Here is a 288,358-nt window from a genome sequence, read left to right as displayed (position 1 = left end):
TAGTTGTTAAACACTTCCCTTAAAAAAGGACGCCTAGTGAGATTTTCCCTCATTAAAGGGTGTCTTGGAGTCCATGAATACAATGTTGTATAATTATATTAGTGTCCTTTATGACCCCCTCTTGTGGTAGGGGTTGATTGGACAGACTGCACACAAGCACGGTGGATGATTTGATATATTATTTATTCACACTTTATTAAAAGTTAAGTTTTATTATTTTCCCACCACAGTCAGTGATTTTTGCAATTTCGGTAATTGGTTGGATTTGTATCTGGTGTTAGGGTGCCAATTCAGTGATATCTCTAATACTGACTACATCTCATAAGTAGTGAGGTTCCTGTATGGTCCGCTGTCTGATGATAAAGGTAGCAACAACTCCCAGTATCTTCTTACCATAGTTAAGGACATACTGGGAGCTACATGTTCATGTCATACAAGTGTATCATGGGGCTGATCTAACACTGAAATTGACCACTGTAATAAGCGTGGTGCTGCATTCATCTACTGACTGTGGTTCTAATGTTACATTCATCTACTGACGGTGGTTCTGTCGCTGCATTCATCTACTGACGGTGGTTCTAATGTTACATTCATCTACTGACGGTGGTTCTGTCGCTGCATTCATCTACTGACGGTGGTTCTAATGTTACATTCATCTACTGACGGTGGTTCTGTCGCTGCATTCATCTACTGACGGTGGTTCTAATGTTACATTCATCTACTGACGGTGGTTCTGTCGCTGCATTCATCTACTGACGGTGGTTCTAATGTTACATTCATCTACTGACGGTGGTTCTAATGTTACATTCATCTACTGACGGTGGTTCTGTCGCTGCATTCATCTACTGATGGTGGTTCTGTCGCTGCATTCACCTACTGACGGTGGTTCTAATGTTACATTCATCTACTGACGGTGGTTCTGTCGCTGCATTCACCTACTGACGGTGGTTCTAATGTTACATTCATCTACTGACGGTGGTTCTGTCGCTGCATTCATCTACTGATGGTGGTTCTGTCCCTACATTCATCTAGTGATGGTGGTTCTGTCCCCGTATTCATCTACTGATGGTGGCTGTGTCCCTGCATTCATCTAGTGATGGTGGTTCTGGCCCTGCAGTCATCTACTGATGGTGGTTCTGGCCCTGCATTCATCTACTGATGGTATTCATGACCCTGCATTCATCTACTGATGGTGGTTCTGTCCCTGCATTCATCTACTGATGGTGGCTGTGTCCCTGCATTCATCTAGTGATGGTGGTTCTGGCCCTGCAGTCATCTACTGATGATGGTTCTGTTGCTGCATTCATCTACTGATGGTGGTTCTGGCCCTGCATTCATCTACTGATGGTGGTTCTGTTGCTGCATTCATCTACTGATGGTGGTTCTGACCCTGCATTCATCTACTGATGGTGGTTCTGTTGCTGCATTCATCTACTGATGGTGGTTCTGTTGCTGCATTCATCTACTGATGGTGGTTCTGACCTTGCATTCATCTACTGATGGTGGCTGCATCCCTGCATTCATCTACTGACGGTGGTTCTGGCCCTGCATTCATCTATTGATGATGGTTCTGTTGCTGCATTCATCTACTGATGGTGGTTCTGACCTTGCATTCATCTACTGATGGTGGCTGCATCCCTGCATTCATCTACTGACGGTGGTTCTGGCCCTGCATTCATCTATTGATGGTGGTTCTGTTGCTGCATTCATCTACTGATGGTGGTTCTGGCCCTGCATTCATCTACTGATGGTGGCTGTGTCCCTGCATTCATCTACTGATGGTGGTTCTGTTGCTGCATTCATCTACTGATGGTGGTTCTGTTGCTGCATTAATCTACTGATGGTGGTTCTGTTGCTGCATTTATCTACTTGTCGGTGGTTCTGGTGCTGCATGTATCTACTGATGGGGGTTCTGGCCCTGCATTCATCTACTGATGGGGGTTCTGGTGCTACATTTATCTACTTGTCGGTGGTTCTGGTGCTGCATGTATCTTCTGACGGTTCTGTCACTTCATTCTACTACTGGTTCTGATCATGTACACATGTAGCAAACCATAATGTTCTTCATGGCTATGCTAAAACTGAAAATTATATGGTTCCATATGTGATATCTGAGGTTCTGTAGGCAGGTCCAGGTGTGACCAGTATAGAGCATTGGAAAAAAAAATCCTAGGTAATGATGAGAAGCATTGCATACTTTGCTTTACTACATATCTGAAAATGTATATCCAGTTGAAAATTAATAATACATGAGCATAATATGTGATTTGTCCGATCAATAGAAACGCTCATCTGAGCTGATCCCAGTACTTTCAGGTTTTTCATTGAACAGCTCTCAGACAGGCAATACAGTAGTAGGCATATAGCCTATGAAGCAGCCGGAGGTAAACATGTTAAAGGGGTTGTCCAGATTTAAGTTACAAGTCACTCTGTGACTGCAGACTCGTGAATCCTCACATTGCTCGCAGTGCTGTTGTGATTCGGCGGGCGCGTGACTGCAGTTATGTGATTTGCATACATGACAACTAGCCTTGCTCGGCCCCACTTATTACACCTGTATGGAGCAAGGCCAGAAACAGTCTAGTTGTAATATGGCCGGGAATATACACATCACATACTTGATCATATAAGTGCCCGTTCCCACCGCCAGCACCAGAAAATCCTCACAGCGCACATGATGTGAGGATTCACATATAGTGACTTTAAAACTTGTAGCTTAAGCTAGGACAACCTTTTTAACGATGGGCCGCTACTCATGGGCCACTGCTGTGTGCTTGCCCCCAGGCTAAAATGTGCCAGCCAGCCCCTGATCCTTGTTCTCAGTTTTTGCCCTGTCTCCCCCACATACAGACCCCCAGTTGGACATTTAGTACAAATAATTAAGTACACATTAGATGTGATGCAGCTGAAAGTACCTGGGATCTTGTAGTCCTGATGTGAGTTGAGGATCTTTATCTTGTCCATGGACATTATAAATGGACAGGTTTTTGGGTCGCAGGGCTGTGGGGTACTCGGTACCGGGCCCGATGAGCTTCAATGGGAGATGTCACAGCAGCTGGGACCCGGCCTGTGGCCCTGGGCGCCCATTGCAAAAGGGAAATGTTCAGTGTGCTTATGATGAGCGATTTGTGACGCCACCTGTGGTGTTCGGCAACTCCTAGTACTGAGTTACACTGGAGTTCCTCCTGTCAGATGTTCCTATGAACTCTACTTGTACGGCACACAGCTGTAGCCTGCTTCGGGGACTCCTTGCTACTCAGTCCCGGCTCACTAATATGTTGCTGTTGTGGCCCAAATCTTGAGTGGGAATAAAGTGGTCACTACTTCTATTCCTCCGGTATCTGCTGCAGGACCAGTAGTATCCGTACAACCTCGGGGACTGGACCCCGGCCTTGCGCTTAGAACTTGAAAAGGGTTCTCCTCTAACCCTGGTCCTTGTTCTCTTATTCTCCTCACGTTCCGTGCTAATCCTTCTTCCCAATGGAGAATCAAGCTTCCTTTCTCTGTCTCTTTCCTGTGCCAGCAGACCCAGATCACTGTGGCCTGCTGCAGCACTTCCTTCTTCCATCCCTCTCCTGGAAATCTTCTCTGTCTCACACTCTGTCCTTCTACATCCTCACTCACTGACTGAGTGAAAGGACTGACTGACTGACTCAACTCTTCCCGCTCTTTTATGTGAACTAAACTCCACCCACCTCCCAGCACGTTTCGTGTTCCAAGCAGGGAGCCACTAAGGGGTGCTATGCTACACTCCAAGCAGGGAGCCACCAAGGGGTGCTATGCTACACTCCAAGTAGGGAGCCGCCGAAGGTGCTTTGCTACACTACTTTGTGGTGTGGGGTGCAGGTGTTGGAGTGTGGTCAGGTGTCTCCACCTTACCTGGATGGTGGGGTACCACACCTCAGGAGGAGGTGCTGTACCTCTGTGGCGACTGAACCCTCAGGGGCGCCACATACCCCCCCGTTAAACACAGCACGTCCGTGGGCTGCAAGAAAACAAAAGTTGACAAATACAGGAACATACAAAATTTTTGTAATGCAAAACAAACAGTTCTTATCTAATCTTCTCAATATGAGAGGCACTGTCTCTTGAACGTTGCAAACAATTTGAACTATCTTTAAAATCATGCTACCTAATTTAAAGTGCTATTCCAAGCATTATCACTTCTCCTTACACATTTTCTACTTTCTCTTATTAACCCTAAGTGACAACCGTGGATACCTGGTTCGTCACCTGCATCTTCCAAATCTTCATCTTTATTCAAATCTCTTTATTAAAACATTACTATCTGTCATTGATACTAACTAGAGTCTATATAAAAGCTATTCTCTATTAATACTGCCATAAGGCACATTATAAAATACTTCACAATAATTCTATAATTCTTGTAAGTGCTGGACACCGCTCCCAGCCGGGATCTCTTGCAGTGTCCTTTTGGATAGGAGCCATGCTCCACGATGAGGTAGTTCTTATTTATAAAAGACTATGTAAAACCAAGAAAGGGCACCTAAAGAGGTACAAACTATTTACAATAAAGTTCTGGATCATTCAGTGTCCATGAGCTCCACAGTTCAAGCATGAAAAATGCTGCCAATAAAACTGGGCAACAATTGGAAAAACAAAAGCATGATGACCAAATAAAAATAACTTTTAAAGCACAACGGTGCAAATACCCTCCTGGGTAACAAAGTTAGTTATTCATATTCTCCTTAATGTTGGTGGGCCCCTCCTGGGGTACTGGAAGCTGGTTTCCTTGGCTGCTTCCAGGGGAGATGCGGGGGTTCTGAATTTGTGGTAAAGGAAACCCATGATGTGCGGTGACACCCCTCATCTGCTCAGCCTCTTCTGCTGAGATCAGAAGATGTCGAATGGGACGCGCTTGTTCCAGCCTGACCCTTTTCAGATTTCTTCCACTTCCCCATCTCGGTAAGCTTAGTACTTCGGAATTGAGAGCACAGCTCATCTAATTGTCCCATGTGGAGTTCAAGCATGCCGGCCTCACTATATGAAAACTCGGAGGTTAACCCGTTGGGAGGGGTAGAGATCATACCTGGAGCCTCCCGGTGGTGTCTTGGTTCCAGTGCAGACTCGGTGCGGCTCCTGGTGGCAGCAGCAGCTGTTGGAGCTGCCCGGTTAAGTACTGGAGATGGCGGTGGAGCAGATGGTGGCTCCGGGTCCTCAGAGGTCTCTGGTGGGACCTGCGCGGCCGCGTCAGGTCCAGGTGGGAGCGCAGCTTCTTCCTCTTCAGCTCCCGGGCCTTCGGACAACTCCTCCTGGCAGTCTTCTCCCAACGATGGTGACAGCGGGGCGGTGGTGACAGACGCTACCGGTGGTATGGCAGCGGCCGCAAGCTCTACCGTGTTTGCCTGGGAGAGATCCGTGCAGCAGTGGCGGGTACCGGTGACTGAGGTACCGCGGGTGTAGGCCCCTCCAGGGCGGACTGCCACTTCTTCCTCCAGAGTGCCTCCTGCTTCAGCCGCAGTTCATGAGTCAGTCGGGCAATCTCATCCTCCAGCTGTTGACAGTCTAGATGGGAAGCCAGATCGGAGCCTTCAGCCATTGCGCCTGGGAGATTCAACTTAACCTCCCTTCGCTCTTCAGGCCTCCTCTCTCCTTCCATCATGGCATTCTCCCCTTCTTCTTCCTGTCTCGCCTCTTTTCCCGCCACAGGCCCCCGCTCCTCATTCTGGGGGCGGCGTCTTCTTCCTACTCCTCCATACCAGGCCAGTATACAAACCCCTCGGGGGGTGGGCCATGTTGCTGTCGCACAGAAGTTCAGACAGGGGAGGCCCAGGACAGTTCGCGCTCTTTTCTTAGGACCACCCATATTATCACGCCCTTCTTCACCGCGCTGGCGGCCATTTTTAGCATTCATTTCACACTCTATCAAACTGGGTCTTTTGCACATTTCCACAAACTTTTAAGTCCAATAAATCGTAGGCACACAGAACCCGGTGGCACCGGGCCTCGTCATCCTGTTTGTGACACCAAGTTGGGTCGCTGTTATGAATGAGTCACCGAGGAGGAAAAAACAAAAAGCAAGCTAAGCCCAGGAAACCGGAGAGGTTGGTAACTAGCGGATTGCAGACCCCTGATCCTATCCACAACAACTAGCAGTAGCTGTGGAGCTTGCCTACGGTGGTCATAGATGCCTCGTCACAGCCGGAGAACTAAATAAGCCTAAAGAAAGAAAGGGAAAATCTAAACTACCCCAAAGCAATAGACAGCCTCCAACATGTATTGTCGGTGAAACAAAATGAAAACACAGACACAGGTAGAAAGATAGGCTGAGCAAACGATGGGGACCTCGCTAACTAGAAAGGACAGGAAAGAAAAGCTCCTGTCTGCAATCATGCAAAAACCCTGCCAAAAAGAATGTCCAACACGTTTGATAGAAAAAGGCCCTGAAGTCGCTAGACTTCAAATCACTATATCAGCATTCAGGTATATTCTGAAGACAGAGCAAAAGAGATCAACTGATCAGAGACAAAAATGGGGAAAAAACTAAGTAAACCAGACAAAAACTCATATGAACAATAGCAGAGAAAACTTAGCTTTAGGAAGGCAGGAACCAAACTGGAAACCAGGAGCCACAGTCAGGAAAAATCACCAGCAAGAAACTAGGGAGTCGGCTGCCTTAAATCCAATCAGAAACTCCTGATGTCCAATCGCAGTCCTCTTCCTCAGGTGGCCGGTCTCTGCCATTTAGATCAGCTTCATTACCTCCCTTCACCAACAGAGGGAGTCCAGATAGAGAACTCACTATTCCTCTGTCAGCACAGCCAGCTCCATAACCCTTACCAGAAGCCAGAGGCAAACCCGAAAAAGATCTCACAACAGGTCGCCCTCCCAGGGCTGTGGGGTACTCGGAACCGGGCCCGATGAGCTTCAATGAGAGATGTCACGGCAGCTGGGACCAGGCCCATGGCCCTGGTCGCCCATTGCAAAAGGGAAATGTTCAGTGTGCTTATGATGAGTGATTCGTGAAGCCACCTGTGGTGTTCGGCAATAGAGATGTAAGCCGACACTGCAGACAGATCCTCTGGGACAGATGGTGTGGTGCAGCAGTGATGTTATAGCCCTCCACAGGCAGGGCTGTAGTCCCAGGGCAGTGTAGGTGAAGTGACACGTAGATGGTGTAGTGTCAGGCGCAAGGGATGTAGCAGTGCTGGGCAGGTGTCATGGTCCAGTCCGGAGTTTATCTTCTGCTGTCTTCACTCTGGACTGGTCATGCGGGGGTTAATCTCCTCAGCCTCGTTCTGGAGCTAGCTGGGCTATTTAAATCCCTCACAGCCTGCTGACCAGTGTTAGTGATAACTCAAGCTTGCAGTTTAGAGCCGCTGACCCTTGTACCCTGGTGATCTTCCTGCCTTTGACTGTTATTCACGTGTATGACCCGGACTGATTTCTGACCCCGTCTCTTGGTATTCGTCTCTGCTGTTACTTTCCCTCTCTGGCATCTGACTCCCTGGCTTGTACCCCGACCACGTATTTCGTCTCACGATTTGGACCCCGTGCTCATGTTCTGGTTTCCTGACTCTCGGCTTTGGTATTTTGACTACGTGTATTGCTGCTCCTTCTGGTACGTCTGCTCCTGCTAGTTTCTGACTCGGTTCGTCTGACTATTCTCTCTCGTTACCTGTGGCACCTGTGCTGTTGCTCAGGGTTGCTGCTCTTAGTGTATAACCTCTCTTCCCTCACCAGCTCCCCCTGGTGGAGGTTTCACTACATTATCACTAACCTCACATTTAAACGGGATTTTGCATTTTTTTTTCTTTGGTCATGGATCTGCTGCATAACTTGGCAGATCAAGTGTCCAGTTTGACGCAGATGGCACAGGACTTTTCTGTGAATCATCAGTCCCTTGTCATGTCTCAGACCTTCTTACAGAAAGTACTGACTGAGACTATTAAGACCATGCAGGGAAACACCTCTCATATTGTTTGTCCACCAGGTGACTCTGTAGATGTTATTTTGCACTCTCCTGAACCCTCAGTTAAACTTCCTGACACATTTTCTGGCGAAAAAGATAAATTTCATTTATTCAAGGAGAGTTGTAAATTATGGTTTTCTCTTAGACCCCGATCGTCTGGGGATGAGACTCAGCGGGTGGGGATTGTTATCTCCTTACTTAGGGAGGGTCCCCAATCCTGGGCTTTTTCGTTGCCCCCTACTGCCCCTGAACGGATGTCGGTAGATAGGTTCTTTGAGGCCCTAGGACTTATCTATGACGAACCGGACCGTGTTAGGGTGGCAGAGGACACTATTTTGGGTCTGGGGCAAGGGAAGCACTCAGCCGAATGGTACAGCTCCGAATTCCGTCGATGGTCCACTGAGGTGTCCTGGGACGACTCCGCACTGAGATGTCTGTTCAGGAAGGGAATGTCGGATTGCTTGAAGGACGCTCTAGCTCTCCATCCACCTCCCAGTTCATTGGAGGAGGCTATGAGTCAGGCTATCCGTATGGATCGGAGACTGCGGGAGAGAGGTGTTACTCAGCGAGATGTTCCGTTTTTCCCTGCTAACCCTGATGTTTTGCTTCCATCTGAACCTATGGAGGTGGGAGCCACCAACCCCCAGAAGAAAGAGAGGAGACGGCGACGTGATGGAAAATTGTGTTTTTACTGCGGAGATCCTGGACATTGGAAAAAAGACTGCCCCTCCTGTCCTCCGACTAACAAGCGGCTGAGTCTGGGTGATAATCGTGGAGGTCACCCAGACTCTCAGGTGCCTTTTTTTTCCTTTTCAAGAGTACTGCTAAAGGTGGAACTTGGTGTTGAGAACGGCTTTTTCCATACTTCGGCTTTTGTAGACTGTGGGTCATCCCTGAACCTGATTGACTCTAGGCTGGTGGCTCGCTGTAGATTAGGGACAGTTAGGTTGGGGACTCCCTTAAAAATTGTGGCTATTGATTCTACACCACTCACTAAGGATGGTCTCCATTTCAGTTCTAAAGAATTTACCCTCAGGGTGGGGGCCCTACACCAGGAGAGCATGTCATGCTTTGTTTTGGATAACCTCCCTGCTGGCCTGGTGTTAGGGTTTCCCTGGTTGCAACGGCATAACCCAGTTATTGACTGGGGGTCCCGGGATATTGTTAAATGGGGACCTGGGTGTTCTGAAAATTGTCTTGCTACTGTGTCTATGTCATCCGTCAACCTGGAGGGTATTCCGGAGTACCTAAAGGGTTTTAAGGATGTGTTCTCCAAAAAGGAGGCTGAGGTTCTACCACCACACCGCCCATTCGATTGTGCCGTGGATCTTGTTCCCGGTGCCAAATTGCCCAAAGCCCGGCTGTACAATCTCTCCGGCCCTGAGCGGGCTGCTATGAAGGAGTATATCTCTGAAAGCCTCCGTAAAGGGCATATACGGCCATCTGTCTCTCCCGTGGCACCGGGGTTCTTTTTTGTAAAAAAGAAGGATGGTGGTTTACGCCCATGCCTCGATTTTCGAGAACTGAATAAAATAACCATAAGAAACGCCTACCCTCTCCCACTGATACCTGATTTGTACAATCAATTGTCGGGGGCCAGGTGGTTCTCTAAGTTGGACCTCAGGGGAGCATACAATCTCATCCGTATGCGGGAGGGGGCTGAATGGAAAACTGCGTTTATCACCTCTGAGCGTCTGTTTGAAAATTTGGTTATGCCCTTCGGTTTGACTACCGCACCAGCGGTATTCCAGAATTTCATTAACCATGTTTTTTCTGATTTTATTGAACGTTTTGTAGTTGTTTATCTTGATGATATACTTATATATTCTTCTGATAGACAAAGTCATATGGGTCATCTTCATGCGGTTCTCCAGAGGCTCAGGGAGAACTCACTCTTTGCCAAATTGGAGAAGTGTTCATTTTTTACTCAAGAAGTGTCCTTTCTAGGGGTCATCCTGTCCGCTGAGGGATTTCGTATGGACCCTAGGAAGGTACAGGCCATTGTGGATTGGGTGCAACCCAGAGATCTCAAGGGTCTTCAGCGATTTCTGGGTTTCGCCAATTATTATAGAAAATTCATCAAGGGGTTCTCTCAAGTGGTCAAACCCCTCACTGATCTCACCCAAAAGGGAGCGGATCTTAAAAACTGGTCAGCTCCAGCTGTGGCGGCATTTTCTTTGTTAAAAGAACGTTTCATGACTGCTCCGGTACTGGTGCAACCTGACTTGTCTAAACCATTCATTGTAGAAGTGGATGCCTCTGAGGTGGGAGTGGGGGCTGTGTTGTCCCAGGGGCCCACCACATTAACTAACTTAAGACCCTGTGCCTTCTTTTCTAAAAAATTTTCCTCTGCTGAAAGGAATTATGATGTGGGTAACCGAGAGTTGTTGGCCATTAAATTGGCTTTTGAAGAATGGAGGCATTTTTTGGAGGGGGCTGTCCATCGTATCACTGTCATTACAGATCACAAGAATCTGTCTTACATCGAATCCGCCAAACGTCTTACTCCGAGACAGGCAAGGTGGTCACTTTTTTTTTCCCGATTTCAGTTTTCCATCACTTTCAGACCAGGTTCCAAGAATGTGAAGGCGGATGCCTTGTCTCGCAGCCTAGATCCGGTATCGCCTCCAGAGCCTCCTTCCTCCATTCTTCAGCGCGGGGTGGTGGTGGCTTTGGTGTCCCAGAGATTGGAGCAGGAGATTCGTGAGGCCCAATCTCTTGCTCCCCCGTCCATACCTGAAAATAAGCTCTTTGTGCCTGTCCAGTATCGGTTAAGAGTGCTTCGGGAGTTCCACGACTCAGCTCTGAGTGGGCATCCAGGAATCTCGGCCACTCGTAAAGCCATCACTAGGCTGTTCTGGTGGCTCTCGTTGACTTCTGACGTCACTGGTTTTGTGTCCTCCTGTGAAACTTGTGCCCGCGCTAAAGCCTCCCACAACCGGCCGGCCGGGGAATTGGTGCGACTGCCAATTCCGGATAGACCGTGGACTCACCTGTCCATGGATTTTATCACCGATCTCCCACCCTCTAATGGCAAAACCGTGATCTGGGTAGTTGTGGATAGGTTCAGCAAACAAGCACATTTTGTACCCTTATCGGGCCTTCCTAATGCTGAGACTCTATCTGGGCTGTTCATTGAGCATGTGATTCGGTTGCATGGTGTGCCTGTCAGTGTGGTGTCTGATAGAGGGGTGCAATTCGTGTCAAAATTCTGGAGAGCTTTTTGTAAAAGGCTGGGCATCAGTCTGACCTTTTCATCGGCCTACCATACCGAGACCAATGGTCAGACTGAAAGGACCAATCAGTCTTTAGAGCAGATCCTGCGGTGTCTTGTCACATCCAGACAGGATGATTGGTGCTCTATGATGCCTAAGGCGGAATTCGCCTTCAATAATCGTGTCAATCAGTCTACTGGTACTTCTCCTTTCTTCTGCAACTATGGGTTTCACCCTCATTTTGGTGAATTCTCCAGACTAGATTTGGAGTGTCCAGGGGCTGATTCAGCCTTTTTGCGGTTGGAGGAGGTTTGGAGGGAAGTTCAGAGAAACATTGGGGAGGCTCAGGGCAAATATAAGTTTTTTGCAGATAAACGACGCTCGGTGGGGCCGGCTTATCAGGTGGGGGATAAGGTATGGTTATCCACCAAAAACATAAGGCTGAGAATTCCCTCTGCTAAGTTGGGTCCCAAGTTTATTGGTCCGTATGAGATTTTAGAGGTGATTAATCCTGTGGTCTTTCGCCTGCGGTTTCCTCCGTCATTACGGATTCCTAATGTGTTCCACAAAGCGCTTCTGAAGCCCTCGGTGCCTTCCTCTGACGAGTCTCCCTCGCACCCGCCGCCTGTTATGGTAGATGGGCAGACCGAGTACGAGGTGGAACAGGTGGTGGATTCTCGTATGCTCCGTCGTTCACTTCAGTACTTGGTCCATTGGAAAGGATACGGTCCAGAGGATCGTCATGGGTGCCGGCGCGTTCGGTCCATGCGGATCGGTTGGTCCGGGCCTTTCACGCTCGTCATCCAGGGAAGCCTGGGGGTCCAGTGGCCCCCCATTGAGAGGGGGGTACTGTCATGGTCCAGTCCGGAGTTTATCTTCTGCTGTCTTCACTCCGGACTGGTCATGCGGGGGTTAATCTCCTCAGCCTCGTTCTGGAGCTAGCTGGGCTATTTAAATCCCTCACAGCCTGCTGACCAGTGTTAGTGATAGCTCAAGCTTGCAGTTTAGAGCCGCTGACCCTTGTACCCTGGTGATCCTCCTGCCTTTGAGTGTTATTCACGTGTATGACCCGGACTGATTTCTGACCCCGTCTCTTAGTATTCGTCTCTGCTGTTACATTCCCTCTCTGGCATCTGACTCCCTGGCTTGTACCCCGACCACGTATTTCGTCTCACGATTTGGACCCCGTGCTCATGTTCTGGCTTTCTGACTCTTGGCTTTGGTATTTTGACTACGTGTATTGCTGCTCCTTCTGGTACGTCTGCTCCTGTTAGTTTCTGACTCGGTTCATCTGACTATTCTCTCTTGTTACCTGTGGCACCTGTGCTGTTGCTCAGAGTTGCTGCTTTTAGTGTATAACCTCTCTTCCCTCACCAGCTCCCCCTGGTGGAGGTTTCACTACAGCAGGTTGGCGCAGGAATAAGTTTAGGACACCAGGGCGTGTAGTTCCAAAGCTTTACTCACAGTCTGTTGCAGGTACAGGTGCCCGCATCCGTGCCGTGTCCTCCGGGTCAGGAGCTCAGCCAACTTCCAGGGAAGATGAAGTACTCCTTTCCAACACCCCGCCAACATATGTGCCTTTTCTGAACGTCTCCTCTTATAGCACCTTTGAAAGAAGTACTCCTAGTACTGAGTTACACTGGAGTTCCTCCTGTCAGATGTTCCTATGAACTCTACTTGTACGGCAGACAGCTGTAGCCTGCTTCGGGGACTCCTTGCTACTGTTGTGCCCCCAAGTCTTGAGTGGGAATAAAGTGGTCACTACTTCTATTCCTCCGGTGTCTACTGCAGGAACATTAGTATCTGAACAACCTCGGGGACTGGACCCCGGCCTTGCACTTAGAACTTGAAAAGGGTTCTCCTCTAACCCTGGTCCTTGTTCTCTTATTCTTCTCATGTTCCGTGCTAATCCTTCTTCCCAATGGAAAATCAAGCTTCCTTTCTCTGTCTCTTTCCTGTGCCAGCAGACCCAGATCACTGTGGCCTGCTGAAGCACTTCCTTCTTACATCCCTCTCCCGGGGATCTTCTGTGTCTCACACTCTGTCCTTCTACATCCTCACTCACTGACTGAGTGAAAGGACTGACTGACTGACTCAACTCTTCCTGCTCTTTTATGTGAACTAAACTCCACCCACCTCCCAGCACGTTTCGTGTTCCAAGCAGGGAGCCACCAAGGGGTGCTATGCTACACTCCAAGCAGAAGGTGCTTTGCTACACTACTTTGTGGTGTGGGGTGCAGGTGTTGGAGTGTGGTCAGGTGTCTTCACCTTACCTGGATGGTGGGGTACCACACCTCAGGAGGAGGTGCAGTACCTCTGTGGAGACTGAACCCTCAGGGGTGCCACATATTACATTTTTTCTGTTTGCAAGAAAAGGTTCCTGCAACTGTTGGAGAGGACAGGGGGCTTCTGACAATGATGCTTCTTAAATTTTGGGGCTGCCTAAAACAGCAGTGGGGGGTCTGGAAATATGGATTGTAATCGGGCATCTTTGTGTAGTAAAGGTTGTAATTTCTGTGCAGCTCCCCTTAACACCTCCAGATTTGGATTGTAGGTGACTACTACAGGCACCTGGTTATTTTCATCTTTAGCTTTGTAATGTAGCAGGTGATTCCTTGACATTCTGGTGGCTCTTGTAATCTGGTTTTCAATTGTTCTTGGATGGTAGCCCTGATTCAAAAAGGTCTTTCTGAGGCGACAAATGTGTTTGTCTCTATCCACGGGGTTGGAACATATACGATTGTATCTGATGGCTTGGCTGTAGACAATAGAGTTTTTGTGTGTTTTAGATGGAAACTGTCCCATTTAAGGTATGTTGGACAGTCTATTGGCTTTTGATACAGGGATGTCTCTATTTCATTATTCTTTAGCTTAATGATGATGTCTAAAAAGTTAATTCCAGTGCTGGAGTAGTTGAATGATAAGTTGATGGTGGAATGAAATTGATTAAACTGTTTGTGGAACGTCTTTAGCTGTTGCTCAGACTCCGTCCAGATTATTAAAATATTGTCAATGTAGCGGTAGTAGGCCAGAGGCCTGATGGGACATGAGGACAAAAAGTCGCTTTCAGGCTATGTGCACACGTGCGGAATTGCCGCATTCCGCAACTCCCTGCCGCAGGAATGCCGCTGGATATCCGCATGCAGAATTCCCTCGAGAAACTAGCATTTTCCAAGCGATATGTAGCATCGCTTGTAAAACTGACAGTTTGGTCACACTTGGCAAACATAGTGTTTGCCAAGTGTGACCAACTTTTTACTATTGATGCTGCCTATGCAGCATCAATAGTAAAAAGATATAATGTTAAAAATACAAAAAAAAATTTAAAAATAGTGATATTCTCACCTTCAGGCATCCCCCGCAGCCTTTCTGATTCTCGCGATGCTACCGGAAAGTCTCATTCATAGCGATGCCTTGCGACAATGACCCCAGATGACGTAGCATCACGCAAGATGCTGCATCATCACAGGTCATTCGTGCAAGGCATTACTGGGACGGGGACTAGCCGGCAGCATCGCTGAGAGGCAGGAAGGCTGCGCGGGACGCCGGAAGGCGAGAATATCACTATTTTTTTATTTTAATTTTTTTTTTTTAACAGGGATGCCTGGAGGAGAGTCTCCCCTCCTCCACTCCCAGGGTACCATCCGCACATTTTCCTCTTACTTTGCGCAGGGTGGCCATAGCCACGTGCGGAAAGTAAGCTGAACAATGCTTTCTTATTTGTACAGAATCCCCGCAATTCCGCACAAAGAATGAGCATGCTGCGTATTTTTCTGCGATGCGATTCCGCCGCAGAAAAATACGCAGCATTAGCACAGCATCTGCGGCATGCCATTGACTTCAATAGGTTGCTTATTTTATGCGTTTTCGCGGTGCGAAAACGCATAAACTTTGCGGCAATTCCGCACATGTGCACATAGCCTCAAGCTTGGCCATGAAAAGATTTGCATACTGTGGAGCCATTTTACTTACCATAGCTGATTCTTCAGATGTTGCATTAGTCTAGCCTGATGAAGAGACCTGAGTATTCTCGAAAGCTGCAATGTGTAACTATCTTTTCAGTTAGCCATTTAGGCTATGCACCCGGAAATTTCACATGGAGTTCACATGCGTTTTTCCCGGGGAAAACAAGCGTTTTTCACGTGATTTTCATGTGCGGAATTCAAGCGCATTCCAAGCGATTTGAAGCATCGCTTGGAATGTGATTGACAGGTTGGTCACACTCGTCAAACAACGCGGCGATTCTTTGCGGAATCGCAGTGATTCCGCAAAAATAATGAGCCAGCTGCGTTTTTTTCCACTATGCGATTCCGCCACGGAAAAATCGCAGCATTAGCACAGCATGTGCGGAATGCCATAGGAATGCATGGGGTGCGTTCTGTATGCATTTTTTCAGCAAGAAACGCGTCAAAAATGCATACAATCCGCAACGTGATTACACAGCCTAAAAGGTATCAACCACTGAGGACTCTCAATTCTAAATAATCACTATGACTCTGTAATTGCTGTAATGACATATTTTCCTATTCTCCTTTATTCCTCCTCCAGTATATAATGCTGATACACCAGAAAGGTCCTTGCTCAGATTTATCACTTCCATCTTATCTGCTAATACTGACTACATGGTTGCACACATAGTATACCATGCCTCACTAATACTATTACTCACTATGAGGCTATGTGCCCACGTAGCGTTTTAAAACGCACAGTGAAAACCGGACTCCTTCCCAGAAATCGCATTTTTTTTCTGCGCGATTTCACCGCGATTCTGTTCGCGATTTTGCTGCGATTTTATCAAGCACTTTCCAAGCGATTTGAAGCATCGCTTGGAAAGTGATTGACAGGTTGGTCACACTCGTCAAACATAGTGTTTGACAAGTGTGAGCAGCTTTTTACTATTGAGGCCGCCTATGCGGCATCAATAGTAAAAGATAGAATGTTAAAAATGATAAAAAAATAAAAAATCGGGGTATATTTACCTTCCGACGTCCCGCGCTGCATTCCCGGGCCTCAGCGTTCCCAGCGATGCCTTGCGAGACCTGTGATGACGTTGGTCTCGCGTTACTATAGCGATCTCGCGAGACTACGTCATCACAGGGCCTTGCCGCAAGGCATTACTGGGAACGCTGAGGCCGGGAATGCAGCGCGGGACGTCGGAAGGTAAATATACCCCGATTTTTTATTTTTTATTCTTTTTTTTACAGGGGTATGGTGCCCAGGACCTGGAGGACAGTCTCCTCTCCTCCACACCGTGGGTACCAACCGCACATGAGACGCTTTACTTCCCGCATGGTGGGCATAGCCACATGCGCGAAGTAAGTGATTCTCATGCATTCCTATGGGTGCGGAATCGCGGCAATTCTTTGTGATTCCGCACAAAAGAATGATCATGCTGCGATTTTTTCCGCAATGCGATTCCGCCGCGGAAAAAAGCGCAGCATTAGCACAGCATGTGCTGAATGCCATAGGAATGCATGGGGGGTATTCTGTACACGATTTTTAAACGTTTTTGTGCCGAAAATCGAGGCAAAAACGCTTAAAAATTGCATCGTGGGCACACAGTCTGACTCTGTAATTGCTGTAATTACCATATTTTATGGCTTATAAGATGCACTTTTCCCCCCAAATTTTTGAGGAAAATGAGAGTGTGTCTTATAATGCGTTTATACCTTACCTGTATCTTGGCTGCAGGCCGCAGGATGGGATAAGGGGGTGCCCTGCGGTGCTACAGGGGTGTCTGGCGCTGTGGGGGTGTCCGGTGGTGCTGCCTGGTGCTCCTGCGGGTCTCTTGCGCTGCCGGGGCTCTGCCGGCATTTTGTGAATGCGCTGAAATCTTATCTCTCGAGATCTTCATTTGCGCATGTGTAAAATGTAATACCATGGCCGCCGGGGGGTAGCTTCTGCTGTCGTCCCAGTACTCACTGTGCTGGAGGCTGTTTCATCACCCGTATGCTGTTCCCTTTGAGGACTCAAATGACTGCAGACGGAGGCTGGAAACAACTTTAACAACTCAGCTTTATTCTCTTCAGGGCACAGCATATCCACAATGGTTGCTCAATAACAGCAATACATCTTCATCTACAGCAGTACGTTACTTCTTCCTTCACTTCACACGTATGAACCACACAGACAAGCTGACACGTCACACGGAGCATGGTGAACACGGAACTACTTCCCTTCTTCCTGTACGTGTCCCAGATTTGCAGCTCACTACACTCTTCACAAAGCTCCTGTACTCCACACGTCCACACGGGGCTCACCCACTGACCTCCCTGGCTTGTACAATTCCAGACACGGGCTGGTTTCCATAGACTGGCTTGGTTTTCACTTCAGCTCTTCTTTGCTAGCTGACTTGACCACTGAGACTCCTTCGTCAGTCACCCTAGTCCTGCAATTCCCAGTCCCTAACTGCAGAACCTCCAGTGACCTCTCCTCACTGGCTACTGCTGTAGGCATTCGCTGTTTCACTCCTGTCCAGTATGGCTACCGCCGGTTCAACTCACTCATGAGGGAAAACCTATCTCCTTTTCTGTCTCTCACTAGCCACTCCTCTCAGGCCCCCTCCTCACAGTCTTCTCACTAGTTGAGCTCAGTGCCCCCATCTAGTGGCCCTTTTCTAGTACTACAACTAACTAACTTATTAATGTTGTGTAAACGCAAACACACACATACACACGACATGCATACTGCACACAAATAATACACAGCAATGTTACTATTCACAGAGCGAGGCCCTTGACCAGTGGCGTATCTAGGGGGGGGCAACCGGGGCAGTTGCCCCGGGCGCAGCCAGCAGGGGGGCGCAGTCGGGCCGCCTAATGCAGCGGTCCGCAGTGTCCTCCCTGGCGGCTGCGTTCTGCCGCCCCCCGCCTGAGAGTCTCTGTGTCAGCTGTTAAGCTGACAGCCGGCGCAGAGAAGGAGGCCGTGCCGGCTCCCAGGGAGCAATTGTACTGGCGTCTATACAGACGCCTGTACAATTGAAGCTCTGACTGCCGGGCCAGAGCGACGTCAGCAGCGTGATCATGTCATGTGATCATGCTGCTGACGTCACTCCCCGGCGCCCAAAGCAAACGCTGGTGGTAAGTGTGCTCCACTGTGGAGCTGAAGAACCACCGAAGATGGGAGATGGGGGGGGGATTTGTAGAGGGGATGGCGGTTAATGTGTGGGGGTATTTAGAGTGGGGATGGGGGTTAATGAGTGGGGATGCCATGGGGTTAATGTGTGGGGGGATTTGGAGTGGAGATGGGAGTTATTTAATGTGATGGGGGTTAATGAGTGGGGATTGGTTAATGTGTGCGGGGGTTAATGAATGGGGATTGGGTTAATGTGTGCGAGGGTTAATGAATGAGGATTGGGTTAATGTGTGCGGGGGTTAATGAGTGGGGATTGGGTTAATGTGTGTGGGGGTTAATGAATGGGGATGGGGGTTAATGTGTGGGGGTATTTGGAGTGCAGATGGTTATTTAATGTGTGGGGGGATTTGGAGTGGTGATGGGGTTAATGAGTGGGGATTGGGTTAATGTGTGGGGGGATTTGGAATGGGGATGGGGGTACTTAATGTATGTGGGGGATTGGGGATGGGGGAATTTAATGTGTGGGGAGATTTGAGGACACAAAATAAAGAGTATGTATGAGGAAACAGTATGGGGGATTGGTGCAGACAGTATGGGGAGCGAATGGGTTAATGTAAGTGGACACAGTATGGGGAGTCGGGGATATGTGTGAGCAGACAGTATAGAGAGTGAGGGGGTAAATATATGAGGAGACAGTATGGTGAACAGGTGGGATGCTAGAGGGGACAGTATGAGGAGGGAGGGGAATAGTGTGAGGTGACAGTATATTGCAGATATTTATATTTAGGAGCATTATAATGACACTTCTATCTTTAAGGGGATCGTGTGGAGATTTGCTGCAGAAGACCGGAGAAGATGGACGTCTACAGAGACGAGATGTGGATGAGAAAACTCATCATGGGGTCTAGAAGAAAAGGAGACTGACTGCAGAGACGACGTCATCTATATAGAAAATATAAAATATAGAATTTTGGATAACTAGAGGCGGAAGACCTGTGAAGACTCAGACGTCAAGGTTAGATTTCAGAAAGGCAGATTTTAAGGGATTCAGAAAGAGAATTGGAGGGATCCAATGGCTGGATATCCTTAAAGACAAAAATGTCCAGGAAGGATGGGAAATCTTGAAAAATGAAATTCTCAAAGCACAGTTGTTAACAATTCCGAAAAGAGGGAAGAATAGGAAGCATTTAAGGAAACCAGGATGGATGAACACAGAACTTAAGCACATGCTAAAAAGGAAGCAAAAAATGTTTATAAAATGGAAAGAAGGAGGCATATCTAAAGAAGAATATAATGCTGTCTGCAGAACCTGCAAGGCACAAATCAGATTAGCTAAAGCTGAAAATGAATTGAGGCTTGCAAGAGATGTCAAAAGCAATAATAAAGGATTTTGGGGATATGTCAAAAGTAAAAGAAAAGTCAAAGATGCTATAGGATTTTTACAGGATGAAAATGATGAAATGGTAAGACAGGATGTTGAGAAGGCTGAACTTTTAAATTCCTATTTTGCATCTGTTTTCTCTCAGAAAGGAAATGTAACATCAACTGTTATTCACTGTCCTATTAAGGGAATAGAAGAATCCAGGATATCTATAAACAGAAAGATAGTGAGGAAACACTTAGCTAACCTAAATGTATTCAAGTCTCCAGGTCCAGATGAATTACACCCCAGAGTACTGAAGGAGATAGCAGAAGAAATTTTTGAACCCCTCTCCATAATCTTTGAAAATTCTTGGAGAACAGGAGAAGTGCCGGAAGACTGGAGAAGAGCAAATGTTGTTCCTATCTTCAAAAAGGGGAAGAAGGTGGACCCAGGCAACTATAGGCCGGTGAGTCTGACTTCTATACCAGGAAAGATCTTTGAACAAATTATTAAACAACATGTATGTCAATACCTGGATAAGAATGAAGTGATTAAACAGAGTCAGCATGGGTTTGTAACTAATAAGTCATGTCAGACTAATTTAATTTCCTTCTATGATGGTATTACTGATTGGGTGGATCAAGGAAATGCTGTAGATATAGTATATCTTGACTTCAGCAAAGCATTTGACAAAGTCTCTCATACAATCCTTATTGAAAAAATGACTAAGTATGGAATGGACAAGGCAACTGTTAGGTGGATTCATAACTGGCTTAGTGATCGGACCCAAAGAGTGGTCGTAAATGGCTGCACATCCAGTTGGAAGAATGTCTCAAGTGGGGTACCACAGGGCTCTGTCCTGGGCCCTGTATTGTTCAACATCTTTATCAACGATTTAGATGAAGGAATTGAGGGTAAACTGATTAAATTTGCTGATGACACAAAGCTAGGAGGGATAGCTAATACTAGAGAAGAGAGAGAGAGGATTCAAAAAGATTTAAATAAACTGGAGAAGTGGGCAGCAACTAACAGAATGGTTTTTAACAGGGAGAAATGCAAAGTACTACATCTGGGCAATAAAAATGAAAAAAGCATATATAGAATGGGAGGAATAGGGCTAAGTGACAGCACATGTGAAAAAGACTTGGGTATACTAATAGATCACAGACTGAATATGAGTCAACAGTGTGATGCAGCAGCAAAAAAGGCAAATGCAATTCTAGGATGTATTAACAGAAGCATACAGTCTAGATCACGTGAAGTAATTATTTCTCTCTACTCCTCTTTGGTCAGACCTCATCTGGAATATTGTGTCCAATTTTGGGCACCACATTTTAAAAAAGACATCAACAAACTGGAGCAAGTTCAGAAAAGAGCGACCAGAATGGTGACCGGTCTGCAAACCCTGTCTTATGAGGAAAGGTTGCAGGATTTGGGAATGTTTAGTTTGCAAAAGAGAAGACTGAGAGGAGACTTAATAGCTGTCTACAAATATCTAAAGGGCTGTCACATTGTAGAAGGATCAACTTTATTCTCATTTGTACAAGGAAAGACTAGAAGCAATGGGATGAAGCTGAATGGGAGGAGACACAGATTAGATATTAGAAAAAACTTTTTGACAGTTAGAGTGATCAATGAGTGGAACAGGCTGCCACGAGAAGTGGTGAGTTCTCCTTCAATGGAAGTCTTCAAACAGAGGCTGGACAGACATCTAACTGGGATGATTTAGCGAATCCTGCTTTGAGCAGGGGGTTGGACCAGATGGCCCAGGAGGTCCCTTCCAACTCTACGATTCTATGATTCTATGATTCTATGATTCTATAAGGTACCTGGATGTAAATATTATTTGTGCTACTGACTAATTCTCATGTTTTTATTTGTTAGGAGCATTACAGGGGTTGTCCAGGTTTGTACGGAGTCTGCAGTCATTCTATGTGACTGCAGACTTCTGAATTCTCACAGTGCTCACTGCACGCTGTTAGGATTCTCTCGTGCCGGTAATTTACATACATGCGGTCACATGCTGACTAGACATGTGTGGCCTCACTCAATGAAAGTGAACGGAGCGAGGCCGGGCACGTCTAGTCGGAATGTGGCCAGAAGTATATAAATCACATACTTGTGCTGACATGACTGTACATCGGCAAGGGAGAATCCTAAAAGTGTGCAGTGCATTCGTTGTGAGAATTCAGAAGCTGCAATGTCAGGATTCAGCGCTGCAGGTTCCAGTAGTCATCACATGGACACTTCACTCATGTGCGATTTTCATACTTGACAACGAGCTTCTCTTCCTGCTTCTCTCAGTTTTTTACTGAACATTGAGAGCATTAGGAGGAGCAGCTCGTGGGTACATGGCTAAGTGTGCAAGTCGCATATGTACTTGGGGGGGGGGGGGGGGGCGACGAACCGAATTCTTGCCCCGGGTGCCAGAGAGCCTAGATACGCCTCTGCCCTTGACCTCCTTACACTTGTGCCGCCCCGGTGGCCATTTTCCCAGAGTTCACCGCACAGGAAACCATGGAACTGCCGAGGCTCTGACCTGTCACAAAATGTTGGCAGAGCCCCGCCAGTGCCGGGCACCTGCAGCACCGGAGACACCTGCAGCATCGGGCAGCACCGCCGGGCAGCACGGAGACATCCGGCAGCAGCACCGGGAAGCAGCACCAGACACCCGCAGCAGCACCAGACATTGCAGCAGCACCAACACCCGTAGCAGCAAGCCGCACATCAGAACACCCCCACATCCTAGCCTGCGGCCTGTAGCATCACCCCACTCTTGCCTCCTCCAGTAGCAACCCTGGGACCCCGCTTCACTACAGCCACGAACTTCGGTAAGCAATAAGATGCATGGATTATAAGAAGCACCACCATTTTATTTAAAAACAAATCCTATTTTTCTCCTCAAAATTTGGGGTACGTCTTATAATCCGGAGCGTCTTATAATTAAAAAAATATGGTACATCTTTTCCTATTCTAATCTCTTCCTCCTCTAGTATATAATGCTGATACACCAGAAAAGTCCTTACTGAGATCCTCATTTCTGTCTTATCTGCTAATACTGACTACATGGTTACACACATAGTACACCATGCCTCACTATTACTATTACTCACTGAGACTCTGTAATTGCTGTAATTACATCTTTTACTATTCTCTTCCCCATCCAGTATATAATGCTGAAACAGCAGAAAGGTCCTTACTCAGATCCACCATTTCCATATTATCTGCTGATACTGACTACATGGTTACAGGGCCGGTTTTAGGCATAGTGGGGTCCTAGGCAAAAGTTTAAAATGGGGCCCCAAATGCTAACATATTGCACATCACACAGAAGCATTTCTGTTCTATTTACATGCGTTGAGTTCAGGCCGCTAAACGAGTGTGATCGACAAAATTGAAGTCGTTTGATGCTTGTTCCCTGCCTCTTTCCACTGGCTGACGAATAATGATGGGGACAGAACAATCAATATTAGGTCAATCTGTCCCCACAGAGTATCACGTTATCAGCAGCACATCTACAGTTTACACCGGCGATGTGCTGCTGAGAGCATTGATGTTTGTTCCGGCATAAACAATCCAATCACTCGATGAATAGGCAGCATTTTGCTTGTTTAGTATAATGCACCCCATAGTCTTCCATATATTATGTGCACCACAGTCCTCCATATTGTAAAATATACACCCCATAGTCCTCCATATAATATTATGTGCCCCATAGTCCTCCATATAGTATAATACACTCCCCATAGTCCTCCATATAGTATAATACACTCCCTATAGTACTCCATATAGTATAATACACTCCCTATAGTCCTCTATATATTAAAATACACTCCTCAGTCCTCCATATAGTATAATACACTCCTTATAGTCCTCCATATATTAAAATACACTGCTCAGTCCTCCATATAGTATAATACACTCCTCAGTCCTCCATATAGTAAAATACACTACTCAGTCCCCAATATGGTATAATACACTCCTCATAGTCCTCCATATATTAAAATACACTGCTCAGTCCTCAATATAGCATAATAAAGTCCTCATAGTGCTTCATACAGTAGAATGCACCGCCATAGTCATCCATGTAGTACAATTCACTTGCAATAGTATAATGCACCCCATAGTTCTTCATACAGTATAATATATTCCCCATAGTCCTTGATACAGTATAATGCAGCCCACATATAGTATAATGCAGCCACCCCATAGAGCATAATGCAGCCACCCCAGAGTATAATGTAGCCAACCCACAGAATATAATGCAACCCCATAATACCACATAATGTACCCTCATAGAATATAATGCAGCCCCCTCATAGAGTATAATGCAGCCCCTCCATGGAATATATGGTACCCCCTCATAGAGTATAATGCAACCCCCATAGAATATAATGCAGTATGATGCAATCACCGCTCATAGAATATAATAAATATAATACAGCCCCCCATAGAATATAATGTAGCCCCTATAGAATATGATGCTCTCTCCTCCGTCATTGCTTTGAACTCTATCGGCGTCACTAACGCTGGTATAGTTGAATGCGGCGCGGGGGAGTCAGCACTGGCACCGGACAGGCCGCAACCGCAGGCTGGAGTGGAGCGTCAGTGGCCGTGGGCAGCCGCAGACAGGCCGCAGCCCCGGGCTGGAGCAGGGCGGTGGCGGCCGCAGGCGGCAGTGGACAGGCTGCAACCATGGGCTGGAGTGGAGCGGCGGCAGCCGCTGGGAGCGCGGTTAGGCGGTCAGCGTCTCTCTGCTGGACGGCTCGGTGCCGTCTCCCTTCTGTCGGCAGTGAGTCTCCCTTCAGTCTCTCCTGTCGCTGCTCTGCTCTCCTTGCTCTGGCTCTCCGGCGCCCTCTAGCTTCCTTGCTCCTTCTCTGCTGCTCTGTCGACTGCCCTCTTCTGGCGTCCTCAGCACCTCTTATATAGACTCCACCCCCAACCTTTCTAGAACTCTCTGTGCTCCATCTCTCAATTATGTCCCTCGGAAACAGTCCCCCTAGGAACCTTGGTGACAGTCCCCTTGGTTCTGGGCCGGGTACGCAGCAGGGACTCCTCCTCCTACATACACATCAAGTCCCAAGAGCGGACCACGGAGGTGGCCATCGAAAGGAGATCTGTGCGCTTGGCCCATACCTTCCAAAGTCCGATCTTCAAGCAAGTTCCTGCAGCATCATCACTCCCAGAAACTATGGAGGTTGATCATGTGTCAGAATTTGAACCTAACAACTCCTGTGCACCAGTCGGCAACTCTTCCTTCTGAGCTATTCAGCGCGCTGGACAGTTCCTTGCTTATCCAAATACTTCATAGAATCATAGATCATAGAATGGTAGAGTTGGAAGAGACCTCCTGGGTCATCTGGTCCAACCCCCTGCTCAAAACATGATTCACCAAATCATCCCAGACAGATGTCTGTTCAGCCTCTGTTTGAAGACTTCCATTGAAGGAGGACTCACCACATCTCGTGGCAGCCTGTTACACTCATTGATCACCCTAACTGTCAAAAAGTTTTTTCTAATATCTAATCTGTCTCCTCCCATTCAGTTTCATCCCATTGCTTCTAGTCTTTGCTTGTGCAAATGAGAATAATGATGATCTTTCTGCAATGTCACAGCCCTTGAGATATTTGTAGACAGCTATTAAGTCTCCTCTCAGTCTTCTTTTTTGCAAGCTAAACATTCCCAAATCCTGCAACCTTTCCTCAAAAGACAGGGTTTGCAGACCGGTCACCATTCTGGTCGCTCTTCTCTGATGAACTTGCTCCAGTGTGTTGATGTCTTTTTTAAAATGTGGTGCCCAAAACTGGACACAGTATTCCCGATGAGGTCTGACCAAAGAGGAGTAGAGGGCAATAATGACTTCACGTGATCTAGACTGTATGCTTCTGTTAATACATCCTAAAATTGCATTTGCCTTTTTTGCTGCTGCTTCACACTGTTGACTCATATTCAGTCTGTGATCTATTAGTATACCCAAGTCTTTTTCACATGTGCTGTTGCTTAGCCCTATTCCTCCCATTCTGTATATGCTTTTTTCATTTTTATTGCCGAGATGTAGTAGTTTGCATTTTTCTCTGTTAAAAACCATTCTGTTAGTTGCTGCCCACTGCTTCAGTTTATTTATATCTTTTTGAATCCTCTCTCTCTCTTCTCTATTATTAGCTATCCCTCCTAGCTTTGTGTCATCAGCAAATTTAATCAGTTTACCCTCAATTCCTTCATCTAAATCATTGATAAAGATGTTGAACAATACAGGGCCCAGAACAGAGCCCTGTGGTACCCCACTTGAGACATTCTTCCAACTGGATGTGCAGCCATTTACGACCACTCTTTGGGTCTGATCACTAAGCCAGTTATGAATCCACCTAACAGTTGCTTTTTTTCAATAAGGACGGTGTGAGATACTTTGTCAAATGCTTTGCTGAAGTCAAGGTATACTATATCTACAGCAATTCCTTGATCCACCCAGTTAGGGTTAGGGTAACCCTAACCCCAGTGATTCTGTCCTAGAAGAAAATTAAGTTAGTCTGACATGAATTATTAGTTACAAACCCATGCTGACTCTGGTTAATCACGTAATTCTTATCCAGATACATACATACAAGTTGTTTAATAATTTGTTCAAAGATCTTTCCTGGTATAGAAGTCAAACTCACCGGCCTATAGTTCCCTGGGTTCACCTTCTTCCCCTTTTTGAAGATAGGAACAACATTTGCTCTTCTCCAGTCTTCTGGGACTTCTCCTGATCTCCAAGAATTTTCAAAGATTATGGAGAGTAGTTCAAAACTTTCTTCTGCTATCTCCTTCAGTACTCTGGGGTGTAAGTCATCTGGGCCTGCAGACTTGAATTAATTTAGGATAGCTAAGCATTCCTCCACTATCTTTCTGTTTATAGATAGTCTGGATTCGTCTATTCCTTTAATTGGACAGTGAAGATCAGTTGATGTTACATTTCCTTTCTGAGAGAAAACAGATGCAAAAGAGGAATTTAAAAGTTCAGCCTTCTCAACATCCTGTCTAACCATTTCATCATTTGCAGCTTGCAAAAATCCTACAGCATCTTTGACTTTACTTTTACTTTTGACATATCCCCAAAATCCTTTTTTATTGCTTTTGAAGTCTCTTGCAAGCATTAATTCATTGTCAGCTTTAGATAATCTGATTTGTGCCCTGCAGGTTCTGCAGACAGCATTATATTTTTCTTTAGATATGCCTCCCTCTTTCCTTTTTTGAATGCGTTTAAGTTCTGTGTTCATCCATCCTGGTTTCCTTAAATGCTTTCTATTCTTCCCTATTTTTGGAATTAACAACTGTGCTTTGAGAATCTCATTTTTCAAAATTTCCCATCCTTCCTGGACATTTTTGTCCTTAGGGTTAGGATATCCAGCCATTGGATTCCTCTGATTCTCTTTCTGAATCCCTTAAAATCTGCCTTTCTGAAATCTAACCTTGACGTCTGAGTCTTCACAGGTCTTCCTCCTCTAGTTATCCAAAATTCTAAAATAGCATGGTCGCTACCTCCTAGGGTCCCAGCCACTTTTACCTCCTCAACCATTTCCTCCCTGTTTATAAGGATTAGATCCAAGGTAGCAGATCCCCTTGTTTTCTCCCTTACCTTTTGGAAGGTAAAGTTGTCAGCAAGAGAGGATAAGAATTTCCTTGACCTGTTAGTTTTGCCTGAGAGAGAATCCCAACAAATGTCTGGATAGTTGAAATCTCCCATGACCACTATCATATTTTTTGGAGAACTTGGCCATCTGATGCATAAAGAGTTCATCCATATCTTCACCTTGCACAGGCGGCCTGTAGTAAATGCCTACAATGGTGTCCTTTCCATTGTTCTGTCCTTGTATTCTTACCCAAACAGTTTCCACAGAACTCCCAGTCTCTGAAGCTTCAATCTCTGTGCAGATATACGCGTTTCTAACATACAATGCGACACCTCCTCCTAGTTTATCAAGTCTGTTTCTCACAAATAAGTTGTATCCTTCTAGCCTTGTATTCCAATCATTTGTATTGTCCCAAGTTTCAGTAATTCCAATGACATCGCATATCTTATCCTATGTTAGTAGTTCCAATTCTCCTTGTTTGTTGCCCATGCTTTGTGCATTCGTATAGAAACATTTTAGTTTGCCATTGGTTTCTCTTTCTCCAATATTTTTATTATTTCGATTTTTTTGTCTTTGTTCTTCCTTTCCACTTCTAATAGCAGAGTTCTCAATAGTATTTGTCAGATGTATGGCTTTTTCTGGCCTTTTGCTTCCCTTTGCACATTGTTCTAGTTTAAAGCTCTCCTGATGAGTGTAGCAAGGCAACTACCAAATACATGTTTTCCAGCCTACATAAGGTGCACCCCATCTCTAGCAAGTAGTCCATCATATAGGTAATTCACTCCGTGATCCAGAAATCCAAATTCTTCCTGACGGCACCATCGACGTAGCCAGTTGTTCACCTGCAGAATCTTATTCCACCTCATTTAATGACCATCCACTGGGAGGATGGATGAGAATACCACCTGTGCTCCCAGTTCTTTCACGTTCTTACCTAAGTTTTCAAAGTCACTTCAGGTGGTTTCCAGGTCCTTTCTTGTCATTTGTCCCCACATGTATTAGCTTGAACGTGAACCTATGTTGTTGTCTCCTCCCTGAGTTTCTTGTTGGCTACCACCCTGAGTTCCTGGTTGGTTCTTTCTGATTGCACATTGATCGCCCCCAGGGCAAGTGTGGGGAGCACTCACTTACTCGGTGCCGGACCGGAGTCTCAGAGGGATGTATCACAGTGGCGGTGACCCGGTCCGTGGCCCCAGGGGATCCATTGTAAAGATGGGGGTTGTAATGTAGTTGGATAAAGTTTATAGGTAGTTGATTCGTGACACCACCTGTGGTGCTCGGCAAGGGAGGTGTTAAGCCGCCGCTGTGGTGCAGATCCTCTGGGACAGATGGTGGGGCACAGCAAAGATGTAATAGCTCTCCACAGGGAGAGCTGTGGTCCCAGGAAAGTAGTGATAGATGTCAAGGTACATGTTGTAGTGTTAGGCACAGAGATTTAGAAGTGCTGAGTAGGTTGGTGCAGGAAGAAGGCAATGACACAGCTGAGTGCAGTTCTAGTTCTTTTACTCACGGTTTTGGCACAGACAGGTGCCCGCTTCAATGTCGCAGCTTCCAGGTCAGGGACTCAGCCAACTCCCCAGGCAGCACTCCCTTCCGTGCACCTTTGCTGAACGTCTCCTTTCTAGCGCTAATCTGAAGTACTTGCAGTTCTGAATTACACTCAAGTGCCTCCTTCTTGATGTTACTTAAACTACACTCGTATGACAGGTGGCTTCAGCCTGCTTCGGGGACTTCATCAATCACATCCCAGCTAACACATAAGTTGCCACTGTGTCTTTGAGTCTTTGGTGAGAATAGAGCGGTCACAACTCCTATTCCTCCGGTTTCTGCTGCAGAATCGTTAGTATCACAAACAGCCTCGGATACCGGCGCCCGGCCTTGGCGCAATGAACTTAGGAAAGGGCTCTGCACTAGCCCTAACTCCCAGTCTCTCTCCTCACGTTCCGTTCTTATCTATCTTCCTTCTGAACAACTGATCCTTCTTTCTTCCTCTTTCTCTTTCCCTACTTCCCCATAGGGGAGACTCCACAGAGAGATCTTCTCCCTGCTTCCCACGTAGGGAAATCGTCTGCCTTCCTCCTCACTCAGGGGATTCTGCCCTGAGGTCTTCCCTCTGCTTCCCCCTGAGGGGAACTGCCCCAACTTCCTGTCAGCTTTCCCCTCTTAGTGTCTCTAAGATCCACCCACCACCTAGCACCCTTCATGAACCAAAGCAGCTGCCATAAAGGGTGCTCTGCTGTTCTAAGGTGTCTGTGCTGGATGTAGGTGATGGAGGCTGGTCAGTTGTCACCATCTTACCTGGAAAGTGGGATACTACACCTCAGGAGGAGATCCCAAAAGGGAAAAAAACCAAAAAAAACACCTGGTTCCCGCGCTGCTATACTTCAACCCTCAAATGGAGGAAATCCAGTCGATTCTAGGAGTAGGTTCCAATATCAATGTTTTATTTCATGGTACATACAAAGACAACGCGTTTCGAGGTCCATTCCATGGCCTCTTCCTCAGATCAGATGTACAAGGATCTTTTACACCTCAGGAGGAGGTGCAGTACCTCTGTGGTGACTGAAACCTCAGGGGGCGCCACATACACCCTATTTAACCCCTTCATGACCCAGCCTATTTTGACCTTAATGACCTGGCCATTTTTGGCAATATTGACCAGTGTCCCTTTATGAGGTAATAACTCAGGAACGCTTCAACGGATCCTAGCGATTCTGAGATTGTTTTTTCATGACATATTTGGCTTCATGTTAGTGGTAAACTTAGGTCAATAATGTTTTCATTTATTTGTGAAAAAAACGGAAATTTGGCAAAAATTTTGAAAATTTCGCAATTTTCACATTTTTAATTTTTATTACGTTAAACCAGAGAGTTATGTGACACAAAATAGTTAATAAATAACATTTCCCACATGTCTACTTTACATCAGCACAATTTTGGAAACAAAATTTTTTTTTGTTGGGAAGTTATAAGGGTTAAAAGTTGACCAGCGATTTCTCATTTTTACAACAAAATCATTTTTTTTAGGGACCACCTCACATTTGAAGTCACTTTGAGAGGTCTATATGGCAGAAAATACCCCAAAGTGACACCATTCTAAAAACTGCACCCCTCAAGCTACTCAAAACTATATTCAAGAAGATTATTAACCCTTCAGGTGCTTCACAGCAACTAAAGCAATGTGGAAGGAAAAAATGAACATTTTAATTTTTCCAATAAAAAATTTCTTTTAGCATCAATTTTTTCATTTTCACATGGGCAACAGGATAAAATGGATCCTAAAATTTGTTGGGCAATTTCTCCTGAGTACACCGATACCTCATATGTGGTCATAAACCACTGTTTGGGTGCACGGCAGGGCTCAGAAGGGAAGGAGCGCCATTTGACTTTTTGAATGGAAAATATGCTGGAATATTTAGCGGTTGCCATGTCGCGTTTGGAGAGTCCCTGTGCGCCTAAACATTGGAGCTCCCCCACAAGTGACCCCATTTTGGAAACTAGACTCTCCAAGGAACTTATTTAGATGCATAGTGAGCACTTTGAACCGCCAGGTGCTTCACAAATTTATCCATAAAAAAAAAAGGACTTTTTTTTCACAAAAATTTTCTTTTAGCCTCAGTTTTTTCATTTTTACATGGGCAATGGGATAAAATGGATCCTAAAATTTGTTGGGCAATTTCTCCTGAGTGCACAGATACCTCATATGTGCTCATAAACCACTGTTTGGGCACACGGCAGGGTCCCGAAGGGAAGGAGCACCATTTGACTTTTTGAATGGAAAATTAGCTCCAATCGTTAGTAGACACCATGTCGTGTTTGGAGAGCCCCTGTGTGCCTAAACATTAGAGCTCCCCCACAAGTGACCCCATTTTGGAAACTAGACCACCCAAGGAACTTTTCTAGATGTGTGGTGAGGACTTTGAACCCACAAGTGCTTCACAGAAGTTTATGACGCAGAAAAGTGAAAATAAAAAAATAATTTTTTTTCCTCAAAAATGATATTTTAGCCCGCTATTTTTTATTTTCACAAGGCTAACAGGAGAAATTGGACCACAAAAGTTGTTGTGTAATTTGTCCTGAGTACACCGATACCCCATATGTCAGGGGAAACCACTGTTTGGGCGCATGGGAGAGCTCAGAAGGGAAGGAGCGCAATTTTGGAATGCAGACTGATGGGATGTTCTGCGGGCATCATGTTGCGTTTGCAGAGCCCCTGATGTGCCTAAACAGTAGAAACCCCCCACAAGTGACCCCATTTTGGAAACTAGACCCCCCAAGGAGCTTATCTAGATGTGTAGTGAGCACTTTGAACCCCCAAGTGCTTCACAGAAGTTTATAAACGCAGAGCCATGAAAATAAAAAATCATTTTTTTTCCTCAAAAATGATTTTTTAGCCCGCTATTTTTTATTTTCACAAGGGTAACAGGATAAATTGGACCCCTAAAGTTGCTGTTCAGTTTGTCCTGAGTACGGTGGCACCCCATATGTGGGAGGGAACCACTGTTTGGGCGCACGGCAGGGCTCAGAAGGGAAGGAGCGCCATTTGACTTTTTGAATGGAAAATTATCTCCAATCGTTAGCGGACACCATGTTGTGTTTGGAGAGGCCCTGTCTGCCTACACTTTGGAGCTCCCCCACATATCACCCCATTTTGGAAACTATACCCCCTAAGGAAGTTATCTAGATGCATAGTGAGCACTTTGAACCCCCAGGTGCTTTACAAAAGTGTATAACGCAGAGCTGTGAAAATAAAAATATTTTTTTTTCCTCAAAAAATGATTTTTTTAGCCCGCTATTTTTTATTTTCACAATAGTAACAGGAGAAATTGGACCCCAAAAGTTGTTGTCCAGTTTGTCCTGAGTACGCTGGTACCCAATATGTGGGGAGGGACCACTGTTTGGGCACACATCGGGGCTCGGAAGGGAAGTAGTGACGTTTTGAAATACCGACTTAATGGAATGGTCTGCAGGCGTCATGTTACGTTTGCAGAGCCCCTGATGTGCCTAAACAGTGGAAACCCCCCACAAATGACCCCATTTTGGAAACTAGACCACCCAAGGAACTTATCTAGATATGTGGTGAGCATTTTGAACCCCCCAAGTGCTTCACAGAAGTTTATAACGCAGAACCGTGAAAATAAAAAATCTTTTTTTTCCTCAAAAAATGATTTTGTAGCCCACAATTTTTTATTTTCACAAGGTAAACAGGATAAATTCGACCCCAAAAGTTGTTGTCCAGTTTGTCCTGAGTACGCTGGTACCCCATATGTGGGGGGGAGCACTGTTTGGGCACACATCGGGGCTCGGAAGGGAAGTAGTGACGTTTTGAAATACCGACTTGATGGAATGGTCTGCGGGCGTCATGTTACGTTTGCAGAGCCCCTGATGTGCCTAAACAGTGGAAACCCCCCACAAGTGACCCCATTTTGGAAACTAGACCCCCCAAGGAACTTATCTAGATGTTTGATGAGCACTTTGAACCCCCAAGTGCTTCACCGAAGTTTATAACTCAGAGCCGTGAAAACAAAAAAAATCATTTTTTTTCACAAAAATCATTTTTTTAGCACCCAATTTTTTATTTTCCCAAGGGTAACAGGAGAAATTAGACCCCCAAAGTTGTTGTGCAATTTTTCCTGAGTACGCTGATACCCCATATGTGGGGGTAAACCACTGTTTGGGCATACGTCGGGGCTCGGAATGGAGAGAGTGCTGTTTGACATTTTGAACGCAAAATTGGCTGGAATAAATCGTGGCGCCATGTCGCGCTCGGAGACCCCGTGATGTACCTAAACAGTGGAAACCCCTCAATTCTAACTCCAACCCTAACCCCAACACACCCCTAACCCTAATCCCACCCTAATAATAACCCTAACCACAGCCCTAACGCCAACACACCCCTAACCCTAATCCCAACTCTAACCCTAACTACAAGCCTAACCCTAATCCCAACCCACCCCTAACCCTAATTCCAGCCCTAACCCTAATTCCAGCCCTAACCCTAATTCCAGCCCTAACCCTAATTCCAGCCCTAACCCTAATTCTAGCCCTAACCCTAATTCCAACCCTAACCCTAATTTTAACCCTAATTTTAACCCTAACCCTAATTTTAACCCTAATTCCAACCCTAACCCTAATTCTAGCCCTAACCCTATTTCTAACCCTAACCCTATCTGTAACCCTTATTCCAACCCTAACCCTTATTCCAACCCTAACCCTAGTTCGAACCCTAAATGGAAAAAAAAATATTTTTTTTATTTTATTATTTGCGCCTGGCTATGGGGGTGATAAAAGGGGGGTGTATTTACTTTTTTTTTCATTTTGATCACTGTGAGAGTGTATCACAGTGATCAAAATGAAAAATGAACGGGCAACCGGCAAATTCATGGGCGCCGCCATCTTGGACAATGGCAGGCGCACTGCGCATGCGCCCGCCATTTTGCAAGATGGCGGCGCCCATGATCCGGACGCCAGGAGCCACGGCGGGACACCGGGAGCACGATCGGAGGTCCTAGGGGGATCGGAAGGTGGGAGGGAGCGATAGACAGGGGAGGGGGAGCAGATGATGACGGCGGCGAACGATCGCCGCCGTCCATCGGTGGCGGGGGCCGATCGGCCCCGCCAGTCGGTGTGTGGGGGGGTCGGGGGTCGGTGTCCAGCCATGTCCGATGCTATTGCAGCATCGGACATGGCTGGATTGTAATATTTCACCAAATTTCATTGGTGAAATATTACAAATCGCTCTGATTGGCTGTTTCACTTTTAACAGCCAATCAGAGCGATCGTAGGCACGTGGGGGCTAAGCCACGCCCCCAGGGATTAACTGTAGAGTGTCCTTTGTGTGCGGGTCGGGTGACCTTTCAGTGACCCCGGTCACCCGACCCGCAGGGGGGCTATTTATAGCATGACTCCTACGTAGGCGTCATAGGTCGTTTGGGCATGACTTTTCATGACGCCTACGTAGGCGTCATGGGTCGTGAAGGGGTTAAACCTGGCCTTGCTCTCAGTTCCTTGCGTGATTTTTGAGCTACCTGCCTTTAGTCAAGCTTCCTTTCACCTGCTTATTCCTTCAAATGAGATTGCTGCTCCTTGTAAACATCCCCTGGCTTCCTTGACTACGATTCCTGCTTATTCCTTCAAACTACATTGCTGTTTCTGTGTATCGACTCCTTGGCTGCTCCTAGTGGTTGCAATATCACTACTCCAACCAGGTCAGTCCATAGCAGAATAATCATGCGCTCAAAATGGAGTCCGATGCAGTCAAACTGGGGCAGCAACTTCAGAATTTTGGTACCACCTACCAAGAAAAATTTTCTAAGTTGAAGACAAGCGTTGGGTCAGCAAAAGAAAATATTGAGCTGTAGAGGGAAGTTCTGGAATTGCGCAACTCTGGCCCGGAATCAAATGCACGCATGACACTGCCTGCAAAGGTCAGTGGGGTTTGCTATCACTACCTTGGATTCCTAAATCAATGTTGTATCTATTTCCAGATGCATCCTTCTCTGTTTACCAGTCACAGGAAAAGGGTTCTGTTTATCATTAATCTCATGACTGATGAGGCTCTTGCAGAGGCCTCACCTTATGTGGAGAAGAACTCTGACCTCCTAAATGACTTAGTCTCTTTCATCACTGCTATGGATCAAGTGTTTGATGATCCAAATCGTTGTACTATAGCTGAAACCAAATTGCATGACCTACGTCAAAGTCTGCGCTCTGTAGCTGAATATACCTCAAAATTCCGCCCCTGGGTGGCAGACACCACATGGAAATTGGCTGCCCAAAAAAGTCAATTTCACTGAGAATCATCAGAGCTAATCAAAGATGAACTGTCAGGGATTGAGACCCCTGATAATTTGGAGGACTTTATTCAGCTATGCATCTGTATTGATCAGAGACTAACTGAACGAAGAATGGAAAGGCTGCAAGTGTTTGGAAACACCACTAACTACTCTTTTACTCAATCAGCATTAAAAAAAAACAACAAGAGAAGGAAACTGTTCATGAACCTATGCAAATCGATGTAATCTGTAAACCTCTCTCTGCAGTAGAGAACGAGAGGCGGCATACAGAGAGCATATGTCTCTATTGTGGGGGCACTGGACATTTTATCATCAACTGTCCTAACAAATAGACCATAGCCTTCACAAACACCAGGGCTGAAAGCGATTTAGACCTCTTTGAATGGCCAGACCCAGTTCTGCAGATCATCTCGTCCCTAATGCAAGATAAAGGCAAAGAGCAGTCACCATCATCTCATTTTGCTGTTCCCATACAGGTCATAATTGGGAGCCAAAAAGTTCAATGCACTGCCATGTTAGATTCTGGAGCAGGAGGGAATTTCATGGACTTACAATTCACACTTGACAATAATATTGTAAGTAGGACTAAATCCATGCCCATTGATGTGGAAACGGTGGATGGATCACCTTTATCGTCTGGACCTGTTACTCACGAGACAATTGAACTGAAAATCTATATGGAGCCGAATCATCATGAAGCGGCTAGTATTCACCTTATTTTATCTCCAGCATTTCCAATTATTATAGGAATTCCCTGGTTTTCAATTCATAACTAGGGATGAGCGAGCATAATCGTGGGTATTCGGTACTCGGCGAGTAATGTAGTACTCGCGGTACTCGAAACATAGCGAGTATTTCACTACTCGCCTCGCACTATTCGGTTCTCCCGCCCAGCATTTGCCAATCACAGTAATGCCACACCCTTCTTGATTGTGGCGGCATTACTATGATTGGCTCAGCGTCATACAGTACATGAGTCATAGCCTATGAGTCATAGCCTGGCTCTATCTAAGCCCTGCCGCCGCCATTTTCTGCACATTGCATGCAGAACACAGCTAGTGTAGAGTGTGAGCAGCTGCTAGGGAGAGTTGTGTTTGTTTGTGGAAATCATCCAGAAATCCTCTGTAAAACCAAAAAGCTCTTTTCAGAGCTGAAAGTATAAGGTCAGGGACTGAGTAGTGACAGTTTTTTAGTGGCAGCACCGCTGTCTTGTCTGGTTACTGTGGTGCGTAATCTCGCCTTAAACCTGTGGGCAATTTTTTAGTGGCAGCACCGCTGTTTTGTTTGGTGACTGTGGTGCATAATCTTGCCTTAAACCTCTGGGCAATTTTTTAGTGGCAGCACCGCTGTTTTGTTTGGTGACTGTGGTGCATAATCTTGCCTTAAACCTCTGGGCAATTTTTTAGTGGCAGCACCGCTGTCTTGTCTGGTTACTGTTGTGCGTAATCTCGCCTTAAACCTGTGGGCAATTTTTTAGTGGCAGCACCGCTGTTTTGTTTGGTGACTGTGGTGCATAATCTTGCCTTAAACCTCTGGGCAATTTTTTAGTCGCAGCACCGCTCTCTCTGTCTGGTTACTGTGATGCGTAATCTTGCCTTAAACCTCAGGGCAATATTTTTGTGCTGTTGCGGTGCTGTTTGTAAAACACAAAGCAGTACTAGGCTGTAGTGCTACCTTCCACAAAGCACTATCTGCTCCTTGTTCCCCAATATCTGCATCTGAACATCTGCAACTATGGCAGAAAAATCAAAAAATCCTACAAAGGCTGTTGTGAAGGGACAGTGACGTGGATGTGGGGTTGTCATTGGTGCCCAACAAGGCACAGAGTCTGGGAGACCGAAGAAGATGGATGCATCTAGGGTCCTGGTGAAATTTCCCGGTCTGGAACGTAAACGGGTCTGGAAGCCAGAAGAACTAGAGCAGATACTGTCTTGGATGGCTGATAAGGTCTCAACGCAATTTTCTAGCAGCACCCAATCGTCCATGACAAAACAGTCTCCTGTCCATACAGAGAATGCTGGGTCATGCTATTCTCAACCTGTTCCTAGTTCATCACCCTGTCAAGAGTCACAGGAAACATTTGACCCCAACCTTGGCCACCCTGAGGATCTGTTTGGTCCTTTTCCTTTCGCTGCCTCTGGCCTCTCACGGCGCGACATTGAAGAAGAATGTGAGGTATCCTCTGTTGATGATGGCCAAATATTTGAAACCCCACGGCCAGAAGAAAGCCACTTTCATCCACATGATATACCGGGTGAAGAGGTGGAGGATGATGGTGATGACACACAGTTGCCATCTGGCCAGTCACCAATATCAACACAGAAGGAGGATAACATGGACGAGGAGGTGGTCGATGATGAGACCACCGATCCGACTTGGACCGTTGGCACGCATAGCCAGCACAGCATCACAGAGGAAGAAGGTGGACACATAGCACCAACAAATGTCATGATCCAGGTTGGATTGTGACAGATTTAGCACATATAACCTTTTTTTCCTTCAAGCCTTTGGCTTAAGGTTAGTTTTGCCCCCGGTGGCCACTGGGGTTATTACACTGTAGTTACTTTAGCTCTGGTTTTGCCACGGGTGGCCGCTGGGGTTATTACACTGTAGTTGCTTTAGCTCTGGTTTTGCCCCCGGTGGCCGCTGGGGTTATTGCACGTAAATTACCAAGCAGGTGTGATTACCCTTGCTCCTACCTATAAAGGAGTGTCAGGTGTTCTCAATCACGGTTGGTGATATTGTTCATTCCCAACCAACCTTGGTGGTGGAAGGAGCTATTGAGAGGAGTTCCTTGTAGCTCAGCCAGAGCTTTGGAGTAGCAGCTATTCAGGTGGAAGCTGTATCCGGGTGCCGTACTCTGCTGCTTGGAGCCATAGCAAAGCTAAGTTGTGTGTTCTCCCTGTTTGTTGTTTTTCCCTTGTGTGTATTAGTACAGTGGTGGGATTAGTGCCTGCACCATCCAAGTCACTAGTAATGGATAGGTGCAGGGCGAGCTAGGGATTAAGGTATCCTGCTTGGCGACACGTGAGGAACCTGTATAGGGATCGTTAGGAGTTTAGGGACACTGCTTCAGGGGAGTGCAGGAGGTCTCCACGTCCCCATTCCCTATTGCAGGGCCCACCATTGTAACTGTTTTCCTGGTGTTCCCCTTTACTCTGTCTAAATTCGCCCTGCTGGAGGCGGTGTATCCAGGTACACGTGACATTATCAACATTCGCCCTGCTGGAGGCGGTGTATCCAGGTTCACATGACAGCAAAGGCACCAAAGGCTATTGGTTTGAGCAGAGTGCGAAGTGTGTCAACTGTTGCCAAGAGCAATCCCTCTATGCCCCAAGTCAAGGCAAGGGTGCGTTCAGCCGCTGTCTGGAAAATTTTTTCAGATAGTCCTTCTGAACCAAATGTTGTCATCTGTTGCATATGCCATACGAAGCTGAGCAGAGGTCCGGCCAAAGGCAACCAAAACAACACCAGTATGCGGAAACACATGGCAGCCAAGCACCCTAGTCAGTGGGCTGAACAGCAGGGTACCAAATCGGTGTCTGCGGGTCAAACCACTGCCATGTCACCTTTGATCCATCCTTCTCAATGTGCTGGCCAGGAAGCAGGTGATCATCATACCTCTTGCTCACAAGCTGCTGTTGCACAGACACAGTACACAGCAAGCTCATCCACTTGTTGTCCCAGGCAAGCGTCCAGTTGTCCGTGCCCCAGATTTATGAAAGAGGTGTAAATACCAAGCCATGCACCCACAAGCACAAATACTGAACGCGCACATTGCCAAGTTGCTAGCCATGGAGATGTTGCTGTTTAGGCTAATGGGGAAACAGTCTGTGATCTGTTGGCTGTGGCTGCCCCACGATACTCGGTTCCCAGCCAGCACTATTTTTCCCGGTGTGCCTTACCTGCCTTACACCAGCACGTCTTAAACAATCTAAAGCGTGCTCTCACCAACACCATAACCGGGAAGGTCCACCTTACAACAGACAAGTACTAGTGACCAGGGACGATACATCTCTGTCATGGCACACTGACTCAACCTGGTGGAGGGTGGGACAAAGTCTCATACTGGACCATAACATATCCTACCCACGCCACGAATAGCGGCCCAACCTCAATCAGTGTTTCCGCCTCATCATATATGGCCTGTCTCCCCTCTTCCTCCTCCGCCTCGTCATCCTATGCTGAATTACCCTCCACATCACTCCCAAGTTGGGGGCTGTGCAGCAGTGCATCGGCAAAGCGGCAACATGCTCTGCTGAAGCTGATATGCTTAGGTGAAACACCACACACTGCAGCAGAGCAGTGGCAAGGACTAAAACAACAGACCGATCAGTGGCTCTCCCCACTGCAACTCCAACCCGGTCTGGTTGTTTGCGACAATGGGCGTAACCTGGTGGCGGCTTTAAAGCTCGGGAAGCTGGTACACGTGCCATGCATGGCTCACGTGCTGAACCTAGTGGTGCAGAAATTTCTAAAAACATACCCTGACTTGCCGTACCTACTTGAGAAGGTGCGCCGTATTTGCGCCCATTTCCGCCACTCCTCAACCGCTGTTGCCAGTCTTGCAGCACTTCAAAAGCAATTTAATTTGCCAAACCACAGACTGATTTGCGACCTGCCGACACGGTGGAACTCAACATATAATATCTAGGCAAGGGTAAGTGAGCAGCAGAGGGCACTGTCTGAATACCAGCTTAAACATGCCCGTCACACTGAGACTCAGCCAAGACACATAACAACTGTTGAATGGGTGTGGATCGCTGATATTTGTGAGGTGTTTGATAACTTTGAGTACTGCACAAAGCTTGTGAGCACTGATCAGGCTATTATCAGCGTAACCATCCCTATGCTATGTCTGCTGAAACAATCGCTGCAGAATCAAAAAACTGAATCTTTGCTTTCCCAGCAGCTGGGTATGGAGCAAGATTTCACAATGGGTGATCCTACCTTGGCCAGCCAATATCATCAGGTAACCTTGGGGGATGAAGATGATGATGAAAATGAGGAGAGAGATGACTTCTTTTCCAGTGGTACCAAGGGGACACCTCATGCTACAGAGGGGAATCCCAACCCCAGCTTCATGTCTGTCCAGCATGGTTGGGCTGGAGAGGAGGAGGTGGAGGAGGAGAGTCAGTGTGAGGAGAGGATGGGTATTGTTCCTCCTTCAGGGGTCACAGAACATTTGCCTCTTTGCAGCTTGGCACACGTGGAACACTTCATATCTGACTGTCTGTGCCAAGACCCTCACGTAATCCACATTTTGAATAGCAACCTATACTGGTTGGCCACCTTTCTAGACCCACGGTACAAGGGCAAATTTCCTTCGCTACTGTTGCAGTCACCAAGGGGTTTGACCATGGAATCCTTCAAGAAGACCGTTGTCGATAATTTGATGGCACCAGCACCCTCAGACACCACTGCTAGCAGAGGTACCAGTTCTGTGCAACAGCATGCATTAATGGGGAGAGACACTCCAAGCAGGTCCAAAAGAGGTGGTGGTAAAATGTCCACAAACTGGGCCATCTTCAATAAATCGGCTCATCAGCAAGGACTAGCTGGACCAGTAACAATGTCAAGGAGGGATAAGTTGAGCAAGATGGTCAACGACTATCTAAGTGACCATACCTGCGTCCTTCCTGACGCTTCTGTACCGTTTAATTACTGGATATCCAAGCTGCATAGTTGGCCAGACCTCTCCTTATATGCCTTTGAGGTGCTGGCCTGCTTTGCTGCCAGTGTGATGACAGAGCATGTTTTCAGTGCCGCTGAGGCAATCATCACAGATACACGCACACTGTTGACTACAGAGAATGCAGACAGGCTGACTCTGATAAAATTAAACAAGGACTGGATTTCGCAACAGTACTTAAGCCCTCCAGATGACAGTATCCCTACCAAAAGCCTAAAGTCACCCAAACATTATTTTTTTTGCAATTGGTGATCACGTCCATCCTTTCCCATTCAAGCCCCTTTTCTTCTTCTTATACATGTTTTGAAATCCTGCTTCTGCCACATGTACCTCATGGTGAATAAGCTAAAAACAATGTTCCGTTAATTAATATTTCCCATCAGAGGCACTTGTGATGAGACCCTTCTTCCTTCATCAAATATTATACAGCCCCTTGGGCTAATTTTTGGAGACACTATGGCTATGCCTGGACACTGGGCACTGCAACTACTGTGCTAGTAATCCTAACTTCATCATAATTGTTTGGCCCTTCAGACCAGCCTTGCTTCCTTCATCAAATATGATACAGCCCCTTGGGCTAATTTTTGGAGACACTATGGCTATGCCTGGACACTGGGCACTGTAACTACTGTGGTCGTAGTCCTAGCTTCATAATTGTTTGGCCCTTCAGACCTGCCCTTCTTCCTTCATAAACCATGATACAGCCCCTTGGGCTAATGTTTTGAAGACACTATGTCTATGCCTGCACATTGGGCACTGTAACTACCGTGCTTGTAGTCTACTTTCAGAATTGTCTGTCTCTTGAGGCTTTCTTCCTGTGTCAACCATGAGACAGCTACTGAAAAAGATAAATTTCAGCTCACCTCTTGTAAGTTCGTAAGAACTATTGAAAAGCTCTGAGCGCGGACACGTCTCTGCCAGGACGTACAATGACTCCAAAAAAAGGAAGAAAGGTCCAGCTCCAGAAATTTAAAATCCAGGATTTTTATTATATCATGTTTAAAATACATTCATGGCTGCTTGTGATCAAGTAACGGCAACAAAGTTCACCGCATGGGGATATTCTCCAGGTCTCTGTATGCGTTTTGAGCACAAATGCTTCTTAGACTCTGAGTCAATTATTATGAATTATAGTACATAGAGAAATAAGCATCCATACTATACATTACCAAGCATTGTAACATTACTTCTCCACTGGAGGGACCACAGTGTCAGTGAGAAGGAAATACTCTGGTCTTGTCATCACAGAAACCGTGCACCCACGATACCTTCTGGAAATGTCCCTCCCTCACTGAACCGGGTCCACCTTTTTATACACAAAACTCCAGATCCTCCCCTATTACATCTGTGCAGTATGTTTAGGCTGAATCATCATCAGAATCTTGAAATTGCACAGTACGTTGTTGTCTTGATAACAGCACAAGACTTAAAGGTCTGTTATAGACTACTACAATCTTAGTTTGTTTGCACCAACCAGAGATTCGTTTGCCATTAGCATGTCTCTTAACAATAGCACAATGCATCAGGGTTGTTTTGCTACTGATTATAACCCAAGGTCTGTTTGCCTCTAACAATCAATGTTGCCTGTCCAGGTCCAACATATGTTGCTTGTTACAAAGTTAACTCTTCATGCTCATGGCATAATGCTCTAAGATGGTAGCATATGGGCAGCATGACTTCCATAATCACCTATTCTGAAAACTGGATACGTATCGTAACCCAGGCACACACTCATACTTGTCTCATTTGTATCACAATCGGTCCTTGATAATTGATGTCATGCATGACCATTGCTACATTTTGGTCTTCCTTGTAGAATTCCCATCAACCCCCCCAATTGGCAGGATATGCAAAAGTTAAAGTATTCTGTATCTATCACTGTCAAAGCAAATATCACAGTGATCACTTGTGTGCAAATCAGGATAATGAATCTTTGAAACACATAGCTTCAAAGACCACAGAACAATTCCTTGTCTTATGGTATTAACACAGAGCAAACGCTTTGTGGCTCAGTATCAAAGTTCAGCATCAATGATATTACACCATAGTATATTGCAATATATAGTGTTTGGATTCAAACAACCATATTTCATACTTGCAATACATTCCACCCTTGGTCTAGTGACCACACTATATCAAAGTATATAAACGATATATTACAATATGTAGGCTATAAGATATCCATATTTTTATTAGCACCACACCCTTATTATTCTCCAACTTTAATTTTATAATTTCTTATCGGCCTAGTTCATGAAATGGCAAGGCTGATTGTCTGTCCAGGATTTTTGTTGAACCTGGACCACAGGAGAGGTCTAGCACTGACTGTACCATTCTACATCCAAAAATTTGGGGGGCTAATAATGGACTCTAAAGATTTTTTGACGAAAATTAAAGAGGGATACCAAACTGACTTCTTTGTTAACCATCCTTCTAAAGAAATTGATCTTTCCTTTAAGGAGGGATTTTGGATGCAGAACTACCAAATATATGTCCCCGAATCTGCTCGATTTCAGTACTCAAACGTGTCCATGATTCTAAACTTGTGGGACATCCTGGAGTAATGAAAGTGCAAGAACTACTTCGTTCTTTTTGGTTGCTTAATTGTAGGAAGGATGTGTGAAAATATGGTTCTTCTTGTTTAACATGTGCACAGAACAAGACACCACAATCTTCTCCTCTAAGACTTTTTCAACCTCTTCCAGTTCCATCTAGGCCTTGTGGATCAATCTCAATGGATTTTATCGTGGACCTTCCTCCCTCAAAGGAAATGACTGTTATCTTTGTTGTGGTAATAATACAAAAATGGTGGGGGGAACAAGAGGCGCAATAGTGCCCTATCACTAGTGACACTAGAAGTATGAGCGGTATAATACAGTTCCACTCACCTATTCCAGTTGTGTAACCCACAACTGGCTTGAGAGCATATCACAGAATCAGCTGCTGCAGGACCTCCACCAACCACTCGCACGTGGAAAAACCTTCAGAAAGTTGTGGGAAGCAGGGTGTGTTGCAGTCCGCGCTGCCGAGATTCACAAATCACCTGGGATGCAAGATGTTGTAGCAGTGTACTCCTTTATTTCCTCCTACGCGTTTCGGCGCCCTTCCTGGCACCTTCCTCAGGGATATCCCTGAGGAAGGTGCCAGGAAGGGCGCCGAAACGCGTAGGAGGAAATAAAGGAGTACACTGCTACAACATCTTGCATCCCAGGTGATTTGTGAATCTCGGCAGCGCGGACTGCAACACACCCTGCTTCCCACAACTTTCTGAAGATCTTTGTTGTGGTGGATCGGCTCACAAAGATGGCCCATTCTATTCCAACTAAAGGAATTCCTACTGCTGAACAAACTGCAGAATTAGTGGTCAGAGGTATTCAGACTGCATGAAGTTCCTGACAATGTCATTTCTGATAGAGGGTTTCAGTTTACATTAAGATTTTGGAAAACCTTCTGTGCAGTGCTAGGAGTTAAGGTACTGTCACACTTAGTGATGCACCAGCGATCCTGACCAGCGATATGACGCGGTCAGGATCGCTGGTGCATCGCTAAGTGGTCGCTAGTGAGCTGCCACACAGGCAGATCTCACCAGCGACATCCCTGGGGTCGGGGGTCGCTACTTACCTGTCAGACGTGGCGATCCTGACGTCCTCCCGCCTGGCTCCGCGCTCGTCGCTCGTCTCTCCACAGGAAGCGCCGCAGGAAGCTGACGACGAGAAACGGTCCAGGACGTTCTCGCGCGTACAGCGATAACCAGCAGGGGAGCGGGTCGTAGGTAAGTATCACACACAGCGATATCGCTAGCAATATCGCTATAACGTCACAAGTTATAGCGATATTGCTAGCGATATAGCTTAGTGTGACAGGCCCTTTACTGTCAATTTTTCTACTGCCTTCCACCCACAATCCAATGGACAGACTGAAAGAACTAACCAAACCCTTGCACAATACCTGTGCTGTTTTATTTCTTTCCTACAGGATGACAGGGTAAGATAATAATAATCTTATCTTCCAACAGCAGAATTTGCATATAATAACTCCAAACACAGTTCCCAAAGCCCATTTTTTGCTAACTATGGCTTGCATCCGGTATTTATTCCTAATCTTCCTTTCAATACCTCAGATCATGCTGTTATAAACAGACTTACAAAGTTACAGAAAGCTCAAAAAGAACTAACTGAGATGTTACTAAAGGCCCAAGAAGATTATAAAGAAATAGCAGATAAACATCTCAAAGCCCCTCCTACCTTTCAAGTCGGTGACAAGGTTTGGCTTTCTACCAAAAATCTGAAGACAAACGTATCGTTTTCTAAATTAGGTCAAAAATTCGTATGACCTTTTCAAATTTCTGCACAAATTAAGCCAGTTGCTTTACGTTTAAAACTTCCCAGCAGCCTAAAAATTCACACTGTTCCATGTGTCCTTGCTCAAGATATTCAATGAGAACCCTTTTCCAGGAAGAACTCAGCCACCTCCTCCACCAGAAACAGTCCATGGTGAAGAAGAGTACATCGTCGATTAAATTCTGGACTCTAGAAAATTTAGAGTGAGACTACTATATTTGGTACAATGGAGGGGTTATGGACCAGAAGATAATTCATGGGATCCGGAGGGCAACATCCATGCACCCAGGCTTACAAGAGCTTTTCATCTGAGACATCCAGAGAAGCCTGCGTCTGAGATGTACAGAGGCCATCCTGGAAGGAGGGAAGTACTGTCAGGATTCGAATCTAGCAGATCCTGTGCATTAGTTGGCAAGTCTTCCTTCTGAGCTATTCAGATTGCTGGACAGTTCCATGCTTATCCAAATACTTGAACCCATGTTGTTGTCTCCTCCCTGAGTTCCTGATTGGTTCTTTCTGATTGCACACCCTATTTAAACCTGGCCTTGCTCTCAGTTCCTTGTGTGATTATTACGCTAGATGCCTTTAGTCAAGCTTCCTTCCACCTGCATATTCCTTCAAACGAGAGTGCTGCTCCTGGTAAACGACCCCTGACTTCCTTGACTATGATTCCTGCATATTCCCCCAAGCGACACTGCTGTTCCTGTGTATCGACTCCTTGGCTATTCCAGACTACGCTACCTGCTCGGTGCTGCTCCTATTGGTTGCAAATGCAATATCACTACTCCAACCAGGTCAGTCCTTAACATCAGGTCAAACTGACTAAGCATCACCAGGAGGATCGTGATGCTGAGGGAATGTGTTTCTATTGTGGCAGCTCCGAGCACTTTATGTGATCCTGCCCCGAGAAACCGGTAAACGCCAGTGCCTATGGTCTTTGGAGAGGCTACCTAGGGCAAGACTTCTCCCTCTCTCTGTGACTCTGATTGTATCTATCTTCTGCAGCAAAAGCTCTTTCATTGAGCTATCTCACCTGAACTCCAGTTTTGCAGGTAATTTTGTTAGGTTGTGGTCGAGCGGTATAAAATCCCAATCCTACGCCTTCTTCAGACGATTATGATCTCTTCGGTGGATCGAAGGCACCCCCTGAGACCATCCAGTTCCTTACAGAGCCTGTGGAGCTTCAGGTGGGGATGTTACATTCTGAGAAGTTCTCTTTTCTGTTTCTTATCTCACCCTCTGCTCTTAGGTTTGCTGTGGCTGGAGAGACAGGAGCCCGACTTTGATTGGAGTTCTGAAGAAGTCCTCAGTTGGGGACAGATATGCTACGAAACCTGCCTGGATCCCATACGTCACCGCTCTACCTCCAGTTTCTCCATCTAACCTACCAGGTTTGCCAGCACCTTATTGGGCGTATGCCAATGTCTTTGACAAAAAGGATGCAGAGACCTTGCCAACACATCGGTCGTACGACTGTCCCATTGACCTTCTTCCGGGTGTATCTCCTCCTAGGGGGTCGAATTTATCCTTTGCCTCAAGCCGGGACTCATGCAATGTCTTAATATATTGAGGAGAACTTGGCCAGGGGTTTTATCCAGAAATGTCCTCCCTGTCTGGAGGTGAATTATTTTCTGTAAAACAGGACAGCACTCTCCAACTCAATCGATTATAGGGGATTGAATCAGATCATGGTAAAGAATAAATATCCTCTGCCTCTCATGTCTGCACTGTTTGATCGGATGAAAGGGTCAGGAGTCTTCACTAATTTTGACCTGCAGGGAGCATGCAAACTGATCCACATTCGCTGAGATGAATGGAAGACAGCATTTAATAGTCATAATTAAGTTATACTATAGGACAACATGTTGTGTACAGATCAGGTTACTAGAAATACTTACTACAGCTGTGTATTATCACCTTTAAATGTATCTCTCAGATCTCGGCTGATATAAGGAGTCATATTCTGGGTGTGGCACTAAGTGTATTTGACAAGCTTTCCTCTCCAGGTCCTTAGCACTATCACATAACCCCAGTGTTACACTGATATTACTCTAGTGACTGTTATAGTAAGATAAGTATATTATATGTAAGTTACATCATAAGACTACATGTGTACAGATCAGGTTACTAATACTACAGCTGTATATTATCACTTTTATGTGTATCTGTTAGATCTCATCTGATGTAAGGAGACACATTCTGGGAGTGGCACTAAGTGTATTTGACAAGCTTTCCTCTCCAGGTCCTTAGCACTATCACATATCCCCAGTGTTACACTGACATTACTGTAGTGACTGTTATAGTAAGATAAGTATATTATATGTAAGTTACATCATAAGACGTGTACAGATCAGGTTACTAGAAATACTTGCTACAGCTGTATATTATCACCTTTATATGTATCTCTCAGATCTCGGCTGATATAAGGAGTCATATTCTGGGTGTGGCACTAAGTGTATTTGACAAGCTTACTCTCCAGGTCCTTAGCACTATCACATATCCCCAGTGTTACACTGATATTACTCTAGTGGCTGTTATAGTAAGATAAGTATATTATATGTAAGCTACATCATAAGACTACATGTGTACAGATCAGGTTACTAATACTTACTACAGCTGTATATTATCACTTTTATATGTTTCTCTTAGATCTCATCTGATGTAAGGAGACACATTCTGGGTGTGGCACTAAGTGTATTTGACAAGCTTTCCTCTACAGGTCCTTAGCACTATCACATAACCCCAGTGTTACACTGATATTACTCTAGTGGCTGTTATAGTAAGATAAGTATATTATATGTAAGCTACATCATAAGACTACATGTGTACAGATCAGGTTACTAATACTTACTACAGCTGTATATTATCACTTTTATATGTTTCTCTTACATCTCATCTGATGTAAGGAGACACATTCTGGGTGTGGCACTAAGTGTATTTGACAAGCTTTCCTCTACAGGTCCTTAGCACTATCACATAACCCCAGTGTTACACTGATATTACTATAGTGACTGTTATAGTAAGATAAGTATATTATATGTAAGTTACATCATAAGACTACATGTGTACAGATCAGGTTACTAATACTTACTGCAGCTGTATATTATCACTTTTATATGTATCTCTTAGATCTCATCTGATGTAAGGAGACACATTCTGGGTGTGGCACTAAGTGTATTTGACAAGCTGAATTTGACACTCAACATATCAGTGTCAGTTTGTCAAATACCCCAAGTGAGGCACTATCATCCTTCAACCTCAGCAGTCTTATAAGCTGAAAATGTCTGATATTACTTTGTACACAAAAACAGTAAACTATTTTTTATGGAAAATGTGTAAATCTAAGTTGAGTTTATTTCAATGTTACCAGTCGCCTCAATTTTTAAGCTTCCTTATGTCCCCTGTATTCATACGCTTCCCTACTTAGGTTAATGGGTTTTCTCAGCTCATTTGACCCGAGAGTGATGTTCACGAATGCTAAAATTCATGTTATCCACACAAGTGACAAAAGTTTGAATCTGACGCAAATTACGGTTTTCAGAACATTTGCTGCTTCAGTATGTTCAGATGTTTTAGTACAATTATATGGAGTTCATAATTAGAAATGAGTAAAATTGTTTGGAAAACGGTCACCAATCTCAAATTCGGCACCAACATAGCACATTCGGATTCGTGTTCTGTTTCATGAACATTTTTACTGAAAGTTGACAAAATTCAGTCACGGTTCGGTAAATCATTGTGTTTTCACTAATGCTATTGTTATTGCTTTGGTTAGGATAGTGGTGCTGTATAATGGGGGATTGGGGGGACATGTTTGATGAGGGGAATGGAGGTTAGGGTTAGGGTTAGAGACGTTAGAGGAGTGGCGCGCTCCTTTTTTTCCCTCAACTTTGTGTGTGTTGATTCTTGCAGCATGTCAGGGTGCAGAAACCACAGCGTCATAACACAAGGTCTTCTGTGATTCGCTTCTGTAGTCACATGTCCCTGGCCATATAAAAAGGAGACATCTTGTTTTGCTGGCGCCATTTGCTCAGTGTCACAGTGCAGAGAGGTCTCTCCTGATAGTGCTGCAAGTGAGCTTGTCAGTCATCTAGATAGGATCCCGTCCTGTGTGACATCAGTCTCACAGCATCTAACTAGATTGTGCAAAAGCTGAGTGGCAGTCTCAGGGGTAGAGATGAGTGAACATCATTGGAAAACAATCGCCACACATAAATTCAGCACGAATATGGCACATTCGGATTCATGATCAGAAACACAAGCATTTTTTCTTAAAATCGGGAAAAAAATTGGTAAAATTCGGTAAAAGTGCGGGAAAATAATTGCGTTGCCACTAATGTATTTTGAGCACTTTGACTAGGAGAGTGGTTGTATATGATAAGCATGGGGCACATGTTTGATGAGGGGAGGGGATTGGGAGAGCCCAGAGGAGAGGCTTGCTTGTAGTTTTGCAGTTTTTTGTTTCTTCTAACTTTATGTTTTCAATTTGCAGCTAGCCATTCAGTGCGCAGGAACCATTCCCAAATTCCAGGAACAAGAGCTTGTGCCATTGGCTGCTGAAATCATATGTCCCTCTCTATATAAAGAGCAGACATCTTGTTTTCGCACAGAGAGGCTGCTTCTTATGCTCAGGGCCCGTTTTAGGCAAAGTGGGGCCCTAGGCAAAGTTTAAAATGGGGCCCCAAATGCACATCACACAGAAGCATTTCGATTGTATTTACATGTGCTGAGTTCAGGCCGATAAATGAGTGTATTCGACAATATTGAAGTCGTTCAACACTTGTTTCCTGGCCTCTTTCCACTGTCTGAGAAAGAATGATGGGGACAGAGTGAACACTAATGGATCAATCTGTCCCCATACAGTATCATGTTATCAGCAGCACATCTACAGTTTACACCCCATAGTCTTCCATATAGTATAATACACTCCTCAGTCCTCCATATAGTATAATACACTCCCAATAGTCCTCCACATAGTATAATACACTCCTCTTAGCCCTCCATATATTAAAATACGCTCAGTCCTCATATAGTATAATACACTACTCAGTCCTCCACATAATATAATACACTCCTCATAGTCCTCCATATAATAAAATACACTGCTCAGTCCTCCATATAGTATAATACACTCCTCATAGTGCTCCATATAGTATAATGCACTGCCAGTCATCCATGTAGTTCAATTCACTTTGCATAGTATAATGCACCCATAGTTCTTCAAATAGTATAATGTATTCCCCATAGTCCTTGATACAGTATAATGCAGCCCACATATAGTATAATGCAGCCACCCCATAGAGCATAATGCAGCCACCCCACAGAGTATAATGCAGCCCCTCCATACAATATAATGTAACCCCCATAGAATATAATGCAGCCCTCCTCTTATAGTATAATGCAGCCACCCCTTAGAGCATAATGCAGCTACCCCACAGAATATAATGTAATCCCCCATAGAATATAATGCAGCCCCCCTCATATAGTATAATGCAGCCCCTCCATAGAATATATGGCAGTCCCCTCATAGAGTAAAATGCAGCCACTTATATAGTATAATGTAGCCCCTCCATAGACTACAATGTAGCCCTCCTCATATAGTATAATGCAGCCCCAATAGAATATAATGTAGCCCCCTCATAAACTATAATGAAGCCCCCATACAATATAATCTAGCCCCCCATAGAATATAATGCAGCCCCCCCATAGAATACAATGTAGCCTCATATAGTATAATGTAGCCCCCTCATATAATATGATGCAATCACCCCCTATAGAATATAATAAATATAATACAGCCCCCCATAGAATATAATGTAGCCCCAAATAGAATATAATACAGCCCACCTCTAGCCCCCCATATTATATAACACAGCCTCCCCCATAGAATATAATGTATAATGTACCCCCATGGTAAATAACACAGCCACATAGTATATAGCACAGCCACAAAGTATATAACACAGCCTCACATGGTATATAACACAGCCCCACATGGTATATAGCACAGCCCACATGGTATATAGCACAGCACCACATGGTATATAGCACAGCCCCACATGGTATATAGCACAGCGCCACATTTTATGCAGCACAGCCCCACATGATATACAGCACAGCACCACATAGTATATAGCACAGCCCCACATGGTATACAGCACAGCACCAAATGGTATACAGCACAGCACCACATGGTATACAGCACAGCACCACACGATATACAGCACATCACCACACAGTATACAGCACAGCACCACATGGTATACAGCACAACCCCACATGGTATACAGTACAGCCTCACATGGTATACAGCACAGCCCCACATGGTATACAGCACTGCACCATGGTATATAGCACAGCACCACATGGTATATAGCACAGCCCGCATCTCTCCCCCCAGAGAATGGCCCCACAGTCCAGTACTCACTGTTACATTAAAAAAAACACAATCCTCACCTCTCCTCGTGCCAGCGCTCCTCCCGGCTCCTGTCTCAGCCTGCAGTGCCTGGCACACAGTGAGTGCGCGATGATGTCATCACGCACCCGGAGTGTCAGAGGCAGAGCGGGGAATGATGGGAGAGGGAGTGTCAGCTGACGCACTCTCCTCCATCATTGCTTTGAACTGTACCGGCGTCTATGATGCCGGTATAGTTCACTCTGACGGCGGGGGGAGTCGGTGCTGGTGGTAGGCGGGCCCCACTGTCTCACGGGCCTCATAGTGGCTGTGTGATGTGCTACTAGCTGGGGGCCCCTGGGGGAGCGGGGGCCCTAGGCAGCTGCCTGGGCTGCCTGCCCCTAACGCCAGCACTGCTTATGCTGCTCCTAGATACTCAGAGATTTTAGCTAGTTGGCTAGGCAGTTGTTCCTTAGTCCGATAGTGTAGCTAGCTAGTTTCCTGTGTGGCTGTGAAATAGACCTTCCAACATTAGTGCTGGTGAAATTCAGCTGTATGCAGATTAAAATATATATATATTTTTCAGTTGCTAACATGATTTAACAAGGCATGGCTCACCATGTCATTTTGTGGTGGTGAAATTCAGCTGCGAGCAGAGCTCATGCAGAGCAAAGAAAATATTTTTTTTCTGTAAAAAACGTGACACAGCATGCTGGATCTTAGTTTGAAATTGTTTGGAGCATATATTCTATTTTATGCAGGTCTCCTTCAGACTAGCGGAGCATTTTTGGACGTTTTTCAAGCATTTCTTGTAACAATTGGGGCTCCATTTCACAATCTCCTTCTGACACCAATCAATAACAGTATTTTGAATCTGCACCCATGGAAACCCCAGTACCAATCCAACAGGTAAATGATCCAAAACAAAACAGGAGATGGATTCAGAGTGGAGTGCTCCCACTTTGAGAGTAAAATCCACCGTTGCTCTCTTGACCAAATTATGCGCTAACAGTGTCTTGTCAAGGGCGACAACTTGAAGATGTATTTCTAAACTAACTGTCCCTAACCCTATCTTCAGAAGCAGTCCCAAATCAGTAAAGTTTGCAGCAGACCCTCAGTCAATAAACACAAATATTGTTACCACCTGGTTCTCGAAGGATAACATCGTATTCATCAGTACCTTACCAGAGAAAGAAAAAGGTACCTGGGAGTCTGGATGACCTCCTCGGCTGTCACCCAGACTCAGTCGTTCTCCCTATGGTTTGATAGTTTGAGGAGGAGTTAGGCAATCCTTAATAATAATAAAAAATTTTATCTCTATAGCGCCGACATATTCCACAGCACTTTACATTTCAGAGGGGATTTGTACAGACAATAGACATTACAGCATAACAATAATCACAGATCATAACAGATACCAAGAGGAATGAGGGCCCTGCTCGCAAGCTTACAATCTATGAGGAAAAAAGGGGAGACACGAAAGGTGGGTGGTAACAGATGGAGAGTTGGATTCCCCCAAAACCATCTGCTGTGACGTGGAAGGCCTCCTGTTTCCTATGTTAGAAATGTTCTACCAGTCTGTAGTGGCAAGTGCCATATTTTTTCACAATCATATGCTGGGGTAGTAGTGTGTGGTAGTCTGATGCTAATAAGCTAAATAAGCTTATCAAGAAGGCAAGCTCGACTGTTGGACGCCATCTTGCCACTTTTAAGAAGGTGGTGGAGGAAAGAATTCAAAAGAAATGTTTGGTGATAATAAGCAATAATGCCCATCCATTATATTAGGTGTTCATGAAACAGAGGGCCACCTTCAGTAACAAGAAGGAAGGATACATGAAATAGTTCTTTCCAACTGCTGTGATTCCCATGCTATGTATTTATATGATACAATCCATTTTATTGATCCTGAGGGAAATTACAGGATCACAGCAGCAGAACAATAATGCCCACCCATTATATGACCTGTTCATGAGACAGAAGCCCCTTCAGTATGATTCCCATAGCAGTCGGCACAAAAGACTTCTGTATCCTTCCTTCTTGCACCTTAGTAGGATTAGACGATTGCTGAAAGTGCTCCTCTGTCTCATGGACAGCTCATATAAAGGGTGGGCATTATTTCTCCTACAACAACTACGTAAATGTGAAATTCTTCATGTGATTGGTGTATTATTGGCGTCTTAATGGTATAGCGTTACTGACTTGCCATGAATAGGACTGTATGAGATTATACCTGCAAAATGATACCGTTGTAATTCATGTCTTTATTCTTCTGCTGTGTTACAGTAATTTCCCTCACGATCAATAAAGTGTATCGTATAGTATAATCTATCAGTGTTCAAAATATGCAAGGAAAAAATGCAGCGTGAAAGCTCATAGATTATCCTGGTACAATAAAGTGCATGTTTTATGCACCAATTACGCTGGGTAAAATACCCAGTAAAAGGACTATGTGTGACCAGAGCCTTATAATGTTCTATAAGATGCCGTTTTCTATACCACATTCTTTTCTTTCGGCATGCGTAGAAGACCAATGTTTGTGAGCCACGATTTGGAATAAAAACTGTAGCCTTTTGCAGCCGGTCACGTCCCTCTCATATTCATAGGGGTCTCCACATATCTTGTCGTTTGATGACCCTTTTTAATTGTTACTTTTACTCTAGATAAATATCCTATTTCTGCAAATAACCTGCAAAACAACATATCTTTGCTAGGAAAGAGTTCCATAAAAGTAAATAGAATTTTAAAAAATACAAATGTAAAAAATTTCATACTTCCTTACCAACTGTTTCAAAGTCACAAGCTTCACACAATTTTCTAATTGAAGACATTTTATTAAATTTTTGTGCGGCATTACAGGAAAAATAAGTGCGAATCAGTGGAAGTTTCTTTGCATTACTGTTCTCTATAGATAGAAGTTTTCATTTCAAATGGTGAAAACTGGAAAAAGTGTTATTCGACAGAAGGTTAAACAAGTACAGAGACCAATATTAACTTCTCCATTACCATAAGTGCAATCTCTATTACAGGCTTGATATAATCATTCATCACAGGTGCACATATACACCCTAATTTACATCAATTCTTATCCATACAAGCGGGCAAAACAAGCCTGACAATATGGTTTGCCTTCTTGTTCTCGGAAGGTGCCTTTGTTGAGTTGTCGTAGGCAAAAAGTGCAACTTAAATGCTGAGGATGAAACTTGCGTCCCATTGCAGTCACACATCTGCCAGTGATGGGCTGATCACACCCGGCGCAGAGAGAGCCTCGACAAGAGTGGTAATGAGTCTCACACAATGGAAGTCCATCATTTTCAAAAAAACTTCCATTCACAAATGGGCTGCGACAGACCTATAACATAAGAGCAAGACACTGGAGTACAGTATATTTCAGAAACAGAAAATCTAGGTTCCCTGATGAGACTTAACAATTAAATGAACACATGAGAAATGCAAGCCAGGATTGGTTTTCTAGCATGAGCATCTGCCTGAAACACATTGACTGGAGTTGGCTCATGAAGTAGCCAATAACAACTCTCATGGGCTTAATGAAATCAGATGAAAATAAAATCATCAGCATGTATTTTCTGTGCAAATGGAAAATACAAATGTTATATGTTGTGCTGCACGTGCTCCTGCAGAGAAACCAAATAATGAATTACGTAATATCAATATAAAAACATAGTAACGTAGTTAGCAAGGCCGAAAAAAGCCCTGTGTCCATCCAGTTCAGCCTATATTCCGTCAGAATAAATCCCCAGATCTATGTCCTTCTAAAGAACCTAATAAGGCTAGTTTTACACTAGCGTTTAGCCGAGCTGCAGAGGGCTGCGGACTTCCTCCGTGAAGCTCCATCCACTGCCGCACCTCTAACGGTCAGCTCCGCCTACGTCTGCATGCGGCCTGCGTACCTATCTTTAACATTGGGTACACAGACCGTGCGGATGTATGCGGATGCGTCCGCATGCGTTGTTTTGACGATGCGGTGACTGCAACAAATTGCAACACATTGCGATCGACGCAGGTCGCCACATCGTCAAAACGACGCATGCAGACGCATCCGCATACATCCACACGGCCTGCGTACCCAATGTTAAAGATAGGTACGCAGGCCGCATGCAGACGTAGGCGGAGCTGACCGGAGGAGCTGCGGCAGTTGGCGGAGCTTCACGGAGGAAGTCCGCAGCCCTCAGCAGCTCGGCCGAACGCAAATGTGAAGCCGGCCTAATTGTAAGATACAGTATTGTTACGCTCCAGGAAGACATCCAGGCCTCTCTTGAACCCCTCGACTGAGTTCGGCATCACCACCTCCTCAGGCAAGGAATTCCAGATTCTCACTGCCCTAACAGTAAACCAAAGAGGATTCGTGCAAACATATTTGGGGTGTACATGTTCTTGGTTAACTTCCCAATGTAATACCAGAATAGTTGAAGTGGCACTCACTCCATAAAGGGAATCTGTCACCCTTTTTTTTTCCGCTGCCGGCATTGACATCAGGGGCTTATCTATAGCATTCTGTAATTTTTGTAATTTGGGGAGCCATGCTTACAATGACAGGACGGGGCAGCCATGCATACCAGGACAGGATGGGGGAGCCATGCATAGAATGACAGGATGGGGAAGCCCGTGCATACAATGACAAGGACGGGGGAGCCATGCATACAATGAAAGGGACGTAGGAGTCATGCATACCAGGACAGTATGGGGGAGCCATGCATACAATGACAGGGAAGGGGGAGCCATGCATACCAGGACAGGATGGGGGAGCCATGCATACTAGGACAGGACGGGGGAGCCATGCATACAATGACAGGAATGGGGGAGCCATGCATACCAGGACAGGACGGGGGAGCCATGCATACTAGGACAGGACGGGGGAGCCATGCATACAATGACAGGAATGGGGGAGCCATGCATACCAGGACAGGACGGGGGAGCCATGCATACAATGAAAGGGACGTAGGAGTCATGCATACCAGGACAGTATGGGGGAGCCATGCATAACAGGACAGGACGGGGCAGTCATGCCTACCAGGACAGGACAGGGGAGCCATGCATAAAATGAAAGGGACGGAGGAACCATGCATACCAGAACAGGATGGGGGAGCCATGCAAACCAGAACAGGACGGGGCAGCCATGCATACAAGGACAGGACGGGAAGCCATGCATACAATGACAGGAATGGGGGAGCCATGCATACCAGGACAGGACGGGGGAGCCATGCATACAATGAAAGGGACGTAGGAGTCATGCATACCAGGACAGTATGGGGGAGCCATGCATAACAGGACAGGACGGGGCAGTCATGCCTACCAGGACAGGACAGGGGAGCCATGCATACAATGAAAGGGACGGAGGAACCATGCATACCAGAACAGGATGGGGGAGCCATGCATACCAGAACAGGACGGGGCAGCCATGCATACAAGGACAGGACGGGAAGCCATGCATACAATGACAGGGATGGGGGAGCCATGCATATCAGGACAGGGATTGGGGAGCCATGCTTACAATGACAGGACCGGGCAGCCTTGCATACCAGAACAGGATGGGGGAGCCATGCATAGAATGACAGGACGGGGAAGCCCGTGCATACAATGACAAGGATGGGGGAGCCATGCATACCGGGCCAGGACGGGGGGAGGCATGCATACCAGCATAGGACGGGGCAGCCATGCATACCAGCACAGGACGGGGGAGCCATGCATAACAGGATAGAGATGAGGGGACAATGCATACCCGGCATATACTGGAGTCAATAAGCTTACGCAGTTTTCCGTGCCAAAATTACTGTAGGTGCCTCGACTTATACTCGGGTCGGCTTCTACTCGAGTATATACGGTATATGAAGAAAACAAAGTAGCGTCAACTATGTCTTAGCTTCCAAGAAGAGACAAGAATGGGTGTGTACAGGGTCGTACGGCCAGTCTCATCTAACCTCGAAAGCTAGAACATGGTTAACGGATTTGGAAACATACAGCATGTAATCTACATTGTTGAGGATACTAAGAAGTGAATGCTGCATCAATTCTCCTGCACTTACTGTCATGAATCCAGCAGGCACTGCACACTGGTACTTGTAAAGTAGCAATCGACAACGGCACACAAACTGTTGCTGCAGTATTTATGGGCAAATCAAACATATTCCTCACTATATCCATTCTGGCATACTCACATGGCACACAAAACACTGAGGATGCCATAATCCATTTAAAGCTGATATGTAACTTTCCTTCACCGGTTCAGAACAACCGGCACAAACAGTTCCAAAGAGATGGTAGTAATCATAAGAGCAGTAGGGAACATTGTCCTTCTCATGAAACCCTGCAGGACATAATAAAGGCAAATGCTTTTTAAACATGGAAAACGGATGATATCCACAAGTAAAAAACACTCCCAAAACTCTCATATGGAGATTGTCATTCAGTGGTGCATATAACAGCATTCATTAGGTGGAGATCATTGATAAAGAAAAATCACTGCGGCTAAAGAAACATAAGCTTAAAGACATCAGAAGTAGTGTGATGCTGTTAAGGTGGGCAGGGAACCCTTGGCTGCGTCACTGATACAGCGTGTGGCATGTACCCTAAGCTGTGGCGTAAACTCTGAGGATCTTGGGAAAATTAGGGTTAAAATGCTTATTGTCAGTGAAGATAGTGCACTGTCCTTTTCTGAGTCATGGTGCTGTGCATATTTATTAGCTATATTATGCTGCAAACAGTCTTGTATGCGGTGTTATGTGCTACTGCTACATTGTGTCTGTGCACCTATTGGAGCATGTGTTGCTTCTCAATAAAATAATGGTGATCCTCAGGAATGTAACATGAAGCTAAAGAGAGTTGGCCACCGATGCCATCTTCTCAGAATAACAACACTCTATGGGGTACAGTAACATAACCACCACCATTATGTGCTCATTATAGGTACTGTTTTCCTGACCCTAGTCAATAGAGGTAGAAGAAGTGATGTAGAGGTCATTGGTCAATGGGCTAAAGTATGGAACTAGCGTGTCAATGTGGACAGTTTAGACCAGTGATTGGCTGCGTTGGTCACATATGGAGTGCTCTCACCACTCTATCATCGTCCTCACTTGCTCTGCAAGGACTGCAGCAATGATGTCCCAACTACAACAAGTGACTGATACAGGCAACCACTGGCCCTGACTATTTTGTGCTGTTTGCACATCCCCACTTATCTCTGTGGTTAGCTAAACGTGATCACATATTGAAGATCTAACATCACGACTGGAGGAGCTCACAGGTATTAGTTGTTTGCAACCAGGGCCAACGTCACCACCCAGTGCACCCAGGAAGTGTTGGAGCCCTGGACAAATGGGGGGGCCCACTCGCTGCCAGGGAAACCAGCACTTAACGTGTCTTGACCAGTTGCATACCGCCAATTGTGGCAGACCACGTGGCAACTATGGGGCCCATGAATTGGAGGGCACTGGATCCTTGCATGCTGATACAGTTGAAAACAATGATGGGAGAGGGAGCGGTGGGTAGCTCCCAAGTACCACTCCAGGGCAGCATCCAGAGCAGTAGCAGCTGACCCCAAGGGTCAAGGCGGAGCCTAGAGACTAGACACGGAACACAGGACGAAGAACAAGGAAAGGAAGAGCTTAGGCAAGACATAGCGATACAGGAAAAGGCAGAAAACAGAGGAAGTACTACAAGGAAAAGCATAGCAAAAGCAACCACAGCACGAGAGACAACACAAGACATGGCACCAGACAAGAGACAGAGTACAAGCACAGAGCGTGTGCAGAGACGTACTACAGAGCACAGTGCAGGGGCACAGAATACAGGGAGCGACCGAGCAGACCAAGCAGCCATGCAGGGAAGCAACACGATACTCAGGCCCCGACCATAGGAAAGGGCGGTCTGATATAGCACCATAGCACCTGGACTTCCGGGTCAGTCCAGGGAAGGACTTCCGGTTCAGATCCTCCTGGGTCATAGAGAGCGTTGCCAGATCAGACTGGCTGGACCATAGAGAAGGTCACATGCTCAGGGGTTCCAGGAATACAGAGGATTGCAGAATCAGACAGTGCTGGAACATAGGAAAGATCACATGATCAGGGGTTCCAGGAATACAGAGGATTGCTGAATCAGAGCAGAGACGGATGGCTACCTAGCAACAGCATGCAGCCATGAGGTAAGGCGTGCGTGCACACTGCTCCAGGCGTCTTGCAGCATAACAGTCATGAGGTGCGCCTGTACACACAGGCGAGACCCGCGGGGCACCCTCAGGGACCCGGACCTGGGGACAATGAGGCATGTCAGGCATGACAATGGGGATCATGCAGCGCAAGCAGCATTGCCGACATGACGGGCATGACAGCATGTATCCTAGTTTTGATTTAACAAGAGTCCTTCCTTCAGTATTTACATAACAGGTAACAATGGAGTTGAGATCTAGTGGCATTACTTGATTATTTAATCTATTTGCATAGTTTTTTCTCCTCTGTTTTCGAAGTCAACAAACTATCAGGCCTACACAATGCATAATTAGCACGTCAGTAAACATCACTAGCCATCAAGGATTAGAGCACACTATGTTATATTAAATATCAGCTTGCAAGTCAATATTCCAGGCTTACACAAGCAAAAGTCTGTTTTTTGACCAAGCAAAAATCAACACTTAAATTCAAATGTCAACATATAAATAAGTCTATTTTTCCTGACTTGTCAAAAAATAGTCGTCTGGTTAATTAAGATACAATGCTTTGTCTCCACAGCTTTCTACTGAGTTCTTTCATTTTCTTGCAGTTTTACACTGATCCTACCAATAAAAGTTGAAAAAGACCCCCCGAGTCTAACTCAATTAGTGATGAGCGGGGTGCTCGTCATTGCTCATGACTCGCTTGAGCATCAGTGTGCTCGGGATGCTCGTTACTCGGCGAGTATTTTTGAATGTTAATGCACAAGCTCGAGTCCCGACCCCGCATGTTTGGCGCTTGTTAGATAGCCAAAAAAACATGCGAGGATTGCCTGATGGTCACTGTAATGCTGTAACCATCTTGGTTGTGGCATTACTATGATTGGCTGACAGCATAGCATCATTGAGACTATATAAGACTCATGACGCCATGCTCGGCATAGTGTACCAACGGACACAGGCAGAACAGGGAGAGGGGCTGTTCTGCTTAGCTATGGAAAGAGTTGTAGCTACGTATAAGCAGGGATTAGACAGCTTTAATATTTCTATCGCTATATTGCTTCTGCACTGTAACCAGTCCATCTGTGGTGGAGAAATTTTCCAGCAATAGTAATTCTGCAAATTTTTTTCAGCACGGAAATATATGGCATTTATACTGCGCCAGTTCTGCATCAAAAGCATACAGTCAGACTTGGATATTTAGCAATAGCATCGCTATATTGCTCCTGTACGGCATTAAGTCCATCTGAGGTGGGCACATTTTCCTGCAATTTGTAATCCTGCAAATTTTTTTCAGCAGGGAAATATTATAGGGCATTTATACTATACCAGTTATGCAACAAAAACATACAGGTAACCTTGGTTGGTTAGCAATAGTGTGGAGACATGGGTGGGTCGGCGGGCACCCCGATCTGCTAGCCGAAACCACATGGACCAGGGATCATCCCACCGCACGCTGCTCTCCTTTTAATGTGGGCAAATGCTAATCAGACAACACAGGGTGAGGGTAAAACAGTGTGCCAATACTTTATTGAACCACAATGCCATGATCTCCACTCTGTTCCTGTCTGATATGTTGCTTTGTGTAGAGGTTGTTAGTATGTTTTGGTTTTCCTGGGTCTGTGCTGCAATCATCTGTGTTCACTTTCCTTGATTAGTCTTCTACATAAGCATGCTAGCTCCTTCAAGCAGTGTCAATTGTACACTTACTGCTTCCTGTATAGGACTGATCCCTCTTTGCTCTGTGCCTGACCCAGCTTGACTTAATTCCCTTTCCGGACTTAAAACCTTTGCTTGTGACTAGAGTTGAGCGATACCATCCGATACTTCAAAGTATCGTATCGGATGGTATCGGCCGATCTTTAAAAAAAGTATCGGTATCGCCGATTCCGATACCGGAAGTCCCATTCAAGTCTATGGGACTTCCGGTATCGGAATAAGAAAAACCCTTTCCTGCCCTTGTACAGCCTCTCTGGGGTCTGTACGGGCCTTTCGGGGGGCTGTGCCGGCCTGCCAGGGGGTCTGTGCAGGCTCCGGTGGTCTGTGCCGGCCTGCCGGTGGTCTGTGCAGGCTCCGGGGGGCTGTGCCGGCCTGCCGGGGGGCTGTGCCGGCCTGCCGGGGGGCTGTGCAGGCTCCGGTGGTCTGTGCCGGCCTGCCGGTGGTCTGTGCAGGCTCCGGGGGGCTGTGCCGGCCTGCCGGGGGGCTGTGCCGGCCTGCCGGTGGTCTGTGCAGGCTCCGGGGGTCTGTGCAGGCATCGTCCGATGGGACTACAAGTCCCATCGGGCGATGCCTGCTACCATGACAGTGATTGACACATTAGCCAATGATGGGACAGTAGTAGTCCCATCATCCGGTTAATGTGTTAAATGTAAAAAAAAAAAAAAAAAAATTACATGCTACATTCATACTACATACTACATACATGCTACATTCATACTACATGCAACATACATACTACATATATACTACATGCATGCTACATATATACTACATGCATGCTACATATATACTACATGCATGCTACATACATACTACATATATACTACATGCATGCTACATACATACTACATGCTACATGCATGCTACATACATACTACATACATGCTACATATATACTACATACATACTACATATATACTACATGCATGCTACATATATACTACATGCATGCTACATACATACTACATATATACTACATGCATGCTACATACATACTACATGCTACATGCATGCTACATACATACTACATACATGCTACATATATACTACATACATACTACATATATACTACATGCATGCTACATATATACTACATGCATGCTACATACATACTACATATATACTACATGCATGCTACATACATACTACATACATGCTACATATATACTACATACATACTACATATATACTACATACATACCACATACATACTACATGCATGCTACATATATACTACATGCATGCTACATACATACTACATATATACTACATGCATGCTACATACATACTACATGCTACATGCATGCTACATACATACTACATACATGCTACATATATACTACATACATACTACATATATACTACATGCATGCTACATATATACTACATACATACTACATATATACTACATGCATGCTACATATATACTACATACATACTACATATATACTACATACATGCTACATACATACTACATATATACTACATGCATGCTACATATATACTACATGCTACATACATACCACATACATACTACATACATGCTACATATATACTACATGCATGCTACATACATACTACATATATACTACATGCATGCTACATACATACTACATGCTACATGCATGCTACATACATACTACATACATACTACATGCTACATACATACCACATATATACTACATACATACAATACATTCATACAATACATACATAGACATACAGTACATATAACATAGAGTAACATACTTACCAATACTTGTCACATTGTTCCCCGAAGCCATTGTCGTCTACGGAATAAATATTAACATAACAAACCACAAAAATACTCACCCACGATCCGAAGCAGTCCACGAGTGTGTCCCACGACGATCTTGGGTAGAGAACTGCAGCATCAGCTGATGCTGCCGTTCTCTACGGGCTGCAGGAATCCAATGACGGAAGGTAGGTATCCTTCCGCACTGTATTCCTCCGCCACTTAAAAAAAAAAAAAGTCCCTAGTCTCACTTTATGCCATTGCTGTGTGGGAATTTCCCACACAGCAATGGCATAAAGTGAGACTAGGGACTTTTTTTTTTTTAAGTGGCGGAGGAATACAGTGCGGAAGGATACCTACCTTCCGTCATTGGATTCCTGCAGCCCGTAGAGAACGGCAGCATCATCTGATGCTGCAGTTCTCTACCCAAGATCGTCGTGGGACACACTCGTGGACTGCTTCGGATCGTGGGTGAGTATTTTTGTGGTTTGTTATGTTAATATTTATTCCGGAAAGACAATGGCTTCGGGGAACAATGTGACAAGTATTGGTAAGTATGTTACTCTATGTTATATGTACTGTATGTCTATGTATGTATTGTATGAATGTATTGTATGTATGTAGTATATATGTGGTATGTATGTAGCATGTAGTATGTATGTAGTATGTATGTAGCATGCATGTAGCATGTAGTATGTATGTAGCATGCATGTAGTATATATGTAGTATGTATGTAGCATGCATGTAGTATATATGTAGCATGTATGTAGTATGTATGTGGTATGTATGTAGCATGTAGTATATATGTAGCATGCATGTAGTATATATGTAGTATGTATGTAGTATGTATGTAGCATGTATGTAGTATATATGTAGTATGTATGTAGTATATATGTAGCATGCATGTAGTATATATGTAGTATGTATGTAGTATATATGTAGCATGCATGTAGTATATATGTAGTATGTATGTAGTATATATGTAGCATGTATGTAGTATGTATGTAGCATGCATGTAGCATGTAGTATGTATGTAGCATGCATGTAGTATATATGTAGTATGTATGTAGCATGCATGTAGTATATATGTAGCATGCATGTAGTATGTATGTGGTATGTATGTAGCATGTAGTATATATGTAGCATGCATGTAGTATGTATGTAGTATGTATGTAGTATGTATGTAGCATGCAGTATGTATGTAGTATGTATGTAGTATATATGTAGTATGTATGTAGCATGCATGTAGTATGTATGTAGCATGTATGTAGTATGTATGTAGTATATATGTAGTATGTATGTAGCATGTAGTATGTATGTAGTATTTTTTTTTTTTTTTTTTTTTTTTAACATTTAACACATTAGCCGGATGATGGGACTACTACTGTCCCATCATTGGCTAATGTGTCAATCACTGTCATGGTAGCAGGCATCGCCCGATGGGACTTGTAGTCCCATCGGACGATGCTTGCACAGACCCCCGGACATCAGCACAGCCCCCCGGCAGGCCGGCACAGCCCCCCGGCAGGCCGGTACAGACCCCCACAGGGTGCACAGCCCCCCGGCAGGCCGGCACAGCCCCCCGGCAGGCCGGCAGAGACCCCGGGCAGTCCACACAGCCCCCCGGCAGGCCGGCAGAGACCCCGGGCAGTCCACACAGCCCCCCGGCAGGCCGGCACAGCCCCCCGGCAGGCCGGCAGAGACCCCCGGAAGGCCCGAAATGACGGCGCATCATGATGCGCACACACCGCGCATCATGATGACGTCAGGCCGTCAATCAACTGAACTTCCGATTCCGATGCCGAATTCTGATATTGAAAAAATATCGGAAGTCGGTATCGGAATTCCGATACAGCAAGTATCGGCCGATACCCGATACTTGCGGTATCGGAATGCTCAACACTACTTGTGACCTGATTTCTCTTGTGCCTGCACCCCGTAAACTGTCTTGCCTTTCTGGTTTTCCTGATCTCGGCTCGTGAACTGGATTTTGTCTCTGTATTCTCCTTGCTGTACTGCGCCATTTCCTGGACCTGACCTCAGATTGTCTGACCTCCCGTTACTTATTCTGTAAGTAGCATATATTTTTACTACCTGTTATTGTAGTCTTTCTCTCCACTTCCGGGACTCAAATCTACTACAGTGACTCGCGTCACACACAAAACAGGCAGATAACACATAGAACAGTCCCAGCAAAATACCCCAAGATGGTGCACATTACAGAGTCTCACCCTTCCGCCGAATTGCTGGGATAAGAGCAGCTTTGACTTCAGAGCTTCCAGGGTCGACTACCCCACCTGTAGCAAGCACACAGAAAGCAGGTAATGACAAGAATTGGAAGCTGACAGTCCATTGAGGTACAAGGCCAGTTGACCCAAGGGTCATAACCTGTCTTCTCCGAACATATCCATGGTGCCAGGAGACCAGATGGTCCCAACCTGGTTTCTCCAAGAAAGAAACCTTTGTTTGGTTTCTCCAAACAAATCCATAGGTTCCAGGTGATCGGATGGTCCCAACCTGGGTTTCACAAACGTATCCATGGATTCCAGGTGACCAGATGGTCCCAATCTGGGTTTCACAAATGTATCCATGGTTCAGCGATGGCCAATGGAGCAGATCTGTATTCTTTCAGCCTGCGCCAAAGTCACCTAGGTTGGCATACTTTTGAATAATAAATCTGTGTCCCTCTTGATGGAGCCATGATGTTGTGGCTACTGTCCTGTCTCTTGTCCTTTGGATGTCTGGATGTCTTGGTTGAATCTTTGTCTGTCTCACTCTCAGAGAGTCACATCACCTCTTTTTTTCTGTTTAACAAGTGTCCTTCAATCCAGCATCACAAATAAGGGGAAGAATGGTGATGACCAAGTCGCTTTGTTTGATTATGTAATCTATTTGCATAGATTTTCCTCCTCTGTTTGGAATGCCAACAAGCTATCTGGCCTAGACAATGCGTAATTAGCATATCAGTAAACATCACTAGTCATCAAGGCTAAGAGCACAATGTTAAATCAAATGTCAACTTACAAGTCAATATTTCAGGCTTACACAAGCAAAAGTCTGTTTTCTTGACCAACCAGAAATAAACACATACATTCAAAAGTCAACATATAGATAACAGTCTATTCAACCTGGCTTGCTAAAAATAGGTGTCTGGTTAATTAAGATACAATGCTGTACCTCCACAAATAGCATTGCTATATTGCTCCTGCACTGTAACAAGTCCATCTGAGGTGCGCATAGTAAGGGACACAATGCTGATGGTGAGTGCAGAGGCCAAGGCCATGGGCAAATTGAAACTGTGCCTGCTGCAGGAACACAACAAAGACACATCATGTCAACCTATCTTCCTGTCCCACTTTGTAGGGGTGCAGAATACCACTCTTGAAGCCAGTACAATGTGAAAAGATTGTTGATGGATAGCAGATAATGCTGCCAATCATTTTGCCAGCACCAAACTGTCTTCCACACAGTCCAGTCTCAGTACCTGTGATTCTGGAACACATAATCCTCACCCTGATCCTCCTTCCTCCCACCATGCCAAGTGCCCGGAGACAAGTGATCCCACACTTGGACACTCCAAAAAGCTGGTCACATTTCCATTTATAGATGCTGGCCTCTCGTCCTGCCCGTTTCAAGCAGGACATGAGGAGATCGCATGTAGCGATGCCCAAATATTTGATCAGCCACGCTCATGAAGGCGACAGTGCAAAAATACAATTACTGTCACAAGAGGTGGATAATGATGAGACACAATTGCCAACAACTGATTTTGTTAAGTTAGCAAGTCAGGAGGTGGACCAGGGTGCGGAAGTGGAAAATGAGGTAGTGGACAATGAAGTCACTGACCCAACCTGGGAAGGAGACATGTAGAGCGAGGACAGCAGCGCAGAGGGGGAGGGATCCGCAGCACCACAACAGGCAGAAAGAGGACGTGGAGTGGCCAAAGACACAGCGCAGGCAACTGTGAGCACCACAGAGCAACAACACGGGTGAAGTTGTCAGGTTAGGGTTAGGTATTCCCGAGTCTGGCACTTTTTAAAGGCAGTCCAGTTAACCCAAAAAAGGCCATTTGCAACATCTGCCATACGAGCATCAGTAGGAGCAGCATAACTACCAGTCTAACCACCACCAACATGCTCAGGCACATAACAGCAAAGCACCCGACTAGTTGGGCCAAATGCTAGGGTCCAGAATTAGTGTCTGCAGGTGACACCACTGCCTCTTCCCCTAGTCTACATGCACGTCAATCCCCTGTCCATGATGAAGGTAAAGATGTCTCCCTCCCTGCACCTGTTGTTGCACACTTGCAATCACTGTCAGCAACCACCTCCCTTCGCAGTGTTCAGTTTTTCTTACCCCAGTACTTGGAATACAAGTGTAAATACGCAGCCACCCACAGACCACAATACTAAATGGCCACATTTCCATACTGCTTGGCCTTGAAATGTTGCCATTTAGGCTTGGGGAGACGGAAGCTTTCCGCAACCTCATGGCGCAGGCTGTCCCTCGGTTCTCTGACACCAAGGATTCAATCAGAGTTTCCCCCACCTCCTACAGCAGTTACTGCATCTCCTCCTCACCCTCCATATCAGAAATGTCAACATCAGTTGCAAGCTGGAAGCACTGCAGCACTGCCTCAGCTAAGTGACAACAGGCTCTGCTGAAGCTGATGTGCTTAGGGGAAAAACCGCACACCACCGCAGAGTTGTTGAAAGGTCTAATAGACCAGACTGATCTGTGGGTCTCGCCCCAGAAACTACAACTATGCATGGTCATGTATGACAAAGGGCATAACCTGGTGGTGGCTGGCAACTTTGCACACGTACCGTGCCTGGTCCACGTGCTCTACCTAGTGGTTCAGTGGTTTCTCAAAACCTACCCATATCTGCCTGAGCTACTTGCGAACATACACTATGTGTGTGCCCATTTGCGCAAGTCAGCTACAGCTGCCACCGCACTGGCAGTGTTGCAGCAGCATTTACTACTTCCTGCTCACTGATTGGTGTGCGATGCCACCAAGGGGGCTAAGGAAAAAAAGTGAGCACGAGTGTTGATCGGTGAACTGCGTCACCAATCAGCGCTCGGCGGCTGCGCACAAAGGCGGAGCAAAAGGGGGGGATGGAGGGGGGTAAAAAGAGGGGGATGGGGATGAAGATAGATGGGGGGTCAAGATAGATGGGGGTGAAGATAGATTGGGCAGGGGATCAGGAACACTTACGGTTGGCGTTTTTTTCTTTCTTTTTTTTCTGCAGGGATTGTGATGCTACAAATTGTGGCACCACAATACCCAGCACAGGAGCTCTTGCTGCGTCTGACCTCTCTGCCGAACTCCTCAGCTAGAGTGAGGACCCCTGCAGAGATGTCAGATAGGTCATCTGCAGGTCAGAGACAGGTCACAGAGCGGTCACATCGCTGCTGTGACCTGTCATTGGTGGGATCGACTGATTACATCGATCCCACTAATCCCTGCTCTGCCTGGTGACCATGGCAACTGCCTAGGATCGGAGCTCACCGCTCCGATTCCTAGGCAGGTCATTGCCAGGTCACCAGCAGGGCACAGAGCGGTCACAGCGAGACAGCAGCTGTGCCCTGTGGTTGGCGCCATCGCCGATCTAATCGATCGCACCAACCAGCTCCTGCAGGCCCTGCTGGGCCTCCACTAGGCTCTGGCCTAGGATCGGTGCTAATACAGCACCGATCCGGGCCGGTACTGGCAGGGCACAGCAGCGATATAGTGCCGCTGTGCCCTGCGATTGGCGCGATCGATTAGATCGGCGATCGCGCCAATCCGGGGGCTTTTTGCCAGTGCCTGGTCAGGCACCGGCTCTAGGATCGAGTACATCGGTACTCCGATCCTAGCCTATGACCTCATTGTTTCAGCCACTCCGATTGGCTAAAACAATGAGAAACGCTGTGATTGGCTGTTCAGAATTGAACAGCCAATCACAGCACTCTGGATGCCGGGGGGCGGGATAGCAGCCCGGGAGGCCGACGCCATCTTCCCTAAGGTGAGATGGCATCGGAATTTTAATGCGATCACCGCAACTAAAGTCGCGGTATCGCATTAAAGGGCTCGACGTACTATCCCGTCCACGGTCATACAGGCCCGGGTACCGTGGACGGGATAGTACGTCGGATGTCGGGAAGGGGTTAATAATACTGTGTACCATGTAGGGTGAGCTGTTGCACTTGGGATAGCGTATTACAGGCATCTAGTCAGGGATTATTACCTTATAAATTATAATTCTTCCTGATGTAACTTTAAATAAAATCAAAGTAACATTTATTCTATTCCGTATTAATACCGCTGTTAGCTGTGCTTAGTGTAAGGATAGGTGCTAGGTATCATCTGTTTTAAATGAGTGTTCATTCTGGTCGCATACATCTCTTCCACAGAAAGTAGTAAACAGCCGACAGCACATCAATATTGGATGCCCGCTCCAGTCCAATGACCCAATTGGAAATAGAACAATCCAGCATGAAAAAGGAACAGCATCCAGTCCAAGTGATGAAAAAATCCAAACAAATTTTATACTGCCATGATGCAACCAATATAGGTCTTAGCTGACAAAGACCTATATTGGTCGAAATGTTGCATCATGTCAGAATAAAATTTGTTTGGATTTTTTCATCACCTGGACTGGATGCTGTTCCTTTTTCATGCTGGATACATCTTTTCCCCAGTCCATAAATTGATTGCTTTTTTCCATACACTCAATGACAGATTTGTGTTTTTACATAGATTTCTACTGAGAAATTCATCAAAGCAGGCAAAATTAACTGATTTAAACCCAGTTTTCTGACACTGCACACTACATTATGACCCAAAATCCTTTTGGATCTTCACATTTCATGATACCTTGCACAATGTCAAGGCACCCAGTGCCAGAGGCAGTAAAACAAAATAAAAATATCTTTGAACTCCCATCATATTTGACTGTAACTACTGTGTTATTTTATTTGTAGGCCTTATTACATTTATAGTAAACAGTACAATTATGTCTTTTACCAAAAAGCTCTATTTTGGTCTCATCTGTCCAGAAGATGCCTGCTGGCCCTCTAAAAATAGTGGGGGCCGCCAGATGGCCGTCTAATAATAGTGTGGGCCACCTGATGGCCCTCTAAAAATAGTGAAAGCCGCCTGATGGCCCTCTACAAATAACAAGGGCCACACTACAAACACTGTGTCCAAGCACAGTCCAAGGTGTGGAGGAGCCTTTTTTCCCTTATTTATTTTGCTTTATATACAAGTCATTATCCTGGAAAGAATATTTCTCAACATTTTTTTCCAGTAAAATCTATTTTAACTTTGCTTTTGTATGTTTTATTATAAGTTCTTAAAAGTGGCATAATACTCTGACAACATTGTTCCCAGTAGCGGCCTGGGATTCAGAGATGCGTCCATGCTGTTCCCATGCCATTTCAGTGCTGTTTCCATTGATTTGAGCAATTTTTAGACCCCTCCAGAGCTCATGGGGGGCAGCAGGAAAAATGCTCTCCCATTGACTTCCATTACACTCGTTACTCAAGTCGAGTACCCGAGCATTACGATTTGCTCGACTCGAGTAACGAGCACCCGAGTCAAGAATGATACACAGGGAGAATGCATTTACAGACAGCTAAACTCTTTCCTATCGATGCATTAGTAAGGTGGTCGAACATGCGGTCCATCAAAGTTACATGAAACCTGTGACCAAATGTTACCATCTACTGAATAAGCTGAGGAAGGTGGGACCAGAAGATGGAAGAAGCGTTTCTGGGAGGATGAATTTGAAGAGAACATTGGGTCAGTTGATAGCTGTGGCGCAGTTATCAAATATAAAAGGGCAGAGCAACAAGGCGGAAAGTCACTTAGTGCCAACCAATGAGAGAGGAAGGACATGTGAGCAGTAGAACGCAGAGGTAGAGTTACCTAAGAGTGGCTGGGGACTGAGACCAGCGGGACATTGTGGGTCAAGAACTGAAGTCCACACATCGCCAATCGAGACCCAAGCCCAGATTTTGCCGGTCAAGACCCAAAGCTTGGTCTTCACCAGTTGAGACCCGGAATCCGGATGCCACAAATTAAGCACTGAAGGTTGAACTCTGATCATTGTACTGGGCCAGATGTCTCTCGTGGTGACGAGAAGATGCGAGTGAACCAGGCCTTTACTTCCAGCGCAGGCACACGGCACAGGTTGTGGGACAGGGCCGTGCAGTAGGAGGGATCAGGAGCGGTCAGTGTGAGGAGCACACATAGAGTATTAAGTGACTGGCTACTAAAGACATACAACCTAGTGGGGAATACCGGTGACCTCGTTAGTGCTAGTATAATATCGAAAACTCTTGAAGCACTTATTGTAGGGACCGGCCTATCGTTGTGCGTGCCTCCCGTGAACGTTAAAGCTGAAGGACATTAAAGTGCATTTCATACTGAGAGATAGTTAGATAAAATATAGAATAGGATATTGAAACTGTTAAATTGTTGCTATCACCATTACTACTAATATTGTGTAACTTGACACCCTGAACAAATTACTGTTTCCATAATTAACACTTTCATTTCATTGTTAGAAAAATAAATAACTTACTTGAGTACTTCCGCCATATCTCTATATGCGTGATGCATCTTAGTAACCTCTTCACACAAATACTGACTGAAAATATGGTCATGTGAACATAGTCTTACATAAAGAGCATTTACCTTCTTCCCCAATTGTTTTTTTGCAGATTTTGCAGCAAAAATGCTCTGGGTGCCAGGTCCGGCCAAGAGCAGTCACTAAATTCTGTAAAAAAAAAAAATAAAGAGCAAAAAAAATGAAGAAAAACTTCATGTAATATATTGCAGAAAAAAATCTCAATTACAGGAAGAATGAAACATCTTCTGATTAATAAATAGATAACTAGAAGGTACAAGCAAACGAAGACAAAAAGCAAAGAGAAGAAAAAATTACAGAATGAAGAGATCAACTCAAGTGTAAGAAAAGTAGAAAGACACCAGGAGAATATGTACAGAATAGTGGGAAAATAGAAAAAGCACCAGAAGAACAAGTACAGTACAGTAAAAAGTAGGAAAAGCCAAAGGAAAACGTGTAAAGAAAGGTGGGAAAGTAGAAAAAGCACAAGGAGAACATCTAGAAAATAAAGAGAACGTAGAAAAAGCAGCAAGAAAACATGAACAAAAAGGAGTGAAAGCAGAAAATCACGAGAAGAGCATGTACAGAACGGGAAGAAGGTAGAGAAAGCACAATGAAAAGATGTACAGAAAAGTGGGGAAGTAGAAAAGGCGCAAGGAGAACATGCACGAAATGAAGAGAAAGTAGAAAAAGCAGCAAGAAAACATATACAAAATGGGGAGAAAGTAGGAAAAGCATCAGGAGAACGTGTACAAAACGATGACAAAAACGGAAATGCACCAGGAGAACACTGTACAGAATGGGGACAATAAAAACAAAGATATGAGCTTAGGGTATGCATGCAATGTGTAGGCGCATGTTTACACTGGCCACTAAACAGACAAAACCTAAGATAAAAACAAAATGAGCAAATGCCATATAGTAAATAAATAAATAACAATAGTACATGAAAATATCATAGGGTATGTGGTTAACATAACTTTGATTAGACAAAAACGTAAAAGCCATCTCACTGCGTCAAGGCAACTCTGTTTGGTGCCGTCCTAACCTCTAGCATTAAAACTACCATATGTCAAATGTAATGTAATATGTCATGACGTAAATGTGAATAAGGGCCGAGCAGGACCGCCAATTCGACTAATGGTCATCCAGCCATGGGGAGCTATATAAAAATAATGCCCAACTAAAAAAAAGGGAGGTCATGCTCTTATTTCCGCGGAGTGTCCATTACTCAGGGCTGGGTGTCCATTAGTTAGGATCTCAGTCTTGGCCTTATTCACATTTACGTCATTTGACATATGGTAAGGTAATATGAGAGGCTAGGACTTTCCCAAATAGCATCACCGTGGCACAGTGGGATAGTTTTATCAAAATTATGTAAACTAAGCATCCTGTATTATTTTCATGCATTCAGGCTTTTAATATATTACTGTAGGGTATTTGCTCATTTTGTTTTTATCTTAGCTTTAGAATGGGAAGTAAAGGCATCTGGAGAAAATGTAGAGAATGGTGACAAAGACAGAAAAGCACCAGGAAAACATGTAACGAACATGTAAAGTAGAAAAAGCACCAGGAGAACATGTATAAATATAACAGGGAAAAGAAGAAAGTGCTCAAATACAAGAACAAGAAGATGTGGAAAGCAGCAGTTACTGAGTATAGAATCTGCTAAGACTTCATCGATGTAATCTTACCTGTAAAATGGGCAGGTCACACAATGCACAGCGTGGAGCATATAGTGAAAAATAATCCCTTTCACAATATGGACGTCCTTCTTTCTCAAAGAAATTCGTAGTTCCAATAAGTGACTTACAGTGGGCACAAACAAAGTGTTCAGGGTGCCATTTATGTCCTAATGCAGTCACCACCTGTGAATGAAGAGCACAGTTATAACTAGGGATGGGCGGACCCATTTATGTTCGGGTCCGTCAGATTCAGCCGGACCAGGGGCGGACAATGACAGCTTGGGGCCCCTGTGCAAGAAATGTGTCTGAGCCCCCTCCTTTTATGGTGACAAAGTTACATATATATATATATACCGTATATACACTCACTGGCCACTTTATTAGGTACACCTGTCCAACTGTGTGTTAAGACTTAATTTCTAATCAGCCAATCACATGGCGGCAACTCAGTGCATTTAGGCATGTAGACATGGTCAAGACAATCTCCTGCAGTTCAAACCGAGCATCAGTATGGGGAAGAAAGGTGATTTGAGTGCCTTTGAACGTGGCATGATTGTTGGTGCCAGAAGGGCTGGTCTGAGAATTTCAGAAACTGCTGATCTACTGGGATTTTCACGCACAACCATCTCTAGGGTTTACAGAGAATGGTCCGAAAAAGAAAAAAAATCCAGTGAGCGGCAGTTCTGTGGCCGGAAATGCCTTGTTGATGCCAGAGGTCAGAGGAGAATGGGCAGACTGGTTCGAGCTGATAGAAAGGCAACAGTGACTCAAATTGCCACCCGTTACAACCAAGGTAGGCAGAAGAGCATCTCTGAACGCACAGTGCGTCGAACTTTGAGGCAGATGGGCTACAGCAGCAGAAGACCACACTGGGTACCACTCCTCTCAGCTAAGAACAGGCATCTGATGGCTACTTTCAGCAGGATAATGCGCCATGTCATAAAGCTCGAATCATCTCAGATTGGTTTCTTGAACATGACAATGAGTTCACTGTACTCAAATGGCCTCCTCAGTCACCAGATCTCAATCCAATAGAGCATCTTTGGGATGTGGTGGAACGGGAGATTCGCATCAGGGATGTGCAGCCGACAAATCTGCGCCAACTGTGTGATGCCATCATGTCAATATGGTCCAAAATCTCTGAGGAATGCTTCCAGCACCTTGTTGAATCTCTGCCACGAAGAATTGAGGCAGTTCTGAAGGCAAAAGGGGGTCCAACCCGTTACTAGCATGGTGTACCTAATAAAGTGGCCAGTGAGTGTATATCACTGTTCTTTATTACATACCGTCCTGTCTTGTTAGATATATAATGCAACAACAGCTGATGGAGACTGGGAAAGCCTCTTTTCTAATGGAGGGTTGATGGACTGCTCATTTGGTAACCGGCTGCTCCATCAGAAGTCATTTTATATCTAGCAAGAGAGGGGACTATGTAATAAAAGAGGGCACTGTGAATAACAAAAATAACAACAATACACTATAGGCCAGTAAGTCTAACCTCTATTGTTGGTAGAGTATGTGAAGGGTTTCTGAGGGACGTTATTCTGGATGATCTCACTGAGAATAACTGTGTAACGCCATATCAGCATGGGTTTATGAGGAATCGCTCCTGTCAAACCAATCTAACCAGCTTTTATGAAGAGGTAAGCTATAGACTGGACCAAGGTGAGTCATTGGATGTGGTATATCTTGATTTTTCCAAAGCGTTTGATACCGTGCCACACAAGAGGTTGGTACACAAAATGAGAATGCTGGGTCTGGGGGAAAATGTGTGTAAATGGGTAAGTAACTGGCTGAGTGATAGAAAGCAGAGGGGGGTTATAAATGGGATATTCTCTAACTGGGTCGCTGTGACCAGTGGGGACCGCAGGGGTCGGTGTTGGGACCTCTTCTCTTCAATATATTTATTAACGATCTGGTAGAAGGTTTGCACAGTAAAATATCGATATTTGCAGATGATACAAAACTATGTAAAGCAGTCAATACAAGAGAAGATAGTATTCTGCTACAGATGGATCTGGATGAGTTGGGAACTTGGGCCGAAAGGTGGCAGATGGGGTTTAACAATGATAAATGTAAGGTTATACACATGGGAAGAAGGAATCAATATCACCATTACACACTGAACGGGAAACCACTGGGTAAATCTGACCTGGAGAAGGACTTGGGGATCCTAGTTAATGATAAACTTACCTGGAGCAGCCAGTGCCAGTCAGCGGCTGCCAAGGCAAACAGGATCATGGGGTGCATTAAAAGAGGTCTGGATACACCTGATGAGAGCATTATACTGCCTCTGTACAAATCCCTGGTTACACCGCACATGGAGGACTGTGGACAGTTTTGGGCACCGGTGCTCAGGAAGGATATAATGGAACTAGAGCGGGTACGAAGGAGGGCAACAAAATTAATAAAGGGGATGGGGGAACTACAATACCCAGAGAGATTAGCAATATTAGGATTATTTAGTCTAGAAAAAAGACAACTGAGGGGTGATCTAATAACCATGTATAAGTATATAAGGGGACAATACAAATATCTCTCCGAGGATCTGTTTATACCAAGGAAGGTGATGGGCACAAGGGGGCATTCTCTGCATCTGGAGGAGAAAAGGTTTTTTCACCAACATAGAAGAGGATTCTTTACTGTTAGGGCAGTGAAAATCTGGAATTCCCTGCCTTAGGAGGTGGTGATGGCGAACTCAGTCGAAGGGTTCAAGAGAGGCCTGGATGTCTTCCTGGAGCGTAACAATATTGTATCTTACATTGATTGTTAGGTTCTTTAGAAGGACATAGATCTGGGGGTTTATTCTGACAGAATTTTATAGGCTGAACTGGATGGACTAATGTCTTTTTTCGGCCTTACTAACTATGTTACTATGTTACACTATGTAAGAGACAGTGTTGCACATAACAGCAGAGAATTACTATGTACCCACTATAGTAATTTGTTTAATCCCTATGCAATTCCTCCCCAGTACAAGGGGTTCATCAGGTGAGCAAGAAGAGAATGAGTAAGGCCGTACTGGGCCACAAGCCTTAAAAGGGAGGCCGACATGACAGGGTTGAGGGGGAATACGGTGAGCTGGAGTTAGGGAATGGGATGATATTACGGGGTTAATGTATTTGAATAAGGTGGGGGCTAGTGCTAGGATAAGGGGGAGGTGGGGTCAAAGGTGGGGTTACAAGGTAGCTTCATAAAAACAGTGGCCATCTTAGTGGGGCAACCATTTTGGGTTCCCCCACATAGTGACAAGAAGCTGTGGGGTCTCGTCTGTAGAACCTTAATTATGGAGGTGGAAACAATGCTCCAAAAACTGAGGTATGCTGAGGAGCCGCTGGGTGCTAGCTGGATGCAAGCTGCCTTCCAAGGCTTGCTACAGGGAGCGGTGACCGGGTCACCTCAGGCACTGCAGGATGGACGTCGGCCGCAGAGAGCTAATTCTCCAGCATACCTTAGTCCGCAGGTCCCCCTCTGGTTCGGCGCTGCATCAGGGGCCCCTACTGGGACCCTCCAGCTCGGGGTGTGAGCTGTAAGCCGGCAGCTCACGTAACAAAAACTGGGAGGAATCCGAATAGGCGGCGGGGCCTGCAACGGGGGGAGGAGTCGGCCTCCCTCTCTACATCGTCACAGAAGGCTTACGGTCCGGGTGCGGCGGACGTCCCGTTGGGTGGCAGATCCGCTTGGCGGGGTCAGGAGGATACGGTGTGAAGACGGGGGCCTGGTACGCAGGCCCCTCAGCGAGGATACCATCGCGAGCGGCAGCCGGCAGGCACCGTCCATTTAGCGGCAGAAGCGGCGCTTCAATAAGATGGCGCGCACTGTCAGGCTGGCCTGGGAAAAAAGAGCAAGGGGAGCCTGATGGAACATGCAGGCGGCAGATCGATCACCAGGATGGTGTGAAGCATTTGGACACCGCAATCTTTTGGGGACCAGTATGAATTGATTTAACCGGATTCAGGATTTACGGCTGCTGGGATCACAGCACCCAGGCAGCCAGGTGAGACTGATCATTTTTTTTCCTTACTCTTAGCCATTCGCTAGCCTTTCATGAGTGTATGGGTCAGAAATTTTGTTTTATTAAAGGGGGCTAGCAGAGGCATGAAGTTTATTTTGCATGGGCTACAGAATTTCATCCGGTTATGGGGATCCGGGATCCATATGGGATTTAGTCAGGTTATGGGGATCCGGGACCCCTACGGGATTTAGTCAGGTTTTGGGGGTCCGGGACCACTCAAGGCGGAGTGGCACCTTCCGCAGCATGGCTGGGTAGTGCTAAGGATAGGTGTTTTTAAGGCGTTATTAGGGGGTGAGATACATACATCCAGTTCGGCATTAAGTGCAGCCCATTAGTGAATTCGGAGAGGAGAAAGAAAAAGAGGATTCAATGCTATTAGATGATTCTGCTAAGGGTGAGGTTTGTGTTTGAGGGAACTTTGGGGGTGCACTTAAACATGAAGTATGGGACACGATTTGGAAAGGACAATATGTTGAAACATTTTCATTGCTTCCAGTGGAACGTTTTAATTTAGACAAGGTGAGGTGAGGATAGGGAGAAATGCTCGGGATTTGTGGTTACATGAATGTGATTGGTGAGGTTTTTAGGCTAAATATGTTAAGTAGTTTCAACGGCGAAAAGCCATGCGGCCGGGCATCTATTGGGATCACAACGACTTAGCATTATAGTTGAGGTTAAGACCCCCTGGTTAGGCTGGGGCATGGGAAACAATCATTGCCTGGGGGCACCGGGACTTTGTAGCGGTCAGGATACTCGGTGTCAATGGAGAAAGGGTCGTGTTTATTATTTAAGTAGGTCACGGGGTGGTAAAATGTTTCAAGGCTAGAAAGCAAAGGTGGTAATGATGGAATTGAAAAAAGGGTCGAGGTAATTGCATCGGGAAGAGAGGCTTCCTAAATAGGTGTCTTAATAAGACGGCAGCCCACGAGTAAGAGGGGGTTTTAGGGATGGTTTTCAGGATTCTTCTTGTTGACGTTAAAATTCGGTTGTCTACCAAAACTGGAAGTTGGCTTTGCTTTCTAAACAATTATATAAAGATGTGGCTTTGGGTAAAAGGGCTGGACTGTTTAAATAGGCTTCCCTTCAATAATTTGAGTTTTTCTCCGATTGGTGTCCTCTTTCGTGCTCATAATCTTGTGATGTTTGGTTTGTTTTTGGAATGGTTGCTTACAGAGGTGTTCGTTTTCAATTCCTGTATTCATTAATTGGATGAATTTTTTGGTCACTGGTTCGGCGCAGGTCCTGATTGTTGATTCTATTATGTACAATGGAAAGCATGGCCAAGAAGTTTGCGGCCCCTTTAGCGGCCCATAATACGGTGGGTCCTGTGACAGTATTGAGTTTTCTTGGGTATCAAATTGATACAATTGCATTAGACAGCAGGTTGCCACTGAAAGCGATGGTTGACATGAAGGCAGAAGTGAGGCGGGTTAGTGATTTGCAGATGGTGACGTTGCATGAGGTTCAATCTCTACTGGACAAGCTAATTTTGCCTGTAAGATTATGCCGTTGGGCAAAGCGTTCTGCCGTCGGCTGTATATGGCAACAGTGTCTACGCATTTGTTTGCCTCAAAAGTGAGTTACAAAAGTTAAACAAGAAGAGGCAAGAACCCTTAATGGTATATGTAAGACCAATATATGTAAAATTAATGTAAAATTAATAAAATTCTTTTTTTTCTTGCTTGTCATTATGCACATGTAAAATTATTTTATGTGTTATGTTCCAATAAAATATATATCTTTTTAACCTTATTTTTTACTTAACCCTGCCGGGGTTGTAAACCCCCCCAAATCCAGTGGTTCCTAACTTCAACTCAAAAGTGAGTTGTGTAATAGCAGGACCATCTGGATTGCACCGATGGACTTAGGTCTTTTGCTTGCTTGACGGGTCAGCATGGTTTCGGTTTAGACATTCAGTTTGTGTGGTTGGTAGAGTCAGGGCAAATGGTTTGGTTTAGTAATGGTCTGGCATGGTTGGTAGAGTCAGGGCCAAAGGTTGGGATTAATAATGGTCTGGCGTATAATCGGGTTTGGTGTCAAGTATTCCCAATCATTGTGGAATTATCATTGTAGGGTAATGGAGTTCTTTTCATGGTGGGAAGATTCGGTTGTGTTTCGATTTAAAAGGTTTTGGAGGATAGGCCCCTAAATTCCTTATTTCCTCCCAAGCGGCCGTTTGCTAGGGTGTTACTGCATTTGGTTTGGATGGGCCTAATTTTAGCTTGTGTTTATCAGCAGAGGTTGGGCGTGGTGTGTTACCCTATTCTTGAAGCTTTTGTGGTCCACAGTGGGAGTGAGTTTAAAAAGACGGATGTGTCCGGAGGCGTGACAGGACAATTGTGTACAAGATAATTGTGTACGGACTATTGTGTACAGACAATTGTGTACAGGCCAATTGTGTACAATGACAATTGTGTACAAGGCAATTGTGTACAAGGCGATTGCCCTGTACACAATTGTCCTTGTACACAATTGTCCTTGGACACAATTGGCCTGTACACAATTTTCTGTACACAATTGTCCATACACAATTATCTTGTACACAATTGTCATGGAACCGTCCGGAGGAGTTCTGGAACTTCCCATCGGGCAGTAAGGGATTTATTGTCTAGGTCTTTAATGAATGTGGGCACAATACGTTTAGGCATGTGGTAATTGGGAGGATTGGAAGTCGGCATTGGACAAAGGGCTGTAGGAGGAGAGCAATTCGGTGTTATTAACATAGTAACATAGCTTTGAAGGCTGAAGGAAGACCTTATGTCCATCTAGTTCAGCCTATTTTTAGTGCAGCTGTTCTGCATTGTTGATCCTGGGGAAGGCAAAAAACCCACAGAGTAGAAGCCAATTTTCTCCATAGGGAAAAAAATTCCTTCCCCTAAGCTGGGTCAACCATCTACCTATAATATTCTGTTATTCGTAACCTTCTATACTGTTACTCACAAGAAAAGCATCCATTCCTTTCTTACATTCATTCAGTGAGTTGGCCATCACCACTTCCTCAGGAAGAGAATTCCAGAGCCTCACTGCTCTTACCATGAAGAACCCTCTTCTATGCTGGTGCAGAAATTGTCTTTCCTCCAAACGAAGAGAATGCCCCCTTGTTCTTGTCACAGTCCTTGGTACAAACAGTTCATTGGAGAGATCTCTGTATTGCCCTCTGATATACTTGTACATATATATTAGGTCTCCCCTAAGTCTTCTCTTTTCTTGAGTAAATAGACCTAATTTTGATAACCTTTCTGGGTATTGTAGTGAACCAACTCCATTTATCATTTTAGTAGCCCGCCTTTGAACCCTTTCAAGTTCAGTAATGTCTTTCTTGAGCACCGGCGTCCAAAATTGCACACAATCCCCCAAGTGTGGTCTGACGAGTGATTTGTACAGAGGGAGAATTATGTTTTCATCTCGTGTCCCCAGACCTCTTCTAATGCATCCCATGACCCTATTTGCTTTGGTGGCAGCTGCCTGACACTGGGCACTCCAATTTAGCTTCTTATTGACTAAGATGCCTAAGTCTTTTTCCATGTCTGATTTCCCCAGCAGTTTCCCATTTATTCAGTAATTGTAGCCTCTGTTTCTCCTTCCCATGTGCAGAACCTTACACTTATCTGTGTTAAACCTCATTTGCCATTTTTCAGCCCAATTCTCCAATTTACTCAAATCTGTCTGTAGTTGCAAACTGTCCTCCTTTGTGTTAACTACCTTACATAGTTTTGTATCATCTGCAAATACTGATATTTTACTGTGTAAGCCATCCACTAGATCATTAATAAATATATTAAATAGTAGGGGGCCCAATACAGACCCCTGTGGTCCCCCACTGGTAACCCTGGCCCAATCTGAGTTTGCACCATTAATAACCGCTCTTTGCTTTCTATCACTAAGCCAGCTACCTACCCATCGACACACATTTTCCCCTAGCCCAAGCTTTCTGATCTTACTGACCAATCTTTTATATGGGACAGTGTCACATGCTTTAGAGAAGTCGAGATAAATTACATCAAATGATTCTCCTTGGTCCATTTGAGAGCTTACATCCTCATAGAAGCTGATCAGGTTAGTCTGACAGGAGCGATCCTTCATAAATCCATGTTGATATGGAGATAAACATTTATTAACATTGAGATATTCCATAATGGTATCCCTTAGAAACCCTTCAAAAATGTTACCCACAACAGATGTTAAGCTTACCGGCCTATAGTTTCCAGGTTCCCTTTTACACCCCTTTTTGAATATTGGTACCACATTTGCTTGCCGCCAGTCAAAAGGAACAGACCCTGTTTCTATAGAGTCTTTAAATATAAGGAATAGAGGCCTGTCTATTACATTACTTAACTCCCTTAATACCCGAGGGTGAATGCCATCAGGGCCTGGTGATTTGTTAATTTTAATCTTACTAAGGCGGTTCTGCACTTCTTCCTTGGTTAGGCAGGTAATTCTTAATGGGGAGTTTACATTATCACTCTGCATTTCCCCTGGCAAATCCTTTTCCTGTGTGAACACTGTTGAGAAAAAAATATTTACAACATTTGCTTTTCCCACATCGCTCTTTATGATTTCACCCTCATTGTTCTTTAAAGGGCCGACACCATCAATTTTAATTTTTTTACTGTTTATATAATTAAAGAATAGTTTGGGGTTTGTTTTACTTTCCTTAGCAATGAGTCTCTCAGTTTCCACTTTTGCTAAATGTATTTGTTTTTTTACACATTTTATTTTTTTCTCTATAACTTTTTAATGCTTCTTCATTGCCTTCTTGTTTTAGCTTCCTAAATTGGGTATAGTTGGGAGAAGAGTTGGTCTGTCTCTAAATTGAATAAATTAATGTCGAATATAGCTTTTGAATTTTGAAGTTCAGGGATATTCAGGATTTAGCAAAAGTCCTTCTGATCTAAGGGTATGGAACTGGAGTTGGCTGGTGTCTTATCAAATATTTGCTGATTTTGGCAATCAACTAGTGGATGTCTGTTCCTCTTCACGGGAGTTACCTCCTTTTCAAAGGGCTTTCCCGACAACCTTATTTTGTTTTTTTTCTTTTCAATTGAGGGAGTTAGTCTGCCCTTCTAGATTTCGGGAAGGAGGGCTGCGGAAATGGGATGCGAACGGGTTTGAGAACAGGGTGACGATATTTATCCATACCTCCAAAACGGATGTCGAAAGCAAAGGTTGCAAAGTAATGTTGTTTGAAGTGGTTGATTCTCCTTATATATCCTGTGGATTTATATGAAGAGTTTTTTCTGTGGATAATTGGCACGTTGGGTGCCCTGTTATTGGTGCATAAAGACGGTTCATTTCTGTCACATTTTCAAAAAGCCGATGTCGAACGCATAGGTTGCAAGGTAAGGTTGTTGATGTGGTTAGTTCTCCTTATATGTTCAGTGGATTTATATGAAGAGTTCTTTTGGTAGATAAGGGGCACGTTGGGTGCCCTGTTATTGGTACATAAGGCTGGTTATTTTTTTGTCACATTTTCAATTTGTAGCAATAAAAAGAGGTGTTTGGACTAGGAAGGTATCCTTTCAGAGGATTACAATGGGCATTATCTTCGGATGGGAGCAGCCATAAAGACAGTCAGGAGAGGTTTAGGCTAGGAAGTGACGAGGATTGGTCGTTGGGAGTCCGTGAGGTTACAACAGTAAGTTGGTCCAGCGTAGATTTATGTTTAAGTATGGATAACTGCGTTGGTGGATTATGGGACATTCATTTGTCTTCAGGGCAGCATTAAGGGCAGCAGTGTGCCTAGATAGGTGGCAGCTGGGGTGCCAAGGAATATAGCGGTCCCACGGTGGATCAGTAGGCGGGGGGATGGTTTGAAAACAGTTACGCTCTGAATTTAAAAGATTTGTTTGCTTGGGCCCAAGCTTCAGACGTACTGGCGATACATGTGGGAAAGATTGGTTTTAGAAAAGGCCCTACAGGGACGTGATTAAGGATATGAAGTTGCATATGTTGCAGCTATGGCTATGTCTCCTAGGTTTTGGTGGTAGGGTATGATATCGTTTTTGGAAAGGTGTGGCATGGAGCGAGGTCTGTTCAGGGAGTGAACAAAGCTGGGACCAAGGTGAATAAAGCATTTATGTTGGTGGCGTGGGGGGGAGGTCCTCGAAGTTGGTGGTGCTGGTAAATAGCGGTTCAGGGGGGATCTCAAGAGGTCCTAGACTCCCCCCTGGGTGGATTCAAATGGAAGGGTAATGGAATTATCCCGCGGAAGGGATTAAAGTGGACCCGTGCTTAATGGTAATGGAAACTGGCCAGGTGGGTTGATATGTGTCTCGGATCTGGTGCTTAGCGGTTAGAGGCAAGACTCGACCTGGGGAATAAGTTGGGAATATTAAATCTGAGATTTATGGTTTGGGGTTTCGAGGACCACCCCTTCTGGGACGTTCCGTTTAAAATGTTATGTTATATGTATAATAAAAGGCTGCTGTGGCCAATTTATCCAAATACTTCTGGAGTGTTTATTTGGTTGGTGTATAAATCAATGCGGTTGAGTGGCAAATAAGTTTTAAATAACTAAGTTAAGAAACCAGGGGAAGAGTCTTGAGGAGATCATTTGCATATTCCCAGTGCCTTCTGGGATAAGTGAAGAGTCTCCGCGAGCTCAACGATCACTGGGTTTTGGCCGTTGCAGCTGAAAAGAGGAAATCGGAGAAACCAGGGGAAGAGTCTTGAGGAGATCATTTGCATATTCCCAGTGCCTTCTGGGATAAGTGAAGAGTCTCCGCGAGCTCAACGATCACTGGGTTTTGGCCGTTGCAGCTGAAAAGAGGAAATCGGAGAAACCGCGCGCCGATTTTGGCTCATCTTTCATCTTTTTAAGAAATCTCAAGATGGAAGAGGCCAGGAGCCATTTGGTGAGCTGCATTTCTTGCTACATGTTCACAGATTTACCAGTGGAAAAGCCAAACTTCACATGCCACAAATGCAAGCTTGTGACCCTGTTGGAGGAAAAGTTGCAAAATCTCGAAGAGAGGTTAGCTACGTTGAAGATCATTAAGGAAGGTGAAGAGTTCTTGGACAGAGCAGAATTATCTCTTCATGTTACAGAAAGAGAAGAAATTCGAAGTGCACCTGAAGAAACAGAGGATTGGAGACATGTGACCCAGAGAAGCAGGAGGATCAGGAGGCAGTCAGCACCCATACTGCTCAGAAACCAGTACCAGGCTCTCACGCAGGAAAACGATGAAGAAATACATCAGGATAAGACTTTGCCAACAAACAGCAACCTTGTACGCCTTCAGAGTCCTCCTGGATGGAGAAAGAAAAATGTTGTGAAGAAGAAACGGAGAGTGGTGGTCATGGGGGATTCCCTGTTGAGAGGAACAGAGGCCGCTATCTGCAGACCGGATATAACTTCAAGAGAAATGTGCTGTCTTCCAGGTGCAAAAATTAAAGATGTGTCTGACAGGATATCAGGACTCTTCAGACCTACAGATGACTACCCATTCCTGCTACTACATGTGGGGACAAATGACACCGCAAGAAACAACCTGGAAACCATCTGCAGAGACTTTGAAGACTTAGGCAAGAAAGTGAAAGAACTGGGAGCGCAGGTGGTCTTCTCTTCCATCCTCCCAGTGGATGGCCATGGAACAAGGAGGTGGAATAAGATTCTGCAGGTGAACAACTGGCTACGTCGATGGTGCCGTCAGCAACGATTTGGATTTCTGGATCACGGAGTGAACTACTTATACGATGGACTACTTGCTAGAGATGGGGTGCACCTTACGAAGACTGGAAAGCAGGTATTTGGAAGTCGCCTTGCTACACTTGTAAGGAGAGCTTTAAACTAGAACAACATGGGAAGGGAAGCAAAAGACCAGAAAAAGCCATACACCTGACAAATGCTACTGAGAACTCTGCTATTAGAAGTGGAAAGGAAGAACAAAGACGAAAGAATCTAATTAAAAAAAATATTGGAGAAAGAGAAACCAATCACAAACTAAAATGTTTCTATACTAATGCACAAAGCATGGGCAACAAACAAGGAGAATTGGAACTACTAACACAGGAAAAGAAATATGATGTCATTGGAATCACTGAAACTTGGTGGGACAATACACATGATTGGAATACAAGACTAGAAGGATACAACTTATTTGCAAGAAACAGACTTGATAAACGAGGAGGGGGTGTCGCATTGTATGTTAGAAATGCGTATATCTGCACAGAGATTGAAGCTTCAGAGACTGGGAGTTCTGTGGAAACTGTTTGGGTAAGAATACAAGGACAGAACAATGGAAAGGACACCATTGTAGGCATTTACTACAGGCCACCTGTGCAAGCTGAAGATATGGATGAACTCTTTATGCATCAAATGGCCAAGTTCTCCAAAAAATATGACATAGTTGTCATGGGAGATTTCAACTATCCAGACATTTGTTGGGAATCTCTCTCAGGCAAAACTAACAGGTCAAGGAAATTCTTATCCTCTCTTGCTGACAACTTTATCTTCCAAAAGGTAAAGGAGAAAACAAGGGGAACTGCTACCTTGGATCTAATCCTTATAAACAGGGAGGAAATGGTTGAGGAGGTAAAAGTGGCTGGGACCCTAGGAGGTAGCGACCATGCTATTTTAGAATTTTGGATAACTAGAGGCGGAAGACCTGTGAAGACTCAGACGTCAAGGTTAGATTTCAGAAAGGCAGATTTTAAGGGATTCAGAAAGAGAATTGGAGGGATCCAATGGCTGGATATCCTTAAAGACAAAAATGTCCAGGAAGGATGGGAAATCTTGAAAAATGAAATTCTCAAAGCACAGTTGTTAACAATTCCAAAAAGAGGGAAGAATAGGAAGCATTTAAGGAAACCAGGATGGATGAACACAGAACTTAAGCACATGCTAAAAAGGAAGCAAAAAATGTTTATAAAATGGAAAGAAGGAGGCATATCTAAAGAAGAATATAATGCTGTCTGCAGAACCTGCAAGGCACAAATCAGATTATCTAAAGCTGAAAATGAATTGAGGCTTGCAAGAGATGTCAAAAGCAATAATAAAGGATTTTGGGGATATGTCAAAAGTAAAAGAAAAGTCAAAGATGCTATAGGATTTTTACAGGATGAAAATGATGAAATGGTAAGACAGGATGTTGAGAAGGCTGAACTTTTAAATTCCTATTTTGCATCTGTTTTCTCTCAGAAAGGAAATGTAACATCAACTGTTATTCACTGTCCTATTAAGGGAATAGAAGAATCCAGGATATCTATAAACAGAAAGATAGTGAGGAAACACTTAGCTAACCTAAATGTATTCAAGTCTCCAGGTCCAGATGAATTACACCCCAGAGTACTGAAGGAGATAGCAGAAGAAATTTTTGAACCCCTCTCCATAATCTTTGAAAATTCTTGGAGAACAGGAGAAGTGCCAGAAGACTGGAGAAGAGCAAATGTTGTTCCTATCTTCAAAAAGGGGAAGAAGGTGGACCCAGGCAACTATAGGCCGGTGAGTCTGACTTCTATACCAGGAAAGATCTTTGAACAAATTATTAAACAACATGTATGTCAATACCTGAATAAGAATGAAGTGATTAAACAGAGTCAGCATGGGTTTGTAACTAATAAGTCATGTCAGACTAATTTAATTTCCTTCTATGATGGTATTACTGATTGGGTGGATCAAGGAAATGCTGTAGATATAGTATATCTTGACTTCAGCAAAGCATTTGACAAAGTCTCTCATACAATCCTTATTGAAAAAATGACTAAGTATGGAATGGACAAGGCAACTGTTAGGTGGATTCATAACTGGCTTTGTGATCGGACCCAAAGAGTGGTCGTAAATGGCTGCACATCCAGTTGGAAGAATGTCTCAAGTGGGGTACCACAGGGCTCTGTCCTGGGCCCTGTATTGTTCAACATCTTTATCAACGATTTAGATGAAGGAATTGAGGGTAAACTGATTAAATTTGCTGATGACACAAAGCTAGGAGGGATAGCTAATACTAGAGAAGAGAGAGAGAGGATTCAAAAAGATTTAAATAAACTGGAGAAGTGGGCAGCAACTAACAGAATGGTTTTTAACAGGGAGAAATGCAAAGTACTACATCTGGGCAATAAAAATGAAAAAAGCATATATAGAATGGGAGGAATAGGGCTAAGTGACAGCACATGTGAAAAAGACTTGGGTATACTAATAGATCACAGACTGAATATGAGTCAACAGTGTGATGCAGCAGCAAAAAAGGCAAATGCAATTCTAGGATGTATTAACAGAAGCATACAGTCTAGATCACGTGAAGTAATTATTTCCCTCTACTCCTCTTTGGTCAGACCTCATCTGGAATATTGTGTCCAATTTTGGGCACCACATTTTAAAAAAGACATCAACAAACTGGAGCAAGTTCAGAAAAGAGCGACCAGAATGGTGACTGGTCTGCAAACCCTGTCTTATGAGGAAAGGTTGCAGGATTTGGGAATGTTTAGTTTGCAAAAGAGAAGACTGAGAGGAGACTTAATAGCTGTCTACAAATATCTAAAGGGCTGTCACATTGTAGAAGGATCAACTTTATTCTCATTTGCACAAGGAAAGACTAGAAGCAATGGGATGAAGCTGAATGGGAGGAGACACAGATTAGATATTAGAAAAAACTTTTTGACAGTTAGAGTGATCAATGAGTGGAACAGGCTGCCACGAGAAGTGGTGAGTTCTCCTTCAATGGAAGTCTTCAAACAGAGGCTGGACAGACATCTAACTGGGATGATTTAGCGAATCCTGCTTTGAGCAGGGGGTTGGACCAGATGGCCCAGGAGGTCCCTTCCAACTCTACGATTCTATGATTCTATGATTCTATGATTAAGTACGGAAACTCACATGAGTCACGAATACCCATTGTCATGTGAAAAATGTCAAAGGTTCCTGCAGTAACAGGAGACCCATACATAGAATGTGCGGTACACGAGATCCTCCATCCTGTGCTGCTTTAAATAGAGGCACACAATGTCTCCTTTAATGCTGGCATGTGACATCACCTCCAGGCCTAGAAATGCATCATGGCCCGGAAGCGACAACATTTCCTTGCCGCGTCACATCCAGTTAATGATTGCCAATATGACTTGAGGTCCACCAGTAGGCACAGGAGGTACTTTGTTGCTTCAGGTCAGTGGACCGCATGGTGAGGCGTATATCACTGGGATGTGATGTGAGTTCCTCAACATCACAATCGGTGACAGTGTGATGCACCTAATTCGTTCTATGAACCGCATCGTGGAAGGCACTGATGCCATTTGGTATCAGCCGCATATCACCTCCAGTCAATGGACTGATGTAAAGAGAAGCGTGTGAGCCTGCTGTATTTACTTGGATCTAATTGCTATGGGTATAAAGGATTCACAACAGTATGAAGCAAACATATAGCACAAGGGGAGGAATGTTCTAAGAATATTGTACCCAATCTAAGCCTGGACTTATAGAACAGATTATGTAAGTGTGTCTATTATGACATGATATTTACCCCTACGAATGTCAGTTATTACTGTATCGGAATGAATTCCCCTGTTTTTAACTATCTCAACTCAATGTCTCTATTATGGGACCTATACTTGAGATACTTATTTGGGAATTAATGAACTTAGACTTTGTATCATTGGTCTATATTGGCTGTCTATTAATATGCCCATAGCTACATCTTCTTTAAAAAAATTGGGTACAATATTCTTAGAACATTCCTCCCCTTGTGCCATATGTTTTCTTTATAGTGAATCCTTTACACCCATAGCAATTGGATCCAAGTAAATACAGCAGGCTCACACACGTCTCTTTACATCAATCCACTGACTGGAGGTGATGTGAGACTGATACCTAATGGCATCAGTGCGTTCCACAATGCAGTCCAGAGAACGGATTACATCCATCATACTGTCACCGAATGAGATGTTGGGGAACTCCAGAAAAGAAGGAAGAATTGAAAGCACTTAAAGAGACCAGGATGCATGAACACAGAACTTAATCACTTGTTAAAAAGGAAAAAAATTGTACCGTATATACTCGTGTATAAGCCGATCCGTGTATAAGTCGACCCCATTAATTTTGTCACAAAAAACTGGGAAAACGTATTGACTCGCGTATAACCCTAGGGTGGAAAATGCTGAAGCTACTGCCCCTATAATGCTGCACAGTGAGCAGCCCCTTACAATGATGCACAATTAGTGGCCCCTTATAATGCTGCACAGTGAGCGGCCCCTTACAATGATGCACAGTGAGTGGCCCCTTATAATGCTGCACAGTGAACGGCCCCTTACAATGATGCACAGTTAATAGTGGCCCCTTATAATGCTGCACAGTGAGCGGCCCCTTACAATGATGCACAGTTATTAGTGGCCCCTTATAATGCTGCACCGTGAGCGGCCCCTTACAATGATGCACAGTTATTAGTGGCCCCTTATAATGCTGCACAGTGAGCGGCCCCTTACAATGATGCACAGTGAGTGGCCCCTTATAATGCTGCACAGTGAACGGCCCCTTACAATGATGCACAGTTAATAGTGGCCCCTTATAATGCTGCACAGTGAGCGGCCCCTTACAATGATGCACAGTTATTAGTGGCCCCTTATAATGCTGCACAGTGAGCGGCCCCTTACAATGATGCACAGTTATTAGTGGCCCCTTATAATGCTGCACAGTGAGCGGCCCCTTACAATGATGCACAGTGAGTGGCCCCTTATAATGCTGCACAGTGAACGGCCCCTTACAATGATGCACAGTTAATAGTGGCCCCTTATAATGCTGCACAGTGAGCGGCCCCTTACAATGATGCACAGTTAATAGTGGCCCCTTATAATGCTGCACAGTGAACAGCCCCTTACAATGATGCACAGTTATTAGTGGCCCCTTATAATGCTGCACAGTGAGCGGCCCCTTACAATGATGCACAGTTATTAGTGGCCCCTTATAATGCTGCACAGTGAGCGGCCCCTTACAATGATGCACAGTTATTAGTGGCCCCTTATAATGCTGCACAGTGAGCGGCCCCTTACAATGATGCACAGTTATTAGTGGCCCCTTATAATGCTGCACAGAGAGCGGCCCCTTACAATGATGCACAGTGAGTGGCCCCTTATAATGCTGCACAGTGAGCGGCCCCTTACAATGATGCACAGTTAATAGTGGCCCCTTATAATGTTGCACAGTGAGCGGCCCCTTTCAATGATGCACAGTTATTAGTGGCCCCTTATAATGCTGCACAGTGAGCGGCCCCTTACAATGATGCACAGTTATTAGTGGCCCCTTATAATGCTGCACAGTGAACGGCCCCTTACAATGATGCACAGTTATTAGAGGCCCCTTATAATGCTGCACAGTGAACGGCCCCTTACAATGATGCACAGTTATTAGTGGCCCCTTATAATGCTGCACAGTGAGCGGCCCCTTACTATGATGCACAGTTATTAGTGGCCCCTTATAATGCTGCACAGTGAACGGCCCCTTACAATGATGCACAGTTATTAGTGGCCCCTTATAATGCTGCACAGTGAGCGGCCCCTTACAATGATGCACAGTTATTAGTGGCCCCTTATAATGCTGCACAGTGAGTGGCCCCTTACAATGATGCACAGTTATTAGTGGCCCCTTATAATGCTGCACAGTGAACGGCCCCTTACAATGATGCACAGTTAATAGTGGCCCCTTATAATGCTGCACAGTGAGTGGCCCCTTACAATGATGCACAGTTATTAGTGGCCCCTTATAATGCTGCACAGTGAACGGCCCCTTACAATGATGCACAGTTATTAGTGGCCCCTTATAATGCTGCACAGTGAGCGGCCCCTTACAATGATGCACAGTTATTAGTGGCCCCTTATAATGCTGCACAGTGAGTGGCCCCTTACAATGATGCACAGTTATTAGTGGCCCCTTATAATGCTGCACAGTGAACGGCCCCTTACAATGATGCACAGTTATTAGTGGCCCCTTATAATGCTGCACAGTGAGCGGCCCCTTACAATGATGCACAGTTATTAGTGGCCCCTTATAATGCTGCACAGTGAGTGGCCCCTTACAATGATGCACAGTTATTAGTGGCCCCTTATAATGCTGCACAGTGAACGGCCCCTTACAATGATGCACAGTTATTAGTGGCCCCTTATAATGCTGCACAGTGAACGGCCCCTTACAATGATGCACAGTTATTAGTGGCCCCTTATAATGCTGCACAGTGAACGGCCCCTTACAATGATGCACAGTTATTAGTGGCCCCTTATAATGCTGCACAGTTATTAGTGGCCCCTTATAATGCTGCACAGTGAGCGGCCCCTTACAATGATGCACAGTTATTAGTGGCCCCTTATAATGCTGCACAGTGAGCGGCCCCTTACAATGATGCACAGTTATTAGTGGCCCCTTACAATGATGCACAGTGATTAGTGGCCCCTTACAATGATGCACAGTTATTAGTGGCCCCTTATAATGCTGCACAGTGAGTGGCCCCTTATAATGCTGCACAGTGAGCGGCCCCTTATAATGCTGCACAGTTATTAGTGGCCCCTTACAATGATGCACAGTGATTAGTGGCCCCTTACAATGATGCACAGTTATTAGTGGCCCCTTATAATGCTGCACAGTGAGTGGCCCCTTACAATGATGCACAGTTATTAGTGGCCCCTTATAATGCTGCACAGTGAACGGCCCCTTACAATGATGCACAGTTAATAGTGGCCCCTTATAATGCTGCACAGTGAGCGGCCCCTTACAATGATGCAGTTATTAGTGGCCCCTTATAATGCTGCACAGTGAGTGGCCCCTTACAGTGATGCACAGTTATTAGTGGCCCCTTATAATGCTGCACAGTGAGCGGCCCCTTACAATGATGCACAGTTATTAGTGGCCCCTTATAATGCTGCACAGTGAGTGGCCCCTTACAATGATGCACAGTTATTAGTGGCCCCTTATAATGCTGCACAGTGAACGGCCCCTTATAATGATGCACAGTTATTAGTGGCCCCTTATAATGCTGCACAGTGAGCGGCCCCTTACAATGATGCACAGTTATTAGTGGCCCCTTATAATGCTGCACAGTGAGTGGCCCCTTACAATGATGCACAGTTATTAGTGGCCCCTTATAATGCTGCACAGTGAACGGCCCCTTACAATGATGCACAGTTATTAGTGGCCCCTTATAATACTGCACAGTGAGCGGCCCCTTATAATGCTGCACAGTGAGCGGCCCCTTACAATGATGCACAGTTATTAGTGGCCCCTTATAATGCTGCACAGTGAGCGGCCCCTTACAATGATGCACAGTTATTAGTGGCCCCTTATAATGCTGCACAGTGAGCGGCCCCTTACAATGATGCACAGTGATTAGTGGCCCCTTACAATGATGCACAGTTATTAGTGGCCCCTTATAATGCTGCACAGTGAGTGGCCCCTTATAATGCTGCACAGTGAGCGGCCCCTTATAATGCTGCACAGTTATTAGTGGCCCCTTACAATGATGCACAGTGATTAGTGGCCCCTTACAATGATGCACAGTTATTAGTGGCCCCTTATAATGCTGCACAGTGAGTGGCCCCTTACAATGATGCACAGTTATTAGTGGCCCCTTATAATGCTGCACAGTGAACGGCCCCTTACAATGATGCACAGTTAATAGTGGCCCCTTATAATGCTGCACAGTGAGCGGCCCCTTACAATGATGCAGTTATTAGTGGCCCCTTATAATGCTGCACAGTGAGTGGCCCCTTACAGTGATGCACAGTTATTAGTGGCCCCTTATAATGCTGCACAGTGAGCGGCCCCTTACAATGATGCACAGTTAATAGTGGCCCCTTATAATGCTGCACAGTGAGCGGCCCCTTACAATGATGCACAGTTATTAGTGGCCCCTTATAATGCTGCACAGTGAGTGGCCCCTTACAATGATGCACAGTTATTAGTGGCCCCTTATAATGCTGCACAGTGAACGGCCCCTTATAATGATGCACAGTTATTAGTGGCCCCTTATAATGCTGCACAGTGAGTGGCCCCTTACAATGATGCACAGTTATTAGTGGCCCCTTATAATGCTGCACAGTGAGCGGCCCCTTATAATGCTGCACAGTGAGCGGCCCCTTACAATGATGCACAGTTATTAGTGGCCCCTTATAATGCTGCACAGTGAGCGGCCCCTTACAATGATGCACAGTTATTAGTGGCCCCTTATAATGCTGCACAGTGAGCGGCCCCTTACAATGATGCACAGTGAGTGGCCCCTTATAATGCTGCACAGTGAACGGCCCCTTACAATGATGCACAGTTAATAGTGGCCCCTTATAATGCTGCACAGTGAGCGGCCCCTTACAATGATGCACAGTTAATAGTGGCCCCTTATAATGCTGCACAGTGAACGGCCCCTTACAATGATGCACAGTTATTAGTGGCCCCTTATAATGCTGCACAGTGAGCGGCCCCTTACAATGATGCACAGTTATTCGTGGCCCCTTATAATGCTGCACAGTGAGCGGCCCCTTACAATGATGCACAGTTATTAGTGGCCCCTTATAATGCTGCACAGTGAGCGGCCCCTTACAATGATGCACAGTTATTAGTGGCCCCTTATAATGCTGCACAGTGAGCGGCCCCTTACAATGATGCACAGTTATTAGTGGCCCCTTATAATGCAGCACAGTGAGCGGCCCCTTACAATGATGCACAGTTATTAGTGGCCCCTTATAATGCTGCACAGTGAGCGGCCCCTTACAATGATGCACAGTTATTAGTGGCCCCTTATAATGCTGCACAGTGAGCGGCCCCTTACAATGATGCACAGTTATTAGTGGCCCCTTATAATGCTGCACAGTGAGCGGCCCCTTACAATGATGCACAGTGAGTGGCCCCTTATAATGCTGCACAGTGAGCGGCCCCTTACAATGATGCACAGTTAATAGTGGCCCCTTATAATGTTGCACAGTGAGCGGCCCCTTTCAATGATGCACAGTTATTAGTGGCCCCTTATAATGCTGCACAGTGAGCGGCCCCTTACAATGATGCACAGTTATTAGTGGCCCCTTATAATGCTGTACCGTGAGCGGCCCCTTACTATGATGCACAGTTATTAGTGGCCCCTTATAATGCTGCACAGTGAACGGCCCCTTACAATGATGCACAGTTATTAGTGGCCCCTTATAATGCTGCACAGTGAGCGGCCCCTTACAATGATGCACAGTTATTAGTGGCCCCTTATAATGCTGCACAGTGAGTGGCCCCTTACAATGATGCACAGTTATTAGTGGCCCCTTATAATGCTGCACAGTGAACGGCCCCTTACAATGATGCACAGTTAATAGTGGCCCCTTATAATGCTGCACAGTGAGCGGCCCCTTACAATGATGCACAGTTAATAGTAGCCCCTTATAATGCTGCACAGTGAACGGCCCCTTACAATGATGCACAGTTATTAGTGGCCCCTTATAATGCTGCACAGTGAGCGGCCCCTTACAATGATGCACAGTTATTAGTGGCCCCTTACAATGATGCACAGTGATTAGTGGCCCCTTACAATGATGCACAGTTATTAGTGGCCCCTTATAATGCTGCACAGTGAGTGGCCCCTTATAATGCTGCACAGTGAGCGGCCCCTTATAATGCTGCACAGTTATTAGTGGCCCCTTACAATGATGCACAGTGATTAGTGGCCCCTTACAATGATGCACAGTTATTAGTGGCCCCTTATAATGCTGCACAGTGAACGGCCCCTTACAATGATGCACAGTTATTAGTGGCCCCTTATAATGCTGCACAGTGAGTGGCCCCTTACAATGATGCACAGTTATTAGTGGCCCCTTATAATGCTGCACAGTGAACGGCCCCTTACAATGATGCACAGTTAATAGTGGCCCCTTATAATGCTGCACAGTGAGCGGCCCCTTACAATGATGCAGTTATTAGTGGCCCCTTATAATGCTGCACAGTGAGTGGCCCCTTACAGTGATGCACAGTTATTAGTGGCCCCTTATAATGCTGCACAGTGAGCGGCCCCTTACAATGATGCACAGTTATTAGTGGCCCCTTATAATGCTGCACAGTGAGTGGCCCCTTACAATGATGCACAGTTATTAGTGGCCCCTTATAATGCTGCACAGTGAACGGCCCCTTATAATGATGCACAGTTATTAGTGGCCCCTTATAATGCTGCACAGTGAGTGGCCCCTTACAATGATGCACAGTTATTAGTGGCCCCTTATAATGCTGCACAGTGAGCGGCCCCTTACAATGATGCACAGTTATTAGTGGCCCCTTATAATGCTGCACAGTGAGTGGCCCCTTACAATGATGCACAGTTATTAGTGGCCCCTTATAATGCTGCACAGTGAGCGGCCCCTTACAATGATGCACAGTTATTAGTGGCCCCTTATAATGCTGCACAGTGAGCGGCCCCTTACAATGATGCACAGTTATTAGTGGCCCCTTATAATGCTGCACAGTGAGCGGCCCCTTACAATGATGCACAGTTATTAGTGGCCCCTTATAATGCTGCACAGTGAGCGGCCCCTTACAATGATGCACAGTTATTAGTGGCCCTTATAATGCTGCACAGTGAACGGCCCCTTACAATGATGCACAGTTAATAGTGGCCCCTTATAATGCTGCACAGTGAGCGGCCCCTTACAATGATGCACAGTTATTAGTGGCCCTTATAATGCTGCACAGTGAACGGCCCCTTACAATGATGCACAGTTAATAGTGGCCCCTTATAATGCTGCACAGTGAACGGCCCCTTACAATGATGCACAGTTAATAGTGGCCCCTTATAATGCTGCACAGTGAGTGGCCCCTTACAATGATGCACAGTTATTAGTGGCCCCTTATAATGCTGCACAGTGAACGGCCCCTTACAATGATGCACAGTTAATAGTGGCCCCTTATAATGCTGCACAGTGAACGGCCCCTTACAATGATGCACAGTTAATAGTGGCCCCTTATAATGCTGCACAGTGAGCGGCCCCTTACAATGATGCACAGTTATTAGTGGCCCTTATAATGCTGCACAGTGAACGGCCCCTTACAATGATGCACAGTTAATAGTGGCCCCTTATAATGCTGCACAGTGAACGGCCCCTTACAATGATGCACAGTTAATAGTGGCCCCTTATAATGCTGCACAGTGAGTGGCCCCTTACAATGATGCACAGTTATTAGTGGCCCCTTATAATGCTGCACAGTGAACGGCCCCTTACAATGATGCACAGTTAATAGTGGCCCCTTATAATGCTGCACAGTGAACGGCCCCTTACAATGATGCACAGTTATTAGTGGCCCCTTATAATGCTGCACAGTGAGCGGCCCCTTACAATGATGCACAGCTATTAGTGGCCCCTTATAATGCTGCACAGTGAGCGGCCCCTTACAATGATGCACAGTTATTAGTGGCCCCTTACAATGATGCACAGTGATTAGTGGCCCCTTACAATGATGCACAGTTATTAGTGGCCCCTTATAATGCTGCACAGTGAGTGGCCCCTTACAATGATGCACAGTTATTAGTGGCCCCTTATAATGCTGCACAGTGAGCGGCCCCTTACAATGATGCACAGTTATTAGTGGCCCCTTATAATGCTGCACAGTGAGCGGCCCCTTACAATGATGCACAGTTATTAGTGGCCCCTTATAATGCTGCACAGTGAGCGGCCCCTTACAATGATGCACAGTTATTAGTGGCCCCTTATAATGCTGCACAGTGAGCGGCCCCTTACAATGATGCACAGTTATTAGTGGCCCCTTATAATGTTGCACAGTGAGCGGCCCCTTACAATGATGCACAGTTATTAGTGGCCCCTTATATTGCTGCACAGTGAGCGGCCCCTTACAATGATGCAAAGTTATTAGTGGCCCCTTATAATGCTGCACAGTGAGCGGCCCCTTACAATGATGCACAGTTATTAGTGGCCCTTATAATGCTGCACAGTGAGCGGCCCCTTACAATGATGCACAGTTATTAGTGGCCCCTTATAATGCTGCACAGTGAGCGGCCCCTTACAATGATGCACAGTTATTAGTGGCCCTTATAATGCTGCACAGTGAGCGGCCCCTTACAATGATGCAAAGTTATTAGTGGCCCCTTATATTGCTGCACAGTGAGCGGCCCCTTACAATGATGCACAGTTATTAGTGGCCCCTTATAATGCTGCACAGTGAGCGGCCCCTTACAATGATGCACAGTTATTAGTGGCCCCTTATAATGCTGCACAGTGAACGGCCCCTTACAATGATGCACAGTTATTAGTGGCCCCTTATAATGCTGCACAGTGAGCGGCCCCATACAATGATGCACAGTTATTAGTGGCCCCTTATAATGCTGCACAGTGAGCGGCCCCTTACAATGATGCACAGTTATTAGTGGCCCCTTATAATGTTGCACAGTGAACGGCCCCTTACAATGATGCACAGTTATTAGTGGCCCCTTATAATGCTGCACAGTGAGCGGCTCCTTACAATGATGCACAGTTATTAGTGGCCCCTTATAATGTTGCACAGTGAGCGGCCCCTTACAATGATGCACAGTTATTAGTGGCCCCTTATAATGCTGCACAGTGAGCGGCCCCTTACAATGATGCACAGTTATTAGTGGCCCCTTATAATGCTGCACAGTGAGCGGCCCCTTACAATGATGCACAGTTATTAGTGGCCCCTTATAATGCTGCACAGTGAGCGGCCCCTTACAATGATGCACAGTTATTAGTGGCCCCTTATAATGCTGCACAGTGAGCGGCCCCTTACAATGATGCACAGTTATTAGTGGCCCCTTATAATGTTGCACAGAGAACGGCCCCTTAAAATGATGCACAGTTATTAGTGGCCCCTTATAATGCTGCACAGTGAGCGGCCCCTTACAATGATGCACAGTTATTAGTGGCCCCTTATAATGTTGCACAGTGAACGGCCCCTTACAATGATGCACAGTTATTAGTGGCCCCTTATAATGCTGCACAGTGAGCGGCCCCTTACAATGATGCACAGTTATTAGTGGCCCCTTATAATGCTGCACAGTGAGCGGCTCCTTACAATGATGCACAGTTATTAGTGGCCCCTTATAATGTTGCACAGTGAGCGGCCCCTTACAATGATGCACAGTTATTAGTGGCCCCTTATAATGCTGCACAGTGAGCGGCCCCTTACAATGATGCACAGTTATTAGTGGCCCCTTATAATGCTGCACAGTGAGCGGCCCCTTACAATGATGCACAGTTATTAGTGGCCCCTTATATTGCTGCACAGTGAGCGGCCCCTTACAATGATGCACAGTTATTAGTGGCCCCTTATAATGCTGCACAGTGAGCGGCCCCTTACAATGATGCACAGTTATTAGTGGCCCCTTATAATGCTGCACAGTGAGCGGCCCCTTACAATGATGCACAGTTATTAGTGGCCCTTATAATGTTGCACAGTGAGCGGCCACTTACAATGATGCACAGTTATTAGTGGCCCCTTATAATGCTGCACAGTGAGCGGCCCCTTACAATGATGCACAGTTATTAGTGGCCCCTTATAATGTTGCACAGTGAGCGGCCCCTTACAATGATGCACAGTTATTAGTGGCCCCTTATAATGTTGCACAGTGAGTGGCCCCTTACAATGATGCACAGTTATTAGTGGCCCCTTATAATGCTGCACAGTGAGCGGCCCATTACAATGATGCACAGTTATTAGTGGCCCCTTATAATGCTGCACAGTGAGCGGCCCCTTACAATTATGCACAGTTATTAGTGGCCCCTTATAATGCTGCACAGTGAGCGGCCCCTTACAATGATGCACAGTTATTAGTGGCCCCTTATAATGCTGCACAGTGAGCGGCCCCATACAATGATGCACAGTTATTAGTGGCCCCTTATAATGCTGCACAGTGAGCGGCCCCTTACAATGATGCACAGTTATTAGTGGCCCCTTATAATGTTGCACAGTGAACGGCCCCTTACAATGATGCACAGTTATTAGTGGCCCCTTATAATGCTGCACAGTGAGCAGCTCCTTACAATGATGCACAGTTATTAGTGGCCCCTTATAATGTTGCACAGTGAGCGGCCCCTTACAATGATGCACAGTTATTAGTGGCCCCTTATAATGTTGCACAGTGAGCGGCCCCTTACAATGATGCACAGTTATTAGTGGCCCCTTATAATGCTGCACAGTGAGCGGCCCCTTACAATGATGCACAGTTATTAGTGGCCCCTTATAATGTTGCACAGTGAACGGCCTCTTACAATGATGCACAGTTATTAGTGGCCCCTTATAATGTTGCACAGTGAACGGCCCCTTACAATGATGCACAGTTATTAGTGGCCCCTTATAATGCTGCACAGTGAGCGGCCCCTTACAATGATGCACAGTTATTAGTGGCCCCTTATAATGTTGCACAGTGAGCGGCCCCATACAATGATGCACAGTTATTAGTGGCCCCTTATAATGCTGCACAGTGAGCGGCCCCTTACAATGATGCACAGTTATTAGTGGCCCCTTATAATGTTGCACAGTGAGCGGCCCCTTACAATGATGCACAGTTATTAGTGGCCCCTTATAATGCTGCACAGTGAGCGGCCCCTTACAATGATGCACAGTTATTAGTGGCCCCTTATAATGCTGCACAGTGAACGGCCCCTTACAATGATGCACAGTTATTAGTGGCCCCTTATAATGCTGCACAGTGAGTGGCCCCTTACAATGATGCACAGTTATTAGTGGCCCCTTATAATGCTGCACAGTGAGCGGCCCCTTACAATGATGCACAGTTATTAGTGGCCCCTTATAATGCTGCACAGTGAGCGGCCCCTTACAATGATGCACAGTTATTAGTGGCCCCTTATAATGTTGCACAGTGAGTGGCCCCTTACAATGATGCACAGTTATTAGTGGCCCCTTATTATGCTGCACAGTGAGCGGCCCCTTACAATGATGCACAGTTATTAGTGGCCCCTTATAATGTTGCACAGTGAGTGGCCCCTTACAATGATGCACAGTTATTAGTCGCCCCTTATAATGCTGCACAGTGAACGGCCCCTTACAATGATGCACAGTTATTAGTGGCCCCTTATAATGCTGCACAGTGTGCGGCCCCTTACAATGATGCACAGTTATTAGTGGCCCCTTATAATGTTGCACAGTGAGCGGCCCCTTACAATGGTGCACAGTTATTAGTGGCCCCTTATAATGTTGCACAGTGAGTGGCCCCTTACAATGATGCACAGTTATTAGTGGCCCCTTATAATGCTGCACAGTGAGCGGCCCCTTACAATGATGCACAGTTATTAGTGGCCCCTTATAATGCTGCACAGTGAGCGGCCCCTTACAATGATGCACAGTTATTAGTGGCCCCTTATAATGCTGCACAGTGAGCGGCCCCTTACAATGATGCACAGTTATTAGTGGCCCCTTATAATGCTGCACAGTGAGCGGCCCCTTACAATGATGCACAGTTATTAGTGGCCCCTTATAATGCTGCACAGTGAGCGGCCCCTTACAATGGTGCACAGTTATTAGTGGCCCCTTATAATGCTGCACAGTGAGCGGCCCCTTACAATGATGCACAGTTATTAGTGGCCCCTTATAATGCTGCACAGTGAACGGCCCCTTACTATGATGCACAGTTATTAGTGGCCCCTTATAATGCTGCACAGTGAGCGGCCCCTTACAATGGTGCACAGTTATTAGTGGCCCCTTATAATGTTGCACAGTGAGTGGCCCCTTACAATGATGCACAGTTATTAGTGGCCCCTTATAATGCTGCACAGTGAGTGGCCCCTTACAATGATGCACAGTGAGCGGCCCCTTACAATGATGCACAGTTATTAGTGGCCCCTTATAATGCTGCACAGTGAGTGGCCCCTTATAATGCTGCACAGTGAGCGGCCCCTTACAATGATGCACAGTTATTAGTGGCCCCTTATAATGCTGCACAGTGAACGGCCCCTTACAATGATGCACAGTTATTAGTGGCCCCTTATAATGCTGCACAGTGAGCGGCCCCTTACAATGGTGCACAGTTATTAGTGGCCCCTTACAATGATGCACAGTTATTAGTGGCCCCTTATAATGCTGCACAGTGAACAGCCCCTTACAATGATGCACAGTTATTAGTGGCCCCTTATAATGCTGCACAGTGAGCGGCCCCTTACAATGATGCACAGTTATTAGTGGCCCCTTATAATGCTGCACAGTGAACAGCCCCTTACAATGATGCACAGTTATTAGTGGCCCCTTATAATGCTGCACAGTGAGCGGCCCCTTACAATGATGCACAGTTATTAGTGGCCCCTTATAATGCTGCACAGTGAACGGCCCCTTACTATGATGCACAGTTATTAGTGGCCCCTTATAATGCTGCACAGTGAGCGGCCCCTTACAATGATGCACAGTTATTAGTGGCCCCTTATAATGCTGCACAGTGAACGGCCCCTTACAATGATGCACAGTTATTAGTGGCCCCTTATAATGCTGCACAGTGAGTGGCCCCTTACAATGATGCACAGTTATTAGTGGCCCCTTATAATGCTGCACAGTGAGTGGCCCCTTACAATGATGCACAGTTATTAGTGGCCCCTTATAATGCTGCACAGTGAGCGGCCCCTTACAATGATGCACAGTTATTAGTGGCCCCTTATTATGCTGCACAGTGAGCGGCCCCTTACAATGGTGCACAGTTATTAGTGGCCCCTTACAATGATGCACAGTTATTAGTGGCCCCTTATAATGTTGCACAGTGAACGGCCCCTTACAATGATGCACAGTTATTAGTGGCCCCTTATAATGCTGCACAGTGAGCGGCCCCTTACAATGGTGCACAGTTATTAGTGGCCCCTTATAATGTTGCACAGTGAGTGGCCCCTTACAATGATGCACAGTTATTAGTGGCCCCTTATAATGCTGCACAGTGAGTGGCCCCTTACAATGATGCACAGTTATTAGTGGCCCCTTATAATGCTGCACAGTGAGCGGCCCCTTACAATGATGCACAGTTATTAGTGGCCCCTTATAATGCTGCACAGTGAGCGGCCCCTTACAATGATGCACAGTTATTAGTGGCCCCTTATAATGCTGCACAGTGAACGGCCCCTTACAATGATGCACAGTTATTAGTGGCCCCTTATAATGCTGCACAGTGAGCGGCCCCTTACAATGGTGCACAGTTATTAGTGGCCCCTTACAATGATGCACAGTTATTAGTGGCCCCTTATAATGCTGCACAGTGAACAGCCCCTTACAATGATGCACAGTTATTAGTGGCCCCTTATAATGCTGCACAGTGAGCGGCCCCTTACAATGGTGCACAGTTATTAGTGGCCCCTTATAATGCTGCACAGTGAACAGCCCCTTACAATGATGCACAGTTATTAGTGGCCCCTTATAATGCTGCACAGTGAGCGGCCCCTTACAATGATGCACAGTTATTAGTGGCCCCTTATAATGCTGCACAGTGAGCGGCCCCTTACAATGGTGCACAGTTATTAGTGGCCCCTTATAATGCTGCACAGTGAGCGGCCCCTTACAATGGTGCACAGTTATTAGTGGCCCCTTATAATGCTGCACAGTGAACAGCCCCTTACAATGATGCACAGTTATTAGTGGCCCCTTATAATGCTGCACAGTGAGCGGCCCCTTACAATGATGCACAGTTATTAGTGGCCCCTTATAATGCTGCACAGTGAACGGCCCCTTACAATGATGCACAGTTATTAGTGGCCCCTTATAATGCTGCACAGTGAGCGGCCCCTTACAATGGTGCACAGTTATTAGTGGCCCCTTATAATGTTGCACAGTGAACAGCCCCTTACAATGATGCACAGTTATTAGTGGCCCCTTATAAAGCTGCACAGTGAGCGGCCCCTTACAATGATGCACAGTTATTAGTGGCCCCTTATAATGCTGCACAGTGAGCGGCCCCTTACAATGATGCACAGTTATTAGTGGCCCCTTATAATGTTGCACAGTGAGCGGCCCCTTACAATGATGCACAGTTATTAGTGGCCCCTTATAATGTTGCACAGTGAGCGGCCCCTTACAATGATGCACAGTTATTAGTGGCCCCTTACAATGCTGCACAGTGAGCGGCCCCTTACAATGATGCACAGTTATTAGTGGCCCCTTATAATGTTGCACAGAGAGCGGCCCCTTACAATGATGCACAGTTATTAGTGGTCCCTTATAATGCTGCACAGTGAGCGGCCCCTTACAATGATGCACAGTTATTAGTGGCCCCTTATAATGCTGCACAGTGAGCGGCCCCTTACAATGATGCACAGTTATTAGTGGCCCCTTATAATGTTGCACAGAGAACGGCCCCTTACAATGCTGCAGTTATTAGTGGCCCCTTATAATGCTGCACAGTGAGCGGCCCCTTAAAATGATGCACAGTTATTAGTGGCCCCTAATAATGCTGCACAGTGAGCGGCCCCTTACAATGATGCACAGTTATTAGTGGCCCCTTATAATGCTGCACAGTGAGCGGCCCCTTACAATGATGCACAGTTAATAGTGGCCCCTTATAATGCTGCACAGTGAGTGGCCCCTTACAATGATGCACAGTTATTAGTGGCCCCTTATAATGCTGCACAGTGAGCGGCCCCTTACAATGATGCACAGTTATTAGTGGCCCCTTATAATGCTGCACAGTGAGTGGCCCCTTACAATGATGCACAGTTATTAGTGGCCCCTTATAATGCTGCACAGTGAGCGGCCCCTTACAATGGTGCACAGTTATTAGTGGCCCCTTATAATGTTGCACAGTGAGCGGCCCCTTACAATGATGCACAGTTATTAGTGGCCCCTTATAATGCTGCACAGTGAGCGGCCCCTTACAATGATGCACAGTTATTAGTGGCCCCTTATAATGCTGCACAGTGAGCGGCCCCTTACAATGATGCACAGTTATTAGTGGCCCCTTATAATGCTGCACAGTGAGCGGCCCCTTACAATGATGCACAGTTATTAGTGGCCCCTTATAATGCTGCACAGTGAGCGGCCCCTTACAATGATGCACAGTTATTTGTGGCCCCTTATAATGTTGCACAGTGAGCGGCCCCTTACAATGATGCACAGTTATTAGTGGCCCCTTATAATGTTGCACAGTGAGCGGCCCCTTACAATGATGCACAGTTATTAGTGGCCCCTTATAATGTTGCACAGTGAGCGGCCCCTTACAATGATGCACAGTTATTAGTGGCCCCTTACAATGCTGCACAGTGAGCGGCCCCTTACAATGATGCACAGTTATTAGTGGCCCCTTATAATGCTGCACAGTGAGCGGCCCCTTACAATGATGCACAGTTATTAGTGGCCCCTTATAATGTTGCACAGAGAGCGGCCCCTTACAATGATGCACAGTTATTAGTGGTCCCTTATAATGCTGCACAGTGAGCGGCCCCTTACAATGATGCACAGTTATTAGTGGCCCCTTATAATGCTGCACAGTGAGCGGCCCCTTACAATGATGCACAGTTAATAGTGGCCCCTTATAATGCTGCACAGTGAGTGGCCCCTTACAATGATGCACAGTTATTAGTGGCCCCTTATAATGCTGCACAGTGAGCGGCCCCTTACAATGATGCACAGTTATTAGTGGCCCCTTATAATGCTGCACAGTGAGCGGCCCCTTACAATGATGCACAGTTATTAGTGGCCCCTTATAATGCTGCACAGTGAGCGGCCCCTTACAATGATGCACAGTTAATAGTGGCCCCTTATAATGCTGCACAGTGAGTGGCCCCTTACAATGATGCACAGTTATTAGTGGCCCCTTATAATGCTGCACAGTGAGCGGCCCCTTACAATGATGCACAGTTATTAGTGGCCCCTTATAATGCTGCACAGTGAGCGGCCCCTTACAATGATGCACAGTTATTAGTGGCCCCTTATAATGCTGCACAGAGAACGGCCCCTTACAATGATGCACAGTTATTAGTGGCCCCTTATAATGCTGCACAGTGAGCGGCCCCTTACAATGATGCACAGTTATTAGTGGCCCCTTATAATGCTGCACAGTGAGCGGCCCCTTACAATGGTGCACAGTTATTAGTGGCCCCTTATAATGCTGCACAGTGAGCGGCCCCTTACAATGGTGCACAGTTATTAGTGGCCCCTTATAATGCTGCACAGTGAACAGCCCCTTACAATGATGCACAGTTATTAGTGGCCCCTTATAATGCTGCACAGTGAGCGGCCCCTTACAATGATGCACAGTTATTAGTGGCCCCTTATAATGCTGCACAGTGAACGGCCCCTTACAATGATGCACAGTTATTAGTGGCCCCTTATAATGCTGCACAGTGAGCGGCCCCTTACAATGGTGCACAGTTATTAGTGGCCCCTTATAATGTTGCACAGTGAACAGCCCCTTACAATGATGCACAGTTATTAGTGGCCCCTTATAATGCTGCACAGTGAGCGGCCCCTTACAATGATTCACAGTTATTAGTGGCCCCTTATAATGTTGCACAGTGAGCGGCCCCTTACAATGATGCACAGTTATTAGTGGCCCCTTATAATGCTGCACAGTGAGCGGCCCCTTACAATGATGCACAGTTATTAGTGGCCCCTTACAATGCTGCACAGTGAGCGGCCCCTTACAATGATGCACAGTTATTAGTGGCCCCTTATAATGCTGCACAGTGAGCGGCCCCTTACAATGATGCACAGTTATTAGTGGCCCCTTATAATGCTGCACAGTGAGCGGCCCCTTACAGTGATGCACAGTTATTAGTGGCCCCTTATAATGTTGCACAGAGAGCGGCCCCTTACAATGATGCACAGTTATTAGTGGTCCCTTATAATGCTGCACAGTGAGCGGCCCCTTACAATGATGCACAGTTATTAGTGGCCCCTTATAATGTTGCACAGAGAACGGCCCCTTACAATGATGCACAGTTATTAGTGGCCCCTTATAATGCTGCACAGTGAGCGGCCCCTTACAATGATGCACAGTTAATAGTGGCCCCTTATAATGCTGCACAGTGAGTGGCCCCTTACAATGATGCACAGTTATTAGTGGCCCCTTATAATGCTGCACAGTGAGCGGCCCCTTACAATGATGCACAGTTATTAGTGGCCCCTTATAATGCTGCACAGAGAACGGCCCCTTACAATGATGCACAGTTATTAGTGGCTCCTTATAATGCTGCACAGTGAGTGGCCCCTTACAATGATGCACAGTTATTAGTGGTCCCTTATAATGCTGCACAGTGAGTTCCCCCTTACAATGATGCACAGTTATTAGTGGCCCTTATAATGCTGCACAGTGAGCGGCCCCTTACAATGATGCACAGTTATTAGTGGCCCCTTATAATGCTGCACAGTGAGCGGCCCCTTACAATGATGCACAGTTATTAGTGGTCCCTTATAATGCTGCACAGTGAGCGACCCCTTACAATGATGCACAGTTATTAGTGGCCCCTTATAATGCTGCACAGTGAGTGGCCCCTTACAATGATGCACAGTTATTAGTGGCCCCTTATAATGCTGCACAGTGAGCGGCCCCTTACAATGATGCACAGTTATTAGTGGCCCCTTATAATGCTGCACAGTGAGCGGCCCCTTACAATGATGCACAGTTATTAGTGGCCCTTATAATGCTGCACAGTGAGCGACCCCTTACAATGATGCACAGTTATTAGTGGCCCCTTATAATGCTGCACAGTGAGTGGCCCCTTACAATGATGCACAGTTATTAGTGGCCCCTTATAATGCTGCACAGTGAACGGCCCCTTACAATGCTGCACAGTTATTGGTGGCACCTTATAATGCTGCACAGTGAACGGCCCCTTACAATGCTGCACAGTTATTAGTGGCCCCTTATAATGCTGCACAGTGAGTGGCCCCTTACAATGATGCACAGTTATTAGTGGCCCCTTATAATGCTGCACAGTGAACGGCCCCTTACAATGCTGCACAGTTATTGGTGGCCCCTTATAATGCTGCACAGTGAGCGGCCCCTTACAATGATGCACATTTATTAGTGGCCCCTTATAATGCTGCACAGTGAGTGGCCCCTTACAATGATGCACAGTTATTAGTGGCCCCTTATAATGCTGCACAGTGAACGGCCCCCTACAATGCTGCACAGTTATTGGTGGCCCCTTATAATGCTGCACAGTGAGTGGCCCCTTACAATGATGCACAGTTATTAGTGGCCCCTTATAATGCTGCACAGTGAGCGGCCCCTTACAATGATGCACAGTTATTAGTGGCCCCTTATAATGCTGCACAGTGAACGGCCCCTTACAATGATGCACAGTTATTAGTGGCCCTTATAATGCTGCACAGTGAGCGGCCCCTTACAATGATGCACAGTTATTAGTGGCCCCTTATAATGCTGCACAGTGTGCGGCCCCTTACAATGATGCACAGTTATTAGTGGCCCCTTATAATGCTGCACAGTGTGCGGCCCCTTACAATGATGCACAGTTATTAGTGGCCCCTTATAATGCTGCACAGTGAGCGGCCCCTTACAATGATGCACAGTTATTAGTGGCCCTTATAATGCTGCACAGTGAGCGGCCCCTTACAATGATGCACAGTTATTAGTGGCCCCTTATAATGCTGCACAGTGTGCGGCCCCTTACAATGATGCACAGTTATTAGTGGCCCCTTATAATGTTGCACAGTGAGTGGCCCCTTACAATGATGCACAGTTATTAGTGGCCCCTTATAATGCTGCACAGTGAGTGGCCCCTTACAATGATGCACAGTTATTAGTGGCCCCTTATAATGCTGCACAGTGAACGGCCCCTTACAATGATGCACAGTTATTAGTGGCCCCTTATAATGCTGCACAGTGAGTGGCCCCTTACAATGATGCACAGTTATTAGTGGCCCCTTATAATGCTGCACAGTGAACGGCCCCCTACAATGCTGCACAGTTATTGGTGGCCCCTTATAATGCTGCACAGTGAGTGGCCCCTTACAATGATGCACAGTTATTAGTGGCCCCTTATAATGCTGCACAGTGAGCGGCCCCTTACAATGATGCACAGTTATTAGTGGCCCTTATAATGCTGCACAGTGAGCGGCCCCTTACAATGATGCACAGTTATTAGTGGCCCCTTATAATGCTGCACAGTGTGCGGCCCCTTACAATGATGCACAGTTATTAGTGGCCCCTTATAATGCTGCACAGTGAGTTCCCCCTTACAATGATGCACAGTTATTAGTGGCCCCTTATAATGCTGCACAGTGAACGGCCCCTTACAATGATGCACAGTTATTAGTGGCCCTTATAATGCTGCACAGTGAGCGGCCCCTTACAATGATGCACAGTTATTAGTGGCCCCTTATAATGCTGCACAGTGTGCGGCCCCTTACAATGATGCACAGTTATTAGTGGCCCCTTATAATGCTGCACAGTGAGTTCCCCCTTACAATGATGCACAGTTATTAGTGGCCCCTTATAATGTTGTGATGAGTTTGTGATTTGATCTTTATCTCTCAATGGGAGATCGATATGCTGGAAGGTTGCCAGATTATGGTCTGAGGCCTACTCGAGTAGCGGAGAACAAACACACACAGAGACAGGGTATGTATCTGCAGGATGTTCCCCCTTTCCTGATTTAATTAGGTAGCTTATATGCTCATTTGAGTAGGCGGTAACATTACATCATCACATTTCATTGGACAATTGATCATTCAACAGTAAGCATAAATGGTTCCAACCAATCATATTCATATTCGTTAACCAATCAGATTGTACTCGGCTGTTAATTATTAGTATTTGTGTAGACGTGCTGAAAGCTTTAATAGGTCTTGGGTAAATTACACAAGACCCCAATATCATTCTCATTAATCTATCCTCATGACAGTTATAGCTCCATTAGCCTCATTAACCTGTCTTACTAAGTATTCATGGCCCCAGTATCTACCTAATATGTGGACGTGTAGTTTCAATGTCCAACTGGGTGCAGTAAACAGTTTATCCATCACGTACAATTTCTTATGAAGAATAAGGTTATAGGTAATCATTATCATGAGACAGCATTTTCATATACAGAGTATGCATGTAAGACCCCAGAAATACATTGATATTAAAAGGACATACAGAATTCCCTGTCAGTTGCACAGTGTGCGGCCCCTTACAATGATGCACAGTTATTAGTGGCCCCTTATAATGTTGGACAGTGAGCGGCCCCTTACAATGATGCACAGTTATTAGTGGCCCCTTATAATGCTGCACAGTGAGCGGCCCCTTACAATGCTGCAGTTATTAGTGGTCCCTTATAATGCTGCACAGTGAGCGGCCCCTTACAATGATGCACAGTTATTAGTGGCCCCTTATAATGCTGCACAGTGAGTGGCCCCTTACAATGATGCACAGTTATTAGTGGCCCTTATAATGCTGCACAGTGAGTGGCCCCTTACAATGATGCACAGTTATTAGTGGCCCTTATAATGTTGCACAGTGAGTGGCCCCTTACAATGATGCACAGTTATTAGTGGCCCCTTATAATGTTGCACAGTGTGCGGCCCCTTACAATGATGCACAGTTATTAGTGGCCCCTTATAATGCTGCACAGTGAACGGCCCCTTATAATGATGCACAGTTATTAGTGGCCCCTTATAATGCTGCACAGTGAGCGGCCCCTTACAATGATGCACAGTTATTAGTGGCCCCTTATAATGCTGCACAGTGAGCGGCCCCTTACAATGATGCACAGTTATTAGTGGCCCCTTATAATGCTGCACAGTGAGCGGCCCCTTACAATGCTGCAGTTATTAGTGGCCCCTTATAATGCTGCACAGTGAGCGGCCCCTTACAATGCTGCAGTTATTAGTGGCCCCTTATAATGCTGCACAGTGAACGGCCCCTTACAATGATGCACAGTTATTAGTGGCCCCTTATAATGCTGCACAGTGAGCGGCCCCTTACAATGATGCACAGTTATTAGTGGCCCCTTATAATGCTGCACAGTGAGCGGCCCCTTACAATGCTGCAGTTATTAGTGGTCCCTTATAATGCTGCACAGTGAGCGGCCCCTTACAATGATGCACAGTTATTAGTGGCCCCTTATAATGCTGCACAGTGAGTGGCCCCTTACAATGATGCACAGTTATTAGTGGCCCTTATAATGTTGCACAGTGAGTGGCCCCTTACAATGATGCACAGTTATTAGTGGCCCCTTATAATGTTGCACAGTGTGCGGCCCCTTACAATGATGCACAGTTATTAGTGGCCCCTTATAATGTTGCACAGTGAGCGGCCCCTTACAATGATGCACAGTTATTAGTGGCCCCTTATAATGCTGCACAGTGAGCGGCCCCTTACAATGATGCACAGTTATTAGTGGCCCTTATAATGCTGCACAGTGAGCGGCCCCTTACAATGATGCACAGTTATTAGTGGCCCCTTATAATGTTGCACAGTGAGCGGCCCCTTACAATGATGCACAGTTATTAGTGGCCCCTTACAATGTTGCACAGTGAGTGGCCCCTTACAATGATGCACAGTTATTAGTGGCCCCTTATAATGCTGCACAGTGAACGGCCCCTTACAATGCTGCACAGTTATTAGTGGCCCCTTATAATGTTGCACAGTGAGCGGCCCCTTACAATGATGCACAGTTATTAGTGGCCCCTTATAATGTTGCACAGTGAGCGGCCCCTTACAATGATGCACAGTTATTAGTGGCCCTTATAATGCTGCACAGTGAGCGGCCCCTTACAATGATGCACAGTTATTAGTGGCCCTTATAATGCTGCACAGTGAGCGACCCCTTACAATGATGCACAGTTATTAGTGGCCCTTATAATGCTGCACAGTGAGCGACCCCTTACAATGATGCACAGTTATTAGTGGCCCTTATAATGCTGCACAGTGAGCGGCCCCTTACAATGATGCACAGTTATTAGTGGTCCCTTATAATGCTGCACAGTGAGCGGCCCCTTACAATGATGCACAGTTATTAGTGGCCCCTTATAATGCTGCACAGTGAGCGACCCCTTACAATGATGCACAGTTATTAGTGGCCCTTATAATGTTGCACAGTGAGTGGCCCCTTACAATGATGCACAGTTATTAGTGGCCCCTTATAATGTTGCACAGTGAGCGGCCCCTTACAATGATGCACAGTTATTAGTGGCCCTTATAATGCTGCACAGTGAGCGGCCCCTTACAATGATGCACAGTTATTAGTGGCCCCTTATAATGCTGCACAGTGAGCGGCCCCTTACAATGATGCACAGTTATTAGTGGCCCCTTATAATGCTGCACAGTGAGCGGCCCCTTACAATGATGCACAGTTATTAGTGGCCCCTTATAATGCTGCACAGTGAGCGGCCCCTTACAATGATGCACAGTTATTAGTGGCCCCTTATAATGCTGCACAGTGAGCGACCCCTTACAATGATGCACAGTTATTAGTGGCCCCTTATAATGCTGCACAGTGAGCGGCCCCTTACAATGATGCACAGTTATTAGTGGCCCCTTATAATGCTGCACAGTGAGCGGCCCCTTACAATGATGCACAGTTATTAGTGGCCCCTTATAATGCTGCACAGTGAGCGACCCCTTACAATGATGCACAGTTATTAGTGGCCCTTATAATGCTGCACAGTGAGCGGCACCTTACAATGATGCACAGTTATTAGTGGCCCCTTATAATGCTGCACAGTGAGCGACCCCTTACAATGATGCACAGTTATTAGTGGCCCTTATAATGCTGCACAGTGAGCGACCCCTTACAATGATGCACAGTTATTAGTGGCCCCTTATAATGCTGCACAGTGAGCGGCCCCTTACAATGATGCACAGTTATTAGTGGCCCCTTATAATGCTGCACAGTGAGCGGCTCCTTACAATGATGCACAGTTATTAGTGGCCCCTTATAATGCTGCACAGTGAGCGGCCCCTTACAATGATGCACAGTTATTAGTGGCCCCTTATAATGCTGCACAGTGAGTGGCCCCTTACAATGATGCACAGTTAATAGTGGCCCCTTATAATGCTGCACAGTGAGCGGCCCCTTACAATGATGCAGTTATTAGTGGCCCCTTATAATGCTGCTGCTGCCGCTGCCTCAATTAAAAAAACCTATATACTCACCTTGTCCCTGCTGCTGCAGCTGCTGCTCCTCAGCGTTGCCGGCTCTGCACAGTGACTGTTCAGGCAGAGAGCGCCTGCTAACTACGTCATGGCGCCCTTTGACCTGAACGTCACTGCCAGAGGAAGCAAGACAGCAGAGCGACGCGCAGTGGTGGAACGGGGGACAGGTGAATATGGCTCCCTCCGCTATACTCACCTCTCCTAGCATGTCTCTTGCAGTCCCCTTGCTTATTCCATCTTCTCAGGGCTGTTCTTCCTGCTTTCAGCGGTCATGTCATGCTGCTCATTACATATGCACATATGTAATGAGCAGCACCACGTGACCGCTGAAAGCAGGAAAAACAGCGCGGAGAAGATGGAATAAGCACGGGGGGGGCTGCAAGAGACATGCTAGGAGAGGCGAGTATGATCTCCTACACCCCCGCCCAGCTCACCCCCGGTATATGACTCGCGTATAAGCCGAGAGGGGGGACTTTCAGCCCAAAAATGGGCTGAATATCTCGGCTTATACACGAGTATATACGGTATATCAAATGGAAAGAGGGGGAATATCTAAAGAAAAATATAATACTGTTTGCAGGGAATGAAGGGAAAGAGTTAAAAGAGCTAAAGTCAGTAATAAACTGAAGCTTCCAAGGGAGACCAAAAGTACCAAAAAGGGATTTTGGGGGTACTGTATGTCAAGGGAAAAGTCCAATATGCTATAGGATTTTTACAGGATGAAAATGGTCAAGTGAAAAAAAATTATGTTGAGAAGGTTGAACTTTTTAATTCCTATTTTGCATCTGTGTTCTCTAAGAAAGCAAACGCAATATCAACTGATCTTCACGGTGCTATCGAAAGAATAAAAGAATCCACACTATTCATAAACAGAGAGATGGTGAAGGGACACTTAGCTAATTTAAATGAATGGTCCAGATGAATTACATCCTAGGGTACTGAAAGAGTTAGCAGAGGAAACTGCAGAAACTGCAGAACCACTAGCTAGAATCTTTGAGAAATCCTGGACAACATGAGAAGTCCCAGAAGATGGGAGAAGGGCAAATGTTGTCCCTATCTTCAAAAAAGGAAAGAAGACTGAGCCAGGAAATTACAGGCCAGTGAGCCTTACCTCTATACCAGGAAGGATCTTTGAACAAATTATTAAACAGTGTGTATGTAAGCACTTGGATAAGAATACAGTAATTAAACAGAGTCAGCATGGGTTTGTAGCAAACAAGTCATGCCAGACCAATTTAATTTCCTTCTATGATGGAATCACTGATTGGGTGGATCAGGGAAATGCGGTAGATATAGTATATCTAGACTTCAGCAAAGCATTTGATAAAGTATCTCACAATATTCTTATTGAAAAAATGACCAAGTATGGGATTGACAAGGCTACGGTTAGGTGAATTCATAACTGGCTTAGTGATCGGACCCAAAAAGTGGTTGTAAATGGCTGCACATCCAGTTGGAAGAATGTCTCAAGTGGGGTACCACAGGGTTCTGTCCTGGGCCCTGTATTGTTCAACATCTTTATCAATGATTTAGATGAAGGAATTGAGGGTAAACCTATTAAATTTGCTGATGACACAAAGCTAGTGTCAGGATATCCAGAACTGACATCAGTTAGTGTCTGGACCCTGCAAAATCAGCGCTGCTGCAGGGGCTTACTGGGGTACCTAGGGAGAGGAGCTCGTCCCAGCGAGGCTGAGCACTAGCAGGACCTGCACCACATGACTGCCAAGAGGCAGAGCCAGCCACAGGTCTCCCCGAGGGAGCATGAGCAGAGAGAGATGCTGGCCCGAGAATAAAGACTCTACCAGCAGGTAAGCACAAACATAAGTGCCGATGAGTGCTAGACATGAGGGATTTCAGGGACAGGCTAAGGGTCACAACCGTATGTACAGAAGTACCAGGTGCGTAGACAGGAGAATAACCAGAGACATAGCCGAAGTCAGAAACCAGGAGAATATATACACAGTACCGAATCAGCAGACAAGCGCACAAAGGGGACAGACCAGGTCAGAAGCCAAGATATCAAACACAGAAGCAAGCACATGGCACGAGGCACAAACGTACAGGGATCACTTAAACTAAGCCAAGGGCAAAAGTATAGTTGACAGAGAAGCCTGGTAAAGAGTGAGTATAAATACCCCTCCGAGATCCAGAAAGAAGCCACATACACTTAACCCTGAGAGTGCAGGGCAAGAACCCTGTCCAAACCATGACAGTACCCCCCTCTTAATGGGGGGGCCACTGGACCCCCAGACTTCTCCGGGTATCTGGCATGGAATAGAATCATAGAGTTGGAAGGGACCTCCTGGGCCATCTGGTCCAACCCCCTGCTCAAAGCAGGATTCGCTAAATCATCCCAGTCAGATGTCTGTCCAGCCTCTGTTTGAAGACTTCCATTGAAGGAGAACTCACCACTTCTCGTGGCAGCCTGTTCCACTCATTGATCACTCTAACTGTCAAAAAGTTTTTTCTAATATCTAATCTGTGTCTCTTCCCATTCAGTTTCATCCCATTGCTTCTAGTCTTTCCTTGTGCAAATGAGAATAAAGTTGATCCTTCTACAATGTGACAGCCCTTTAGATATTTGTAGACAGCTATTAAGTCTCCTCTCAGTCTTCTCTTTTGCAAACTAAACATTCCCAAATCCTGCAACCTTTCCTCATAAGACAGGGTTTGCAGACCGGTCACCATTCTGGTCGCTCTTTTCTGAACTTGCTCCAGTTTGTTGATGTCTTTTTTAAAATGTGGTGCCCAAAACTGGACACAATATTCCAGATGAGGTCTGACCAAAGAGGAGTAGAGGGAAATAATGACTTCACGTGATCTAGACTGTATGCTTCTGTTAATACATCCTAGAATTGCATTTGCCTTTTTTGCTGCTGCATCACACTGTTGACTCATATTCAGTCTGTGATCTATTAGTATACCCAAGTCTTTTTCACATGTGCTGTCACTTAGCCCTATTCCTCCCATTCTATATATGCTTTTTTCATTTTTATTGCCCAGATGTAGTACTTTGCATTTCTCCCTGTTAAAAACCATTCTGTTAGTTGCTGCCCACTTCTCCAGTTTATTTAAATCTTTTTGAATCCTCTCTCTCTCTTCTCTAGTATTAGCTATCCCTCCTAGCTTTGTGTCATCAGCAAATTTAATCAGTTTACCCTCAATTCCTTCATCTAAATCGTTGATAAAGATGTTGAACAATACAGGGCCCAGGACAGAGCCCTGTGGTACCCCACTTGAGACATTCTTCCAACTGGATGTGCAGCCATTTACGACCACTCTTTGGGTCCGATCACTAAGCCAGTTATGAATCCACCTAACAGTTGCCTTGTCCATTCCATACTTAGTCATTTTTTCAATAAGGATTGTATGAGAGACTTTGTCAAATGCTTTGCTGAAGTCAAGATATACTATATCTACAGCATTTCCTTGATCCACCCAATCAGTGATACCGTCATAGAAGGAAATTAAGTTAGTCTGACATGACTTATTAGTTAGAAACCCATGCTGACTCTGTTTAATCACTTCATTCTTATCCAGGTATTGACATACATGTTGTTTAATAATTTGTTCAAAGATCTTTCCTGGTATAGAAGTCAGACTCACCGGCCTATAGTTGCCTGGGTCCACCTTCTTCCCCTTTTTGAAGATAGGAACAACATTTGCTCTTCTCCAGTCTTCTGGCACTTCTCCTGTTCTCCAAGAATTTTCAAAGATTATGGAGAGGGGTTCAAAAATTTCTTCTGCTATCTCCTTCAGTACTCTGGGGTGTAATTCATCTGGACCTGGAGACTTGAATTCATTTAGGTTAGCTAAGTGTTTCCTCACTATCTTTCTGTTTATAGATATCCTGGATTCTTCTATTCCCTTAATAGGACAGTGAATAACAGTTGATGTTGCATTTCCTTTCTGAGAGAAAACAGATGCAAAATAGGAATTTAAAAGTTCAGCCTTCTCAACATCCTGTCTTACCATTTCATCATTTTCATCCTGTAAAAATCCTATAGCATCTTTGACTTTTCTTTTACTTTTGACATATCCCCAAAATCCTTTATTATTGCTTTTGACATCTCTTGCAAGCCTCAGTTCATTTTCAGCTTTAGCTAATCTGATTTGTGCCCTGCAGGTTCTGCAGACAGCATTATATTCTTCTTTAGATATGCCTCCCTCTTTCCATTTTGTAAACATTTTTTTCTTCCTTTTTAGCATGTGCTTAAGTTCTGTGTTCATCCATCCTGGTTTCCTTAAATGCTTCCTATTCTTCCCACACCAGACGATTGGCGTGCACCGAACTGGCCGGAACCCATGACTGATCCTCCAGAGAGTACCCCTTCCAGTGTATCATATACTGGAGTCTCAGGCTCACCCAGCGGGAGTCTGTGATGCACTCTACTTCATACTCCAGGTGCCCCTCTACCAGCAGTGGTGTAGCATTGGATGAGGAATCCTCCCTCACCGTCCCCACCGGCTTTAACAGGGAACTGTGGAAGACATCAGAAATTTTAAAGGAGGCGGGCAGCTGCAGTCGGTAAGCTACTGGGTTAACGACCTCCACAACTTTGCATGGGCAAATAAACTAGGGGCCCAGCTTCATAGAGGGCACCTTAAGCTTGATATTGCGCTTGGATAGCCACACCTTCTCCCCTACTTCCCCTACTTCCCCTACTACAAATGCTGGACCTGGCCCCTCCTCCTGTCAGCAAGCCGCTTATAGTTTTCCTGGGCCTTGGAAATATTCCTCTGAACCTCCCTCCAAAGAATTCTAAGACATTGTACCACACCCTCAGCTCCAGAACAACCTGAATTCATGCGGGAAAACTCTCCAAAATGTGGGTTAAACCCATAGTTGATCTGACAGGGTGACTTCCCAGTAGACTAACTCACCCGACCGTTGAACGCAAACTCTGCCATGGGCAATACCTCACACCAGTCCTCCTGTCTGGAAGAGGCCAAGCATCTCAGAATCTGCTCCGATTGGTCGGTGCACTCAGTCTGTCCATTAGACTCCGGGTGATAGGCAGAGGAGATGGACAACGAAATCCCCAGCTTTTTACAAAAAGCCCTCCAGAACCTGGCCACAAACTGTACCCTTCTATCTGACACCACATTCACAGGCACTCCATGCAACCAAACTACATATTGAATAAATAAGCAGGCCAGGGTTTCAGCAGATGGTAACGCGGGGAGAGATACAAAGTGGGCTACACCTGGCTGAAAAATGGAGGAGGGAGGTTCTGAGACAAAACTGTCCCCACCCCCACTTCTGAAGCATCGACCTCTACAACAAAAGGTCTTGACGGGTCGGGTTGTACCAATACAGGGGCTGGATAAAAACATTTCTTTACCGTCATGAAATAATTTTTTGCAGCTACAGACCAATTTTTTACATCAGCTCCCTTGAGAGTGAGGTCCATTAAAGGCTTTGCCATCTGCAAGAAGCCCTTAATAAACTTCCTATAGAAGATAGCAAAACCCAAAAATCGCTGCAGCCCTTTTAAGTCATGATGCTGCACCCAATCTGTAACAGCCTGGACCTTCTAAGGATCCATGCGGAACCCCTCCCCTGACACAAACCCAGAAAGGATAATTCTTGTACGAAGAATGAGCATTTTTCCAACTTGACATTCAAATGATTCTCCCTCTCAGTTTCATGAGAACCATCCGCCAATGGTGCAAGTGAGATTGACTGTCCGCCAAGTACACCAAAATGTCATCCAAATAGATAACCACGAAATGTCCAATTAAGTCAGAGAAAATTACATTAATAAAATTCTGAAAACGGCAGGAGCATTAATGAGACCAAAAGGCATAACCAAGTTTTCGAACAGCCCTTCAGTCATCCGGAATGCTGGTTTCCATTCGTCCCCTTGCCGGACTCTTATAAGGTTATATGCTCCACGTAAATCCAGTTTAGAGAACCATTTGGCCCCGGTGAGTTGGTTACATAGATCGGGAATTAGGGGAAGAGGGTATGTATTTTTTACAGTAATTTTGTTTAATTCACGAAAGTCGAGGCATGGACGCAAACCACCATCTTTTTTCTTAACAAAAAAGAAAACCGCTGCCAGAAACAGAAGGCCGAATATGCCCTTTACAGAGACTCTTGGTAATGTATTCCTTCATAGCTAGTCATTCGGGCCCGGACAATTTGAACAGGCGAGCCTTGGGTAACTTGGCTCCAGGGACTGGAGATGATTTAGCGAATCCTGCTTTTAGCAGGGGGTTGGACCAGATAGCCCAGGTCCCTTCCAACTCTACGATTCTATGATTCTATGACTAGATCAATGGCACAATCAAAGGGTCTATGTGGTGGTAGCGCCTCAGCCTCACTTTCGGAAAATACATCTTCAAAGTCCTTCAGGTACTCCGGAATACCTTCCAGACTGACAGACGACACTGACACAGATTTTACAGGGGTGACAAGAGGTGTCAGGTTGTTAGGGATGGCGGAACGCACTAAATATAATAGAAAGTGCGTTCGCCGCCCGGGGTCCATCCTGCAGTAGGTGTTAAACTGCTGCTATATAATGGCAGACGCACAATATGGTGGTATATCGCACACGGGTTGAACGTCACCGGTGTGCACTGGGTGTACTCTGTTATGTTCACAGAGGCGCCTAAAGGCATAAACATAAATGCCGAGCCTGTTGACCTCACAGGTCTCAGCGGTGTGCATGCACGGTATATGGTCACAAGACTTGGGTCCAAGACACAGGATCGGAGTCCATCTAGACCTACTGTGCGTGTGGTGTCGCAACTGCGGACACCCCAAGTGCTGCTGACTGCAGCGCGGCGACTGAACCAGCCGCTGTACGTCAATGCCCAAGAGGGCCGCCAGAGGTGGGGGAAACGGGAAGAGGAATGCCGGGATGTTGTCCAAAAACTATAAAAAAAGGAGACTTGGAAGAGGCTTCACTGGGATGATTATTGTAGGCGAATTCGGCCCAGGGCAGAAGAGAAACCCAGTCGTCCTGGTGGGCGTTGGAAAAATGCCGGAGATAGGAAGTTAGAGTTTGGTTGACTCGTTCAACTTGCCCATTCGACTGCGGATGATAAGCCAAGGAGAAATCTAGAGTGATCTTCATTAATCTGCAGAGAGCTCGCCAAAAGCGGGAGGTAAACTGGACTCCTCGGTCCGAGACAATATGTTAAGGAAAACCATGGAGGCGGAAGATGTGGAGCAAGAAAATCTTCGCCAACTCGGGGGCCGTAGGCAGACCAGGTAAGGGAATGAAATGGGCCATTTTAGAAAACCGATCTACGACCAACAGGATCACAGAGCACTTAGAGGACGAAGGTAAATCGGTAATAAAGTCCATAGCAATGTGGGTCCATGGGACCGAAGGCACAGGCAACGGGTGTAGGAGACCAGAAGGATGTTGTCTAGGGACTTTGTTTCTAGCGCAGAAGGGACAGGAGGCGATGAAGTCCACTATGTCTTGGTGAAGCGAGGGCCACCAATAGTGGCGGGAGACGAGAGAGAGGGTCTTCTTGGTTCCAGCATGCCCGGAAAACTTCGAGGAATGGCTCCATCGTAGGACCTTCTGCCTGTCCCCACTTGACACAAAGGTTTTGCCCGGTGGTGGAGTGGCTAGGCTTAGCGGGGCCACGGTGAGAATCTTGGCCGGGTTAATAATATGTGTAGGTTCATCCTCGCTGTCCATGGGCAAAAATGACCGGGATAGGGCGTCAGCCTTGATGTTCTTGTCCCCCGGTCGGAAATGGAGTTCAAAATCGAATCGCCCGAAGAACAAAGACCACCTGGCCTGCCGTGGATTGAGTCTTTGGGAGGACTGAACATACTCCAAATTTTTGTGATCCGTGAAGATGATGAACGGATGAACTGCCCCTTCGAGGAGATAGCGCCACTCCTCGAGGGCTAGCTTAATGGCCAGCAACTCTCTATCCCCAATGGAGTAATTTCGTTCCGGAGCGGAAAAGGCTTTAGAGAAGAATCCGCAGGTGACTAAACGGCCAGAGGAGGATTTCTGCAAAAGAACCGCTCCTGCTCCAACTGAAGATGCGTCTACCTCGAGGATGAACGGCCTATTGGCATCAGGGCGGTGGAGCACAGGAGATTTTGCAAATTCTTGTTTCAGAGCCTCGAAGGCGACCTCAGCGTCTGTGGGCCAGTGGTTGGGATTGGCCACCTTGCAGACAAGAGCAGAAATGGTCTTAGTCAGAGTCGAAAAATGAGGGATAAATTGCCTATAATAATTGGCAAATCCCAAAAAACGCTGGATTGCCTTCACCCCAAGTGGACGTGGCCAATCGAGAACCGCAGAAACCTTCTCAGGATCCATCTCCAACCCGGAGCTCGAGACGATGTACCCAAGAAAGGGCAGTGATGATTGCTCAAAAATGCACTTCTCCAATTTGGCAAAAAGGAGATTTTCCCTGAGGCGTTGGAGAACCTGGCAGACATCTCGGCGATGAGTGGATAGGTCTGGGGAGAAGATCAAGATGTCGTCTAGGTAGACTACGACACAGGAGTATAGGAGGTCTCGGAAGATATCGTTAACGAGCTCCTGGAAGACTGCTGGCGCGTTACAGAGGCCAAAAGGCATGACTAAATATTCGTAGTGGCCGTCTCGCGTGTTGAATGCGGTCTTCCACTCGTCTCCTGATCGTATGCGAACAAGGTTGTAGGCTCCTCGCAGGTCCAGCTTGGTAAAGACTCTTGCTCCCCTCAAGCGGTCAAAAAGCTCCGAGATAAGCGGCAGTGGATATTTGTTCTTCACTGTAATGCGGTTCAGGCCACGATAATCGATACATGGACGAAGAGACCCATCCTTCTTTTTTACAAAGAAGAAGCCTGCTCCAGCAGGGGACGAGGATTTCTGAATGAAGCCTCGGGCTAGGTTTTCTTGAACATATTCGGACATGGCCAGAGACTCCGCAGGAGAGAGAGGGTAAATCCTACCACGAGGAGGCATAGTACCAGGAATGAGCTCAATGGGGCAATCGTAGGAACGGTGAGGAGGAAGGATTTCCGCTTCTTTCTTGCTGAAGACATCCGAGAAGGAACTGTACGCGGACGGCAGCCCGGAGAGGACAGGGAGGGAAAGGGGAATACCTACTGGAACCGGCAGCAGACACCGAGCACGACAAGACTCCCCCCAGCGAAGAACATTGCCATTACGCCAATCCAAGGTGGGCTCGTGGAGCTGCAGCCAAGGAAGGCCGAGAAGGACGGGATGCGAAATACCAGCCAAAACATAGAACGAAATTCTCTCCTTGTGCAAGGCCCCTACCTGTAACTCTACCTCCTGTGTTACCAACGTAACGGTCTCTAGCAAAGGTCTGCCATCCACAGAGGCGAGGACCTGAGGCTTTTCGAGGGTCCTAACGGGGATAGACAATTTGGTGACCTCATCGAGCCTGATAAAATTTCCAGCAGCACCCGAATCCACATAGGCCATCAAAGAAACCCGCTTACCACCGACATGCAGGAGGACCGACAAAGTAAGGGGTTGAGCGGTATCTTGACCACCTAGGGAGGCCTCCCTTACCTGACCTAAGCGGAGAAGATCAAGAACGGGATTGGAGGTAGAAGCCCTGGGTCGGGGACTGGGTGATCTGCGGGCGGATGGCATTGGACGAGAAAGTCGTCTCTCGCGGGACCGCTCTTGAAACCGGAGGTCAATCCGCGTGGCTAGAGAAATTAGATCCTCCAGAGCGGTGGGGTTATCGCGACCAGCGAGTTCGTCCTTTATACGACCCGAGAGCCCACGCCAAAAGGCTCCTACCAAAGCCTCATTGTTCCACCCTAAGTCGGACGACAGGGTCCGAAATTGGATGGCATACTGACTCATGGTTTGTGAACCCTGACAAAGGCTGAACAGGGACTCCGTAGTGGAGGCTAGACGACCTGGTTCGTCGAACACTCGCCGAAAAGTGTCCAGAAAGAGGGCCAGCTGGGAAACTACGGGATCGTCACGCTCCCAAAGGGGATTCACCCACGCCAAAGCGTCCTCCTCTAAATGAGAAACAATAAAGGCCACCTTGGACCGGTCAGTGGGATACTGTTGGGGCAACAGTTCAAAATGGAGACGACATTGGTTCAGGAAACCCCGGCATAGTTTAGCATCACCACCATACCGGTGTGGTTTGGCCAAGCGAGGCAGAGGGTGAGAAAGCGCAATGGGAGGAGACGCTGAGACAGCCGACTGCAAGGAGAGCAATCGAGTGTCCACAGAGGCCATGTAGCTAAGAAAATGCGTTTGGTTGTCTCGCTGCTGGGCCAACTCCTGCTGTAAACCCACCAGCTGAGAAGCATTCCCTGGATCAGCGGATTGGAGAGCAGAAAAGCGCGAGTCCAAAGATTTCATTAAGGACATTATGCGTACTTGATTCTCCCGTAAAGACACTAACTCCTTCTGAGTAACCAAGGCTCCAGCGGGATCCATGGCCTGATTATGCTGTTACGGTGTGGGAAATAAAGGAGGAACCTGGAGGTGGACCCTCTGGATCACGGCTCCAGAGCCCCCGAGGGCGAGCTGACCAGGTGAAACCCACCCCCTATACAGGGAGCGTTAGGAGCAGGCCCCCGAGGGATGGAACCGTAACAGCCGGAGCCAAAGGGACGACCAGGGCTAGAAATATGAGAGTCTGTGGCGAGGAGGGACAGAGTCCAGGCGCACAGAGGGACTGCCGGAACTAGGGAGAAATAGAGACAAGCAGAACCGGGAGCATTAGCGGCAGACGGAGGCTGGTGACTGTGGGCGAGAGAGGAAGGAAAGCCAGGTACGGACAACACACAGAGAGGCAGAACGGATAGCAAAGGGTAACGGACCAGAGAGGCACTAAGGACAAGACAGACACTGGGCATGGCAGGTGGAGCCACGGAGCAGAGAAGCTACCGGAGGCAGCGCAAAGAGAACAGCAGGATAGCGCAGAGGATACAGGGACCTGAGAGGAGCGGAAACGCTAGCGCAGGAACAGCGTCACCGCAGAAGATAATCAGGCATCTTACCTGACAAGACGCCTTGCTGAAATAGCCGGTGGGCGCCGCCATGTTGTGGGCGGAGCCACAGTGTCACTGCTCCCAGAGGTCCGAGCGCCAAGGGAATAGACCGGCGCAGGCGCCCAGGAACGACGACGTGGAGTCCGGATGTCTGGAGCGGGGACGTGACGTGGAGCAGGAGCGCGCCGGGAGGCGTGCAGGAGAGCAGCGGGGCCGCGTTGGTAAGTATGGCCCGTAGGGGGCATGACACCGGTAGGGGGCATGACAGCTAGCAGATTATTCAGAACAAAGCACCTTAATTTTTCCACGTGAGTGGAACCGACTTTCAGAGAAAAGGTATCAGTCATGAAACAAATTCCCTCCCGGGTGAGAGGAGAGGAATCAATTGCCATAATTTTAACAGGATCTTTTAACCTGACTGTCCCTATCTTATTAAGAGTTACAACTTGGGCATCAATCATATTAATAGAAGAACCACAGTCAACAAAGGCGGTAGTCACAACCATACCGCCTGCAAGTTCCAGTTACACCTGAAGCAGAATTTTAGTAAGCAAGGAAAAAAGTACCTGGGAGTCTGGGCAACCTCCTCGATTGTTGCCCAGACTCAGTCATGTTCCTGAAGGCTTCACCAAAGAAGGGCAAGAGGGATAGTCCTTTCTCCAATGTCCAGAGGCTCCACAGTAAAATTACAGTTGGTTGGTTCTACGGCATCGCCTCTCTTTTTCCTTCAATGAGGTGGCACCAACCTCCATGGGCTCATGACTAGATGCAGTGTCCCTCAGGTTGGAGAATAAAGGGGTCTCCTGCAGCATGACCCCTCTTGCCTGCAGCCTACGGTCCATGTGGACAGCCTGGATCATAGCGTCCTCTAAAGAGTCAGGTGGAGGATGAAGGGCCAGGCATCTTTCAAACGTTCAGAACAAACCCTGGAGGGTTTCATCACCCCAGGAGACCTCTGCGGCTGAACTCAGAGCAGAACCACTCAGCCGAGTGTTTCCCCTGGCACTCACTCATCACCATATCCTCGGCCAGACTCACACGATCGTAGATGTGCCTTAGGGCTTCGAAAAATGCATTCACTGACATTCTCTCAGGGGCAGCAGAGGAAAGGGAAAACACCCAAGCCTGAGGGGAGCCCCTTAACAAAGACATAATGACCCCAACCCTCTGACTCTCATCCCCAGAGGAGCATGTGTGGTGCCCTGCGTCTTTACCGCCACAAAAGGGTTAAATATGTACTGTTTTGTATGTGTTTTGTGAGCAATGGGAGTTATGCTTTCTCTGCTAGAGACCACAACACACACCCACAGTTCACCTCCCTCCCTCACTTGTCTGAAGCATAGAGCTTTGCAGACACACCCTGACTGGGGGGGGGGGAGCAGAGCTGTTGTTTTAGTGAAGAAGGAGGAGAAGAAGAACTCTTGGAAGCCATGATTAGACATGTGCTGATCCAGGAGTAAGAGCTAATAAGAATCAGGGTGTCAGCCCCTAGACGATTCATGCTTTCAGAGGAGGGTGGTAAGCTAAGAGACTGTGTGGGATTATACAACCAACAGCATCGTGTATTCCCCTGGAAAGACTGCAACAAACTAGGATCAGTGAAGGATAGTGCAAGTGGGAACTTGAGCTGCTTCACAAAAGGATTTCAAGCTGCAAATTGCCAGAGGATAAATACACAGTGAGTAATGCTATACTGGAAGTTTTAGACTTTGGAAAGCCTTGGTCCCTGAAGGGATTAGAATAGCAGGAAGCTTACACTGAGTCACACCAGAGAGAAAGGATAACTCCCATTCTGCAGAACAGACTGTAACCTGGTGAGAGTTGTAACATCTCCTTTGACCTGCATCTGAACTATAGTAAAAAATAAAGTGACTTTACCTGTCTCCTGCCTGACTACTCTGTGCCTTCTACTTCCATCACAATCTCTGGGTGTCTGCCCTGGTTGGAGAGGGTTAAACATCTGCACTGCCATCATCATCTACTCCCCCAGGGATCATCTGCAGTGTCGGCTATACTACAGTCAAACACTGGCGTCACGAATAACTACATAAACTTTATCCCTAATCAATTCTACCCCTTTTACATGACTGCCTGGGGCCACGGACCGGGTCACTGCCACTGTGACATTTCCCATTGAAGTTAACAGGCCCAGCGCCGAGTATCCCACGGCCTCTGGGGCGCGTCACATGGCCTTAACGAAAAGAAGGGTTTGCATCCCTCCTTAAAAACCTTAAATGTTTTTTTATCCCCAGAGAAAAAGTCGGGCAATTTAACAGGGGGTTCCGGCAACACTAAAACAACATCCCCAGCAGTAGCCCCTGCACAGTATCAGTTACCCACTGCTGGAACTGGGCGAGGGCTCGCTGTTGTTAGGCATCGGGTTCCTGCAGCTGCACAGCAGAAATCCGTAGCCATACATCCAGCGGTCTCCCATTCCTTTCCGACCACTCAGGGACCTGCACAGCAATCTCGGCGATCCAGGCGCCCTGCTCAAACCAGCTCTCTGGGTCTGGATGTTGCTGCTACCTCTGGACCAGCAATAGTAGCGCAACCTGCTTTGCAGGAAACCACTCCAGAGGCTAAGTCCTCTCGCCATGATACTGGGCATGCCCACGAGACGATCTCCCAGTGGAGATCGGGGGTCACGTGCTCAGGTCTTTCTCCTGATCTGATTGGTCCATCTCTGAAGGTCCTGGAAGCGCATGGCTATAAAAGGCCCGCATGGCCGCTCGGCCACTCGCTAGTATAGACTTTACTTGCTATGTGTGAATGGTGATGGATGTATGATTCTGGTGACTGACTCATTATAAAACCCCTTCCCTTTGATATTATGCATATGGTTAGGGAGTTAGAGTTATGGTCAGCGCCAGTCAGTGGCAAGCCATACGCCACAGTGCATACCGCACCGCTACACTAGCGTCCGATAGTGTTATGCCTCACAGCACTGTCGTACAGCGGCAGTAGTGACCGCCGCACTCCAGTTAGCAGCACTTACCGGCGTCCGCAGTAGCGACGCCGCGCGCACGGTAGGTCAAGACGGACACCGACCTCTGCCTTGGGCCATGTCATGTGACCATATACAGTGTGTGCATGCCAGCTGAGACCTGTGAATCTAACAGGCTCGGCGTTTATACTTTATTTGTGCTAAAGCGCCTCTGTGAGTTTAACAGAGTCCGCTTTGCGCACCTCGGGTGACGTTTAACCCGAGCGCAGTATACCGCCATATAACGAGTCTGCCATTACTCAGCAGCGGTTGTCACACCTACTGCACGGTGGACCCCGGGCGGCGAACGCACTTCCTATTATTTATATTTAGTGCGTTCCGCCGTCCCTAACATTATACTAGCGCCAGGGTCTGGCTAGTAATGGCGGACCTGCAGCAGCTGCAGCGGTACATTCGGCAGCTGGAGAGCAGGTTGGCGGCTATCGAGAGCTCCACCTCAGCTGCGAATGCTATGGTAGCCGCTGCTCAGGCAGTCGCAGAGGCTGTCTCACGCGTGCCCGCACTCATGCCTATGCCGACAATATCTCGCCTCCCGCTCCCCGACAAGTTTTCGGGTGACAGCGCCACCTGTAGGGGATTCGTGAGTCAGTGCTCTATCCAGCTTGAGTTACTGGCTGCACGGTTCCCTACAGAGTGGGCTAAGGTGGGGTTTATTGTTTCTCTTTTATCTGGCAGGGCATTAGAGTGGGCTACACCATTGTGGGAGCGTGATGATCCCATGGTTCAGGGCACTGCTCAGTTCCTCGCGGCTCTGAAGCAGGTATTTTTGGGACCACAGATCACGCACGACACCTCTCTCCAATTATTGGCCCTAACACAGGGGTCTCTCTCGGTCAGCCATTATGCCGTCCAATTCCGGATATTGGCTTCCGAACTAGAGTGGCCTGATAAAGCACTCATCCCTGTGTTTTGGAGAGGGTTAGCAGAGCATGTCAAAGATGCTCTAGCAACCAGAGAGGTCCCCGCAAGTCTGGAGGAAGTGATTGCCATCTCCACCCACATTGATCTCCGGTTTAGGGAGCGCGGGCTGGAACGTGCGCAATCCAGACGAAGGGTTAACTTGGCTCCCACCTTCACCGAGCCGCTAAGATCTCCCACCCAGGAGCTTACATCCTCCGAACCTATGGAAGTGTCTCTCGCGGCCCCAAGCCGCGTCCGGTGCGAAGCTCCGCACGTTGTTACCAGTGCAGGCAGTTTGGTCACTCGGCTAGCACATGTCCTCTGCGGTCGAAAAAAACGATCACGTTCAGTGGTCGTAGGTGGTGGTCAGACACATATGAAACCCTTTTCTCCCAAACCAGTATTCCGAGGGACCTTAGATAGCGGGCCCTCCACCTAGGAGGTAGAGTTACCGTGGATTCTGGGCCTGAGGGGAACTTTATGTCCTCGACCTTCGCCCGGAGACATGCTATTCCACTGGTGTTACTGCCCCAACCTCTGACTATCAGGGTGGTTAATGGTGCACCTTTACCATCTCTGGTGAATCACCAGACAGCCCCACTTGGGCTCTCAATCTCACCCTCTCATCGTGAGATTCTGTCCTTGTTCATTTTGCCAGATGGCATCGACCAGGCGCTTCTCGGAGTTCCCTGGCTCCGTTGTCACTCCCCTCATATTGGGTTGGAGCAAGGACTGTGAGGGAAGGTGCCTGAGGGGCAGTGTTCAGGTAGCTTCCACTGAAGTACCCGCGGATCTCTCCGCGCTTCCTAAACCTTACCACCAGTATGCGGACGTCTTCTCTAAAAAATCTGCGGTGACGCTCCCGCCGCACCGTCCTTACGATTGCCCGATAGATCTTCTGCCAGGCATGGAACCTCCTAGAGGCTGTGTGTATCCGCTGTCACTCCCTGAGACAGAGGCTATGTCTCAATATATCCGGGAGAACCTGGCTAGAGGTTTTATCAGAAAGTCGGTGTCGCCGGCTGGTGCAGGGTTCTTCTTCGTGCAGAAGAAGAGCGGAGAGTTACGTCCCTGCATTGACTACAGAGGTCTCAACGCCATAACAGTTAAAAACAAATACCCTCTCCCGTTGATCTCTGAGCTATTTTACAGGTTGCGAGGGGCCCCGGATCTTTACGAAATTAGATCTACGGGGGGCGTACAACCTGATCCGCTTTTGCGAAGGAGACGAGTGGAATACAGCCTTTAATACCAGGGATGGCCACTACGAATATATGATCATGCCCTTTGTTCCTTTGTAATGCGCCTGCTGTCTTCCAGGATTTCGTCAACGACGTCTTCCGCGATATGCTCTCCACCTCGGTGGTGGTCTATATGGATGACATCCTCATCTTCTCGCCAGATTTGACCTCCCACCAGAGAGACGTCTGCAGGGTCTTCGACCGTCTGCGGGCGAACTCTCTTTTCGTCAAGCTGGAGAAGTGCCAGTTTGAGCGGGAGTCCTTGCCGTTCCTGGGCTACATCATCTCGGCCCAGGGGTTGGCTATGGATCCGGCCAAATTGCAAGTGGTAATGGACTGGCAGGAACCACACTCACTCAAAGCGGTGCAGCGCTTCCTAAGGTTTGTCAACTATTACCGCCAGTTCATACCTCACTTCTCCACACTGGTAGCTCCTTTGGTTGCTCTCACAAAGAAAGGAGCTAATCCTAAAGCTTGGTCTGAACAGGTCTCCAAGGCCTTCTCCTCTTTAAAAACCCATTTTGCTGGCGGTCCCATCTTTCACAGTCCCGATGTGGATTAACCGCTTATCCTGGAGGTGGATGCCTCTTCCGTCGGTGCAGGAGCAGTCCTTTTCCAGAAAGATGCTCAAGGTCAGAAGCATCCCTGCTTCTTCTTCTCTAAGACCTTCTCACCGGCGGAGAAGAATTACTCCATCGGGGACAGGGAGCTGCTAGCAATGAAGTTGGCCTTTTCCGAGTGGAGACATCTCCTGGAGAGAGCCCGGTTTCCCTTCCAGGTGTATACGGATCATAAAAATCTGGTCTATTTACAAACAGCCCAGCGCTTGAACTCTCAACAAGCTAGGTGGTCGCTCTTCTCCCACTTCCGCTTCACCTTGCACTATCTCTCTGGAGAGAAGAATGTCCGTGCGGATGCTCTCTCGCGCTCGGTGGTCTCAGCAGATGAAGGGGAGGCTGAGCCACGGCTAATTCTCCCTTCGGAGAGCTTTACGACCGTGGCTCCAGTTGCTCTCGAGTCAGTGCCACCGGGGGCAAGACCTTTGTGCCTCCTTAGCTACGGCTGGAGTTTCTCGCCTGGGCACACGCGTCCAGGGTGGGTGGTCACTTTGGCAATAAGCGGACCACAGAACTCCTGGCAAGTTCGTATTGGTGGCTGCACATGGCTCGAGACACTAACGAATAAATACAAACATGCGTCTTGTGTGCACGGAACAGGTCCTCTAGACAGAGGCCGGCTGGGTTATTGTACCCTCTGCAGGTGGTGGATAGGCCTTGGGAGATGGTTGGCATGGATTTTGTGGTTGGCCTGCCAAGTCTGGTGGCAGTACGGTCATCTGGGTGGTCACCGACCATTTTTCTAAAATGGTTCATCTGGTGCCACTCGCACGGTTGCCTTCCGCTCGTGGTCTTGCCACACTGTTCATAAAGCATGTATTCCGTCTGCATGGCATGCCGGACAAAATTGTTAGTGATCGAGGTCCCCAGTTCACATCCCGGTTTTGGAGGGAGCTCTGTAGTCTACTCAGCATTGAGCTAAACCTGTCCTTCGCTTACCATCCCGAGACGAACGGCTTGGTTGAGAAAGCCAACCAAACCTTGGTCACGTACCTGCGGCATTTCGTCTCTGCCAGGCAGGATGACTGGGCATCCTTGCTACCATGGGCTGAAATTGCCCTGAATAATGCAGTGGCTGATTCCATTGGTCAGACGCCGTTCCTTCTAAATTACGGCCAACATCCGGGTGTCCCTGTCCCGATGCCAGGGTCCTCCGCTGACTCCAGGGTGGCAGACTGGGCAGTGGAGGCTCGCGACATTTGGGATCGCACTCAGGATGCTATTCATGCCTCTAAAGAAAGAATGAGGGCATCCGCCGACACACATCAGCGACCCGCTCCAACCTTTTCCCCCAGCGACTTGGTGTGGCTCTCTGCTCGAAACATCAAGCTACGGACCAAGTCCACCAAGTTCACGTCGCGATACATCGGACCTTTTAAGGTTCTCAAGCGAATCAGCTCGGTGGTCTACCGCCTGGCTCTTCCTCCACATTTAGCCATTTCTAATGTTTTCCATGTGTCCCTTCTCAAACCTGTTCACATGGCCCGGTTCTCTGAGTCATCTGCCAGGTCAGCGTGGGGGGAGGTTATGGATCCCATGCACGCGTGGATGGAGACTTTGAAGACTTAGGCAAGAAAGTGAAAGAACTGGGAGCGCAGGTGGTCTTCTCTTCCATCCTCCCAGTGGATGGCCATGGAACAAGGAGGTGGAATAAAATTCTGCAGGTGAACAACTGGCTACGTCGATGGTGCCGTCAGCAACGATTTGGATTTCTGGATCACGGAGTGAACTACTTATACGATGGACTACTTGCTAGAGATGGAGTGCACCTTACGAAGACTGGAAAGCATGTATTTGGAAGTCGTCTTGCTACACTTGTAAGGAGAGCTTTAAACTAGAACAACATGGGAAGGGAAGCAAAAGACCAGAAAAAGCCATACACCTGACAAATGCTATTGAGAACTCTGCTATTAGAAGTGGAAAGGAAGAACAAAGACGAAAGAATCTAATTAATAAAAATATTGGAGAAAGAGAAACCAATCACAAACTACAATGTTTCTATACTAATGCACAAAGCATGGGCAACAAACAAGGAGAATTGGAACTACTAACACAGGAAAAGAAATATGATGTCATTGGAATCACTGAAACTTGGTGGGACAATACACATGATTGGAATACAAGACTAGAAGGATACAACTTATTTGCAAGAAACAGACTTGATAAACGAGGAGGAGGTGTCGCATTGTATGTTAGAAACGCGTATATCTGCACAGAGATCCAAGCTTCAGAGACTGGGAGTTCTGTGGAAACTGTTTGGGTAAGAATACAAGGACAGAACAATGGAAAGGACACCATTGTAGGCATTTACTACAGGCCGCCTGTGCAAGCTGAAGATATGGATGAACTCTTTATGCATCAAATGGCCAAGTTCTCCAAAAAATATGACATAGTTGTCATGGGAGATTTCAACTATCCAGACATTTGTTGGGAATCTCTCTCAGGCAAAACTAACAGGTCAAGGAAATTCTTATCCTCTCTTGCTGACAACTTTATCTTCCAAAAGGTAAAGGAGAAAACAAGGGGAACTGCTACCTTGGATCTAATCCTTATAAACAGGGAGGAAATGGTTGAGGAGGTAAAAGTGGCTGGGACCCTAGGAGGTAGCGACCATGCTATTTTAGAATTTTGGATAACTAGAGGCGGAAGACCTGTGAAGACTCAGACGTCAAGGTTAGATTTCAGAAAGGCAGATTTTAAGGGATTCAGAAAGAGAATTGGAGGGATCCAATGGCTGGATATCCTTAAAGACAAAAATGTCCAGGAAGGATGGGAAATCTTGAAAAATGAAATTCTCAAAGCACAGTTGTTAACAATTCCAAAAAGAGGGAAGAATAGGAAACATTTAAGGAAACCAGGATGGATGAACACAGAACTTAAGCACATGCTAAAAAGGAAGAAAAAAATGTTTATAAAATGGAAAGAAGGAGGCATATCTAAAGAAGAATATAATGCTGTCTGCAGAACCTGCAGGGCACAAATCAGGTTAGCTAAAGCTGAAAATGAATTGAGGCTTGCAAGAGATGTCAAAAGCAATAATAAAGGATTTTGGGGATATGTCAAAAGTAAAAGAAAAGTCAAAGATGCTATAGGATTTTTACAGGATGAAAATGATGAAATGGTAAGACAGGATGTTGAGAAGGCTGAACTTTTAACTTCCTATTTTGCATCTGTTTTCTCTCAGAAAGGAAATGTAACATCAACTGTTATTCACTGTCCTATTAAGGGAATAGAAGAATCCAGGATATCTATAAACAGAAAGATAGTGAGGAAACACTTAGCTAACCTAAATGAATTCAAGTCTCCAGGTCCAGATGAATTACACCCCAGAGTACTGAAGGAGATAGCAGAAGAAATTTTTGAACCCCTCTCCATAATCTTTGAAAATTCTTGGAGAACAGGAGAAGTGCCAGAAGACTGGAGAAGAGCAAATGTTGTTCCTATCTTCAAAAAGGGGAAGAAGGTGGACCCAGGCAACTATAGGCCGGTGAGTCTGACTTCTATACCAGGAAAGATCTTTGAACAAATTATTAAACAACATGTATGTCAATACCTGGATAAGAATGAAGTGATTAAACAGAGTCAGCATGGGTTTGTAACTAATAAGTCATGTCAGACTAATTTAATTTCCTTCTATGACGGTATTACTGATTGGGTGGATCAAGGAAACGCTGTAGATATAGTATATCTTCACTTCAGCAAAGCATTTGACAAAGTCTCTCATACAATCCTTATTGAAAAAATGACTAAGTATGGAATGGACAAGGCAACTGTTAGGTGGATTCATAACTGGCTTAGTGATCGGACCCAAAGAGTGGTCGTAAATGGCTGCACATCCAGTTGGAAGAATGTCTCAAGTGGGGTACCACAGGGCTCTGTCCTGGGCCCTGTATTGTTCAACATCTTTATCAACGATTTAGATGAAGGAATTGAGGGTAAACTGATTAAATTTGCTGATGACACAAAGCTAGGAGGGATAGCTAATACTAGAGAAGAGAGAGAGAGGATTCAAAAAGATTTAAATAAACTGGAGAAGTGGGCAGCAACTAACAGAATGGTTTTTAACAGGGAGAAATGCAAAGTACTACATCTGGGCAATAAAAATGAAAAAAGCATATACAGAATGGGAGGAATAGGGCTAAGTGACAGCACATGTGAAAAAGACTTGGGTATACTAATAGATCACAGACTGAATATGAGTCAACAGTGTGATGCAGCAGCAAAAAAAGCAAATGCAATTCTAGGATGTATTAACAGAAGCATACAGTCTAGATCACGTGAAGTAATTATTTCCCTCTACTCCTCTTTGGTCAGACCTCATCTGGAATATTGTGTCCAATTTTGGGCACCACATTTTAAAAAAGACATCAACAAACTGGAGCAAGTTCAGAAAAGAGCGACCAGAATGGTGACCGGTCTGCAAACCCTGTCTTATGAGGAAAGGTTGCAGGATTTGGGAATGTTTAGTTTGCAAAAGAGAAGACTGAGAGGAGACTTAATAGCTGTCTACAAATATCTAAAGGGCTGTCACATTGTAGAAGGATCAACTTTATTCTCATTTGCACAAGGAAAGACTAGAAGCAATGGGATGAAGCTGAATGGGAGGAGACACAGATTAGATATTAGAAAAAACTTTTTGACAGTTAGAGTGATCAATGAGTGGAACAGGCTGCCACGAGAAGTGGTGAGTTCTCCTTCAATGGAGGTCTTCAAACAGAGGCTGGACAGACATCTGACTGGGATGATTTAGCGAATCCTGCTTTGAGCAGGGGGTTGGACCAGATGGCCCAGGAGGTCCCTTCCAACTCTACGATTCTATGATTCTATGATTCTATGGTCAGATTGACAGAGGGGTTGCAAGTTCTCTTTCTGGGCTCCCTCTGGTGGTTACTGGAGGTAGTGGAGCTGATCTGATTGACAGAGGCTTGCCACCTGATAATGAGGAAGACGATTGGAGACATGGGGTTTCTGATTGGGATTTGAGACAGCTGACTCCCTCTATCCCTCTGGTCTTGACAACTCTATATCATTGGCGATTCAAATTGATCGGCATTTACGTGAACGTGAAACTACACGAGAGGCGTTGCCGCCTTTCGAACAAACTTCTGAACCCATGCAATGTGATAGGGTTTTGTCTAGGGCGCAACATCAGGAGTTTAGAAGGCGTAATAAGTTGTGTTTTTTTTGTGGGGACGCCTCTCATACTATTGCTGTCTGCCCTAAACAAGAAAAGCGTTTTGCTCACACATTTGCTGTGGGCAGTGTACAGCCTAAGTTCCTTTTGGCGATTACCCTGATCTGCTCCTTGTCTACATTTTCCGCTAAGGCTTTTGTTGATTCAGCAGCAGCTTTGAATCTGATGAATTTGGACTTTGCTAAACATTGTGGTTTTCCCATGATACCTCTGCGGACTCCTATCCCTTTGAGGGGTATTGATGCTACTCCTTTGGTGGAGAATAAACCCCAGTTTTGGACCCAGGTGACAATGCGGGTTGCCCCGGACCATCAAGAAAATTGTAAATTTTTGGTGTTGCACAATTTGCATGATACTATTGTTCTGGGTTTTCCTTGGTTGCAAACTCATAATCCTGTTTTAGATTGGAAATCTGTGTCTGTGGTGAGTTGGGGTTGTCAATGTGTTCTTAGTGACACTCCTGTTTTCTCCACCTCTCCCCAGTCTCATGATATTCCTGTCTATTTGGCTGATTTTTTTGATGTATTCAGTGAGAGTAAATCTGCATCTTTGCCTCTTAATAGGAGTTATGACTGTGCAATTGAGTTAATATCCGGGTGTAAATTTCCCAAGGGTCGGCTTTTCAACTTCTCGGTGACCCATTCATAACAGTGTGACAAAGACTTGGGTATACTAATAGATCACAGACTGCACATAAGTCAACAGTGTGATGCAGCAGCAAAAAAGGCAAAACATAGTTATAGGACATATAAAGAGAAGCATAGAGTCGAGATCACGTGAAGTAATTATCCCCTCTACTCCTCCTTGGTCAGGCCTCATCTGGAGTACTGTGTCCAGTTCTGGGCACCACATTTTAAAAAAAGACATTCAAAAACTGGAGTTAGTTCAGAGGAGAGCTACGAGGATGGTGAGTGGACTGCAAAGTATGTCCTACGAGGAACGGTTAAAGGATCTGGAAATATTTAACTTTCAAAATAGAAGGCTAAGAGGAGACTTGATAGCTGTCTACAAATATCTGAAGGGCTGTCAAAGTGTAGAATGATCATCCTTATTCTAATTTGCACATGGAAACACAAGAAGCAATGGAATGAAACTGAAAGGGTGAAGATACAGATAAGATATTAGAAAAAAAAACTGACAGTGAAGGTGATCAATGAGTGGAACAGGCTGCCGCGAGAGGTGGTGAGTTTTCCTTAAATGAAAGTCTTCAAACAGAGGCTGGACAGACATCTGTCTGAGATGGTTTAGTGAATCCTGCATTGAGCAGGGAGTTGGACATGATGACACTTGAGGTCCCTTCCAACTCTAACATTCTATGATTGTAACTCACATCATATCCGAGAGATATGCGCTCACCTGATGAATCAACTGTATTGGGGAGGAAATGCATAGGGAGAAAGCAAATTACTATGGTGGGTACATCTTAGATACCTACACTTGGGGACTGTCCTTGTGAGGGCAGGAGCAATACAGGGGCACGACGGGATTATAGGAATCCTCCCCCCATATGTAATCCTCTCGTCTGTTCCTGTGTGTCTTCAACCTGCTAATGAAAACTGAACGAATTGATAAGATCAAACCATTAATTATTGAGCACAGATTCAAGCACTCGCACTTTATCACTGTATTTACTTTTGGTGTCACCATTTTGTGGTTCGGGAGTGTTTTTTAGTTATTTTGAAATAAAGTTGCAGTTTAAATATAGGGAATCTCTCCTTGCTGCCTTCACACGCTGATCTAATGCCCTGCAGTGCAGAAACTTTGAAAAGTATTACATCAGCGATCCGTTAATTTTAAGTTGATGTACCATCCTGAAACAATGTAAGGCTAGTTTCACACTAGCGTTACCAGGCGCAGCGCTCGGCAGTCGCTAAGCTCCACCCGGCCGCGCCCCCTCCGGTCAGCTCCTCCTATGGTCGCATGACACTGCATGCGATCAGTGTACCCTATATTTAGCGTTAGGTACGCTGGTCGTGCGCTGGTATTATTTTGTTGGCGCGTGCGCCATTTTGGCGCTGCGCCCAGCACACAAAAGCGCACCTGGACCCGTAGAAGCGAGTAATCGCAAAACGGCCGTTGTCCGGCACCTCCCTCCCCTAGCATTTGTCATGGTTTGAACATGGTTCTTGCCCTGCACTCACAGGGTTAAGTGTTCGTGGCCTCTTTCTGGGTCTGGGAGGGGTATTTATACTCACTCTTTACCAGGGTTCTCTGTCAGCTATACTGTTGTTCTGGTGTGTCTGACCCCTGGTGTGCGTGTATGCTGCGTTGCTTGTTTGCTTTCCGTGTATGACCCGGCCTGTTCCCTCACTCTGTACTCCGTCTCTCGCTTTGGTACTACTGTCTTCTCCGGTTCTGACCTCCTGGCTTGGCTATCGTTACTCCGTTACAGTTTGTCCCTATTGTACCGTCTATTGCCCGTTCTGGTTTTCTGACCTATTGCTACGTCCTGACTATCCTTTCTGTCTAAACCCCGTGGTACTGTATTGCTATCTGGTGCTTTGACCCTGGCTTCGTCTGGTTTCTGTCTCTGTCTATGCCCCTTGGTAACATTGCCCCGTAGTTACCTTTCTAGGAGTTTCCCTGCAGCTCCTAGATCTGTGGAGCTTAGGCCACGCCCCCAGCAGTCATGTGCTTCAGGTCCTGATACTCTGAAGCACGCATCGTCACCGCTGCTGCCCTGCTCCACAGGTATCTGTGAGTACTGTCTTTGTACTCAGGACACCCGCACTGGCACAGTGAGCAAGTGCAGTGCGGTGTTCCTGACATTATAGCTGACCATTTCAGGTTTTTTTTTTCCCCTCTGAGGGAAAAAAAGAAAAAAAAAGTGTGTTATCCTCATGGATCCCATACAAGCTTTGGCTGATCAGGTCAAGAACCTGACCCAAATGTTCCACAAACTTAATGTGGAACAGCGCACGATGGCCCAGACCCAGCAACAGTTGGTGGATACGGTACAGGGAGCTGCCGCTAGAGGAGATTCTTGTGCTGGGGATAGAGATGTGTCATTGGCATTCCCAGAATCTCCGGTCAAATTGCCAGACCTTTTCTCAGGGGATAAAAAGGAGTTCAGGTCGTTCAGAGAAGGATGCAAGCTGTTTTTTTCTCTGAGACCCCGCTCTTCCGGGGATGAGTTCCAGAGGGTGGGGGTCATCATTTCCCTACTTCGGGGGGCTCCACAGGCATGGGCTTTCTCTCTCTCTTCCTCTGCTCCTGAACGCATGTCTGTGAATTTGTTCTTTGAGGCTCTGGGGCACATTTATGATGAGCCTGATAGAGTGCGTCTGGCAGAGGATATGGTGATGAGTGTGACACAGGGAAGGAACTCTGCTGAATGGTTCTGCTCTGAGTTCAGACACTGGGCAGTGGAAGTCTTCTGGGATGACGCTGCCCTCCGGGGTTTGTTCTGCAGAGGCCTGTCCGAACGTTTGAAAGATGCCCTAGCCCTTCATCCTCCACCGGATTCTTTGGAGGACGCTATGATCCAGGCTGTCCGCATGGACCGTAGGCTGCGGGCAAGAGGGGTCATGCTGCAGGAGACCCCTTTATTCTCCAATCTGAGAGACTCTGCATCTAGTCCTGAGCCCATGGAGGTTGGTGCCACATCATTGGAGGAAAAAGAGAGGCGACACCGAAGAAACAACCAATTGTGCTTTTACTGTGGATCCGCTGGACATTGGAGAAGGAACTGTCCTTCTTGCCCTTCTTCAGTGAAGCCGTCAGGAAAACGACTGAGTCTGGGTAACAATCGAGGAGGTTGCCCAGACTCCTAGGTACCCTTTTACTCGCTTACTAAAATTCTGCTTCCGGTGGAACTGGAACTTACAGGCGGTCCGGTTGGGACTACCGCCTTTGTTGACTGTGGTTCTTCTATTAATCTGATCGATGCCAAAGTTGTGACTTTTCATAAGATAGGGACAGTCAGGTTAAAAGATCCTGTTAAAATCGTGGCAATTGATTCTTCTCCTATCACCCAGGAGGGAATTTGTTTCATGACTGATACCTTTTCTCTGAAAGTGGGTTCCACTCACGTGGAAAAATTAAGATGTTTTGTCATAAATAATCTGCCGGCTGGACTGATACTGGGTATGCCTTGGCTTCAACGTCACAATCCTACTATTGACTGGGTCACAGGGGAGATCATTCAGTGGGGTTGTATGGCTAATGGTCTATGTTGTAACTTGACAACTCTTGTCACCCCAGTAAAATCTGTGTCAGTGTCGTCTGTCGATCTGGAAGGTATTCCGGAGTGCCTGAAAGATTTTGAAGACGTATTTTCTGAAAGTGAGGCTGAGGCGCTACCACCACATAGACCCTTTGATTGTGCCATTCCCTGGAGCCAAGTTACCCAAGGCTCGCCTGTTCAATTTGTCCGGGCCCGAACGTCTAGCCATGAAGGAGTACATTACTGAGAGTCTCCGCAAAGGGCATATTAGGCCTTCTGTTTCACCTGTGGCAGCGGGCTTCTTTTTTGTTAAGAAAAAAAGATGGTGGTTTGCGGCCGTGCCTCGACTTTCGGGAATTAAACAAAATTACTGTGAAAAATACATACCCTCTCCCCCTAATTCCTGATCTATGTAACCAACTCACCGGGGCCAAGTGGTTCTCTAAACTGGATTTACGTGGGGCATATAACCTTATAAGAATCCGTGAAGGGGACGAATGGAAAACAGCATTCCTGACGACTGAAGGGCTGTTCGAAAACTTGGTTATGCCCTTTGGTCTCACCAACGCTCCTGTTTTTCAGAATTTTATTAATGTAATTTTCTCTGATTTAATCGGTCGTTTTGTGGTTATCTATTTGGATGACATTCTGGTGTACTCGGTGGACAGTCAATCTCACTTGCACCATTTGCGGATGGTTCTCATGAGACTGAGGGAGAATCATTTGTATGCCAAGCTGGAAAAATGCTCATTTTTCATGCAAGAAGTATCCTTTCTGGGGTTGATTGTGTCAGGGGAGGGGTTCCGCATGGATCCTAAGAAAGTCCAGGCTGTTACGGAGTGGGTGCAACCTCATGACTTGAAAGGGTTGCAACGATTTTTGGGCTTTGCCAACTTTTATAGGAAATTTATTAAGGGCTTTTCGCAGGTGGTAAAGCCTCTAACGGACCTCACTCTCAAGGGAGCTGATGTAAAAAATTGGTCTGTAGCTGCAAAAAACTCTTTCATGACATTAAAAAAGTGCTTTTCTTCAGCCCCTGTATTGGTACAACCCGACCCGTCAAGACCTTTTGTCGTGGAGGTTGACGCCTCGGAAGTGGGGGTGGGGGCAGTTTTGTCTCAGGGCCCTCCTACCCTTACTAACCTGAGGCCTTGCGCCTTCTTCTCTAAAAAATTTTCCTCTGCCGAGAGAAATTACGATGTCGGCAATAGAGAGTTGTTGGCGGTAAAGTTGGCTTTTGAAGAATGGAGGCATTTCCTGGAGGGGTCTGTTCATCCCATTACAGTCATCACTGATCACAAAAATTTGGCCTATATCGAGTCTGCCAAGAGATTGACCCCCAGACAGGCTCGGTGGGTGCTTTTTTTTTCTCGTTTTCAGTTTACCATCACATTCCGCCTGGGATCTAAAAACATCAAGGCTGATGCCTTATTCCGAAGCTTTGATTCGGTGTCCCCTCCAGAACCTCCCTACTCCATTCTTCAGCCAGGAGTAGTGGTGGCCGAAATCTCATCTGAATTACAGAGAGGGATTTTGGAGGCCCAGGCTCGGGCTCCTGGTGGTAAACCCCCGGGTAAATTGTTTGTACCGGAACGTTTCCATCTCGGACTTATGCAGGAATTTCATGATTCTGTGTTGAGTACTCATCCTGGGATTGCAGCTACCCGGGGGGCAATTGCAAGGGATTTCTGGTGGCCCTCTATGATAACAGATATTAAAAAGTTTGTGACTGCATGTGGGGTGTGCGCTCGTTCTAAAAGTTCTCAGATCCGGCCGGCCGGGGAATTGGTGCCTTTGCCAATTCCGGATAGACCATGGACACATTTGTCCATGGATTTTAATCACAAATCTTCCTCCTTCCAGGGGCAAATCGGTGATATGGGTGGTGGTGGATAGGCTTTCAAAACAAGCTCACTTTGTACCTCTCCCCGCGTTACCATCTGCTGAAACCCTGGCCCGCTTATTTATGCAGCATATAATTAGGTTACATGGAGTGCCTATGAATGTGGTGTCAGACAGAGGGGTACAGTTTGTAGCCAGGTTCTGGAGGGCTTTTTGCAAAAAGCTGGGGATTTCGTTGTCCTTCTCCTCTGCCTACCACCCAGAGTCTAATGGACAGACGGAGCGCACGAACCAATCGTTGGAGCAGATTCTGAGATGCTTGGCCTCTTCCAGGCAGGAGGACTGGTGTGAGGTATTGCCCATGGCAGAGTTTGCATTCAACGGTCGTGTGAGTCAGTCTACTGGGAAGTCTCCTTTTCAGGTCAACTATGGCTTTAACCCACATTTTGGAGAGTTTTCCCGTATGGATTCAGGTTGTCCTGGTGCTGAGGATGTGACACAACGTCTTAGAATTCTTTGGAGGGAGGTTCAGAGGAATATTTCCAAGGCCCAGGAAAACTATAAGCGGTTTGCTGACAGGAGGAGGGGGCCAGGTCCAGCATTTGCAGTAGGGGAGAAGGTGTGGCTATCCACCCGCAATATCAAGCTTAAGATACCTTCTATAAAGCTGGGCCCTAAGTTTATTGGCCCATACAAAGTTGTGGAGGTTGTTAACCCAGTAGCCTACCGACTGCAGCTGCCCACCTCCTTTAAAATTTCTAATGTCTTCCACAGGTCCCTGTTAAAGCCTGTGGGGACAGTGAGAGAGGATCCCTCATCAAATGCTCCACCAGTGCTGGTAGAGGGGCAGCTGGAGTATGAAGTAGGGCGCATTGTTGACTCCCGGTGGGTGCGCCGGAGACTCCAGTATCTGATACACTGGAAGGGGTACTCTCTGGAGGATCGGTCATGGGTTCCGGCCAGTTCCATGCCGATCGTCTGGTGCGGGCTTTCCACGCCAGATACCCAGACAAGCCTGGGGGTCCAGTGGCCCCCCATTAAGAGGGGGGTACTGTCATGGTTTGAACAGGGTTCTTGCCCTGCACTCACAGGGTTAAGTGTTCGTGGCCTCTTTCTGGATCTGGGAGGGGTATTTATACTCACTCTTTACCAGGGTTCTCTGCCAGCTATACTGTTGTTCTGGTGTGTCTGACCCCTGGTGTGCGTGTATGCTGCGTTGCTTGTTTGCTTCCCGTGTATGACCCGGCCTGTTCCCTCACTCTGTACTCCGTCTCTCGCTTTGGTACTACTGTCTTCTCCGGTTCTGACCTCCTGGCTTGGCTATCGTTACTCCGTTACAGTTTGTCCCTATTGTACCGTCTATTGCCCGTTCTGGTTTTCTGACCTATTGCTATGTCCTGACTATCCTTTCTGTCTAAACCCCGTGGTACTGTATTGCTATCTGGTGCTTTGACCCTGGCTTCGTCTGGTTTCTGACTCTGTCTATGCCCCTTGGTAACATTGCCCTGTAGTTACCTTTCTAGGAGTTTCCCTGCAGCTCCTAGATCTGTGGAGCTTAGGCCACGCCCCCAGCAGTCATGTGCTTCAGGTCCTGATACTCTGAAGCACGCATCGTCACCGCTGCTGCCCTGCTCCACAGGTATCTGTGAGTACTGTCTTTGTACTCAGGACACCCGCACTGGCACAGTGAGCAAGTGCAGTGCGGTGTTCCTGACAGCATTACTCTAACGTCCTGCATGTCCACATATCTATTGATGGAATTTATGTGAAATAAAGATGCACAGTTTTTCAGCTATATCGGTGAGTGCTGCATATTTCTTTTTTTTTCGCTTCACATTGCAATATTCATGTTTTTTCATGCAAGCACCTCCGTTTTTTGACTGAAATATACACCGCAATACTTCAGATGAATAGCTCCGTCTGTTAATGTGGTGATTTGTGTGCCCTACTTTGCTGTTGATCTGTTTGCTCTTCGCTGGGATCAAAAAAATAAATAAAAATGGTATCTCTGAAAACGTGATCTCGTCCCACAAAAAACAAGCCGCCATACAGCTCCATCAGCGGAAAAATAAAAACATTATAGCTCTCACAATAAAGCGATGCAAAAATAATTATTTTTTCTATAAAATAGTTTTTGTTGTGTAAAAGCGCCAAAACATAAAAAATACATAATTGTAATCATAGTTAACTGAAGAATAAAACTGCCTAATCAATTTTACCACACGCGGAACAGCATAACTCATTTGGTGAGCTGCATTTCTTGCTACATGTTCACAGACTTACCAGTGGAAAAGCCAAACTTCACATGCCACAAATGCAGCTTGTGTCCCTGTTGGAGGAAAAGTTGCAAAATCTCGAAGAGAGGTTAGCTACATTGAAGATCATTAAGGAAGGTGAAGAGTTCTTAGACAGAGCAGAATTATCTCTTCATGTTACAGAAAGAGAAGAAATTCCAAGTGCACCTGAAGAAACGGAGGAATGGAGACATGTGACCCAGAGAAGCAGGAGGATCAGGAGGCAGTCAGCACCCATACTGCTCAGGAACCAGTACCAGGCTCTCACACAGGAGAACGATGAAGAAATACATCAGGATAAGACTTTGCCAACAAACAGCAACCTTGTACGCCTTCAGAGTCCTCCTGGATGGAGAAAGAAAAATGTTGTGAAGAAGAAACGGAGAGTGGTGGTCATGGGGGATTCCCTAATGAGAGGAACAGAGGCCGCTATCTGCAGACCGGATATAACTTCAAGAGAAATGTGCTGTCTTCCAGGTGCAAAAATTAAAGATGTGTCTGACAGGATATCAGGACTCTTCAGACCTACAGATGACTACCCATTCCTGCTACTACATGTGGGGACAAATGACACCGCAAGAAACAACCTGGAAACCATCTGCAGAGACTTTGAAGACTTAGGCAAGAAAGTGAAAGAACTGGGAGCGCAGGTGGTCTTCTCTTCCATCCTCCCAGTGGATGGCCATGGAACAAGGAGGTGGAATAAGATTCTGCAGGTGAACAACTGGCTACGTCGATGGTGCCGTCAGCAACGATTTGGATTTATGGATCACGGAGTGAATTACCTTTACGATGGACTACTTGCTAGAGATGGGGTGCACCTTACGAAGACTGGAAAACATGTATTTGGAAGTCGTCTTGCTACACTTGTAAGGAGAGCTTTAAACTAGAACAACATGGGAAGGGAAGCAAAAGACCAGAAAAAGCCATACACCTGACAAATGCTATTGAGAACTCTGCTATTAGAAGTGGAAAGGAAGAACAAAGATGAAAGAATCTAATTAATAAAAATATTGGAGAAAGAGAAACCAATCACAAACTAAAATGTTTCTATACTAATGCACAAAGCATGAGCAACAAACAAGGAGAATTGGAACTACTAACGCAGGAAAAGAAATATGATGTCATTGGAATCACGGAAACTTGGTGGGACAATACACATGATTGGAATACAAGGCTAGAAGGATACAACTTATTTGCAAGAAACAGACTTGATAAACGAGGAGGAGGTGTCGCATTGTATGTTAGAAACGCGTATATCTGCACAGAGATCCAAGCTTCAGAGACTGGGAGTTCTGTGGAAACTGTTTAGGTAAGAATACAAGGACAGAACAATGGAAAGGACACCATTGTAGGCATTTACTACAGGCCGCCTGTGCAAGCTGAAGATATGATGAACTCTTTATGCATCAAATGACAAAGTTCTCCAAAAAATATGACATAGTTGTCATGGGAGATTTCAACTATCCAGACATTTGTTGGGAATCTCTCTCAGGCAAAACTATCAGGTCAAGAAAATTCTTACCCTCTCTTGCTGACAACTTTATCTTCCAAAAGGTAGGGGGGAAAACAAAGGGATCTGCTACCTTGGATCTAATCCTTATAAACAGGGAGGAAATGGTTGAGGAGGTAAAAGTGGCTGGGACCCTAGGAGGTAGCGACCATGCTATTTTAGAATTTTGGATAACTAGAGGAGGAAGACCTGTGAAGACTCAGACGTCAAGGTTAGATTTCAGAAAGGCAGATTTTAAGGGATTCAGAAAGAGAATTGGAGGGATCCAATGGCTGGATATCCTTAAAGACAAAAATGTCCAGGAAGGATGGGAAATCTTGAAAAATGAAATTCTCAAAGCACAATTGTTAACAATTCCGAAAAGAGGGAAGAATAGGAAGCATTTAAGGAAGCCAGGATGGATGAACACAGAACTTAAGCACATGCTAAAAAGGAAGAAAGAAATGTTTATAAAATGGAAAGAGGGAGGCATATCTAAAGAAGAATATAATGCTGTCTGCAGAACCTGCAGGGCACAAATCAGATTAGCTAAAGCTGAAAATGAATTGAGGCTTGCAAGAGATGTCAAAAGCAATAATAAAGGATTTTGGGGATATGTCAAAAGTAAAAGAAAAGTCAAAGATGCTATAGGATTTTTACAGGATGAAAATGATGAAATGGTAAGACAGGATGTTGAGAAGGCCGAACTTTTAAATTCCTATTTTGCATCTGTTTTCTCTCAGAAAGGAAATGTAACATCAACTGTTCTTCACTGTCCTATTAAGGGTATAGAAGAATCCAGGATATCTATAAACAGAAAGATAGTGAGGAAACACTTAGCTAACCTAAATGAATTCAAGTCTCCTGGTCCAGATGAATTACACCCCAGAGTACTGAAGGAGATAGCAGAAGTAATTTTTGAACCCCTCTCCATAATCTTTGAAAATTCTTGGAGAACAGGAGAAGTCCCAGAAGACTGGAGAAGAGCAAATGTTGTTCCTATCTTCAAAAAGGGGAAGAAGGTGGACCCAGGCAACTATAGGCCGGTGAGTCTGACTTCTATACCAGGAAAGATCTTTGAACAAATTATTAAACAACATGTATGTCAGTACCTGGATAAGAATGAAGTGATTAAACAGAGTCAGCATGGGTTTATAACTAATAAGTCATGTCAGACTAACTTAATTTCCTTCTATGATGGAATCACTGATTGGGTGGATCAAGGAAATGCTGTAGATATAGTATATCTTGACTTCAGCAAAGCATTTGACAAAGTATCTCATACAATCCTTGTTGAAAAAATGACTAAGTATGGAATGGACAAGGCAACTGTTAGGTGGATTCATAACTGGCTTAGTGATCGGACCCAAAGAGTGGTCGTAAATGGCTGCACATCCAGTTGGAAAAATGTCTCAAGTGGGGTACCACAGGGCTCTGTCCTGGGCCCTGTATTGTTCAACATCTTTATCAACGATTTAGATGATGGAATTGAGGGTAAACTGATTAAATTTGCTGATGACACAAAGCTAGGAGGGATAGCTAATACTAGAGAAGAGAGAGAGAGGATTCAAAAAGATTTAAATAAACTGGAGAAGTGGGCAGCAACTAACAGAATGGTTTTTAATAGGGAAAAATGCAAAGTACTACATCTGGGCAATAAAAATGAAAAAAGCATATACAGAATGGGAGGAATAGGGCTAAGCAACAGCACATGTGAAAAAGACTTGGGTATACTAATAGATCACAGACTGAATAAGAGTCAACAGTGTGATGCAGCAGCAAAAAAGGCAAATGCAATTCTAGGATGTATTAACAGAAGCATACAGTCTAGATCACGTGAAGTCATTATTTCCCTCTACTCCTCTTTGGTCAGACCTCATCTGGAATATTGTGTCCAGTTTTGGGCACCACATTTTAAAAAAGACATCAACAAACTGGAGCAAGTTCAGAAAAGAACGACCAGAATGGTGACCGGTCTGCAAACCCTGTCTTATGAGGAAAGGTTGCAGGATTTGGGAATGTTTAGTTTGCAAAAGAGAAGACTGAGAGGAGACTTAATAGCTGTCTACAAATATCTCAAGGGCTGTCACATTGTAGAAGGATCAACTTTATTCTCATTTGCACAAGGAAAGACTAGAAGCAATGGGATGAAACTGAATGGGAGGAGACACAGATTGGATATTAGAAAAAACTTTTTGACAGTTAGAGTGATCAATGAGTGGAACAGGCTGCCACGAGAAGTTGTGAGTTCTCCTTCAATGGAAGTCTTCAAACAGAAGCTGGACAGACATCTGTCTGGGATGATTTAGCAAATCCTGCTTTGAGCAGGGGGTTGGACCAGATGGCCCAGGAGGTCCCTTCCAACTCTACGATTCTATGATTCTATGATTAAATAATAGTTCCTGAATTGCTGGTTTTTGTTCATTCTGCCGCACAAAAATCGGAATAGAAAGCGATTAAAAAATGTCATGTGACCAAAAATGGTACCAATAGAAACATCAACTCGTCTCACAAAAAAACAAGCCCTCACATGACTATGTCAGCTGAAATATGGAAAAATTATAGCTCTCAAAGTAAGGCGGTGCAAAAACTAATTTTTGCAATAAAAAGCGTCTTTTAGTGTGTGACAGCAGCCGAACCTAAAAACCCAATATAAATCTGGTATCGCTGTAATCACACCCACCCAAAGATCACAGTAAGGCTCAACGCACATTTATCCTGCGCACTGCACAGAACGCATACATCGGGGTTTCTGTGTAAATCTCTGAAAAACATGATTCAGATGGAATCCCCTGCAGAAGATTCCATATAATGAGGCAGATGGAGGCACTGTGAGCCAACTGACCTATGAGCCGGTGATGTCCGTCTTTTTAGGCGTGCAGAAAAGTGCTGTCGACCACAGTTTTGTGCATCTCTAATAAGAAGGGGAGAGGCCAGATGGAGTCCAGAGTAACTCTGCTGCCGCATTATAGTGAATGGAACCCTTGGGGGTCTCATCTGAATCACGTCACGTGAAGAGTGCTGGATAAATGTGATCCCAAATGTTATATAAAATGTTCCCTACAAAATCTTCACATCCACAAAAAAGCAAGTGCCAGCTCAGCTCCATCATCTGTTAACGGAAATATAGGGGGCTTCCACGTTACTGGTAGTACAAAGGCTCTGGAAAAGCGCTATGGCTCTTCGTCCCCCCAAAAGAAATTCACCAAATTTTGCAATCCCAAATCCAAATGCCGCCTCCCTTCTGAGCACCACAGTGTGTCTAAACCATATTTAACGTCCACATGCTTGGTATTTCTGTTGTAATGACAGCCCAGCTAATTTACTGGTGCATGTCTCCAGAAGCATGAGCTGGGCACTACCACGTACTGGTGACTACCACATACTGGGGACTACAACGTCTGGGCACAACAATAGCAGTTTGCAATTTTCACTGCTGCTTGTTTCTGGAAAATACCCACTGATTCAAAATTGTCACTACACATGTAGAGAAATTCCCAAAGGGGTATAATTTCCAAAATGGGGTCACTTGAGGAGGGATTCTGCTGAATGAATTTAAGAAAGGAATGGAGCCTTTTCTTGTCAGTAACAGTATAGAAGGTTACGAATAACAGAATATTATAGGTAGATGGTTGACCCAGCTTAGGAGTCGGGAAGGAATTTTTTTCCCCTATGGAGAAAATTGGCTTCTACTCTGTGGGTTTTTTGCCTTCCCCAGGATCAACAATGCAGAACAGCTGCACTAAAAATAGGCTGAACTAGATGGACATAAGGTCTTCCTTCAGCCTTCAAAACTATGTTACTATGTTCTAGCACTTAGGAGAACTGTATATGGAGTCTGCAAACTTTTCCAGCAAAATTTGCGCTCCAGGAGGAAAATAGCTCTCTATTAGTGATGAGTGAGTATACTCGCTGCTCGGGTTTTCCCGAGCATGCTCAGGTGTCCTCCGAGTATTTTGGCATGCTCGGAGATATAGTTTTCGTCACCTCAGCTGCATGATTTGCAGCTGCTGGCCAGCCTGAATACATGTGGAGATTCCCTAACAAACAGGCATTCCTCACATGTATTCAGCCTGTCCAGCAGCCGCAAATCATGCAGCTGCGTCGACAGAAAATAAATCTCCGAGCACGCCAAAATACTCGGAGGACACCCGAGCATGCTCGGAAAAACCCGAGCAATGAGTATACTCGCTCATCACTACTCTCTATCTTTCCTGAGTCTTGCCGTATGGCTAAGCAATACTGTATAGCTACATATGGGGTAGTTCCACATTCAGCAGAAATTACGGGACAAATTTTGGTGCAATTTTAACCATTTCCAGGTGTGAAAATGTATTACCTAGGGCTAAAACAAAATTTTGGTGGTAAAAATGTAATTATTTTTCTGTGACACACCTGTGGTGTTAATATGATCACTGCACCCATAGATGAATTCATTGCAAGGTAAAAAAATGTAAAATGGGGTCACTGATGGGTGTTTTGCTATTCTGGCACCTCAGGCGCTCTACCAATGTGACTTTCCACTCTAAAATCAGTCCAGCAAAATCTGATCTCCAATATGGGGTTTCTTACCTTCTGAGGTTTGCATTGTGCCTCAAAGGTTGTTTTCAGACACATATGTGTGCTCAGGAGAAATTGCACAACAAATTTTCGGGTCCATTTTCCCCTGATAACCTTGTGAAATTAAAAAAATTGGGGCTAAAAGAACATTTTTGTGGATAAAAATGTGATTATTTTATTTTCATGGCTCAAGGTTATTACTTTTTGTGAAGCATCTGGTGGTTCAATATGCTCACCACACATCTTGATAAATTTCTTGAGGGGTCTAGTTTCCAAAATTGGGTCACTTGTGGGGGGTTTTCACTGTTTAGCCACATCGGGGGATCTCTAAACGCAACATGACACCTGCAGAACATTCCATCAAAATCTGCATTCCAAAACGTCACTCCATCCTTTGTGAGCCCTGCCATGCACCCAAACAGTAGTTTCTCCCCACCATATGGTGTATCTGTGTACTCAGGAGAAATTACACAACAAATTTTGGGGTCCATTTTTTCCTGTTACCCTTGTGAAAATAAAAAAAATTGGGGCTAATAAACATTTTTGTAGGGAAAATGTGATTTTTTTTATCTTCACTGCTCAACATTATAAACTTCTATAAAGCACCTGGAGGTTCAAGGTACTCATCACACATCTAGATAAGTTCCATGAGGGGTCTAGTTTCCAAAATTGTGTCATTTGTGAGAGCCTTTCACTGTTTAGGTACATCAGGGTCTCCCTGGGTCCGCTAATTATTTCAGCAAATTTTACATTCAAAAAGTCATAAGGCGCTCCTTCCCTTCTGTTGTGCTCCAAGAAAGTAGTTTTCCCCTACATATGGGGTATCAATGTACTCAGGAGAAATTGTCCAACAAATTATATGGTGCAATTTCTCCTGTTACCCTTTTAAAAATGCAAAATGTGTAGCTAAAATCATTTTTGGACATATATGGGGTATCGGCATACTCAAAAGAAATTGCACAACAAATTTTGGGGGGTACATTTTTTTTCTGCCACTCTTGCAAAATTAAAAAATGGGTCTAAAGTAAAATTTTTGTGAAAAAAAGTTAAATGTTGATATTTTCCTTCTACATTCCAATAATTCCTGTGAAGCACCTGGAGGGTTAATACACTTCTTGAATGTGGTTTTGAACGCCTTGAGGGGTGCAGTTTTTACAATGGTGTCACTTTCGGGTATTTTCTGTCATATAGACCCCTCAAAGTCACTTCAAATGTGATGTGGTCCCTAAAAAAAGTGGTTGTTGGATAATGAGAAATCGCTGGTCAACTTTTAACCCTTATAACTTCCTAACAAAAAAAATTATGTTTCAAAAATTGTGCTGATGTAAAGTAGACATGTGGGAAATGTTATTTATTAACTATTTTGTGTGACTTAACACTTTGATTTAAGAGCATAAAAATTGAAAGTTTGAAAATTGCAACATTTTCCAAATTTTCACAAAAATTCTGATATTTTAACAAATAAATGCAAGCCACATCATAAAGTACAATATGTCATAAGAAAACATTCTTAGAATCAGTGGAATCTGTTGAAGCGTTCCAGAGTTATAACCACGTAAAGTCATAGTGGTCAGAATTGTAAAATTTGGCCTGGTCAGGAAGTTGAAAACAGGCTTTATGGTAAAGTGATTACAAGTTTTCCTCTAGTATTGCCTTATATTTTGCTCCATCTTTCCATCAGCTATGACCATCTTCCCTGCCCCCTGCTGAAGAGAAGCCTCCCCAAAGCATTATGCTGCCATGCTGCCACCACCATGTGTGATGGATGGAATGGTGTTTTCAGGGTGATGTTCAGGGGGGTTAGGCTACGGCCACACTATCAGTATTTGTTCAGTATTTTTTCTCAGCATTTGTAAGCCAAAACTGGGTGAGGAACAATCAGAGAACAAGGTATAATAGAAACAAGAGCCCCAATTCTGCATGTTTGACCCACTCCGGTTTTGTCTTACAAATACTGATGTGAAATACTGACTAAATACTGATAGTGTGTCCGTAGCCTTGTTTGTCCACCACACATAGTGATTTGCATTTAGCACACAAAATTCCACTTTTGTCTCATGTGAGCAAAGCCCCTTCTCCCACATACTCACTGTGTCCCCCCTTACATGACTTTTTGCTAGCTGAAAATTTGGTTTCTTATGATTTGCTTTTAAAAATGGTTTTCTCCCCCCTGAGCTGTGGTTCTCACAGCTCCTCCACAGTGACCATAGCCTCTTGGCTGATTATGTAATTAGTGCTTGGGATGTCAGTTTAGGGCAATGGCCATGTTTTGGTAGGTTTTCAGTTGTGCAAAACTCATTCTATTTTTTGGATGATGGCTTGAATATTGTTCCGTTCAGAGCTTGGGCTATTTTTTAAAACCTAACCATTCCTTCCTCTTCTCAACAGGTATATCTCTGATCTGTTTGGTGGGCTCCTTGGCTTTCATGATGCTATTTGTTTTCTAATGTTCTCAGACAAACCTCTGAGGCCTTCACAGAACATCTGTAGTTGTACTAAGAGGAAATCACACTTGGGTGGACACAATTTACTAATTATGTGACTTCTGGAGGCGATTAGTCACTCAGGATTTTTTTTAGAGGTATCAGACTACTGGGGGGTAAAAACAAATGCACCTCACAATTTTCAGATCTATATTTTTAAAATATTTCGAAATACATTTGTGAGAGTAACATGAAAAAATGTGGAAAAGTTCTCTGGGTTTGAATACTTTTTCAAGCTGTCAGCTTCAACAAGGTTGGTTATCAAGAATAGAGGGGTCCCCATGCTGTATTCTTTAATTATTTAAATGAAAACCACTGGAGAAAGAGCTGCTGGGAGTGCAGTATCAGTGAGCTCGATGATGTCACCGCTGATCACTAACGCTGCGCTCTCAGCAACTCATTCCCCAGTGGTTCTCAGCCTGGACAGTCGCAACTTGGCACCGTCCAGGTTGAAAACTATTCCCCAGACATGGATTATGGCGTGAGACAGAACGACAGACAGGTGAGGGATATGGTTATTTTTTATTTTTGTTTTATTGCAAGAGGTGAGGGATTCAATGGATTGGGTGTTAGGTGAGCATAACTGTGTTTGTTATTTTTAAATAAAAAGTAAACGTGTATTTTGTTTTTATTTCATATAAAAGACTTTATTCTGACTGTGTATTTACCATATAACTATAGGATTAGTAATGGATAGGTGTCTTACAGACGCCTCTCCATTACTAAGCCATGGGCTTGATGTTACCTGACAATACAAACGTGACATCAACCCCACAAGCATGAACCCCACTTGCCATCACCACAAGGCAATTGAAAGGAGCCTGACAAAGCCCCAGAATTGGCATAACTAAAAGATGTGCCTTTTCTGAGTGGCTGCATGCTGCATTTTTTTAGGCTGAGGGGGCCAATATCCATGGCCCCTTACCAGCCTGAGAATACCGGACCCCAGCTGTCTGATTTAGCTTCACTGGTTGACAAAAATGGGGGAACCCCACACTGTTTGTTTAAATCATTTCTTTAAAAAAAGCAGTGTGGGAACCCCTCTATTCTTGCTAAAGCTGAGAGCTGAGGGTTGCACCTGCAGCTGTCGGTTTTGTTAGGGTTGGGTTGTTTTGTTTGGATAGTTATCCCATTATATACTCCCATTAGCTGCCGCCTGCTCTCGCTGTTGTCAGTTGAGTATAACTCTCAACATTGTCCCTGGCAGCGCTGATCATAATGCGAGCAGTGGACACTGATGTGAGCTGTCTTCAGCACCAGGCGCCGGGAAACAGGCGAACAGTACCGCTAATTCCCAGATGTGTATGTGTGATACTGATGCGGCACATGGTTGCCACTCGTATACCACAAGTATTAAACACACGTACACATGGATACTGATATCTCTGGTACTGGTTTTTCCAGTACTGGAAATATCAGGATGTGGGAAAGAGCCCTAAACCTGCTATTAACCACAGTTTTTAATATACTGTGTCGTCGCATAGGAGTATTGGTTTCACTGGAACCAAGCCCTAGGTTTAGTAATGAAGAGGTGTCAGCCAGACACCCTCATTACTAAACCTGTAAGTAAAGAGTTAAATAGACACACCCAGAAAAAAACACTTTATTTGAAATAAAACAGACACATCCTTTAATCATGTAAATTAACCCAATATTCTCCCCCCCAGGAACGAGGGAAATCCAAGAGTTAAAGCGATGTCCCACATTGTCTCCAACTGGGCACACACTGAGATTCCTGGCGGCAGTGATGCATGGTGTTATTCAAGTTTATATCGGCAGAATCCCACTCTGACATTTATTTTTTATTTATTTAAAAAAAGGGGAAAAAGGAACGGGGTCCTGCATAATTTTCATAACCAGCAACCAGGAAAGCTGATGGCTGATGTTATTATGCACATGTTATCGAAGTACATGTATCAAAGTACTTCTGGCAGTTATAACATGGATGAATGTGACACGCATCTCTATTCTCTTCATACAGGTAACCAGCTTTTCCAATCTCTGCTCTGAATCCACTCCTGTGTCTCCATTCAATGTCAGCAAGCAGTTAATCCTGAATGCTATCTATGTGTTTTCAACTCTGCAAGCTTATATCTGGTAACCAGCTTTTCCAATCTCTGCTCTGAATCCACTCCTGTGTCTCCATTCAATGTCAGCAAGCAGTTAATCCTGAATGCTATCTATGTGTTTTCAACTCTGCAAGCTTATATCTGGTATATAGTTATTTCAACTTACTCTGCTTGTCCCCTTATGTTGTGAGGTCATGAAACTTTTCAAAGTGCTTTATGATCCATGTAGTGCTGGACATGTGTTTATTTGACCACAACATTTTATTGGGTCCTGGTGTCTCAATTTAGTGTGATTGATTAACGAGAAGAGAGAGCCAAAAAAAAAAAAAACCTTAGCCTTAACCTCCTATATATTCAGACATAGCTAGGGGGAGCATTTATGCAGGGGTGGCATTTATGCACATGTTATCGAAGTACATGTATCAAAGTACTTCTGGCAGTTATAACATGGATGTTAGACAGGGCAGGAGACAGGTAAGACATTTATATACATCTACTCTCTGTACTTTTGGAGTACAACAAATATATACCATATGCATTTGTGTAATTTATATCCTGGCCGCTGCATTCACACACATCCACCGCCCTGGCATTAACTCTCCACACTCCATCCATATTGGCCCCTCGCTCCTTTCCTCTCCTATGTATAGCACTCATGCTCTTTTCACATTGTTAAATTGCACAGATCCAGCCAGTCCCACCATTCAACACCAGAGACGCTCTCACAAATCACTTAACCATCTGCTCACTCTTTCTATCCTCCTTCTCCTAGTTGCAGGAGACATTGCTCCCAACCCTGGTCCCCCATGTTATAGAAAGTCAAACCTCCCGACTGCTACACTCAGAAACCCCTCTAATCTTATTAATATTCCCTGCATGCCATCTGTCTCTCTTAATTGTGCACTTTGGAATTCTCGCTCAGTGTGTAACAAACTCTCCTTCATTCATGACTTCTTCCTTTCTAATTCTCTTAACCTTCTGGCTCTTACTGAAACCTGGATCCAGCAGTCAGATACTACCGCTGCTGCTGCTCTTTCATACGGGGGGCTACACTTCTCTCATACCCCAAGATCAGACAATAGAGCTGGTGGAGGCGTTGGTCTGCTCCTATCACCAAAATGTACCTTTCAGGTTATCCCTCAACTACCCTCACTTGTCTTCCCTTCATTTGAGGTCCATGCCGTCAGACTCTACACCCCCTTCTCCATGCGAGTGGCGGTGGTATATCGTCCTCCCGGCCCCTCCCATCAGTTCCTGGATCATTTTGCCACTTGGCTTCCACATTTTCTCTCCTGTGACATCCCTACCCTCCTCATGGGAGATTTCAACATCCCCATTGCTCTTCCCCTCTCCCCATCTGCTACTCACCTTTTATCTCTAACCTCCTCATTTGGCCTTTCGCAGCTTACTAATTCTCCAACGCATGAAGACGGAAACTCCCTCGACTTGGTCTTCTCTCGGCTTTGTGCAGTGGATGATTTTGCAAACTCCCCTCTCCCGCTCTCTGACCACAATCTTCTTTCATTCTCTATAAAGAACTGCCAGGCTGCTCAGGTCACCCCCACTGTCCAGACTTATAGAAACACACAGGCCATTAACACCCAGAAACTTCTGAAGAACTTGCAGTCTTCATTGGCCCCTATCTCCTCCCTCTCATGTCCTGATTCTGCATTGAAGCATTACAATGAAACACTTCAAACTGCCCTGGATGAATTTGCACCCCCTATAAATAGAACACCACAACGCAGACGGCGACAACCCTGGCACACGGTGCAAACACGTTTCCTGCAGCGGTGCTCCAGGTGCGCCGAACGTCTGTGGAGAAAATCCTATCTACACGAAGATTTCATCCATTTTAAGTTTATGCTTCGAACATACAACACTGCCCTTCACCTCTCCAAACAAACCTATTTCAACACCCTCATCACCTCACTGTCCAATAACCCGAAACGTCTCTTAGACACTTTTCATTCTCTACTCAATCCAAGAGTACAGGCCCCAACCACTGAGCTCCGAGCTGACGATCTGGCCAATTACTTCAAAGAAAAAATTGACCAGATCCGACAGGAAATTATCTCCAAATCCCCTCATACCATGCACTGTCCTCCCTCCCCCACTGCATCTAACTCACTCTCTGATTTTGAACCAGTCACAGAAGAAGTAAGCAGGCTCCTTGCATCTTCTCGCCCAACTACTTGCACCAGTGACCCATTTCCGTCACATCTCCTCCAGTCCCTTTCCCCTGCTGTCACCCCTCACCTAACTAAAATATTTAACCTCTCTCTTCTGGTATTTTTCCCTCCTCATTTAAGCATGCCATCATACATCCACTACTTAAAAAACCATCCCTCGACCAAAATTGTGCCGCTAACTATAGACCTGTCTCTAATCTTCCCTTCATCTCTAAACTCCTGGAACGCCTGGTCCACTCCCGTCTTATCCGCTATCTCTCAGAAAACTCTGTTCTCGACCCTCTCCAATCCGGTTTCCGCTCTTTACACTCCACTGAAACTGCCCTCACTAAAGTCTCTAATGATCTGCTAACAGCTAAATCAAATGGTCATTACTCCATGCTAATTCTCTTGGATCTCTCTGCAGCATTCGACACTGTGGATCATCAGCTCCTCCTCACTATGCTCCGTTCCATTGGCCTCAAGGACACCGTTCTCTCCTGGTTCTCCTCCTATCTCTCCGACCGCTCCTTTACTGTTTCTTTTGCCGGTTCCTCCTCCTCTCACCTTCCTCTTACTGTTGGGGTTCCTCAAGGATCGGTTCTAGGCCCCCTCCTCTTCTCCTTGTACACTGCCCCTATTGGTCAAACAATCAGTAGATTTGGTTTCCAGTACCATCTCTATGCTGATGACACCCAATTATACGCTTCTTCTCCTGACATCACGCCAGCCTTTCTAGAAAACACTGGCGATTGTCTAAACGCTGTGTCTAATATCATGTCCTCACTATATCTGAAACTGAACCTATCAAAGACTGAACTCCTTGTGTTTCCTCCCGCTACTAATGTACCTACACCCGACATTGCCATTTCCGTCTGTGGTTCCACTATTACTCCCCAGCAACATGCCCGCTGTCTTGGGGTCATACTTGATTCCGAGCTTTCCTTTGCCCCCCACATTCGATCACTGGCTCGCTCTTGTCATCTGCACCTCAAAAACATTTCTAGAATTCGACCTTTTCTTACTTTTGACTCTGCAAAAACTCTTACTGTTTCTCTTATTCATTCTCGTCTCGACTATTGTAACTCTCTTCTAATCGGTCTCCCTCTTACAAAACTCTCCCCTCTCCAATCTGTCTTGAATGCTGCAGCCAGGATCATATTCCTCACCAATCGTTACACCGATGCCTCTACCTTGTGCCAGTCATTACACTGGCTACCCATCCACTCCAGAATTCAGTATAAACTTATTACCCTCACCCACAAAGCCCTCCATGGCTCAGCACCACCCTACATCTCCTCCCTTGTTTCAGTATACCACCCTACCCGCGCCCTCCGTTCTGCTGATGACCTGAGGTTGGTATCCTCAATAGTCAGAACCTCCCACTCCCGTCTCCAAGACTTTACACGTGCCGCGCCAATTCTTTGGAATGCACTTCCCAGGTCAATACGATTAGTCCCCAGTCCCCACAATTTTAAGCGTGTCCTGAAAACGCATTTATTCAGACTGGCCTATCGCCTCAACACATTAACCTAACCTATCCCTGTGTGGCAGAGCCAAAAATTTTACCATAACCAGGTTCCCAGCATCATGTTCCCACATGCTTTATGCATCCATTAGCCCTCTGTGTCTGTACTGTTACACACTTAACATTATGGCTGGTCCATACAATCAGGGCAACTGTTACCACCCACCTTTCGTGTCTACCTCTTTCCTCATAGACTGTAAGCTTGCGAGCAGGGCCCTCACTCCTCTTGGTATTTGTTATAATCTACTGTATGTGATTATTGTTATGCTGTAATGTCTATTGTCTGTACAAATCCCCTCTGAAATGTAAAGTGCTGCGGAATATGTCGGCGCTATAGAAATAAAATTTATTATTATTATTATTATTATATTCTGGGAAGGAGCCAATAGCCATAAAGGTTTCCAGGCTATTAATATCAGATCACAGCTGTTTGCTTAGCCTTTACTGGCTAATTTACAGGGGAACCCCAAAAAAAATTGACAAGGGGGCCGTCTGTATATTCTAACCAACAAATGCAAAACTGTCAGCTGCAGGCTGATTTTAATAGCCTAGGAAAGGGTCATGATTATTGGCCTCCTTCCAGACTAAAAACATCAGCTATCAGCCACCCCAGAAATGGCGCATCAATAAGATGATGATGCTTAGCCTCACTCTTCCCTCTCACTCTGATGCAAGTAGCAAGTGGGGTAATAGGGTTGGGGGGTGTTCAATAAATAAAAAAAACACCCAGAATAAAGTCCTTTATTTGAAATAAATGACCACACGGTTTTAAACCATTATTTAAAAATGAAAAACACATAATACTCACTTTAACACCTACTCCCCGGTGCCCTTGTCCCCTGTTAAAAAAGAAACAAAAAAAAAAAAAACAACCATAATACTTACCGGTCTGAAGTGAACAGATAATCATAATGTCCCATGACTATACTGATGACATTGAGAGCAGTCACATCTGCAGTTACTAATGTGACTGCTCTCAAGGCCACAAGCTCACACTGACACAGGAGGTAATCGCTCCTGTGTCAGTGTGTAGCACTGAGCTGCAGTGATAAAGTACACCAGATATCATCAGCTGATGAACCCCCATAAACTCACTAATGGCCCCGCTGCGTGAGAACTTTCTCACACAGCGGTAGTGCCGTGAGATCACAGGAACTCATCAGCTGATGAACTTTCTCACTGCAGCTTAGCGCTACACACTGCAATAAGTGGAGTGGTGTTTTTTTCACTCTAGGATTTTCATGGACTTTGCTGGCATAAGGATTCCCTAGCATTTTTGGGCTAATTCTGCCTGGTAAAAAGCTGCAAAAACATACCAAAAATGCGCATGGTGTGCATACAGTCTAAATATGAATCCACATAGGTGAAAATTCTACATAGTGATTGGGGAGCATGAGGCTGGCATGATACCATAACCATTAGAGATGAATATCCTATAAAGAGGAAGATGAGCAGGGCTTGCATGGTGTTGTAAACATGAGGCTGTATGTGGCGCCCCCAGGAGTATGGTCGCCACAGTGGCTTTGCCTTCCTCCAGGGGAGGGTAATGCCAGGCTTGGAGGCAATGATGGGTCTCTCTCACAGTCAGTCCATACATGCAACACAGTTCCACTCCAGGCCAGCAGGGGGAACTCTGAGCCAAGATTAAGGGGAGGAGTGAACTCTGAGGGCCAGGAGGAAGGGGAGTCAGATAGTCTGCGGATGGTGAAGTGTGCAGACGCGTGGAAGGAAGCTGGAGGTTGAGCTAGGAAGGAGAGCTCCCTCAGCTGAGAGCGCACGAACTGGAGCCTGGTCTCCAAGGCTGTATGGATACTAAAGGTCCTACAGCAGATGCCAGATGAGTACGAGGCTGTAAATGCCCTACTTCCATCTAAGACTTGAGGCACAACAGCAGCTTGGATAGAGAGCCAGGACTAGAGAAAGGAGTCCCTGAGAGAGGCTACAGCTGTCTGCCGTGCAAGTGAGATTCTTGGGAACATCTGACAGGAGGAACTCTAGAGTAACTAAGTACTGGAGTGCTTCACATCACAAGGCGCTAGGAAGGAGACTGCACAGCCCGTCTGTGAGAGAGAATCCCTGAGTTGCTTCCAGGCTAGCCTGCTCCAATACCATCTGTGATCAGGACCCTGGACTGAAGTTATCAAGTAAAGGTACAGAAATTGCACCCCGCTGTGTCTTGTCTGCTTCCTACCCTTACGGCACTGCTACATCACCATGCCAACCACCGCTACACTGCCCTGGGACATTAGCCCTGCTTGTGGAGGGCTATACCATCGCTGCTACACCATACCATCTGTCCCAGCGGATCTGTCTGCAGCGTCGGCTTAACATCTCCCTTGCCGAGCACCACAGGTGGCGTCACGAACTATTCCATTCCATTAACTACAACCCCTATTACTTGGGCGCCCAGGGCCATGGACCGGGTCACTGTTGCTGTGACACATTCCCCTGACACCGGCCCGGTACCGAGTACCCCACAGCCCTGGGAGGGCGACCCATGTAGAGATGAGTAAACTTCAAGATTAGGGGAGGATGTGACTGTCGTGGTACTGTACTAATGGTACTAAGCGTGAGGACTCAAGGTTAGCATTGTATAATGAGGAATGGGGGTTTGTTCAGCTATGTGTGTATGGGGTTTTTAAAATCCAATTCAAATGTATTTTGTAAATTGTTGCTGACATAAATTCATGATAAGTCTGAACATTGCCTTAGGCTGCATTTATATTGGCCAATAGCTTACAACCAACCAATCAGTTACATGCCTGTTGATCAAGGGATGAATATTAATTTGGCATTGACATATGTTTGACTAGCCGGTGCGCGACAATACATTTTGAAGGGGTTACAGCAACACAACGGGGCATCGTAGAAAGGTAAAGGTTACATATTCTGAAAGGGCTGTCCATGCCCTATTTCAGGATACTATTAATAGGGAATACAAAAATGACCTGACAGATTCCCTTTAATGAGCATGCATATTAGTCCATAAGACAATCTTAACAACAATATGTAACACGTTGTTTAGTAATGTGCTATCAGAACCGAGAAAAGAAAACCGGGAAAAAGGAGTGTATTAGTGATGAGCAAGTATGCTCGTTACTTGGGTTTTCTCCGAGTATTTTGGTATGCTCGGAGATTTAGGGTTTGTCGATGCAGCTGCATGATTTGCGGCTGCTAGACAGGCTGAATACATGTGGGGGTTGCCTGTTTGTTAGGAATTCCACAAATATATTCAGGCTGTCTAGCAGCCGCAAAACATGCAGCTGTGTCGACAAACAATAAACCTCCGAGCATGCCAAAATACTCGGAGATCACCCAAGCATGCTCAAGAAAACCCGAGCAACGAGTATATTCACTCATCACTAGAGTGTATAGAACAATAAACAAGATTTTATTAATACATTTATAAAAATAAAATAAAAATGGATGGCTTGTGTCAGACAAAGAGATGCAGCAAAAAATAGTAACCCTCTGTAGGTTATATACAGTATTCAATTTCATTTGACAAGGTGGTTGAGTAAATCTCATGCACACTAGCTGAATGCACATAATGAAAGATGCATTTCTAAAGTGATCAATTACATGGAATTATAACAACACCAATAATAATAATTGTGGAGACACAGCATTGTATCTTAATTAACCAGATAACTATTTTTAGCAAGACAGAAAGAATAGGTTGTTATCTTTATGTTGACTTTTGAATTTAAGTGTTGATTTCTGGTTGATCAAGAAAACAGACTTTTGCTTATGTAAGCCTGGAATATTGACTTGCAAGCTGATATTTGATATAACATAATGTGCTCTTATCCTTGATGACTAGTGATGCTTACTGATATGCTACTTATGCATTGTGTAGGCCAGATAGTTTGTTGACTTTGAAAATAGGGGAGGGGGAATAGCCCTGCAAATAGATTAAATAATCAAGTAATGCCATTTGATCTCATTTCCATTATTACGCTTTATGGAAATACTGAATGAAGCACTCTTGTTATATTTAAAAATAGGTTACATGTCTCTGTATAGTGAGACAGAGAGAGAGAGACAGCCAGAGATTCTGCCAAGACATCCAAACATCCAAGGGACCCTACAGGATTGCTGCCAATACATCATAGCTCCATCACGAGGGACACGGATATATCATTCTACAGGAAATAATCTAGGGGACCTCGGCCCCGGTTGGAAGAATACAGATCTGCTCCATTGACCATTGCTGAACCATGGATACATTTGGAGAAAGCCAGGATTGGGACCCGCGAGTCGTCTGGCTCCATGGAGATGTTCGGAGAAGCTAGGTTGCAACCCTCGAGTCAACTGGCCTTGAACCTCAATGGACTCTCATCTTCCAAAGCTTGCCGTTACCTGCTCTCTCTTTGTGCTTGCCACAGGTGTGGTAATTGACCATGGAAGATGAAGCCAGGTTGTGACTCTCCGGTCAACTGGCCTTGTACCTGGATGGACTGTCATCTTCCAATGCTTGTCGTTACCTCCTCTTTGTGTGCGTGCCACAGATGGAGTAGTTAACCCTTGGAGCTCTGAAGTAACTATACCGGCGAGTCAGCGGAAGGGTGAGACTCTGTAATGTGCACCATCTTGGGGTTCAATAAAGCATTACCACACTGTTTTACCCTCACTCTGTGTTGTCTGAGTAGCGTAATGCCCATGTTTATAAGGAAAGCTGGCGTTCGTCAGGACGATCCCTTGTCCATGCGGTTTCGGTTAGCGGACCTGGGGTGCCCGCCGACCCCACCGTCTCCACAATAATGCTAGGCAAAGTTCCTTTTGTTGCAAGCAAAGTGAGCACAAAAGGACAGCTATGTCTCCCACCCCAATGCGCATATTGTCTATTCTTCTTCCGACACGCCCCCAGAAGAATAGGCGAGTTGGGCTGGGAGACGTAGCTGTCCTTTGAGCTCACTTTGCTTACAACCCAGGTAAAATAAATACATTATGCACTTAATACAATATGGTCTCAATCTATACTATATGCTGCAGTGCAGCAGTGTCCACACTGTGCAGTGATGAGGCAGTGACCCAGCAAAGTTCAAAGCAAAACGTGTCACATAAATAAACAGCACACAACATCCTCTGGATTGCAGCCAGGAACAAAGCAGTCCGCTCTGGATCACAGCCGTGGGCGACTGCACCGCCGTGTATGCTGAGGGGTGCCAGGCCTTTTTGCTCCGCTTGGCCCTGTGTTGCCTCACACTGGTGGAGCTCTGCAGAGACTTCTGCTCTGCAAGCTTGCAAAACCAAACTGACACCCCCAACCCTCTGCTTCAGGGGCTTTTACAAGGAACCTGTGGCCTTAGGCCACATGGAAGACCCGGCCAGGAAGGAAACAGACTGCCCTACTACCATCCTGTAGTCCGTTTCAAAAATAAAAGCCCAGACTAGGTGTTCTTAAATCTGCCTTGGACAAAGTGCTTGCCCAAGACCAACACTTACTTTTATTTTGCATTCCAATCACAGCTGTGCCTGTGACTGCAATGCACTCCTGCGGCCTCAATGTACTTCAGTGCGCATCCTGAGGGGGGCACATAGCGACCCTCGCATTTGACACTGGTCACTGCCTCACAATGCCTATTCATGATTTATGGAGTCTACTTTAATCTATTGCACTTTGTTTATTGTCTGAAAACTTCAGCAATATCTTAATCCATGTGCTCAGAGGCACTTTATGATAACTTTGATCATCTTGTTTCTCGTCTAAATGAATATAGAAATACAGTGGGAATAAAAAGTATTTAGTCAGCCACCACCATAATTTGATAAATAAATCTTGAGAAATCAGACAAGGTGATTTTCTGGATTTGTTTTCTCATTGTGTCTCTCATAGTTGTGGTCTACCTATGATGTCAATTACAGGCCGCTCTCATCTTTATAAGTGGGAGAACTTTCACAATTGGGGGCTGGCTACATTTTTCCTCACTGTAATTACACCTGTACCTAAATATAATTTGTAGCCTCCTCCTAATTATATATTATCTTGTGATCACATACACTTCTAACTGAATGCAACAAAAGGCACTATTGAATATATAACCTACAGGGGGTTGCTATTTTTTGCTGCTTCTCTTTGTCTGACAAGAGGTATCCATTTTTAATGAATTGTTTATAAATGTATTAATAAAATCTTGTTTATTGTTCTATACACTTCTTGTTCCCGGTTTTCTTTTCTGGATTCTGATAGCAGATTCCCTTTAATGTCCGATTTCGACAGACTAACTGCACTTCCATGAGCACAGACTGATTGCTCTGAAAGCACAGAATATCATTGTTCTTGGCAACACATGCTGCTCACATAGGATGAAGAGCTGCCAGTAACGACGTTCTTTTTTTGAGAAGTCAGGTAGTTGGTGGCTTGTATAGAAAGGCCAATATTCAGGATATAAGCATTTCTATGAACACCGGTTCTTGGTAATCAGCCTGTATAAATAAAGCTGAAGAGTTAAGGATAGACTACAATCACCAACGCTTACCTGTCCTGCTATGGGTCGCTGGCAGCTTTCACACAGACCTTTCGGTTGTGTTTCTATTCCTTGTTGTTTGAGACCAGACTGAAGTTTCACCAACATGGAGTCCAGGTCCCGCTTCCCATCAGGTTCAGCACATTTGGAGAGGGACGTTTCTTCTGGATGTCTGTCATGGGAGGCAGAACCTTCCGGCATTACTCCAAAACTGGACAATACAGAACTTCTCTCATCTGGAGCTCCAGGGTTTGTTGATGCCTCATTGAATCTTGGAGCTGAACACAAGGCTTCTTCAGTGTCAGAACCCACATCTGAGCTCCCTACTGTGGAGTTCTCAGGCTGCTGCTGTGCAAGAGACATCTGTAGAAATGGCACAACACACAACAAATATCTCATTGGTAATATTTCTCATCTTCTCTTTGTGGCAAATTAAGTATTCCAAGTACATCAGTATTTCGCAGCACATGCCACTTCTATAGACACTTTTGCTCCTTTGATGGCAAGGGACTTGGACTGTGGTACCATGGAGAGGTGACATGGCCCTTGGTGGAACGCATTGTGCCAAATTTGTAGCACTTAAAATTGGTGCAAAAAATCTATCCAATACATGGTCTAGTCTATAAATAGTCCACTTCCAACATGTCTACATTGAATCCAATGTTAAGAAATCTATCCCATATTATTTTCTTATTACCATTCTGCAGGATGCCCATGATGGAATCGCATGAGTACCCACCATCAGGCACCTATGAAGTTAGGGATTCACCCTATCTAGTGATTTTCAAAAGTGTGTGCAGCAGTTTACAATTCTGTATTGACTTTCCACACTGCACTGACCATAATGGCTGAGACTGAAAATAGATTTCCCTTATCAGTTACAGACTAAAGCAATATACAATGTGTTCTTTAATTGCTCAAGGCAAGTAGATGTGTCTGGTGGTCACTGATCCAAACCCTAAGGACACACCTATCAGTTCAAATATTAACACAAGTTTAGTGGTTCTCTGACTCTTAGCATCCACAAGTGTTGCTGCTGTATCACAAATTGTGACATATGTGCATATAACAGAGCGTTCACACATCAGAACGGGCAGTGCTGCAGACCACAAGTCCTATTACTGACAGCAAAAGAACTTTACCTTACCCCAAATTATGACACCCAAATTTTTCCAATTGTCCCATCAGTACAAAATACACAAGGTCCAGAATGGTCTCAGAGCTTGACATACAAATCATACACCGCAATTCTCCTTGTGAGAAACAACTATTACTCCCATAAGAATATGACCAGTGTTAAATTATGAAAATGAGACTGTATGGCGGGAAGAGGACAAACAATATAATTCCACATTAAAAATAATGAGGCAGATCCATGAAACCATCTAAAAGATAAAGTGTCTTAGTTATGTAGTATAGGAAATGTGAGGGAGGGCCCGGGCTGTAGTCATGGCCGAGGACACCGGGGCTTCTAGGCCCTGGCCTCCCTTCACAAGAAAATGAAGTCCATTAGTCAGCATACCTGTGAATTCAGGTCCAGCATCGTCAGGATCTCTTCTGTGCCACTGAAGGCTGTCTGCAGACTATTTCGCATGAATTGAGACACAGACCATTTCAAATTGAAACTGAACAACTTTACTGTTTTCACTTCTCAGCACATCCAAGTATTTCACAGCATTAACCACAGGCTTCACACTACATGTATCTTCATCTTTCCATGCACTCCTTTCCATGTCCTCCAGCACATTATGCCTTTGACGGTACCGCAGCTTCCTTCTTGTCCAGACTGACTATATTTGGGGACTCCCTCTTCCATTTCGCCCCAGATCGGAGGGATCAGCCCATGCAATGACCTGCCACATCTTGGACAATCTGCGCCCTGTACTCTTCCCGGACCACTTTCTTCCTTCTCCTACAAACTGCTACCACACTGCTGCTTAATACTGTTCTTCTGTCCTAAGGACCCCGAATGGCTGGGCTTCACTGCTTCACTAACGCTACATGACTGCTGCGGCATCCTGGGTCTATAACCCTTGTGGACGTTTCGGGCGCCCGGGTCCTTCTGACCCTACTTCACCATCTGCACTTACTTACCACACAGCAGCCCCTCCTATAGTTAACTATTTCCTTTGCTATATTCTAGCTGAAAACTCTGTATACTAAAATTCCAAAACATCTAGTGGCCAATCTCATAACTGCACTTACCCTATTCCCTAAACACAGCAGCACAAAGGTATAGAATGTTAAATATGCATTTAGAAAAATGGTAATACACATATATAGTATATACTGTATATATCTATAGAAGCGTAACAGTATTAAAAGAGTATACCATTATACATGAATATATATATAAATATATATATATATGCACTTATAACGTACCGTACCTGGACGAGAAAGAAACGAAGGAGAATAGCATAAATATAGCATACCCCCTACAAAACCAAAGATGGCTTAAAATCATATTCTACTCTTGAAAAATGAATCTGCCCTCAGACTGGTGACTGGGATTGTGATGGAATCTCACCATATCATGGAGCAGATTTACCACAATGGTGCAAGAGAAAGGAGAAGATGTTGTTCATAGCAAACAAGCCGCCTCCATCTCTGAGGTCAGAAGCAATGATCAATCCACAGGTACAATCCAGAATGCTGAAGGGTTCATTGTAAGGGAGCCATGTCTCTACGTCAGGAGTCCCCATACAACTCTGGGCTGGTTGTCAGCACACTGGAACATGCGTTCAGAATTATAGATCATTCTTAAGTTATTCAAACAGAAGATGATTTCAGTCCCACAATAAAAGTAGAAATCTGACCGTGTTTTGTTTGTGAAAGTCCGAAAGTGACGCCATCAGTCTGTCCAGTTCCAGTGTGGCGGATGATGCAGACAAGGCCCTAAGGTATGCCAGATTTGTATAATTACATATATGTATATACAGTATATTGCATATAAATACACACACAGAACAGGCCTCTGTGCAAGAACAATATACGGACAGTCCAGTCATGATGCATAACTCCACCTGCTTTGGAAGCAGGACCCCTCTTGAAGCCCCGATGCGGCCGAATAGGTTGCGCCAATGGTATGTCAGTCCCTGCACGCACATACACACAATGTTGTGCAAATGTTTTAGGCGGGTGTGGAAAAAAAATGCTAAAAAAATAAAAATGTATTTAATTATTTTACTCACTTACAGTATATAGAGCCATTAGTTCCACAGCCCATTACATACATCACTAGTCCTAAAAAAAGGATCCAGCACTGATTTCATTCACACTGTAGGCATTAAGACAGAGACATGATGAACCTAACTAGATTCATCATCTGATTCACCCTCTCGATGGTGCTCCCCGGAAATAGTCCAATTGTAATGTAAGCAGAAAATGGGGCCCTCACCACTGCGCGTTATAATAAGCTGCATTTGGGGTTCCAAACAGATTGTGAAGACAATGTGCCTGATTCTTCATCTCCACACTTTAACGCACAGTGGTGAGTGCCCCATGTTCTCCTCACATGGCTTTACCGACATCAAGTCAGTATTTGGAGTGACCACCTTCTGATTTCATGGGGGTTGCTCTAAACATATTGAAGAATAAAATCCTTTGTCTCTTCATGTGATCCCACACACTCGATGTTCTTATTGACACTGGACAACAACTTAGTGAGATCAGTCCACTCAATAATCCCAATCATATTAGGATATCACTATGCAGAATGTACAACCTTCTCAAATAAGGAGAATTAACCAGGACAAAATCCAAATGCATATAGACATTTTTAAAATAATTTTATTAATTAATACTTCATTTAAAAACGGGGAACAAAGAATCCAGCAAGCAATAGACAAAATACAATACCATAAATAAGGAGATAGTAATTACATGATAAGTGTATGGGCCATAATTTACATAAAGACAATCATACTGTTAGGGCTGGCGGAACACACCAAATAATAAAGTGATAATAAGGTGCGTTCGCAGCCCAGAGTCCACCGTGCAAAGGTAGTAAACTGCTGCTTAGTAATGGCGGATGTATATAGCGGTATACAAAAGGTCACACGTGGGTTAACGTCACCCAGTGTGAACAGGAGCGGACTCTGTTATGTCACAGAGCCGCAGTACCGCAGAACTTAAATGCTGGAGCCTGTTAGAACTCACAGAGCTCGGAAAGGAGGCGCACAGAATGTGGTCACAGAACTCTGCCCCAAGGACACGGGGTCAGAGTCCCTCAAGACCTTCTGAGCACGTGGCATCGCACCTGCGGACACCGCTATAGACGCTGACTAGGGTGGAGTGTCGAACCCCTGCACCGTGGCGTGCAGAGCCACCGGTGGACACTGATTCCAGTCTCTGACTCTGACTCTACCTACACCTAGACCTGGGCGCTTAACAGGCTAGGCTGCACAACACATGGGTACCAAGGGTAGGGGTTTCTTAATGAGTTATTCACCAGAGACATTCATACATGCATACAACACTCACTCCTCATAGTCTGGTAATGCAGTCTATACTAGCGCAAGGCCGAGCGGTCATGCAAACCATTTATAGCAGTGTCCTTCTGGGACCTTTCTGACCTTCCTGATGGTCCAATCCGAGCTGGAGAAGGACCTGAGCATGTGACCTCCGATCTCCAATGAGAGATCGTCCCACGGGCATGCTCAGTGGACCGAAAGGAGGACTTAGTCCCTGGAGTAGCTCGCTGCTGATCAGCATGCGTTGCTATAGCTGGGCCAGAGGTGGCAGCAGCAACCAAACCCACAGAGTTGGTCTGAGCAGAGCGCCGGGATCGACGAGTCAACTGAGCAGCCTCCTGTGCGGCCGGAGAGGAATGTGAGACTGCCGAATGCAAGACTCGGGATTCCTGCTGTGCAGCAACAGGAACCCGACGCCTAACATTACCCCCCTCCTAGGGCCCCCTCCCCTCTGAGCCTCACTATGCTCAAATGCCGCAATGAGAAGGGGAGCGTGGATGTTCTCCACTGGCTCCCAGGTCCGAGCTTCTGGACCATGACCCTTCCAGTCCACCAAATTTTTTTCCACGTACCACCCTGCATCCCACGATGGCATTAACCTCAAACTCGTCTGAGGACAGGTCTGATGTTCTGGCAGATGACTTGGAGAACCGGGACATGTGGACCGGCTTAAGGAGGGACACGTGGGAGGTGTCAGAGGTAGCCAAGTGTGGTGGAAGGGCCAGCCGATAGACCACAGAGCTGATCTGCTCGAGGACCTAAAAGGGACCAATGTAGCGAGGAGTGAACTTAGTGGACTCGACTCACAGCCTGATATTACGGGCAGAGAGCCACACTAAGTCACCAGGGGAGAAGGTTGGATCAGGACGCCGGTGTGCATCCGCGGAGACCCTCATTCTCTCCTTAGAGGCCCGAATAGCATCCTGGGTGCTGTCCCAAATATCACGTCCCTCCTCAGCCCAGTCTGTCACCCTAGAGTCAGTGGATGACACGGGCATGGGCACAGGGACACGAGGATGTTGGCCGTAGTTAAGGAGGAATGGGGTCTGGCCGGTGGAATCGGCAACAGTGTTGTTCAAGGCGAACTCTGCCCACGGCAACAAGGAGGCCCAGTCATCCTGCCTGGCCGAGACAAAATGTCGGAGATATGTGACCAGGGTCTGGTTGGCCCTCTCTACCAACCCGTTCGTCTCAGGGTGATAGACCGAGGAGAGATTCAGCTCAATACTGAGCAAGCGACAGAGCTCTCTCCAGAACCGAGACGCAAACAGGGGACCCTGGTCACTGACAATCTTGTCTGGCATGCCGTGTAACCAGAAAATGTGTTTAATGAACAACACTGCTAGGCCCCGTGCGGGAGGTAGCCGAGCGATAGGCACCAAGTGCACCATTTTAGAAAAATGGTCGGTGATGACCCAAATAACTGTGCTGCCACTGGACTTGGGTAGACCCACCACAAAGTCCATTCCAACCATCTCCCAGGGCCTGTCCGCCACCGGTAAGGGGAAAAGTAACCCAGCGGGAAGTTGCCGGGAAGACTTATTCTTGGCGCAGGAGACGCACGCCTGAATATAGTCTTTGACGTCACGTGCCATATGCGGCCACTAGTACGTCCTCGCTAAAAGTTCAAATGTCCGCTTAGTACCAAAGTGTCCACCCACCCTGGACACATGAGCCCAAGAGAGGACCTCCGGACACAAATGGGCAGGGACAAAAGTCTTGCCCGGGGGTACCGACTCAAGGGCGACCGTAGCCACTGTACTCAGGCTCTCAGATGGTACAATTAACCGAGGCTCCTCCTCCTCCGCTGACACCATGGAGCGAGACAGAGCATTGGCCCGGACATTCTTCTCATGGGAAACGAAATGTAGGGTGAAATGGAACCGGGAGAAGAATAGAGACCATCAGGCTTGGCGAGAATTTAACCGCTGGGCGGTTTGGAGATAGACCAAGTTTTTATGGTCGGTGAACACCTGGAAAGGGTACTGAGCACCCTCTAGGAGATGTCTCCACTCCGAGAAGGCCAATTTCATTGCTAGCAACTCCGTCTCCGATGGAATAGTTCCTCTCCAAAGGTGAGAAGGTCTTAGAAAAGAAGAAGCAAGGATGCTTCTGACCTTGAGCATCCTTTTGGAACAGGACTGCTCCAACACCGACGGATGAGGCATCCACCTCCATAATAAATGGTTTATCCACATCTGGGCGATGTAAAATGGAAGCACTAGTGAAGTGAGACTTAATAGACAGGAAAGCCTTGGAGACCTCCTCCGACCACAATTTAGGATTTGCTCCCTTCTTGGTGAGGGCAACCAAGGGAGCTACCAAAGTTGAGAAGTGGGGAATGAATTGGCGGTAGTAGTTGATAAATCCCAAAAAATGCTGCACCACTTTAAGGGAATGAGGCTCCTGCCAATCCATCACCACCTGTAGCTTGGCAGGATCCATGGCCAATCCCTGGGCGGAGATGATATAGCCCAGGAAAGGCAAGGACCCCTGCTCAAACACACACTTCTCCAAATTAGCGTAGAGGGAGTTTACCCGTAGAAGGTCAAAGACTTTGCAAACATCTGTCTGGTGGGAGTCCATATCTGGAGAGTAGATGAGAATATCATCCTGATAGACTACAACTGAGGTGGTTAGCATATCCCGGAAGATGTCGTTCACAAAGTCTTGGGAGACGGTCAGAGCATTACAAAGCCCGAAGGGCATCACCAGGTATTCATAGTGCCCATCCCTAGTGTTAAATGCAGTCTTCCATTCATCCCCCTCACGGATGCGTATCAGGTTGTAGGCACCCTGCAGATCAAGCTTAGTAAAAATCCTCGCTCCCCGCAACATATTGAAAAGCTCCGATATCAGGGGCAGGGGGTACTTGTTCTTAACGGTAATGGCGTTAAGACCCCTATAATCTATGCATGGACATAGCTCCCCGTTCTTCTTCTGTACGAAGAAGAACCCCGCCCCTGCAGGTGACACTGACTTCCTAATGAATTATCTTGCCAGATTCTCCTGGATGTACTGAGACATTGCCTCCGTCTCCGGGAGGGAGAGAGGATAAACCCAACCCAGGGGAGGCTCAGCACCAGGCAAGAGGTCAATAGGACAGTCATAGAGACGGTGAGGCGGAAGAGTCTCCACTGCCTTCTTGGAGAACACGTCCGCATAGGGCCAATAGTGTTTGGGGAGAGAGGAAAGATAAGCGGGTACCTCTGTAGTAGCAACCTGAAGGCACTCCATCTGACATCTACCCTCACAGGATTTACGCCATCCCTGAATTCACCCTGAAGACCACTCTATAAGAGGGGAGTGATAGCGTAGCCATGGCATCCCTAAGAGAACCTCATCAATTCCCTCAGGCATGACTAGCAGAGAGATGATCTCCTGATGGGATGGAGACATGGATAGCGTAAATGGGATGGTCTGATGTGTTATCTGTGAGGATAATGTCGACCCATTTATCACCCGTATGGTCACTGGCTTGGCGAACATCACCAGTGGAATTGCGTGCTGTCGGGCGAAGGCGGAAGACATAAAATTGCCCTCCGCCCCGGAATACACGCAAAGCTCTACCACCTGGGTGGATGGGCCAATACCGATTGTCCCCCTAAAGGTGAGCTTAGAGAATGGCGTCGCTGCGTCAAGTGAACCAGCTCCTAAGGTCACTAAGCCTGGATGTTCCCTCGCTCGCTGAGGACATCTAGAGGCAAGATGTCCCGACTGCCGGCAGATACGACAGACCATGCGTGTATGAGCGGTTTGGGACTTAGATCCCACTCGAGACACCTCCATGGCCCCCTGTAGCTCGGACGTCTGGGCTGAAGATTCCAGAGGTTTGGCGAAGGTGGGAGCCAGCCGAAACCTCTGCCTACACTGGGCTCGCTCCAACCTTCGCTTGTTAAAGCGAAGGTCGATGCCTGTAGAAACCGCTATTAGCTCCTCCAGTGAGGCAGAAATCTCCTTAATGGCCAGAGCGTCCTTTACATGGTCAGCCAGCCCCCTCCAAAACACGGGAATGAGGACTTTATCCGGCCACTCCAGCTCGGAAGCCAGAGTCCGGAAATGGACTGCAAAATGGCTGACCATGGGCGAACCCTGTGTAGATGCCATCAGTTGGAGTGCCGTATCGTGTGTGACTCGAGGTCCCAAAAAGACCTGCTTCAGAGTGCTCTTAAACTGTGAAGCACTCTGCACCGCACGATCGTCACGCTCCCACAATGGCGTGGCCTACTCCAACGCCCTGTCCGACAAGAGGGATATTATGAATCACACCTTGGCCCGCTCTGAAAGGAAACGTGCTGACAGGAGCTCAAGGTGTATTTTACACTGTCTCACGAATCCCCTACATGACTGGCTATCACCAGAAAACTTATCTCGCAGCAGGAGGCGGGATAATGTCGGAGCAGGGGTGGCAGTGGACAAAGTGGCAACAGCCACGCTAGCAGCCTGAGCAGCTACTGCAGTAACATCTACGACTGTGGTTGTGCGCTCAAGAGCCGCCAACCTACCCTGATATGACTGAGTCACCGCAGGAGGCAAAAACAGAAATGCAAGCTAAGTCCAGAAAACCAGAGAGGTTGGCAGCTATCGGATTGCAGACCCCTGAACCTATCAACACAACTAGCAGTAGCCGTGGGGGGTTCCTACGATGCCCTAGACCCCTCGATCACAGCCGGAGGACTAGATAGCCTAAAGACAGAAAGGGAAATCTAAACTGCCCCAGAGCAGACCCCAAAGCAAAAGGCAGCCCCCCACATATAATGACGGTGAAGAAAGAAGAAAGAACACAACACAGACAGAAAGATAGACTGAGCAAAGACGGGGCCCAAGCTAACTAGATAGGAAAGGACAGGAAGGCTGCTGTCTGCAATCCGTGAAAAACCCTATGAAAATAAGAGCCAACAGACTGACAGTGAAAAAGGCCCTGAAGACGCTAGGGTTCAAAAAGACTATGTCAGTACTCAGGAATATTCTGAAGACAGAGCAACCGGCAAAAGGAGATTCAGCTCACCCCAGCAGGAAATGGCAGAATCCAGAAAAGCAAGGCAAAAAACAAAACACAAATGCAAAAAGGCAAAAAGGCAAAGCAGAAAACTTAGCTTTAGAGGAGCAGGAATCAGACTGGTGTCCTAGAAGTCCACAGAGAAATCACCCGCAGGGCAGAAGTCAGTGACTCCACTCAGCCAGTCATCATCATTAGGCTCAGGTGCCTGATAATCAGGCTCACTACCTTCCCTCACCAGAATAGGGAGTTCACCAGACCTCAGTGACGAAGGGGAAAATGAACTCACAACAGTACCTCCCCCTTGAGGAGGGGTCACCGAACCCTCAACCACGCCACCAGGGCGATCAGGGTGAGCCCGATGAAAGGCACGCACCTATCTTTTGGCATGAATATCAGAGGCAGAGACCCAGGAATTATCCTCCTGACCATAACCCTTCCACTTAACCAAATACTGGAGTCTCCGTCTAGCCAGACGGGAATCCAGTATATTCTCTACCTCGTATTCCAAGTTACCTTCAACCAATACAGGGTCCGGAGGTGCCACCCCAGGAACAACTGGTTCAACAAACCTCTTCAACAAAGACTTATGGAACACATTATGGATTTTAAATGTGACCAGGAAGAGTCAAACGAAAAGAGACCGGATTAATAATCTCCAAAATCTTGTCAGGTCCAATAAATCTAGGCTTAAACTTAGGAGAAGCCACCTTCATAGCAATATTTTTTGATGATAACCACACCATATCACCAAGCTTAAACTGGAGACCAATGGTCCTATGTCGATTGGAAAACCGCTGGGCCTTTTCCTGGGAGAGAGATAACTTATCCACCACTTGGTCCCAGATCTGGTGCAGGCCCGGATTGGCAATATAACCAATCGGGCATTTTCCCGCTGGGCCGCTGTCACGTGGGCCGCGGGCGGCAGCGCCCGATCATCTGGCCGCTTGCCAGCGGCTGCGGCCACTGTTGCTCCTGCCGCCGGCCCTCTGTGGGCATGGCGTTTCAAGTTCCTACCGCACTGCAGGGAGATAAGCCGCCACGCCCCCCCCTCGCACCCCATCCTCGCCTTAGCATGAGACCCCCTCCCCCCCCGCAGCCACTCACAGCGTCGCACTCGCTTGCCTGCTCGCTCTGTTCGCAGGACCTGTGATGAGGTCACAGGAGGGGAGGAGTCAGGGGGGTCACATGATCAGGAGCCTTTGTCCAGACCCCCGACATGTCACCCCTGACTCCGCCCCTCCTGTGACCTCATCACAGGTCCTGTGCGCTCAGCCGTGCCTCTACCGTCTGCAAGACTCTGCTTTGCTGTTGTCATGGTGCTGGTTGAGGTAAGTATGTGTGGGGTCAGGATTTACAGTGTGGATGTAGCAGAGCTGTGTGTGTATGAGGTGTACGGAGCGGAGCCGTGTGTGTACGAGGTGTACGGAGCGGAGCCGTGTGTACGAGGTGTACGGAGCGGAGCCGTGTGTGTACGAGGTGTACGGAGCTGAGCCGCGTGTGTATGAGGTGTACGGAGCGGAGCCGTGTGTGTACGAGGGGTTCGGAGCTGAGCCGTGTGTGTACGAGGTGTACGGAGCGGAGCCGTGTGTGTACGAGGTGTACGGAGCGGAGCCGTGTGTGTACGAGGTGTACGGAGCGGAGCCGTGTGTGTACGAGGGGTACGGAGCGGAGCCGTGTGTGTACGAGGTGTACGGAGCGGAGCCGTGTGTGTACGAGGTGTACGGAGCGGAGCCGTGTGTGTACGAGGTGTACGGAGCGGAGCCGTGTGTGTACGAGGTGTACGGAGCGGAGCCGTGTGTGTACGAGGTGTACGGAGCGGAGCCGTGTGTGTACGAGGTGTACGGAGCGGAGCCGTGTGTGTACGAGGTGTACGGAGCGGAGCCGTGTGTACGAGGTGTACGGAGCGGAGCCGTGTGTGTACGAGGTGTACGGAGCGGAGCCGCGTGTACGAGGTGTACGGAGCGGAGCCGTGTGTGTACGAGGTGTACGGAGCAGAGCCGTGTGTGTACGAGGTGTACGGAGCAGAGCCGTGTGTGTACGAGGTGTACGGAGCGGAGCCGTGTGTGTACGAGGTGTACGGAGCGGAGCAGTGTGTACGAGATGTACGGAGAGGAGCCGTGTGTGTACGAGGTGTACGGAGCGGAGCCGCGTGTACGAGGTGTACGGAGCGGAGCCGTGTGTGTACGAGGTGTACGGAGCGGAGCCGTGTGTGTACGAGGTGTACGGAGCGGAGCCGTGTGTGTACGAGGTGTACGGAGCAGAGCCGCGTGTACGAGGTGTACGGAGCAGAGCCGTGTGTGTACGAGGTGTACGGAGCGGAGCCGTGTGTGTACGAGGTGTACGGAGTGGAGCCGTGTGTGTACGAGGTATACGGAGCGGAGCAGTGTGTACGAGGTGTACGGAGCGGAGCAGTGTGTACGAGGTGTACGGAGAGGAGCCACGTGTGCACGAGGTGTACGGAGCGGAGCCGCGTGTGTATGAGGTGTACGGAGCGGAGCCATGTGTATGAGGTGTACGGAGCGGAGCCTTGTGTACGAGGTGTACGGAGCGGAGCCGTGTGTGTACGAGGTGTACGGAGCGGAGCCGCGTGTACGAGGTGTACGGAGCAGAGCCGTGTGTGTACGAGGTGTACGGAGCGGAGCCGTGTGTGTACGAGGTGTACGGAGTGGAGCCGTGTGTGTACGAGGTATACGGAGCGGAGCAGTGTGTACGAGGTGTACGGAGCGGAGCAGTGTGTACGAGGTGTACGGAGAGGAGCCACGTGTGTACGAGGTGTACGGAGCGGAGCCGCGTGTGTATGAGGTGTACGGAGCGGAGCCATGTGTATGAGGTGTACGGAGCGGAGCCTTGTGTACGAGGTGTACGGAGCGGAGCCGTGTGTGTACGAGGTGTACGGAGCAGAGCCGCGTGTACGAGGTGTACGGAGCGGAGCCGTGTGTGTACGAGGTGTACGGAGCAGAGCCGTGTGTGTACGAGGTGTACGGAGCGGAGCCGTGTGTGTACGAGGTGTACGGAGCGGAGCAGTGTGTACGAGATGTACGGAGAGGAGCCGTGTGTGTACGAGGTGTACGGAGCGGAGCCGCGTGTACGAGGTGTACGGAGCGGAGCCGTGTGTGTACGAGGTGTACGGAGCGGAGCCGTGTGTACGAGGTGTATGGAGCGGAGCCGTGTGTGTACGAGGTGTACGGAGCAGAGCCGCGTGTACGAGGTGTACGGAGCAGAGCCGTGTGTGTACGAGGTGTACGGAGCGGAGCCGTGTGTGTACGAGGTGTACGGAGTGGAGCCGTGTGTGTACGAGGTATACGGAGCGGAGCAGTGTGTACGAGGTGTACGGAGCGGAGCAGTGTGTACGAGGTGTACGGAGAGGAGCCGCGTGTGTACGAGGTGTACGGAGCGGAGCCGCGTGTGTACGAGGTGTACGGAGCGGAGCCATGTGTATGAGGTGTACGGAGCGGAGCCTTGTGTACGAGGTGTACGGAGCGGAGCCGTGTGTGTATGAGGTGTACGGAGAGGAGCCGTGTGTGTACGAGGTGTACGGAGTGGAGCCATGTGTACGAGGTGTACGGAGAGGAGCCGTGTGTGTACGAGGTGTACGGAGCGGAGCCGTGTGTACGAGGTGTACGGAGCGGAGCCATGTGTGTATGAGGTGTACGGAGAGGAGCCGTGTGTGTACGAGGTGTACGGAGCGGAGCCGTGTGTACGAGGTGTACGGAGCGGAGCCGTGTGTGTATGAGGTGTACGGAGAGGAGCCACGCGTGTACGAGGTGGACGGAGTGGAGCCGTGTGTGTACGAGGTGTACGGAGCGGAGCCGTGTGTACGAGGTGTACGGAGCGGAGCCGTGTGTGTATGAGGTGTACGGGGAGGAGCCACGCGTGTACGAGGTGGACGGAGTGGAGCCGTGTGTGTACGAGGTGTACGGAGCGGAGCCGCGTGTGTACGGAGTGGAGTCATATGTGTACGGGATGTACGGAGCAGAGCCAAGTGTGTACAAAGCATACAAAGCGGGCTTTTCCCACAGACACAGGAGTACACGGCGGAGCCCCGAGGAGCATTTTAAAACACACACATGACGTTCCACCTGAAGTGATGTGCTGGAAGCTGACCGGAAATGAGATAATTTCTTGAGGAGATTGTGACGGAACCAGGAATGCTTCAGATCCATCACCGTGTCCTCCTCCGACAGCGCAGACAGCAGGATCGCCTTGGAATCGGGGATGCCAGCCATGTGAGTGGATCATGATAGGTCCTGCACCGGGAGGCTCAGGTGGGCACTACAATGGGAGCCGGGCTGCTATAGTGTCTTTGTAGAATCTTTCTTTATTTCTTTCTCTCTTTTTCTTTCTTTCTCTGTTCTTTCATTCTCTGTTCTGTCTTTCCCTCATTTTCTTTCTCTCTCTGTTCTTTCTTCCCCTCTTTCTTTCTTTTTCTTTCCTCTCTTTCTCTCTGTTCTTTCTTTCTTTTCTTTACTTCTTTCTTTCTCTCTGTTCTTTCTTTCCCCTCTTTCTTTCTCTCTCTGTTCTTTCTCTGTCTCTCACTGTTCTTTCTTTGTCTCTCACTGTTCTTTCTTTCTTTCCCCTTTCTTTCTCGCTCTCTCTGTTTTCTTTTTTTTCTCTCTCTGTTTTCTCTCTTCCTTAGTGCCAGTCAGTGTGCCCATAATGCCAGCCACTGTGCCCTCAGTACCAGTCAGTGTGATCAGCAGTGCTAAATGGGTGCGATTAGGTGTGGACATGGGTGTGACTAGTTGTGAAATGGGTGTGGCTGGGCGTGGCCAAAATTTGCAGCGGCGCGCGCAGCGCAGTCTTTGTCCATCTTTCCCTTCTTCAAAAGTTGGGAGGTATGATAGGGGCGGCTATGACCAGGGGGTCTGGTTGCCCAATAGAGAGCAGTTCTGCCAGGAATTCTGTAATCATGCATACAAAAGGGGACAGAGCTTTGGGAGGAGTACTGTACCTAAAAGCAATAAATAGGACTGAGCTGAAATACTGGGCACAGCTGTGACTACATGTTATATAGTCGTGTTAATCTCCTCTCACTTCTTGTAAACTACAAGTGTACAAAGATATTATATAGTCACCATGTGACTAGTGGGCCTGTGTAACTTCAAATGCCAGGGCTGAATTTTAGTCCCAGTCCGGCCCTGATCTGGTGCATTCTCTCCACCACAGTGTCAACACCTGGGCAGGCAGAAGGCTCCACCTGCCCTGAAGAAAATCGAGGATGAAACCCAAAGTTACAAAAAAAAGGTGACATCAAAGTGGCAGAACTAGCTCTATTATTTAAAGCAAATTCGGCCAAGGGCAAAAATGAAACCCAATCATCCTGATCAGCGGAAATAAAACATCTCAAATACGACTCCAAGGTCTGGTTTGTTCTCTCTGTCTGCCCATTGGTCTGAGGGTGAAAAGCAGAGGAGAAGGACAACTGAATTCCCAGCTTGGAACAGAAAGTCCTCCAAAATCTAGACACAAACTGAACTCCTCTGTCAGATACAAAATGTTCTCAGGAATCCCATGCAAGCGAACCACCTGTTGCAAAAACAGGGGCACCAACTCAGAGGAAGACGGCAACTTAGGGAGTGGTACAAGATGAACCATCTTAGAGAACCTATCACAAATCACCCAAATAACAGTCATTCTTTGAGAGACAGGCATATCAGAGATGAAATCAATTGAAATATGGGTCCATGGCCTCCTGGGGATCGGCAAAGGCATCAACAACCCACTAGAGCGAGAACAAGATTTAGACCGGGAGCAAGTCCCACAGGACTGCACAAAATTCCTGACATCATGAGACAAGGTGGGCCACCAAAAAGAGCGACTCACCAGATCTCTAGTACCAAAAATACCTGGATGACCAGCCAATGCAGAGCAATGAACTTCAGACATCACTCTCTTCTTCCACTGTCAGGAACATACAACTTTCCACTGGGACAACTCTCAGGTTTGTCCTCCTGGAACTCTTGCAGAGCAAGTCTCAAATCGGGCGAGATGGCAGAAAGAACTACCCCTTCGCCTAAGATGGTAGCAGGCTTGGTCACCACAGGAGAATCAGCAAAGAAGCTCCTAGAGAGGGCATCTGCCTTGACATTCTTAGTTCCAGGAAGAAAAGAGACCACAAAATCAAAACGTGTAAAAAACAAGGCCCACCTAGCCTGTCTAGGGTTCAAGCGTTTAGCCGACTCTAGGTAAATCAAATTCTTGTGGTCAGTGAGGACCACAACTTGATGTTTAGCTCCCTCCAACCAATGTCTCCACTCCTCAAATGCCCATTTCATGGCCAACAGTTCCCGATTCCCCACATCATAGTTACGTTCAGATGGAGAGAACTTTCGGGAAAAGAAAGCACAGGGATTCATTTTAGATGTTGCAGGATCCTTTTGGGACAAAACAGCTCCTGCACCAATCTCAGAAGCATCCACCTCTACCTGGAACGGGAGTGAGACATCAGGTTGCCGCAAAACCGGGGCGGAGATAAATCTCCGCTTCAGCTCCTGAAAGGAAGCAACAGCCTCCGGAGACCAATTCAACAGATCAGCACCCTTCTTAGTCAGATCAGTCAATGGCTTGGCAATACTAGAAAATTTTGCTATAAATTTCCGATAAAAATTAGCAAAACCCAAAAACTTCTGGAGGGCCTTCAAAGAAGTGGGCTGAACCCAATCATAAATGGCCTGTACCTTGGCCGGATCCAGTTGACGGAGACAAAATAAATCCCAAAAATGAAATCCTCTGTACTCCAAAAAGGCATTTCGATCCTTTGACATACAGGGAATTCTCCCTCAAGATCCGGAACACAGTCCGAATATGTTCCACATGAGAATCCCAATCCTTGGAGAAGATCAAAATATCATCCAGATAGATAATCAAAAATTTATCGACAAAGTCTCGGAAAATATCGTTCATGAAGCACTGGAAGACAGAAGGGGCATTAGTGAGCCCAAAAGGCATCACCAGGTACTCAAAATGTCCCTCCGGTGTATTAAACGCCGTCTTCCATTCATCCCCCTGCTTAATGCGGATAAGATTATACGCCCCCCTGAGGTCAAGCTTGGTAAACCAGCAAGCACCTCTAACTCTAGAGAATAGATCGGAAATCAGGGGTAACGGATACTGATATTTAATAGTAATTTTGTTGAGGGCACGATAATCAATACAAGGCCTTAAAGAACCATCCTTTTAGGCCACAAAAAAACGGCACCTAAGGGTGAAGAGGATGGTCTAATATGACCCTTCTCCAACGCCTCCTTAATATAGGACCGCATAGCCTCGTGCTCGGGTACAGATAAATTGAAGAGCCGACCCTTGGGAAATTTACACCCCGGGCTCAGTTCAATTGCACAGTCATAACTCCTATGAGGAGGCAAGGACGCAGACTCATTCTCTCTAAATACATCATAAAAGTCTGCCAAATAGTCAGGAACATCATGCGACTGAGGAGAGGTGGAAAAAACCAGAGCCTCACTAAAGGCACACCGACAACCCCAACTCACCACAGACACAGATTTCCAATCCAAAACTGGATTATGAATTTGCAACCAGGGAAACCCCAGAACAACGGCATCATGCAGACCATGCAACACCAAAAATCTGCAATTTTCTTGATGGTCTGGGGCGACCCGCATGACCACCTGGGTCCAAAACTGAGGTTTATTTTTCGCCAAAGGAGTAGCATCAATCCCCCTCAAAGGGATAGGCGTCTGCAGAGGTGTCATCGGAAATCCACAACGTTTAGCAAAATCCAAGTCCATTAGGTTTAGCGCTGCTCCCGAATCCACAAAAGCCTTGGCGGAAAATGTGGACAGGGAGCAGATCAGAGTAATTGCCAGAAGAAACTTAGGTTGCACACCACCAACAGAAAACGTGTGTGCAAAGCGTTTCTCTCGTTTAGGACAAACAGAAATAATATGCGAGGCATCTCCACAGAAAAAACACAGCTTATTACGCCTTCTGAACTCCTGACGTTGCGCCTTAGACAAAACTCTATCACATTGCATAGGTTCAGATGTCTGTTCAACCGGTGGCAACACCTCTCGTGCAATCCTGCGTTCACGTAAACGCCGATCAATCTGAATGGCTAATGACATAGAATCGTCCAGACCAGAGGGAACAGGAAATCCCACCATAGTATCTTTTACAGCTTCTGACAAACCCTTCCGAAAGAGAGCAGCCAAGGCATTATCATTCCAGGTAGTAAGGACCGCCCACTTTCGGAACTTTTGACAGTACAACTCTGCAGAATCTCGACCATGGTTCAATGCCAACAGGGTCTTTTCAGCCTGATCAATAGCATTAGGTTCGTCATACAACAACCCCAAGGCTTGAAAGAATGCGTTCACATTAGTCAGAATAGGATCATCTGGTTTCAAAGAAAACGCCCAATCCTGGGGATCGCCACGCAGCAAAGAGATGACAATTTTAACCTGCTGCGCGGAGCTCCCTGACGAGTTAGGCTTCAAGGCAAAAAATAATTTACAATTATTTTTGAAACTCAAAAATTTAGATCGATCCCAAAAAATACATCAGGTATAGGGATCTTTGGTTCAACAGCATGCGAACGAGCAAGATAGGCGGAAATTCCCCGCACTTCCGCAGCGAGCTGCTCCACACGATCAGATAATTGCTTTATCTCCATTGAGAGAAAAAAAATTCCCCCTACGGCCTCAGAGATATAGAGGAAAGAATATACACACTTTTTTTTTTTTTTTAAACACAATTCTTTCCTGCTATTGAGTACACTAGGATCTGCGGTAAGGCGGGTGATTCTGTTAAGATTGAGTCACCGCAGGAGGCAAAAACAGAAATGCAAGCTAAGTCCAGAAAACCAAAGAGGTTGGCAGCTATCGGATTGCAGACCCCTGAACCTATCAACACAACTAGCAGTAGCCGTGGGGGGTTCCTACGATGCCCTAGACCCCTCGATCACAGCCGGAGGACTAGATAGCCTAAAGACAGAAAGGGAAATCTAAACTGCCCCAGAGCAGACCCCAAAGCAAAAGGCAGCCCCCCACATATAATGACGGTGAAGAAAGAACACAACACAGACAGAAAGATAGACTGAGCAAAGACGGGGCCCAAGCTAACTAGATAGGAAAGGACAGGAAGGCTGCTGTCTGCAATCCGTGAAAAACCCTATGAAAATAAGAGCCAACAGACTGACAGTGAAAAAGGCCCTGAAGACGCTAGGCTTCAAAAAGACTATGTCAGTACTCAGGAATATTCTGAAGACAGAGCAACCGGCAAAAGGAGATTCAGCTCACCCCAGCAGGGAATGGCAGAATCCAGAAAAGCAAGGCAAAAAACAAAACACAAATGCAAAAAGGCAAAGCAGAAAACTTAGCTTTAGAGGAGCAGGAATCAGACTGGTGTCCTAGAAGTCCACAGAGAAATCACCCGCAGGGCAGAAGGGCGTCGACAGCCTTATATCCAGTCAGTGACTCCACTCAGCCAGTCATCATCATTAGGCTCAGGTGCCTGATAATCAGGCTCACTACCTTGCCTCACCAGAATAGGGAGTTCACCAGACCTCAGTGACGAAGGGGAAAATGAACTCACAACACTACCCTCCAGCTGCTGGATGTACCACTGTAGTCGCTGCTCATCCGCCATTACAAGCCAGACCCTAGCGCTAGTATAATGTTAGGGCTGGCAGAACACACCAAATAATAAAGTGATAATAAGGTGCGTTCGCAGCCCGGGGTCCACCGTGCAGAGGTGGTAAACTGCTGCTTAGTAATGGCGGATGTATATAGCGGTATACAAAAGGTCACACGTGGGTTAACGTCACCCGGTGTGAACAGGAGCGGACTCTGTTACGTCACAGAGCCGCAGTACCGCGGAACTTAAATGCCGGAGTGTGTTAGAACTCACAGAGCTCGGAAAGGAGGCGCACAGAATGTGGTCACGGAACTCTGCCCCAAGGACATGGGGTCAGAGTTCCTCAAGACCTTCTGAGCACGTGGCGTCGCACCTGCGGACACCACTATAGATGCTGACTATGGTGGAGTGTCGAGCACGTGCACCGTGGCGTGCAGAGCCACCGGTGTACACTGATTCCAGTCTCTGACTCTGACTCTACCTACACCTAGACCTGGGCGCTTAACAGGCTAGGCTGCACAACACATGGGTACCAAGGCTAGGGGTTTCTTAATGAGTCATTCACCAGAGACATTCATACATGCATACAGTACTCACTCCTCATAGTCTAGCAATGCAGTCTATACTAGCGCATGGCCGATTGGCCATGCAAACCTTTTATAGCAGCGTCCTTCTGGGACCTTCCTGACCCTCCTGATGGTCCAATCCGAGCTGGAGAAGGACCTGAGCACGTGACCTCCGATCTCCAATGAGAGATCGTCCCACTGGCATGCTCAGTGGATCGAAAGGAGGACTCAGTCCCTGGAGTAGCTCGCTGCTGACCAACATGCGTTGCTATAGCTGGACCAGAGGTGGCAGCAGCAACCAAACCCACAGAGCTGGTCTGAGCAGAGCACTGGGATTGAAGGGTCTGCTGAGCAGCCTCCTCTGCGGCCGGAGAGGAATGGGAGACTGCCAAATGCAAGGCTTAGGATAACTGCTGTGCAGCGACAGGAGCCTACATAACACATACATAATTCTAGTGATAACCAGTATAAAGTGCAATAACAATCGGAAGATAAATCTGAGATAAAGTGTATAGAAAATGTAAACAGGACTATAAATACCTGGAGATTTATTGGTATTTATAATCCTGTTTACATTTTCTATGCAAATTTCCCACTTGGTTTCCTTTGTGATTTTTGTGGAGAGTCCATTTGCTGATATTCCATGAGAGTATTATCCTTGGTATCATTCTATACACCTTTAAGTTGGGGACTCTGATGGCAGGTCCTTCAGATGCTAAATTAAAAGACGCAGACTTCCAAAATTCCAATTTAATATCTCATATTCTACTGATTTCTTACCTTCGCTCATCCGGTATTTCTGTAATGCTTTTTTCTCTTGGTGGAAACTGGGACATGATCTCATCTACGAAAAGTGAGAAAAACAGAAAATAGTGAAAAGAAGTAATCTATTGGCAAACGGTGATGATCAGAGGAACCTAGAAAGGACTTCTGCCCCCAAAACAGTTTATTAGAAAGAAGTGAATGGAAAGAGCCAGAATAAGAAGAGAAATCAGTGAAGAGGAGGCAAAACTGAGATGAGACATAAGAAGCCTCAACTCTCATAATCACTGTCAGACATATCTACCCTCCTTATATTCACATGCCACACACACCAGAGGAGCTTTCACCAAGTTTTTAATGCAAAGCTGAATTTTTTTGTTTTATTTGTTATTTCGCCTCTCCATTGTGAAGCCATTAGCAATCAAATAATTTGGCGCCTAAGGAGTTAAATTTAGTTAACTCCAAGTGGGTGTTTCTCCTGGGCGCGTGCGTATTGTCCCTGTATGAATTGCTATCTGATGTTATGTAGGCTGTAGGTATAATGGACATCTTTTAGGCCGGGTGCACAAGGTCAATAATTGGCAGCACTTTGGACGCAGCACATGTCGGCTGCCGGCTTTTGAATGCAGGTGATCATTGAACTGTGTCTAATCACCGCTTCCAATACATTGTACGGGTGAGATTTATCTTGCAGAGACTCGCGTCTCCGTGAGATACACTACCGTTCCAAAGTTTGGGGTCACCCAGACAATTTTGTGTTTTCCATGAAAACTCATACTTTTATTAATCAGATGAGTTGCCAAATGAATGTAAAATCTCGTCCAGACATTGACAAGGTTCGAAAAAAAGATTTTTATTTGAAATAATAATTTTCTCCTTCAGACTTTGCTTTCGTCACAGAATGCTCCTTTGCAGCAATTCCAGCATTGCAGACCTTTGGCATTCTAGCAGTAAATTTGCTGAGGTAATCTGGAGAAATCCCCCCCCATGCTTCCAGAAGCCCCTCCCACACGTCGGTTTGGCTTGATGGACACTTTTTGCGCACGATACAGTCAAGCTGCTCCCACAACAGCTCAATGGGGTTGAGATCTGGTGACTGCCACTCCATTACAGATAGAATACCAGCTGCCTGCTTCTTCCCTAAATAGTTCTTGCATAATTTGGAGGTGTGCTTTGGGTCATTGTCCTGTTGTAGGATGAAATTGGCTCCAATCAAGCGCTGTCCACAGGGTATGGCATGGCGATGCAAAATGGAGTGATAGCCTTCCTTATTCAAAATCCCTTTTACCTTGTACAAATCTCCCACTTTACCAGCCCCAAAGCAACCCCACACCATTACATTACCTCCACCATGCTTGACAGATGGCGTCAGGCACTCTTCCAGTATCTTTTCAGTTGTTCTGCGTCTCACAAATATTCTTCTGTGTGATCCAAACACCTCAAACTTGGATTTGTCCGTCCATAACACTTTTTTCCAATCTTCTTCTGTCCAATGTCTATGTTCTTTTGCCCATATAAATCTTTTCCTTTTATTAGGCAGTCTCAGATATGGCTTTTTCTTTGCCAATTTGCCCTGAAGACCAGCATCCCGGAGTCACCTCTTCACTGTAGATGTTGATACTGGTGTTTTGCGTGTACTATTTAATGAAACTGCCAGTTGAGGACCTGTGAGGCGTCGATTTCTCAAACTACAGACTCTAATGTACTTGTCTTGTTGCTCAGTTGTGCAGCGGGGCAACCCACCTCTCTTTCTACTCTGGTTAGAGCCTGTTTGGGCTCTTCTCTGAAGGGAGTAGTACACACCGTTGCAGGAAATCTTCAGTTTCTTGGCAATTTCTCGCATAGAATAGCCTAAATTTCTAAGAACAAGAATAGACTGTCGAGTTTCACATGAAAGTTCTTTTTTTCTGGCCATTTTGAGAGTTTAATGGAACAACAAATGTAATGCTCCAGATTCTCAACTAACTCAAAGGAAGGTCAGGTTTATAGCTTCTCTAATCAGCCAAACTGTTTTCAGCTGTGCTAACATACTTGCACAAGGGTTTTCAATGGTATTCTAACCATCCATTAGCCTTCTTACACAGTTAGCAAACACAAAGTACCATAAGAACACTGGAGTCATGGTTGTTGGAAATGGGCCGCTATACACCTATGACGATATTGCATTACAAACCAGACGTTTGCAGCTAGAATAGTCATTTACCACATTAACAATGTATAGAGTGTATTTCTGAATCATTTAATTTTAGCTTCATTGGAAAAAACTTTGCTTTTCTTTCAAAAATAAGGAAATTTCTAAGCGACCCTAAACTTTTGAACAGTAATGTAAATAGACATGCTGTGATCTGGAGAGACGCGCCTTATGTCCTTCTCCGCGGGTGATCATTGGGTGCCTGTGCACACATAGTGGGCATGGGATTTCTTGAAATCCCATCCACTATGCTGTGACAGCTGGTCTCTGCGGATGTGCGCAGCATCCAACTCGCAGCGTTTACTGACCGTGGGAACGTACCCATATGGGACTACTGGCTATAGAAAAGTTACTGTACTAAAAATATTATATTAATTAGTACAGTATATAGTAAACACACATAATTGGACTAACATACTGCTTTGCCGAATGAAGAGATCTAGAAAATAACTAAAATTACAATGCTTTATTAATAATATCTTAAAACCATATCACATGATAAAACCATTCTAATAAAGTACAAAAGCGCCCTAACTAGGGGGGACACTGAACTGTGTGATAGAACCCAGCATATCAAACACCTATGTTTCTAGACCTGGCAGGTATAGTTAAGGTCAAGTGACTCACTGAGGGCATATGAGAATACACTCTGCATTTACTGCCTGGCTAGATAAAGATTATAATGGTGTACAATCCACATAAAAATAAACAATGCATATTACCAGAATAGCGGTGTAATGGTGAAGATTGTAGCCACACAGGAATCACAGTGTCCCTCCTCACCCAAACGCACGCTTCGCATCCAGCTTCTTCTGGGGGCAAAACGGAAGAGGTGATAGCCCCAACAGTTCCGGATCCATCACGGAAAAGGTACGCCTGCCTTGGTTCTTCCCCTTACACTGACTCCAATAAACCAGCAGGCGTTTCACCACCAAATTGTTCCGTGTCTACCTGAAGAAGTAACTGAGCATGTCAACCCCTCACAACTCACACATACAACAGAGGAATGCACCAGGGAGAGGAGGATGAGGTTAAATCAAAGCAGGAGAAGAAAAGGAATTATCAAACACTCAAAACATAGCAACAGTCACTGATAAATCTACAAAACGCCTTCTCCAATAATAACCACTAACAACCTCCAGCAATGCAGCAAAAGCTTGTTCTGACAATGAGTGCTAGTCAGGGCCAAGGTAATATAGGAGATGGGAGTGGCTAACAGTACACAGCTGAGTAACTTAACACAGGAAAGCTTCCAGGAGCTCTCAACTGAGCAGAATAACACCTGCACTACGAAAAGAAACTTGTACCGTTTAATATGAAGGTGGAGAGCTCCCAATGAGTGCAGCAGTAGGAGAAATCAGATGCTACCCATAATGCTCAGGTACGAATTGCACTTAAAGTGGTCTTGCTTTTAATGTATCTAGGAGGCCGTAATGGCACAGTGTTTATTAAAAACGTAGAGTAGGACCCCCCACATGAGATTGCCTTGGCGCGGCGGGGTGGCTCAATTGAATTGATCAATTTTTTTGCCAAATATCTCATTTTGAATACAGTTAGATATTATGTGCATATGCACTTTATGTTATGCGTTCTAACCTTAAGCAGCGCTGGCTTTTCTTTTTTTGGTGCAATTAAAACTTGCTCCTAAGCCTACCCAACATGTTTCACCAGCTTTACTGGCATCATCAGGGGAATACAGTCTGAACCCCCTACAGTAACCACTCGTTTTTGTAGAGTAGGAACTGGTTCACAATTATCTCCACAATTATCTCCACCCCTAGGAAAACAACAAGATAATTCAACCGCCTTAATGTTCTTGTTCCCCGGCCTATATGTAACAAAAACATTAAACCTGGTGAAGAACAATGCCCATCTTGCCTGATGAGGCGTTAGTCGTTCCGCAGGCTCTAGATATACCAGATTCTTATGATCCATGATTTTCATAACCAGATGAACTACCCCCTCCAGAAAATGTCGCCACTCTTCAAAGGCCCACTTGATTGCCAAGAGTTCGCTGTTACCAATGTCATAATTTCTCTCCGCAGATGACAGTTTTCTACAAAAGTATTCACATGGAATCCAGTTACCAGGAGACATACCCTGCGATTTTACAGCCCTCACCTCCACTTCAGATGTGTCAACTTCTACAATGATAGGCTGAGTTATGTCAGGTTGTATGATAATCGGCGCAAATGCAAAACACTCCTTCAATGTATTGAATACTCTCTGGCCGGAATGGACCACTTGGAAAAGTCTGTCCCTTTCCTGGTCATATCCGTCAGAAGTTTGGCCACTACTGAAAAGTTTTTGATTAACAATGAACTTTCGGTAGTAGTTTGCAAAACCCAAAAACCTTTGTAACGCCTTCAAATCCTCAGGACGATCCTAATCCAGTACCGCCTGGACTTTCGCCATATCCATGCGAAAACCGATGAACGATAACAAGTCCTAGAAAATGGATCTCCTCAACCAAGAACATACATTTCTCAGGATTGACAAATAATTTATCTCTGAGTCATAGATTCATAGAATCGTAGAGTTGGAAGGGACCTCCTGGGTCATCTGGTCCAACCCCCTTCTCAAAGCAGGATTCACTAAGTCATCCCAGACAGATGTCTGTCCAGCCTCTGTTTGAAGACTAAAGGAGAACTCACCACCTCTCGTGGCAGCGTGGTCCACTCATTGATCACTCTAACTGTCAAAAAGGTTTTTCTAATATCTAATCTGTGTCTCCTCCCATTGTTTGATCCCATTGCTTCTAGTCTTTCCTTGTGCAAATGAGAATAAAGATGATCCTGCTACAATGTGACAGCCCTTGAGATATTTGTAGACAGCTATTAAGTCTCCTCTCAGTCTTCTCTTCTGCAAGCTAAACATTCCCAAATCCTGCAACCTTTCCTCAAAAGACAGGGTTTGCAGACCAGTCACCATTCTGGTCGCTCTTCTCTGAACTTGCTCCAGTGTGTTGATGTCTTTTTTAAAATGTGGCGCCCAAAACTGGACACAGTATTCCAGATGAGGTCTGACCAAAGAGGAGTAGAGGGCAATAATGACTTCATGTGATCTAGACTGTATGCTTCTGTTAAGACATCCTAGAATTATATTTGTCTTTTTTGCTGCTGCATCACACTGTTGACTCATATTCAGTCTGTGATCTATTAGTATAACCAAGTCTTTTTCATATGTGCTGTTGCTTAGCCCTGTTCCTCCTATTCTGTATATGCTTTTTCCATTTTTTTTTGCCCAGATGTAGTACTTTGCATTTTTCCCTATTAAAAACCATTCTGTTAGTTGCTGCCCACTGCTCCAGTTTATTTATATCTTTTTGAATTCTCTCTCTTTTCTAGTATTAGCTATCCATCCTAGCTTTGTGTAGTCAGCAAATTTAATCAGTTTACCCACAATTCCTTCATCTAAATCATTGATAAAGATGTTGAAAAATACAGGGCACAGGACAGAGCACTGTGGTACCCCTACTTGAGACATTCTTTCAACTGGAAGTGCAGCCATTTACGACCACTCTTTGGGTCCGATCATTAAGCCACCTAACAGTTGACTTGTCCATTCCACACTTAGTCATTTTTTAATAAGGATTGTGTGAGATACTTTGTCAAATGTTTTGCTGAAGTCAAGATATACTATATCTACAGCATTTCCCTGATCCATCCAGTCAGTGATTCTGTCATAGAAAGAAATTAAGTTAGTCTGACATGACATTAGTTACAAACCCATGCTGACTCTGATTAATCACTTCATTTTTATCCAGTAGGTACATACATGTTGTTTAATAATTTGTTCAAAGATCTTTCCTGGTATAGAAGTCAGACTCACTGGTCTATAGTTCCCTGAGTATCTGTAGGACCTGCCTGACATGTACCTGATGTGGCACCTCTGTTCCAAAAATACATTGCCTAAGTCACACAGGTATTTAGGCACAGACTGGTATCCACCCTTGCAAGCCGGGTGCCAAAGCAGAGTCCTTGATGATACTCACTCCACATTACCATCTCCCAAGTCTGCCAATCTACCACAGAATTGTGCATAGTGAGCCAAGGAAATCCAAGAACCACAGGAAAGGGCAGACCCTCTAGCACAAAACAGTCAGTACCTTCTGAGTGCATGTTCCCTACCTGTAGATGTAACAGTTGCATGGCTTGAGTGAAATACCTCTGTATCCTCTGGTGTGGATTTGATGGCGATTATGGGTATAGGTCTGGGCAGTGTATGTGGTTTGAGGACCAGGATGAACCTAGCATGTATCAAGTTAATCCCAGCCCCACTATCCAGAAAGGCAGAAATAACCACCGTATTTTGGCCCAGATAGAGGAAGTATGGGGAAAAGTGTAATGAGACAGTATGAGGAAAAAAGTGTGAGGAGACTTGCAAAGGAACAACATGGGGAGAAAACTGTGGAAGGCAGTATCGGGAGAGTGTAAGGAGATAGTATGGAAGGTAGAAAAGTATGATGGGATAGTCAGGGGATAAATGTGAAGGGATAGTATGGGGGAGAAAGTGTAAGGGGACAATATGAAAGAAAAGGTGTAATGGGACTGCATAAAAAGAAAAAGTGAGGTGATAGTGTGGCGCCCCTGAGGCTCAGTCGCCACAGAGGTACTGCACCTTCTCCTAAGGTGTAGTGCCCCACCAACTAGGTAAGTTGGGAACTCCTTTCCACACTCCAACACCTGCATCCTACACACAGGATAGTTCAGTAGGTCCATCTAACAGCTTCAGGCTGGGGTAGCAGAGCACCCTTCGTGGAACCCTGCTTCGCAACACGAGATGTGCTGGGAGGTGGGTGGAGTTAGTATAAAAGAGAGGGAAAATTTAGAAATGCAAGTCAGTCTGACAGGAGGGCAGACTGACAGAAGGTCAGTCTGACGGGAGGTCAGGCGAGAGGAGTTCAGTTCTGAAGTTAGTTTGGAGTTCAGTTTGAGTTCAGTTTAGAAAGAGTGCTGCAGCTGCCTCAGTGATCTGAGCCAGCTGGCACGGGAAAGAGAAGAGATGGAGAAAGACGTAGACCTGCAACCTAAGCTTCCATAAGAGGGAGAAGGAACAGCGTGGAACGAAGGAGTAGGAGAACAGAGAGGAGTTGTGGGTTGGAAGAGGAACCCTGCCTATAGGTTCTCAGTGCAAGGCCGGGGCCCGGTCCCCGAGGTTGTATGGACACTTATGGTTCTGCAGCAGACACCGCTGGAGTAGTTGGCTGTAAATGCACTACTCCCATCCAAGACTTGGGACACAACAGCAACCGATTTGCGAGCCAGGACTCTGAGAGGAGTCCCCGATAGAGGCTACAGCTGTCTGTCATACAAGTAAGGTTCTAGGAACATCTGACAGGAGGAGTTCCAGAGAACTACGGTACTGGAGCTCTTCACATTAAAAGGAGCAATAGAGGAGTCGTTCAGGAATGGGGCATGTTGGCGGAGTGTTGGAGAGGAGAACCCTGACTTGCCCGGGAGGTTGATTGAGTCTCTACCCCGGAGAACACGGCACGGAGGCGGGCACCAGTGGGTACCACGAACTGTGAGTAAAGCTTTGAAACTACAAGCCCTGGTGTCCTCCATTCATTCGTCGCTAACACCTTCAGCACCGCTACATCTGGGTACCAGCATCTGCACCATTCTGCGCCTCTCCTCATCCATTGCACCCACACTGCCCTGGGACTACAGCTCCACCTGTGGGGAGCTACACCATCTTTGCTGCACCACTCCATCAGTCCCAGTGGATCTGCATGCAGCGTTGGCTCAACATCTTACTTGCCAAACACCACGGGTGGCTGTTATGAGCTCATTTTCTCCTTCACCTTTGATGTCCCATGAACTCCCTCTGCTGGTGAAAGGAGGTAGTGAAATTGATTTGGATGGGAAAAACCTGTCATCTGAACAGGTGGAGTGTGATTGGACATCCGGAATCTCTGAGTGGATATAAGGCCGCCGACGCCCTGTTGGGTTGCTGATGATCCTCTCTGCTCTGAGCTCTGGCCTCGAGTTTAGTCCTGTCTACTAAAGCTAAGCTTTTGCTCTGCTTTTGATCCATGAGTTTTTTTTGTCTGTTTGCTTAGTGTTTGTGTTCAGCCAGCCCTGGTTGGGACTGGCTGAACTCCATTTTTGTCTCTGATCAGTTGATCTCTTTGCTCTGTTTTCAGAATATACCTGAGTGCTGATATAGTGATTTTGAAGTCTAGTGACTTCAGGGCCTTTTCTATCAGACGTGTTGTACATTATTTTTGGCAGGGTTTTTGCGTGATTGCAGACAGTTGCTTTTCTTTCCTGTCCTATCTAGTTAGTGAGGGCCCCATCGTTTGCTCAGCCTGTCTTTCTGTCTGTGTTTGTGTTTTCATCTGTTTTCACCGTCAATACATGTTGGGGGCTGTCTATTGCTTTGGGGTCTGCTCTGGGGCAGTTTAGATTTCCCCTTTCTTTCTTTAGGTTTATTTAGTTCTCCGGCTGTAAACGAGGTGTCTAGGACCACCGTAGGAACACCCCACGGCTACTGTTAGTTGTTGTGAATAGGATCAGGGGTCTGCAATCCGCTAGCTACCAACCTCTCCGGTTTTCTGGACTTAGCGTGTATTTTTGTTTTTTCCTCCTCCGGTGACTCATTCATAACAGGTGGCGTCACGAACTATTCAACTAAGCTATAACATTATTGACATCACCGCCATTGATATTGGGCGCCCTGGGCCACGGACCGGGTCACCGCTGCTGTGACACATCCCCCCTGACACCGGCCTGGTACCGAGTACCCTGCTGCCCTGGGTGTGAGGGGCGACCCAATTTTGGCATCATGAACAGGATGACAAGACCCGATGCCATCGTGTTCTGTGCGCCTGAGATTTGTGAGACTTTGTGCTTTTGAAAATGTGCAGAAGACCAAATTTAATAGACTGTAAAATGGACATTAGAAATGGCCGCTGGCGCGGAGAAGAAGGGCGTGAAGAGATGGGAGGTCCTAAGAAAAGACCGCGAAGAGTATTGGGCCTTCCCTGCCTGAATTACTATGTGACAGATACATGGCCCACCCCCCGAGGGGTACGCATCCTGGCTTGGTATGGAGGCGCTGGAAGAAGACGCCGCCCCCGGAAGGAGGGGCAGAAGAAGCCAGTGGCAGGAAAGGGGCCAAGGCAGGAAGAAGAACGCAAGAACGCCATTTTGGAGAGTGAGGGAAGGAGTCCTGCGGAGCATGGGGAAACGAATCTCCCTGGCGCCGTGGCTGATGGCTCCAACCCGAACTCCGGAATGAACCGCCAGCAACTAGAAGCTGAAATAGCTGAATTGACAGCCAGTCTGCAGCTGAGGAAGGAAGCCTTGGAGAAGTTGAGATGGCAGCGCGCCCCGGCGGGGCCTACACCAGCGGTTCCCCCGCCATCGGTACCTGCGGCTACTACACCGGACTGTCCCCGGGCAGCGCTGATCTACACGTCTACACTGACTGTGCGGCTGGGTGCCGCCTGCCCGAAGGAGTTACCGGAGGACCCGGGAGTGGAAGCGGAGCTCCCGCCCGGACCCGACGTGGCTGTGCAGGCTCCCGCAGAGACACCTGCGGACCTGGAGCCACCATCCGCTCCATCACCACCTGCACCGGAGCAGAGACCGCACCGCCAGGAGGCCCCAGATATGTCGGATGTTCCTCCACCTGGGAAGGCCCTGGGGTGTACCGCAGTTGCAGCGGCAGGCAAGGTCGTCCTGGACCTGGTCTGGGACCGGGATGCTGGTGCCGTGGGTGAGAGCAGGTCTCAGGAAGAGCGGGAGAAAGAAGAGAGTTGGGCAGGATGTATGTCGGGACACCATTCGACAGCTGGCAGCGGAATACCGGGAGAGGGAGCAGAGAAAGCAGGCTGTGCTGGTGTAATGATGTATAGTAGGTTTCTATGAAGACAGTGGCTAGATGATAGAGTCACAGACACAGGTATACGTGAAAGTAGTTTGTATTAAACAAGCAGCACAGAACAGCACAGGTGCTGGCGGAGCCAGACAATGACAGCAGTGGTAACAGCAGCAGAACTCAGTCCAGTAGATAGCAAGTTGTACACCAGTACTATGTAGATGTAAGCAGACAAAGTCTTAAGAATGCAGGCAAGGATAGTCACTTAGCCCTCTCCCTTGCGGGAGGGGAATCTTCGGGCACAGTGCAGTGGCAGAGAAAGTCACTAGGTAATTGATACTGAATGTGTAAAGGTAGCAGGGATAAGTCTCTCAGGTGAAACGCACACAGCAGTCAAGATCTTCAGCGCATACCGTGAGTGCTGTAGGAGCGGTGAGTGGTGGAGGCAGGGCTGGAAGGAGCCTTCAGGCAGACACCGTCAGAAGGTCCAGGCGGCGGCGGTTAGGCAGCAGGTAATCCAGGTGGATTCAGAAGGAAGGAAGGAGGTAGCACAGCGTGCAACTCCCAGCTAGCAGATCAGGTACAGGACGAGATATACAAGCAAGGTAGTCACGTCCAGGAAAGCTATTTAAACCCGGCGGGCGGGACCAACAGGCGGTGATGTCACAGGAACCAGTATGGCCGAATGAAGCCAGGCTTAAGGGCAACAGTAAGGGCAAACTCCGGAACACAGCAGAATAGGAACGATGCTTACATTATTCTCCCCTTAAAGAATGTCCTCCGGACAATCTTCGACCAGGCTTGTCCGGGTACCTTAGATGAAACTGCTCCAGCAGCCGCGGAGCACAGATATTCTCCACCGGTTCCCAGGAATTCTCCTCGACAGAGTATCCTTGCCACTTGACCAGGTATTGCAGCTTCCTTCTGAAGATCCGTGAATCCAGAATCTTCTCCACGACATATTGTTCATGTCCATCAACGAACACTGGAGCTGGAGGAGAGGAAGTACGCCCTGGGAAGGAATTTGGTACAACTGGCTTTAGTAGGGAAACATGGAACACCGGGTGAACCTTCCAGGCAGGGGGCAATTTCCGACGCACCGCTACCGAATTCACTAGAGCCACGATCTTGTATGGCCCTACAAACTTCTGTCCAAGCTTGACAGTCGGTGCCCTCACCCTCAGATTTTTGGTAGACAACCAGACCGTATCTCCCACCCTATACACCGGAGCCGGCCTCCTGGTACGATCTGCTGCTCTCTTATACCTCTCCTGCGCTGTCGTCAAGGTGGTCTTTAGAGCTTCCAAATTCTGCTGTAAGAAGGAAAGATGGTCAGACACAGCAGGCACTGCAGCCTCCTTGGGGAACTGCGGCAAGATGCTTGGGTAGTAACCCTGATTAGCAAAGAACGGTGACTGCTTAGTCGAGGAGTGCTGCGAGTTGTTATATGTGAACTCTGCCAGGGGAAGCAGATCTACCCAATCGTCCTGCAGATGACTTAAGTAGCAACGGAGGTACTGCTCCAGGGTCTGATTCGTACGTTCCGTCTGTCCATTGGTCTGTGGATGGTAAGCCGAAGACAGACTTACTCTAATATCCAGAGCCGCGCAGAAACACCTCCAGAACCTAGACGTGAACTGCACCCCACGATCCGAGATCACCTCATCCGGGACCCCGTGCAGACGGACCACCTCTTGAATCAACAAGTCTGCAGTCTGTTTTGCTGTGGGTAATCCAGCGCAAGGGATAAAGTGTGCTGCCTTAGTGAGGCGGTCCACGACCACTAGAATGGTGTTCTTACCCTTGGAGACCGGTAGTTCAACAATAAAGTCCATTGAGATGGATCTCCAGGGACGAGATGGTATAGGCAAGGGTTGTAACAACCCGGAAGGCGACGCACGAGGCGTCTTGAACCGAGCACATACCTCGCAGGATGACACGTATCCCTCCACGTCCTTCCGGTACGAAGGCCACCAAAAGTACCGAGCCAGGAACTCTTGGGTCTTCGTTATTCCACGATGTCCCCCAATCTTAGAATCATGGATCAGTCGGAGGACTTCAAGTCTTGTCACCTCTGGTACATACAGCCGATTCTCCTGTAACCACACTCCTCCACTGAATCTTAGGCTTACTTCGGGGGTAGGTTGCCTTAGCAACGGATCTGCAGCGTATGCTGCTTTGATCCCAGACAGAAGATCCTGATGATGGATTGCAGAGATGAAATGAGCTGAAATGAAATGAAACTGGAGAAGTGGGCAGCAACTAACAGAATGGTTTTTAACAGGGAGAAATGCAAAGTACTACATCTGGGCAATAAAAATGAAAAAAGCATATATAGAATGGGAGGAATAGGGCTAAGTGACAGCACATGTGAAAAAGACTTGGGTATACTAATAGATCGCAGACTGAATATGAGTCAACAGTGTGATGCAGCAGCAAAAAAGGCAAATGCAATTCTAGGATGTATTAACAGAAGCATACAGTCTAGATCACGTGAAGTCATTATTTCCCTCTACGCCTCTTTGGTCAGACCTCATCTGGAATATTGTGTCCAATTTTGGGCACCACATTTTAAAAAAGACATCAACAAACTGGAGCAAGTTCAGAAAAGAGCGACCAGAATGGTGACCGGTCTGCAAACCCTGTCTTATGAGGAAAGGTTGCAGGATTTGGGAATGTTTAGTTTGCAAAAGAGAAGACTGAGAGGAGACTTAATAGCTGTCTACAAATATCTAAAGGGCTGTCACATTGTAGAAGGATCAACTTTATTCTCATTTGCACAAGGAAAGACTAGAAGCAATGGGATGAAGCTGAATGGGAGGAGACACAGATTAGATAAAACTTTTTGACAGTTAGAGTGATCAATGAGTGGAACAGGCTGCCACGAGAAGTGGTGAGTTCTCCTTCAATGGAAGTCTTCAAACAGAGGCTGGACAGACATCTAACTGGGATGATTTAGCGAATCCTGCTTTGAGCAGGGGGTTGGACCAGATGGCCCAGGAGGTCCCTTCCAACTCTACGATTCTATGATTCTATGATTCTATGAGCGGGAGACACAACAGTACTAGGAGACGACTCAATCACTTCCTCAGGAGCAGCAATCCTAGATAGCGCATCTGCCTTACCATTCCGTGCCCCCGACCTGTAGGAGATGATGAAGTTGAATTGGTTTAGAAACAAGCTCCAACGTGCCTGACGTGGGTTCAAACATCTTACGGACTGCATGAACTCCAAGTTTCGGTGGTCGGTAAGAACTGTAATCGGAGTTGAGGACCCCAGCAGCAAGTGTCTCCACTCCTTGAATGCCGTCACAATCGCCAGTAACTCCTTGTTCCCTACGTCATAGTTCTTCTGCGCCGGGGATAGCTTCTGAGAAAGAAAGGCACAAGGATGAAGAACTGCCTTCTCACCTCCTCTCTGTGACAACACTGCGCCGATGGCGACATCCGATGCGTCCACCTCAAGAGTAAAGCTCAGGTCTGGGTCTGGATGTCTTAAGATGGGAGCCGACACAAATTTGTCCTTCAGCCGTGTGAACGCCTCCTGGGCTTGCGGAGTCCACCGGAACGGTACCCCCTTCTTAGTCAGTTGGGTGATGGGTGTCACAATCTCAGAGAAGTTACGGATGAAGCGCCTATAGAAGTTGGCGAATCCCACAAACCTCTGAACTTCTTTCACCGATCCAGGCGCTGGCCACTCCTGGATCGCTCTGGTCTTTTGATCGTCCATCTGGAGACCCTGTGGAGAGATGACATAACCGAGGAACTGCACTGTTGCCCTGTGGAACTCGCATTTCTCCAATTTGATGTAAAGATGGTTATGCAGCAGGCGTTGCAGCACTGTCCTCACGTGGAGCCGATGTTCCTCGAGATCACTGGAAAAGATTAAAATGTCATCGAGATACACAACCATAAATACATCAAGCACATCTCGGAAAATGTCATTAACAAAATGCTGAAAGGTTGCAGGAGCATTTCGTAGTCCGAACGGCATGACCCGTGACTCGAAGTGTCCATAACGACAGCGGAAGGCCGTCTTCCACTCATCTCCAGACCGAATTCTCACGAGATTGTAGGCTCCCCGAAGATCCAGTTTGGTGAATATCTTAGCCTGCTTCACCCTCTCCAGTAGTTCAGAGATTAAGGGTAGCGGGTGCCGATTCATGACCGCTACCTTGTTTAAATCACGGTAGTCCATGCAAGGACGCAGACCCCCGTCCTTTTTCTTCACGAAGAAGATTGGTGCACCTGCAGGAGAAGTAGACGGTCGGATGAAGCCCTTGGCGAGATTCTCGTCGATGAAGTCCTTCAAGGCCTTTAATTCAGGACCAGACAAAGGGTAAATACGCCCGAATGGGATCTCCGCCCCAGATACCAGTTCTATCGGGCAATCATAAGGCCGGTGGGGAGGTAACATATCTGCCCTCTTCTTGTCACATACCTCTGCCAGATCCTGATACTCCGGTGGTAATTGTCCCTCAGTCGTAGCTACTACCTTGGGGATAGCAGCGACCTTAGGAATAGCGGGGTTGCTGTTAGAACTTGGAGGGAACTGCACTTCCCTGGTCTCCCAGTTGATGCGAGGATTCTGAACCTGGAGCCAAGGTAACCCCAGGATAATAGGGAAGTGAGGAGAAGATATTAGTAAAAAGGACAAATGTTCCACATGTTCCTCTCCAATGCATACCTTCACCGACTCAGTCTCCATGGTTACCGGTCCAGATGTAAGTGGCGACCCGTCTACTGTCTCCATCAAGACTGACGACTCCCTCTTCAGTGCCCTGATTCCATGCTTCCTTGCAAACGCGATATCCATGAAGTTCCCACTGGCCCCGGAGTCCAACATGGCGGCGCTCTCGACACACCGACCCTGGAAGCAGACCCTCAAGGATAGGTAATAGTGGGAATTCTTCTTAGTAGCGAAGTAGGAGGAAACGACGGATGTCATCGAGATCACCACTGCGTTCAATGGAAGAGATGCCAGCGAATTCATATCGGCAAAGTCCAGGTCTCTCTGATTGTCTCTGCCCCCCGAATTGTTCAGATCTAGGACGCAGGACTCCCCCGCCTCGGAGTTACAATCAATGATAGCTGCAGCCGTCTTACGTCTCCTGACTGGACACTCGGAGATGAAGTGACCGGTCCCCCCGCAGTAGAAGCACAGGTTTTCCTTAAAGCGATGCTCCTTGCGGGCATCAGGAGGATTTCTACGTATGGCATCCACCTGCATCGGTTCGGGCTCGGGATTCCTCCTGCTGGTGACATCTCTGGAGGGAGAAGAGAACGGAACAGTGTTATTAAACCGTAGATCAGACCAGCGCTCCTGTCTGCGCTCGGAGAGTCGATTGTCAATGCGGATGCAGTGATTGATGAAGACCCCAAGAAGCACGGGCGAGTCCCCGCGTGCCAGTTCATCCTTAACTGCCGTAGACAATCCCCTGCGGAAGATGGCCTGCTTGGCTGCCCCGTTCCAGGTGGTGTCTAAAGCCCATCTACGGAAGTCCAATGCATACTCCAGCACCGAACGCTTCCCCTGCCGAAGGGTCAGCAGCGTCATCTCAGCAGTATTAGCTCGGTTCGGGTCATCAAACATCTGCGTCATTGCGGCAATGAAATTGTCCATAGAGTTAAGCAGGGGGTCGTCGGTCTCAATCAAAGGGTTGGCCCACGCGAGCGCCTTACCAGACAACAGCATGACTATAGTCAGAACTTTGGAGCGTTCAGTAGTGAACTGTGGGGCATGAGCAGCAAAGAAGATCCGGCACTGGTTCAAAAATCCTCGGAATTTATCCCTCTCACCAGCGAACCGGAAGGGTGGAAGCTTCGGGAAGGTCGGTGTAGTATCCCGGGCAGCACCTGCTACCTGCGCGGCTGGGGCCTGTTCCAGAGCAGCAATCCGATCGAGCTGCATAGGAATCGCTTGCTCCAACGCCAGAACACGATCACCCTGAAGAGGAGCTGCTTGTTCCAGCGCCGTAATCCGATTTGCCAGTCGTTGCAACTGTGCCTCTGCTGCCCCGGCGTTGTGTTCGATACGTTGCTCCAGCGTGTCCAGCTGGGTCCTAATGCCTGCCACATCCTGCCGTATCAAAGCAAGTTGCTTGCTTACACGTTTCTCCAGGGACTCTACACCTGCGGTCTCCATATTGGTGGCTTGTATATCCTGTAATGATGTATAGTAGGTTTCTATGAAGACAGTGGCTAGATGATAGAGTCACAGACACAGGTATACGTGAAAGTAGTTTGTATTAAACAAGCAGCACAGAACAGCACAGGTGCTGGCGGAGCCAGACAATGACAGCAGTGGTAACAGCAGCAGAACTCAGTCCAGTAGATAGCAAGTTGTACACCAGCACTATGTAGATGTAAGCAGACACAGTCTGAAGAATGCAGGCAAGGACAGTCACTTAGCCCTCTCCCTTGCGGGAGGGGAATCTTCGGGCACAGTGCAGTGGCAGAGAAAGTCACTAGGTAATTGATACTGAATGTGTAAAGGTAGCAGGGATAAGTCTCTCAGGTGAAACGCACACAGCAGTCAAGATCTTCAGCGCATACCGTGAGTGCTGTAGGAGCGGTGAGTGGTGGAGGCAGGGCTGGAAGGAGCCTTCAGGCAGACACCGTCAGAAGGTCCAGGCGGCGGCGGTTAGGCAGCAGGTAATCCAGGTGGATTCAGAAGGAAGGAAGGAGGTAGCACAGCGTGCAACTCCCAGCTAGCAGATCAGGTACAGGACGAGATATACAAGCAAGGTAGTCACGTCCAGGAAAGCTATTTAAACCCGGCGGGCGGGACCAACAGGCGGTGATGTCACAGGAACCAGTATGGCCGAATGAAGCCAGGCTTAAGGGCAACAGTAAGGGCAAAGTCCGGAACACAGCAGAATAGGAACGATGCTTACAGCTGGGCCCGGATCTGGCCCGGAAGGAGAGGGCCCTGCTGGGCATCATGGTCCCCTGGATGCAGCTGGATGGGGGCAGGTGCTGAATGTAAACTGAGAGAAGGGGTTCGGATTTATTGTAGACCCCAAAAAAATCAGCGACCTGTTCTTTAACCGGCGGGACGTGGAGCCCCATCTGAGGAGGGGGCATCCTGATAGAGACCTGCAGCCTGGGGAGTATGTGACCTTCACCCGGCATGAAGGACTCCGGGGGTGGTACGCCCTGAATATCCGCCGTATTCCAGAGGAGTTTATCGAAAGGTACAAGCCAAAGAGACCTGTTGCTGCCCCTCCATCCACCGCTACCACTCAGACTGCTCAGGTACCTGATTCTAGGAACCAGGCTGCTCTTGTATCACCTCCAGTCCGGCAGCCCAAACCAAAGATCCCTGGCTTAACACCGTGGGAAGAGGAGTACTTGAGGATTGCCAATGGCTACTTGGAATCTGGTAGCCGTTAAAATACTTTTCAAATCTCGTTACCCAGAAGGGTTTGTTTGCACCAGTTGTGATTTGTTGTTTTTGCTATCATGTTTTGCTTTTCTGGTAGCACTTTTGTTGCCAAGTTTTTGCAATGGCAGCGTTTTCACAATTTGAACTAGCGATCATGAACTTGGAGTGATCCAAAAACTGTTACTTGTAAATAGTTGCACCTCTTTAGGTTCCCTTTCTTGGTTTTACATTTAGAGACTCTTTGCGAAGATAATGTTTTTGCATGGACACTTTTCGAAGATGATGTCTACCTCAAAGGACACTGCAAGAGATCCCGGCTGGGAGCGGTGCCCAGCACCTTACAAGAATAACTGTTGAATGTTTTACTGTGAAGTATTTGATAATGTGTTTATTGAGTATTAGTAACTGAAATATGGCTTTTATAGAAGAATTAGGAATGTCTGATATAGAGATAAGTGATATGAATAAAGAATTGAAAGTAGACAGGTGACGGACTAGGTACTTGTGGTCAGCGTCTTGCGTCTAGAAGAGACAGTGAAAGTAGAAAAATAAATGTGTACTAGAGAGAGAGAAAAATGAGAGAAAATGTGTTACAGAGAATAGCACTTTGAATTGAGAATTGCACTTAGAATTAAAAATTTTAGATAGAATCTAAGATAGAATTGTTTGTAACGTTCAAAATGAGTACCTCCTATACTAGGAAGATTAGTATAAGAAAAGTTGTTATGCATTACAAATTTTTTGTATGTTTCTTTGCTGTCTTCTTTGTTATCTTGCAGCCCGTGGACGTGCTGTGTTTAACGCGGGGGGTATGTGGCTCCCCTGAGGCTCAGTTGCCACAGAGGTACTGCACCTTCTCCTAAGGTGTAGTGCCCCACCAACTAGGTAAGTTGGGAACTCCTTTCCACACTCCAACACCTGCATCCCACACACAGGATAGTTCAGTCGGTCCGCCTAACAGCTTTAGGCTGGGGGTAGCAGAGCACCCTTTGTGGAACCCTGCTTCGTAACATGAGATGTGCTGGGAGGTGGGTGGAGTTAGTATAAAAGAGAGGGAAAGTTTAGAATTGCAAGTCAGTCTGAGTTCAGTTTAGAAAGAGTGCTGCAGCTGCCTCAGTGATCTGAGCCAGCTGGCAAGGGAAAGAGAAGAGAAGGAGAAAGACTTAGACCTGCAACCTAAGCTTCCAAAAGAGGGAGAAGGAACAGCGTGGAACGAAGGAGTAGGAGAACAGAGAGGAGCTGTGGGTTGGAAGAGGAACCCTGCCTATAGGTTCTCAGCGCAAGGCCGGGGCCCGGTCCCCGAGGTTGTATGGACACTTATGGTTCTGCAGCAGACACCGGTGGAGTAGTTGGCTGTAAATGCACTACTCCCATCCAAGACTTGGGACACAACAGCAACCAATTTGTGAGCCAGGACTCTGAGAGGAGTCCCCGATAGAGGCTACAGCTGTCTGTCATACAAGTAAGGTTCTAGGAACATCTGATAGGAGGAATTCCAGAGAACTACGGTACTGGAGCTCTTCACATTAAAAGGCGCAAAAGAGAAGTCGTTCAGGAAAGGCACATGTTGGCGGAGTGTTGGAGAGGAGAACCCTGACTTGCCCGGCAGGTTGATTGAGTCTCTACCCCGGAGGACACGGCACGGAGGCGGGCACCAGTGGGTACCACGAACTGTGAGTAAAGCTTTGAAACTACAAGCCCTGGTGTCCTCCATTCATTCGTCGCTAACACCTTCAGCACCGCTACATCTGGGTACCAGCATCTATACCATTCTGCGCCTCTCCTCATCAATTGCACCCACACTGCCCTGGGACTACAGCTCCACCTGTGGGGAGCTACACCATCTTTGCTGCACCACACCATCAGTCCCAGTGGATCTGCATGCAGCGTTGGCTCAACATCTTACTTGCCAAACACCACGGGTGGCGTCACAAACTATTCAACTAAGCTATAACACTATTGACATCACCGCCATTGATATTGGGCGCCCAGGGCCACGGACCGGGTCACCGCTGCTGTGACACATACCTGGGTGTGAGGGGGGACCCAATAATATGGGTGGAGAAAAGTGTGAATGAATTGTATAGGGAGAGAAAAGTGAAAGAGAACATTGCAGTGGAGAAAAGTTTGAATGATATTATAGAGAGTAGTGTGAGGGGACAGTATGGGGAAAATGTGTGAGGGAAGAGTATGGGGTGAGAAATGTATGAGGGTAAAGAAAGAATGGAAGTTTGAAGACACTGTATAGGGGAAGTGTGAGGGGACAGAATGGGTAATTAATGTGTAAGGGAATAGTATGGTGGGAGAAAAGTGTGAGAGGAAAATAGGCAGGGAGAAAAAAAAGTATGAGGAAGGGCAAAATATAGAGACTGGCTTTTGGACGGGATACAGGGTAAGGAGACAATACGAAGAGGGGCCCAGTATGGAAAGGAGAGGACAGTGTGGAGGTCATGTACCGTGAGAAGGATAGTGTTGGGATCATATTTTGTGCAAACAGCATGGTGAGAGGCAATTATTCAGGCAAATATTTTTTTTCAGGAGTATTGTAATGACACCGTTTATTTTTAACGGTACTATGTCAGGAAATGCTGCACAAGACCTGAGAATCCAGAAGTCGGCAGAGACGAGCTGTGGATGTGAAAAGTCGTCACAGTGCTTTTACAATATGGATAAAAGCAGACAGAGAACAAGTCCAATCAGAGAAGATGTCGCCTGGATGTGAATGTTTATTTGTAATAATGACTATATCTCATCACTATTGAAAAAATACTGGGAAAAAGGGAATGCCTCACCGTGTCAATACGCCTGGTAACTTTGAATTTGCCAGCGGCGATCCAAAAAATTCCGTCTGATAGTCGGATCACAATGAGAGGAAGAAAAAAGTTGTCGGATCACACCGCTGAATAATCAAAAACAATTCTTCTTTATTTCACACCATCATAAAAACGTGTAGATATATCCACAAATAGATAAAAACAGAGTCACATTCTGACGCGTTTCTGGCTATAAGCTATCAGCCCATTCTATGACTAAGAGCTGATAGCCAGAAACACGTCAGAATGTGACTCTGTTTTTACAGGGCCTTGCAAAAGTATTCGGCCCTCTGGAACGTTTCAACCTTTTCCCACATATAATGCTTCAAACATAAAGATACCAAATGTACATTTTTGGTGAAGAATCAACAACAAGTGGGACACAATTGTGAAGTTGAACAAAATTTATTGGTTATTTTAAATTTTTGTGGAAATGCAAAAACTGTAAAGTGGGGCGTGCGGTATTATTCAGCCCCTTTACTTTCAGTGCAGCAAACTCACTCCAGAAGTTCATTGTGGATCTTTGAATGATCCATTGTTGTCCTAAATGACTAATGATGATAAATATAATCCACCTGTGTGTAATCAAGTCTCCATATAAATGCCCCTGCTCTGTGATAGTCTCAGGGTTCTGTTCGATGCACAGAGAGCATCATGAAGACCAAGGAACACAACAGGCAGGTGTCACGATGACCCGTCCTGTGTGACGCGACCCGCAGGCCGGTAACTGAAACGACAAGACGCGGCACGTGATACTGTCCTGTGTGACACAGCCAGCCGGCCAGTAACTAAAACAACAAGACATGGGGAAAGGGGAAACAGTTACAACGGTGGGCCCTGCGATAGGGAAAGAGGACGTGGACACCTCCTGCACTCCCCTGAATCAGTGTCCCTAACGCTCCTAACGTTCCCTATGCCGGTTCCGCACCGGGTGCCGATCAGGAACCTGTCACCCTAGCACACCCTACACCTATACCTTGCTAGGGAGCTGGGTGGCGCAGGCACTGGGCCCACCGCTGTACTAATACACACTAAGGAAAAACACAAACATGGAAACACCACTTAGCTTTACTCTGTTGCTCTTGCTCCTGGCAACAGAGTCCACCACCAGAATGCAGCTCTCCTCCTGAATAGCTGCCACCAAGCTCTGTCAGAGCTGCAAGGAAATCCCCTCTGACTCCTTCCACACCAGGGCTAAGACAGTGCTGCAAGGAACGCTCTCCAGCTCCTTCCTCCACCAAGGATGGTTGAAATGAACACTATCACCAACACTGATTGCAACACCTGTGACTCTTTTATAGCAGAGCCAGAGCAATCACACCTGCATTATAATCATGTGCACTTAACTAAAGAAACCAGAGAGCAATGACGCTCACCACCACTGGGGGCAAAACTTAGAGCAAAAGACACCACTGTGTAATAATCCAAATGGCCACCGGGGGGCAAAAACCAAACTTAAGCACAGCTTAAGAAAAAAAAGGTTACCTGTGCTTTTCATCAGTCCTGATCCAGCATGGATAATGACAGTACCTTCCCCTTAATGAGGGGCCTCTGGACCCTCAAGACCGCTTCTCATCAGGGAACCACCTACAGCGGAGACGCCCAAACCCAGAGTTCACCCCAGCAACTACCTGCACATCAGGTTGATGACAAACGAGCCCGCTGGTATTGGCAACGTATGTGTTATGAATGGGTCACTGAGGAGAAAAAAGCAAAACAAGCTAAGTCACAGAAAACCAGAGCGGTTGGTAACTATGCAGATTGCAGATCCCTGATCCTACCACACAACTAGCAGCAGCCGTGGAGCGTATCTACGATGCTCCTAGACTCTTTGTCACAGCCGGGGGACTAAATAAGCCTGAAGCATGAAAAGGGGAAAACTAAATGCCCCAGAGCAGACCCCAAAGGAATAGATAGCCCCCACACATGTATTGACGGTGAAACAAGATGAAGGCACAAACACAGGCAGGAAAATAGGCTGAGCAAACGATGGGGCCCAAACTAACTAGAGAGGAAAGGAAAGGAAAGACACTGTCTGCAACCTGCAAAAAAACCCTACAAAAATAATGTCCAACACTTCTGATAGCAAAATTAACCCTGAAGTCACTAGACTTCTCCCACTATATCAGCACTCTGAAATATTCTGAGACAGAGCAAAAAGAGACCAAACAAGTAAGGGACAAAAAGCAAACTGGCAAAATACTGATAAATAAGAGTGGAAATTCAGCACAGCCCCCAGCCGGGGCTGGCTGACCACACCAAAAAACTGAGTAGACCAACAAAATCAAGTGTGAACATTAGCAGAAAAACTTAGCTTTAGATGAACAGAGCTGAAAACCAAGAACTGACAAGCCAGAAGGAATCACCAGCAACTGAATAGGGCGTCGGCTGTCTTAAATCCAATCTGAGACTCCTGAGGTCCAACCGTCATCCTCATTCTCAGGTGGCAGATCTCCACCGATCAAATCAGCCTCACTACCTCCTGTAACCACCAGAGGGAGTCTGGAAGGAGAACTCACAATTGGTGAACCAGAGAATGAACTCACAACAGTATGTTCTGGAGGCACTACACATCTCCGAAGCGCTGACCTGGGGAACGAGTTGTGTATGTGTATGTTTGGTATGAGCTGGTAACATTCCACAACACACTTCCACTGGATGTTTTTTGGTGGCCACCCATACATGCTCGTTCACACACAGGTCCAGACCTGAACGTTTATTGCCACTCATACGTCTGTCACCATTTGATGAACTCTTTCTGGGATTGATAACAGAGGCGTCCCCCTGTGTCACTACACTCACACCCCCGCCCTTCAACAAGGGGCTCACCACCCTCCAACCCCTTCCACCACAAGGTCTGCGCCTCCCAGTGTTGGCCAATGGCGAGGGTAGAGACTTACCCCTACTCTCCTGCAGCACATCTGCTGCTCTCACCAGAGAGGAAGGGGTCCGTTGAAGAGAGACGGCAGAGACAGTAGTTCCTAGGCAGCAGCCCTCACACAACTGCCCCCAGCTGACCACTTCCCTCGCCCGCCAATCTATTACCGGGTTGTGTCTTTTCAGCCAAGGGAGGCCTAAAACGATAGGTACTGGCATTCCTGTTGTGAGTTCATTTTCCCCTTCACTACTGAGGCCCGAGGAACTCCCTCTTCTGGTGAAGAAAGGTAGTGAGCCTGATTATCAAACACCTGAGCCTGATGATGATGACTGGCTGAGTGGAGTTACTGACTGGATATAAGGCTGCCGACGCCCTTCTGCCCTGCGGGTGATTTCTCTGTGGGATCCTTGGAGACCAGTCTGAATTCCTCTCTTCTAAAGCTAAGTTTTCTGCTCGGCTTTTTGCATTTGTGCTTTGACTTTGTTTTGCTTTGTTTTTCTGGATTTCTGCCATTCCCTGCTGGGGTGAGCTGAATTCCTTTAGCTCTGTTTTCTGAAAATACCTGAGTGCTGATTTAGTTTTTGAAGCCTAGCTGCTTCAGGGTCTTTTTCCATATCAGCTTGTTGGCTTATGTTTTTGATAGGGTTTTGGCAGATTGCAGACAGCAACCTTCCTTTCCTGTTCTGTTTAGTTAGCTTGGGCCCCATCGTTTGCTCAGCCTATCTTTCTATCTGTGTGAGTGTTTTTTCATCGTGCTTCACCGTCATTATATGTTGGGGGCTGCCTTTTACTTTGGGGTCTGTTCTGGGGCAGTTTAGATTTCCTTTTCTGTCTTCAGGCTATTTAGCTCTCCGGCTGTGATCGAGGGGTCTAGGGCACCGTAGGAACCCCCCACGGCTACTGCTAGTTGTGTTGATAGGTTCAGGGGTCTGCAATCTGATAGTTGCCAACTTCTCTGGTTTTCTGGACGTAGCTTCTATTTTTGTGTCTGCCTCCTACGGTGACTCAATCATAACAGAATCACCCGCCATACCGCAGATCCTAGGGTACTCTATAGCAGGAAAGAATTGTAAAAAAAAAAAAAAAAAAAAAAGAGTGTGGATATTTTTTCCTCTATATCTCTGAGGCTGTAGGGGGAATTTTTTTTTCTCTGAATGGAGATAAAGCAATTGTCTGATCGTGTGGAGCAGCTCGCTGCGGAAGTGCGGGGAATTTCCGCCTACCTTGCTCATTCACATGCTGCTGAACCAAAGATTCCTACACCTGATGTATTTTTTGGGGATCGGTCTAAATTTTTGAATTTCAAAAATAATTGTAAATTATTTTTTGCCTTGAAGCCTAACTCGTCAGGGAGCTCCGCGTAGCAGGTTAAAATTGTCATCTCTATGCTGCGTGACGATCCCCAGGATTGGGCGTTTTCTTTGAAACCAGATGATCCTATTCTGACTAATGTGAACGCATTTTTTCAAGCCTTGGGGTTGTTGTATGACGAACCTAATGCCATTGATCAGGCTGAAAAGACCCTGCTGGCATTGAAACAGGGTCGAGATTCTGCAGAATTGTACTGTCAAAAATTCCGAAAGTGGGCAGTACTTACTACCTGGAATGATAATGCCTTGGCTGCTCTCTTTCGGAAGGGGTTGTCAGAAGCCGTAAAAGATACTATGGTGGGATTTCCAGCTCCCTCTGGTCTTGACGATTCTATGTCATTAGCCATTCAGGTTGATCGGCGTTTGCGCGAACGCAAAGCTGCACAAGAGGTGTTGCCACCGGTTGAGCAAATGTCTGAACCTATGCAATGTGATAGAGTTTTGTCCAGAGAGCAGCGTCAGGAGTTCAGAAGGCGTAATAAGTTGTGTTTTTTCTGTGGAGATGCCTCGCATATTATTTCTGTCTGTCCTAAACGAGAGAAACGCTTTGCACACACGTTTTCTGTTGGTGGTGTTCAACCTAAGTTTCTTCTGGCTATTACGCTGATCTGCTCCCTGTCCACATTTTCCGCCAAGGCTTTTGTGGATTCGGGAGCAGCCCTAAACCTAATGGTCTTGGATTTTGCTAAACGTTCTGGATTTCGGATGACACCTCTGCAGACGCCTATCCCTTTGAGGGGGATTGATGCTACTCCTTTGGCTAAAAATAAACCTCAGTTTTGGACCCAGGTGGTAATGCGGGTCGCCCCAGACCATCAAGAAAATTGCAGATTTTTGGTGTTGCATAATCTGCATGATACTATTGTTCTGGGGTTTCCCTGGTTACAAATTCATAATCCAGTTTTAGACTGGAAATCTGTGTCTGTGGTGAGTTGGGGTTGTCGGTGTGCCTTTAGTGAGGCTCCGGTGTTTTCCACCTCTCCTCAGTCGCATGATGTTCCTGATTATTTGGCGGACTTTTATGATGTATTTAGTGAGAATGAGTCTGCGTCTCTGCCTCCTCATAGGAGTTATGACTGTGCAATTGAACTGAGCCCGGGGTATAAATTTCCCAAGGGTCGGCTCTTCAATTTATCTGTACCCAAGCACGAGGCTATGCGATCCTATATTAAGGAGGCGTTGGAGAAGGGTCATATTAGACCATCCTCATCACCCTTAGGTGCCGTTTTTTTTTTGTAGCCAAAAAGGATGGATCATTAAGACCTTGTATTGATTATCGTGCCCTCAACAAAATTACTGTTAAATATCAGTATCCGTTACCCCTGATTTCTGATCTATTCTCCAGAGTTAAAGGTGCTTGCTGGTTTACCAAGCTTGACCTCAGGGGGGCGTATAATCTTATTCGCATTAAGCATGGGGATGAATGGAAGGCGGCGTTTAATACTCCGGAGGGACATTTTGAGTAACTGGTGATGCCTTTTGGGCTCACTAATGCCCCTTCTGTCTTCCAGTGCTTCATGAACGATATTTTCCGAGATTTTGTCGATAAATTTTTGATTATCTATCTGGATGATATTTTGATCTTCTCCAAGGATTGGGATTCTCATGTGGAACATATTCGGACTGTGTTCCGGATCTTGAGGGAGAATTCCCTGTATGTCAAAGGATCTAAATGCCTTTTTGGAGTACAGAGGATTTCTTTTTTGGGATTTATTTTGTCCCCGTCAACTATTGAAATGGACCCGGCCAAGGTACAGGCCATTTACGATTGGGTTCAGCCCACTTCTTTGAAGGCCCTCCAGAAGTTTTTGGGTTTTGCTAATTTTTATCGGAAATTTATAGCAAAATTTTCTAGTATTGCCAAGCCATTGACTGATTTGACTAAGAAGGGTGCTGATGTGTTAAATTGGTCTCCTGAGGCTGTTTCTTCCTTTCAGGAGCTGAAGCGAAGATTCACCTCCGCCCCGGTTTTGCGGCAACCTGATGTCTCACTTCCGTTCCAGGTAGAGGTGGATGCTTCTGAGATTGGTGCAGGAGCTGTTTTGTCCCAAAAGGATCCTGTAACATCTTAAATGAATCCCTGTGCTTTCTTTTCCCGAAAGTTCTATACATCTGAACGTAACTATGATGTGGGGAATCGGCAACTGTTAGCCACGAAATAGGCATTTGAGGAGTGGAGACATTGGTTGGCGGGAGCTAAGCATCAAGTCGTGGTCCTCACTGACCACAAGAATTTGATTTACCTAGAGTCGGCTAAGCGCTTGAACCCTAGACAGGCTAGGTGGGCCTTGTTTTTTACACGTTTTGATTTTGTGGTTTCTTTTCTTCCTGGAACTAATAATGTCAAGGCAGACGCCCTCTCTAGGAGCTTCTTTGCTGATTCTCCTGTGGTGACCAAGCCTGCTACCATCTTAGGCGAAGGGGTAGTTCTTTCTGCCATCTCGCCCGATTTGAGACGTGCTCTGGAAGAGTTCCAGGAGGACAAACCTGAGCGTTGCCCCAGTGGAAAGTTGTATGTTCCTGACCAGTGGAAGAAGAGAGTGATGTCTGAAGTTCATTGCTCTGCTTTGGCTGGTCATCCAGGTATTTTTGGTACTAGAGATCTGGTGAGTCGGCCTTTTTGGTGGCCCTCCTTGTCTCGTGATGTCAGGAATTTTGTGCAGTCCTGTGGGACGTGCTCCCGGTCTAAATCGTGTTCTCGCTCTAGTGGGTTGTGGATGCCTTTGCCTGTCCCCAAGAGGCCATGGACCCATATTTCAATGGATTTCATCTCTGATATGCCTGTCTCTCAAAGCATGACTGTCATTTGGGTGATTTGTGATAGGTTCTCTAAGATGGTTCATCTTGTACCACTCCCTAAGTTGCCGTCTTCCTCTGAGTTGGTGCCCCTGTTTTTGCAACAGGTGGTTCGCTTGCACGGGATTCCTGAGAACATTGTATCTGACAGAGGAGTTCAGTTTGTGTCTAGATTTTGGAGAACTTTCTGTTCCAAGCTGGGAATTCAGTTGTCATTCTCCTCTGCTTTTCACCCTCAGACCAATGGGCAGACAGAGAGAACAAACCAGACCTTGGAGTCATATTTGAGATGTTTTATTTCTGCTGATCAGGATGATTGGGTTTCATTTTTGCCCTTGGCCGAATTTGCTTTAAATAATAGAGCTAGTTCTGCCACTTTGATGTCACCTTTTTTTTGTAACTTTGGGTTTCATCCTCGATTTTCTTCAGGGCAGGTGGAGCCCTCTGCCTGCCCAGGTGTTGACACTGTGGTGGAGAGAATGCACCAGATCTGGGACCAAGTGGTGGATAAGTTATCTCTCTCCCAGGAAAAGGCCCAGTGGTTTTCCAACTGACATAGGACCATTGGTCCCCAGTTTAAGGTTGGTGATATGGTGTGGTTATCATCAAAAAATATTGCTATGAAGGTGGCTTCTCCTAAGTTTAAGCCTAGATTTATTGGACCTTACAAGATTTTGGATTATTAATCCGGTCTCTTTTCGTTTGGCTCTTCCTGTCACATTTAAAATCCATAATGTGACCATTGGTCCCCAGTTTAAGGTTGGTGATATGGTGTGGTTATCATCAAAAAATATTGCTATGAAGGTGGCTTCTCCTAAGTTTAAGCCTAGATTTATTGGACCTTACAAGATTTTGGATTATTAATCCGGTTTCTTTTCGTTTGGCTCTTCCTGTCACATTTAAAATCCATAATGTGTTCCATAAATCTTTGTTGAAGAGGTTTGTTGAACCTGTTGTTCCGGGGGTGGCACCTCCAGACCCTGTATTGGTTGAAGGTAACATGGAATATGAGGTAGAGAAAGTACTGGATTCCTGTCTGGCTAGATGGAGACTCCAGTATTTGGTTAAGTGGAAGGGTTATGGTCAGGAGGATAATTCCTGGGTCTCTGCCTCTGATATTCATGCCAAAAGATTGGTGCGTGCCTTTCATCGGGCTCACCCGAATCGCCCTGGTGGCATGGATGAGGGTTCGGTGACCCCTCCTCAAGGGGGAGGTACTGTTGTGAGTTCATTTTCCCCTTCACTACTGAGGCCCGAGGAACTCCCTCTTCTGGTGAAGAAAGGTAGTGAGCCTGATTATCAAACACCTTAGCCTGATGATGATGACTGGCTGAGTGGAGTTACTGACTGGATATAAGGGTGCCGACGCCCTTCTGCCCTGCGGGTGATTTTTCTGTGGGATCCTTGGAGACCAGTCTGAATTCCTGCTCTTCTAAAGCTAAGTTTTCTGCTCGGCTTTTTGCATTTGTGCTTTGACTTTGTTTTGCTTTGTTTTTCTGGATTTCTGCCATTCCCTGCTGGGGTGAGCTGAATTCCTTTAGCTCTGTCTTCTGAAAATACCTGAGTGCTGATTTAGGTTTTGAAGCCTAGCTGCTTCAGGGTCTTTTTCCATATCAGCTTGTTGGCTTATGTCTTTGATAGGGTTTTCAGATATCAAAGAAACAATTTTCGGATTTAAACGTGCGCTGCTAGACAAAACGACTCCTTTCCAGATTGTGTACTTGTATACTTTTATTTTCCCAATGCGTTTCGAAGTCTCAAACTTCTTCCTCAGGGGATGACATGTCATCCCCTGAGGAAGAAGTTTGAGACTTCGAAACGCGTTGGGAAAATAAAAGTATACAAGTACACAATCTGGAAAGGAGTCGTTTTGTCTAGCAGCGCACGTTTAAATCCGAAAATTGTTTCTTTGATATCTGATGATCTATGGTCACGGCGGGGCCATTTGGATGTGCAGCAGCTTTGACCTCTATTCCTTTATGCCTCTAACTCTCCTGCTATTGGTGAGTATAATAGCTTGAACTGTATCTCTTTTACCTGGGTAAGACCCTATTGCGCTCTTTCTCTTTTAGTTTTAACCACTTTGATAGGGTTTTGGCAGATTGCAGACAGCAACCTTCCTTTCCTGTTCTGTTTAGTTAGCTTGGGCCCCATCATTTGCTCAGCCTATCTTTCCATCTGTGTGAGTGTTTTTTCATCTTGCTTCACCGTCATTATATGTTGGGGGCTGCCTTTTACTTTGGGGTCTGCTCTGGGGCAGTTTGGATTTCCTTTTCTGTCTTTAGGCTATTTAGCTCTCCGGCTGTGATCGAGGGGTCTAGGGCACCGTAGGGACCCCCACGGCTACTGCTAGTTGTGTTGATAGGTTCAGGGGTCTGCAATCTGATAGTTGCCAACTTCTCTGGTTTTCTGGACGTAGCTTCTATTTTTGTGTCTGCCTCCTACGGTGACTCAATCATAACACATTCCCTCCAAGATGTAGCATGACAAGGACTCCTCATGATGTCCTATACGTAGATGGATATTCTCTACGATTTGGGTCAAGCTCCCCTGGCTCAGTGGAACAGAGTTTATGGCGTGGACGCTTATAGGTTGGGCTAGCGTCCTACACCTAAGACCATGAGTCTGGACAAAGCGAGCATCCACCAGACTGACTCCTGCTCTGCTGTCCACAAGCACCAGTATCACCTCCGGTACCCTGCCAGCCAACACCTCTGCTGACATGGTACCTTGGAGGGCAAAATGGAGGAAATGTATACTTCCTGGTCGCCTCCCTCCAAGCGACCAGGGGAATGTGGCTTCTCAGATGGTACAGATAATTTGGCGCGCAATGGGCAAGCCTTCAGGACATGACCAGTCTGTCCACAGTACAAACATGCCGACACCACTCCCCGAACCGTAAGCAGCTCTGAACAAAAACTAGCTCCTCCTACTTGCATAGGTTCATCTGGAGAATTGGCATGAACTGGGCAGGCTCTCATAAAATGGCCTGGCTTCCCACAGGAAAAGCATACCCCCCACCACGACGAGCCGCAGACACCCCATTTTTTGTATCAACAACACCAGGCTGTCTGGGTTCCTCCATCCTTACTGGTGGGTCCTCCTCCCTAGCGAGGACATCAGGGGGCACTTTTTGTATATGTCTTTCCCTAAGGCGTCTATCCACCCGGATGGCAAGGGACATGGCGGCCTCCAGCGACCTGGGGGCGGCATACTGCACCAGAGTACACTGCAACTTTGGAGACAAACCCAGCACAAATTGACTCCTAAGTGCCGGGTCATTCCACTGAGTGTTAGTGGCCCACATCCTAAACTCTGAGCAGTACTCCTCAGCAACCCGAGCTCCCTGTTTACACCTACGGAGTCGGGATTCCGCCAGGGCGACGCCATCAGGATCCCCATACACAAGCGCCAAAGCCGCAAAAAACTCATCCACAGACACCAATGATGGAGAATCGTCCGGGAGGGAGAAGGCCTAGGAATGGGGATCCCCTTTAAGAAGGGACAAAATGATTCCCACCCGTTGCTCTTCACTCCCTGATGAACGAGGGCGTAGCCTGAAATATAATTTGCAGGCTTGTTGAAACACCAAGAATTGATCTCTCCCTCCAGAAAATCTGTCAGGGGGGGATATCTTGGGTTCTGGCTGAGCCTCTTCCTGAACCAAGCCCCCAGAGCCCACCAACAGCCGCAGCTGCCGCACCAACCCTCCGCCCAGCCCCCTAATCTCATTAGTAAGGATCTGCAGCATTTGGGCAAAGGGCTGAACTGGGTCCATGACCAGCAGGAAAAAAAAAGTTGAGGTTGGTGATAATGTCACGATGACCCGTCCTGTGTGACGCGACCCGCAGGTCGGTAACTGAAACAACAAGACGCGGCACGTGATACTATCCTGTGTGACACGGTCAGCTGGCCGGTAACTAAAACAACAAGACATGGGGAAACAGTTACAACGGTGGGCCCTGCGATAGGGAAAGGGGACGTGGACACCTCCTGCACTCCCATGAGTCAGTGTCCCTAACGCTCCTAACATTCCCTATGATGGTTCCGCACCGGGCGCCGATCAGGAATCTGTCGCCCTAGCACACCCTACACCTATCCCTTGCTAGGGAGCTGGGTGGCGCAGGCACTGGCCCCACCGCTGTACTAATACACACTAAGGAAAAACACAAACAGGAAAACACCACTTAGCTTTACTCTGCTGCTCTTGCTCCTGGCAACAGAGTCCACCACCAGAATGCAGCTCTCCTCCTGAATAGCTGCCACCAAGCTCTGTCAGAGCTACAAGGAAATCCCCTCTGACTCTTTCCACACCAGGGCTAAGACAGTGATGCAAGGAACGCTCTCCAGCTCCTTCCTCCACCAAGAATGGTTGAAATGAACACTATCACCAACACTGATTGCAACACCTGTGACTCTTTTATAGCAGAGGCAGAGCAATCACACCTGCATTATAATCATGTGCACTTAACTAAAGAAACCAGAGTGCAATGACGCTCACCACCACCGGGGGCAAAACTTAGAGCAAAAGATACCACTGTGTAATAATCCCAATGGCCACCGGGGGCAAAAACCAAACTTAAGCACAGCTTAGGAAAAAAAAAGGTTACCTGTGCTTTTTATCAGTCCTGATCCAGCATGGATCATGACATTAGGTCCGTGATACTGTTGTGGAGAAGTTTAAAGCCGGATTTGGATACAAAATGATTTTCAAAACTTTAAACATCCCAAGGAGCACTGTACATGCAGTCATATTGAAATGGAAGGAGTATCATACCACTGCAAATCTACCAAGACCGGGCCATCCCTCTAAACTTTCATCTCAAACAAGGCGAAGACTGATCAGAGATGCAGCCAAGAGGCCCATGATCACTCTGGATGAACTGCAGAGATCTACAGCTGAAGTGGGACAGTCTGTCTATAGGACCACAATCAGTCGTACACTGCACAAATCTGACCTTTATGGAAGAGTGTCAAGAAGAAAGCCATTTCTCTAAGATATCCCTAAAAAATATTGTTTATAGTTTGCAACAAGCCACCTGGGAGACACACCAAACATGTGGAAGAAGGTGCTCTGATCAGATGAAACCAAAATCGAACTTTTTGGCAACAATGCCAAACAATATGTTTGGCGTAAAGGCAACACAGCTCATCACCCTGAAAACACCATCCCCACTGTCAAACATGGTGGTGGCAGCATCATGGTTTGGGCCCGCTTTTCTTCAGCAGGGACAGGGAAGATGGTTAAAATTGATGGGAAGATGGATGGAGCCAAATACAGGACCATTCTTAAAGAAAACCTGTTGGAGTCTGCAAAAGACCTGAGACTGGGACGGAGATTTGTCTTCCAACAAGACAATGATCCCAAACATAAAGCAAAATCTACAATGGAATGGTTCACAAATAGACGTATCCAGGTGTTAGAATGGCCAAGTCACAGTCCAGACCTGAACCCAATCGAGAATCTGCGGAAAGAGCTGAAAACTGCTGTTCACCAATGATCTCCATCCAACCTCACTGAGCTCGCACTGTTTGCCAAGGAAGAATGGGCGATAATTTCAGTCTCTTGATGTACAAAACTGATAGAGACATACCCCAAGCGACTTGCAGCTGTAATCGCAGCAAAAGGTGGCGCAACAAAGTATTACGTTATAGGGGCTGAATAATATTGCACGCCCCAGTTTTCAGTTTTTGAATTTCCACAAAAATGTAAAATAACCAATAAATTTCCTCCAACTTCATAATTGTGTCCCACTTGTTGTTGATTCTTCACCAAAAATTTACATTTGGTATTTTTATGTCTGAAGCATGATATGTGGGAAAAGGTTGAAAAGTTCTAGGGGGCCGAATACTTTCAAAAAATAAAATGCAAAGAGAGGCGCAATGAGTGTACCTGTATTAAGTTACTTTCCTAACTAAATCAATAAGGTGTTCACCTTGCAGGGTGGTGCCACCCTTGCACAACCACGGTGTGAACGTAAATGGTAGTTGGGGAGCGTGTCCTCGCAGCCCAGAAGGGCACTGCACGTGGCTGTCAGCAACCTCCGCTCTCCTTGTCAGTCCATCTCACACCGGCTTGCGGATGTGGTGTTGAGACCGATCCCAGCCGTAAGTGAACACCAGGGGTCCCGGAGCTTCCCAGCACCGCCCAGCAAACGCAGGTTCTCCCACAAACAACTGCCCTCCAAGCTGCTCCTGCCGCTAATCCTCAAGGAGGAAAAGACAATGTGAAGCAAAAAAAAAAGCGGTCTGTAGGAGCGCTAAAGGAGAGGCAGAAACCAGAAAAAAGGGTAGAAAACAACTTTTATTCTTCCTCCAATACCCACAACGCGTTTCTACGGTCACAGCCGTCTTCCTCAGGTGGAATAAAGGAAGCATCAATTATTACAGCCTTTATAGGTAGCCCTAGTTGGAACAACCCACAATCCTATGCGACCTCCCCTTGATATTGCGCGTTAACCCTTACATCCCCAATAAAAACATTAAAAATAAAAACATTGTAAAAAAAACATTCGTTAGACAATCATTATACATTTTTCAGGTTACAACACTCATCAATATTTCATAAAAAAACTAATGATAAACCCTGTCCAAATAAAAAAAAAACCTAAAAAATCCCCCCCCCAAAAAAACCTCTCCTTTTAAAAAACTACATATGGCACATAAAAAGATAAATCAATCATAATAAATAAACTATTAACCCTACCTAGAAACTTTCTCTATCATAGAATCCTAGAATGGTAGAGTTGGAAGGGACCTCCTGGGCCATCTGGTCCAACCCCCTGCTCAAAGCAGGATTCGCTAAATCATCCCAGTCAGATGTCTGTCCAGCCTCTGTTTGAAGACTTCCATTGAAGGAGAACTCACCACCTCTCATGGCAGCCTGTTCCACTCATTGATCACTCTAACTGTCAAAAAGTTTTTTCTAATATCTAATCTGTGTCTCCTCCCATTCAGTTTCATCCCATTGCTTCTAGTCTTTCCTTGTGCAAATGAGAATAAAGTTGATCCTTCTACAATGTGACAGCCCTTTAGATATTTGTAGACAGCTATTAAGTCTCCTCTCAGTCTTCTCTTTTGCAAACTAAACATTCCCAAATCCTGCAACCTTTCCTCATAAGACAGGGTTTGCAGACCGGTCACCATTCTGGTTGCTCTTTTCTGAACTTACTCCAGTTTGTTGATGTCTTTTTTAAAATGTGGTGCCCAAAACAGAACACAATATTCCAGATGAGGTCTGACCAAAGAGGAGTAGAGGGAAATAATGACTTCACGTGATCTAGACTGTATGCTTCTGTTAATACATCCTAGAATTGCATTTGCCTTTTTTGCTGCTGCATCACACTGTTGACTCATATTCAGTCTGTGATCTATTAGTATACCCAAGTCTTTTTCACATGTGCTGTCACTTAGCCCTATTCCTCCCATTCTATATATGCTTTTTTCATTTTTATTGCCCAGATGTAGTACTTTGCATTTTTCCCTGTTAAAAACCATTCTGTTAGTTGCTGCCCACTTCTCCAGTTTATTTATATCTTTTTGAATCCTCTCTCTCTTCTCTAGCATTAGCTATCCCTCCTAGCCTTGTGTCATCATCAAATTTAATCAGTTTACCCTCAATTCCTTCATCTAAATCGTTGATAAAGATATTGAACAATACAGGGCCCAGGACAGAGCCCTGTGGTACCCCACTTGAGACATTCTTCCAACTGGATGTGCAGCCATTTACGACCACTCTCTGGGTCCGATCACTAAGCCAGTTATGAATCCACCTAACAGTTGCCTTGTCCATTTCATACTTAGTCATTTTTTCAATAAGGATTGTATGAGATACTTTGTCAAATCCTTTGCTGAAGTCAAGATATACTATATCTACAGCATTTCCTTGATCCACACAATCAGTGATTCCGTCATAGAAGGAAATTAAGTTAGTCTGACATGACTTATTAGTTACAAACCCATGCTGACTCTGTTTAATCACTTCATTCTTATCCAGGTACTGACATACATGTTGTTTAATAATTTGTTCAAAGATCTTTCCTGGTATAGAAGTCAGACTCACCGGCCTATAGTTGCCTGGGTCCACCTTCTTCCCCTTTTTGAAGATAGGAACAACATTTGCTCTTCTCCAGTCTTCTGGGACTTCTCCTGTTCTCCAAGAATTTTCAAAGATTATGGAGAGGGGTTCAAAAATTTCTTCTGCTATCTCCTTCAGTACTCTGGGGTGTAATTCATCTGGACCTGGAGACTTGAATTCATTTAGGTTAGCTAAGTGTTTCCTCACTATCTTTCTGTTTATAGATATCCTGGATTCTTCTATTCCCTTAATAGGACAGTGAAGAACAGTTGATGTTACATTTCCTTTCTGAGAGAAAACAGATGCAAAATAGGAATTTAAAAGTTCGGCCTTCTCAACATCCTGTCTTACCATTTCATCATTTTCATCCTGTAAAAATCCTATAGCATCTTTGACTTTTCTTTTACTTTTGACATATCCCCCAAATCCTTTATTATTGCTTTTGACATCTCTTGCAAGCCTCAATTCATTGTCAGCTTTAGATAATCTGATTTGTGCCCTGCAGGTTCTGCAGACAGCATTATATTCTTCTTTAGATATGCCTCCCTCTTTCCATTTTATAAACATTTCTTTCTTCCTTTTTAGCATGTGCTTAAGTTCTGTGTTCATCCATCCTGGCTTCCTTAAATGCTTCCTATTCTTCCCTCTTTTTGGAATTGTTAACAACTGTGCTTTGAGAATTTCATTTTTCAAGATTTCCCATCCTTCCTGGACATTTTTGTCTTTAACCCCTTCACCCCCAAGGGTGGTTTGCACGTTCATGACCGGGCCAATTTTTACAATTCTGACCACTGTACCTTTATGAGGTCATAACTCTGGAACGCTTCCATGGATCCCGGTGATTCTGACATTGTTTTCTCGTGACATATTGTACTTCATGTTAGTGGTAAAATTTCATTCAAATAACTTGCGTTTATTTGTGAGAAAAACGGAAATTTGGCGAAAATTTTGAAAATTTCGCAATTTTCCAACTTTGAATTTTTATGCCCTTAAATCACAGAGATACGGCACACAAAAAACTTGATAACTAACATTTCCCACATGTTTACTTTAGATCAGCACAATTTTGGAACCAAAATTTTTTTTTGTTAGGAAGTTATAAGGGTTAAAAGTTGACCAGCGATTTCTCATTTTTACAACACCATTTTATTTTTAGGACCACATCACATTTGAAGCCACTTTGAGGGGTCTATATGATAGAAAATACCCAAAAGTGACACCATTCTAAAAACTGCACCCCTTAAAGTGCTCAAAACCACATTCAAGAAGTTTATTAACCCTTTAGGTGTGTCACAGGAATTTTTTTGAATATTTAAAAAAAAATGAACATCTAACTTTTTTTCATAAAAAAAATACTTCAGGTTCAATTTTTTTTATTTTACCAAGGGTAACAGGAGAAATTGGACTGCAAAAGTTATTGTGCAATTTGTCCTGAGTACGCAGATACCTGATATGTGGGGGGGAACCACTGTTTCGGTGCATGGCAGAGCTCAGAATGGAAGGAGCGCCGTTTGACCTTTTCAATGCAAAATTGGCTGGAATTCAGATTGGACGCCATGTCACGTTTGGAGAGTCCCTGATGTACCTAAACAGTGGAAACCCCCTACAAGTGACCCCATTTTGGAAACTAGACCCCCCAAGGAACTTATCTAGATATGTGGTGAGAACTTTGAACCCACAAGGGCTTTACAGAAGTTTATAACGTACAGCGGTACAATTAAAAAATCATATTTTTTCCACAAAAATGATCTTTTCACCCCAATTTTTATTTTCCCAAGGGTAACAGGACCCTAAAAGTTATTGTGCAATTTGTCCTGAGTACGCTGATACCCCACATGTGGGGGTAAACCACTATTTGGGTGCATGGCAGAGCTCGGAAGGGAAGCAGCGCCATTTGACGTTTTTGGCTGGAATTGAGATCGGACACCATGTCGCGTTTGGAAAACCCCTGATGTACCAAAACAGTGGAAACCCCCCACAAATGACACCATTTTGGAAACTAGACCCCCTAAGGAACTTATCTAGATGTGTGGTGAGAACTTTGAACCCCCATGGGCTTCACAGAAGTTTATAACATAAAGCCGTACAATTAAAAAATCATATTTTTTCCACAAAAATGATCTTTTCACCCTCAATTCTTATTTTTCCAAGGGTAACAGGACCGTAAAAGTTATTGTGCAATTTGTCCTGAGTACGCTGATACCCCACATGTGGGGGTAAACCACTATTTGGGCGCATGGCAGAGCTCGGAAGGGAAGCAGCGCCATTTGACGCTTTTGGCTGGAATTGAGATCGGACACCATGTTGCGTTTGGAAAACTCCTGATGTACCAAAACAGTGGAAACCCCCCACAAATGACACCATTTTGTAAACTAGACCCCCCAAGGAACTTATCTAGATGTGTGGTGAGCACTTTGAACCCCCCAGTGCTTCACAGAAGTTTATAAAGCCCGGGCGTGAAAATAAAAAATTCGTATTTTTTCCACAAACATGATCTTTTAGTCACCATTTTTTTATTTTCCCAAGGGTACCAGGAGAAATTGGACCCCAAAAGTTGTTGTCCAATTTGTCCTGAGTATGCTGATACCCCATATGTGGGAGAAAACTACTGTATGGGCACACGTCGGGACTCGGAAGGGAAGTAGTGACGTTTTGGAATGCAGACTTTGATGGAATGGTCTTTGATCGCTTTTTATTCCTATTTTTGGGACGCAGAATGAACAAAAACCAGCGTTTCATGAATTTCTTTTGGGGGGGTGCGTTTACACCGTTCCGCGTGCGGTAAAATTGATAAAGCGGTTTTATTCTTCGGGTCAGTACGGTTACAGCGATACCTCATTTATGTCTTTTTTTATGTTTTTGTCGGTTTTATGCAATGAAAACTATTTTATATAAAAAATAATTATTTTTGCATCGCTTTATTCTGCGAGCTATAACTTTTTTATTTTTTTGCTGATGATGCTGTGTGGTGGCTCGTTTTTTGCGGGACAAGATGACGTTTTCAGCGGTACCATGGATATTTATATGCTTCTTTTTGATCGCGCGTTATTACACTTTTTATTTGGCGGTATGATAATAAATCATTATTTTTTGCTTCGTTTTTTATTTTTATTTTTTAAGGGGTTCGCTAAAGGGGTTAACTAATGGGACAGTTTTATAGGGCGGGTCATTACGGACGCGGCGATACCTAATATGTGTACTTTTATTGTTTTTTTTTATTATTTCCAAAAAATGGATTTATTGGGGAAATATTTTTTTTTTTTTTCTAATTTATTTGGCGATTTTTTTTTAATTATTTTAACACTTTTTTTATTTTATTTTTTACTTTATTAAATAGTCCCAGGTGGGACATCACTGTCCTGTGACAGATCGCTGATCTGTCACATCACAGAGGCCCCCGTCGCCATCTTGGATTCGGGGGGCCTGGAGGAAAGGAGCCCCCCGCAGCAGCGCTGCACATTGCGCTGCCGTGGGGGCTCAGGGAAGCACGGAGGGAGCCCCCTCCCTGCCGATGCTTCCCTTTAACCCCCTAAGTCTTCAAACATGATCGCGGTGTGCAAGGGGTTAACGTGTCGGGGGCGGTCCGTGACCGCCCCTGACACATTGTGCCAGGTGTCAGCTGTGATAATCAGCTGACACCCGGCCGCGATCAGCGGCGCTCACCACGTGGGCGCCGCTGATCGCGCCGACGTACTATCCCGTCCATGGGCATAGGGGCCCGGGTCCCATGGACGGGATAGTACGTCGGATGGCAGAAAGGGGTTAAGGATATCCAGCCATTGGATCCCTCCAATTCTCTTTCTGAATCCCTTAAAATCTGCCTTTCTGAAATCTAACCTTGACGTCTGAGTCTTCACAGGTCTTCCGCCTCTAGTTATCCAAAATTCTAAAATAGCATGGTCGCTACCTCCTAGGGTCCCAGCCACTTTTACCTCCTCAACCATTTCCTCCCTGTTTATAAGGATTAGATCCAAGGTAGCAGTTCCCCTTGTTTTCTCCCTTACCTTTTGGAAGATAAAGTTGTCAGCAAGAGAGGATAAGAATTTCCTTGACCTGTTAGTTTTGCCTGAGAGAGATTCCCAACAAATGTCTGGATAGTTGAAATCTCCCATGACAACTACGTCATATTTTTTGGAGAACTTGGCCATTTGATGCATAAAGAGTTCATCCATATCTTCAGCTTGCACAGGCGGCCTGTAGTAAATGCCTACAATGGTGTCCTTTCCATTGTTCTGTCCTTGTATTCTTACCCAAACAGTTTCCACAGAACTCCCAGTCTCTGAAGCTTCAATCTCTGTGCAGATATACGCGTTTCTAACATACAATGTGACACCTCCTCCTCGTTTATCAAGTCTGTTTCCTGCAAATAAGTTGTATCCTTCTAGTCTTGTATTCCAATCATGTGTATTGTCCCACCAAGTTTCAGTGATTCCAATGACATCATATTTCTTTTCCTGTGTTAGTAGTTCCAATTCTCCTTGTTTGTTGCCCATGCTTTGTGCATTAGTACAGAAACATTTTAGTTTGTGATTGGTTTCTCTTTCTCCAATATTTTTATTAATTAGATTCTTTTGTCTTTGTTCTTCCTTTCCACTTCTAATAGCAGAGTTCTCAATAGCATTTGTCAGGTGTATGGCTTTTTCTGGTCTTTTGCTTCCCTTCCCATGTTGTTCTAGTTTAAAGCTCTCCTTACAAGTTTAGCAAGGCGACTTCCAAATACATGCTTTCCAGTCTTCGTAAGGTGCACCCCATCTCTAGCAAGTAGTCCATCGTATATGTAGTTCACTCCGTGATCCAGAAATCCAAATCGTTGCTGACGGCACCATCGACGTAGCCAGTTGTTCACCTGCAGAATCTTATTCCACCTCCTTGTTCCATGGCCATCCACTGGGAGGATGGAAGAGAAGACCACCTGCGCTCCCAGTTCTTTCACTTTCTTGCCTAAGTCTTCAAAGTCTCTGCAGATGGTTTCCAGGTCGTTTCTTGTGGTGTCATTTGTCCCCACATGTAGTAGCAGGAATGGGTAGTCATCTGTAGGTCTGAAGAGTCCTGATATCCTGTCAGACACATCTTTAATTTTTGCACCTGGAAGACAGCACATTTCTCTTGAGGTTATATCCGGTCTGCAGATAGCGGCCTCTGTTCCTCTCAACAGGGAATCCCCCATGACCACCACTCTCCGTTTCTTCTTCACAACATTTTTCTTTCTCCATCCAGGAGGACTCTGAAGGCGTACAAGGTTGCTGTTCGTGGGCAAAGTCTTATCCTGTTGTATTTCTTCATCGTTTTCCTGCGTGAGAGCCTGGTACTGGTTCCTGAGCAGTATGGGTGCTGACTGCCTCCTGATCCTCCTGCTTCTCTGGGTCACATGTCTCCATTCCTCTGTTTCTTCAGGTGCACTTCGAATTTCTTCTCTTTCTGTAACATGAAGAGATAATTCTGCTCTAAGAACTCTTCACCTTCCTTAATGATCTTCAACGTAGCTAACCTCTCTTCGAGATTTGTCTACTTTTCCTCCAACAGGGACACAAGCTGCATTTGTGGCATGTGAAGTTTGGCTTTTCCACTGGTAAGTCTGTGAACATGTAGCAAGAAATGCAGCTCACCAAATGGCTCCTGGCCTCTTCCATATTGAGATTTCTTAAAAACGATGAAAGATGAGCCAAAATTTTCCGATTTCCTCTTTTCAGCTGCAACAGCCAAAACCCAGTGATCGTTGAGCTCACGGAGACTCTTCACTTATCCCAGAAGGCACTGGGAATATGCAAATGATCTCCTCAAGACTCTTCCCCTGGTTAGCAAATGTTTCTGCCTATTCAACCGACCCCCTCCATAGGATAAACAAATCATCAATAAACCTTCGGTAAAAGGCCACCCCTTCTTTTTCAAGACTGGGCTGCGCAATGAAGGCGGACTCCACCGCACCCATGAATAAATGGACATAACTGGGTGCGAATCTCGTCCCCATTGCGCAGCCCTTTAACTGGCGGTAGAGTTCCCCCTCAAAAGAGAACACATTATTACTCAGGATGAGCGAGATGGCTTTCAGTATGAATTCCCTTTGTTCAGCTGGCATAGTAGTATCATTCATTAAGCAGCCATTAACCACTGTGAGGCCTAGTTCATGCGATATTCTGTTATAAAGGGCTGTGACATCCAGTGTTATCAGGATGCATCCCTTCATTGGGGGTAAATTCCTCAGCTCACTGATAAGTTGCGATGAGTCCCGCAAGAAGGATTTTAACTGTTTTATATATTTCTGTAAGAATAAATCAACGTAGTGAGATAACTTACATGTTATGGACCCGATGCCCGATATGATGGGCCTACCTGGGGGGTTACTCGGGTCCTTGTGCAATTTGGGTAAAAAATATAAAAAAGGTACTTTATATGGTGCAATATCAATAAACTTGCATTCTTTTTTGTTAATGATTTCCCTCTCATAGGCTCCCTTAATCAAAGAATTGTAATTCAAAAAAATTTCAATATTTGGATCATCTTCTAATTTCTCATAAAAATCCTCATCTTCCAAAATCCTTCTCCCTTCCTCTGTATACCATGCCCTGTCCATTATAACTATCCCCCCTCCCTTATCGGCACTACGTATGACGATATCTTCATTATCCCTAATAGAGGTGATAGCTTCTCTCTCACCCTTACTGTAAGTTGCACCTCCTCTTTGGTTGTGAAATTGCCCTAATTTCCTTCAAAACAAGTTGCTGGAATGTCTCAATATGGGACCTCTTATGTTGAAGAGGATAAAATTTATCATTGGGATTCCCAACCTCAACATGTAGCATGTTCTTAGTGGACTCTGACTCTTCTTGAACACTAGGAAATTTCTGAATATTGGTTCTACTTTTGTTTTTCTCTTCTAATATAAAATGACTTTGTATGGTGAGTTTCTGGAAAAATTCATTGAGATCCAAATACAATGAAAAAGTATCTAAATCCGCAGTGGGGCAAAAGGAGAGTCCATTTCCCAAAAGGGATTTCTCCTCCTGTGTAAGAGTGTATTTGGAAAGATTATAAATGCCCAATTCCTTTTCAGTACAACCCTCTTTTACTACATCTAATCCCTTCTGGGGCTGGCTTTTGATCTCTTCAGTGTGGTCTCCTGATTTTGAATATCCCCCTTTTCTAGAACATCCACTCCCCCTACACCCTTTTCTCCCCTTTTTCTCTTGGGTTACGGCCTGGAGCCACCCAAAAAAATTGGGTGATTTTGGAATCCTTTAGAACCATCTTTCTCTCTTCTAATGCTGTAGGGGCATCCATCACATTATGTATCCCATACGAACTCACTCTTGCTGTCTCTCTTACCAATGGCATAATCGATAAAGAGCTATTTATAATCAAATTAGATATATCAACCTGATTATTAGAACCCCCATCACTTGAAGGACCATGGGGTTCTTCCAATTCACCAGTTGGATCCCCGCTGTTCTCACCTCTCAAATCCCCTGAAACTGGGGTCCCTTCCATTGTAATTGAGCTTTTTGAGGGATTGGTTATAAGTTCTAACACTGTATTGCTCCCAATTGCTCCAGACCCCTTCTCCAGTGTTTGGGGGAGGTGACATCATGTACTGTAAAAATGGATAAATCCATATAAACGAGGAGGAAGTGTCACATAGTATGTTAGAAACGCGTATATCTGCACAGAGATTGAAGCTTCAGAGACTGGGAGTTCTGTGGAAACTGTTTGGGTAAGAATACAAGGACAGAACAATGGAAAGGACACCATTGTAGGCATTTACTACAGGCCGCCTGTGCAAGCTGAAGATATGGATGAACTCTTTATGCATCAAATGGCCAAGTTCTCCAAAAAATATGACATAGTTGTCATGGGAGATTTCAACTATCCAGACATTTGTTGGGAATCTCTCTCAGGCAAAACTAACAGGTCAAGGAAATTCTTATCCTCTCTTGCTGACAACTTTATCTTCCAGAAGGTAGGGGAGAAAACAAGAGGAACTGCTACCTTGGATCTAATCCATATAAACAGGGAGGAAATGGTTGAGGAGGTAAAAGTGGCTGGGACCCTAGGAGGTAGCGACCATGCTATTTTAGAATTTTGGATAACTAGAGGAGGAAGACCTGTGAAGACTCAGACGTCAAGGTTAGATTTCAGAAAGGCAGATTTTAAGGGATTCAGAAAGAGAATTGGAGGGATCCAATGGCTGGATATCCTTAAAGACAAAAATGTCCAGGAAGGATGGGAAATCTTGAAAAATGAAATTCTCAAAGCACAGTTGTTAACAATTCCGAAAAGAGGGAAGAATAGGAAGCATTTAAGGAAGCCAGGATGGATGAACACAGAACTTAAGCACATGCTAAAAAGGAAGAAAAAAATGTTTATAAAATGGAAAGAGGGAGGCATATCTAAAGAAGAATATAATGCTGTCTGCAGAACCTGCAGGGCACAAATCAGATTACTAAAGCTGAAAATGAATTGAGGCTTGCAAGAGATGTCAAAAGCAATAATAAAGGATTTTGGGGATATGTCAAAAGTAAAAGAAAAGTCAAAGATGCTATAGGATTTTTTCAGGATGAAAATGATGAAATGGTAAGACAGGATGTTGAGAAGGCCGAACTTTTAAATTCCTATTTTGCATCTGTTTTCTCTCAGAAAGGAAATGTAACATCAACTGTTCTTCACTGTCCTATTAAGGGAATAGAAGAATCCAGGATATCTATAAACAGAAAGATAGTGAGGAAACACTTAGCTAACCTAAATGAATTCAAGTCTCCAGGTCCAGATGAATTACACCCCAGAGTACTGAAGGAGATAGCAGAAGAAATTTTTGAACCCCTCTCCATAATCTTTGAATATTCTTGGAGAACAGGAGAAGTGCCAGAAGACTGGAGAAGAGCAAATGTTGTTCCTATCTTCAAAAAGGGGAAGAAGGTGGACCCAGGCAACTATAGGCCGGTGAGTCTGACTTCTATACCAGGAAAGATCTTTGAACAAATTATTAAACAACATGTATGTCAGTACCTGGATAAGAATGAAGTGATTAAACAGAGTCAGCATGGGTTTGTAACTAATAAGTCATGTCAGACTAACTTAATTTCCATCTATGATGGAATCACTGATTGTGTGGATCAAGGAAATACTGTAGATATAGTATATCTTGACTTCAGCAAAGCATTTGACAAAGTCTCTCATACAATCCTTATTGAAAAAATGACTAAGTATGGAATGGACAAGGCAACTGTTAGGTGGATTCATAACTGGCTTAGTGATCTGACCCAAAGAGTGGTCGTAAATGGCTGCACATCCAGTTGGAAGAATGTCTCAAGTGGGGTACCACAGGGCTCTGTCCTGGGCCCTGTATTGTTCAACATCTTTATCAATGATTTAGATGAAGGAATTGAGGGTAAACTGATTAAATTTGCTGATGACACAAAGCTAGGAGGGATAGCTAATACTAGAGAAGAGAGAGAGAGGATTCAAAAAGATATAAATAAACTGGAGAAGTGGGCAGCAACTAACAGAATGGTTTTTAACAGGGAGAAATGCAAAGTACTACATCTGGGCAATAAAAATGAAAAAATCATATACAGAATGGGAGGAATAGGGCTAAGTGACAGCACATGTGAAAAAGACTTGGGTATACTAATAGATCACAGACTGAATATGAGTTAACAGTGTGATGCAGCAGCAAAAAAGGCAAATGCAATTCTAGGATGTATTAACAGAAGCATACAGTCTAGATCACGTGAAGTCATTATTTCCCTCTACTCCTCTTTGGTCAGACCTCATCTGGAATATTGTATCCAGTTTTGGGCACCACATTTTAAAAAAGACATCAACAAACTGGAGCAAGTTCAGAAAAGAGCGACCAGAATGGTGACCGGTCTGCAAACCCTGTCTTATGAGGAAAGGTTGCAGGATTTGGGATTGTTTAGTTTGCAAAAGAGAAGACTGAGAGGAGACTTAATAGCTGTCTACAAATATCTCAAGGGCTGTCACATTGTAGAAGGATCAACTTTATTCTCATTTGCACAAGGAAAGACTAGAAGAAATGGGATGAAGCTGAATGGGAGGAGACACAGATTAGATATTAGAAAAAACTTTTTGACAGTTAGAGTGATCAATGAGTGGAACAAGCTGCCATGAGACGTGGTGAGTTCTCCTTCAATGGAAGTCTTCAAACAGAGGCTGGACAGACATCTGACTGGGATGATTTAGCGAATCCTGCTTTGAGCAGGGGGTTGGACCAGATGGCCCAGGAGGTCCCTTCCAACTCTACCATTCTATGATTCTATGATTCTATGATACCACTTGAAATAATATCTTCCCCCTGCACTGGCGTTTCAGAGGTCTCCAAAATGGTTTGCATATTCCCTGCAATTTTTATTGGTGAACAATTAGATATTTCTATTAATACTGTATGATTGCCCGACCCTCCCTCATTCATATTACTATTTTTCCTTTTATTACCTTCAGTGCTAGTCGCATCCTTCCCATTCCAGTTTGTATTAATGCATTTTTTATTTCTTTTACTCAAACTATTAATCAGTTTGCTCCTATGTTCCTCATAGTGAGCCCTTTGCTTTTCAGATGTTAAAATGATAAAAAATGGGACACTTTCTCCCTCAACTGCTCTATGAGTTTCCTCAAATTATTGATATACAAAAGAGGTTCCCTGGCAGAAATAGCACTTGAGGGTGTTAGACATCTGAGGGAAAATTTGGAGATTTTTTTCTTTGTCATCAGAATTTAGGACTTATGATGTAGGATTGAGAACCAAATTGAATAAATTTGAGGAAGATCTAATAAAGAGAAAAGCTGCCAAACTATGGAGGGATAGGAAGGAGAAATCAGGGCGTGTGAATAGTCATGAAAAAGTAGAGGCTATGGATACTGGTGAATTTATGATATCTGAGGGGGGAAATGATAATCAATCATCAAGCATTAATAATAATTATGAAAAAAAGGAGGAGAAAAATTGTAAAGATGCCAAGAAGGAAGAATCCTTTTCCATTTTAACATCTGAAAAGCAAAGGGCTCACTATGAGGAACATAGGAGCAAACTGATCAATGGTTTGAGTAAAAGAAATAAAAAATGCATTAATACAAACTGGGATGGGAAGGATGCGACTAGCACTGAAGGTAATAAAAGGAAAAATAGTAATATGAATGAGGGAGGGTCGGGCAATCATACAGTATTAATAGAAATATCTAATTGTTCACCAACAAAAATTGCAGGGAATATGCAAACTATTTTGGAGACCTCTGAAACACCGGTGCAGGGGGAAGATATTATTTCAAGTGGTATGGATTTATCCATTTTTACAGTACATGATGTCACCTCCCCCAAACACTGGAGAAGGGGTCTGGAGTAATTGGGAGCAATACAGTGTTAGAACTTATAACCAATCCCTGAAAAAGCTCAATTACAATGGAAGGGACCCCAGTTTCAGGGGATTTGAGAGGTGAGAACAGCGGGATCCAATGGGTGAATTTGAAGAACCCCATGGTCCTTCAAGTGCTGGGGGTTCTAATAATCAGGTTGATACATCTAATTTGATTATAAATAGCTCTTTATCGATTATGCCATTGGTGTCACGTGCCCCGTCCTGTGTGACACGGCCAGCAGGCCGGTAACTGATATAACAGGACGTGGCACGTGTAATTGTCCTATTTGATGCAGCCCGCAGGCTGGTAACTAATACAATAAGACAATGGAATAGGGAAAACCTGGGTAACAATAACAATGGTGGCCCTGCGATAGGGAACGGGGAAGTGGAGACCTCCTGCACTCCCCTGAGTCAGTGTCTCTACACTCCTAACGTTCCCTAGGCCGGTTCCGCACCGGGCGACGATCAGGAACCTAAAAACCCTGACTCGCCCTGCACCTAAACCCTGTCTAGGGAAATGGTCAGTGCGGGAACTGATCCCACCACTGCACTAAACACACATAAGGAAGAGTGACAAAACAGGGGAAACACCACTTAGCTTTGCTCTGTTGCTTACGCTCCCAGCAACAGAGCCCACCACCTGCGTGCATCTTTTCCTCCGACCGGATCCAACACCATAGTGCAGCCTTGGAGCAGAGTCCACCACCTGCGTGCAGCTGTCCAGAAACAGAGTCTAGCAAATGATTCCAGCTTTTCTGCCAAAGTGTCCAACATTTTGAGTCCAGCTTTCCAGCAACTGAATCCAGCATCCTGAGTGCAGCTCTACACCATAGCTGCCAGTCCACCAAGCCATGCAAGAACTGCTTGATGACACTATAGCTGCGACTCCACCAAGCCATGCCAGCCCTCCTTGCAGACACCATAGCTGAAACTCCAGGACTCTCACTGAGCTGCCCGTGACTCTCCTTCAGCTCCATTCTTCACCCAGGCTTGCTTGCAAATGAGGAACTAATCACCAACCGTGATTGACACACCTGACACTCTCTTATAGAGCAATCACACCTGTAACATAAATGCGTGCACAAACTAAAGTAACCAAGTGCAATGACACTCACCACCACCGGGGGGCAAATTTAGAACAAAAGACACCATAGTGCAATAATCCTAATGGCCACCGGCGGCAAAACCACCTTTGGCACACAGCCAAAGGGAAAAAAAAGGTTACTTTGTGCATTTAATCTGTCAGATCCAACCTGGATCATGACAGTACCCTCTCCTTAATGAGGGGCCTCTGGACCCTCAAAACCACTCCTCATTAGGGAACCACCTACAGCGGGGAAGCCCAGATCCAGAGTTCACCCCTACAACCACCTGCAATTCAGGTTTAAGACAAACGCACCACTGGTATTGGCAAAGTATGTTCTGGAGGCACCACTCATCTCCAAAGCGCCGACCTGGGGAACGAGTTGTGTATGTGTATGTTTGGTATGAGCTGGTAAGACTCTGCAACACACTTCCACAGGATGTTTTTTGGTGGTACCCATACACACTCGTTCACACACAGGTCCGGACCTGAACGTTTATTGCCACACCTTCGTTTGTCAATTTTCGGTGAACTCTTTCTGGGATTGACAACAGAGGCATCTCCCTGTGTCACCACACTCACACCCCCGCTATTCACCAAGGGAACACCACCCTCCAACCCTTTACACCACGAGGTCTGCGCCTCCCAGGGTTGGCTAATGACGAGGGTTGAAATTTGCCCCTTCTCCCCCACAGCGCACCTGCTGCTCACAACGGAGAGGGAGGGGCCTGGGATATGGAGGAAAAATACACTCCCTGGTCGCCTTCCTTCACACGACCAGGAGGGGGGTTCTTTGGTGGTATGGAAGGTTTGGCGTGAGCCCCACGGACTATCACACCAGTCTACTCACTACCGGGACGTACCCCTTCACCTCGGGGAACCCCAGACAGCACCATGGGGACCAACTCCACCCACCTGTCTGGGTATGTCAGCCTGTATGAACAAGTCCTGCTCCCCAGCAGCGACTCAAGGGGCTTCATTGCCAGACGCTATTTAATTTCCTGGTTGAGCCAAACGGGAGGCCCCAGACCCTGATAAATTCTGTTGAACTGCTTCAACACACCATGCAGCTCCTCACTCACCTCAATGAGGCCCAGCAGCAAATACCCACAGGTCTGAACATGGCCTGAGGCTAACCAGAAAAAAGTAAGGTTGGTGATAATGTCACGTGCCCCGTCCTGTGTGACGCGGCCCGCAGGCCGATAACTAATACAATAAGACAAGGGAATAGGGAAAACCTGGGCAACAATAACAATGGTGGCCCTGCGATAGGGAACGGGGAAGTGGAGACCTTCTGCACTCCCCTGAGTCAGTGTCTCTACACTCCTAACGTTCCCTAGGCCGGTTCCGCACCGGGCGACGATCAGGAACCTAAAAACCCTGACTTGCCCTGCACCTAAACCCTCTCTAGGGAAATGGTCAGTGCGGAAACAATCCCACCACTGCACTAAACACACATAAGGAAGAGTAACAAAACAAGGGAAACACCACATAGCTTTGCTCTGTTGCTTACACTCCCAGCAACAGAGCCCACCACCTGCGTGCATCTTTTCCTCCGACCGGATCCAACACCATAGTGCAGCCTTGGAGCAAACAGAGTCCAGCACCTGCGTCCAGCTGGCCAGAAACAGAGTCCAGCAAATGAGTCCAGCTTTTCTGCCAAAGAGTCCAACATTTTGAGTCCAGCTTTCCAGCAACCGAATCCAGCATCTTGAGTGCAGCTCTACACCATAGCTGCCACTCCACCAAGCCATGCAAGAACTCCTTGCTGACACCATAGCTGCGACTCCACCAAGCCATGCCAGCCCTCCTTGCAGACACCATAGCTGACACTCCAGGACTGTCACTGAGCTGCCCGTGACTCTCCTTCAGCTCCATTCTTCACCCAGGCTTGCTTGCAAATGAGAAACTAATCACCAACCGTGATTGACACACCTGACACTCTCTTATAGAGTCATCACACCTGTAACATAATTGCGTGCACAAACTAAAGTAACCAAGTGCAATGACGCTCACCACCACCAGGGGGCAAATTTAGAACAAAAGACACCATAGTGCAATAATCCTAATGGCCACCGGGGGCAAAACCACCTTTGGCACAAAGCCAAAGGAGAAAAAAAGGTTACTTTGTGCATTTAATCTGTCAGATCCAACCTGGATCATGACAATTGGTAAGAGAGACAGCAAGGGTGAGTTCGTATGGGATACATAATGTGATGGATGCCCCTATAGCATTAGAAGAGAGAAAGATGGTTCTAAAGGATTCCAAAATTACCCAATTTTTTCGGGTGGCTCCAGGCCATCACCCCAAGAGAAAAAGGGAAGAAGAGGGTGTAGGGGGAGTGGATGTTCTAGAAAAGGGGGATATTCAAAATCAGGAGACCACACTAAAGAGATAAAAAGCCAGCCCCAGAAGGGATTAGATGTAATAAGAGGGTTGTACTGAAAAGGAATTGGGCATTTATAATCTTTCCAAATACACTCTTACACAGGAGGAGAAATCCCTTTTGAGAAATGGACTCTCCTTTTGCCCCACTGCGGATTTAGATACTATTTCATTGTATTTGGATCTCAATGAATTTCTCCAGAAACTCACCATACAAAGGCATTTTATATTAGAAGAGAAAAACAAAAGTAGAACCAATATTTAGAAATTTCCTAGTGTTCAAGAAGAGTCAGAGTCCACTAAGAACATGCTACATGTTGAGGTTAGGAATCCCAATGATAATAATAATAATACATTTTATTTCTATAGCACCGACATATTCCGCAGCACTTTACATTTCAGAGGGGACTTGTACAGACAATAGACATTACAGCATAACAATAACCACATAGATCATAACAGACACCAAGAGGAGTGAGGGCCCTGCTCACAAGCTTACAGTCTATGAGGAAAGAGGGAGACACGAAAGGTGGGTGGTAACAGTTGCCCTGATTGTATGGACCAGCCATAATGTTAAGTGTGTAACAGTACAGACACAGAGGGCTAATGGATGCATAAAGCATGTGGGAACATGATGCGGGAACCTGGTTATGGTAAAACTTTTGCCTGTGCCACAGGATAAATTTTATCCTCTTCAACATAAGAGGTCCCATATTGAGACATTCCAGCAACTTGTTTTGAAGGAAATTAGGGAAATTTCACGACCAAAGAGGAGGTGCAACTTACAGTCATATGTTAAAGTTTGGGCACCCCTATTAATGTTAACCTTTTTTCTTTATAACAATTTTGGTTTTTGTAACAGCTATTTCAGTTTCATATATCTAATAACTGATGGACTCAGTTATATTTCTGGATTCAAATGAGGTTTATTGTACTAACAGAAAATGTGCAATCTGCATTTAAACAAAATTTGACCGATGCAAAAGTATGGGCACCCTTATCATTTTCTTGATTTGACCACTCCTAACTACTTTTTACTGACTTCCTGAAGCACTAAATTGTTTTTGTAACCTCACTGAGCTTTGAACTTCATAGCCAGGTGTATCAAATCATGAGAAAAGGTATTTAAGGTGGCCACTTGCAAGTCGTTCTATTAGATTCTCCTATGAAGAGTGGCATCATGGGCTCCTCAAAACAACTCTCAAATGATCTGAAAACAAAGATTATTCAACATAGCTTTTCAGGGGAAGGATACAAAAAGTTGTCTCAGAGATTTAACCTGTCAGTTTCCACTGTGAGGAGCATAGTAAGGAAATAGAAGAACACAGGTACAGTTCTTGTTAAGCCCAGAAGTGGCAGGCCAAGAAAAATATCAGAAAGGCAGAGAAGAAGAATGGTGAGAACAGTCAAGGACAATCCACAGACCACCTCCAAAGACCGGCAGCATCATCTCGCTGCAGATGGTGTCACTGTGCATCGGTCAACAATACAGTGCACTTTGCACAAGGAGAAGCTGTATGGGAGAGTGATGCGAGAGAAGCCGTTTCTGCAAGCACGCCACAAACAGAGTCGCCTGAGGTCTGCAAAAGCACATTGGGACAAGCCAGTTACATTGTGGAAGAAGGTCCTGTGGACTGATGAAACAAAGATTGAGTTGTTTGGTCATACAAAAAGGCGTTATGTATGGAGGCTAAAATACACAGCATTCCAAGAAAAACACTTGCTACCCACAGTAAAATTTGGTGGAGGTTCCATCATGCTTTGGGGCTGTGTGGCCAATGCCGGCACCGGAAATCTTGTTAAAGTTGAGGGTCGCATGGATTCAACTCAGTATCAGCAGATTCTTGACAATAATGTGCAAGAATCAGTGACGAAGTTGAAGTTACACAGGGGATGGATATTTCAGCAAGACAATGATCCAAAACACCGCTCCAAATCTACTCAGGCATTCATGCAGAGGAACAATTACAATGTTCTGGAATGGCCATCCCAGTCCCCAGGCCTGAATATCATTGAACATCTGTGGGATGATTTGAAGCGGGCTGTCCATGCTCGGCGACCATCAAACTTAACTGAACTGGAATTGTTTTGTAAACAGGAATGGTCACAAATACCTTCATCCAGGATCCAGGATCTCATTAATAGCTACAGGAAGCGACTAGAGGCTGTTATTTTTGCAAAAGGAGGATCTACCAAATATTAATGTCACTTTTATGTTGAGGTGCCTATACTTTTGCACTGGTCAAATTTTGTTTAAATGCAGATTGCACATTTTCTGTTAGTACAATAAACCTCATTTGAATCCAGAAATATAACTGAGTCCATCAGTTATTAGATATATGAAACTGAAATAGCTGTTGCAAAAACCAAAATTGTTATAAAGAAAAAAGGTTAACATTAATAGGGGTGCCCAAACTTTTACATATGACTGTAAGTAAGGGTGAGAGAGAAGCTATCACCTCTATTAGGGATAATGAAGATATCGTCATACGTAGTGCCGATAAGGGAGGGGGGATAGTAATAATGGACAGGGCATGGTATATAGAGGAAGGGAGAAGGATTTTGGAAGATGAGGATTTTTATGAGAAATTAGAAGATGATCCAAATATTGAAATTTTTTTGAATTATAATTCTTTGATTAAGGGAGCCTATGAGAGGGAAATCATTAACAAAAAAGAATGCAAGTTTATTGATATTGCACCATATAAAGTACCTTTTTTATATTTTTTACCCAAATTGCACAAGGACCCGAGTAACCCCCCAGGTAGGCCCATCATATCGGGCATCGGGTCCATAACATGTAAGTTATCTCACTACGTAGATTTATTCTTACAGAAATATGTAAAACAGTTAAAATCCTTCTTGCGGGACTCATCGCAACTTATCAGTGAGCTGAGGAATTTACCCCCAATGAAGGGATGCATCCTGATAACACTGGATGTCACAGCCCTTTATAACAGAATATCGCATGAACTAGGCATCACAGTGGTTAATGGCTGCTTAATGAATGATACTACTATGCCAGCTGAACAAAGGGAATTCATACTGAAAGCCATCTCGCTCATCCTGAGTAATAATGTGTTCTCTTTTGAGGGGGATCTCTACCGCCAGTTAAAGGGCTTCACAATGGGGACGAGATTCGCACCCAGTTATGTCCATTTATTCATGGGTGCGGTGGAGTCCGTCTTCATTGCGCAGCCCAGTCTTGAAAAAGAAGGGGTGGCCTTTTACCGAAGGTTTATTGATGATTTGTTTATCCTATGGAGGGGGTCGGTTGAAGAGGCAGAAACATTTGCTAACAATCCCAATATGAATGATTAGGGACTAACCTTTACGGCTACCATTTCCACCGATTCCATTCAGTATTTGGACTTATGGGTGCGGCTTGACGGCCTGGGGATGGTGTCCACTGCAACACACTTCAAACCGGTTGATGTCAACAGTTACCTCTGGTTTGACAGTGGTCACCTCCCCGGGTGGGTGAAGAATGTACCCTATGGCCAATACTGGAGAATAAGGAAAAATTGCACTTCTGACCAACACTTCCAAACTGAATCTAGAATACTCAGGAAGAGGTTTGTGGAGAAAGGATACCCAAAAAATCTTTTAAAAGATGCTTATAAGAGGACATGTAATTTTACACAAGATTTGTGTTTAAAGAAAATGGAGGATAAAAATAGGAAATCTGGAGAGGAATAAACGGCGTTTGATAACCACCTTCTGTCATTCGAGATCAATTGTGTGTAAATTGCTGGAGAAATATTGGTTCATCCTACAAGGAAATCCTCTTTTGGCTCCAATGATTCCCGATAAACCAAATATTATTTATAGAAAAAATAGAAGTTTAAAGACTTTGGTAGCACCAAGCAACATAACGCGGAAATATAAAACACCATATGGAAATGATAATAGCAGCTGGGGCTGTTTTGCATGTAAAGTACCCAAGTGCTTGTGTTGTGGAGTGATTCGGGATAATGCGAGGGATTTTCATTCTAACACTACCAATGAGACATTCCAGATCAAGCACAAGGTTACTTGTCAGTCCACCTATATCATCTATCTATTGGAATGCCCGTGTGGGCTTCAATATGTGGGAAGGACCATCCAAACAGCCCATGCAAGATTGACAGAACATCCGCTCGGGTTACCAATTACTCAGTGTGTCCCGACACTTCGCAGGGAGTCACAATAAGGATCCAGGAAAGATAAGATTGACCATCATTGACCATATCAAGGAGCTTGGTGAAGGGAGGCTGAGTCACCTTATCAGGAGAGAAAGTTACTGGATGTTTAAGTTGGGTACATTATATTCAGAGGGACTGAATCTCACTATGGAGAAAGTTTCCAGGTAGGGCTAATAGTTTAGTGATTATGATTGATTTCTCTTTTTATGTGCCATATGTAGCTTTTTAAAAGAAGAGGGTTTTTTTGGGGGGGGTTTGTTTGTTTTTTATTTGGACAGGGTTTATCATTAGTTTTTTATGGAATATTAATGAATGTTGTAACCTGCAAAATGTATAATGATTGTCTAACGAATGTTTTTTTTACAATGTTTTTATTTTTAATGTTTTTATTGGGATGTAAGGGTTAACGCGCAATATCAAGGGGAGGTCGCATAGGACTGTGGGTTGTTCCAACTAGGGCTACCTATAAAGGCTGCAATAACTGATGCTTCCTTTATTCCACCTGAGGAAGACGGCTGTGACCGTGGAAACGCGTTGTGGGTATTGGAGGAAGAATAACAGTTGTTTTTTACCCTTTTTTCTGGTTTCTCTCCTTTAGCGCTCCTACAGGCCGCTTTTTTTTTTGCTTCACAGAATACTTTTGAAAGGCACTGTATCTATTTGTGGACATAGAAATAAAGAACACTTGTCTTTGATTATTCAGCGGTGTGATCCGACAACTCTTTTCTTCCTCTTCTATCTGATCACTGCTGTGGTTCCTGTACGCTTCGCTGTCTGATGACGGCTGGTAACAACAACCCCCAGTATCTCCCTGCCATTGTTAGAGACTTCCCGGGAGTTGTAGGGTCACCATTGTATAGGGGGCTGACCTGACAGTGCAATGGATCGCTGCACTACCCTTGGTAATGTACTCATGTACCGATAATGGTCCTGCTGATGTATTTACAGTGCCTTGAAAAAGTATTCATACCTTGTGTGTTCTCTGCTCTATGTAGGAACAGAAAGTCTCTTTTCCCTCCATTTATCATCCCCCCTTCAATTCTTGACTCAGTTGCTCCCACCCTCCCCTGCCTGAGACCTTTGCAGTGACTCATGACTTGTGCAGGGAAAACTGATCGCCTGTTTTTATACAGCGCTTAGAAGGATTCTCAGCTTTTAATCACGTGATGTCATAGTCCTAATGGAAAACAGAAGACTTATCTGGGTAGAAAGGCAAAAGGAGCAATTGTAAGTGCACAGGGCTGTATAACATGAGGACTGAGATATATTAAGAGGATAGACATTTTGATGGCAGGAGGAGGAGGACTCAAGTGTCAGTGACAGAAGTCTCCCTGCTTCTTTGGAGGTAGAGGTCGGCCCCTTGACCACTCGGCCTCTTTTACTGCTGCAGAGGTTGGTCAGTGCTATGTCCCCCCCCCCGAGCGATCGATAGGCCTCAGCCTTCATTGAGTAATAGAAGCTTTGCAGGTCTCATTTATTGTAACTGTGATCCCCAGATGATAATATACACCGCAGCCCCACGGTATCTCCTGCGCCCCGCGCCTCTTTGGCATTAAATTATTATCATTATTTATTATTATAGCGCCATTTATTGCATTTACAATAGAATATGACCTTTGCTATAGTTTGTGTATTGCCCATTCATTGATGTGGCGTGTGATGGCTCCGCTGGATTCATAGTGTTCATGAGTTGTCAGACGTTTGAGGTTGGACGCTTTTTATAGTTTTAGGCTTGATGCCGTTCCCGTATTTTTGGCTTTGAAGCTTTCTCGTTGTTTTGGGGATATGTGGGTTATTTTGGTGTTTTAGGGTGTGATGCGTTCCTTACCTGTGATATTAAATTGAGTAGCGTTGAGTTCATTGAGCAGACGATCCAGCTCACATATTCCGCCTCCGACACTCACAGGCACAGCAGGGGGGCTGCACTTCTTTACTGTGCTGCAAAAAAGAAGGAACGAAGTGTCTGTGTGAACTATGCCGAGGGAAGAGCTGACAATTCCTGACAACAAGGAGCGCGAGGGACACTGAACCTGTACAGATGGGTCCGGTCTGCGGTGACGTCCCCGGGGTCAGCGTCTGCCGAGGTCAGGGCTGTCTGAGGGGGTACAGTAACGTGGACGATGAAGCGGACATGGCGACTGGTGGAAGGCTATAACCTCACCGGGGCCGGCCTCACCTGGGCGCTGTATGGAGGTGGTGTAGGACGCTGCTCAGACATCTCAGAGGATTCAGGACCATCAGTCAACAAGACTGGACATCGAGTGGGAGAAGTGACCTGCAGGTCGGCCAGCAAGGCATCTGAGAGAGACAGAGGGTCAGCGGCCATTGTGTCCCGAATCTGCATCAGGACCATATACGAGACCGACCAATGAGAACTCACCCAGGTCCTCCATCGCTCCACCGAAGCCCGGGCAGATCTGGAGGCCAAACCAAGAGGAGCAGATGAGGGACCAAAACCAGGAAGAGACAGCCAGTGTCAGCGAGAGAGTGCAGAGGAGCCGCGCAAGACTCACATGGAAGGAAAGAGACAGTAACCATGAGAGCTCAGGCTAAGGAAAAGGAGAGACCATTGTAAGGAAAGAGACAGCCAGTGTCAGCGAGAGAGTGCAGAGGAGCCGCGCGAGACTCACATGGAAGGAAAGAGACAGTAACCATGAGAGCTCAGGCTAAGGAAAAGGAGAGACCATTGTAAGGAAAGAGACAGCCAGTGTCAGCGAGAGAGTGCAGAGGAGCCGCGCGAGACTCACATGGAAGGAAAGAGACAGTAACCATGAGAGCTCAGGCTAAGGAAGAGGAGAGACCATTGTAAGGAAAGAGACAGCCAGTGTCAGCGAGAGAGTGCAGAGGAGCCGCGTGAGACTCACATGGAAGGAAAGAGACAGTAACCATGAGAGCTCAGGCAAAGGAAAAGGAGAGACCATTGTAAGGAAAGAGACAGCCAGTGTCAGCGAGAGAGTGCAGAGGAGCCGCGCGAGACTCACATGGAAGGAAAGAGACAGTAACCATGAGAGCTCAGGCAAAGGAAAAGGAGAGACCATTGTAAGGAAAGAGACAGCCAGTGTCAGCGAGAGAGTGCAGAGGAGCCGCGCGAGACTCACATGGAAGGAAAGAGACAGTAACCATGAGAGCTCAGGCTAAGGAAAAGGAGAGACCAATGTAAGGAAAGAGACAGCCAGTGTCAGCGAGAGAGTGCAGAGGAGCCGCGCGAGACTCACATGGAAGGAAAGAGACAGTAACCATGAGAGCTCAGGCTAAGGAAAAGGAGAGACCATTGTAAGGAAAGAGACAGCCAGTGTCAGCGAGAGAGTGCAGAGGAGCCGCGCGAGACTCACATGGAAGGAAAGAGACAGTAACCATGAGAGCTCAGGCTAAGGAAGAGGAGAGACCATTGTAAGGAAAGAGACAGCCAGTGTCAGCGAGAGAGTGCAGAGGAGCCGCGCGAGACTCACATGGAAGGAAAGAGACAGTAACCATGAGAGCTCAGGCTAAGGAAAAGGAGAGACCATTGTAAGGAAAGAGACAGCCAGTGTCAGCGAGAGAGTGCAGAGGAGCCGCGCGAGACTCACATGGAAGGAAAGAGACAGTAACCATGAGAGCTCAGGCTAAGGAAAAGGAGAGACCATTGTAAGGAAAGAGACAGCCAGTGTCAGCGAGAGAGTGCAGAGGAGCCGCGTGAGACTCACATGGAAGGAAAGAGACAGTAACCATGAGAGCTCAGGCTAAGGAAGAGGAGAGACCATTGTAAGGAAAGAGACAGCCAGTGTCAGCGAGAGAGTGCAGAGGAGCCGCGCGAGACTCACATGGAAGGAAAGAGACAGTAACCATGAGAGCTCAGGCTAAGGAAAAGGAGAGACCATTGTAAGGAAAGAGACAGCCAGTGTCAGCGAGAGAGTGCAGAGGAGCCGCGCGAGACTCACATGGAAGGAAAGAGACAGTAACCATGAGAGCTCAGGCAAAGGAAAAGGAGAGACCATTGTAAGGAAAGAGACAGCCAGTGTCAGCGAGAGAGTGCAGAGGAGCCGCGCGAGACTCACATGGAAGGAAAGAGACAGTAACCATGAGAGCTCAGGCTAAGGAAAAGGAGAGACCATTGTAAGGAAAGAGACAGCCAGTGTCAGCGAGAGAGTGCAGAGGAGCAGCGCGAGACTCACATGGAAGGAAAGAGACAGTAACCATGAGAGCTCAGGCAAAGGAAAAGGAGAGACCATTGTAAGGAAAGAGACAGCCAGTGTCAGCGAGAGAGTGCAGAGGAGCCGCGCGAGACTCACATGGAAGGAAAGAGACAGTAACCATGAGAGCTCAGGCTAAGGAAAAGGAGAGACCATTGTAAGGAAAGAGACAGCCAGTGTCAGCGAGAGAGTGCAGAGGAGCCGCGCGAGACTCACATGGAAGGAAAGAGACAGTAACCATGAGAGCTCAGGCAAAGGAAAAGGAGAGACCATTGTAAGGAAAGAGACAGCCAGTGTCAGCGAGAGAGTGCAGAGGAGCCGCGCGAGACTCACATGGAAGGAAAGAGACAGTAACCATGAGAGCTCAGGCTAAGGAAAAGGAGAGACCATTGTAAGGAAAGAGACAGCCAGTGTCAGCGAGAGAGTGCAGAGGAGCCGCGCGAGACTCACATGGAAGGAAAGAGACAGTAACCATGAGAGCTCAGGCAAAGGAAAAGGAGAGACCATTGTAAGGAAAGAGACAGCCAGTGTCAGCGAGAGAGTGCAGAGGAGCCGCGCGAGACTCACATGGAAGGAAAGAGACAGTAACCATGAGAGCTCAGGCTAAGGAAAAGGAGAGACCATTGTAAGGAAAGAGACAGCCAGTGTCAGCGAGAGAGTGCAGAGGAGCCGCGCGAGACTCACATGGAAGGAAAGAGACAGTAACCATGAGAGCTCAGGCAAAGGAAAAGGAGAGACCATTGTAAGGAAAGAGACAGCCAGTGTCAGCGAGAGAGTGCAGAGGAGCCACGCGAGACTCACATGGAAGGAAAGAGACAGTAACCATGAGAGCTCAGGCTAAGGAAAAGGAGAGACCATTGTAAGGAAAGAGACAGCCAGTGTCAGCGAGAGAGTGCAGAGGAGCCGCGCGAGACTCACATGGAAGGAAAGAGACAGTAACCATGAGAGCTCAGGCAAAGGAAAAGGAGAGACCATTGTAAGGAAAGAGACAGCCAGTGTCAGCGAGAGAGTGCAGAGGAGCCGCGCGAGACTCACATGGAAGGAAAGAGACAGTAACCATGAGAGCTCAGGCTAAGGAAAAGGAGAGACCATTGTAAGGAAAGAGACAGCCAGTGTCAGCGAGAGAGTGCAGAGGAGCCGCGCGAGACTCACATATAAGGAAAGAGACAGTAACCATGAGAGCTCAGGCAAAGGAAAAGGAGAGACCATTGTAAGGAAAGAGACAGCCAGCGTCAGCGAGAGAGTGCAGAGGAGCCGCGCGAGACTCACATGGAAGGAAAGAGACAGTAACCATGAGAGCTCAGGCTAAGGAAAAGGAGAGACCATTGTAAGGAAAGAGACAGCCAGCGTCAGCGAGAGAGTGCAGAGGAGCCGCGCGAGACTCACATATCAGGAAAGAGACAGTAACCATGAGAGCTCAGGCAAAGGAAAAGGAGAGACCATTGTAAGGAAAGAGACAGCCAGCGTCAGCGAGAGAGTGCAGAGGAGCCGCGCGAGACTCACATATAAGGAAAGAGACAGTAACCATGAGAGCTCAGGCAAAGGAAAAGGAGAGACCATTGTAAGGAAAGAGACAGCCAGCGTCAGCGAGAGAGTGCAGAGGAGCCGCGCGAGACTCACATGGAAGGAAAGAGACAGTAAACATGAGAGCTCAGGCAAAGGAAAAGGAGAGACCATTGTAAGGAAAGAGACAGCCAGTGTCAGCGAGAGAGTGCAGAGGAGCCGCGCGAGACTCACATGGAAGGAAAGAGACAGTAACCATGAGAGCTCAGGCTAAGGAAAAGGAGAGACCATTGTAAGGAAAGAGACAGCCAGTGTCAGCGAGAGAGTGCAGAGGAGCCGCGCGAGACTCACATGGAAGGAAAGAGACAGTAACCATGAGAGCTCAGGCAAAGGAAAAGGAGAGACCATTGTAAGGAAAGAGACAGCCAGTGTCAGCGAGAGAGTGCAGAGGAGCCGCGCGAGACTCACATGGAAGGAAAGAGACAGTAACCATGAGAGCTCAGGCTAAGGAAAAGGAGAGACCATTGTAAGGAAAGAGACAGCCAGCGTCAGCGAGAGAGTGCAGAGGAGCCGCGCGAGACTCACATATAAGGAAAGAGACAGTAACCATGAGAGCTCAGGCAAAGGAAAAGGAGAGACCATTGTAAGGAAAGAGACAGCCAGCGTCAGCGAGAGAGTGCAGAGGAGCCGCGCGAGACTCACATATAAGGAAAGAGACAGTAACCATGAGAGCTCAGGCAAAGGAAAAGGAGAGACCATTGTAAGGAAAGAGACAGCCAGCGTCAGCGAGAGAGTGCAGAGGAGCCGCGCGAGACTCACATGGAAGGAAAGAGACAGTAACCATGAGAGCTCAGGCTAAGGAAAAGGAGAGACCATTGTAAGGAAAGAGACAGCCAGTGTCAGCGAGAGAGTGCAGAGGAGCCGCGCGAGACTCACATGGAAGGAAAGAGACAGTAACCATGAGAGCTCAGGCTAAGGAAGAGGAGAGACCATTGTAAGGAAAGAGACAGCCAGTGTCAGCGAGAGAGTGCAGAGGAGCCGCGCGAGACTCACATGGAAGGAAAGAGACAGTAACCATGAGAGCTCAGGCAAAGGAAAAGGAGAGACCATTATAAGGAAAGAGACAGCCAGCGTCAGCGAGAGAGTGCAGAGGAGCCGCGCGAGACTCACATATAAGGAAAGAGACAGTAACCAGGAGAGCTCAGGCTAAGGAAGAGGAGAGACCATTGTAAGGAAAGAGACAGCCAGCGTCAGCGAGAGAGTGCAGAGGAGCCGCGCGAGACTCACATATAAGGAAAGAGACAGTAACCATGAGAGCTCAGGCAAAGGAAAAGGAGAGACCATTGTAAGGAAAGAGACAGCCAGCGTCAGCGAGAGAGTGCAGAGGAGCCGCGCGAGACTCACATGGAAGGAAAGAGACAGTAACCATGAGAGCTCAGGCTAAGGAAAAGGAGAGACCATTGTAAGGAAAGAGACAGCCAGTGTCAGCGAGAGAGTGCAGAGGAGCCGCGCGAGACTCACATGGAAGGAAAGAGACAGTAACCATGAGAGCTCAGGCAAAGGAAAAGGAGAGACCATTGTAAGGAAAGAGACAGCCAGCGTCAGCGAGAGAGTGCAGAGGAGCCGCGCGAGACTCACATATAAGGAAAGAGACAGTAACCATGAGAGCTCAGGCAAAGGAAAAGGAGAGACCATTGTAAGGAAAGAGACAGCCAGCGTCAGCGAGAGAGTGCAGAGGAGCCGCGCGAGACTCACATGGAAGGAAAGAGACAGTAACCATGAGAGCTCAGGCTAAGGAAAAGGAGAGACCATTGTAAGGAAAGAGACAGCCAGTGTCAGCGAGAGAGTGCAGAGGAGCCGCGCGAGACTCACATGGAAGGAAAGAGACAGTAACCATGAGAGCTCAGGCTAAGGAAGAGGAGAGACCATTGTAAGGAAAGAGACAGCCAGTGTCAGCGAGAGAGTGCAGAGGAGCCGCGCGAGACTCACATGGAAGGAAAGAGACAGTAACCATGAGAGCTCAGGCTAAGGAAAAGGAGAGACCATTGTAAGGAAAGAGACAGCCAGTGTCAGCGAGAGAGTGCAGAGGAGCCGCGCGAGACTCACATATAAGGAAAGAGACAGTAACCATGAGAGCTCAGGCTAAGGAAGAGGAGAGACCATTGTAAGGAAAGAGACAGCCAGCGTCAGCGAGAGAGTGCAGAGGAGCCGCGCTAGACTCACATATAAGGAAAGAGACAGTAACCATGAGAGCTCAGGCTAAGGAAGAGGAGAGACCATTGTAAGGAAAGAGACAGCCAGCGTCAGCGAGAGAGTGCAGAGGAGCCGCGCGAGACTCACATATAAGGAAAGAGACAGTAACCATGAGAGCTCAGGCAAAGGAAAAGGAGCGACCATTGTAAGGAAAGAGACAGCCAGCGTCAGCGAGAGAGTGCAGAGGAGCCGCGCTAGACTCACATATAAGGAAAGAGACAGTAACCATGAGAGCTCAGGCTAAGGAAGAGGAGAGACCATTGTAAGGAAAGAGACAGCCAGCGTCAGCGAGAGAGTGCAGAGGAGCCGCGCGAGACTCACATATAAGGAAAGAGACAGTAACCATGAGAGCTCAGGCTAAGGAAGAGGAGAGACCATTGTAAGGAAAGAGACAGCCAGCGTCAGCGAGAGAGTGCAGAGGAGCCGCGCGACACTCACATATAAGGAAAGAGACAGTAACCATGAGAGCTCAGGCTAAGGAAGAGGAGAGACCATTGTAAGGAAAGAGACAGCTGGAGTCAGCGAGAGAGTGCAGAGGAGCCGCGCGAGACTCACATGGAAGGAAAGAGACAGTAACCATGAGAGCTCAGGCAAAGGAAAAGGAGAGACCATTGTAAGGAAAGAGACAGCCAGCGTCAGCGAGAGAGTGCAGAGGAGCCGCGCGAGACTCACATATAAGGAAAGAGACAGTAACCATGAGAGCTCAGGCTAAGGAAGAGGAGAGACCATTGTAAGGAAAGAGACAGCCAGCGTCAGCGAGAGAGTGCAGAGGAGCCGCGCGAGACTCACATATAAGGAAAGAGACAGTAACCATGAGAGCTCAGGCTAAGGAAGAGGAGAGACCATTGTAAGGAAAGAGACAGCCAGCGTCAGCGAGAGAGTGCAGAGGAGCCGCGCGAGACTCACATGGAAGGAAAGAGACAGTAACCATGAGAGCTCAGGCAAAGGAAAAGGAGAAACCATTGTAAGGAAAGAGACAGCCAGTGTCAGCGAGAGAGTGCAGAGGAGCCGCGCGAGACTCACATGGAAGGAAAGAGACAGTAACCAGGAGAGCTCAGGCAAAGGAAAAGGAGAAACCATTGTAAGGAAAGAGACAGCCAGCGTCAGCGAGAGAGTGCAGAGGAGCCGCGCGAGACTCACATATAAGGAAAGAGACAGTAACCATGAGAGCTCAGGCAAAGGAAAAGGAGAAACCATTGTAAGGAAAGAGACAGCCAGTGTCAGCGAGAGAGTGCAGAGGAGCCGCGCGAGACTCACATGGAAGGAAAGAGACAGTAACCATGAGAGCTCAGGCAAAGGAAAAGGAGAGACCATTGTAAGGAAAGAGACAGCCAGCGTCAGCGAGAGAGTGCAGAGGAGCCGCGCGAGACTCACATGGAAGGAAAGAGACAGTAACCATGAGAGCTCAGGCAAAGGAAAAGGAGAGACCATTGTAAGGAAAGAGACAGCCAGTGTCAGCGAGAGAGTGCAGAGGAGCCGCGCGAGACTCACATGGAAGGAAAGAGACAGTAACCATGAGAGCTCAGGCTAAGGAAGAGGAGAGACCATTGTAAGGAAAGAGACAGCCAGCGTCAGCGAGAGAGTGCAGAGGAGCCGCGCGAGACTCACATATAAGGAAAGAGACAGTAACCATGAGAGCTCAGGCTAAGGAAGAGGAGAGACCATTGTAAGGAAAGAGACAGCTGGAGTCAGCGAGAGAGTGCAGAGGAGCCGCGCGAGACTCACATGGAAGGAAAGAGACAGTAACCATGAGAGCTCAGGCAAAGGAAAAGGAGAGACCATTGTAAGGAAAGAGACAGCCAGCGTCAGCGAGAGAGTGCAGAGGAGCCGCGCGAGACTCACATATAAGGAAAGAGACAGTAACCATGAGAGCTCAGGCTAAGGAAGAGGAGAGACCATTGTAAGGAAAGAGACAGCCAGCGTCAGCGAGAGAGTGCAGAGGAGCCGCGCGAGACTCACATATAAGGAAAGAGACAGTAACCATGAGAGCTCAGGCTAAGGAAGAGGAGAGACCATTGTAAGGAAAGAGACAGCCAGCGTCAGCGAGAGAGTGCAGAGGAGCCGCGCGAGACTCACATGGAAGGAAAGAGACAGTAACCATGAGAGCTCAGGCAAAGGAAAAGGAGAAACCATTGTAAGGAAAGAGACAGCCAGTGTCAGCGAGAGAGTGCAGAGGAGCCGCGCGAGACTCACATGGAAGGAAAGAGACAGTAACCAGGAGAGCTCAGGCAAAGGAAAAGGAGAAACCATTGTAAGGAAAGAGACAGCCAGCGTCAGCGAGAGAGTGCAGAGGAGCCGCGCGAGACTCACATATAAGGAAAGAGACAGTAACCATGAGAGCTCAGGCAAAGGAAAAGGAGAAACCATTGTAAGGAAAGAGACAGCCAGTGTCAGCGAGAGAGTGCAGAGGAGCCGCGCGAGACTCACATGGAAGGAAAGAGACAGTAACCATGAGAGCTCAGGCAAAGGAAAAGGAGAGACCATTGTAAGGAAAGAGACAGCCAGCGTCAGCGAGAGAGTGCAGAGGAGCCGCGCGAGACTCACATGGAAGGAAAGAGACAGTAACCAGGAGAGCTCAGGCTAAGGAAGAGGAGAGACCATTGTAAGGAAAGAGACAGCTGGAGTCACCATGAGATTGCAGACTAGAGATGGGGAGAGTCCAGTGTGATGAAATAGACAGCTCGTGTCATTCTGAGAGTGCAGACTAGAGATGGGGAGAGTCCAGTGTGACGAAATAGACAGCTCGTGTCATTCTGAGAGTGCAGACAAGAGATGGGGAGAGTCCAGTGTGACGAAATAGACAGCTCGTGTCATTCTGAGAGTGCAGACTAGAGATGGGGAGAGTCCAGTGTGACGAAATAGACAGCTCGTGTCATTCTGAGAGTGCAGACTAGAGATGGGGAGAGTCCAGTGTGACGAAATAGACAGCTCGTGTCATTCTGAGAGTGCAGACTAGAGATGGGGAGAGTCCAGTGTGATGAAATAGACAGCTCGTGTCATTCTGAGAGTGCAGACTAGAGATGGGGAGAGTCCAGTGTGATGAAATAGACAGCTCGTGTCATTCTGAGAGTGCAGACTAGAGATGGGGAGAGTCCAGTGTGATGAAATAGACAGCTCGTGTCATTCTGAGAGTGCAGACTAGAGATGGGGAGAGTCCAGTGTGATGAAATAGACAGCTCGTGTCATTCTGAGAGTGCAGACTAGAGATGGGGAGAGTCCAGTGTGACGAAATAGACAGCTCGTGTCATTCTGAGAGTGCTGACTAGAGATGGGGAGAGTCCAATGTGATGAAATAGACAGCTCGTGTCATTCTGAGAGTGCAGACTAGAGAAGGGGAGAGTCCAGTGTGACGAAATAGACAGCTCGTGTCATTCTGAGAGTGCAGACAAGAGATGGGGAGAGTCCAGTGTGATGAAATAGACAGCTCGTGTCATTCTGAGAGTGCAGACTAGAGATGGGGAGAGTCCAGTGTGATGAAATAGACAGCTCGTGTCATTCTGAGAGTGCAGACTAGAGATGGGGAGAGTCCAGTGTGACGAAATAGACAGCTCGTGTCATTCTGAGAGTGCAGACTAGAGATGGGGAGAGTCCAGTGTGATGAAATAGACAGCTCGTGTCATTCTGAGAGTGCAGACTAGAGAAGGGGAGAGTCCAGTGTGACGAAATAGACAGCTCGTGTCATTCTGAGAGTGCAGACTAGAGATAGGGAGAGTCCAGTGTGATAAAATAGACAGCTCGTGTCATTCTGAGAGTGCAGACTAGAGATGGGGAGAGTCCAGTGTGATGAAATAGACAGCTCGTGTCATTCTGAGAGTGCAGACTAGAGATAGGGAGAGTCCAGTGTGATAAAATAGACAGCTCGTGTCATTCTGAGAGTGCAGACTAGAGATGGGGAGAGTCCAGTGTGATGAAATAGACAGCTCGTGTCATTCTGAGAGTGCAGACTAGAGATGGGGAGAGTCCAGTGTGACGAAATAGACAGCTCGTGTCATTCTGAGAGTGCAGACTAGAGATAGGGAGAGTCCAGTGTGATAAAATAGACAGCTCGTGTCATTCTGAGAGTGCAGACTAGAGATGGGGAGAGTCCAGTGTGATGAAATAGACAGCTCGTGTCATTCTGAGAGTGCAGACTAGAGATGGGGAGAGTCCAGTGTGATGAAATAGACAGCTCGTGTCATTCTGAGAGTGCAGACTAGAGATGGGGAGAGTCCAGTGTGACGAAATAGACAGCTCGTGTCATTCTGAGAGTGCAGACTAGAGATGGGGAGAGTCCAGTGTGATGAAATAGACAGCTCGTGTCATTCTGAGAGTGCAGACTAGAGATGGGGAGACTCCAGTGTGACGAAATAGACAGCTCGTGTCATTCTGAGAGTGCAGACTAGAGATGGGGAGAGTCCAGTGTGATGAAATAGACAGCTCGTGTCATTCTGAGAGTGCAGACTAGAGATGGGGAGAGTCCAGTGTGACGAAATAGACAGCTCGTGTCATTCTGAGAGTGCAGACTAGAGATGGGGAGAGTCCAGTGTGATGAAATAGACAGCTCGTGTCATTCTGAGAGTGCAGACTAGAGATAGGGAGAGTCCAGTGTGATAAAATAGACAGCTCGTGTCATTCTGAGAGTGCAGACTAGAGATGGGGAGAGTCCAGTGTGATGAAATAGACAGCTCGTGTCATTCTGAGAGTGCAGACTAGAGATGGGGAGAGTGCAATGTGATGAAATAGACAGCTCGTGTCATTCTGAGAGTGCAGACTAGAGATGGGGAGAGTCCAGTGTGACGAAATAGACAGCTCGTGTCATTCTGAGAGTGCAGACTAGAGATGGGGAGAGTCCAGTGTGATAAAATAGACAGCTCGTGTCATTCTGAGAGTGCAGACTAGAGATGGGGAGAGTCCAGTGTGATGAAATAGACAGCTCGTGTCATTCTGAGAGTGCAGACTAGAGATGGGGAGAGTCCAGTGTGATGAAATAGACAGCTCGTGTCATTCTGAGAGTGCAGACTAGAGATGGGGAGAGTCCAGTGTGACGAAATAGACAGCTCGTGTCATTCTGAGAGTGCAGACTAGAGATGGGGAGAGTCCAGTGTGATGAAATAGACAGCTCGTGTCATTCTGAGAGTGCAGACTAGAGATAGGGAGAGTCCAGTGTGATAAAATAGACAGCTCGTGTCATTCTGAGAGTGCAGACTAGAGATGGGGAGAGTCCAGTGTGATGAAATAGACAGCTCGTGTCATTCTCAGAGTGCAGACTAGAGATGGGGAGAGTCCAGTGTGATGAAATAGACAGCTCGTGTCATTCTGAGAGTGCAGACAAGAGATGGGGAGAGTCCAGTGTGATGAAATAGACAGCTCGTGTCATTCTGAGAGTGCAGACTAGAGACGGGGAGAGTCCAGTGTGATGAAATAGACAGCTCGTGTCATTCTGAGAGTGCAGACAAGAGATGGGGAGAGTCCAGTGTGAGGAAATAGACAGCTCGTGTCATTCTGAGAGTGCAGACAAGAGATGGGGAGACTCCAGTGTGACGAAATAGACAGCTCGTGTCATTCTGAGAGTGCAGACTAGAGATGGGGAGAGTCCAGTGTGATGAAATAGACAGCTAGTGTCATTCTGAGAGTGCAGACAAGAGATGGGGAGACTCCAGTGTGACGAAATAGACAGCTCGTGTCATTCTGAGAGTGCAGACTAGAGATGGGGAGAGTCCAGTGTGATGAAATAGACAGCTCGTGTCATTCTGAGAGTGCAGACTAGAGAAGGGGAGAGTCCAGTGTGACGAAATAGACAGCTCGTGTCATTCTGAGAGTGCAGACCAGAGATGGGGAGAGTCCAGTGTGACGAAATAGACAGCTCGTGTCATTCTGAGAGTGCAGACAAGAGATGGGGAGACTCCAGTGTGACGAAATAGACAGCTCGTGTCATTCGTAGAGTGCAGACTAGAGATGGGGAGAGTCCAGTGTGACGAAATAGACAGCTCGTGTCATTCTGAGAGTGCAAACTAGAGACGGGGAGAGTCCAGTGTGACGAAATAGACAGCTCGTGTCATTCTGAGAGTGCAGACTAGAGAAGGGGAGAGTCCAGTGTGATGAAATAGACAGCTCGTGTCATTCTGAGAGTGCAGACTAGAGATGGGGAGAGTCCAGTGTGACGAAATAGACAGCTCGTGTCATTCTGAGAGTGCAAACTAGAGATGGGGAGAGTCCAGTGTGATGAAATAGACAGCTCGTGTCATTCTGAGAGTGCAGACTAGAGATGGGGAGAGTCCAGTGTGACGAAATAGACAGCTCGTGTCATTCTGAGAGTGCAGACCAGAGATGGGGAGAGTCCAGTGTGATGAAATAGACAGCTCGTGTCATTCTGAGAGTGCAGACTAGAGAAGGGGAGAGTCCAGTGTGACGAAATAGACAGCTCGTGTCATTCTGAGAGTGCAGACTAGAGATGGGGAGAGTCCAGTGTGACGAAATAGACAGCTCGTGTCATTCTGAGAGTGCAGACTAGAGATGGGGAGAGTCCAGTGTGACGAAATAGACAGCTCGTGTCATTCTGAGAGTGCAGACAAGAGATGGGGAGAGTCCAGTGTGACGAAATAGACAGCTCGTGTCATTCTGAGAGTGCAGACTAGAGATGGGGAGAGTCCAGTGTGATGAAATAGACAGCTCGTGTCATTCTGAGAGTGCAGACCAGAGATGGGGAGAGTCCAGTGTGATGAAATAGACAGCTCGTGTCATTCTGAGAGTGCAGACTAGAGAAGGGGAGAGTCCAGTGTGACGAAATAGACAGCTCGTGTCATTCTGAGAGTGCAGACTAGAGATGGGGAGAGTCCAGTGTGACGAAATAGACAGCTCGTGTCATTCTGAGAGTGCAGACAAGAGATGGGGAGAGTCCAGTGTGACGAAATAGACAGCTCGTGTCATTCTGAGAGTGCAGACTAGAGATGGGGAGAGTCCAGTGTGACGAAATAGACAGCTCGTGTCATTCTGAGAGTGCAGACTAGAGATGGGGAGAGTCCAGTGTGACGAAATAGACAGCTCGTGTCATTCTGAGAGTGCAGACAAGAGATGGGGAGAGTCCAGTGTGACGAAATAGACAGCTCGTGTCATTCTGAGAGTGCAGACTAGAGATGGGGAGAGTCCAGTGTGATGAAATAGACAGCTCGTGTCATTCTGAGAGTGCAGACAAGAGATGGGGAGAGTCCAGTGTGACGAAATAGACAGCTCGTGTCATTCTGAGAGTGCAGACCAGAGATGGGGAGAGTCCAGTGTGACGAAATAGACAGCTCGTGTCATTCTGAGAGTGCAGACTAAAGATGGGGAGAGTCCAGTGTGACGAAATAGACAGCTTGTGTCATTCTGAGAGTGCAAACTAGAGACGGGGAGAGTCCAGTGTGATGAAATAGACAGCTCGTGTCATTCTGAGAGTGCAGACTAAAGATGGGGAGAGTCCAGTGTGACGAAATAGACAGCTCGTGTCATTCTGAGAGTGCAAATTAGAGATGGGGAGAGTCCAGTGTGACGAAATAGACAGCTCGTGTCATTCTGAGAGTGCAGACTAAAGATGGGGAGAGTCCAGTGTGACGAAATAGACAGCTTGTGTCATTCTGAGAGTGCAAACTAGAGATGGGGAGAGTCCAGTGTGATGAAATAGACAGCTTGTGTCATTCTGAGAGTGCAGACTAGAGATGGGGAGCGTCCAGTGTGATGAAATAGACAGCTCGTATCATTCTGAGAGTGCAGACTAGAGATGGGGAGAGTCCAGTGTGATGAAATAGACAGCTCGTGTCATTCTGAGAGTGCAGACTAGAGATGGGGAGAGTCCAGTGTGATGAAATAGACAGCTCGTGTCATTCTGAGAGTGCAGACTAGAGATGGGGAGAGTCCAGTGTGATGAAATAGACAGCTCGTGTCATTCTGAGGGTGCAGACTAGAGATGGGGAGAGTCCAGTGTGACGAAATAGACAGCTAGTGTCATTCTGAGAGTGCAGACTAGAGAAGGGGAGAGTCCAGTGTGATGAAATAGACAGCTCGTGTCATTCTGAGAGTGCAGACTAGAGATGGGGAGAGTCCAGTGTGACGAAATAGACAGCTCGTGTCATTCTGAGAGTGCAAACTAGAGACGGGGAGAGTCCAGTGTGACGAAATAGACAGCTCGTGTCATTCTGAGAGTGCAGACTAGAGAAGGGGAGAGTCCAGTGTGATGAAATAGACAGCTTGTGTCATTCTGAGAGTGCAGACTAGAGATGGGGAGAGTCCAGTGTGACGAAATAGACAGCTCGTGTCATTCTGAGAGTGCAAACTAGAGATGGGGAGGGTCCAGTGTGACGAAATAGACAGCTCGTGTCATTCTGAGAGTGCAGACTAGAGAAGGGGAGAGTCCAGTGTGATGAAATAGACAGCTCGTGTCATTCTGAGAGTGCAGACTAGAGATGGGGAGAGTCCAGTGTGATGAAACAGACAGCTCGTGTCATTCTGAGAGTGCAGACTAGAGATGGGGAGAGTCCAGTGTGACGAAATAGACAGCTCGTGTCATTCTGAGAGTGCAGACTAGAGAAGGGGAGAGTCCAGTGTGAGGAAATAGACAGCTCGTGTCATTCTGAGAGTGCAGACTAGAGACGGGGAGAGTCCAGTGTGATGAAATAGACAGCTCGTGTCATTCTGAGAGTGCAGACTAGAGATGGGGAGAGTCCAGTGTGAGGAAATAGACAGCTCGTGTCATTCTGAGAGTGCAGACTAGAGAAGGGGAGAGTCCAGTGTGAGGAAATAGACAGCTCGTGTCATTCTGAGAGTACAGACTAGAGATGGGGAGAGTCCAGTGTGATGAAATAGACAGCTCGTGTCATTCTGAGAGTGCATACTAGAGACGGGGAGAGTCCAGTGTGATGAAATAGACAGCTCGTGTCATTCTGAGAGTGCAGACTAGAGAAGGGGAGAGTCCAGTGTGACGAAATAGACAGCTCGTGTCATTCTGAGAGTGCAGACTAGAGATGGGGAGAGTCCAGTGTGATGAAATAGACAGCTCGTGTCATTCTGAGAGTGCAGACTAGAGATGGGGAGATTCCAATGTGATGAAATAGACAGCTCGTGTCATTCTGAGAGTGCAGACTAGAGATGGGGAGAGTCCAGTGTGACGAAATAGACAGCTCGTGTCATTCTGAGAGTGCAAACTAGAGATGGGGAGAGTCCAGTGTGATGAAATAGACAGCTCGTGTCATTCTGAGAGTGCAGACTAGAGATGGGGAGATTCCAATGTGATGAAATAGACAGCTCGTGTCATTCTGAGAGTGCAGACTAGAGATGGGGAGAGTCCAGTGTGATGAAATAGACAGCTCGTATCATTCTGAGAGTGCAGACTAGAGATGGGGAGAGTCCAGTGCGACGAAATAGACAGCTCGTGTCATTCTGAGAGTGCAAACTAGAGATGGGGAGAGTCCAGTGTGACGAAATAGACAGCTCGTGTCATTCTGAGAGTGCAGACTAGAGATGGGGAGAGTCCAGTGTGAGGAAATAGACAGCTCGTGTCATTCTGAGAGTGCAGACTAGAGAAGGGGAGAGTCCAGTGTGACGAAATAGACAGCTCGTGTCATTCTGAGAGTGCAGACTAGAGATGGGGAGAGTCCAGTGTGATGAAATAGACAGCTCGTGTCATTCTGAGAGTGCAGACTAGAGATGGGGAGAGTCCAGTGTGATGAAATAGACAGCTCGTGTCATTCTGAGAGTGCAGACTAGAGATGGGGAGAGTCCAGTGTGATGAAATAGACAGCTCGTATCATTCTGAGAGTGCAGACTAGAGATGGGGAGAGTCCAGTGTGATGAAATAGACAGCTCGTGTCATTCTGAGAGTGCAGACTAGAGAAGGGGAGAGTCCAGTGTGACGAAATAGACAGCTCGTGTCATTCTGAGAGTGCAGACAAGAGATGGGAAGAGTCCAGTGTGATGAAATAGACAGCTCGTGTCATTCTGAGAGTGCAGACTAGAGATGGGGAGAGTCCAGTGTGACGAAATAGACAGCTCGTGTCATTCTGAGAGTGCAGACTAGAGAAGGGGAGAGTCCAGTGTGACGAAATAGACAGCTCGTGTCATTCTGAGAGTGCAGACTAGAGATGGGGAGAGTCCAGTGTGATGAAATAGACAGCTCGTGTCATTCTGAGAGTGCAGACTAGAGAAGGGGAGAGTCCAGTGTGACGAAATAGACAGCTCGTGTCATTCTGAGAGTGCACACTTGAGATGGGGAGAGTCCAGTGTGATGAAATAGACAGCTCGTGTCATTCTGAGAGTGCAGACTAGAGATGGGGAGAGTCCAGTGTGATGAAATAGACAGCTCGTGTCATTCTGAGAGTGCAAACTAGAGATGGGGAGAGTCCAGTGTGATGAAATAGACAGCTCGTGTCATTCTGAGAGTGCAGACAAGAGATGGGGAGAGTCCAATGTGACGAAATAGACAGCTCGTGTCATTCTGAGAGTGCAGACTAGAGATGGGGAGAGTCCAGTGTGACGAAATAGACAGCTCGTGTCATTCTGAGAGTGCAGACAAGAGATGGGGAGAGTCCAATGTGACGAAATAGACAGCTCGTGTCATTCTGAGAGTGCAGACTAGAGATGGGGAGAGTCCAGTGTGATGAAATAGACAGCTAGTGTCATTCTGAGAGTGCACACTTGAGATGGGGAGAGTCCAGTGTGATGAAATAGACAGCTCGTGTCATTCTGAGAGTGCAGACTAGAGATGGGGAGAGTCCAGTGTGATGAAATAGACAGCTCGTATCATTCTGAGAGTGCAGACTAGAGATGGGGAGAGTCCAGTGTGATGAAATAGACAGCTCGTGTCATTCTGAGAGTGCAGACTAGAGATGGGGAGAGTCCAGTGTGACGAAATAGACAGCTCGTGTCATTCTGAGAGTGCAGACTAGAGATGGGGAGAGTCCAGTGTGATGAAATAGACAGCTCGTGTCATTCTGAGAGTGCAGACTAGAGAAGGGGAGAGTCCAGTGTGATGAAATAGACAGCTCGTGTCATTCTGAGAGTGCAAACTAGAGATGGGGAGAGTCCAGTGTGACGAAATAGACAGCTCGTGTCATTCTGAGAGTGCAGACTAGAGATGGGGAGAGTCCAGTGTGAGGAAATAGACAGCTCGTGTCATTCTGAGAGTGCAGACTAGAGAAGGGGAGAGTCCAGTGTGACGAAATAGACAGCTCGTGTCATTCTGAGAGTGCAGACTAGAGACGGGGAGAGTCCAGTGTGATGAAATAGACAGCTCGTGTCATTCTGAGAGTGCAGACTAGAGATGGGGAGAGTCCAGTGTGAGGAAATAGACAGCTCGTGTCATTCTGAGAGTGCAGAGGAGAGAAGGGGAGAGTCCAGTGTGATGAAATAGACAGCTCGTGTCATTCTGAGAGTGCAAACTAGAGATGGGGAGAGTCCAGTGTGACGAAATAGACAGCTCGTGTCATTCTGAGAGTGCAGACTAGAGATGGGGAGAGTCCAGTGTGAGGAAATAGACAGCTCGTGTCATTCTGAGAGTGCAGACTAGAGAAGGGGAGAGTCCAGTGTGACGAAATAGACAGCTCGTGTCATTCTGAGAGTGCAGACTAGAGATGGGGAGAGTCCAGTGTGATGAAATAGACAGCTCGTGTCATTCTGAGAGTGCAGACTAGAGATGGGGAGAGTCCAGTGTGATGAAATAGACAGCTCGTGTCATTCTGAGAGTGCAGACTAGAGATGGGGAGAGTCCAGTGTGATGAAATAGACAGCTCGTATCATTCTGAGAGTGCAAACTAGAGATGGGGAGAGTCCAGTGTGATGAAATAGACAGCTCGTGTCATTCTGAGAGTGCAGACTAGAGATGGGGAGAGTCCAGTGTGATGAAATAGACAGCTCGTGTCATTCTGAGAGTGCAGACTAGAGAAGGGGAGAGTCCAGTGTGACGAAATAGACAGCTTGTGTCATTCTGAGAGTGCAGACTAGAGATGGGGAGAGTCCAGTGTGATGAAATAGACAGCTCGTGTCATTCTGAGAGTGCACACTTGAGATGGGGAGAGTCCAGTGTGATGAAATAGACAGCTCGTGTCATTCTGAGAGTGCAAACTAGAGATGGGGAGAGTCCAGTGTGACGAAATAGACAGCTCGTGTCATTCTGAGAGTGCAGACTAGAGATGGGGAGAGTCCAGTGTGAGGAAATAGACAGCTCGTGTCATTCTGAGAGTGCAGACTAGAGAAGGGGAGAGTCCAGTGTGACGAAATAGACAGCTCGTGTCATTCTGAGAGTGCACACTTGAGATGGGGAGAGTCCAGTGTGATGAAATAGACAGCTCGTATCATTCTGAGAGTGCAAACTAGAGATGGGGAGAGTCCAGTGTGATGAAATAGACAGCTCGTGTCATTCTGAGAGTGCAGACTAGAGATGGGGAGAGTCCAGTGTGACGAAATAGACAGCTCGTGTCATTCTGAGAGTGCAGACTAGAGATGGGGAGAGTCCAGTGTGATGAAATAGACAGCTTGTGTCATTCTGAGAGTGCAGACTAGAGATGGGGAGAGTCCAGTGTGATGAAATAGACAGCTCGTGTCATTCTGAGAGTGCAGACTAGAGATGGGGAGAGTCCAGTGTGATGAAATAGACAGCTAGTGTCATTCTGAGAGTGCAGACTAGAGATGGGGAGAGTCCAGTGTGATGAAATAGACAGCTCGTGTCATTCTGAGAGTGCAGACTAGAGATGGGGAGCGTCCAGTGTGATGAAATAGACAGCTCGTGTCATTCTGAGAGTGCAGACTAGAGATGGGGAGAGTCCAGTGTGATGAAATAGACAGCTCGTGTCATTCTGAGAGTGCAGACTAGAGATGGGGAGAGTCCAGTGTGATGAAATAGACAGCTAGTGTCATTCTGAGAGTGCAGACTAGAGACGGGGAGAGTCCAGTGTGATGAAATAGACAGCTCGTGTCATTCTGAGAGTGCAGACTAGAGATGGGGAGAGTCCAGTGTGATGAAATAGACAGCTCGTGTCATTCTGAGAGTGCAGACTAGAGATGGGGAGCGTCCAGTGTGATGAAATAGACAGCTCGTGTCATTCTGAGAGTGCAGACTAGAGACGGGGAGAGTCCAGTGTGATGAAATAGACAGCTCGTGTCATTCTGAGAGTGCAGACTAGAGATGGGGAGAGTCCAGTGTGATGAAATAGACAGCTAGTGTCATTCTGAGAGTGCAGACTAGAGATGGGGAGAGTCCAGTGTGATGAAATAGACAGCTAGTGTCATTCTGAGAGTGCAGACTAGAGATGGGGAGAGTCCAGTGTGATGAAATAGACAGCTAGTGTCATTCTGAGAGTGCAGACTAGAGATGGGGAGAGTCCAGTGTGATGAAATAGACAGCTCGTGTCATTCTGAGAGTGCAGACTAGAGATGGGGAGAGTCCAGTGTGATGAAATAGACAGCTCGTATCATTCTGAGAGTGCGGACTAGAGATGGGGAGAGTCCAGTGTGATGAAATAGACAGCTCGTGTCATTCTGAGAGTGCAGACTAGAGATGGGGAGAGTCCAGTGTGATGAAATAGACAGCTCGTGTCATTCTGAGAGTGCAGACTAGAGATGGGGAGAGTCCAGTGTGATGAAATAGACAGCTAGTGTCATTCTGAGAGTGCAGACTAGAGATGGGGAGAGTCCAGTGTGATGAAATAGACAGCTAGTGTCATTCTGAGAGTGCAGACTAGAGATGGGGAGAGTCCAGTGTGATGAAATAGACAGCTCGTGTCATTCTGAGAGTGTAGACTAGAGATGGGGAGAGTCCAGTGTGATGAAATAGACAGCTCGTGTCATTCTGAGAGTGCAGACTAGAGATGGGGAGAGTCCAGTGTGATGAAATAGACAGCTCGTGTCATTCTGAGAGTGCAGACTAGAGATGGGGAGAGTCCAGTGTGATGAAATAGACAGCTCGTGTCATTCTGAGGGTGCAGACTAGAGATGGGGAGAGTCCAGTGTGATGAAATAGACAGCTCGTGTCATTCTGAGAGTGCAGACTAGAGATGGGGAGAGTCCAGTGTGATGAAATAGACAGCTCGTGTCATTCTGAGAGTGCAAACTAGAGATGGGGAGAGTCCAGTGTGATGAAATAGACAGCTCGTGTCATTCTGAGAGTGCAGACTAAAGATGGGGAGAGTCCAGTGTGATGAAATAGACAGCTCGTGTCATTCTGAGAGTGCAGACTAGAGATGGGGAGAGTCCAGTGTGATGAAATAGACAGCTCGTGTCATTCTGAGGGTGCAGACTAGAGATGGGGAGAGTCCAGTGTGATGAAATAGACAGCTCGTGTCATTCTGAGAGTGCAGACTAGAGACGGGGAGAGTCCAGTGTGATGAAATAGACAGCTCGTGTCATTCTGAGAGTGCAGACTAGAGATGGGGAGAGTCCAGTGTGATGAAATAGACAGCTCGTGTCATTCTGAGAGTGCAGACTAGAGATGGGGAGAGTCCAGTGTGATGAAATAGACAGCTCGTGTCATTCTGAGAGTGCAGACTAGAGATGGGGAGAGTCCAGTGTGATGAAATAGACAGCTCGTGTCATTCTGAGAGTGCAGACTAGAGATGGGGAGAGTCCAGTGTGACGAAATAGACAGCTCGTGTCATTCTGAGAGTGCAGACTAGAGACGGGGAGAGTCCAGTGTGATGAAATAGACAGCTCGTGTCATTCTGAGGGTGCAGACTAGAGATGGGGAGAGTCCAGTGTGATGAAATAGACAGCTCGTGTCATTCTGAGAGTGCAGACTAGAGATGGGGAGAGTCCACTGTGAGGAAATAGACAGCTCGTGTCATTCTGAGAGTGCAGACTAGAGATGGGGAGAGTCCAGTGTGATGAAATAGACAGCTCGTGTCATTCTGAGAGTGCAGACTAGAGATGGGGAGAGTCCAGTGTGAGGAAATAGACAGCTCGTGTCATTCTGAGAGTGCAGACTAGAGATGGGGAGAGTCCAGTGTGAGCAAATAGACAGCTAGTGTCATTCTGAGAGTGCAGACTAGAGATGGGGAGAGTCCAGTGTGATGAAATAGACAGCTCGTTTCATTCTGAGAGTGCAGACTAGAGATGGGGAGAGTCCAGTGTGAGGAAATAGACAGCTCGTGTCATTCTGAGAGTGCAGACTAGAGATGGGGAGAGTCCAGTGTGAGGAAATAGACAGCTTGTGTCATTCTGAGAGTGCAGACTAGAGATGGGGAGAGTCCACTGTGAGGAAATAGACAGCTAGTGTCATTCTGAGAGTGCAGACTAGAGATGGGGAGAGTCCAGTGTGATGAAATAGACAGCTTGTGTCATTCTGAGAGTGCAGACTAGAGATGGGGAGAGTCCAGTGTGATGAAATAGACAGCTCGTGTCATTCTGAGAGTGCAGACTAGAGATGGGGAGAGTCCAGTGTGAGGAAATAGACAGCTCGTGTCATTCTGAGAGTGCAGACTAGAGATGGGGAGAGTCCAGTGTGAGGAAATAGACAGCTTGTGTCATTCTGAGAGTGCAGACTAGAGATGGGGAGAGTCCAGTGTGATGAAATAGACAGCTCGTTTCATTCTGAGAGTGCAGACTAGAGATGGGGAGAGTCCAGTGTGATGAAATAGACAGCTTGTGTCATTCTGAGAGTGCAGACTAGAGATGGGGAGAGTCCAGTGTGATGAAATAGACAGCTCGTGTCATTCTGAGAGTGCAGACTAGAGATGGGGAGAGTGCAATGTGATGAAATAGACAGCTCGTTTCATTCTGAGAGTGCAGACTAGAGATGGGGAGAGTCCAGTGTGATGAAATAGACAGCTTGTGTCATTCTGAGAGTGCAGACTAGAGATGGGGAGAGTCCAGTGTGATGAAATAGACAGCTTGTGTCATTCTGAGAGTGCAGACTAGAGATGGGGAGAGTGCAATGTGATGAAATAGACAGCTCGTTTTATTCTGAGAGTGCAGACTAGAGATGGGGAGAGTCCAGTGTGATGAAATAGACAGCTCGTGTCATTCTGAGAGTGCAGACTAGAGATGGGCAGAGTCCAGTGTGAGGAAATAGACAGCTCGTGTCATTCTGAGAGTGCAGACTAGAGATGGGGAGAGTCCAGTGTGAAGAAATAGACAGCTCGTGTCATTCTGAGAGTGCAGACTAGAGATGGGGAGAGTCCAGTGTGATGAAATAGACAGCTCGTGTCATTCTGAGAGTGCAGACTAGAGATGGGGAGAGTCCAGTGTGACGAAATAGACAGCTAGTGTCATTCTGAGAGTGCAGACAAGAGATGGGGAGAGTCCAGTGTGACGAAATAGACAGCTAGTGTCATTCTGAGAGTGCAGACTAGAGATGGGGAGAGTCCAGTGTGAGGAAATAGACAGCTCGTGTCATTCTGAGAGTGCAGACTAGAGACGGGGAGAGTCCAGTGTGATGAAATAGACAGCTCGTGTCATTCTGAGAGTGCAGACTAGAGATGGGGAGAGTCCAGTGTGATGAAATAGACAGCTCGTGTCATTCTGAGAGTGCAGACTAGAGATGGGGAGAGTCCAGTGTGACGAAATAGACAGCTCGTGTCATTCTGAGAGTGCAGACTAGAGATGCGGAGAGTCCAGTGTGATGAAATAGACAGCTCGTGTCATTCTGAGAGTGCAGACTAGAGATGGGGAGAGTCCAGTGTGACGAAATAGACAGCTCGTGTCATTCTGAGAGTGCAGACTAGAGATGGGGAGAGTCCAGTGTGATGAAATAGACAGCTCGTGTCATTCTGAGAGTGCAGACTAGAGATGGGGAGAGTCCAGTGTGACGAAATAGACAGCTAGTGTCATTCTGAGAGTGCAGACTAGAGATGGGGAGAGTCCAGTGTGACGAAATAGACAGCTAGTGTCATTCTGAGAGTGCAGACAAGAGATGGGGAGAGTCCAGTGTGACGAAATAGACAGCTAGTGTCATTCTGAGAGTGCAGACTAGAGACGGGGAGAGTCCAGTGTGATGAAATAGACAGCTCGTGTCATTCTGAGAGTGCAGACTAGAGATGGGGAGAGTCCAGTGTGATGAAATAGACAGCTCGTGTCATTCTGAGGGTGCAGACTAGAGACGGGGAGAGTGCAATGTGATGAAATAGACAGCTCGTGTCATTCTGAGAGTGCAGACTAGAGAAGGGGAGAGTCCAGTGTGATGAAATAGACAGCTCGTGTCATTCTGAGAGTGCAGACTAGAGAAGGGGAGAGTCCAGTGTGATGAAATAGACAGCTCGTGTCATTCTGAGAGTGCAGACTAGAGATGGGGAGAGTCCAGTGTGATGAAATAGACAGCTCGTGTCATTCTGAGAGTGCAGACTAGAGAAGGGGAGAGTCCAGTGTGACGAAATAGACAGCTCGTGTCATTCTGAGAGTGCAGACTAGAGATGGGGAGAGTCCAGTGTGATGAAATAGACAGCTCGTGTCATTCTGAGAGTGCAGACTAGAGACGGGGAGAGTGCAATGTGATGAAATAGACAGCTCGTGTCATTCTGAGAGTGCAGACTAGAGATGGGGAGAGTCCAGTGTGACGAAATAGACAGCTCGTGTCATTCTGAGAGTGCAGACTAGAGATGGGGAGAGTCCAGTGTGAGGAAATAGACAGCTCGTGTCATTCTGAGAGTGCAGACAAGAGATGGGGAGACACCAGTGTGACGAAATAGACAGCTCGTGTCATTCTGAGAGTGCAGACTAGAGATGGGGAGAGTCCAGTGTGATGAAATAGACAGCTCGTGTCATTCTGAGAGTGCAGACCAGAGATGGGGAGAGTCCAGTGTGACGAAATATACAGCTCGTGTCATTCTGAGAGTGCAGACAAGAGATGGGGAGACTCCAGTGTGACGAAATAGACAGCTCGTGTCATTCTGAGAGTGCAGACTAGAGATAGGGAGAGTCCAGTGTGATAAAATAGACAGCTCGTGTCATTCTGAGAGTGCAGACTAGAGATGGGGAGAGTCCAGTGTGATGAAATAGACAGCTCGTGTCATTCTGAGAGTGCGGACTAGAGATGGGGAGAGTCCAGTGTGACGAAATAGACAGCTCGTGTCATTCGTAGAGTGCAGACTAGAGATGGGGAGAGTCCAGTGTGACGAAATAGACAGCTCGTGTCATTCTGAGAGTGCAAACTAGAGACGGGGAGAGTCCAGTGTGACGAAATAGACAGCTCGTGTCATTCTGAGAGTGCAGACTAGAGAAGGGGAGAGTCCAGTGTGATGAAATAGACAGCTCGTGTCATTCTGAGAGTGCAGACTAGAGATGGGGAGAGTCCAGTGTGACGAAATAGACAGCTCGTGTCATTCTGAGAGTGCAAACTAGAGATGGGGAGAGTCCAGTGTGATGAAATAGACAGCTCGTGTCATTCTGAGAGTGCAGACCAGAGATGGGGAGAGTCCAGTGTGACGAAATAGACAGCTCGTGTCATTCTGAGAGTGCAGACAAGAGATGGGGAGAGTCCAGTGTGACGAAATAGACAGCTCGTGTCATTCTGAGAGTGCAGACTAAAGATGGGGAGAGTCCAGTGTGACGAAATAGACAGCTTGTGTCATTCTGAGAGTGCAAACTAGAGACGGGGAGAGTCCAGTGTGATGAAATAGACAGCTCGTGTCATTCTGAGAGTGCAGACTAGAGATGGGGAGAGTCCAGTGTGACGAAATAGACAGCTCGTGTCATTCTGAGAGTGCAAACTAGAGATGGGGAGAGTCCAGTGTGATGAAATAGACAGCTCGTGTCATTCTGAGAGTGCAGACCAGAGATGGGGAGAGTCCAGTGTGACGAAATAGACAGCTCGTGTCATTCTGAGAGTGCAGACAAGAGATGGGGAGAGTCCAGTGTGATGAAATAGACAGCTCGTGTCATTCTGAGAGTGCAGACTAAAGATGGGGAGAGTCCAGTGTGACGAAATAGACAGCTTGTGTCATTCTGAGAGTGCAAACTAGAGACGGGGAGAGTCCAGTGTGATGAAATAGACAGCTCGTGTCATTCTGAGAGTGCAGACTAAAGATGGGGAGAGTCCAGTGTGAGGAAATAGACAGCTCGTGTCATTCTGAGAGTGCAGACTAGAGACGGGGAGAGTCCAGTGTGACGAAATAGACAGCTCGTGTCATTCTGAGAGTGCAGACTAGAGAAGGGGAGAGTCCAGTGTGATGAAATAGACAGCTTGTGTCATTCTGAGAGTGCAGACTAGAGATGGGGAGAGTCCAGTGTGACGAAATAGACAGCTCGTGTCATTCTGAGAGTGCAGACTAGAGATGGGGAGAGTCCAGTGTGACGAAATAGACAGCTCGTGTCATTCTGAGAGTGCAGACTAGAGATGGGGAGAGTCCAGTGTGACGAAATAGACAGCTCGTGTCATTCTGAGAGTGCAAACTAGAGATGGGGAGAGTCCAGTGTGACGAAATAGACAGCTCGTGTCATTCTGAGAGTGCAGACTAGAGAAGGGGAGAGTCCAGTGTGATGAAATAGACAGCTCGTGTCATTCTGAGAGTGCAAACTAGAGATGGGGAGAGTCCAGTGTGATGAAACAGACAGCTCGTGTCATTCTGAGAGTGCAGACTAGAGATGGGGAGAGTCCAGTGTGATGAAATAGACAGCTCGTGTCATTCTGAGAGTGCAGACTAGAGAAGGGGAGAGTCCAGTGTGAGGAAATAGACAGCTCGTGTCATTCTGAGAGTGCAGACTAGAGACGGGGAGAGTCCAGTGTGATGAAATAGACAGCTCGTGTCATTCTGAGAGTGCAGACTAGAGAAGGGGAGAGTCCAGTGTGAGGAAATAGACAGCTCGTGTCATTCTGAGAGTGCAGACTAGAGATGGGGAGAGTCCAGTGTGATGAAATAGACAGCTCGTGTCATTCTGAGAGTGCAGACTAGAGAAGGGGAGAGTCCAGTGTGAGGAAATAGACAGCTCGTGTCATTCTGAGAGTGCATACTAGAGACGGGGAGAGTCCAGTGTGATGAAATAGACAGCTCGTGTCATTCTGAGAGTGCACACTAGAGATGGGGAGAGTCCAGTGTGATGAAATAGACAGCTCGTGTCATTCTGAGAGTGCAGACTAGAGAAGGGAAGAGTCCAGTGTGACGAAATAGACAGCTCGTGTCATTCTGAGAGTGCAGACTAGAGATGGGGAGAGTCCAGTGTGATGAAATAGACAGCTCGTGTCATTCTGAGAGTGCAGACTAGAGATGGGGAGATTCCAATGTGATGAAATAGACAGCTCGTATCATTCTGAGAGTGCAGACTAGAGAAGGGAAGAGTCCAGTGTGACGAAATAGACAGCTCGTGTCATTCTGAGAGTGCAGACTAGAGATGGGGAGAGTCCAGTGTGATGAAATAGACAGCTCGTGTCATTCTGAGAGTGCAGACTAGAGATGGGGAGATTCCAATGTGATGAAATAGACAGCTCGTATCATTCTGAGAGTGCAGACTAGAGATGGGGAGAGTCCAGTGTGACGAAATAGACAGCTCGTGTCATTCTGAGAGTGCAAACTAGAGATGGGGAGAGTCCAGTGTGACGAAATAGACAGCTCGTGTCATTCTGAGAGTGCAGACTAGAGATGGGGAGAGTCCAGTGTGACGAAATAGACAGCTCGTGTCATTCTGAGAGTGCACACTTGAGATGGGGAGAGTCCAGTGTGATGAAATAGACAGCTCGTGTCATTCTGAGAGTGCAGACTAGAGATGGGGAGAGTCCAGTGTGACGAAATAGACAGCTCGTGTCATTCTGAGAGTGCAAACTAGAGATGGGGAGAGTCCAGTGTGACGAAATAGACAGCTCGTGTCATTCTGAGAGTGCAGACTAGAGATGGGGAGAGTCCAGTGTGATGAAATAGACAGCTCGTGTCATTCTGAGAGTGCACACTTGAGATGGGGAGAGTCCAGTGTGATGAAATAGACAGCTCGTGTCATTCTGAGAGTGCAGACTAGAGATGGGGAGAGTCCAGTGTGACGAAATAGACAGCTCGTGTCATTCTGAGAGTGCACACTTGAGATGGGGAGAGTCCAGTGTGATGAAATAGACAGCTCGTGTCATTCTGAGAGTGCAGACTAGAGATGGGGAGAGTCCAGTGTGACGAAATAGACAGCTCGTGTCATTCTGAGAGTGCAAACTAGAGATGGGGAGAGTCCAGTGTGACGAAATAGACAGCTCGTGTCATTCTGAGAGTGCAGACTAGAGAAGGGGAGAGTCCAGTGTGATGAAATAGACAGCTCGTGTCATTCTGAGAGTGCAAACTAGAGATGGGGAGAGTCCAGTGTGATGAAACAGACAGCTCGTGTCATTCTGAGAGTGCAGACTAGAGATGGGGAGAGTCCAGTGTGATGAAATAGACAGCTCGTGTCATTCTGAGAGTGCAGACTAGAGAAGGGGAGAGTCCAGTGTGAGGAAATAGACAGCTCGTGTCATTCTGAGAGTGCAGACTAGAGATGGGGAGAGTCCAGTGTGATGAAATAGACAGCTCGTGTCATTCTGAGAGTGCAGACTAGAGAAGGGGAGAGTCCAGTGTGAGGAAATAGACAGCTCGTGTCATTCTGAGAGTGCAGACTAGAGACGGGGAGAGTCCAGTGTGATGAAATAGACAGCTCGTGTCATTCTGAGAGTGCAGACTAGAGAAGGGGAGAGTCCAGTGTGAGGAAATAGACAGCTCGTGTCATTCTGAGAGTGCAGACTAGAGATGGGGAGAGTCCAGTGTGATGAAATAGACAGCTCGTGTCATTCTGAGAGTGCAGACTAGAGAAGGGGAGAGTCCAGTGTGAGGAAATAGACAGCTCGTGTCATTCTGAGAGTGCATACTAGAGACGGGGAGAGTCCAGTGTGATGAAATAGACAGCTCGTGTCATTCTGAGAGTGCAGACTAGAGAAGGGAAGAGTCCAGTGTGACGAAATAGACAGCTCGTGTCATTCTGAGAGTGCAGACTAGAGATGGGGAGATTCCAATGTGATGAAATAGACAGCTCGTATCATTCTGAGAGTGCAGACTAGAGATGGGGAGAGTCCAGTGTGACGAAATAGACAGCTCGTGTCATTCTGAGAGTGCAAACTAGAGATGGGGAGAGTCCAGTGTGACGAAATAGACAGCTCGTGTCATTCTGAGAGTGCAGACTAGAGATGGGGAGAGTCCAGTGTGAGGAAATAGACAGCTCGTGTCATTCTGAGAGTGCAGACTAGAGAAGGGGAGAGTCCAGTGTGACGAAATAGACAGCTCGTGTCATTCTGAGAGTGCACACTTGAGATGGGGAGAGTCCAGTGTGATGAAATAGACAGCTCGTGTCATTCTGAGAGTGCAGACTAGAGATGGGGAGAGTCCAGTGTGATGAAATAGACAGCTCGTATCATTCTGAGAGTGCAGACTAGAGATGGGGAGAGTCCAGTGTGATGAAATAGACAGCTCGTGTCATTATGAGAGTGCAGACTAGAGAAGGGGAGAGTCCAGTGTGATGAAATAGACAGCTCCTGTCATTCTGAGAGTGCAGACAAGAGATGGGAAGAGTCCAGTGTGATGAAATAGACAGCTCGTGTCATTCTGAGAGTGCAGACTAGAGATGGGGAGAGTCCAGTGTGACGAAATAGACAGCTCGTGTCATTCTGAGAGTGCAGACTAGAGAAGGGGAGAGTCCAGTGTGACGAAATAGACAGCTCGTGTCATTCTGAGAGTGCACACTTGAGATGGGGAGAGTCCAGTGTGATGAAATAGACAGCTCGTATCATTCTGAGAGTGCAAACTAGAGATGGGGAGAGTCCAATGTGATGAAATAGACAGCTCGTGTCATTCTGAGAGTGCAGACTAGAGATGGGGAGAGTCCAGTGTGATGAAATAGACAGCTCGTGTCATTCTGAGAGTGCAGACTAGAGATGGGGAGAGTCCAGTGTGACGAAATAGACAGCTCGTGTCATTCTGAGAGTGCACACTTGAGATGGGGAGAGTCCAGTGTGATGAAATAGACAGCTCGTGTCATTCTGAGAGTGCAGACTAGAGATGGGGAGAGTCCAGTGTGATGAAATAGACAGCTAGTGTCATTCTGAGAGTGCAGACTAGAGATGGGGAGAGTCCAGTGTGATGAAATAGACAGCTCGTGTCATTCTGAGAGTGCAAACTAGAGATGGGGAGAGTCCAGTGTGATGAAATAGACAGCTCGTGTCATTCTGAGAGTGCAGACTAGAGATGGGGAGAGTCCAGTGTGATGAAATAGACAGCTCGTGTCATTCTGAGAGTGCAGACTAGAGATGGGGATAGTCCAGTGTGATGAAATAGACAGCTCGTGTCATTCTGAGAGTGCAGACTAGAGATGGGGAGAGTCCAGTGTGACGAAATAGACAGCTCGTATCATTCTGAGAGTGCAGACTAGAGATGGGGAGAGTCCAGTGTGATGAAATAGACAGCTCGTGTCATTCTGAGAGTGCAGACTAGAGATGGGGAGAGTCCAGTGTGACGAAATAGACAGCTCGTGTCATTCTGAGAGTGCAGACTAGAGATGGGGAGAGTCCAGTGTGATGAAATAGACAGCTCCTGTCATTCTGAGAGTGCAGACTAGAGATGGGGAGAGTCCAGTGTGACGAAATAGACAGCTCGTATCATTCTGAGAGTGCAGACTAGAGATGGGGAGAGTCCAGTGTGATGAAATAGACAGCTCGTGTCATTCTGAGAGTGCAGACTATAGATGAGGAGAGTCCAGTGTGACGAAATAGACAGCTCGTGTCATTCTGAGAGTGCAGACTAGAGATGGGGAGAGTCCAGTGTGATGAAATAGACAGCTCGTGTCATTCTGAGAGTGCAGACTAGAGAAGGGGAGAGTCCAGTGTGATGAAATAGACAGCTTGTGTCATTCTGAGAGTGCAGACTAGAGATGGGGAGAGTCCAGTGTGATGAAATAGACAGCTCGTGTCATTCTGAGAGTGCAGACTAGAGAAGGGGAGAGTCCAGTGTGATGAAATAGACAGCTCGTGTCATTCTGAGAGTGCAAACTAGAGATGGGGATAGTCCAGTGTGACGAAATAGACAGCTAGTGTCATTCTGAGAGTGCAGACTAGAGATGGGGATAGTCCAGTGTGATGAAATAGACAGCTCGTGTCATTCTGAGAGTGCAGACTAGAGATGGGGATAGTCCAGTGTGATGAAATAGACAGCTCGTGTCATTCTGAGAGTGCAGACTAGAGATGGGGAGAGTCCAGTGTGAGGAAATAGACAGCTCGTGTCATTCTGAGAGTGCAGACTAGAGATGGGGAGAGTCCAGTGTGACGAAATAGACAGCTCGTGTCATTCTGAGAGTGCAAACTAGAGATGGGGAGAGTCCAGTGTGACGAAATAGACAGCTCGTGTCATTCTGAGAGTGCAGACTAGAGATGGGGAGAGTCCAGTGTGATGAAATAGACAGCTCGTATCATTCTGAGAGTGCAGACTAGAGATGGGGAGAGTCCAGTGTGATGAAATAGACAGCTCGTGTCATTCTGAGAGTGCAGACTAGAGATGGGGAGAGTCCAGTGTGATGAAATAGACAGCTCGTGTCATTCTGAGAGTGCAGACTAGAGAAGGGGAGAGTCCAGTGTGATGAAATAGACAGCTCGTGTCATTCTGAGAGTGCAGACTAGAGAAGGGGAGAGTCCAGTGTGACGAAATAGACAGCTCGTGTCATTCTGAGAGTGCACACTTGAGATGGGGAGAGTCCAGTGTGATGAAATAGACAGCTCGTGTCATTCTGAGAGTGCAGACTAGAGATGGGGAGAGTCCAGTGTGATGAAATAGACAGCTCGTGTCATTCTGAGAGTGCAGACTAGAGATGGGGAGAGTCCAATGTGATGAAATAGACAGCTCGTGTCATTCTGAGAGTGCAGACTAGAGAAGGGGAGAGTCCAGTGTGATGAAATAGACAGCTCGTGTCATTCTGAGAGTGCAGACTAGAGAAGGGGAGAGTCCAGTGTGATGAAATAGACAGCTCGTATCATTCTGAGAGTGCAAACTAGAGATGGGGAGAGTCCAGTGTGATGAAATAGACAGCTCGTGTCATTCTGAGAGTGCAGACTAGAGATGGGGAGAGTCCAATGTGATGAAATAGACAGCTCGTGTCATTCTGAGAGTGCAGACTAGAAAAGGGGAGAGTCCAGTGTGACGAAATAGACAGCTCGTGTCATTCTGAGAGTGCACACTTGAGATGGGGAGAGTCCAGTGTGATGAAATAGACAGCTCGTGTCATTCTGAGAGTGCAGACTAGAGAAGGGGAGAGTCCAGTGTGACGAAATAGACAGCTCGTGTCATTCTGAGAGTGCACACTTGAGATGGGGAGAGTCCAGTGTGATGAAATAGACAGCTCGTGTCATTCTGAGAGTGCAGACTAGAGATGGGGAGAGTCCAGTGTGATGAAATAGACAGCTCGTGTCATTCTGAGAGTGCAAACTAGAGATGGGGAGAGTCCAGTGTGATGAAATAGACAGCTCGTGTCATTCTGAGAGTGCAGACTAGAGATGGGGATAGTCCAGTGTGACGAAATAGACAGCTAGTATCATTCTGAGAGTGCAGACTAGAGATGGGGAGAGTCCAGTGTGATGAAATAGACAGCTCGTGTCATTCTGAGAGTGCAGACTAGAGATGGGGAGAGTCCAGTGTGATGAAATAGACAGCTCGTGTCATTCTGAGAGTGCAGACTAGAGATGGGGAGAGTCCAGTGTGATGAAATAGACAGCTCGTGTCATTCTGAGAGTGCAGACTAGAGATGGGGAGAGTCCAGTGTGATGAAATAGACAGCTCGTGTCATTCTGAGAGTGCAGACTAGAGATGGGGAGAGTCCAGTGTGATGAAATAGACAGCTCGTGTCATTCTGAGAGTGCAGACTAGAGAAGGGGAGAGTCCAGTGTGACGAAATAGACAGCTCGTGTCATTCTGAGAGTGCACACTTGAGATGGGGAGAGTCCAGTGTGATGAAATAGACAGCTCGTATCATTCTGAGAGTGCAGACTAGAGATGGGGAGCGTCCAGTGTGATGAAATAGACAGCTCGTGTCATTCTGAGAGTGCAGACTAGAGATGGGGAGAGTCCAGTGTGATGAAATAGACAGCTCGTATCATTCTGAGAGTGCAGACTAGAGATGGGGAGAGTCCAGTGTGATGAAATAGACAGCTCGTATCATTCTGAGAGTGCAGACTAGAGATGGGGAGAGTCCAGTGTGATGAAATAGACAGCTCGTATCATTCTGAGAGTGCGGACTAGAGATGGGGAGAGTCCAGTGTGATGAAATAGACAGCTCGTGTCATTCTGAGAGTGCAGACTAGAGATGGGGAGAGTCCAGTGTGATGAAATAGACAGCTCGTATCATTCTGAGAGTGCAGACTAGAGATGGGGAGAGTCCAGTGTGATGAAATAGACAGCTCGTGTCATTCTGAGAGTGCAGACTAGAGATGGGGAGAGTCCAGTGTGATGAAATAGACAGCTCGTATCATTCTGAGAGTGCAGACTAGAGATGGGGAGAGTCCAGTGTGATGAAATAGACAGCTCGTATCATTCTGAGAGTGCGGACTAGAGATGGGGAGAGTCCAGTGTGATGAAATAGACAGCTCGTGTCATTCTGAGAGTGCAGACTAGAGATGGGGAGCGTCCAGTGTGACGAAATAGACAGCTCGTGTCATTCTGAGAGTGCAGACTAGAGATGGGGAGAGTCCAGTGTGATGAAATAGACAGCTCGTGTCATTCTGAGAGTGCAGACTAGAGATGGGGAGAGTCCAGTGTGATGAAATAGACAGCTCGTGTCATTCTGAGAGTGCAGACTAGAGATGGGGAGCGTCCAGTGTGACGAAATAGACAGCTCGTGTCATTCTGAGAGTGCAGACTAGAGATGGGGAGAGTCCAGTGTGATGAAATAGACAGCTCGTGTCATTCTGAGAGTGCAGACTAGAGATGGGGAGCGTCCAGTGTGACGAAATAGACAGCTCGTGTCATTCTGAGAGTGCAGACTAGAGATGGGGAGAGTCCAGTGTGATGAAATAGACAGCTCGTGTCATTCTGAGAGTGCAGACTAGAGATGGGGAGAGTCCAGTGTGATGAAATAGACAGCTCGTGTCATTCTGAGAGTGCAGACTAGAGATGGGGAGAGTCCAGTGTGACGAAATAGACAGCTCGTGTCATTCTGAGAGTGCAGACTAGAGATGGGGAGAGTCCAGTGTGATGAAATAGACAGCTCGTATCATTCTGAGAGTGCAGACTAGAGATGGGGAGAGTCCAGTGTGACGAAATAGACAGCTCGTGTCATTCTGAGAGTGCAGACTAGAGATGGGGAGAGTCCAGTGTGATGAAATAGACAGCTTGTGTCATTCTGAGAGTGCACACTTGAGATGGGGAGAGTCCAGTGTGATGAAATAGACAGCTCGTGTCATTCTGAGAGTGCAGACTAGAGATGGGGAGAGTCCAGTGTGAGGAAATAGACAGCTCGTGTCATGCTGAGAGTGCAGACTAGAGATGGGGAGAGTCCAGTGTGATGAAATAGACAGCTCGTGTCATTCTGAGAGTGCACACTTGAGATGGGGAGAGTCCAGTGTGATGAAATAGACAGCTCGTATCATTCTGAGAGTGCAGACTAGAGATGGGGAGAGTCCAGTGTGACGAAATAGACAGCTCGTATCATTCTGAGAGTGCAGACTAGAGATGGGGAGAGTCCAGTGTGACGAAATAGACAGCTCGTGTCATTCTGAGAGTGCAGACTAGAGATGGTGAGCGTCCAGTGTGACGAAATAGACAGCTCGTGTCATTCTGACAGTGCAGACTAGAGATGGGGAGAGTTCAGTGTGACGAAATAGACAGCTCGTGTCATTCTGAGAGTGCAGACTAGAGATGGGGAGAGTCCAGTGTGATGAAATAGACAGCTCGTGTCATTCTGAGAGTGCAGACTAGAGATGGGGAGAGTCCAGTGTGATGAAATAGACAGCTCGTATCATTCTGAGAGTGCAGACTAGAGATGGGGAGAGTCCAGTGTGACGAAATAGACAGCTCGTGTCATTCTGAGAGTGCAGACTAGAGATGGGGAGAGTCCAGTGTGATGAAATAGACAGCTCGTATCATTCTGAGAGTGCAGACTAGAGATGGGGAGAGTCCAGTGTGACGAAATAGACAGCTCGTGTCATTCTGAGAGTGCAGACTAGAGATGGGGAGACTCCAGTGTGATGAAATAGACAGCTCGTGTCATTCTGAGAGTGCAGACTAGAGATGGGGATAGTCCAGTGTGACGAAATAGACAGCTCGTGTCATTCTGAGAGTGCAGACTAGAGATGGGGAGAGTCCAGTGTGATGAAATAGACAGCTCGTGTCATTCTGAGAGTGCAGACTAGAGATGGGGAGAGTCCAGTGTGACGAAATAGACAGCTCGTGTCATTCTGAGAGTGCAGACTAGAGATGGGGAGAGTCCAGTGTGATGAAATAGACAGCTCGTATCATTCTGAGAGTGCAGACTAGAGATGGGGAGCGTCCAGTGTGATGAAATAGACAGCTCGTGTCATTCTGAGAGTGCAGACTAGAGATGGGGAGAGTCCAGTGTGATGAAATAGACAGCTCGTGTCATTCTGAGAGTGCAGACTAGAGATGGGGAGAGTCCAGTGTGATGAAATAGACAGCTAGTGTCATTCTGAGAGTGCAGACTAGAGATGGGGAGAGTCCAGTGTGATGAAATAGACAGCTCGTGTCATTCTGAGAGTGCAGACTAGAGATGGGGAGAGTCCAGTGTGATGAAATAGACAGCTCGTATCATTCTGAGAGTGCAGACTAGAGATGGGGAGAGTCCAATGTGACGAAATAGACAGCTCGTGTCATTCTGAGAGTGCAGACTAGAGATGGGGAGAGTCCAGTGTGATGAAATAGACAGCTCGTGTCATTCTGAGAGTGCAGACTAGAGAAGGGGAGAGTCCAGTGTGACGAAATAGACAGCTCGTGTCATTCTGAGAGTGCAGACTAGAGATGGGGAGAGTCCAGTGTGAGGAAATAGACAGCTCGTGTCATGCTGAGAGTGCAGACTAGAGATGGGGAGAGTCCAGTGTGATGAAATAGACAGCTCGTGTCATTCTGAGAGTGCACACTTGAGATGGGGAGAGTCCAGTGTGATGAAATAGACAGCTCGTATCATTCTGAGAGTGCAGACTAGAGATGGGGAGAGTCCAGTGTGACGAAATAGACAGCTCGTATCATTCTGAGAGTGCAGACTAGAGATGGGGAGAGTCCAGTGTGACGAAATAGACAGCTCGTGTCATTCTGAGAGTGCAGACTAGAGATGGGGAGCGTCCAGTGTGACGAAATAGACAGCTCGTGTCATTCTGACAGTGCAGACTAGAGATGGGGAGAGTTCAGTGTGACGAAATAGACAGCTCGTGTCATTCTGAGAGTGCAGACTAGAGATGGGGAGAGTCCAGTGTGATGAAATAGACAGCTCGTGTCATTCTGAGAGTGCAGACTAGAGATGGGGAGAGTCCAGTGTGATGAAATAGACAGCTCGTATCATTCTGAGAGTGCAGACTAGAGATGGGGAGAGTCCAGTGTGACGAAATAGACAGCTCGTGTCATTCTGAGAGTGCAGACTAGAGATGGGGAGAGTCCAGTGTGATGAAATAGACAGCTCGTATCATTCTGAGAGTGCAGACTAGAGATGGGGAGAGTCCAGTGTGACGAAATAGACAGCTCGTGTCATTCTGAGAGTGCAGACTAGAGATGGGGAGACTCCAGTGTGATGAAATAGACAGCTCGTGTCATTCTGAGAGTGCAGACTAGAGATGGGGATAGTCCAGTGTGACGAAATAGACAGCTCGTGTCATTCTGAGAGTGCAGACTAGAGATGGGGAGAGTCCAGTGTGATGAAATAGACAGCTCGTGTCATTCTGAGAGTGCAGACTAGAGATGGGGAGAGTCCAGTGTGACGAAATAGACAGCTCGTGTCATTCTGAGAGTGCAGACTAGAGATGGGGAGAGTCCAGTGTGATGAAATAGACAGCTCGTATCATTCTGAGAGTGCAGACTAGAGATGGGGAGCGTCCAGTGTGATGAAATAGACAGCTCGTGTCATTCTGAGAGTGCAGACTAGAGATGGGGAGAGTCCAGTGTGATGAAATAGACAGCTCGTGTCATTCTGAGAGTGCAGACTAGAGATGGGGAGAGTCCAGTGTGATGAAATAGACAGCTCGTATCATTCTGAGAGTGCAGACTAGAGATGGGGAGAGTCCAATGTGACGAAATAGACAGCTCGTGTCATTCTGAGAGTGCAGACTAGAGATGGGGAGAGTCCAGTGTGATGAAATAGACAGCTCGTGTCATTCTGAGAGTGCAGACTAGAGAAGGGGAGAGTCCAGTGTGACGAAATAGACAGCTCGTGTCATTCTGAGAGTGCAGACTAGAGATGGGGAGAGTCCAGTGTGAGGAAATAGACAGCTCGTGTCATTCTGAGAGTGCAGACTAGAGATGGGGAGAGTCCAGTGTGACGAAATAGACAGCTCGTGTCATTCTGAGAGTGCAGACTAGAGATGGGGAGAGTCCAGTGTGATGAAATAGACAGCTCGTGTCATTCTGAGAGTGCAGACTAGAGAAGGGGAGAGTCCAGTGTGACGAAATAGACAGCTCGTGTCATTCTGAGAGTGCACACTTGAGATGGGGAGAGTCCAGTGTGATGAAATAGACAGCTCGTGTCATTCTGAGAGTGCAGACTAGAGATGGGGAGAGTCCAGTGTGAGGAAATAGACAGCTCGTGTCATGCTGAGAGTGCAGACTAGAGATGGGGAGAGTCCAGTGTCATGAAATAGACAGCTCGTATCATTCTGAGAGTGCAGACTAGAGATGGGGAGAGTCCAGTGTGACGAAATAGACAGCTCGTATCATTCTGAGAGTGCAGACTAGAGATGGGGAGAGTCCAGTGTGACGAAATAGACAGCTCGTGTCATTCTGAGAGTGCAGACTAGAGATGGGGAGCGTCCAGTGTGACGAAATAGACAGCTCGTGTCATTCTGAGAGTGCAGACTAGAGATGGGGAGAGTCCAGTGTGACGAAATAGACAGCTCGTGTCATTCTGAGAGTGCAGACTAGAGATGGGGAGAGTTCAGTGTGACGAAATAGACAGCTCGTGTCATTCTGAGAGTGCAGACTAGAGATGGGGAGAGTCCAGTGTGACGAAATAGACAGCTCGTGTCATTCTGAGAGTGCAGACTAGAGATGGGGAGAGTCCAGTGTGATGAAATAGACAGCTCGTGTCATTCTGAGAGTGCAGACTAGAGATGGGGAGAGTCCAGTGTGATGAAATAGACAGCTCGTATCATTCTGAGAGTGCAGACTAGAGATGGGGAGAGTCCAGTGTGACGAAATAGACAGCTCGTGTCATTCTGAGAGTGCAGACTAGAGATGGGGAGAGTCCAGTGTGATGAAATAGACAGCTCGTATCATTCTGAGAGTGCAGACTAGAGATGGGGAGAGTCCAGTGTGACGAAATAGACAGCTCGTGTCATTCTGAGAGTGCAGACTAGAGATGGGGAGACTCCAGTGTGATGAAATAGACAGCTCGTGTCATTCTGAGAGTGCAGACTAGAGATGGGGATAGTCCAGTGTGACGAAATAGACAGCTCGTGTCATTCTGAGAGTGCAGACTAGAGATGGGGAGAGTCCAGTGTGACGAAATAGACAGCTCGTGTCATTCTGAGATTGCAGACTAGAGAAGGGGAGAGTCCAGTGTGATGAAATAGACAGCTCGTGTCATTCTGAGAGTGCAGACTAGAGAAGGGGAGAGTCCAGTGTGACAAAATAGACAGCTCGTGTCATTCTGAGATTGCAGACTAGAGATGGGGAGAGTCCAGTGTGATGAAATAGACAGCTCGTGTCATTCTGAGAGTGCAGACTAGAGATGGGGAGAGTCCAGTGTGATGAAATAGACAGCTCGTGTCATTCTGAGAGTGCAGACTAGAGATGGGGAGAGTCCAGTGTGACGAAATAGACAGCTTGTGTCATTCTGAGAGTGCAGACTAGAGATGGGGAGAGTCCAGTGTGATGAAATAGACAGCTAGTGTCATTCTGAGAGTGCAGACTAGAGACGGGGAGAGTCCAGTGTGATGAAATAGACAGCTCGTGTCATTCTGAGAGTGCAGACTAGAGATGGGGAGAGTCCAGTGTGATGAAATAGACAGCTCGTGTCATTCTGAGAGTGCAGACTAGAGATGGGGAGACTCCAGTGTGATGAAATAGACAGCTCGTGTCATTCTGAGAGTGCAGACTAGAGATGGGGAGACTCCAGTGTGATGAAATAGACAGCTCGTGTCATTCTGAGAGTGCAGACTAGAGATGGGGAGAGTCCAGTGTGATGAAATAGACAGCTCGTGTCATTCTGAGAGTGCAGACTAGAGACGGGGAGAGTCCAGTGTGATGAAATAGACAGCTAGTGTCATTCTGAGAGTGCAGACTAGAGACGGGGAGAGTCCAGTGTGATGAAATAGACAGCTCGTGTCATTCTGAGAGTGCAGACTAGAGATGGGGAGAGTCCGGTGTGATGAAATAGACAGCTCGTGTCATTCTGAGAGTGCAGACTAGAGATGGGGAGACTCCAGTGTGATGAAATAGACAGCTTGTGTCATTCTGAGAGTGCAGACTAGAGATGGGGAGACTCCAGTGTGATGAAATAGACAGCTCGTGTCATTCTGAGAGTGCAGACTAGAGATGGGGAGAGTCCAGTGTGATGAAATAGACAGCTCGTGTCATTCTGAGAGTGCAGACTAGAGATGGGGAGAGTCCAGTGTGATGAAATAGACAGCTCGTGTCATTCTGAGAGTGCAGACTAGAGATGGGGAGAGTCCAGTGTGATGAAATAGACAGCTCGTGTCATTCTGAGAGTGCAGACTAGAGATGGGGAGAGTCCAGTGTGACGAAATAGACAGCTTGTGTCATTCTGAGAGTGCAAACTAGAGATGGGGAGAGTCCAGTGTGACGAAATAGACAGCTCGTGTCATTCTGAGAGTGCAAACTAGAGATGGGGAGAGTCCAATGTGATGAAATAGACAGCTTGTGTCATTCTGAGAGTGCAAACTAGAGATGGGGAGAGTCCAATGTGATGAAATAGACAGCTCGTGTCATTCTGAGAGTGCAGACTAGAGATGGGGAGAGTCCAGTGTGATGAAATAGACAGCTCGTGTCATTCTGAGAGTGCAGACTAGAGATGGGGAGAGTCCAGTGTGATGAAATAGACAGCTCGTGTCATTCTGAGAGTGCAGACTAGAGATGGGGAGAGTCCAGTGTGATGAAATAGACAGCTCGTGTCATTCTGAGAGTGCAGACTAGAGATGGGGAGAGTCCAGTGTGACGAAATAGACAGCTTGTGTCATTCTGAGAGTGCAAACTAGAGATGGGGAGAGTCCAATGTGATGAAATAGACAGCTCGTGTCATTCTGAGAGTGCAGACTAGAGATGGGGAGAGTCCAGTGTGACGAAATAGACAGCTTGTGTCATTCTGAGAGTGCAAACTAGAGATGGGGAGAGTCCAATGTGATGAAATAGACAGCTCGTGTCATTCTGAGAGTGCAAACTAGAGATGGGGAGAGTCCAATGTGATGAAATAGACAGCTCGTGTCATTCTGAGAGTGCAGACTAGAGATGGGGAGAGTCCAGTGTGACGAAATAGACAGCTTGTGTCATTCTGAGAGTGCAAACTAGAGATGGGGAGAGTCCAATGTGATGAAATAGACAGCTCGTGTCATTCTGAGAGTGCAGACTAGAGATGGGGAGAGTCCAGTGTGACGAAATAGACAGCTTGTGTCATTCTGAGAGTGCAAACTAGAGATGGGGAGAGTCCAATGTGATGAAATAGACAGCTTGTGTCATTCTGAGAGTGCAAACTAGAGATGGGGAGAGTCCAATGTGATGAAATAGACAGCTCGTGTCATTCTGAGAGTGCAGACTAGAGATGGGGAGAGTCCAGTGTGATGAAATAGACAGCTCGTGTCATTCTGAGAGTGCAGACTAGAGATGGGGAGAGTCCAGTGTGATGAAATAGACAGCTCGTGTCATTCTGAGAGTGCAGACTAGAGATGGGGAGAGTCCAGTGTGACGAAATAGACAGCTTGTGTCATTCTGAGAGTGAAAACTAGAGATGGGGAGAGTCCAGTGTGACGAAATAGACAGCTCGTGTCATTCTGAGAGTGCAGACTAGAGATGGGGAGAGTCCAGTGTGATGAAATAGACAGCTCGTGTCATTCTGAGAGTGCAGACTAGAGATGGGGAGAGTCCAGTGTGATGAAATAGACAGCTCGTGTCATTCTGAGAGTGCAGACTAGAGATGGGGAGAGTCCAGTGTGATGAAATAGACAGCTCGTGTCATTCTGAGAGTGCAGACTAGAGATGGGGAGAGTCCAGTGTGACGAAATAGACAGCTTGTGTCATTCTGAGAGTGAAAACTAGAGATGGGGAGAGTCCAGTGTGACGAAATAGACAGCTCGTGTCATTCTGAGAGTGCAGACTAGAGATGGGGAGAGTCCAGTGTGACGAAATAGACAGCTTGTGTCATTCTGAGAGTGCAAACTAGAGATGGGGAGAGTCTAATGTGATGAAATAGACAGCTTGTGTCATTCTGAGAGTGCAGACTAGAGATGGGGAGAGTCCAGTGTGATGAAATAGACAGCTCGTGTCATTCTGAGAGTGCAGACTAGAGATGGGGAGAGTCCAGTGTGACGAAATAGACAGCTTGTGTCATTCTGAGAGTGCAGACTAGAGATGGGGAGAGTCCAGTGTGACGAAATAGACAGCTCGTGTCATTCTGAGAGTGCAGACTAGAGATGGGGAGAGTCCAGTGTGATGAAATAGACAGCTCGTGTCATTCTGAGAGTGCAGACTAGAGATGGGGAGAGTCCAGTGTGATGAAATAGACAGCTTGTGTCATTCTGAGAGTGCAGACTAGAGATGGGGAGAGTCCAGTGTGACGAAATAGACAGCTCGTGTCATTCTGAGAGTGCAGACTAGAGATGGGGAGAGTCCAATGTGATGAAATAGACAGCTCGTGTCATTCTGAGAGTGCAGACTAGAGATGGGGAGAGTCCAGTGTGATGAAATAGACAGCTCGTGTCATTCTGAGAGTGCAGACTAGAGATGGGGAGAGTCCAGTGTGATGAAATAGACAGCTCGTGTCATTCTGAGAGTGCAGACTAGAGATGGGGAGAGTCCAGTGTGACGAAATAGACAGCTTGTGTCATTCTGAGAGTGAAAACTAGAGATGGGGAGAGTCCAGTGTGACGAAATAGACAGCTCGTGTCATTCTGAGAGTGCAGACTAGAGATGGGGAGAGTCCAGTGTGACGAAATAGACAGCTTGTGTCATTCTGAGAGTGCAAACTAGAGATGGGGAGAGTCTAATGTGATGAAATAGACAGCTTGTGTCATTCTGAGAGTGCAGACTAGAGATGGGGAGAGTCCAGTGTGATGAAATAGACAGCTCGTGTCATTCTGAGAGTGCAGACTAGAGATGGGGAGAGTCCAGTGTGATGAAGTAGACAGCTCGTGTCATTCTGAGAGTGGGACTAGAGATGGGGAGAGTCCAGTGTGATGAAATAGACAGCTTGTGTCATTCTGAGAGTGCAGACTAGAGATGGGGAGAGTCCACTGTGAGGAAATAGACAGCTCGTGTCATTCTGAGATTGCAGACTAGAGATGGGGAGAGTCCAGTGTGATGAAATAGACAGCTTGTGTCATTCTGAGATTGCAGACTAGAGATGGGGAGAGTCCAGTGTGATGAAATAGACAGCTCGTGTCATTCTGAGAGTGGGACTAGAGATGGGGAGAGTCCAGTGTGATGAAATAGACAGCTTGTGTCATTCTGAGAGTGCAGACTAGAGATGGGGAGAGTCCAGTGTGATGAAATAGACAGCTCGTGTCATTCTGAGATTGCAGACTAGAGATGGGGAGAGTCCAGTGTGATGAAATAGACAGCTCGTGTCATTCTGAGAGTGGGACTAGAGATGGGGAGAGTCCAGTGTGATGAAATAGACAGCTTGTGTCATTCTGAGATTGCAGACTAGAGATGGGGAGAGTCCAGTGTGATGAAATAGACAGCTCGTGTCATTCTGAGAGTGGGACTAGAGATGGGGAGAGTCCAGTGTGATGAAATAGACAGCTTGTGTCATTCTGAGAGTGCAGACTAGAGATGGGGAGAGTCCACTGTGAGGAAATAGACAGCTCGTGTCATTCTGAGAGTGCAGACTAGAGATGGGGAGAGTCCAGTGTGATGAAATAGACAGCTCGTGTCATTCTGAGAGTGCAGACTAGAGATGGGGAGAGTCCAGTGTGATGAAATAGACAGCTCGTGTCATTCTGAGAGTGCAGACTAGAGATGGGGAGAGACCAGTGTGATGAAATAGACAGCTCGTGTCATTCTGAGAGTGCAGACTAGAGATGGGGAGAGACCAGTGTGATGAAATAGACAGCTCGTGTCATTCTGAGAGTGCAGACTAGAGATGGGGAGAGTCCAGTGTGACGAAATAGACAGCTCGTGTCATTCTGAGAGTGCTGACTAGAGATGGGGAGAGTGCAATGTGATGAAATAGACAGCTCGTGTCATTCTGAGAGTACAGACTAGAGATGGGGAGAGTCCAGTGTGATGAAATAGACAGCTCGTGTCATTCTGAGAGTGCAGACTAGAGATGGGGAGAGTGCAATGTGATGAAATAGACAGCTCGTGTCATTCTGAGAGTGCAGACTAGAGATGGGGAGAGTGCAATGTGATGAAATAGACAGCTCGTGTCATTCTGAGAGTGCAGACTAGAGATGGGGAGACTCCAGTGTGATGAAATAGACAGCTCGTGTCATTCTGAGAGTGCTGACTAGAGATTGGGAGAGTGCAATGTGATGAAATAGACAGCTCGTGTCATTCTGAGAGTGCAGACTAGAGATGGGGAGAGTGCAATGTGATGAAATAGACAGCTCGTGTCATTCTGAGAGTGCAGACTAGAGACGGGGAGAGTCCAGTGTGATGAAATAGACAGCTCGTGTCATTCTGAGAGTGCAGACTAGAGATGGGGAGAGTCCAGTGTGACGAAATAGACAGCTCGTGTCATTCTGAGAGTGCAGACTAGAGATGGGGAGAGTGCAATGTGATGAAATAGACAGCTCGTGTCATTCTGAGAGTGCACACTAGAGATGGGGAGAGTCCAGTGTGATGAAATAGACAGCTCGTGTCATTCTGAGAGTGCAGACTAGAGATGGGGAGAGTCCAGTGTGACGAAATAGACAGCTCGTGTCATTCTGAGAGTGCAGACTAGAGATGGGGAGACTCCAGTGTGATGAAATAGACAGCTCGTGTCATTCTGAGAGTGCAGACTAGAGATGGGGAGAGTCCAGTGTGACGAAATAGACAGCTCGTGTCATTCTGAGAGTGCAGACTAGAGATGGGGAGAGTCCAGTGTGATGAAATAGACAGCTCGTGTCATTCTGAGAGTGCAGACTAGAGATGGGGAGAGTCCAGTGTGATGAAATAGACAGCTCGTGTCATTCTGAGAGTGCACACTAGAGATGGGGAGAGTCCAGTGTGATGAAATAGACAGCTCGTGTCATTCTGAGAGTGCAGACTAGAGATGGGGAGAGTCCAGTGTGATGAAATAGACAGCTAGTGTCATTCTGAGAGTGCAGACTAGAGACGGGGAGAGTCCAGTGTGACGAAATAGACAGCTCGTGTCATTCTGAGAGTGCAGACTAGAGATGCGGAGAGTCCAGTGTGACGAAATAGACAGCTCGTGTCATTCTGAGAGTGCACACTAGAGATGGGGAGAGTCCAGTGTGATGAAATAGACAGCTCGTGTCATTCTGAGAGTGCAGACTAGAGATGGGGAGAGTCCAGTGTGATGAAATAGACAGCTAGTGTCATTCTGAGAGTGCAGACTAGAGATGGGGAGAGTCCAGTGTGATGAAATAGACAGCTCGTGTCATTCTGAGAGTACAGACTAGAGATGGGGAGAGTCCAGTGTGATGAAATAGACAGCTCGTGTCATTCTGAGAGTGCAGACTAGAGAAGGGGAGAGTCCAGTGTGACGAAATAGACAGCTCGTGTCATTCTGAGAGTGCACACTAGAGATGGGGAGAGTCCAGTGTGATGAAATAGACAGCTCGTGTCATTCTGAGAGTGCATACTAGAGACGGGGAGAGTCCAGTGTGATGAAATAGACAGCTCGTGTCATTCTGAGAGTGCAGACTAGAGATGGGGAGAGTTCAGTGTGACGAAATAGACAGCTCGTGTCATTCTGAGAGTGCAGACTAGAGATGGGGAGAGTCCAGTGTGACGAAATAGACAGCTCGTGTCATTCTGAGGGTGCAGACTAGAGATGGGGAGAGTCCAGTGTGAGGAAATAGACAGCTTGTGTCATTCTGAGAGTGCAGACTAGAGACGGGGAGAGTCCAGTGTGATGAAATAGACAGCTCTTGTCATTCTGAGAGTGCAGACTAGAGATGGGGAGAGTCCAGTGTGATGAAATAGACAGCTCGTGTCATTCTGAGAGTGCAGACTAGAGATGGGGAGAGTCCAGTGTGATGAAATAGACAGCTCGTGTCATTCTGAGAGTGCAGACTAGAGATGGGGAGAGTCCAGTGTGATGAAATAGACAGCTCGTGTCATTCTGAGAGTGCAGACTAGAGATGGGGAGAGTCCAGTGTGATGAAATAGACAGCTTGTGTCATTCTGAGAGTTCAGACTAGAGATGGGGAGAGTCCAGTGTGACGAAATAGACAGCTCGTGTCATTCTGAGAGTGCAGACTAGAGATGGGGAGAGTCCAGTGTGATGAAATAGACAGCTTGTGTCATTCTGAGAGTGCAAACTAGAGATGGGGAGAGTCCAGTGTGATGAAATAGACAGCTCGTGTCATTCTGAGAGTGGGACTAGAGATGGGGAGAGTCCAGTGTGATGAAATAGACAGCTCGTGTCATTCTGAGAGTGCAGACTAGAGATGGGGAGAGTCCAGTGTGATGAAATAGACAGCTCGTGTCATTCTGAGAGTGCAGACTAGAGATGGGGATAGTCCAGTGTGATGAAATAGACAGCTCGTGTCATTCTGAGAGTGCAGACTAGAGATGCGGAGAGTCCAGTGTGATGAAATAGACAGCTAGTGTCATTCTGAGAGTGCAGACTAGAGATGGGGAGAGTCCAGTGTGATGAAATAGACAGCTTGTGTCATTCTGAGAGTGCAGACTAGAGATGCGGAGAGTCCAGTGTGATGAAATAGACAGCTCGTGTCATTCTGAGAGTGCAGACTAGAGATGCGGAGAGTCCAGTGTGATGAAATAGACAGCTCGTGTCATTCTGAGAGTGCAGACTAGAGATGGGGAGAGTCCAGTTTGATGAAATAGACAGCTTGTGTCATTCTGAGAGTGCAAACTAGAGATGGGGAGAGTCCAGTGTGACGAAATAGACAGCTTGTGTCATTCTGAGAGTGCAGACAAGAGACGGGGAGAGTTAAATGTAAGTAAAGAAACACCTGGTATCATCATGAGAGTGCAGACTAGAGATAGTGAGCGTTCAATGTTAGGAAAAAGATAGCTGATGTTATGAGAGTGCAGACTAAAGACAAAGAGAGTCCATTCTAAGGAAAGAGACAGCCGTTGTCATCCTGAGAGTGTAGACTAAAGATGAGGAGAGTCTAGTGTAAGAAAAGAGACAGCAGGAGTTAAAATGAGAGTGAAGGCTAGAGATTGAGAGAGTCCAGTGTAAGGAAAGAGACAGCTGGTATCATCACATGAGTGCTAAGAGATAAGGAGACACCAGTATAAGGATAGAGGCTGCTGGAGTCAAAGTTAGAATGCAGACTAGAGATAGGGCGAATCCTGGGTAAGGAAAGAGACAGCTCTCGTTCCGGCTGAGGGATAAGTTTTGTTCTCGTTCTCTAAATTGTAACACAGATGCCACAGATCATTCCATGTTAAGAAGATTTACCCCGAACCTTAACCCTATTCCGACCCCTAAACTTAACCCTATGCCTAGCCCTATTCTCCACCCTTGGTGCCCCTCAGGTGATGCAGTGTGAGTGCGAAAAGAGCAAGATGATGAGAGTGCAGCCTACAGAGCGTGAGAGAGCAGCACAAGCAGGACAACAGACTGACTGCAACACTTCCAGGCCAGAAAAGTGCCGAGCAGGTGAGGATAGATCATAGCAAGAGAACAGCTCACAAAGTGAAGAAGAAGCTGAAAACGTAACATAGGAGCAAGCTACGAGAAAGCATGAGACAGCTGGCATAAGAGAATGGAGACATACTTGGGGTCAGGGCTGTGGAGAATGTGAGCCCAGAGTGCAGGAATGGGGATGATGTGCGGGACTGGGAGGGTCTCGCTGCTCTTTTCTCCTTTTATGGGTATCAGAAGTCTCTTCTATGGAGCAGATATAAACAGTGAGGGAGAGAGACAGCATGGAGACCATGGCCGGATGGTGATCGCCGCCACATCTCAGGAGGAATACAATCCAGCGCCACTTATCACGGAAAACAGCTCGCCGGCGACCCTAAAATGAAGACAAAAAGGGTTATTAATGCCAATGAGAGAAAAACTCTGATACTATTAGCCCTCTAAGAACAGGGCAAGGGAAGAGACAGCCGGAACCAGCATGAGAGTGAGAGCGTAGGAACATAACTGTGGGGGACACAGAGGAGTGAAAGTGCCCTGTGATCAGGGTGCGTCAGGTCGGCGCCGTTATACTGATTAGGCTGGAGTCACACACAGCGAATAAAAAATCGGTCCTATTTTAAGTCTCCGAAATCGCACAAAGAATTCTTGTCCAGGGATCCGTCTGTCGTCCCATTTTCCGGCGATGAACCTATTTTATTCGCATCTAAGCATCAAATTGACATCCAATGCCTGATGCTCTTTCCTGTTGACCTGGAGACGTCGTGCGATTTTATCGCGTCACAAGTGTGGTGCGTTTTCAATGCGATTTTTAATCGCATCCATAGACTTGCATTGTCGAATCCGATCCGAAAATCGGTGACAATCGCAGCATGCTGAGATTGTCTCGGTCCGACGATCGGATGCGATAAAAAAATCGCATGATGTGAGCTGCCCCATAGAATAACATGCAAAAAAACTCCAGATTTTCAAAGCCAGCTTACCCGTACACCCCGGTGTGTGAGATCCAATATCTATCCAGGAGAAAGTCTGCATGGAGACCAGAGCAGGAGCCAGCCACGAAAGATTCAAATGAAAAATGTAACTTTAAACTCCAGCGGACAAAATCCAGGATGCAAAATTTTAAAAAGTTTTTTCTTGCATTAGCAAAGATTTTTATTATTAAAGTCCATCATAAAATAAATCCACACTTCTGGACAGTAGATAAATAGATTAGGGGAAGGGGGGGTTAGCCTTTCAGTCTACACGTTTCGGCAAATTAACGCCTTCTACATGGTCTGTGAATAGAATAACATGGGTTCGAATGCAATGCGATTTTTTATCGCATTGCATTCGTCCGTTTTATTCGCCAGTGTGACTCCAGCCTAACACTGATACCTGGTGATGAAATCCGTCTTGTGGTTGTTGTGGAATTATTAGAAGTTTTCAGGTAATGAGATTCTAGTGCTCTGGGCGGGGCTGAGGGTGGGGCTGTTGGGGAGGGGCTGTGGGCAATATGTGGGCGGGGCTTTATGTGCTGCTCTGCTTAGCTATTCATACTGATGGCTTATGATAGGTCACTGATCCTTCAGTGACCCGCCCCCTATTTTACATGCTGAATATTATATACAGTATATTGGAAAAAAGTCACCTCCAGCAGGCAGGCGCCGGCGCTGCAGCATGATCGCATGCATAATGTGCATTTAATGATTTTACTTGCTGGTATAAATCAATTCAGAAAAAAAATTCTGTCTCAAAATGGCGCTGGCCACATTTGCGTAGTAGCATCTATCATCAATGCGATATATTCTACTGCACGGACACCGTCAGCGACAGAGAAAAAACAAAGTCTCCACTAAGATGGCGCTGCAGCAGCACAGCAACATCTATCAGATCACCGACACATGCTAGTGCGCAAACGCAGCCGGAGCCATTTTGAGACAAAAAATTTTTTCCAAATGTATTTATTCCAGCAAATAAAATAATTAAATGCACATTATACATGTGATCATGCGCCGGTCTGCTAAAGGTGATTTTTTTTTCAATACATATAATAATCAGTATGAAAAATAGGGGGCAGGTCAGTGAGAGATCAGTGACCAGTCAGAAGCGATCAGTATGAATAGCTAAGCAGAACAGCAAATAAACACCCCCCAGAGCCCCGCCCACATGCCCCGCCCACAGCCCCGCCCGGAGCACAAGAATCTCATTATAAACTACAAATCCAGATTCCACAACAACCACAAGACAGATTTCATCACCAGGTATCACTGTAAGGCCGGGGTCACACTTGTGAGAAACTCGCACAAGTCTCATGTCTCAATACCC

General features: G+C 46.4%; 1 protein-coding gene across 3 annotated transcripts; it reads right to left on the bottom strand.

Moving 5' to 3' along the window:
- Nucleotides 1-54,227: 54,227 nt before the first annotated feature.
- On the bottom strand, nt 54,228-286,410 carry TGFB1I1 (transforming growth factor beta 1 induced transcript 1). 3 transcript variants are annotated; one of them, XM_073546323.1, is made up of 12 exons: nt 286,188-286,410; nt 240,490-240,526; nt 240,286-240,407; nt 240,140-240,204; nt 239,938-240,047; nt 183,767-183,830; nt 166,169-166,247; nt 163,362-163,712; nt 73,360-73,533; nt 71,734-71,815; nt 57,591-57,739; nt 54,228-54,766 (listed from the first exon to the last, which is right to left on the bottom strand). In XM_073546323.1, exons 2-12 carry the CDS (start codon nt 240,500-240,502, stop codon nt 54,500-54,502), a joined length of 1,476 nt encoding a protein of 491 aa, XP_073402424.1. In that variant the 5' UTR covers nt 240,503-240,526; nt 286,188-286,410; the 3' UTR covers nt 54,228-54,499. The 3 variants fall into 3 exon arrangements, with proteins under 3 accessions (XP_073402424.1, XP_073402423.1, XP_073402425.1); XM_073546322.1 differs by lacking the exon at nt 286,188-286,410 and having other exon boundaries at nt 240,490-240,652; XM_073546324.1 differs by lacking the exons at nt 163,362-163,712; nt 286,188-286,410 and having other exon boundaries at nt 240,490-240,655.
- Nucleotides 286,411-288,358: the final 1,948 nt, after the last annotated feature.

The sequence above is a fragment of the Dendrobates tinctorius genome, unplaced genomic scaffold (genome assembly GCF_039654945.1).
Source record: "Dendrobates tinctorius isolate UK_male_01 unplaced genomic scaffold, ASM3965494v1 ptg000146l, whole genome shotgun sequence".
Lineage (NCBI taxonomy): Eukaryota > Metazoa > Chordata > Amphibia > Anura > Dendrobatidae > Dendrobates > Dendrobates tinctorius.
Note: the sequence above shows the minus strand (reverse complement) of the source record. Positions and strands in the feature narration are given on the sequence as shown.

Coding starts and splice junctions, on each gene's coding strand:
- TGFB1I1 (XM_073546323.1), bottom strand. Junction 240,048..240,139: donor GACCGGACCCATCTGTACAG/GTTCAGTGTCCC, acceptor TCTTTTTTGCAG/CACAGTAAAGAAGTGCAGCC. Junction 57,740..71,733: donor AAAAACAATTGGGGAAGAAG/GTAAATGCTCTT, acceptor TATGTCCTGCAG/GGTTTCATGAGAAGGACAAT.